At 36.9% G+C, this 288,358-nt stretch overlaps 10 protein-coding genes and 2 long non-coding RNA genes across 15 annotated transcripts in view; 8 read left to right on the forward strand and 4 right to left on the reverse strand.

Annotated features, from left to right (window-relative positions):
• Positions 1 to 7,757: 7,757 nt before the first annotated feature.
• On the forward strand, positions 7,758 to 13,343 carry LOC131538559 (uncharacterized). Its single transcript, XR_009270596.1, has 3 exons — positions 7,758 to 7,946; positions 11,755 to 11,890; positions 13,140 to 13,343. It is a non-coding gene; the product is annotated as an uncharacterized LOC131538559 (long non-coding RNA).
• Positions 13,344 to 28,295: 14,952 nt separating this feature from the next.
• Positions 28,296 to 52,968, forward strand: kdm7aa (lysine (K)-specific demethylase 7Aa). Of its 2 annotated transcripts, none has more exons than XM_058773118.1 (18): positions 28,296 to 28,444; positions 38,154 to 38,239; positions 38,323 to 38,440; positions 38,615 to 38,775; positions 40,876 to 41,017; positions 41,181 to 41,367; positions 41,523 to 41,685; positions 44,884 to 44,971; positions 45,099 to 45,205; positions 45,335 to 45,426; positions 45,523 to 45,609; positions 46,599 to 46,832; positions 47,074 to 47,198; positions 48,284 to 48,462; positions 48,592 to 48,683; positions 48,781 to 48,899; positions 49,010 to 49,323; positions 50,710 to 52,968. In XM_058773118.1, the coding sequence occupies exons 1-18, from the start codon at positions 28,347 to 28,349 to the stop codon at positions 50,796 to 50,798; spliced, it is 2,481 nt and encodes an 826-aa protein (XP_058629101.1). In that variant the 5' UTR covers positions 28,296 to 28,346; the 3' UTR covers positions 50,799 to 52,968. The 2 variants fall into 2 exon arrangements, with proteins under 2 accessions (XP_058629101.1, XP_058629102.1); XM_058773119.1 differs by having other exon boundaries at positions 28,429 to 28,485.
• A 150-nt stretch (positions 52,969 to 53,118) lies between these two features.
• Positions 53,119 to 55,483, reverse strand: ndufb2 (NADH:ubiquinone oxidoreductase subunit B2). The gene is made up of 4 exons (XM_058773121.1): positions 55,281 to 55,483; positions 53,814 to 53,958; positions 53,620 to 53,715; positions 53,119 to 53,253 (listed from the first exon to the last, which is right to left on the reverse strand). The coding sequence occupies exons 1-3, from the start codon at positions 55,364 to 55,366 to the stop codon at positions 53,641 to 53,643; spliced, it is 306 nt and encodes a 101-aa protein (XP_058629104.1). The 5' UTR covers positions 55,367 to 55,483; the 3' UTR covers positions 53,119 to 53,253; positions 53,620 to 53,640.
• Positions 55,484 to 62,231: 6,748 nt separating this feature from the next.
• Positions 62,232 to 96,443, forward strand: kmt2e (lysine (K)-specific methyltransferase 2E). Its single transcript, XM_058772579.1, is given in 27 exon segments — positions 62,232 to 62,780; positions 66,705 to 66,751; positions 66,956 to 67,724; positions 74,246 to 74,430; positions 79,858 to 79,969; positions 80,085 to 80,344; positions 82,290 to 82,429; positions 82,923 to 83,101; positions 83,423 to 83,461; positions 83,560 to 83,760; positions 83,867 to 83,997; positions 84,076 to 84,303; positions 85,932 to 86,184; positions 86,919 to 87,017; positions 89,245 to 89,316; positions 89,772 to 89,951; positions 90,514 to 90,840; positions 90,921 to 91,220; positions 91,409 to 91,562; positions 91,653 to 91,879; positions 92,309 to 92,365; positions 92,457 to 92,921; positions 93,088 to 93,317; positions 93,558 to 93,640; positions 94,019 to 94,101; positions 94,204 to 94,732; positions 94,735 to 96,443. Coding segments are annotated over 24 exon segments (4,932 nt in total). The 5' UTR covers positions 62,232 to 62,780; positions 66,705 to 66,751; positions 66,956 to 67,724; positions 74,246 to 74,359; the 3' UTR covers positions 95,247 to 96,443.
• Positions 96,444 to 97,242: 799 nt separating this feature from the next.
• lhfpl3 (LHFPL tetraspan subfamily member 3) lies at positions 97,243 to 141,648 on the reverse strand. Its single transcript, XM_058773709.1, has 4 exons — positions 141,217 to 141,648; positions 101,522 to 101,752; positions 99,514 to 99,547; positions 97,243 to 98,565 (listed from the first exon to the last, which is right to left on the reverse strand). The coding sequence occupies exons 1-3, from the start codon at positions 141,641 to 141,643 to the stop codon at positions 99,531 to 99,533; spliced, it is 675 nt and encodes a 224-aa protein (XP_058629692.1). The 5' UTR covers positions 141,644 to 141,648; the 3' UTR covers positions 97,243 to 98,565; positions 99,514 to 99,530.
• Positions 101,675 to 134,510, forward strand: LOC131539266 (uncharacterized). Its single transcript, XR_009270818.1, has 5 exons — positions 101,675 to 101,786; positions 107,850 to 108,027; positions 108,162 to 108,233; positions 109,885 to 110,003; positions 134,333 to 134,510. It is a non-coding gene; the product is annotated as an uncharacterized LOC131539266 (long non-coding RNA).
• A 95-nt stretch (positions 141,649 to 141,743) lies between the features above and the next one.
• orc5 (origin recognition complex, subunit 5) lies at positions 141,744 to 158,860 on the forward strand. Of its 3 annotated transcripts, none has more exons than XM_058773706.1 (15): positions 141,744 to 142,491; positions 143,754 to 143,870; positions 144,088 to 144,180; positions 147,519 to 147,704; positions 149,424 to 149,498; positions 149,741 to 149,852; positions 150,239 to 150,369; positions 150,562 to 150,610; positions 152,940 to 153,030; positions 153,120 to 153,172; positions 154,714 to 154,826; positions 154,932 to 154,979; positions 155,087 to 155,197; positions 157,338 to 157,450; positions 158,371 to 158,860. In XM_058773706.1, exons 1-15 carry the CDS (start codon positions 142,366 to 142,368, stop codon positions 158,414 to 158,416), a joined length of 1,464 nt encoding a protein of 487 aa, XP_058629689.1. In that variant the 5' UTR covers positions 141,744 to 142,365; the 3' UTR covers positions 158,417 to 158,860. The 3 variants fall into 3 exon arrangements, with proteins under 3 accessions (XP_058629689.1, XP_058629690.1, XP_058629691.1); XM_058773707.1 differs by lacking the exon at positions 141,744 to 142,491 and adding an exon at positions 143,321 to 143,474 and having other exon boundaries at positions 158,371 to 158,854; XM_058773708.1 differs by lacking the exon at positions 141,744 to 142,491 and adding an exon at positions 143,479 to 143,542 and having other exon boundaries at positions 158,371 to 158,857.
• A 1,970-nt stretch (positions 158,861 to 160,830) lies between these two features.
• On the reverse strand, positions 160,831 to 167,498 carry guca1a (guanylate cyclase activator 1A). The gene is made up of 6 exons (XM_058773711.1): positions 167,364 to 167,498; positions 166,455 to 166,629; positions 163,300 to 163,817; positions 161,354 to 161,503; positions 161,179 to 161,272; positions 160,831 to 161,087 (listed from the first exon to the last, which is right to left on the reverse strand). Exons 3-6 carry the CDS (start codon positions 163,495 to 163,497, stop codon positions 160,960 to 160,962), a joined length of 570 nt encoding a protein of 189 aa, XP_058629694.1. The 5' UTR covers positions 163,498 to 163,817; positions 166,455 to 166,629; positions 167,364 to 167,498; the 3' UTR covers positions 160,831 to 160,959.
• Positions 163,916 to 187,293, forward strand: golgb1 (golgin B1). Its single transcript, XM_058773705.1, is given in 21 exon segments — positions 163,916 to 166,253; positions 167,390 to 167,477; positions 168,377 to 168,550; positions 168,653 to 168,775; positions 168,983 to 169,138; positions 169,305 to 169,424; positions 170,834 to 170,947; positions 171,262 to 172,846; positions 173,000 to 173,073; positions 173,774 to 173,843; positions 174,191 to 179,258; positions 179,369 to 179,792; positions 179,905 to 180,138; positions 181,289 to 182,116; positions 183,340 to 183,375; positions 183,378 to 183,523; positions 183,737 to 183,890; positions 185,130 to 185,215; positions 185,525 to 185,596; positions 185,852 to 185,942; positions 186,084 to 187,293. Coding segments are annotated over 20 exon segments (9,774 nt in total). The 5' UTR covers positions 163,916 to 166,253; positions 167,390 to 167,396; the 3' UTR covers positions 186,222 to 187,293.
• A 1,356-nt stretch (positions 187,294 to 188,649) lies between these two features.
• hcls1 (hematopoietic cell-specific Lyn substrate 1) lies at positions 188,650 to 196,579 on the forward strand. Its single transcript, XM_058773049.1, has 17 exons — positions 188,650 to 188,805; positions 189,419 to 189,502; positions 189,647 to 189,720; positions 190,150 to 190,279; positions 190,545 to 190,655; positions 190,759 to 190,813; positions 190,917 to 191,027; positions 191,127 to 191,237; positions 191,358 to 191,468; positions 191,589 to 191,699; positions 192,093 to 192,148; positions 192,246 to 192,315; positions 192,472 to 192,620; positions 192,784 to 192,912; positions 194,768 to 194,933; positions 195,047 to 195,118; positions 195,266 to 196,579. Exons 2-17 carry the CDS (start codon positions 189,419 to 189,421, stop codon positions 195,397 to 195,399), a joined length of 1,674 nt encoding a protein of 557 aa, XP_058629032.1. The 5' UTR covers positions 188,650 to 188,805; the 3' UTR covers positions 195,400 to 196,579.
• llph (LLP homolog, long-term synaptic facilitation factor) lies at positions 196,577 to 198,499 on the reverse strand. The gene is made up of 3 exons (XM_058773056.1): positions 198,377 to 198,499; positions 197,179 to 197,403; positions 196,577 to 197,098 (listed from the first exon to the last, which is right to left on the reverse strand). The coding sequence occupies exons 2-3, from the start codon at positions 197,390 to 197,392 to the stop codon at positions 196,932 to 196,934; spliced, it is 381 nt and encodes a 126-aa protein (XP_058629039.1). The 5' UTR covers positions 197,393 to 197,403; positions 198,377 to 198,499; the 3' UTR covers positions 196,577 to 196,931.
• Positions 198,500 to 233,927: 35,428 nt separating this feature from the next.
• Positions 233,928 to 288,358, forward strand: part of ppfia2 (PTPRF interacting protein alpha 2) — a 187,544-nt gene continuing 133,113 nt past the window's right edge. The window contains exons 1-2 of the mRNA XM_058773057.1: positions 233,928 to 234,433; positions 244,030 to 244,287. Of these exons, the coding sequence (XP_058629040.1) occupies positions 244,039 to 244,287 (249 nt within the window). The 5' untranslated portion in view covers positions 233,928 to 234,433; positions 244,030 to 244,038. The remainder of the gene's footprint in view (positions 234,434 to 244,029; positions 244,288 to 288,358) is intronic.

A 288,358-nucleotide genomic window follows, 5' to 3' on the forward strand; every position in this document is an offset into this window, starting at 1 on the left:
ATATTTTTTTATATTTTAACAGTTTTGTGTGTAAATATATTTTAAAATGTAATTCAGTCCTGTAATGTTCAGTAGTCATTACTCTTCAGTGTTACATGATCCTTCAGGATCTTTTTGATATGATGATTTGATGTTCTAGAAACATTTCTTCTTATTATCAATGTTGAAAATATTTGTTCTGCTAAATATTTATATATATATTTGCATTTTGTTAAACAATTGAATTTGTCCTTCCTGAGAACGAACATTATTTTCTTTTATATTGCCAGTAACAGCAAAAAAATAGTTCCTTTTGAAACTAAGCACACTTTAGTTTAATAACTGAAATTAAATAAATGAAACTAGTTAATATAAATGAAACATAATATAAAGTGAAATTAGTTAATAAATTACAAATAAACGTAAACTGCCAATGGGCTAAAAACAGATTTACTATCTATAAAGTATAAGGAAATTTAAGCCATAAGTATAAGAAAATGTAAGCCATTTTAACTTTTGAGAAGCATTTTTGTCACATTATCAGGTAATACAATAATTTCTCATAATATCTTGAAAAATATATAAAATAAAATAAAATAAGAATACATTTAAGACCATTTAACTAAAAGTACCAATTCATTTCTGTTAACTGTTAACTAACAATATACAGATAAAATAGATTAATTTAATTCCCAATGGCATCAAAATGTTCTTGTGTGGGAAAGTTTTATTTCTTCTCCTGTTTAAAATTGATAAGTTCAAAACAATTTACAAGCAATCATAAAATGAACCCCAACAGGGTGATCAGGACCAGGAAGCCTATTATTTTGCAATCCTATCTGGATACACAATTATATGGTTAGTAGCTTTTTATTATTTGCATTTAACATCCCTGCTATGTGCAGCTATCAGAACAACCCTGCGCACCATTTGAGGCACAGCCCCCTTGTTCAGAAACACCAGATTAAACTATCATCCTGCCATTAATATAAAGCACCATTAATCAACAGTAAAATGTCTCCATACACACGTCCACTTCCCAGATTAACTGTCCAAAATTCCAGTTGCAAAGGGAGCGTAGGGAGCTGGACACGCTGGAGCCAATTTTGCAAACCACATTGTGCAGACTTCAGCAAGGAAAGTTAGAATTGCCCTCACTACCACAATCCCACTGCCAAGTTATTAATTACAGATGGTGAAAGCTGGATCCGTAACATGTGAATGATAGCCAAATGTTCAATGGAATTACAAAGAGCCCATATACAGTACTCTAAATTAAATGCATGACAGCTACAGTGGCCCCAAAAAGAATTTGGATACTTAAGTCTCTTAAAATTGTGCCTTGTTTTGCTTCCAAATACCACTTGGTTTCAAATTGTGTGTCTAATGCAGGGACTTTCATGCATTTTTGGGTGACTTAAGTTTCAAGTATGTACAGTCAAACGTTAGCAGATATTAAACCAAATATGGTGCATGTACCAATAAAAAAATAAATTAAAAAAAAACGATGCTGCGTTTGTCTGAAAATAAAGCACACACCACTGGGTGCCAATTGATTAGAGAAGGCAATTTGCTCACCACTGTTGTGACATGACCTATAAAGATATCTTTTATTCCTTTGACCATAAATGTCCTCAATTGTCCCTTGGGGACTCATAAAGGACATCTTTAGATCAACTCAAAAATGTATTTATTTAATTTTTTAATGTCTAAAAAATAATAAATTATCATTTTACAACCACCCTCCAAGGCTATTTATAATATGCAAAGAAGACAAATAAATAAGAAAAAATGAAAGTAAATATATTAAATATTCATATTTTAAGCAATTAACTAAAAATATTTTCTTTAGGTTTTTTTATACTAATATTTTAAAATATTTAGCTACTGTCAAAAAATATGTTTCTCTTTTTTTTTCTTCTTTTTTTTCCATATTTCATATATACAATACACTGTAAAAAAAAAAAAAAATCTGTAAAATTTACAGTAAAAAAACTGGCAGCATTGGTTGCCAGAATTTTACCATAAAAAAAATATGGTAGCATCCATAGGTTTTACGGATTTAACTTATATTTACATTTAAAAACCATATTTCATTAACTGATATAATGTACACAAATGATAAGAAAAAAAAACTAAGAAGAAACAATCATTTCAACGAAAAAACATCAAATGTGAAATGTAATGCAGGGAATTCTGGGAATGTCAATTTATGTTTTGTTTTTTTTTACTGTAAATTATACATTCTTTTTCACTTTTTCACCATATAGGGGAATTTACCGTTAGCCAATTAATAGGTTTTAATGTACCATTTCTACAGTCTTTTACCATTAAAATCACAGTAATCTTTTACAGTGTAGCATAATTTATTTATTTTATTTTGTAGGGAAAATGATAAATTGCAGAAAGCAAACCTCTATTGTAAAATATCTGCATTGTTCAGCTGTTGTGAGGTCACTGATGTGTGAAAGGGTTTCCTGTGGTTGTGAGTTGTAATTAGAGGTTACTATATTCCTGTGTTGTAATTACAGTCTCAAGTTAAATACTCTCAACAAGTCTCAGGTTGCTGCCACTTTATAGCTTCAATTTTAATACGTAAGCAGTCTGTCTGGCTTGCAATGCCTCGACAATAAGACTAGCCGAAACCGTTTGTGTGTAAGTGTATGGGAGTGTGTGTGTGTGTGTGTGTGTGTGTGTTGGGACAGCGGGAAATAATTAGCTCTTCTTTGACTCTTGAAGTGATTTACAGCTTTCCAGTGAAATGGTCAGAGTGAAGGGTTGTTCGTTGGGCTGTAAAACCACACACACACACGCTGCATTACTTGAGTAAAGAAACAACAGCACAAATCAGAATCAGTAAATTACAACATGTCTTCAGGCCTAAATCAACAAAAACACACAAATGTGACTTGCTGAAATGTTTAATATTAAAAACTTGACTTGTGATTATAAAGACTTTGGTGTGATAACTCAATCTGCTTTGGGAAGCATTAGTTAGAAACTTTTGCTTAAAATGGTTGGGTTGGCTGCCAAAACACCACTTTGCCTGAAGGAAATGTTTCTGGAATATTAAGGTGATTATTTTAATGAAAGGAAAATAATATATAGTAAATGGAGATAAAATCTGAGTCACACAGCAGAGAAGTGTTGCATTTGCTTTTGTCCACTACTAATGTGTGTGTGTGCCTCTTTAGGTCTTTACAGATGTTTAGCATTTGTCACACTGATGTTAAGTGGCTCATACATAATCTGGGGTCAGAGGTGGCTTAAACTCTGCATTAGTAATGGTCATCACAAACAGACACACATGCTAATGTAAAGACACACAGACCACTCCATTTACTAAAACTTTATTTGTGAGGCATTTAGAGATCAGAATATGAAAGATTAGACTCGAACTTGTACTCTGACGTGATTGGCACTGCTCTGACAAATTTGCACATATATTTATGCCAATTTAAGCTCTATTGATTTCCACAGATTTTTTTTCAGCTTCTCTCCCTAGTGAAAAATAAATATACTAAATACATTTATTTCATGCTAAGTATACTACAAATACATTTACATATTTATGTACATAATAAAAATACACAGCAATTGTACTTTTAGTATACTAAACTTAAAGTCTGCCAAATTGTAAAAACTAATTTTGTACTTAATGTACTTTAATAGTGCAGAAGTAGTGCTAAAATCCAGCTAAAGATATACTAAAGTGTATTTGATTGAGCTAGAGTGGAACTATTGCCAGCATACTTCAGGTATACTTTAAATATCTTGCATTTGCACAAGACCGATATTATTCAAAGATCATACAGTGCTCATCAATAATGACATTAAAACACATTTTAGGCTTAATATTAAGCATTGTGCACAAGGATTACTCCAAATAAAGTTTAATTATAATTTTTATATCAGTAAGTCTCGAGCGACATGTCAGTAAATATGTTAATAGATTTGAAAGATTTAGAATTTGTCTCTTTTTATGTTTAAGGAGCATTATTGTATAGCCACAAGACTTATATCTTAACATGAGAATAGTGTGATTAAAATTGCTTACTGATATTGCCTTCACAAAGTTATTTCCAATTTGTCTATAGAATTGCTGAAGTTGGACTATATGAAAAGGCAAAACTGTTCACATAGAGATGCATTTTTCCAAACTGGGGTACACTGTAAAAAGTGATAAGTTGACTTAACTTAAAAAAATTGAGGAAACCCGTTACCTTAAAATTTTTAAGTAAATGATAATTAAAAAAATAAGTTAAGTGAATTGTCAAGTTCACTTAACTTTTTTTTTTTTTTAATTATTATTGAATGTGAATGTGTTGTGAAGTTATTAAAATGTTAATTTTAAATCTCCAGAAATTCAAATAAAAACAATCAAAAATAAATTCTTACTGTTAAAAAAAGGATGAAATGTCTAATTTGATCTGCATGTCACCATTAACCAAAATCAGAGAACTGTGAATGTGTGAATATGTTTACATTATTGAAATATTAACTTAAAATTGCATTTCAAGTAAATATATTGGGCCAGTATTACTAACAACTTGCAGCAGCGCAAACCGTCTTTTGGTGTTAAAATAGTACTGTAAGGATTTACTAAAGACGCACAGTGATGAATTAGCGCTGAAAAGGCGTGGACACAGTTATTTTTGTGCTTGACCTTATTGAATATGCATTTGTAGGAGTTTCCCTTTCAGACGCAAGATTTGTGGGAGGAGAGTATTTAAATGAACGTTTGCATTTGTCAAATTACTGGCATTTGCGCCATTATTTAACGCCCAAAAAAAACATGTCTTAAACTATTTTGCGCTTGAAATGACTGTAATAATTGTTGCTAGAAGGAAGCACCGCAGAGAACAGAGAGCGCATGGTAGAAGGGAGAGGATTTTTTCCACACGTATTAATTTATTTTGAATGCCAGAAGAACACATTATCCGAACATATCGTTTGCCAAGCCATGTTATTTTTAATTTGCTTCAGGAAATAAAAGATGACTTGGAACCCTCAACTAGGAGTCACGCAATACCAGCTCTATCAAAGCCTCTAGCAAACCTTCATTTTTTTGTCCTCTGGTTCTTTTCAACATACTGTGGCTTCTTTATTTCTTTATTCTTTATTTGCGACTACGCTAATTTGCGCTGCGCTTGGTATATTGCGTTGGTCGATAGGTAAATGAGATGTTGCGTCTGTGTTCTTTAATTTGCGCATTGTTAGTAAATCACCCGCAGAAATTTCGCTGTTTTGGAATTGCACTCTTTCGCGTTAATTTGCCCTGCTTAGTAAAACTGGCCCTTTAAATCAAAGGCTGACAAAAAAAAAAAAAAATGAATCCCTGACAAAAAATCCACTGGTGAAAACTGTAGTGCATAAAGTTCATCCATCTACAACTGTAGTTCCACCACTAAAAAGATGATTTAAACAACTTTACTGCTCACAAAAGACATTTTGTGGAGACATTTATAGAGGTGTTTTAACTAAAATACAAGCTATACATTTCGACTTTCATTGTGCTTTGGTTAAGCCACAATTTTTTTTCAAAATCTCACAGGCTCTTTCGAAAAGCTTGAATCGAGCATTGAATAGCCCTTAAATATATTACTATTCAGGTTAATCACACCAAATATTGCCTTTTCACCCAGCATGCTCCAGGGAAATTCACCAGCTTCACCTCCAGTCACCCGGCATGGCCCTTTGTAGCTCTCCTCGCTACAAGTTCTTCAGTTCTAATGAGATTCTTTGATGAGGAAGTCACTTCTGAGCACCAGATCCGCTGATTGATAGCCTTGCGTGTTAGCCAATGACTCTGAATAGAAACACATTGTTCCCTGAAAGGCCAGGGGACCTAGCTTTAGCATATCTAGCGTAGCTGCAGCCGGGTCTGGAACCTGGGAAGCAAAGCTTGGATAAACAAAGGAGAAAAGGTGAATAATGAGAGTGCTAATAAGTAGTAAGACAGAGTATAAAGTGTTAAGCTACTGAAAGATTTTGTCAATGGGCTTAAAATTTGGATCACTGTCAAAGAAATGACAGAACTGGACTTTGGTTGGCCACCAACTAGACAACGGTGGTATTCACGGCTGTGAGGGATGGTAGACACGCTTCAAGCACTGAGAGTTCCTGTTCTCTGGAAGTCATTGTTAATACCCTGGAGAACACGCAGACCTGTAGATTTAGCTGCAAAGAGCTTGAGTGAGATTTCCACTGACATTTGTTTCTTGAAGAATGAAGCTAGATGTTCAGGCTTGGTTATTGATTTCAGGCTTGTGTGTTGTTTGATGGAAAATGACTTGGCTTTCAGGAGAGAGACTGAGAGTACTTCCATATCTAAGTGATATCGACGACACATGATTTTGGGATTGAACCAAAGGGACGGGGGAAGTTGTGAGTGAGCGATGAGGAGGAAAACAGACAAAGTCAGCTTTATACCAGAGCTGCGTGATCTTGATCTAACAAGATTAGCTCATCCTGACTCACTCAGCAACCATTTCTCTCTGAGTGCATGTCGTTGTGTCAAAATCGGTCTGTTTCTTTCCCATATGGTACCTCAAAATAGACAAGTGGCGCAAGTGGCGTGAGCATCAAAATGTGGAGAAATCCTTAACTTTATGCGAATGAGAAATGAAAAACATGTTTCAAAACCTGTTTATGTTACTCTGTTTATTATAGATTTCAAAATCATTTTCCTGTGGCTGGGTCATCAAAAGAGTATTAAACTGGCACAGTGCATACATAATCAAGTTCTATTGCATTACATTTAAAATACAGGTGCATCTCAAAAAATTAGTGAAACTATGTTGTGAACTATGTAATGTTGTGAAAAAGTTCATTTTTTTTGTAACTTATTTCAAAAAGTGAAACTTTCATATATTCTACATTCATTACATGTAAAGTAAAACATTTCAAAAGTTTTTTTTTTTTTTTTTTTGCTTTAATTTTGATGATTAGAGCTTACAGCTCATGAAAGTCAAATATAAAAATATTTGAATATTTCCTAAGATCAATCAAAAAAAGGATTTGCAAAACAGAAAAGTGTAAGTTCTTTAAGGTATGTTCATTTATGCACTTAATACTTGGTCGGGACTCCTTTAGCACAAATGACAGCATCAGTGAGGAGTGGCATGGAAGCGATCAGCCTGTGGCCTGTCTGTATTGTTGGATCAACTGTTTCTCATCTTTCTCTTGAAAATATCCCATAGACTATATGGGGTTCAGGTCAGGCATGTTGGCTGGCCAATCAAACACAGTAATATCATGGTCATATTAAGCCACTTGGAAGTGGTTTTGGCACTGTGGGCAGGTGCTAAAGTCCTGCTGGAAAAGGAAATCAGTATCTCCATAACGTTTGTCAGCAGATGGAAGCATAAAGTGCTCCAAAATCTCCTGGTAGACGGCTGCATTGACTTTGGACTTGATAAAACACAATGGACCAATACCAGCAGACGTCACAGCACCCCAAATCATCACTTACTTCAGAAACTTCACACTGGACTTCAAGCAGCTTGGATTCTGTGCCTCTCCGTGCCTTCATCCAGACTCCAGACCTTGTATCACAGTCAGTTGTTGGAGTGCCCAGCTTAGCCACCAGAGGGCACTCTCTTTGAGTCATTGTTTGTGTGTTCTGGACTGCGTTTCCCATCACCCTTTGCACTCATTATTGGTTCATTACTGCCAGCTGTTTATTATTGACTCATTAGCCTCACCCTATATATATATACCTTGTTCATGTTGTCTTTAGTTGTGTCAGTATTGCATTCTGTTCCTGTGTTGCTGTCTTGGTTTCCTATTTTTGCTCATGTGGATTATGTTTTTTTGGACTCTGAAAATAAAACTGCAAATAGATCTTTTTGTGTGAGCATTCCGTGACACCTTGATTTCCAAATGAAATGCAAAATGGACTTTTATCTGAAAAGAGGACTTTGGACCATTGAGCAACAGTCCAGTTCTTTTTCTCCTTAGCCCAGGTAAGATACTTCTGACGTTGTTTCCGTTTCAGTAGCCCTTTTCCTGAAGACTTCTGATCATGGTGACTCTTGATGCACTGGCTCCAGCTTCAGTCCACTCCTGGTAAAGCTCTCCCAAGTGTTTGAATCGGCTTTGCTTGACAGTATTCTCAAGCTTGCGGTCATCCCTGTTGCTTGTGTACCTTTTCCTAGTCAATTTCTTCCTTCTAGTCAACTTTGACTTTAATATGCTTTGATACAGCACTCTGTGAACAGCCACCCCTTTCAGTAATGACCTTCTGTGACTTACCCTCTTTGTGGTGAGTGTCAATGATTGTCTTCTGGACCACTGCCAAGTCAGCAGTCTTCCCCATTATTGTGGCTTCAAAGAACAAGAAATACCCAGAATTAATAGTGTAGGGTTGGTCATTTAATGAAATTCAAATCTAAATATTCTAATACTTTGAGATACTGGATTCTTGACTTTCATGAAAAAAAACATTACTTTACATGTAATGAATGTAGAATATATGAAAGTTTCACTTTTTGAAATAAGTTACATAAAATAAAATAACTTTTTCACAATATTCGACTTTTGAGATGCACCTGTATAGTACCTTAACATAAATTAAACCTCAACACGTTCTCACTCCCAGCTCGTCACATATTGATGCTTGGTCTGGACCCCTTGGCGTCGCTTTTTGATGCTCACGGTACCCCTTTAGCATAATTTTTCATGTTTTCAGTTGTTTGTCTTAATTTAATGGTTTGCGTGCATTTGTTAAAAAATAGAAATAATTTTATATCAATTTATACTTTCATTGGAGCACCTAACTCCACCCCTACCCTAAACCTACCCACTTCTGAACCATATAAAACACGTAACAGGCAAATATAAATACAGTCACAGGTATTTTTTGCAAAAACTGGCCGTATAAAAGCATTACAAACAAGTCGTGTTGCATTCTATGTCTTCTGAAGCCATATGATATCTTTATGCAAAGAAAAGAGTAAAACATAAGGTTTTAATAGCTGAAAATGATCCTGCTCCATTAACTTATGAAATTATAAGTTTAGTTAACTGTCGTTTAAGTTGGATATTCAAGTTATCTGAACACATTTTAAGTTGATGTAACTAATTGCAGAAGTTTTTTTTTACAGTGTATATACTTGCATATACAGTTTAGATTTAGATTACAAGTGCACATACAAACTCATTTTTCATAAGGGTAGAATGTGATCATGCAAAAAAATGGCTCTTCTGAAGCACAAAACCATGTAACTGTTTTACTGATACAGGCATTTTACTACTAACAAAACCTTTGTTTTGTCTTAAGGCAGCTTGTTGTGAGGTTCAGACAGCAGAGCACGTCTAAAATTGACCAAATCTGTCAAATATGTACATTGGCTGACCCGTTACATCTTATTTTCTCTCTACGCAGTAATCCAGTCTGATTGTAGCCAAACTGAGTTATTGTGAAGTGCTGTGAATCCATCTTGAATTGTTTTACCAGTAGAAGACAAAACCCATCTATTTCCATAAAATGTATGTATGATAGTCACTCACTATATTTAATAACTTCATTCTCCTAGTGCGCAGTGGGAGCGGTTATTTGAGCAAAAAATATGGATAAATTAATTTTGCCCCTGCAGCTAATTTTAATACTGACATATTTCATAAAGCTGACAGCCAAAGTCTTGCTCTCATGATTAAATAATCACTGGATTTTAAATCAATTCAGACTTGCATTAAAGTTAATATCCCTTGCATTTTGGTACTTTACCCTAATAAAGAATACGCTCATGGAAAGATCCCCTGGACAGATCACATTTCCTGCACTTTAAAGAGCGCTGCTATTTTGATTCATGGCTTGATTTGGGCTGCAAGACAACGTGGGTGTATTCTGTATGTCTTTTGTTCTTTAGCATGAATTCAATTTATATAAACACCTAAATATTTTAGTTTTTACTAGAGTAAGGGTATTGTTTTCTTTTCTTTTTTTGTTGTTGTTGTTTAGTTGTATCTTTTTAGTTTTTAGTATCTTTTTTTTTGTATCTTTTTTTTGTTTTTGTTTTTTGTTTTGGAACAGCAGTCAGAAAATGTGTGTATTCTGCCAGATATCACTGAATTAGTTGCCTAGATGTATATCACACTTGTTTCTGTTACAATCCTATAAGCTCTATTAACAGCAAACAAAAATGCAAAGTGAAATGTTTAGCATTTGATAGAACTGTCAATGAGTCAATGAGTAAGAGAGAGAATAGTGAGACAGATGCTGAAGACCTACATAGCACAACGCAGCATACTTGACAACATGTGAACATGTAAGGGACAATAGTCTCCCTTCATTTTTTTTTTATAGTCATTGGCACTTTTCCTCTTCCTCTCACTCACCAGCTCTGAAGAAGCCTCATTCACAGCAGACACATCTGTGGGACATCTCAAGATATAATTATCTACTAAAAGAGTTATGCAAATTAGGAACATGGAAATCCACTGGAGTGAGTGACAGAGAAGAAAGAGCGTCTCTCTCTTCCTGTCAACAAATTAACGAGTTTTGAATCTTTATTGGACATGGATCATTATGCAATTCATATAAAACGAGATATTTCATGTACAGATTCACATTTGCATTCTGTCACTAAAAGAAGAGTTCACCCACAATTTTTAGTAGTAAGAAAGTCATACAGATTTAGAACGACACAAGGGTGAGTAAATGATTATACAGAGAATGTGAACTTTTACCAATTACCAGTTTTCTTTTGTCCCTAGCTTACACTCCCTGTATCTGAACCGATGCTTGAGAATGAGAATGATTTGGTGGTATATAACTTTACAAAGCACAGCACCATGTACTAATCAATGTGAAATACTGCAGAACATGCTCTTTGCCCTGGTGCCTCCAGAACGCCTGTAAACAATCACCTTCTTCATGGTCTGTCTGTTCTCTGAGTATCTCTTGGACCAGATCCAACAGCCTCACCTGAAAGGAAATCAGACTGGACAGAAAAAAGAGGGGTCGGTCCATCGACACGGTATTGTTTGACTCGCTGGTAGACAGGTGGAACCTACAGCAAGTGAAAACAGATGAGCATACCATGCAAACACCTTAGAAAGAATGTGTGTATGTAGACGCACAAGGTGGAGACAGAGAAAGTGAACATTTTTAAACCGTAAAAACAAAAAACAAAGCTACCCTCAAACTCAGGTTTTCACCAACTTGCTTGACATTTCTTGAAGGGGTCATGGCTTAGTCTCTATACATTCTGATGACTGTCACAGACCTTCTTCAATGTAGATAGCTCTGAAACAAGCATGATAAATTAGACCTGTTAGGAGCATGGTGCACCAGGTTCAACATTCCCTTCAAGGATTCATCCATCAAAATTACTCCTCTTATACCATTCAGTTGGACAGGCCTACTGTGGTTTTGCCAAGCAGGACATGTTCTTGGATTCATATGGTTTTGGGTCCTGGAAACACATTCCTGTCAAACAGTCCGATTTGAATGTTGAGACTTCAGCTAAGTTCTTGGGTCAATGACATGTATAATACTATCCACGATAAATTACATGAAAAATGTAATGTAATCTCTTTAGGACACTGTGGTGGCTTAACTTTTTACATGTACAGTATTTTAATTGCCATTGCAGGATTATAGTATCTTGAAAAGCTGAAAAGGACACACCAGAGGTATTTTAATTTGCTTGTGTTAATGGAAAACCTATTGAATGCAATTGTGGCCACCTTTTTAAATGAGTGGCTCAATACTCAGTTCTTCCATCTATGCAGCTGGTGTCGATAGATCTTGTAGTCTTTCTCTTTTAGGAAATCACATCAGAGTTGACCGCTGTGAATGGTCATGATTCTCCTATTGAGCCTTTGGAGAGGTCATAGGTCAGCTGTCCGTCTCAACTGGAGTGGCAGTCTCAAGGGTGACCTTCTCGACCTCAAGGGAAATAAGGTAATGAAGAATACTCATCTGGTCAACTGAGTAGCCTACTCTTGTTCACAGTAACAAATAGATTTAAATTGGTGATGTCAGAACAGATACGGAATGAAACTAATCAAGCGAAATTTGAAATGCAACGAAATGTGCTCCTTCCAAAAAACTTCAAACCTGGGACTGCTTTTGTTAAATTAATAGTTTACTCTCGTTCCTACCATTCCAAACTGAATGGCTTTCTTTTGTCTGAGAACAAAATAATTAATATTTTGAAGAATTTCATGCAGATAGAATTCATACAATAAAAATTGGTAGCAACCATAGAACTGCTATGATCTAGAACAATCTAGAACTGCTATGATCAGTGAATTGAACTTCGAACATCTGATTCAACTTTGATTTCTAATAGATCTTTCAGTCCAGCTTAAGCAAACAAAACCTTTATAGTAAACCAGGTGATTTGTTTCTCATTTCTTGGAAATATAGCTATATAGTACTGCCACAAAAGGGTTTAAACATTATTTTTGAGTGCTTTTTGGGATGTTGGCTCCATGTAAATATTCTCAGATTTTGCCATGGCCACCAAGATCATCTATCCACCTCCAAAATCCCCATTTAACTCCTGCATAAGGCCGAATTCAAACTCCCACCACCCAAATTAGCATAATTTCCATCAAATAGACATTTTAAAGTTCGAAAGTCTGAAATCAACTGTGCATGAATCAGCAGATTGTAAAAGAAAATCAATTAAGACATAGAAACTACAACATGGTCTCCAAAGCTGACTGAAAGTCAAAATCATGTTTCAAAACACAGTTGAGATTCTATTTAACCAAGAATTCAGAACACGTGAAAGGCTTTTGACATTCATAGTAAATTCATAGATGTAGGCTAACTAAGGGTCAAGCCGTCTCTTGGCTCTTGAGTCAGTTTCCATTAGCATCCATTCATCATGGGCGGGAGCGCCGACCCAGTTTGCCCTAGTGACTACCTGCCTTCTGACAGATGTTCCAGAAGCCCATTCCTGCGTGACGAATGTTGGCCTTTCTGTTGAGGTCAAAGGACAAAGCATATCAGTTACCTCTCCAGCCATTGAATGCAGATGCATGATGTGACATTATTCAATCCTTGGGACCTTGTGTGGCTCTGAGGGAGGGAGAACCGTCCCTTGTGGAATAATTGATATACCTCAGAACCCACATTTTGTATTCATGCAGCCACCCTTTGTGACCTTAATGAAACTTACTACACCCAAACTATCCCCCAGATAGCTACTAAAACCTGTCCCAACGTCCCCTTGACACCTACCAAGCTCACTCACCTGTGGTTAAGAATCCAGTGCAGGATGTTGGCTGCCTCTGGTTCTCCTGAGGGACGACCAGGTCAAGACAGCATTGTACGGTGGCCTGAAGTTCACCTAGTCCAGCGGTGTATTCATTTAATTGGGAAATACACCAAGAGACGTACAGATGAAAAGCAGATATTGTCAGATCTCATATGGAATGTTTGAATCTGTGATCACTGTGATCTGATTCAATGTAAATTGTGACATTCTATGGACAAATGTTTTTGAGTTATGAAACTAAACTGTATAATTGACCGTTGTTCCAAACAAAGGATCTCTCACAAAATAGATACATTTTACCATAATTGTAAAAGTATTTCATTTATTGATTTTTTTTTTTTTTTTTTATTTCATTCATTCTGAATAAAATAACCAACATTATGAATGTGATGATTTTAATGTGCGATAGATCCAACGCTATCTCACGACCAATATGTACATAATTTACAAGGCTAATTCATACAACCTCACTTGTACATGGGGTTTTTTTTTGGTTTTTTTTAAATCGTACGGAATTTAAGTGGTGGCTAATTCGTAGGAATTCGTATGAAGGACCACCCCTAAACCTACCCGTCCTTTAATGCAAAGTAATAGAATTTATACAAATATTCTCATACCTGGCAAAACTGTTTTCTACTGTTAGTACGAATCAGTAGCATGTTATTTCAGATTATGTTTTTTGCAGAAAGCATGACATTTTATTGTTTCAGATTGTCATGCAGGACTTTGTGATGCTAATTTTACAAGTAGCTGCTGAGCAGAGCAAATTCTGCCTCTGGACAATGTTGCCAGATGCTCTGCTTACAAATATTTTAGACTTATTTTCCACTCTCTGAGTCATTATGGTTTCAGTTTCCTCTATCATTATTCAATAAACACTCCCTGAAGAAAATCTGACTATAAGAAGTCAGCGCTTTAGGAAGTGACTCCCACTGAAAGCGCTCTAACGTTTAACTAATCACATGATAGCCTCATCTGAAAATTGAATTGTATTACAGCTATAAATTTCCTCCAACCTAGACCTGCTAGGATTGCACAATCAATAACAATGCACTCAAATCGTGACTATGTTTTTACAAGAAAGAATAGGGCGGCATGCATTATTCCTTTGCATACTGGGTGAATTAACGTGGGACAACACCACATTTCTCTGATTAGTCTGGTTGGCTGGAATGAAAGATATTGGCTAAACATTCGTCGAGCTGTTATGAATCTGCCCTGTCCAAACATCCTGCTGTTTTATATGCTTCCTGGGGCCAGAGGTCATTGCAGACAGGCATGACCAATCATCATGTAAATCTGGATCTGAGCGGGGCTTGTCATCCACACAGTGCAATTCAATTACATTTAATTTACTGAAGAAGGATGCATGTTGACTTCAGCTGATGAATTGAATTTTTTATGGACGAGGTTAACAACACAGATTTGACAAAAACTGCAAAATGTGCATTTAAATTAAATAAGCAGCTACATTCCAGCACCAGTATAAGTTTGTCTTTGTTTAAATAAGTATATATTATAAATGAATCTTGACTATGTACACAATTGCAAAATTTAGCATACTCATGTGTCTTAACAATCAAAGATAAATATGCATTATTAGGAGTAAAATTAGTCATTTTAACAAACCCCTAACCCTAAATATTATACACTGGAGAACAGCTCACACATTAATCATTCTGTAAAGTTTGTGATATAGACATGAATGATGATACCTCAAATTATATATATTTTTGAAGAGATTCATGCTGTAACATTTCTAATCACTCAGACTTGTAAGTTTTTCTGAACAACTATAAAATGAGCAAAAACTAAATCTCCTAGACTTGCATTAAAAGAGAAGCCTGATATGTGAAATAGTTCATGCATGTATGTATAAATAGATATTAAATATAAATACAAAAATAAATAAGAATAATAATACTTTAAAAAAAATGTGTTTGTGTTGAGTATCATATTTGATACATTGGGCTTTTATGGCTCAGTATGATAGGAGAATATGAAGTTCATACACCATGAGTAAAAAAACACTACAATTTTATTATATATTTTATAGTTTAGAGACCTTAGAAAATTATTGATCAAATATGATACAGTAGGCTTCATAAAGGTTTAATGTGTTTGCACACTTTCCATACTTCATGCATGCCAAGAGTGAGTTCATATTTATGAAACACATGGGAGGAGAATCATTTTACAGCTTGTATTTTGAATTTCACAGTTATTTCATGCGCAAGATGCTTAACATGAACCATTCCACTATGTGTCACAGCTCAGGACAGTTCAAAAACAATTACAACAAAGCCTGAATGGAAAGGAAATTTATTATCGAATTTTTTATGCATATTATGCATCCAAAATGTATACAAGAGTAGTAGATAAAAGTAGTAGTAATTTCCCATTCCTGCTGAAAGTGTTCTGTAATCACATACTCTGGAATGCCGTGAACACAGATAAGTGAACTGATACAAACAGTGCTATTACACTAAATATCCACACTCATAGAACACCACTTCAATCAATTTTTGGGACGGAAACTGTTGATTTGGATGTTCAGAAACTGGCTAATAAGAACTGATTGCATGTTGAACATTTTGTACTTTGAATGCAAGTAAATATCATTTGAATATCATCCAGATATATTCACTTAAGCACCACCTTTTAAGAGTTCCAGGTAAGACCTGGTAAGATAAGACTGCAGCCAGCAGATGGACTGGAGCATGTATCCATTTACATGAGGCTTTGGTTCTTTACTGGAAAACCTCATTGTGCCATTACCTCATTTGCTGATGAAAGGTTCAAACCGTGTTTGAGGCCACTTTGAGAATCCCGGGAAATGGGTTCATTACTGCAAAACAGGCTGGCCAATCAACCACACACGATTACAAACATATGTGACCAGTCCAAAGCTGAGCTCAAAAAAGTGGTATTATCTGTGGACATGGATATGGAATTCCTATAATCCCACACTCAGTCCACGTTTAGTCTTGAATGTAGTGGGGGTTTTTTCCCCAAATGTAAAGCAAAACTCACAACCATGCCTTTTTGCATAATCAGATGTACACTGCTGCAATTGATTATGATATACAGGAGAACCAATTATGCTTCCCATTATTGTTACGGTGTGCATGTCTTAATGCATGACATTTGAATGCATATAGAAAAAACGGGGAATAAATGATAACAGAATTAAAATTTTTGGTCAACTATCCCACATCAAATGTGTACAATCTCTAAGATAATTTCAAGCTAATTTATTAAAGGCGCATAATTACGTCTCCAAGACATTTAGCAGTTTTAATTACTTAAAAGGTTCTGAGCTATATAACTGTCACTGTTATTGAGTTGCTGAGGAAATGACATCATTCATCAGGACAAAAGCAGAATCTTTTTCTCTGTTGCAAATTGTTGTGTATTATTCATAAAACTGACTGCTGCATTGTATAACATGAATATACCATAGTAATATCAGTAATATTCTTATTACCATGTAACTTCAATTTCACCTGTGCATTCATTGTTGTCTATGCAAATGTAGGTTGTAAAATTGTTTCTTTTCTGAATATAGTTAACTAATTGCATCAGCAAAATAAAAAACTATAAAAGTGGTTCAGTTTACTTGTTCATTGTTTGCAGATCAATCTTCAACATATTTTACTTGGATTATTTCAAATATCTCTTCAATTTTCCCCTGCAGTTTTCTTCTAAACTTTGTTAATGCATTATTAATCCTGCAGTATGTATTTAATTAAAATAATTTAATTATCATCCTAATGCATATATTTTGTCTTCATTATCGTTGATGAAATCCCCAAATCCCTCATCGGCAAACATTTCCGTCAGTAATTTTCTTGACAGGATTACCACTAAATGGTTCATTAACCAACAGACCATGTTAACATAATGCTGTTTTAGCGTCTTGTGCATTTGTCAGCTGTTGTCTACAGTATGATCTCTCTCATCTAACCATGACTGAATTCATTAAGACTGTGATTTGCTGCTCTGCTCGACTGAACCACACACACACACACACACACACACACACACACTAGGGCTACCTGCATATATCATACAAAAATGCATCAGCTTGTGTTCTCCATATGCAGATTGACCCATCAGCACAAGCACAGCAGATCATATAATTAGTCTTTTACAGCCTCAGCATCTTGCTGACTTACGACCCTTAATGTACATGGCAGCATGTTAATGGATATTGGCTCTACAGATGCACTTTCATATGATTTATACAGGTATAAGTAGAATGCTTGTTAGTATGTAATTCTGGCTGGTCATAGTGCACATGTGAGACATATGACACATTAAGGCCTGTTTTTAGCAGCTTGGGAATATCCTTTGAATCCACAAGATTTCAAACTGCGGATTTTAAACTCTTCCTCATCGTTTGAATTCATTTTGATGCCAGCATCACAGTGGTAGAGAGAAGATTGGCGATGGTATGCCAATTAGAGATGAGATCTATTGATCATATCGTAAATCAGTGGAGGCACTTGACGTGGGTTTTCAGTGGCATGCTGGGTAAGCACGGTTGTGCTCTGCGGCCTATAGAGCCAGCAGGGCTCCCTGGGGCCCAATCCAACCTTTCACAGCCAGTTTAGCACTAATACATAATGGCACAGCCTGTGGTGACCTGCCACTCTTAGGCTGTTTGTATGGTATGTTTGGGTTTTGCCTAACCTTGCAGTGAATAGAATTTATAGACAATAGCACTGTTTCGAAACTAATATTGTATGCTAAAATACCTTCTTTTTGCAGAAAATTTCAACATGTATACATGTTGGATGAATTCCAGAATGCATTGCAATGATCAGGAATGAGATATAATAAATGTTAATTAAAAATATACACTCTTAAAAATAAAGGTGCTTCACGATGCCATAGAAGAACCTTTTTGTCTAAATGGTTCCATAAAGAACCGTTAACATCTGAAGAACCTTTCTGTTTCACAAAAGGTTCTTTATAGTGAAAAAAGGTTCTTCAGATTATAAAAAGGTAAAAAAGAGATGGTTCTTTAAAGAATGGTTCTTTGTGGAACCAAAAATGGTTCTTCTAGCACTGCTGTGAAGAACCTATTAAGCACCTTTATTTTTAAGAGTATATGTATATTTCATTCATTTCTGCAGAGGCCCGCATGATGTGGTGGAGAAAAAAACAAAAAACTAAAATATGCTGCGCACAAATTCAATAGAATTCAATCAAAGCACTTTAGTTCAATCATGGCCACTATTTAAATAATTTGAGGAAATTAATAAGCTAAATTAGTTGTAATTGGTGTAACAGACAATTGAACTAAAATGAGGAAATATGTGTGTACTCCTTAATATAGGATATATATGTATATTCCGACATGTCATGATCAGTCAGAGAGCAATTTTGATTCATTACTGTTGCTTTATGCCATGGTCTGTCTGAATACTCGATTCTGATTGGCTGGCAGGTGTTGATTAAATTCGTTGAACTGCACAGGTCGTTCCAGGTCAGTTTAATCACGTTCTATATTAATGCACTTCCTATAAACATTGGTAACCATAGTAACATACAGTTACAGCTGAATAGTAATACAGACGAAAATAACCGTTCCGGTCAAATATTGCAGCGCAAATATTATTAACATCTTTAATATGTGAATGCTGGCAAATGACCATGGCATAAACGGGATAATCAACGGCTAGATGTGCATTAAACGATTTGAATGCACAACGTGGAGGCGAAGAACCACCTGACGCGCAGCCATAGTTAGCCATTGATTATCCCGTTTATGCCATGGTCATTTGCCAGCATTCATAGTCTGTATTACTATTTAACTGTAACTGTGTTACTATGGTTACCAATGTTTATAGGCAGCACATTAATATAGAACGTGATTAAACTGACCTGGAACTACCTGTGCAGTTCAACGAATTTAATCAACACCTGCCAGCCAATCAGAATCGAGTATTCAAACAGACCATGGCATAAATCACAAAATAAACATGAATGAACATCACATGGTGTCTTGCTTCAACTGTAGAAAGAAGTCAAAGTAGACCAACGTTTATCTACTCTCCTGTCTGGAATGGCAGATTTGGCGTTATGATTGGTCAGACCGCCTGTCAATTAAACTCCCTGCGAATGGTCTATCCATCTATTTTCCAAACCGCTTTCTCTAGGTAGGATAGCAGGGATGCTGAAGCCTATCATTTTGAGTCATAAACAGCAAAACACTGTAGACCTTGGATTTTAAACTTTGTCTCACAATTAGTTGTAGAGTGTTCCAAAATTAGTCACTTATTTGTATTCAATTAGATGTATGTCTGTTAAGATGCTAGCCACTCTATATCAGTTTTTCACACCCCTGAAGAAACTTCCTGTTTCTTTTTCATTTTTTCTCACTCTGCATAATCATTCTTGGACACTAAATCTAATCCTTCTGCTAAAACAAACTCTCTTCTCTAACACCATCCCCTGAGACTTCCTCTATAATGTTCTCGTTACGCTATGTGTGTTTATATGGGCACACAATGCACATTTAACATAAGACGTGGTGGTCAGACAAACAAGAAAAGAAATAGAGCCTATTGACTATTGGCCGGTGAGTAATTTAATGATTAATTATAATGTAAACAAAGCAAAGATTGTAATGGAAATCAGCCAACCTTTCAACACAGAGGGCATTCATTCATAACCGAGCGGCCACGTGCCACCCTCTGTGCATGAATCACTGATGACTAGTCCACAGTGTTGACTCCAAACCCCTTTGACTCCAGAGAACTGCTCACATTTTAATGGAAAGTCATTATTACCAAGCCTGCACTGGAAGTCCATTGCCAGTGTGGATTCACAAAGTAGGTTTTTCTCTTTACAGCCTTAAAGAATAGTTCACCCAAAAATCACCATTCACTCACCCTTGTTCCAAACCGTATGATTTGCTTCCTTCTGTGGAAAACTAGATATATTTAGCAAAATCCTCAAGGACTCAAAAAAACGCTGTAAGACTAGTCCATACAACTTTATGCACTATATTTGAAGTTTTACGAAGCCATATGTTAGCTTTATGTGAGTAAAAAGACCAGAATTTAAGTCATTCACAAAATCCTGGCTTGTGCTAGGGCTCTCAAATTTTATTTGTGCTTTTTTGCATATTCAAATTTGGTGAATTGATACAAGATACATGAAAAATAATCACATTTAACTGATGTCGAACCTTGTGCATTGTGTCTGTATACAAGTCTGAATATGTGCAAGTACAAATTCAATTTTAGAGCTACAGCAGAAAGAACAGTTTTCAGTGAATAATGCCAGAGAACTATTATATAATTTTAAATATAGTTCAAATGTCATATACTATTTTCATGGTGATTTTATGTTGCTTTTTGTAGTTTGACCACTGGTCACAATCCACTTTCATTGTATGGAAAAGAGCAGTGTGAACATTCTGCTAAATATCACCTTAGATTGGGTGAAAATTGGGTGAATTTTCATTATTGAACCCTTTAACCTTTATATGAGGTTGCAGGTCAGTTTGTCTATCTATTGTGTGTGAGTAGTGCCGTATGTAATATTATATATTTTGTGATAGTGTGATTTTTGGTGAATTGTATTGGATCATAACAATCATACCTAGATTTTTGACCAAATGGCACAAATGTAGGTAATAAGGAAGCTGTTTTTGTTTTCCTTCACATGGAGTCATCTTGTTTTTTTTGTTTTTTTGTCTGAGATCTGCAGATTCTTGTTTGTTTTGACCTAACATTTTCAATTTTTTAACACTACTATGCAACATGCTATATCCTGAATGTGTCGCAGGCAAGGACGCAGTGCAGTGGTCATCTTTGCCACTCTGTTAATTGTTTGTGACATCTGTTCAACCCTAGACCTTAGTGATTGTTGGTCTGAGGACCTTTTTGTCTGCTGCTTAACTTATTTAATCAACAGGCCAAGGGTTTACAACAACAACTATTTCACTGAGTCAACCAAGACTCACCCAAGACCTCACTTTACAGGCCTCAGGCACGGCACACTCGCACACGCACACGCACACACACACAGACACACACACACACACACACACACACACACACACACACACGTGATACTTAGTAGTCATCTGGAATGCATTGCAGTTACTTCATTCTTAACATATTTTTTCTTGTGCTTCCTGGCCCCATGCTCCTGTTGTCATTGTAAAAGTGATACACCACTCACTGAGCTCAAGATGGAAAAAACAATCACACCGCAACATTAGCACTGATAACAGTAGTGTCAGCAGAGGAGTTATTACTGAGAGAGCAGCATGCTGCATCGCTGCACGTCTGGACCTCTGCCATAGCCACACAACTCCCTCTATCTGTCAGAAAAGTTAATGCTCCGGTCTGTAAACTATTAACTATGAACTTTAGTATTCCAGAGCCAGACTTGTGACTGTCGGCAAAGTCTGTTTTACTTTACAGCTTCGTCTGACCTTAACCTGCCTTTTTAGACAATCAGTGACAAATAAGAGAGTCCACAATGAAGATGAGGGAAATTCTTTCAAAAGCTGTATTAAAACACATGTTTTTTCTTAGAAATGCATGCTTTGCATTCGTGTTAGTGTCAGATGGTTTTGAGAGATTTTTCTTTTGCCATTTTCAAGAAAAGTTTCAAATTTTTACTATATAGATGTCATGCGGTGTAACCATGAAATTAAAAAATTACATTTTCTTTACACATTGAATACAAGTGAGTTTACACATCTTAATATTTTCGTCTTGCTCCACTTGAAATTTTGGAAGAGATTTATTAACCTTGACACAGTCATTCTTTTTCCTGTTTGTTTCTACATATTGATTGAATCACATCACTTTGTTGGTTGTACCACATTACTGTTTTGTTTTTTTGTTTTTTTTCAGAAGAAGTAATAAAATGTGCAAAACTACTCGTTGTTTATTAATTAGTTACTTCATTAAGATATCAGGAGAGAACTAGCAGCCTGATTTTATGCCCCAGAAAGATTTAATTTGTTGTATTTTAGTTTATTGGCTAATAAAAAATATAGCTTTTGAAAATGGCTACTGGCTAATGAAATAGCTAATGAAAAATATAGCCACATATTTACTACTACTATTAATAACTTTATGCCATTATGCTACAACCCGAATTCCGGAAATGTTGGGACGTTTTTTAAATTTGAATAAAATGAAAACTAAAAGACTTTCAAATCACATGAGCCAATATTTTATTCACAATAGAAAATAGATAACAAATGTTTAAACTTAGAAATTTTACAATTTTATGCACAAAATGAGCTCATTTCAAATTTGATGCCTGCTGCAGGTTTCAAAAAAGTTGACACAGGGGCAACAAAGGGCTGAAAAACAAGAAATCTTGAAAAGATTCAGCTGGGAGAACAACTAGCAACTAATTAAGTTAATTGACAACAGGTCTGTAACATGATTAGCTATAAAAGGGATGTCTTAGAGAGGCAGAGTCTCTCAGAAGTAAAGATGGGCAGAGGCTCTCCAATCTGTGAAAGAGTGCGTAAAAAGATTGTGGAATACTTTAAAAACAACGTTCCTCAACGTCAAATTGCAAAGGCTTTGCAAATCTCATCATCTACAGTGCATAACATCATCAAAAGATTCAGAGAAACTGGAGAAATCTCTGTGCGTAAGAGACAAGGCCGAAGACCTTTGTTAGTTGCCCATGGTCCTCAGACGACACTGCATCACTCATCGGCATGATTCTGTCATTGACATTACTAAATGGGCCCAGGAATACTTCCAGAAACCACTGTCGGTAAACACAATCCGCTGTACCATCTGCAGATGCCAACTAAAGCTCTATCATGCAAAAAGGAAGCCATGTGTGAACATGGTCCAGAAGCGCCGTCGTGTCCTGTGGGCCAAGGCTCATTTAAAATGGACTGTTTCAAAGTGGAAAAGTGTTCTATGGTCAGATGAGTCCAAATTTGACATTCTTGTTGGAAATCACGGACGCCGTGTCCTCCGGGCTAAAGAGGAGGGAGACCTTCCAGCGTGTTATCAGCGTTCAGTTCAAAAGCCAGCATCTCTGATGGTATGGGGGTGCATAAGTGCATACAGTATGGGCAGCTTGCATGTTTTGGAAGGCACTATGAATGCTGAAAGGTATATAAAGATTTTAGAGCAACATATGCTCCCCTCCAGACGACGTGTACTTCAGCAGGACAATGCAAAACCACATACTGCAGCTATTACAACAGCATGGCTTCGCAGTAGAAGAGTCCGGGTGCTGAATTGGCCTGCCTACAGTCCAGATCTTTCACCTATAGAGAACATTTGGCACATCGTTAAACGAAAAATACCTCAAAGACGACCACGAACTCTTCAGCAGCTGGAAACCTATATCAAACTCATAACCTCGATGCCCAGACGTCTTCAAACTGTTTTGAAAAGAGGAGATGCTACACCATGGTAGACATGCCACTGTCCCAACTATTTTGAGACCTGTTGCAGGCATCAAATTTGAAATGATCTCATTTTGTGCATAAAATTTTAAAATTTCTGTTTAAACATTTATGTTATCTATGTTCTATTGTGAATATAATATTGGCTCATGTGATTTGAAATTCTTTTAGTTTTCATTTTATTCAAATTTAAAAAAACATTCCAACATTTCCGGAATTTGGGTTGTACTTTTAGAGCAGGACAAAAGCTCTTCTCTTACAATATGCATACAATAGATTTATATTAGTATAATCACATGGTACAAATGTGGCATACGAGAAAACATCATACCTAAAATATAATCAGTGAAGGCAGTAATATCGAGGTCAGGGAAACTCTCACAGGAAGATGCCAGACACTTTTGGTGAGATAAATATGTGCACTTGTCCACAGAGACCCATAAGACAGATAGAGAGCCATTAGAGAGGAGAAATACACCACTTATCTACAAGTAATGTGTTGATGCACACCACTTACCTGAAGGGATATAGGGCTCAGATTAGGTTTTCCAGCTGTTTAGATACATCAGAAGAGGAAATGAGGTTAAATGTTTTAAGTGTTAAAATGAGCACAATCCTATGCATCTTATATTTTTATATATATATATATATATATATATATATATATATATATATATATATGAAGCTAATCTACACATATTTACTAATTATGGATATGTGAGTCTTTAATGAGTGTTTATGGACTGTATCCAGTCAACAAAAACACTTCAAGGTGGAGCCATGGGATACGGCCTGTCAGCACATCTATAGATAGACCGTTCCTGTGATGTAATGGAATAGTGTTTAACTTGCTTTCAAAGTGTAGGTGTATTTAACTTTATTGGTAAATTATAGTAGCCCATATATCTGTGTTAAATGATTTACTGTAATGTATAATATGTAGTTACTGGAGTTTGCTGTTGCTCACACTTACAAAAAAAAAAAAATCATAGATTTACATTGAGTGGGTGACCTGAGCCATATTTATCTCGACTTAGTGGTGGTGGGATATTTGTTCTTGGGCCACCTAGCAACCACAAAGCAACACAAGCAAGAACATTTATCATTGCAACACCCTAACGTATTAGCGGCATGTTTTTCTACTTAAGAAAATCTAGCAATGTATCTTGTGTTTGAAAACATTCAAATGAAAGGATATGAGCATTGCGAGAAGCGTGAGGTACACACATTAGAATATCTTAATTGCATAAACATGTTTTTTAAGAGATTTTGTTAGACGTTCTGACCAAAAACTTGGCAAATGGATGGATTTCATTCTTGGCTTGTTTAATATGTTGATACAGTGAGGCTTTGAGGACTGGCACTGCCGCGGACCTTTCTGCATGTAAACAAGTTTTTTCAAACTGTCCATTTTTTGCACCCTCTCATTCTCAACACACATTTTGACAAATCACACAACACTTTCACTTTTCTTGAACCGGCATGTGTAAATTCACTCACACATTACTACTTCTGTTTGGGGAAAACTAAATGTCCACTATACTATAATATCATGTTTAAGCTATTCTTGAGGCATTAATGGTCAATTTAAGTACAGTAAACTCATGCAAATATGCGGTTTCTGCATAGTCATGGACTGCATGATTAAATACTGTACATACTTAATAAATACAATTCTATTGCAATTTCAAGAAAAGCTTGCAGCTTTGGTTTCAGTGCAGGTTGTAATATTAAAGAAGCCACTAAATGGGTATTGAGATCCAAATCTTTATGTAATGTAGGTAAACATTTTCAAAAAAAATAAAATATATTATATATATATATCATTGGCATGTTTACTCCACCTGCTGCACAAAGAAATTCAATATAATAAAAAATGTCATGTAATGTTCTTGCATCATTTTAGCCGTCAACTATTCATTTTTTTCTGAAGTGATAATCTTTCAGTCAGTATCAAGTGTGAAAGTGCACATCAAACTGCGGTACATCAAAATAATGTTTTATGTGTTTCTCAACCTTAGTCTGGTGAATATGTGAATCATCTGTGGGGAAAGAATGTGTTTGGTTTGAAAATAGAAATGGCAGACAGTTCAGGGAACAACAAAACAAACAAAACAAAAACAGTTGTTTGCCATAACCATGTCCTTGTATGAATAGAAATGGACTCTGTGGAAAGGATATAATGAATTAAATAATCTTACATGGTGAATGTATGATCTATTTTGATGACAAATGCATAATCTAAAACAGAAGGGTAGTTTTATGGATAAACAGACAGCAGCGTCAGTAGAGCAAATCAACTTTCAAAAGACATCCACCAGTTATATAGCATATCCACAAACTCAATGGACAACAAGACACGGGACAGTGTAAACAATCTGGGCAAGAATGTGAAACGAACGTAAAACCTTCCTAATGAAACAAAATTAGAACAGTCCCTAGCGACATCTAGTGGTCACTGAGAGAACAACACGCATTTAAAACAGCATGAAAATAAAGCACATTAATTTCAACGCTGCTAAATGTAGATATTTACTTACAAAATATACATCACAATGACCTAAGTGAGCACATCCACAGTCCCAGAACCATAACTACTGCAGTATAGCCTGTATGCAGGTACTCGCTCATGTCCTCAGTGTCTGTGAATGCAATGCATACACTCAGAATCATGATAGTCACCCTGGGGGTCAGTGGAGTCCAGACCAGGCTCTGTGTCATCTCGGCTCCCCTCATCCTCTGAATCTGTTGTATATTCAAATGTTATATTATATTTTCCCTGACCAACAAGCATCAGTATGAGCATCACTCAAACCTGCATGGTGTTTGATGGACGTGGATGTTATTTTGCTTACCGTGGTAAAGAAAATCAAGCAATTCTTGGATGAACAAAATCTCTAGCTCCTTCAACGGCTCTTCAGCAAAATTCCTGTAATCACTCATTTCAAATTAGAAATAATTACCAAAATCATTGCTGGTGAAAATTTCAGGTGAGCTGATCCAGAAGCTAACATTCCAACAACTTTTATTCATAACCAAACATTCTTAAATATCAACATACTGAGACTCAATGAGACTAAAAACAGTTATAGGCTATTTCTAGTTCTACAGCTACTAACATTAGGATTTAAATAATAATAATGATAATAATAATTGACAATATTACCACAGTAAGTAGATACGATAATAGCCATTTAACCATCATTCTTTTTCTTTCTTAATTAATTGATTTTTAAATAATGAACTAGACCAATACCTCATGTGTATGTGTATGTATGTATGTATGTATGTGTGTATATATATATATATATATATGCAATACCTCATGCATTCATAATCGTTTTGTTAGTGTTACTCTGACGACATTATAATGTACTTGTAGTGTGACCTATAAAATCAGTAATGCAGGCCTATTATTATAAGTTAATAACATCGCCACATTCATCCATCCAACACTAGGTGGCGCACACGTCTACCATATTTTGTCCTGTAAATGTCAAATTAATTAAATTAAATTGTGAAGTTAGTATGGATCCCTCCGCGCCAAATTATTATTTTAACCATTAAAACTACTCAGCTACTTCATGAAGACTTTGGAAACATCACGACAAAGTATTATTTCACCCTTTGCATAGATCTTCCAGTATTATGGTCTATTTGTGTTCATTTTGTCATGTGATGTGATTTTTATTTTAATGTTTTAATGTTGTTTATTTGTATTTTATCAGTGTTATGGAAGCATAGCCTACATATACATTTTAGAATGTGATTCAATGTATGTGTTCATAATATATTTGTAATTATTTATGTTTAATATTGCCGTTTAATATTTATTTAATTTGAATATAATAATGTTCATTTTTATTTATTTTTTTACATTATTTTAAATCAAATAGGCCTAATAATATGTAAGTGTTAATATTTATGTGTAATGTTTTCCTGTTTTGCTTGTACAGCCGTGAAAGCAAAATACTATTAATAAATGTGCTAATCATATTTAGCCTATGTGTAATATTTTCCTGTTTTGTTTGTAAAGGCATGGCAGTAAAACACTTTGGGGAAAAAAATAATATTTGCCCAGTGATATGAGCCTGTGTGTGTGTGTGTGTGTGTGTGTGTGTGTGTGTGTGTAGCCCCTCCCCCAGCTACTATCTGCGCATGTCACAGAACGCCGCTGATCACGTAGTACACGTGCAGCACGCGGATTCTGAATTAATATACAGAGGATTGTTGTAGATAGCTTCTGTTCTGTTTTATGACTATTTATTTATGAATAAAGCGTGTAGTGTTGCTTTTGATATATACGGAGTACAAAGAGTTAACTGACAAAATTTGTGATTCCGTAGTAATAATAAAATCTTATTGTCTCGCCTCTGTGTGTCATTTGACACGATCATCATGTTAGTAGGTCAGTGACCTGGTGCTCTCGGATCAGAAAAATGAAAAACTCAAAACCCTAGTAATGTTTTTAACAGCAGTTCAGGGTATGAATTGAATTTTATTGTGAAAAGTAGTACGCCTACAATCTTCATTCATCGAAACCTCCAAGTGTTCGCGATTGAGCCCATGTCTGTAGTGGCAGGCGCTGGTCGGATTTTCCTTCGGCAATTTCCGTTTATGTTAACCACGCCCCTATTTCCCTTCGGGAGTTTCCGCTGACGTTAATCCCGCCCCTACAGTGCTCAGCGTTGTTTAGGGACATTAGGAAGATGGCGGCTGCCCCGCTCTACTGTGTTTGCCGGCAGCCCTATGATGTTAACCGGTTTATGATCGAATGCGACATTTGTAAAGACTGGTTCCACGGCAGGTATGGAAATCTTGTCCTCCTTAACAGATGTGGATCGGTTGGTATGTACAGGACGCCTTGACAAGGGGGTATTTTGGCTGTAAATCAGGGGTGTCATGTGAAAGTGCTGGTGACGCGCGATGGGGTATTTAAATATGACTGTGCGAGATCACGCTCGGCTTGAATGTGATTTGAGCGTTATTGATCGATTTGTGTCAAATGTTTTTGTGATAAATGTGAATAGCGAACTTTTAAGACAACCTGTCTCCCACAATCCTTCCCACAGGATTGATTTTTTTCTGCTTTGCGTTAGAAGTGAGCTGCCAAAAGCCACATGGCTCATCTGTATGTGTGTTATGAAACTAACGTTAGACATTTAAATCGTTTGTCTGCTTGAGCTTGACGTGCTTTGCTGAACTTTGACAAAAAGGATGTTTCTCGCTTTATATAACTTGGATTGAACGCAAAAATTATGCATTTTATGATTTATATGGTCATTAGCCCAAAGTTTTAATCTTTGCTTTGAGACTTGCCTCAGCTGAGTGAGTTTATTTACAAATATTGATCATGGTAGTATAGTTTATTTAACTACAATAAAATTTATATATATATATATATATATATATGTATGTGTGTGTGTGTGTGTGTATATATATATATATATATATATATATATATATATATATATATATATATATATATATATATATATATATATATATATATAACAGAATTGTGTTTTGACAGGTATGCATATTATACTGTGTATGTATTTATGATGATCATATCTGATCCTGTCATAATGTTCTCTTGAGTCACATTGTTTTATGTGGCAAGACAAGTTATGCAATATGAGCATTTCTAGTGCTTGGCAGAACAGGTATTTTCTGATAAGTGGATACACAAACAAAACCATATCTATTTTGGCACGCCAACATTTTTTGGCATATTGTCAAAAGTAGCTGCCTTTAAGCTTCAGGACAGAATCTTCTCTGTAAATGAGCCAGGGCTGAGCTTCCCTTCCTGTCTTGCAAAGTAACCGCCAGTACACAGTGAGCGGTTGTGCGGGTGTTGAGAATCAAGTCTTGCGTAACTTTGTGGAGCTGCCAGATTCCCCAAACCCTGTGAGAGTGCGAGACAAAGACTGGCGCCTTTGCAGGCCAGAAGAAGAAGTGAAGGGAACAAGTGCGATTCTGCAGCGTCAGTGACGCACAAAACTGTTACCACATGCTCTGTGTCACCTCGCTCCAGATTGACGAAACACAATTTTCCCCAAATCAGAGATGTGAAACTTCTCGGGTAGAATTTGGACACCGGAAAGTGTGGCAGAATGAGGATGTCTGTCTGAATGCACGTGAGGTGAATGTCTGAACCTGTGAATCAATTACTTTAAAACACACTATTAATCTAACCCTCAGGGCATTGTGAGATGTTAAGCTTAGTTCTCTTTAGAAGACATTTCATCTGGAGAGTTATAGCAGGTCGAGATTTGTTTAACAAGACCCCTAGCTCTTTGAGGGTTACAGGTGAGTTTAGGTGGCCACAGATCTGCTGATTGATGGAGCTGCAAGGTCAATACGCAGTCTGGAAAGAGCTCAGGTTGAGACCATCTTTTGTCCTTTTCAGACTGAAAGTAAACACATTCTGGGGATCTGAGTGTCGTCAAAGAGGCCAGTTAGCCCTTAGTTTCAATTGGAAACATCAAGAATGTATTGGTTTATTTAGGCTTCGTGTTTCACCATTGGTCCACCTAAACCCATCTTGAAGTTGAAATGAAAATTCACCCAATCTACAAAGTTATTAATGTTATTATGAACAAACATAACTTGGAGGGGGAGTGGGGGGGGGGTGTTTTGCAAAGAATTTTTGCGTCGACCAACCAACTCGTACTTAAAATGGCAGTAGTGTAAGAATTAGTCAGGTCTTACAAAAACTTTTAGCAAGAACTGGGCTAAAACTATTGGATGTATAGGGGGAGGATCCCTAAGCAAGAAAGGCTTAGGGTCACATGGGGTCAGCAGATGTGTGCACGTTCACCCCATCCAGCCTTACTCTCCCAAATACAGACTTGTTTGGCTCTCATAGTTGGGAATCCTTCTGCTTTATACATAGAATGACTTGACACTGGCCTAAACTTAATCTTGCTGTTTGTGGCTCATTCTTAAAAATGTATCCACCACAACAAAGTGCCTAACTTGAATGTGTGCACTCTTGACAAGCTTGATGAGCTTGCGAGAGAAAGAGGGCAAGTAAAGGCAATGTTAAAATACTTTCCTTCTTCTGGTCCCTGGGTTTGTGAGGATGTTTTGGTGTTCGACTCATTATGTCTCATTAAATCCTAAATGTGCTTCTGAGTCTCAACAAAAGCCTAGTGTGAGTCTCTTCCAGACCTGAGACGCCCTGAAGATTATTGTTGACTTACCAGGGCCTGGTTTGTTGACCCCTGCCTGCTCTGTTGTAGGTTAATCCAATGAAACTGTCAGGTTTATGTGTTACGGACAATTTATATTTAAATAAAACGCTTAAATCGTCTCTATTTAGTTGGTAGTTTCTAGCCTATTTGATTTTCACTATTGGCACTGTCCAAGGTAGTAATGTGGGCGCTCCACAGATCCGATGGAGTATAAAATCTGTTGTTCTACTCAAGTCCAAATCATACTCCGGTTTTTATGAGTACACACTGTACTTTGGGCTTTAGACCACAACTTATTTGTTTTTGGCCACTAGAGAAAATTAAACGGAGGGTTCCTGACTAACACTTTCTTGCTCTCTGTGCCTTTGGTTCTCTGGTGGGTAGTTAATCAGTTACTCAGGTGACAGAAAGGCTGACTCAACTCCAGGCATGTGGCACACTGACCTGATTCACATGGTGTTATGAAACTAAGACAGGGAGATAAATGGAGCACTCGGTATATAAAAGTGCATTATGGGAAGGATGACTAAACTCCATGACGAAATGAATGTAATAAGATGAAGATTGTTTAATGAGCCAGACGTAATGTGAACGAAACGGGGTTAATGGAGAAGTAAGATCTAGGTGTAGCTGTTCTTCGTCACACTAGGCAAAACATACAAATACTTTATACAATCAACATTCACAATGAAAATGTGATTTTTGGCTTATACCAAAACGTTTATAACCTGATTTTTTTTTTTTTGTGTACAGTCTGTGCTCAAAGAGCTTTTAGATGTGGTTATGACATTGTGCCGTTCACGTGGACTGAACTCATAAATGCTATTATTCTAATATGACTTTGAAGCATTATGGGATTGTGTGTTCATAGTGCATAGTAGGAGTCTGTTTGGTTGTATGGAACAAGTACAGCTTTTATATTTCACTTATGCTGATTGAATTGTGGTGGTCTTTATGTTGTCCAAACTGCTGAGAACTTCAGTTCATTCATCAACTGGGTGACAGGATCTGAGTGCTCTGTTCTGTCCCTCATTGTCTGGTTCACGTAGGAGGGAAGCGGAGGAGGAGAGTGGGTGTAGAGTCATTCATCCTTAAACCTTTCCTCCCCCATCTGCTCGTGTGTCATCGCATGTCTGGCTGTGATACCCAGGTGACTTTATCGCAGCGTGAGCTGGAGTCACGGCACTGGTTCAAGCCATCTCATTTGGACACTGAGATTTTATTCCAAGTGAATCATAGGGATAATAGACAAACATCTGATGAATTCGTCAGGCTTTCAATTGTTGTACAGATCCACACCTTAATCTCTCCATAACTTTACTGACAATGTTAACCTTGGTAACTGTTGCCATCTGTCATAATGTCTGACAGATGGTCTTTTCTAATGATGGTCTGCAGACACCTGCATGTATCAAATAATATGGTAAAATCATTCATTGAGAGGATTTTTTTGACATCATTTTCTATTAAAAACCACATGCAGTGGAAGAATTTTTGGGTTGCATTAGGAAAAATGTCTGAGTATGGGACAACTGATACCGATAATGGACCATATAGACATAAAATGACACTGTAAAATTCTTGCAAACAGAAGCTGAATAGTGTTGATGGCCTAATTATAAAGGAGATTAAGCCAAGGAACCGTTAGCACCAGCTAGGCCTCGTCTGGGAACGACAGCAGCTTTCTGCTTCCTGCTTGTACTTAGTTTTTCTTGCTGTTTCCTGCAATAATGAGGAGATCAAAGCTGAGACGGCAGCACATTCAATCCTCTGCCTGTGTTCAAAGGCTGTCTTCTCTTTGAGGAGAATCACCTTTCTGCTCAAGTCCCCTGCTGATTTTAACAGCCCCATATAGCACAGTATCCACTCTTGATGTTAACTCTATTCTGATGGCGAGAAAGGAATGGAGAGCCAAAGCGTTTACTGCAGCATTATTAGAACTCAAATAAGACTTTATTTGGGGAACTGGAAGAGTTAAACTGCTGTTGTGATACATGATTGCAGCAATATCCCGCAATCCACAGAACATGGGTCTATGTACAGCTTCTTCATTACCAGCAAATACCACAAGCGAAATCAAAGAACAAACTGGCGTAATGTCACTCGTTTCCAGCGTTTCCACATTGCACCTATCAAACGCTTTCTTAACAGCTGTTTTCTCACCAGTGTCATTTTTGTTGTGTTTTTATTTTGTTATTCAGAAGAAAGCACACAACACATATTTACATAATCATCAGGATGCTCACTAACAGTTGCTTAGGTATTTCTAAACATAGAACATTAAAAAAGAAAAAAAAAAACTTCAACATTCACTGCTTTCAGATGTTCTGTGGACTATAGCATCGTAGGGGTATGAACCTATACTGGTCTCATGGTTCGGTTCGATTACGATTATCATGTCATTGATTCGGTTCAATTCAATATCATGATGCATTGACGATGCACTGCATCCTCAATTTTCAATTTTACTTCACGTGTAAACAATCTTGTCAATAAATACAGACAGTCAGATATATGAACTGAACTTGACGTAGTTTCTCAAGTTAGTGGTATTACCCCCTGCATATTTTATTTGTGCGTGACATGATTTACACACAGCGTGTGTCTTCTCCAGGTTGTGCTTACCAGGTTGTTCATAAAAGCTGAAATGTGCCCAGATGTCGGCTTTTAAAGTAGTTGGAGCATTTTTAATTACTTGCGTCTCACCTCCCTCCGCCATTGTATGCTACCGCAACTAATGACGTCAGAAAAGCATCAGTATGTTATAATCAGTTATGGTCTATTACTGAACTAATACCGAATCGTCCTCGTCTGCATCGCGATGCATCGTAGAAACGATTAATTTAGCATTGTATCTTCGAATTGTAGATTCAAGGAGGACCTTAAAGGTATAGTTCACCCAAAAATGTAAATTCTGTCATTAATTACTCACCCTCGTGTCGTTCTAAACCTGTAAGACCTTCGTTCATCTTCGGAACACAAGTTAAGATATTTTTGATGAAATCCAAGAGCTTTCTGACCCTGCATGGACAGCAAGGGAACTACCACGGTCAAGGCACAGAAAGGTAGTAAAAACATAATTAAAATAGTTAATGTGATATCAGTGGTTCAACCATTATTTTTATGAAGCTCCGAGAATACTTATTGTGTGCAAAGAAAACATCCAGAAATATCTTAATTTGTGTTCTGAAGATGAATGAAGGTCTTACGGGTTTGGAACAACATGAGGTTGAGTAGGCTAATTAATGACAGAAATTGATAAATGGGACACACTATGGTTTTGTGGACTTAACAGACATGTACAAGAGAAGGCCACAAGACCGCAAGTGCAGAATTTGAATGAGGGGCTAAGTTTAAGGGTTGTTGCGGTCCACTAAAAGGCTCAGTTTATGTTTTGTAACTTTTGTTGATTAACTTGCTTGCGGTTATTTTTGGCCTCCCCCCCCCGTTTATATTGTAATGTTCTTGCTTGACTAGAAAGACGCTGATATATGTAAGTGACAGGAAATGTAGAGCAAATATCACAGTAGGCGTCAGTAAACGCGTCTGTGTGAGTGTTAGCACTCTTCTGTGTTTTCCTGTGTGGCCCCAGTTGTGTGACTCATCTTGGCATCAGTAAATCTCTTGCTGCTGGACTGTCAAAACTCAGCTAGCTGATTTCACATGGTTGGCAGCGTGACTCTGAAACCAACCTCTGGAATGTGTGTTTGTGTGGGTGGCTGAGCGTTATGGTTGTGGTTTGGCGAGGTGATTTGGCCTGCGGTTTGAGTGACATGGATGGTGGTGGAAATCCCACAATCGTGACGCAGCGCCCTGTTGATAGTATCATCACCCAGCCACACAATGTTTGACGTACACTGTGTAAACAATGTACAATTTTGTAGTGTTTTCTGAAATGGTCAGATGATGACACCATTGTCCCATGCAACATTCAGCTGTTTCTACATCATTGACATTTACTCAGAATAAAACCTCACTAGTCATGTGGCACAAGTAGTGTCTGCAAACAGCCGTGGGTGACCCACTTTATATAGTATATAATGGTGGTTTTTGGTTATACATGAATTTTGTTTATACTATGTCCTCCTATACTGTATATGATGATGATATGTGTGGTTCTTTCTTCAGATTTACTTCATAAAAACATTTTGCTTGTACTGTTTTATTGTGAATTATATGTTTGGTTACACTAGGGGTGGGCGATATACCGGTAGACACGATTAACCAGTAGTAATTTGTCAACCAATAGAGATTTTGGACTATCGTCTCTATCGTTGTTACACGCTCACGTGACCGTGGCGCAGTGTTAATTTTGGCAGGCATTTTTGATTTAGTCTTAGTCTTTATCATGAGACGAAAATGCTTAGTCACATTTTAGTCATTTGAGTCTTTCATAGTTTTAGTCGACGAAAAGTCATTGCATTTTTGTCAACTTTTAATCATTACTTTTAGTCAAACTGCGGTTACCAACATTTATTTTGGTAGCCATTTTATATGTAGTCTTCAAACAAAAATAGTCATTAATTAATCTCTCTTTAAATCAATTAAGTTTATGAGAAATTTGAATCAAGGATTGAATTTGGAAAAACTAGTAAATATTCATTTTTTGGTAGAGATACAAATTAAACTCATTTTTCAAATACAGTAGTATACATTTATTTAACATCTTTTGTTGGTTAACATTAATGACACAGATAGGTATTTAATAGGAATGCTGTCCATTTAAAACGGATGCATGTAATGCTGACACGCGTTCAGTTTTCACCCACCTGTTTACGTTCACTTAAGCCATAACTGACTGTATTTACGTGAGATACTTTACACAACAATAGACATGTGGACTGCTGTGTGTGTATTTGATCGCGTGCTGTATGAGAACTGAAGAAGTGGAGCGTGCGCGAGAGAGATCGCTTCTATCAGCGCGATTCCGCCTATCCCGCCTTCACTAACTTCAAGTTAATCGACAACGAATTGTGACTCCCGGGAAAAACGGGACATCTGGTCACCGTATCCCTAACCATTCAGGTGCTGAGGCCATTGTCTCAGATCGCTAGTTCGTGTTTTGGTAGCCTATCTGTCCGCGGCTGTCATACTGAGACTAGATATGCAAACGCACCTCATCTGATTGTAATCCAATGACAGGGACGCACATTTTGAAAGACAAGACAGTTAACTTAGCCTATAGGATATTAGGATGTATTTTGAATGTCCGTAGTCCTCAAATAACAATTTATTCCCGTCTCGTTAACGGAGACGCGGCATAAATTTCGTCATAGTTTTATAATCCGATATTAATTTTAGCTCGTCAACGTCTCGTCTTAGTCACAGAAAAAAGGTTCGTTAACGAATATTTTTCGTCGTCGTCTTCGTTGACGAAATTAACACTGCCATGGCGTTGTTGTGCTACAAGGTCACAAAAACGTATCATTTGCATGTTTTTATGCATCGCAGTTTAAAAACAAGTGATTTTAAGCCGTTTAAATGCAATCAGCAGCAAAAGGCAACTCATTTCGCTATGTGCGCATTAGAGCTGCACGATTCTGGATAAATTGAGAATCACAATTTTTTTTGTCTCGAATTGAGATCACGATTCTGAACTAAACTAAATAATGTGTGACAAAATATTATTGCTGCAGTCTATTTAAAAGTGTTTAATTTGAATGAATTACTAAACGCGTTTACATGTGCACGAATAATGTAATAATGCGACTTAATCGCATTATGATGTTTACATGTCAAGAGCAAAGCTCTTCACTCCCGTTTACATGCAATTTCCATTTATTCTTATTATTCGCGAGTTGTACTTATTTTTTACTGCCTCACATACCCCACTGCACAGCATAAATGATGGACTCAGAAAGAGCAGGTGTGTTACTGGCAGCTGTTTTAATTTAAGTCTAATGCAAAACACTTTTGTATGGTTGTATCCCATGCTTTGGCGCCATAGAAATGTGATGGCAATTCATTTGCTTACGCTGCCGTCGCGTTCTTCTCGCCGTTTCTGGATGAGGGTAAGGAACCAAGACTGGTGGCAGCGAGTTAATCGCATTATTTAAATCGAAGTATTGCGTTTACATGAGAGAAAGTTTAAATCGCAATATTGCCAAAATCTCATCGCATTAAGAGGGTGCATGTAAACGCTAATGTTTATATCTGAACTTCAAACTTTTATCCCAGTATTTCTGTGATATGAATGACTATAAGACAGAAATAATACTGTGCAGTTGAAAAGACTGTTTGTGAAGCTGTTTCTTACCCAAACGTTAAATGTCTGCTCTCTCTGTCAGTGGCAGCGCGAACGCAGATTTGAACGTTGTATGATTTTTTTTTTCAAAGGTTTAATAGACACGGGCGAATCGTTGTCATTTTAAAATGGGATTGCGTGGGTGTTTGAATCGAGATCGTGATCTTTTAACGATTAATCGTGCAGCTCTAGTGCGCATGCATGTCAAGACTAGACTCACAGAGTACTAGTACAAAGTATTTAACAGAGATATTTTGCCTCTTTATAGACGTTGGATGGTTAAATGCACACACTTGTATGTGTCAAAATGCCCGTCTTTGCAGGTATCTTTGTAAACAAAGTGTTTTAGGTCTTAAGTGAAAGCAAACAGCTGAGAAAGAAAACACGTGTATAACAGTATATTGGATCCAGGCAGTTCTTAAAGTGACAGCAGTTTAACATTTCTGCTGTCTGTCATTTCATGTTAAGCAAACAACAAAACTTTTGTAACTTTAATAAGAATAGATATATAGGCTATTTAATTTACACAATGAAATTGTGTTTTCATACATTTTATTACTTTAAACAATGTATGTAGAATTTATTTATTCTACTGTTTTGTTTGTTTTTTTTGTCCTATTGCTTGTAATTAGTTTTCTTTTTTTAAAATTTAGGTTAGCATTAGTTTTTTGTGATTAATGATGACACTGGTGACAAGAATTATGAAATTTCTATGGTATCAAATATTTTGATATCGTAAAGACCATATCTAAAGCAAAAATAAATAAAATTACTCGTATTGTGATATAAGGTTTTGGTCATATCGCCCACCCCTAACTTGACACTATAGATATTTTTGTTTTATTGTTGTATTAGTGTATGAAGTGATGTTTAGTGGTGAGTTCTCATCCAAAGAAAAGTAAATTGTGACGTTACTTGCATGGCTAATAGCTAAAAGGATGTTGGCTAACCTCAAATTTACATTTTTAAAAATTAGACTAGTTTGTGTTCTTTGCTAGTGGGTACTGCAACATTCATATGGTTGTGGCAGAAGAAGGGTACTTAATCTGCGGGGGGGTTTTTTTCTTTTTCAGTTGTGTTCAGGTAGTGGAGCACCATGCTGCTGATATCGATGTTTATCACTGTCCCAACTGTGAGCCCATCCATGGACCCTCCATGAGTAAGTGTGTGCATCTGCATGTGTTTCTCAGTTGCTTTTGTTTTGTTCCAGGATCAGTCTTATGAATGTTTCCTTTTTCGCAGTGAAAAAGCGCAACAACTGGCACAGGCATGATTACACTGAGCCAAATGATGGCACACGCCCCGTTCAGGCAGGAACTGCTGTGTTTGTACAGCAACTCCAGGCCAGGAGCTTTGCCAGGTACAAGCACCTCTGGATAAAAACTTGATTAGACCTTGAACTTTCCTACTTTGACTACTAATGTGTTTTTAGGATATAATCACAGTCGTTAGTTTCATCTAGTTATGGCTTTGGAATTTGCACCTACCTGATAAGACTTACAATTGAATTCTGTGTGTCTTGAATGTTTCAAAGTGGCCATGAGATTCTGGTGCCAATGCAGGGGAGCCAGGTGACCCAGCGCTACCTGGAGAGGGAGGGCTTCCATTACCCCATAGTGGTCCATGACCTGGATGGACTGGGGCTTAAACTGCCCCCTCCCTTGTTCTCTGTCAGCGATGTGGAGCATTACGTGGGTACGTGTGTACACTGCATTTACTGTCTATCAGATAACAGCTCGGGAGAGTGCCTGGCAAGTGGGGCACTAGAGCAAAAGAGACGCAATTAGATCAATAATACATTTGGACTCATAACCAGACCCACATGAAATTTGTGCAGTAGATACATGCATGTATACACACATGTATTTATATGCACACATATATATTTCAAATAAATGCTGTTCTTTTAATGTTCTATTAAGCTTTCTAGGCCTATTTGTCAAAGATGTTAATTTAAGAAATAAATATATAATAAAATGCTTATTATATTATATTATATTCACTGTGTTGTTTTGTTTTTTTCATCATGATTTAAATCTATGAATTTTCATAGCCTGAGTGAAGCGTGAAACAAAATCTATCCATAAAAAGGCATTTAGAAAATAGAAAAATAAATAAAGGCATGGTAAAAATTCTGAGGCGGGCACCCAAGTGCACCTTTTTATCAAACCTCTGTTTGAGTTTAATGTAATCTTTAAGCTAACAAGTCTTTTTTTTTTTTTCTTTGGACAACTTTAAACACATTGGACTGGAAAGCATTAGATTACCGAGTGGCATTGTGATTGTGTTTATCCGTCCGTGCCGGTAGTGAATGGGTTTTGACCCAACTCCTGTACAGCTGTGGAGGTTATCTTCTCTCTTCTCTACATTAGGCCTAAAACATTTCATCTCCAGTTACAAAGCTGTTGTACAGCACAGTCAGTCTAAGCTCAGGTTCCCAATAGGGCTGTTTTATCTCAACGCTTATGTTACATGGCTCCCTCTTTCGCACGCCGCTGATCTTTAAGCTGGAAGTGTTTTAATAGTAACAGGTGTCGAGGGGAAGAGGTGTGTGTGTGTGTGTGAGCGAGAGAGAGACAGAAAGAGAGGGGGGAGCGGGCCACTCAACAGATCATGTTACCCAGCCAGTTGGGCACAGACAAAAGGCCACTAACCTTCTCTGTCTGTCGTTTCTTCCATTTTCTCCCTACACCTGCTTTTCTTTTCTTAGAAAAGATAAACATGCATTATAAGAGAAACTCATTCTTCCATATATGGCCACATTTAGAGAAGCATATTGTTGTGTGTGTGGTCAGACTATCAGACTTTAACTAATTGTATGCTACATTACTTATTAGAACAATTTAAACCGAAGTCCTAGGTATCATTACCTAAAATTTCTGTCACCATCATATTCCAAATCTGGAATTTTTTCTGTGGAACATAAAATAAGAGGTTTGGCAGAGTGTTCAAGCTGCTCTTTTCCATATAATGAAAGTTAATGGGGACTGGAACTGTCTTAAATTTCAGTCTGTTTCTCAAGAAATGTTATGGAAGACTTAAACTCAGACCATACAACTAGTGCACTCTATTTAATGTTAGATTTATGCAACTTTTTGTCATTTTTTTTGAGCAAATTTTCTGTAATTGAAATGTAATAAAGTTTAAACAAACTAAAATATTGGATGAAAAACATAACTTCAATGAAAATTAGAAATGCTATTACCACACTATTATTTATTTTTTATATATATATATATATAAATAATAAATAATAGTGTGGTAATAGTATTTAATACTTTAATAAAATACTATAAACGCTGATCTGTTCACTTATAATAATAAAATAATGATAGATAAATAAATGATGAATCATTTTGGGGTGGACTTTAAATGCCTTACATTTAATTGTTGTCTACAGAATTTTAACTTAATATCACTGGAAATGAATGATGACCATCAAAATATCAGCCTGGGTTCAAAAGCAGTGCAGAGTTTTGCAGTTTTGTCCAGTTCCCAAATTTGGCCTTCAGCCTTTCTCAGTTATGTATTTGTGGGACTGTCCGTCCAGCTGTTCCCTGTCATCAGATGCTGGCCAGCTGTGTGTGTGTGTGTGTGTGTTGAGGGATTGTAGTCACTTCACCGCCAGCTGTCCAGTGCTGTTTCCGGTCCTCAGCTGCCATTCGTGATTAGTCGCCCTGCAGCTGTGTCTCTCAAAAGCCTTGTTACAGACTTTGTGTTTGTGAAACCGACATAAGAGAATTTATATGTGAGAAACTCTGTCCTTTAAACACACACCCAACTTTCTTTTTCCAGGTGCAAATAAAGTCATTGATGTGATTGATGTCGCAAGACAGGCAGACAGCAAGCTCAAGCTGGGAGAGTTTGTGAAATATTACTACCAGCCTGAACGACCAAAAGTGTTGAATCTCATCAGCCTGGAGTTCTCTGATACAAAGTATGAGTGGAAAATCAACATAACTTATTTTACTGGTTAAAATTGCAAAGTGATAACACTTAACTAGCATTCAAATAGGTGTTGTTTCATTATACATTCAACACATATAAATGCTTGTTTGAAGTTTGATTTTTTTTTTTTTTTGTCTTCTGATCTGTTTTAGGATGGCCGATTTGGTGGAGGTTCCTGAAATTGCGCGGAAGATGTCCTGGGTGGAGAACTACTGGCCTGATGACTCCTTCTTCCCCAAACCATTTGTGCAGAAGTATTGCCTCATGGGAATGAAAAACAGTTACACAGACTTCCACATTGATTTTGGAGGAACTTCAGTGTGGTATCATGTTCTCTGGGTAAGAACTGAGGCCTGTCTGATGACGTGAATCTGTTTTATGAAGTGTACTTTTGTTTATAGCCATCTAAATGGCAATTTGTAGAGTTACAGTCATGTGGTGTTACTGTTATGTAAGTGATAAGCACTGATAAGGCTACTTTTATTTTTTTGCAGGGAGAGAAGATTTTCTACTTGATCAAGCCGACTAAAGCTAACCTTGCACTATATGAGTCCTGGAGCTCATCACCTAATCAGAGCGAAGTATTCTTCGGGGATAAAGTCGACAAGTGTTACAGATGTGTGGTGAAGCAGGGAACTACCATCTTCCTCCCCACTGGTGAGAACACAGAATTGGCCAAACTTCTGTATTATTTTTAGTGTTCATTAAAAGATTATCCCCACTTTTCATTTGGTGCCCAAATAAAATCAATTAAAATTAATTTAAATTATAAATGAAAATATATCCAAATTAAAATATAATATAAAATATAATTAATATATAAATATTAATTTAGTTTTTTTTCATGTCAAATATGCCAGGGTGCTACAAGGGTGTCTTGATATCAAAGAAACAATCATCATTAAAATAATGAAATTCCTTAAAGTGCCCCTGTTATGAGTAATGAAAGGTTCATATTTTGGTTTTGGGAGTCCCCAACAACGGGTTGACATGCATATGCAAGGTCAAAAAACACTTTCATTGTCTTGTATGCATTTATTTTTACCTTATTTGCTCAGCGACTCTTAAACGATTCGCTCAACGATTCATTTTTCCAAACCCCTCCTTTGCGTGACGCTAATCTGCGGTGATTGGTCCGATTGGTCTCATGTTCAGTTCATCATGCCTGTAATGCTTGATAAAGCAGCCTTTGTGAGCGCAGTGCTGCTTTGTGTACAGCGTTACCAGGGAAACCACTATTTTTACTGCTCCAAAAGTGGCACCTAGTGGCAAAGAATGAATTTGCATTTTCATTCAGACCAAAGTGAAAAGACCAACAAGTGGGCGGGCAATATGCTAATGTTTCATGTTGACTTCGACATGAAACGCCTTGGGATTCATTTTAAAAAACAACTCGTTTCAATGATTCAGAGTCGACTCTTTTTTTTGAGAGACAATAACTTTATACATGGTGCACTTTCAGATTTAAAACTTTGCAGGAGGTTTTCATTCACGTAGAACTGTTACACACTGCATGAAAGGTCATTTTCAAAATTCCATAATAGGGGCACTTTTAAGAAAACCTTAGTTGGTTGCCATTATCTTAATATTTCCATAAATCATGTGGTGCAACCAACATGCAGAAATAAGAGATTATATCATAGAGTCCCTCATAACTATGCGTCAAGGTCAATAAGTCTTAAAATATCAAAAAAAAAAAAATGGGGCAAGAAAAGGTCAGTTCAGTTTGGAAAATGTCATGTGGTGTGACTCCCCCAAAAAGTAATGATATTTATGAACTAATAATTCATGATATTTGTAATGTCATGAAACGTTAAAACACATTTATAAACATTTTTGACACGCATGATTAACATTTGTATACTCGCATATTCAAATCGTAAGGAGGAAAAAACTGGTATTACTTTTTATTCGATGGTTACACCACATGACATTTTTAGTGTCAATAAATTCTGTAAATATTTCTCGAAAGCAACAGGAATACAAGGAGTACATTGCCAAGAAAAGTAGAATTTTTTTAATTTATTTTTTTCATTATTGTGGACGCTCTTATTTGTCATTGACCCAAACAACAGCACACCTTTTGTACCCTTGATTGACCCCACGACACAAAATAGGATGTGCGCTTTCGTAGAAACACACGTACACGGTACAGCAAGGCGAAAATAATATCAGGCGGTTTCCCAGAGCTCCTGCCAGGAAAATGTGGATCAGCGTCCAACACCGATGACCCTTGTTATAGTGGGAGTGTTGGGCAACGTTCTTCACTGAGCAACGTGGTAAACAGAATAAAAACACTCTGAAGGAGCTGTGATGTAATTCACGTGCATCTCACCAAATGGAAAGAATGTAGAATGAAAAGTATCTGGGTGTTATTTTAATCACCCGTCAGAAGCGCTGTGTTAATTCAGCATGCGTTTAGTGCTAAAATGGTCTTTAACCACTGCAGAGGTAGTAGACGCAGCTCTTCTCGGGGGAGGGATTCATTATCACAGCATGTGTGTTTGTGGTCTGTGTCTCTGTGAAAGTGAGCATGTGGGTTTCCCTCAAGAAGAACGTCACATATGACAAAGCAGAAATCCCCCTCTTGTTTAGCAACATGTCTGCACACGGTGGCCAATACACATGCAGCTAGACGGAGAGATAAAAGTGATATTTCGGTCAGTGGCGGTGAGAGATGACTCTATATTTGGCTTTCGCTGATGTGTATTTGTATGTCTTTGTATACACACTGCTGGTTACTGTTGTGAATTGTGTGTACACACTGTATTTTGCTGACATCGATGAATGTCAAGGCTGAACAGTGTTGGAAAGGTTGCTTTGGAAATATTACAGATTGTAGTGTAACTATTTCAATTAGTTTATTAATGTAACTGATTGCATTTGATTACTTTTCTAAATTCCTAGTTAATCAGCTTTTACACAGGTTGCAGTCTAAAGCTTTCAGCAGCAATGTGGATTGATGTAATTGGTAGACATGGTGTGCTGCAAATTCATTCAAGAGAACCAGTGAAAAGCATCAGAATGGCATCGCTTTACTAAAAGCCCTTTAAATGGCGGGGTGCATCGTGCTCATCAAAAACAGGCAAAGGAACAAACTAATATTATTCAACATTCTAACTTTTTACAGATTACAAATTAAGATATAACCTCCTTTAATCATTAACATTCTCATAAGTAACAATTACACAATTTTATTACTCAGTAACTGTAACGGATTTCAGTTGTTTATTTTGCAATTAAATTTGTGTGAGTAACTTGTGATAGTCTCTGAAGCATCAGTTAGTTGTTTTATATGAAAGTGATATTTGTATTAAATTTATTTTTTTTGTAAAAAAAAAAAGCTGAAAATATTTAACCCAGTCTGGATAAAATTCAAATTGTTAGATTTAGTTACAATTTTGTTCAATTAAAATATTACATTTAAAATTAGATTAAATTGTTTAAAATCTATTTAAAAAAAATTAAACAAGATTTGAATATTTTGTATTAAGTTTTAATATTTTAGTTGAATATTTTTACTTCCTTAATTAAATTACCCTTAAATTATGTAAATTAAATTTAAAATGTTAAATATAATGAATATACATTCTTAATGTTTTATCCTTTGATTTTAAAATAAAATATGTCCTAATTAATGAAATGGGTGTTTTCACGTAGTGTAACTCACTAGAGTTTAATCAAAATAATATATCTGACTCACATATAGAGACATCACTAAAAATGCAATTATTTTAAATGATACAATTATATTTAAATGATGATTCATTATTGTTTTTGATCAAGCTAGTGAAAATGAACCAGGTCTGCATAACAAATGTTGAACTGAATGTTGATCTCTGTTGCCCTCTACAGGTTGGATCCATGCAGTGCTCACTTCTCAGGACTCCATGGCCTTCGGTGGGAACTTCTTGCATAACTTAAACATAGGCATGCAGCTCAGGTAAAACCCTGAATTAATTCCTCAATCTATATTCTTTTGATTAATCTTCTCTAGATTGTTGCTGTCACTGTAGTTAATTTCAGGTTTCTAAACTTATTCCTGCACTACCTCTCCATTCACATTTTAGGTGTTATGAGATGGAACGCAGACTGAAGACTCCAGATCTCTTTAAGTTCCCATACTTTGAGGCCATATGCTGGTATGTGGCCAAAAACCTTCTGGAGACCCTTAAAGGTGAGTGAGACTCATGCAGATTTTCGATAATTCAACGGTCCGTTGTCAGTTATTCCTTACATAAATGTAGTTGTAGACGAAGCATCGTGATCAAATGAAGATTCAGAGTGAAACATGTTTGTGTTTCAGAGCTGCGGGAGGATAGATGTCAACCTCAGGGTTATCTAGTGGACGGAGTGAAAGCTTTAATCTCATCACTGAAGACATGGCTGAGGAGGGAGGTGAGAGAATGTCCGCTTTTACCATGTCATTATTTTTATGGTACAACTCCTGTGGCTGTTGTACATGGTCATTTTCTCTGTGTGTTTCCTCTGCAGTTGACCCAACCCAACAGTGAGGTTCCAGACCATATCAGACCAAGCCGTCTCATTAAAGCTCTGACCAAGGAGATCCGCTACCTGGAGGTAAGACAAGCCTGAAGAGGTTGAGTTGTTTTGAATGGGTGATGAGACAGTAATTCATAGGTCTTTAGAGATATGCTGTTTTTATTTCAATGTTCACTTTGCAGTTTTATGGGAACAATTAATTTGCCAATTTTCGCCACAGCCTTAAATTTAAAAACAATTCATATTAATTTTATTAGAATTCTATTACATTTTAAAGATATTAAATTGGTCATTCTTAAAGGGATAGTTCACCCGAAAATGAAAACTGTCAATAATTACTCACCCTCATGTCTTTTCAAACACCCAAGACCTTCGTTCATCTTCAGAACAAATTAAGATATTTTTGAAGAAATCCGAGAGCTTTCTGACCCTGCATAGACTTCAAGGCTCAGAAAAATAGTAAGGACATTGTTAAAATAGTCCTTGTGACGTCAGTGGTTCAGTTGTAATGTTATGAAGCTACCAGAATACTTTTGTGCGCAAAGAAAACAAAAATGACTTTATTCAATAATTGCTTTTTCGTCGTGGTACTCTGGTGAATGTGCGTCAAAGACTGATACAGAAGAGAAGAAATTGTTGAATAAAGTCATTATTTTTGTTTTGTTTGCGCACAAAGTTTCATCAAAAATATCTTAATTTGTGTTCTGAAAATGAACGAATGTCTTACGGGTTTGGAACGAGATGAGGGTGAGTAATTAATGACAGAATTTTCATTTTTGGGTGATTTAAAATCCCTTTTAATGTTTTTGTAAAAATGTATGCAAATTTAGTTTTATTATAAAGTAAATATATTATAATTTTTAAAATACATTAAATGAATTCTTAATGGGTTTTTTCTCTGTATGCCAATTATATTAGAATTAAATTAAATGTCAAATACTTCATCTTGATTCTTAAAAGGTTTCTTTTTTCCTTACTTAAATGTTTGCTAATTAATGTAATGGCTGATTCTACATGGCTGCTAAAGCAGCTCCTAGAAGCTTAATTTGCTGTGTTTTCTTAAACAGGATGAGTCGAATAAAGCTGGAAAATCTCAGGGAAGTGCTGAGTGCTCTTTAACACGCTCATCACTGGAGAAGGAATATCAGGCACAGCGGGCCGCTCGGCGGCTACAAGACCATCATCATCGACACCACCACCATCATCATCATCACAGCCGCAAACTGCCCTCTAACTTAGATGTCCTGGAGCTTCACACGCTGGAGGTATTAAAGAGACTGGAGGTCGGGCCTCTTGAGGTGGTGAGTGCGTTATTTTTATTTTTTTTCCCCACTGTAATGCACTGTAGCTATAAGCTCAAATTTCTTGTCTGTTCTCCGTAGCGTCATTAGCCTTTATCATTCCTTATCATATGACTGTAATGCAAGGCTATCAAATGGTTGTAGAGGACATCCAATATCAAAGTGAAAATATGTTCACTGCTTTAGCAGCATGCAATTATTACTCATTTCTAGTAAAAACACCTCTCTTCTCTTGTAACAGGACCCAGCCTTCAGCTCCAAAGTGAATGGCAAGTTCAAGAAAGTGTCTTCAGTGTCTGCAGTTGCTGTTGAGGGTAGTAATGACAACGCCCTGCGCCTGGTGCTATGTAATGGCAAAATTATGCGGTGAGGGTCCTTTATTGAGAAATCATTGAATTGTTACATGCCATTGTTTTCTTTTAACATGTAGACATCTATATTATGGAACTTTTTAAATATATTGTGGAATTTAGTAGCAATAATCGTATAATTTCACTGGTATTGGTATATTGACTACTAAAATTTAATTCTTGATGCGATATAGTTTGATTAATACTAGTTTCTTTATACTAGCTTATCTATATATTTTATTTATTTACTATATTTATATTAGTGCTATCAAATGATTAATCACATCCAAAACAAAAGTTGTTGTTTACATAATGTGTTTGTACTGTGTATATTTATGTGTGTGTGTGTGTATATATATATATATATATATATATATATATATACACACACGCCAAGATAGTATATATTTGTTCATATAATTGATTTTGTATATAAATGTTTCATATATAAACATAACATTAATTATTCTACATATATAAACAACCAATTTTTCTTAAATGTATACATGCATGTGAACAAAACAAAAACATTTATTTTGAATAAATCTTTTGACAGCACTAATTTATATATTCAATTAAAATTTTTATTCAAGGATACAATAACATCACAAATCTCAGCAAAATCTTTACATTGATGACCGGAAATAAATTATATATATATATATACTTTTTTTTTTTTTGTAACAAAGAAAATTTTTTTGCTTGATTTCCATAAAAATATTAAGCAGCACAACTGAAATAAATGTTTCTTGAGCAGTAAATGAGCATATTAGAATGATTTCTGAAGGATCATGTGACACTGAAGACTGGAATAGTGCTGCTGAATATTCAGCTTTGCATCACAGGAATAAATTACATTTTCAAATATATATTAAAATCAAAAACAGTTATTTTAAATTGTAATATTTCACAATATTACTGTTTTTACTGTTTGTTTAAATTGATTTTTTTTTCTTTAAAAATGGTATGGTTTATGATATTTTATGTAATTTTATTTTTCATTTGTTTATTGTAATATATTAATTAAATGAATAAAATGTTATATTTTGAAGGCTTATATTCTAAACATCTCATGCAGAAGTGTGTCCTCCTTCCTCACAGGGAGAGGTTACCTATCAGTAATGTGGCAGCCAAAGTCAGTGAAGTGGAAATGTTGCAGTACCATCAACACGGGATCAAATTGGAAAGCATGTCGATGTGCCAACAAGAACAAGTGAAAAAAGAAAAGCAAGAGGATGAATTAAGAGTACACTGCACTATCAAGAAACCAGTCAATCACGGTGAGCAACTTTGCTTTTGCTCGCCAGAATGCTTACATAATACTGAAGCCAGGCAAAAGCATCCTTTTCTTCTGTTAACAGTGATATATTAGAATGTAAAAGGAAATTTGTTTGACTCTCATCTCTCAGGTCTAACTGTGCAGACGGAACTCAGGACCGAGTCGCCACATGTAGCGTCTTCAGACAGTGACTCCGAGTCAGAAGCAGAAGATTCTGCTGAGGTACTGACGATGTCCAAGAAGCTCCCCAGGAGCTAACCACTTATTTTCACTTGGTCAAATCCGTCTTAATCCTCTGTATCATGCTTCCTTTAAACAGAAAAACTCAGAGTCAGAGAGTTCTGAGGAAGAGGATGGAGGAAGCAAGAGAGACTCAGGGAGTTTTGTGGAGCATCTTAGCAGCCGGCAGCACGGCCACCATAAGCAAGCGCTAAAACGGTACGGCTGCCCTTCATTTTACACACCTTGGAAACTTGGCACAGTTTAAAAGCTAATTTTAAGTCCTTTTTCTCTTTTTTGTGCTAAAATTGAAAACTTGTTTCCCACAGAGAACGTCCTACCTCACCGAGCACAGATGATGCCATTCAGGGCATGCTGTCCATGGCGGGGCTGCTGTGTCAGCGGGCGTCAGCAGGGGGCGATATTTTACAGCAGCACTGGTGGTCTAGTCAGGGTAACAGCAGCAGCAGCAGTGACGCATGGGACAGCAGTGAACCCTGCTCAGCACCCCGCAGCCCGGAGGGAGAGGATGGGAGTCTCGGAGAGGAAGATTCGTATAGAGAGAGCTCACTTTCTCCTCCCCTCCACCCCTCCAAAAGACACGCCCCCAACCCCACACCCATCAGCAACCAGGCCACTAAAGGTGAGCATCGTAGAAACAATAATAATATTTGTGGTGTTATTTCTAGTAAAACCAACATCTTTATTTGCCAAATCATATAAAGGACCTCTGGTGACCCTCATAACAGTGTATCAGTCAAAAATTTGACCTTTTCATGAGGCGGCAATTTTGAAATGTTATGTGTTGTGACTCCCTAAAAATGTAATTATATTAACGAATTAATTTGTTTATAACGATTTTTATGTATGAATAAAAATCACTTATGTATGAATATTTTTGTCTTTTAAAAACTAAATTTTTTTTTTTTTTTAAATATTGAAAATGATATTTGTTTTTGCCTTAAAATATGTGAAGGGAGATTATAAAAAGTCACTTAGAAATCATTTATTCACAATGCAAAGGAAATGTTTGTTTTTACTTGGTTACATGACATGACATTTTTAGAGTCATTACATTTGTTAACTTATCTTTAACATGGTATAAAAGTCTTTTAAAAATGATTTGAAACAAAGAATCCATTTAAGTATATTGCACATTTTAAACGTTTTAATATTTTTATTTTATCATTAACCTACTTATGTGACGTTTACCGATAAAACATTTTTGGGAGTTCACAAAATCATTCCAAAAATGTATATTTGTGCAGTAAAGGTCATTTCACTTTGAGTGCGAAATTTTCGTATGCGTTTTTTCGTATTCGTTATCCTAAAAATTCGTCGCGCACAGAAACCTTGCACACTGAGTCCGATGCGTATCAATTAATCCGTTGCGGAAAAAAATTGCAAAACCGTACTAAATGGGGTCTTCAAGCAGTGATGATGATTTTGTCATCCTCTCACTTCTTAAAAAGAGAAAAATAAAGGAAATATCGGATACATCAAATCCTGAGACATAGGGAGGAGAGTTCCACCTCCTTATTAAGGAGCTGTGGGATTATCCAGAGCGATTCAACGTTTATTCAGGGTGTCCGTGGCTCATTTTCATGCTTTGCTAGCGATACTAGAGCCACATTAAAAAGACGATCACCAATTTCTGTGAATTCAGTGTGCAAGGATCTTTACGATGCTTTGTGCTGCGAGACAAAATGGATGAACTTGACAATCGCCATTGTACGGTGGATTCTGAATTGTCAAAACACCTCTCAAAATGCTTGCTAAAGGATGCGAAAAAGGCAGAAAATCAAACCCGATGCCAATTTTTTTTATGACGGACGAAAGTTTCGGAGGCAGTGTGTAAATGTGATTGACACAGCATGAAGTCGTATTTATTTTTCAAGGTGCGAAAATTTCGGACTCAGTGTGCGATGGCCTAAACAGTAATGTTCGCAACAGTTTTTCAGAGACAACGCTAAATGGCTTGTATTGACTGTGCTTTTGCTTATATCATGTTTTTGTGGTTTTATTGCAGGAAAGCGTCCTAAGAAAGGACAGGCGACAGCTAAACAGAGGCTTGGGAAGATATTGAAAATGAGCCGCCATAAAGGCTTATTCCTGTAGCATGACGGAGGAAAGAATGAGACGTGTAATAAATCGACACAGCTGCTTTTCTTTATACGCTGGGACTATTATCACACACAGTTCTCTTACTCACTGTGCATGTTTAGGTGACAGGGTATGTTTAATGGCTCACTTTGTTTTTGTTTTTTTCACCAATCACACGAAATACAACACATTATCCATCGGCACAGGGAAACTGCTTTACTTTGGACAGCATTTCAACATTAGCAGCCAAGAGTTTCAAGAGGAAGCACAGAAACGGATAGTCGGAGGTCCAGAGAGCAGCGTGTGTTCCTACAGCCAGGAAAACGAGCCGCAAGTGTGTATCACGGGCTGAGGCCTCTCCTCTCCCCCACCCTACCTCTTACTGCATCTGTAGCATGAGTGTCCAGGCGCTCGCAGGCTAAGGATGTCTTCCTAGCCCTCTACAGCCCAATATTGGTCTTCGGATTCCCCTCAAGTCATTATCAATCTGCCTATTTCTCTCTCCTTTGATTGTCTCAGGCTGATGTATGAGCTTTTGAAATGGTGCTGAACATTTATGAATCCTTCTCCAGTCCCTTCTGCCCCTTTAAGCAATAATTGTACAGCAGTGAGTGATGTATTGATGATTTAGTGGGCCGCACTTTTAGGATGCGCATGAAGTCCTCTCATAGTGGAAAGTATTATTCAACCATCAAAACAAATCAAAAAGTGGCGAAGATATAACATGATTTGACTGTTTATGCTACATTTATTCTCCGGTGGACTTGAATAGGCGATTTAAAGGAATATTCTGGAGTATTTTTTATATACAGAGTTCGAGTTCTGCTGAGGAAAATAAATTCGAGAGTTGTACCTTGTTTTGTAAAAACAAAACGTTTAATTTAAAAAGAAAGAACAAGTTTAGCCGTTCTTGTCAACCTTTTTGGTTTATTTAATTACATTTTTTTTTACTATATATTGTCCAAAAGCTAGTGAAATATTGCATTTACACTGGGGGGGAAAAAAATTGAGGAAAATGCGTTGCCACGCGTTACTTTGCCTTTGTTAAAAACCCAGTGGCCACAGAGAGGTACTGCATCCTGGAACGCCGCCTCTGAAATATTGTTTGTGATGTAGTTTGCAAGGACTAAATATGCTTGTCACGTGATTGACAATGATCTTTCGCTCATTCTGCATAATTTGTTCTATTTTGAAATGTTTTTTTTTTTTTTTTGACTGGATAACTTATTTATTAATTTCAAAGATATAAGGATTTATATTGTATTGAGTTTCCTTTGCATTGAATAGTTTTGTAAATAGGAGTATAATTTTGAATGTTGCCAATTCAAGAGGAATGAGCTTTTGTTTAGGTTCAGCTTTATGGATTTTGTAGTTAACACATTTAAAGCTACTCAAAAGAAATTTGAATGACTTTTCTTGTTCAATTTACCTCTAAAATGTTTAGTAAGTTTGTTTGAATAATGTTGCTTTATGTTGTCTTTATGACCTGTTGAAACGGGACAAAAGAATTTCAGTGGGAACAACAAAGTGGTGCTTGTGTGTGAATTTCTTAGAGAGGCTATGAAACGTTTTCTCAGGGAACATCGAACAGGTGACATCTTTGAATTCATCACCAGCACTGTCATACAATCTCGTTTTATACTCGTTTGCCAACAAATGTATATATTCCCAATTATTTTACTTTGTCTGCTGGACGTAAATCCCAGATTCAGAACAAAATTGTGTCCCGCTGTGAAGTATATTAGAAAAAATAATCTCGAGTTTGTTGGACTTTGTGCATAGAGCAGCACCAACAGATTATGATCAGCTATTCTCGACTGTTGTGTAAGAGTTCTGTTGGTTTAAAAAGCAAATGCACTATTTTGGATGACTTGAGTTGGATAACTGCTAAAACTCAGGCTTTGTTACAGTTTCGAGTTTTGCTCTTGCGCATGTGTTTTATGAAAAAAAAAAAAAAGTTCCTCTGTTCCCGCTCACTAACCTTGATATAGACGAGCACCCTTTCAGATTTCTCCTTCATATTTGATCAATGGAGCTGGTTTTCAGACAGGTTTTCTTTGCTTTGATGCATTAATTGTACAGTATTTATTAATCTCTAGTATTCATTTCCATTTTCGATTGTGGTATAGACTTAATGTCACTGTGTTTTCAAAATGCTGTGTTCTGTTCCTCCTCTTCAAAATTTCCCAGAGTTCTCTTTGAAAGTTTTGGATGTGATGGAATTTCTCCAATGCAATGTGTATATATAAGATGAGGGAAATGTTTTGTAGATCACACTGTTTTCCCCTTCCCTTTACCAAATGTTAAGTGATAAAACACTGTTCTACTGACAAAGTGAAGCGTTGATGGCTTTTATTTATATTTTATAATGCAACTTTTACGATTAGACTTGATAATAAGTCCATATACATAACAGGAACTTTCAGTTTCCTCTACAGAAAATGTGCGGATTTTGCGATCTGGTGCACATCTGCAAAGCAGAGAAGAGAAATATCAGTCATGCATGCTAGAAATAAGCCATTTCTCCTGTATGTAAATGAGTTAACGGGTTAGTTTGAATATTCTGTCATTAATTACTCACCCTCATGTCGTTCCAAACCCGTAAGACCTTTAATCATCTTCAGAACACAAATTAAGATACTTTTGATGAAGTCCAAGAGCTTTCTAACCCTGCATAGACAACAACTCAACTAGAACGTTTTGGTCCAGTAAGGTAGTAAATCTTAATTTGTGTTCTGAAGGTGAACAAAGGTCTTACAGGTTTGGAACGACATGAGGATGAGTAAATAATGACAGAATTTTCTTTGGTGAACTATCCCTTTAAATGCGTATGTACATTGGGTTGTTGAGGGCAAATCTACTCTTCATCATCAGGTGGGATTCCCAGCTCCTCATCGGTCCATGCTGAAGTGTCCGGCCATGGGAAATGACCCTAAAGAGACATTTAGCTAAGTGGCTGGTGGTCTGTTTATTATGAAATAGTAGCATTTTATCCCAATGCTCATATATTTTGATGCAGTTCCCACTCACCAGCACAGCGTCCGGGTCATGCCAGAAGTGCCACAGGATCCAGAACCACATGACGCCGCTGAGAAACTCTGCCTGAAACTTCTGGTTCTTGGTGAGCTGAGAAGGTTGTCTGTATTGGGGTTCAATATGAGAGCCTCCTCCTGCCCTAAAACATAACCGTCAGAAACATTACCCAAGTACATAAAATTTAATGGCTAGCAGTGCTAATGAAAACCCATAGTATTACAAACTATGATGCATGCCGATACTAATAAGCTGGACAAATATTTGTAAATAAATGAAAATACCTAAAATAATTCATTAACTGTACATAAAATAGCCAATTAAATTTTTTTTTTACATTTAAGTGTAGTTTAGATTTTTTTTTTTTCATATTTATACTCCGTTATTTCTGTAATAATTACATTTATTTGTTTTATAATATGCAAGAAATAACAAAATTACACCAACATACCCCAACCCATCAGACATAAAGTATCAGTTACATTGTACAAAAAATAAAAATCTCGCATATTTTGGGATTGTATTCCCTACTTGTATTTTTCAACAAATGACAAGAAAGGTTGCCAGATTGCACAGAATTTCTGGAAAGACCCTTGAAGAGAGTATCTTATTTTTTCCAGTTTAAGATACTGCATGATCTCTTTAATCCAATGGAGGAAAGTAGTGGGAAAGGGGTCTTTCCATTTAAGCAATATTAACCTTCTGGCAAGTAGTGTACAAAAGGCTACCATGTTTTGTGCTGTAACACCAAATATAGCAATAAAAGGAGATGGGTCTATTGGCAAACCCATTATTTCTGAAAATGCATCAAAAAGTTATACAAACTAGGGCAAGTCAAGAACATTACTACATTTATTTTTAACATATACACAAAATATTTTTTTTTACATTACAAAGCTCAAACATTTATCTGCATTGAACAAACAAGTAAAAATAAACATGGAATTGCCTTTTAAATATGAGTAAATGCATCATATTAGAACATATCTTGTAGAATTTTTAATTTGTTTATTATTAGACACTTAATGCCATTAACTAAATTTACAGAGTATAATGGTACTATCAATTTTTAGACAGGTTACCGTGCTTTTTACCTTGGTACGAGCATGTGTTTTGAATTTGAGAAGTACCATGATAATACCAACAACCATACTTTTGGACCTTGTATTTTGGAGTACCATGCAAATACCATTGAATGTGAAAATATAAAAATTCAGTGCCAAGGTACTACAGTCTGATACCATTACCCACTTCTATTTAAAGCTAACCTCTATATACTCTACTTACATCCAACTGTCTAATTCTTTAATTATAAACCTGGCTAATTTCGGTATATTTAAATTGAATATGTTTCATTAAGCTGTTTCTTCAGCATTACTTCGACTTTCCAAGAACCAGACTACAGACTTCACTGTGTTCAGGCAGCGCTTTTAGCCTGTTAGCTTCCTGCTGATAAACACTCACTTCCTGACGGTCATCTGCTGAGGTCCGCGTCTGAAGAGCTGCAGGCCTGTTCGCAGGACACCCGCCGTCCTCCTGAGAGAAGACATCTTATATTTGTGCCACCACTCTGTTTTCACAATTAGTTTGGGTCGGATGAGCTGTGGTGACCAGACAGCTAAATGTCACCTTTACAGCGGCCGTTTCTCTAGCCTGCTAACAACGAGCGCTGTGATTGGTCCCTTAAAATAAGGCGCTTTAATGCTACTCGCTGTCTGCTCGTTAGAGGGCGCCAAATGCCCACAGAAAAAAGATTGTATAAACATCGATCAGGTATCGTAAAGATAATAATCATAATAAATATAAAACTTAAATCAATTTAATATTAATTATATACTTAATTTGGTCATTTATTTCTTTATTGAACCTACTTTTATTAGTCTGTAAAAGTATATTTTAATAGTTATGTTATTTCCATTTATTTGTTAAAATCCACTCTGCGCAAAAGTTAAACAAGAAATAAGAGAGATTCTGCTTGTGCATTTTATTGTACTTTATTTTTTATATAATGTGCATTACATGAAGAAACGTTTAGGAAATTGTATTTACGCAATTGTATTAATGCAGACTATGAAAACAGGACATAGGAGACAGTGATCATTATATGATAGTTTATTTGCACATACATTTTTTTCATCCCATCTCTATTACTCAGTCTTCATGACTCCAAGGACTATCATCCAAGAAAATATTCAAAGGGCTGGGAGAAACTAGGAACTAATTAAACACGACTAATCCTGTGTATATTTATATATGTTTTTTTATATATATATGCTTTAAAACTGTATGTTCAGCAATTAAAAACAAATAAATAACAGCTGTTTAAAGAGAGAGAGAGAGAGAGAGTTTACAGGTTATCTGGCTACATCTAACAGGCCTGGTTTCACTGACAGGTCTTAAACTAAACCAGGATTAGGCCATAGTTCAATTAGGACATTTTTATTTTTTTATTTTGTATGTATTGTAATGTATTTTTTATTAACATGCCTCAGAAAAAAACATTACTGGTGTGCATCTTGAGACTAAACAAAGGCACTGATATATTTTAAGGTCAATCAGTGCAAGTTTCTTTCAGTTGAAACAGCTCAGACGTAATTTTAGTCTGGGACTAGGCTCAAATCTTGTCTGTGAAACCAGGGGTTAGCATTTTAACCCTTTAAAGCAGGGGTCACCAGACTCGGTCCTGGGGGGCCGGTGTCCTGCAGTTTAGCTCCAACCCTAATTAAACACACCTGAACCAGCTAATCAAGGTCTTACCAAGTATACTTGAAACTTGCAGGCAGGTGTGTTGAGGCAGGCTGGAGATAAACTCTGCAGGACACCGGCCCTCCTTTTTTTAATTGAATAATTTATTGAACCTCTTTATAAAATTGTATCATATTTGATACATCAAGTTTTTATGGCCCACAGAGTATGATATAAGTGAATGTGGTGCTCATACTTAAAGAAAAAAAAACACCAGTCTTACTCAGAGGCCCATACAGAGTGAAAGTATGCAGTTCAGTGTAGATGAAACTCTGATATCTTGTAATGCAAATCAATAACATTTCTAAGAGTATAGCAGACTACTTATAAAATGCATATAAATATCAATAATGGATCAGTAAGTTTTAAATTCAAATAAATGTACAAGATCGAGTAGAACAGGTTTTTCAACACATTTGATCATGCTGCTGATTTACAGAGCTTAGAAATGAGTCTATAAAATGAAATAAAGTATGCTTTATAGGTTAAGTCTGGTTATTTCAATACAATTAGGTTTTCCCCCCCACTTTGGCTTTTTCGGCCCCCCGATTTAAAAAAGCACAGCACTTTACTAACAATGATAATAATACATTTTAAAGCTGTAACATGTTGCAATCTGGTCAATATATATAATATGCACTTGGACTAAAAAGACAATTAGGTAACAGGCTATTGTGTTAGTAGTACAAACATATAGGCTACTAATAAGTTAAAACAATGCAAGTAACGAAATTGCTTGGAAATTAATTTTAAAACAGGCAATTTGAGTTCACGGGACTTATTACAACACCACTATAACTCGCTAAGCAGCGCGCTCTATAGAAAATGCTCCAATACGCCATTTACTAATCATCATCCCAGAGCAGCGCAGAGGAGGCGTGCAGGGATCGACAACATGGCGGCTCTGGAAACACAATCAATGAAGAAGGCGAGCAGATCATGCAGCTTTAAGCCACGACGTTACCTAACATCCATTTAACGAACGCAAGAAATAGATTACTTCTGAAGGCATTAATGGCATCGCACAACGACGACGTGAAACCTCAGCCGGGATGTTTTCTGCACACGATTCGTTTCCTGATCGCCACCAAAACAGGAAATGCGCTCCCTCAGCTCGACTCTTTTGTTGCAGCTCATATGCGGCTGTTATTGTGACGTAATACACGACTTCTTTAGAACACCTCTCGCAATAGAAGCTTGAGAACCTTTAATAGAACCTTTAAGAATGTGTGTGTTTGTGTACATAAACATAATATTCTGCACTGCCAGCCAACACTGATTTTCGAATCGTTAACGAACTGTAGTTAAATACGTGACCCTGGACCACAAAACCAGTCACTGGGGAATATTTGTAGCAATAGCCAAAAAATACATTGTATGGGTAAAAATTATAGATTTTACTTTTGCGCCAAAAATCATTAGGATATTAAAGATCATGTTCCGTGAAGATATTTTGCTAATTTCTTATCGTAAATATATCAAAACTAGTTTTTGATTAGTAATATGCATAGCTAAGAACTTAATTTGGACAACTTTAAAGGCGATTTTCTCAATATTAGATTTTTTTGCACCCTCAGATTTTCAAACAGTTGTATCTCTGCCAAATATTGTCCTATCATAACAAACCATACATCAATGGAAAGCTTATTTATTTTTTTAAAACTTGGCCCTTATGACTGGTTTTTTGGTCCAGGGTCACATATTTTCAATAAGTCAGTTTAACGATTGATTCTTAGCACTTGTCGATTAAAGTTAGCCGACCAGTATGATTGCTGCACTGGTTTCAAATACTCAACTACATGATAGTTTTATGTATCGGAGTTGACTTGAATAAATACAATTTTGCTATGATAATGATTGCAACAAACTATTTAAATCACAATATATGCCGTTACAACAGACAAGACTGTTAAAAATATGACTCTTAATAAGCAAATCCTGTAATGTGTCCACATGCCTTTGTGATGTCTTAATTTAGATTAAACTCGTAATTTGTCACATCATGCTGTTAGGGGCCACGTAATTACGTCATGACGCAGAAGAAAAGAAAGAATCACTGAATCGTTTAAAACCGGTTCTTTGAAAAGAACCGAACGAACGTCCAAAACACTGCAGCTTTCATATTCCGGTGTTTGAGGCGACAAAAGCACATCAAGGGTTTTGCTCGTCAGCGTGCATTTTAAAACACTGCTGATGATGTAACTGAGCCGAATCCGGTTTGAGGCGCTGATATTTTCTGGAAAGCCCGTGACCGTGACCGTGACCCCGCCCAGTGTGCGCTTTGTGCAGTGCCGCGAGGAGCATCGGCTCCATCTTCTTGCGACTTTTGTGAAGCGACACGAGCTAATTTGGTATATAAACCAACTCCGTGAAAGGGCACTTCTAAAACGCCGTGTTTCAGAGATCCGCTGGGATTCAAGTAAACGAAATGGTTAATGAGAGTTGAAGTTAACGGCGCCCTACTGTCGTCCACAAACAAACACGGTCTGATCTCCGGTTGCGCCGCTCTCCCCTCTCAGCTCAGAGCCCGCCCACATATGGAATTCAGATGATGTCATCTGTAGCCAATCAGCGCCGAGAAAAAAGGACAATACGCGTGTTATTGGTCAAGGGCAATGTCATTCATTCTATTCAGGAAGGCCGGGGAGGGGGATGAGCGGAGAAAATCGCCATTTTGAAAGCGTAACAAAATGAACGATATCGACGCTCAAATAATACCCTAGCTCCAGAACTGCTTGAAATGTAGCCCGTCTTTATGTCCGTCTATAATCTCAAACGTCCCGAGAGTTAAAACCTGAAGATGATTTGACTGGCGTAGTAGGCAATCCTGTGCGATACAACAGCTCGATTTAACTATCTCTTTAGTCTTGTTTTCCTTTCAACTGTACAAATTCGATGATCGGCGCGTCACATCGCAGTTTTCTGCTTTGTCTTGCTGTGTTTCTCCACTCTGCGTTGCATAGCTCTTCAGCTGCTAGTGGTTGGTTTTATAGCACAGACTGCGCATGCGCAGGAGGATGCGGTTTAGGTCCAGTTTAGTATGGGGGAGGGTGTTTTGTATGTAGGGTGAGTTGCTCGAATGAAGCCGTCTGGTTGAAGAGCAACATTTTTGGAAACCGTGCAACAATATGAAATCAATGTGTATATACACATATAGGCTAATGTGTATATGTACATTTTATCTCAACATGAGACTAGCCTTGAAGAGATCTCTCAAAATGGGGAAAAAATCGAAGAAGAACAACAAAAAGCGTGGGTTTCTCCGGGAATATTACCTTTTCATTATACTCTGCAGATGTTTGTGTTTATACTTGTGGTCATCCCACTCCAGTTACCTTGAGCAGAAAAAAAACTGCACTTGTATAAAGGGTTACATAACAGATTTGCAGCCATTTACTGTTTTGGGCCTCACAAGTAGGTGTTCGTATTCAACCGTAGTAGGCAAAGACTTGTGTGGGCTGCCTTCTGCTTTGTTTTCACTCAGTTCTTGTATATAGCTCTTATTATTTCATTTATGTTTTGACATTTGGATAATGGGGGAAGGGATTCCATAAAAAAGGAAACGCTTATAGGGCTGACGATAAGATTTCCACATCAGGAACCTATAAAAAAATACCATTTTACCTCATACAGATGCAGATACAAATTTGAAGTTCTTATTTTATCATTCCAAAACTTTTATTTGTAATGGTAGACACAAACTATTTTGTAACACTAGAAAACACTTTTATTATTCCTTGTAATTAGGTTTAGGGATTCAGACAAACTTTGGGATCATTTGTGCTAGGACACGAGTCACCTCAAATCATGTGACTTACATTATATTAGGGTATGGAGGTTTTAGTTCATTAAGTGCATCAACTTGGTTTTTGAGGTTCACTTTCTCTTTTTTTTTTGTATACAATGAAGTGGAGTTAATAATGTAGTCCTATTCATTGGGTGTTATTATTAATGATGGTCCTTCGTAGTAATTGGTCTTTTTAATGTGACTGAGCTTGTAATTGTAAGTTTAAATATACCTGATGAAGGTCACGAGACCGACACGTCGTCAATAAAAACTGTTTTTGATACTTTTGCAAGTATTGGTAGTGTGTGGGATTTACTTTTTTCACTTTTTGAAATTTCAGTGTACACACACTACTCACATTATTTATACTACAATGCGACAAGTACTTGAAATGGGGCACCCTATAACTTATTGTGGTAGTAGTTAGATATGCTCTGGCATATTTATGTCAAATCTAATTCAGTTTGGAAGTCCTTGTGTTGAGGGTTTCTCATAATAAGTGACTTTGTAAATGTAATCGGTTAAAGATTACAAGTTACACTATCTAAAATGTAATAAATAGTGTAACTATTTCAACTACTTTATTAAAGTAATGTAAATGATTACATTTGACTACTCTAAATTTCTAATGTTTTCAACTGTTAATCATTTTCAAACATGTAAAGCAGGCAGGGTTAACCTTACAGTAGTATTCAACACTGATTACTATCACAGAAAACAGTTCATCTTTAAAAAAAAAAAAAAGTATATGCATAAACCCAAATAGGAAATAAAAGTGATCAAATAGGACATGTGTCCTTTTCAGTGTGCTAAACTCCTGAAACATTGACGTCTCAGAGCAGTCACTGCAATTTATGAAATAAATAAATAAAATCTGTATGTGGGTGCGTGTGGAAAACAAATTAGATGTAACCCCCTTGTAATCATTAACATTTTCATAAGTAACCATAATTTAATTACACATTTTTTCTTAGTAACTGTAACTGATTACATTTATTTTGTAATTAAATTACGTAATTTAGTTACATGTACTTCCCAACACTGCTCACCATAATCTTAATCGCAGTATTTATATCCATTATTTTTTCCCTTCTTAACGCATTCATCTCGCTAGGCTGAGCCTTCAGGCTTATTTGTAACCCTGGACCACAAAACCAGTCTGAAGTAGCACATATATTTGTAGCAATAGCCAAAAACACATTGTATGGGTCAAAATGATCGATTTTTCTTTTATGCCAAAAATCATTAGGATATTAAGTAAAGATCATGTTCCATGAAGACATTTTGTAATTCCTACCGTAAAAATATCAAAACATAATTTTTGATTAGTAATATGCGTTGCTAAGGACTCCATTTAGTCAACTTTAAAGGCGATTTTCTCAATATTTTGTTTTTTTGCACCCTCAGATTCCAGATTTACAAATAGTTGTATCTCAGCCAAACATTATTCTATCCTAACAAACCATACATTAATGGATATTCAGCTTTCATATGATGTATAAATCAAATTTTTTTTTTTTTTTTTTTTAATTGACCCTTAAGACTGACTTTGTGGTCTTAGGGTCACATATTTTCAATGAGTCAGTAGAACGATTAATTCTTAGCACTTGTCGATTAAAGTTAGCCGACCAGTATGATTGCTGCACTGGTTTCAAAATACTTAACTGCATGATAGTTTTATTACCACGCATATGTAACGGAGTTGACTTAAATACCGTTTTACTATGATAACGATTTAACGAACAAACTATTTAATCACAATATATGACATTACAACACACGACTGTTAAAAATCCTGTAATAAACAGCACTGTGTGCCTTTGTGGGCAAACAATGTCCTATCCTAACAAAGCATGCATCAATGGAAAGCTTATTTATTCAGCTTTCAGATGCTGTATAAATCTCATTTTCAAAAACTGGACCCTTATGACTGGTTTTGTGGTCTAGTGTCACATTTCTCCACAGCGGGCTGCAGTCAGACTCCTATGTTTGGACTGTATCTGACGCTCGCCGCGGATGAACTCTCTCTCTCTCTCCGCCCCTGAGGTTCTGCGCCGGGAAACCCCGCGGAACAGAGGCGGAGCGCGCAGTGACAGAGAGCCGGGGGTGAGCGGGGGGAGGCGGAGCCACGGCACTTCTGCCAGGGCCGCCATTTTTGCACAGGGAAAAGAGACAGGATTGAAGGGATCCAGTTTCTAACTGTCGGCATAGATATGGACAAAATTGTCGGGTTTTAACAGTCTCTAACTGTACGCTTGGATTAGAGCACCACGAAGCGAAATACAAGTGCGTAACAGCGCGATTTGTAAAGCTTTGTTACACATCCGCAGTGGAGAGCGAAGTATTGTTTTGGTTGTGTGGTAGATCAGGCGGCGGGGTCTCACCCGAGTCCCCCGTGTCTTTATTCACAGTTATTACAGTGGACATCAACGGTAAGTACCTGGCGTAATCCTACAGCTATCTGTTTGTTTATTACAGGGGGTTGTTTGATGCTAGTGGCTAAGTGACTTGCTGAAGAGGGTCCCATCCTTATGTAGATGCTGAAACTGTGAGCTTGTGTTATTAGTTTGTTCAAATTAGATGTAATTACAACGCTGCTATGCATTTGTCAGCCCTCCTTTTGAGGTATAAATCCCACCTGGCTTGTTGTAAAGAGGGCAATCCGAGCGGTGTGTGTCTGCGTGTGTGTGTGTGTATGACTTAATTTAGCAGCTAAGGTGGCTAGCTAGCTCACACCCACCTTTTAATGCCTCACAAAAGGGAAGATCTCAAATTATAACGCTGTTTTATTGTGGTAGCAACCAGAAAAGCTGCAAACGAGAGTAGCGGAAACTCGTTGTCGTTTCTCTTGCGTTGTTGGAAAGCTGCTAGCTAACGTTACACCAGCAGTCACTGGAGAAATGCTAGCAAGTTAGCCAGCCAACCAAGAAAGAAACAGCTCAAGACTTCAATAATCTCTTTACATGCTGGGATGTGCAACAAAAACTGCTTAGTGTTTCCATTTTGGTGAAGTCGTGGTCACTTCCCACGATACGTTGCTCCCGCCACTTATCTACAAATCTTGATGGCGATATGCACATGTTTACAACTATTTACACGTGTTTTTGATGTGCATTTTAGAGAATGAGAGGTGTGAAATGTTTAAAATGGCACGGTGTGCTCTGACAGAGCCTGCAACAACAGGGCTTTTGTTTACACCTCTCAACTCCGGCTAACCATTCACTAGGTCCACTCTTACCCTGTACCCAGCCCGCAAATACACTTTAAAGCCTATTGACTGACATTGATTCAAAGTATTAAGACCCTCTATAGATGCGATGTGGTTTTAGCCTTTTGTTTTTGGACTTGCTCTAATCGCTGCAGAGAATATGACTGACTTAGGACTGCTTAGCTTGATATTGTGTAGATTTAGCGTAGAGGACATAAAATGAGCGCTTATTTAGTGTCTGTCTGGTGTGTTTTGTGTGGTTGTGTGCTGATAATGAGTGCTGCAGGCGTGGGGGAGGGGTTCGGGCTCGGTTCATGTAGTCAGATCTGCTTTAGCTTCTATTCAAAGTGGACCAGAACCGCGCTGCTTTACCAGCGAACTGCGCAGTTATGCCGTTTATAGTCAATAAACCGTCTTTTGACGCGTTTGTAGGTTTAGAACGATTTGGGTTCGATATTTATTATTGGAAATTTGATTTATGCCTCCATGTAAGGAAATTAAACGCTCCAGCGTATCATATCGATGCGCATTAGCATAGCAAGCTAAGCAGTTAGCTTCACCGACTAGCTGTTTGTGAGGATGTTGTTGAATTAGTCGACCCGACGCGGTTAGTTTAGCTTTGTAGAAATGCTAACAGACCATTTAGTGATTTAAACGCAAAAAGTAGTCGTTAAAACGCACTTTCCCCCTCAGATAATCGTTTGCATTGTGAGGTAAGCTGAGGTTGGCTAGTCGTCGTCAGTCAGAATCGCTAGCTACGCAGAAACGACGCAAACACTTTGTTCCATCACAAAAACAGCGCATTTGACAAATAGATACTTAAGCTTATGTGAAAAGGCGGGTTTCTTGTTATCTTGGCTGTTTTCTGTCAAATTTCAGCGAGTCTTCGAGCGCAGTATTTCCTCTCTGGTGCTTAGTGAAAATGGCGGATGAGTTGATGTTGTGGTAATGAAAGCCTCCACACCCCTAGATCAGCTCACACACACTGCAGCGCCAACACACTCACCCACGGGCAAGTGCACAACACACACCAGAAAAATACAGTGCTGTGTTTCACCAAATACGATTATAGCCTGCATTCACTGAACGCTTTAGCACATAAACCCAACCATATGAGTGTGTTAGATATGCACCCTTGTTGCTAAACCTTCATAGATGTATACACGACACTCAAATCTCAGCTCATTAGTGAAGTAAAGTATAATAAACGACCAGTAACAATCTGTTGTTGCCCTTACAGTGTTCAACAATATATTTCTCCCTCCAAATGGTAGTTTTCATAGGGGATAAGAAGATAATTGTTGTCTTTACTACAAGGTAAAGTGTATTTAAGTGTAAACATAAACATGAGACAGATATCGGCAAGATGTCACACTGGAGTAAAGTAAAAGTATAAACACCATGCAGTCCTTTGTGGAAGGAACAATAGGGGATTTATTACTCGCACTCATCTTTGTTTTTATAGTAGCACAAACTCAGGCAATCTTAAATGTAGCTCAAACAGCTGATCTTGTTCCTCTCTTGTTTTACAACACAATACATTCTAGGCCTGGTCAGTATGGCGAAACGTGTACTGTTTCATCGATAGACATTTTTGCTGTTCCACTTTATGCAAGTAGTGTCACACAAGTGCTTGCCTTGCTATAGCGATAAAGAGAAAATCATTAGAAAATAAAACTGGGTGAAAAATTCAATGTGGCTTGTCCGTTGACTCCACAGTATGCGAATGAGTTTCACGGCTTATTGCGCTTGAACATTCAAATAAACTGAGGCAGTTATGTCTTTTAATGTGTTTAAGACATTGCAATGTCTTAAATAAATAAATACATATATATATATATATATATATATATATGTATGTATGTGTACGTACAATTCACACAGTGAAGACTGTGCAGTGATTTTTTTTTTCTGTAGTGTTTCTTACATGATACTCTTAAATAGATCAACTGTAACTGAAAAACTTCCTGCAATATATATATTTTTAATTTGTCTTTCTTATATTGTTTCTTCTAATGTTATTTGCATCTTTGTTCTAATTTGTGATAAAGATGAAATAAAATAAGAAAATTAACTTCATTGTGAAGTAAAATTACTCATATTGCGAAATTAGAATTTCATCATAACCACCCACCCCTAGGAAATTCTTGTGAGACTTAGTTTACCTTACTGGAAATTCATGACTATGAAAGGCAGGGTTGTGTTGTACCAGAAACCTAGATGTGTGCATTGCCTCACCTAAAGCATTAACAGGAAACGAGATGTTTCTCTACTTCTTAAAACTACTCGGCTGTACCAGTTTTGGTTTAACAGACACACTGAGCAGTACGACTTTATTTGAGGATGCCGTTGAGTTTACTGCAGTATAGAAAAGAGCACAACCCACACGGCTGTGTCATATTTCTCTCATGATTACTGCTCCCTCCCTCTGGTCAGAGGGGAGTTTACAGGTCCAGAAGAATGTGGTTATTCATCAGAGCAGTTTGATGAGGTAAACATGGGCCCTAATGCGTAATGAATAGACAATGATGCTGCAAAAAGGTAATCTTGATCTTGGATAGGAAGCAGGCGAGTGACTGCTCATGCGTGAACTGATAGCACATCATCAGGGACTTCAGTTATCCAGCGGGTCAAGCCATCACGCTGCATATGAATGCTGATGTTTGCTCTTTATCACTCTTAATGTGTCTGATTTCTCTCCCTCAGCCTGATGCATATGTTGTTGTAGCTCTTGGGGGCAGGTGGAATAGCTTACAGGGTCAAGCTGTGAGATAACAGCTGTGACTCGATTGTTTCTCCTTTGACATTGACAAAGACCCCCCCCCAACTGAGCTCTCCTTTCGCCTCACATCCACTGGCCATAGCAGATGCATGACTGTGGAAAGTTTGCTGAAGTTTACCCATATAACTGTGTGTGGGTCTCATCCTGTGTAACATACGTTAAATTCATGTGTTTTCATCAGTAGGAATCATTTACTTGCCGCCTTTGTTAACCACAACGCTGTTCCTATATCATTGGTTGTGTTTAGAAGGGCTTTCCGTAATAAAAACCAAGGCGTTGCTCCAACAGCTTTCTGAAAATGCCAATTTGTGCATATTTCTTGTTGAAGCCAGTATGTGCTACATTTTTTTTTTTTTTTTTTCTTAGCCAAACTGTGAGACCGGCCTCTGTGGTGCAAACTTTGGCAGCTACGGGTGAGATGATGGTCTGAGATACTTGCCAAACACATGCTTTGGACCTTTTTCTTTCAGGACAGCACCATGGCTGAGATTCAAGATGGCCATTAAGAACAGATTTGCCATCTATTGTATAAAAGCTGATTTGTTCCACAAATACTGTATTTTTTGTCTGAGGCACCTTTTTAGCATGGAAAAGCTCACGCCTGTGCTTGCCTGCAGATAACGAGAGGAGCAGACCATGTACAGTGCAGGCTGTGGCTTTCTGACAGGCGTTTCCTGTAGGTGGAGGTCCAATCATTGGCATGTAGTGGTGTGACGTCACAATGAGGCTGTGCAGCTGTGCAAAGACGATGGAACATCAGCCTACGCACATCAACACACAGCTCACAACTCCGACAGCGACACTAGAGGGAAGTGATCCACGCCGACAATGAAGCAGAAGCGCGCTTAGCTGCTCTGCTGTGCAAACCTGGTTTGTTTTTAAATGATAAACGTAGTGCATTTCAACTACACTGTCGTCTCATCTGACGGAAACACGGTGGATGAACTTGAAGAGTTCAGAATGAACACTTGACTGTGTCATGTTTTGCATAACCTGTCTTTTTTAAGACAAGGATGCATGGAGAGGTGAAGGCTGTGTGTGACAACTGATATAAAAATGTAAGATTTTTATTGTACTAGGGCGTAATAAAGCTATTATTTAAGTATTGACCTGAAAGATGAAAACTTGTAATTCGGATCAGCATAAACAGCTCGGCAGCAGCTGCATTCACCATCCTGTCTTATTCTTTGTCAGGTTGTCATATCACACTCTCATTCTAGCCTCACTGCACATGGGTGACTCGACGCTGTGTGTGTGTGAGGCCATGGGCAGTGTCTGTTTGTTCTCTGTGTTGACAGAGGGATGGAGAAGTAAAGTACCCCCCCTCAGGAGAGATGGAGGTTATAAAGGGAGAGAGAGGCAGGTGGCTCACAATCGCAGTCTCAGGTGACGCATCTATGCTCGCATTGCGCACACTGGGACAAACACACACACACACACACATGCTAAAACCTGACAAAACACACTCCAGAGCCTATCCCGGTTTGCTCGACTCATAAACGTAAAAGATAGCATGTTTTTATATTTATCTAGCTGAGGTGTGGTTAAATGCTGGTAGCTGGTTCCACCGGGAGGCCTGTTAGTGCCGTAAGGTCACGTGAGAGATGTGCAGGGAGGAGCTGTGGGCTCAGGTAACCTGTTTTTGTTTGCTGGCTGTAACTGAGCTCTCTCAACGGACCGTACCTACATGACAGGTGTCCCTATAAAGCAGACAGGCGAGGATGCAGTACCTCATCCTACTCCTTTATAAATGTGTGAATGTTATTGTTGGGTGTTTGTGATGTAATGGTGCGACCCAGGCGTGAAATCAATCATGTAGCTGTGCCATCGTGAAGTCTCTGAGTGGCCCAGACTGTCCTTTTCGCCCATGGCACTATTGCGACTGACTGATTTGATCCCTGCTCATCCATACGTATATTTACACTCTGATACTCCAATACTGCCTTAAATATGAGGAAGGAAACTTGTCTTTGTTTGCCTTGGGTTTAGTGGTTTGCTTAGGAAGATATCTGAACAAACTGCTGAATGCATTGTAACTTCCTTGCTGTGAACAATTCATCTGTGCATATTTTAAACATTTTTTGACCTTGTAATCAAAGGTCATATTTAGGGACCAGAATATCTCCGACTTTTTTTGCACCGTGGTATGGTGGCAGAAATGTGGGTATTTGTATCGAATTTTTACTATATTATTAATCTAGACATGAATTAAATGTATTAAAGGAGTAATGGAATATAATTATTTTTTTTATTTTTTATTAAGCTATAGCATGTTTCTATTATACTAAATGTCTTTAGACATTCATACAAATACCTAAAAACCATATAGTTATATTTTTACCATGGTTTTGAGGCGCTATATGTGTGGTTTTAACTGTGATTATCATGATTTAAATGTGTGCTACTATGGAAGACCAATGATTAATAATAAAAAAAAAAGTTGCTACAATTTTAACAGATATTACTGATTTTGATGAACAAAAATTTGCATCTGCATCCTAACTCAAGCTACAACTACTATCAAATGTGCATTTCTAAGAGACACAAGTGATATTATTATTATTATTAATATTATCAAGCAACACAAACCTGTTTCTTGATATGAAACAATATCACTCATTAGAACATGCTTAAATTTTTTCTATTGAGATATTTATTTCAAGGACAATTAACAGTCTAGTTTCTACAACTTTCACTTTGGAGCAAAAATATGGCTTTACACTTGAAATAAATAAAGATTTGACATGTATCATGATAATTATCGATATCGATTGATATGGAAAAAAAATTGTGATAATTTTTTTGGCCATATCGCCCAGCCCTAGCAAGCATGTGTCGAATTTTCTTTAAAATTTAAAATAAAACGCTTTTCTATATGAGGGATATGCAGCATTGATTTTGTTTGTCATCAGTCATCCTTATCTAATTTAGGAATGTCAAGTGCCTCCTTTCTGACCATGGTGGAGGTGCACTGGTGGTCAGCCACTTGGCAGTCTAGCGCAGGAACCATTAACCTCATTAACATTTGTTCGAGAAGCTGAGATAAAATACATGCCCAAGAATTCTCCTTGCTTACTGGCCCAAGTCAAAAGAGCCTACCCTGAGGTCTCTATGAAATTCTGGCCTCTGGACGTGGGACGTCTGTGAGTTTTTTTTGCCTGTTTTATTATCGACCAAGTTATTATTAATCTCTGCAGCAATGACGTTCAGCATGGTTGCTTTAATGCATTGAGCATTGCTAGCCGCGATTGTGCCCCGATTGTGGCGTATTTGTCTCACAGGAAAAGACACGAGCAAGGTGACACGACCTCGTACCTCATGCATCTTTATCAATGACAGTCTGGAAAAGCTCTCGGCGTGCGTTCGTGCATTTCTGAGGCACGTGGTTGTGTAAAGCCTCAGTGTAGCGTAGGCTGCGATGACTCAGCCTGCGAGAATGGTGTGAAGTCACATCGCCGGGGCTAGCGTTTGGAAGCCTGCTCTATTTCCATCTCTCCCCGCTCAAAATCAAATCACGCGAACCAGGAAAACGACTGTGGGAGAGAGTGAGGGAGAAATGGGGAGAGAAAGGAGAAAACATGTGTTCACACTCCTACATGAGGCTGTGGGTTTCCCTGCCCGCTGTAGCGAGGGAGGAGCTTCCTGTACGACATTGTGTCCATACAGAGAGAGGAGGAAAACAGTTGGATTCAGCTGGTGGCGTCTGCGCCAGAATTCCCATCCTTAGATGGATAGTTCCACTGGAAGGACAGGGCAAAGAGAAGGAATATTACACGGTGTTGCATAACATTACACGTGTTTTATATATTTTAGTTTCGAAAGCTGCTTATCTTTTTATAGGCTCTTTAAATGGCTTCTCTCCTCATGACCATTTAATTGGTCTCGTATTCTGCAGCCATCTCCCCCGTCCACCCCTCCCTTCCCCTCTGAGTGTCAAGGGTTTATTTAGGAAGTGCAAAGGGGAGGGAAAGAAATCCGGGTAGGGCAGGGAAGCGCTTTTCTTTCTTTTTTTCCTCCTCTCTCTGGCTGTGTTCCTCACGAGTGGCAGACGGTTCTACTAAAGGAAATGGGCGTGTCGGAGGCAGTCTGAATGCTCGGATTTAGCCAGGAATGCTCTACTGTACTAGATTTTTTCCACAACCTCCCTTTTACATTTGAGGAGAGGGATTTTTGTTGAGTGTGTATTTGAGGGGAAAGAAAGGCTCTTCGGAGAATATATGTGATGGTTATCTCTCTGTGTGTGTGTGTGTGTGTGTGTACCTGTTTTTCTATTCACTGTGGGGACCTAAATTGAGGTCCCCACAGGTAAACAAGCTAAAACAAGCAAGTTTTTTGAAAATCTAAAAATGCAGAAAGTTTGCTGTAAGGGGTAGGTTTAGGTGTAGGCCAATAGAATATATGGTCTATGCAGTAGAAAAAGCATTACGCCTATGGAGAGTCCCCACAAGGATAGCAAACCAGACATGTGTGTGTGTACAGAGAGACAGTGCGCACGCGTGCATTCCTGAGCAGTGACGGCAGGATTGCCCTGCTGAGGCCAAGAAGAACAGACTCGGTGTGAGAAAGCTGGAAAGAGACCACTGTATGCTTTCTAAGGGAAATGGGTTTATTACACAACACAATGTTGTCTCTCTTTCGCCGCCTTCCTTTGTTTGTTACGCCTTCATGAAGAGGGCATGGTCACTTAGCTTTATATTAAAACACAGTGAGCTGCCTACTTAGGGAGCATTTCGTGGGGTGTCTGTGTGTGTGTGTCCTACAGGATTTCGTTTTTGAAGAAGGGTCTCCATTCCCCCTTTCCAAACCCTGAAATTAAGCTTGGACTTGGTGGTGTAACAAGAAAAATATTGTGTGTCTAGTTGTTTTTCAAACAAACAGTTGAAATACCATTTATTATAGTCTAAATACTGTAAATGTTTTGTGGATATGTATTATGCTCAGTAGTTAAGTCAGTAATTGAACTGTTTTGTTTTGCTAACCTTACAGCCATGAATATTGGCATTGGCATTTTACTGTTGTTCTGTAAGAAACAAATAATAATAGTAGTAATAATGCTTTTTTTTCTTTTTTTTTGCAGTACAATATATTACTATTTGTTTGATTTTGTTTTTATTTGTTTTTATAATTTAATAAAAAAAATTGGGTCACACTTTATTTTAAGGATCAATTCTCACTATTAACTAGTTGCTTATTAGCACGCATATTACTAGCATACTGGCTGTTTCTTAGTACTTAAAGCACATATTAATGCATTATTCTGCATGACTGTATTTTAGATCCCTTAATCCTACCCATACCTTGACTTAGCTACTACCTTGCTAACTATCAATAAGCAGCAAATTAGGAGTTTAAGAAAAACTGTTAATGGTGAATGTCTTCCCTATTCTAAAGTGTTACCAAAAAGTTATTATTTTAGAAAGATATTGAATGGGTTCTATTAAAAAAAAAAAACTGAGACAGCGGAATTAATTTTAATTTTAATTTTTTGATTTTTATATAAAGTCTACGGTTTTTCCTAAAATGTAATATACATATGTAGTGCATCCATCGTAGTGGAATCAGTTGAGATATAGATAGAAAAAGCATATACTTCAATGTAATTCGTTTTTATGTGCGTGCTCTGTATTTTGCTAACATCAAAACAATATATTGGAATCAATATTGAGTAGCGCCTCCCCTCTGTTTGTGTGGGCTATTTGTGTGCCATAATGCTGCTTTTGTATAGCATTCCAAATCAGTCACTTATTAGGTTCCAATTCAGTCAGGATACTGCCTTAGAGGACAGCTGCCTATATAAACAAAAGACAGCAAAGCAGCCCGCTAGATTTGGAACAGAGCTATTATTTCCTGTGCTTTTTCAGGAGCTGTGAAACTCCATTCATTTTTCACAGCAGTCGAAACATCCCCAATATATCAGACCCACTGCGCTTGTGAAAGCGACCTGACGCGGCCAAAAATGGGAGAATCGTAGTAGCCTACAGAGTAAATCACACACTAATGGACACATGTCGTCAGATTCCTATTAATTAGCCCCCAAGCTGACAGCTGTCATCTCTGCGAGTCTTTGGACTGCTTTATAGCCTTTATGGTCTGCATAGGGCACATCACGCACATCACACACAGTTTACAAGTCTGTTCTTCAACATGCCGTGAGTGCAGATGACAGTCTCATTGAAACTTAATTCCAAACACTGAGCAGAAGACATGCCACCCTCATAGGGAAGTGTAAATGTGTGTTTAAAGGGGCATGTTAAGGCTGGTGAAGGTGTGTGTTGTGTGCAGGCATGTAACTTCATGTTTTGTTTATTTGCAGTGATCTGGATCACAATCCTGGTATGCAAAGTCCAAAATGAACCAAATGTGGGTTAAAATTCATAAAAAAAAATAATTTTAATTTACATTTTTTTTTTTATACAATGCAAGTTCATCAAATTATGTAGATATAAATGATCTAGTAAAAAGAAAATATTCAGTTTTATATATATATATATATATATATATATATATATATATATATATATATATATATATATATATATTTTTTTTTTTTTTACCAGTTTACTTTGGTAAAAATGTTTTAGTAAAACGGTAATATATAATATAATGTAATAAAATATATAAATAACAAAATATATACTGTCTCAATAAATAGTGCGCTGCATATAAATATAAAAAAATATACAAATAAAACACATATATGGGTTTATTTTTTTTAAATAAATATAATTGATGAGCTTTTTTATATATATATAACTGAAGGCTAAGTCGTTAGCACAATGCTAGTATTCCTCCATCCTGTTTTCTGTTTTGTAGCCGAACAGTCTAGCCAAAATCCAGGTTTCATCTGTAGACTGTATGTCCCAGCATCTGGCCCCTCCTCTAATCCCATTTATCACCACAACACACACACACACACACACTTTTAATTCCTTTGTCGCCACGCTGTTTGTTGTTCCAGGGGAAGTATGTCAGTGTGACATATTTAGCCCCTATGACCAGGGATTAAAACGTTATTTGCAAGGGAAGCCCCTGATTGGCTATTGCGGCTGTCTTTTGCTGTCCGTCAATGCCAGTTCCCTCCTTTATCCACAGAGCTGCTTCTCTTCGTCTCCAACTACCCGACACATACAAAGCTTAATCATTAATCTTTCCATCCGTCGTTTTTGTTTTTGCCTCCGCCGTTTGCACACATTAAATCCTCTCGCAAGCAATGCAGCAACCACATGTCTCTGTGCACGCTCGGGATGAGTGGACGTTTATGGTGGAGAGCGGAAAATATAAAAGGCCGCCTCCATGTTGTATTCTCTCTCTCTCTCTCTCTCTCTGTCTTTCTCTCTCTCTCTTCCATGCATGCAACTACGCCCCCTTGAGTCACTGCGGAGTCACTTCACCCTGTTTGTTGTTTCTGCAAAGGTCGAGCACTGTTATTGGACGCAGTTTTGCCACACAATCTTCACTTCCCCTCCCATGTCTTACAAAGGGCTTGTTCAAACACTGATTTTTTTTTTTTCTTTTAGGGCTAGGGAAACTTTACTCAAACCAACGTGTTGAAGCACAAACTGATCTTTAGTAGTTTATCTATTAGAAATAAAAGTAACAAGTTTTTATACATAGTATTTTTGTTGATGTCTGCACGAATAATATTAGCCTTCATGGCCAACCATGGCCTCATATTTGTTCTATGAATCATAGTTACTCTTTGAAAGGACTCATATCCTGTTTACAATACTAGCTGTAATGACCCAGGTTTCGTAATATGTGCTCTGTCTGCGTGTACTAGTGTCTATGAGTGTGCCCCCGTCACGTTTTTATAGCTCTGTTTGTGTTATATCTTGAGTCTGGTGTAAAGTTGATTGTCAAACACTAATAGTGCTATTCTCTCTCTCTCTCTCTCTGTCTCTTTGCAGGCCTTGTGGATGCACTTAGATGTGTGCAATGAGTGCTGTGGCTGACATGCCTCAGTGTTTTGGATTGCTGTGTTCTGGACTCAGTAGGACAAGAGACTCCCAGCACAGAACGTCATGAGCGTAGTCATCCCAGTAGGGGTGGACACGGCCAACACCTCATACCTGGACATGGCTGCAGGCTCAGAGTGAGTTTCTCTCTTTCTGTCGTTGTCCTTTCATATTGACTCATCACTACCTTTCGTTTCATTTTGTTCGTTTTCTGGTTGCATCAGCAGAGAGAAACGCATCTGTAGTCAGATTTTTCCACCAACCGCTTCCGTTCTCTCATTTATCTGCTTCTTTCTCATCAGAAACATGCTCTGGTGTTGTTGCATCCACAGAAAAAGAAGTGATTTTTCAATAGAACAGAAGTTATCTAGCAGTTGGTCTTTTCCAAACAATGGAAGTGGATGAGGACTGGAGCTGTCAAGCTCAAAAATTGGCAATAAAACACCATAAAATTGATTTGTATAACTTGTGCACCAGCAAGTCTTCTGAAAGCATGTATTGCTTTGTGTGAGGAATTGAAAATGTAAAGATTTAAAAATTGAAACATTTTTGTATGCATTTTGAAAGGGAAAAAAGTACATGTATAGATAGATAGATAGATAGATAGATAGATAGATAGATTTAAATTTAGTCATTTAGCATACACTTTTATCCAAAGCAACTTAAAAAAGAGGACAATGGAAGCAATCAAAACCAACAAAAAAGCAATAATGTAAGTGCTGTGACAAGTCTCAGTTAGCCTAAAGCAGTACACATAGCAAGTTTTTTTATTTTTATATATATATATAATAAATAAAAATAAAGCAAGTAGATGGAATAGAAAAAGAATAGGGAGCGCTAATGTTAGAGGCTCTTTTTTTCTTTTCAAAGAAAAGTTGTTTGAATAGAAATAGAATAGAGAATGAAAGTGTTAGAGGGTCAATTGTTTTATTTTTACTTTAATAAAAAAGAAAAGTAGATTAAATAGAACTATAATAGAGAGTGCTAGAGTTAGAGGTTCAAATAAAGATGGAAGAGATGTGTTTTAGGGTGTATTCACACCTGTCTTGTTTGGTTCGATTGAATCGAACTCAAGTTCGTTTCCCCCTTGGTGCAGATCTTTTGGGCAGGTGTGAATACAGCAATCGCATTCGGATGCGCACCAAACAACCGTAACGAGACCCAGCTGAAGAGGTGGTCTCGGTCCGCTTCCAAACGAACTCTGGTACGGTTGAATGGATGAACCAATGAATGAATGACATTAAGCACATGTGGTTTTGTTTACAGTTACTGGTTCACTTGCAAAAGGGACAGTGTGAAAGCGAACCGCACCAAACCAAAAAAAAACAACATTGTATTTGGTCCGGACCAAAGCATGTGAACTAGCGGATTTTCCTGGTGTGAATACACCCTTAGTGAGTGTGTGTGTGTATATGTATGTGTATATATAATATTTAACAATAAAAGATTGAGCCAATGACACCATTTAAATTTATCCGGTCTACTGTCCTCATTAGAAAATGCTGAATTTTATTGAGAATAAGTCTTTTTGTTTACAGTTCTGTATTTGTAGCATCAGTAAGCAAGTCTTGCACACTGTAGTACTATTCATAAAATTTCTCCTACATCCTGTTAGTTTCAGCGCAGGAAGCACAGCTGTTAAACGTCTAATAGATGTGACATCACGTGCCGCACAGCAGACCCCTCCCCTCTGCAGCATGCGCTTGAATGAAAGCAGTGTGTTTCTCTTTAAATGCGGAGCTCCGTCCCATTACCTCGTCACTTTGTGTTGCCATGGTGCTCTCCCCTGCACTGCGCAGGGCCTGTTGTCATGGCGACCGGCTGAGTGACAGCTGGGCCCTGGAGCTTTAGCCTGCTTAAGAGGCCGTGCTGCCGCGTAGCTTTACGCCCGTCTGGGTGTTAGTTTCTTTCGGGCGTCCTTACGTCTGTCTGCATACGCAGATTTATTCCACAAGCTTTAGGAAAGATCTCCACCTGCTGCTAAACGAGAAACGCCACGTACAGAAAATAAATGTTGCGTTGTTTATCTCTGGGTGGTCTGTGCATCGCCAGATCTCATCCGAGCGTCACACGTCTCCTACGTGGATTTTTGCTTGTTCCTGACATTACTCCTCGGTCAGGGTCAGCCCACCCTGGGCCTGCGGCAGAGGTTGTCATGGTTACCCGGCATTGTGCATCACCGTGATGTCAACAGACAGTCCGTTAAAATGCCAATGGACCCGAAACGGCTGCTGTAATCCCTCTAAACCTCATCTAGCCCTAGATGGATACTGCTTTGTGCTTTGAGTGATTTCATGTCTATGCATGTGATGTTACTCTTTCTGTGCCCTGTCTGTCGCCCCACTCTCTCTCAACAGGTGTGTATGTGTGTGAATTGTCTGTTCCATATTAAGCTGTCTCTGGAGTGGTGGGCTATGATTAGCACATGCATGCCCGTTACATTTAATTGGAGCTTCAATTACATCACCACACACGCTGTCCACTGTCTTTTTCCATCTCATGTGTTTTCTCTCTGTGATCAGTTTTTGTTTTTTTACTTATTTATTTTAATTTATTCTTTTTGTTTGACACAACGCACAACAACATGGTGTGCTGCGATGTTGTTTCCGTATTAAGGCTGTTATTTAATTACGGTATTTAACCCTTTTTGTATATAAACAAAAGCATATATTGAAATTAAACGTTATATTCCATTAAAAAATTTATGAAATGTATAAATAATACATAATATATGGTTAACATGTATCTCTTTTTAACTACACAATCTCAACCGTCAGTAATTACTAGAAAATAGTTTTACAAGCCTCAAGGTCCTTACACAGTGAGCCTGAAATTCTTTCGTCGGTCATAAACTAATTCAGATTGGGTTCAATTAATTGCATTTTACGCATCTGTAGCAAGCATTTTGAGAGGTGTTTTGACAACACCGTACAAGCGAACGCCAAAATCCAGCATCGCTAGCAAAGCATCAGACTGACATCCTGAAGTAAACTTTGAATCACTCGGGATAATCCCACAGCTCCTTGACAAGGAGGTGGAACTCTCAGGACTGGATGGACCCAATATTTCCTCTTTCTTTTTCTCTTTTTAAGAAGCGAGAGGACAACAAAATCATCCTCACTGTTTGAAGACTCAATTTTGTATTGTTTTGCGAATTAATACATTTTATTAATACGCATCGGACTCAGTGTGCAAGGTTTCTGTGCGTGACAATTTTTTTTATGATGACGAAAAGAAATGAAAAACGCATTAATTTTGGATGGATACACTTTATTTTAAGGTGTCTTTGTTACAGTGTAATTACACATTTAAGTACTGAGTAATATTGATTAACTATATGTACTTAGTATATGGTTAGGGTTACTTGTATGTGTCATAATTAATTGCTATTATAATAGTAAGTACATATAACGTGTAACAAGGACACCTTAAAATAAAGCGTTTCCTTTCTGACTGCTCGGTTTGCAAGGAGCTTTATACTGTTTCCTAACCAGCCTCAACAGTGATATATGACAAGCGTTTTTGTTCAATATTTAAATTGTTTAATTTGGGTTTAAATATATTGTTTGTGTGACTTAATGGCCATATTGAAAGTGACAATGGATAATTTATCCATTAGCCGATAGGCTGTGATTTGTGTCTTGTAGAATCGTCATGTCTAGTGTGTGGACACCATCGCATTGGGACTGGTTAGGACCAGGTGTTAAAGGTGAAGTGTGTAATTTGTGCACTGATTCGTCACCTAACAATATTTCGAGAAGACTGACTTTTAGCTGTCAAATACATTTTGAAATTTGAGAGGAGGAAGTTATTACACAGGACAGTAACATTCGAGGTTCATTTCAATTTGGACGTTGCTTAGCTTGATATGTAATGCAAATGTTTGCAAACCATAAACAAAACTAAGTGTCATAATTCTTTTATGTGGTCAAAATAATGTTGTTTTAATGCTGGGTTTATGGTAAAATCAGTTTTTTTTTTTTTTTTTATCTGTCAAACCCCTTTCTGCATTTGCGCCTACTCAAACACCTTCTCTCTGTCTCCTTTTGACTCGCTGCCTATTTAAAGTCCTCCTTCTGCCCCTGCTGAGAGAGGTAACTGTTTTTTAGTAAAGACATTGTAGTTTGTCACTGATGCTCAGGAAATACCCCGGCTTGTCACCTGTCCCGCATTGATATTCTTATCGCTAAAACCACACCGCAACGTAAAAGCATCAATAAAACCTGCTAATCATTTATCGCCTGCCTGGAAGGGCCATTTCTTTGCAAGAGCTCTTGTTCTCATTTGACTTGTGCACACACACACACACACACACACACACACACTCTTTCTATCAAGGGATCCGCCCCTCAGCAGTTCACACACTTTCACTTTGACAGTTGGGCTGCAAAGCGCCAACTGAATCAGGAAGTGTGAACGTGAGGTAGGGACAGACAGCACGAGGTGAATGTGACGAGAAGGCCAGCAGGTACAGTTTCTCTTTGCTTGCAGTACGACATGATTAAGAGGAAAGTGGGAATACAGCAAAAACAGGAAAGAGAAACAAATACGGAGCGGTTTCTGTGTGCTGTCGTGCTGCTTGTGCTGTTTACTGTGCAGACACCTTGATTTATGGTAGGTTTAGAACCTTTTTTTATAGATAATACTGTCTTTTTTAAGGACTACGGTATGTTTTGAAGTATATATGTGCTTTTTTGTGTGTCATCTCACGTGTTGAAAACAGCACATTCTTTCTTCTTATACACGAGTGTAGTAGTAATATGCAAATTACCCTGTAACTGTTGTTTATGTGAGTGCACTGGTGTTAGGTTAAGCGTGTAATCTGTCTCTATACTAGCATCAGAGTGGTTGTGTGACCTTGACACTTTTTTTGTGTGAAAAAAATGACTGTTATGTTTATATATAAGATTTTAAATCTGTCTGGAATGGTCCGTCTTACTCTGTGTCCTTTCTGCCAATGAAACTTGGCATTAAGTGTTCTTTTGCAGCCAATTTTATACGCTTAAAAACTCCTGCCGTTTCTGGTTTTACTCTAAATCTCCTTCCATTCATTTCATTCGCTTACTAATAACACGTGGAAGCGAGGGCTCTTTCGTTGGGCATGTTTGTGTGGTCCAGATAGGGTTTGGGGTTTGTGACAGACTTCATTGTGAGATTACAGAGAAGTGTGATCCTGTTATTTCACTTTCTACAAGCCACGTCCCGCCAGCTGAGGGCATGACAGGACACACACACACACACACATGCGCGTGTGTACAGATAGCAGGTCACTACTGAGGTCTGTCATGTTCTGTGCCATGCTAAAATATGCAATGACTGGTGCAAACACAACCGTTGATTCGTTGGTGAATAAACTTCTCCTTGTAACCCAGCAAGCTTTGTTAATCTTCCGTCTTCTTTTCCCTTTTGTTTCACTGCTGTCAAACCTGTTTCTTTTCTTTTTTTTTTTTTTTTTTGTATAGGCCTACTTAAAAAAACACGCCTTGTCAGACTTGTTCCTCATTCTGGCCTCTCTCTCTCTCTTTTTTTCTTTTCCCCCCTGTGTGTTTGTGTATATGGAGTAGACCAGAATCTGTGGAGGCCAGCTCTGTGGTAGTTGAGAAGTCCAGCTACCCTCACCAGATTTACAACAGCGGCTCCCACCACTCCCACGGCTACATCGGTCTGCCTTACGCCGTGAGTATCATCTCCCAGCAAAACACGCCACATGCCTTCCTGCATTTACATTGTGGACCTTCTTATCTGCATTCTGTGTTATCTGATCATGCTTTCGCGTCATGACTTTCTAAAGGACCACAATTATGGGGCGCGACCCCCACCCACCCCGCCGGCGTCCCCGCCTCCCTCGGTGCTGATCCGGCCGGGCGAGGGTTTGTTTGTGTCCGGGGGCCGGCCAGGCGAGAACTTGTTCGTGCCAGGCGTGCAAGACGAGGCGTCGCGTGGCACCACGCTCAGCACCTCAGAAGACGGCAGCTACGGTGCTGACATCACACGCTGCATTTGCGGCTTCACCCATGACGATGGCTACATGATCTGCTGCGACAAGTGCAGGTGGGACCGCACACACTTCGACATGTTCATACTATGTCTACATGTGTAATTACAGCATTCTTGGCTGCGCTTCAAAACCTGCCGAGTCGCTTATCTGTCCAAAATGCTTTATATATCTGGAGCTTATTAGTTCTTGAGATGAGGCCTGGTTTAAAGGGATAGTTCACCCAAAAATGAAAATGTTGTCATTAATTACTCACCCTCATGTTGTTCCAAACCCGTAAGGCCTTCGTTCTTCTTCAGAACACAAATTAAGATATTTCTGACCCTCCATAGACAGCAACGCAACTGAAATGTTCCCAGACCCAGAAACAGTTAAAACAGTCCATGTGACGTCAGTGGCTCAACTTCAATTTTTTCAAAGCTACGAGAATACTTTTTGTGCTCAAAGAAAACAAAAATAGTTACCACCTTCTGCCGTTTTAGAGTGTACCACGATGCAAGCGCGTGCATTCCCCAGAACGTAATCAGCTTAATCAGTTTACGTTCAGGAGAAAGCATGCACATACTGAACGTAAACAACACTGATTATGTTCTGTGCAGGGTCAGAGAGCTCTCGGATTTCATCAAAAATGTCTTAATTTGTGTTCTGAATGTGAACGAAGGTCTTATGGGTTTGGAACGACATGAGGGTGAGTAATTAATGACAGAATTTTCATGTTGTGAACTATCCCTTTAAAGAATCATGTGTAGTATAACCGGTGGGTCCTAGACAGAGACAGACATTAAGATGGCAAAGATGCCACTAAGAGTGACATAGATGTGTGTAAGTGTTTTAATGTAATATTTGATTTTTAAAAAATACTTTTTGGGTAGTAGAGACTTGTATCTGTCAAAAATTGTCTAAAAGGGCATATATGCCCCAGATATGCTCTTAGATGTAGGGCAAAAATGTCCATGTTATACTTATATGGAGCAAGGACACTTTAAATTCATCGAAAGTGATAGTAAAGATATTTATAATGCTACACAAGATTTCTAATTTCAAGTAAATGCTATTCTTTCTATTTATCTAAGAGTCTTTTGAAAAAATCTATCACTGTTTTGACCAAAATATTAAGAAATATTTCTTAAGCACCAAATCAGCATTAAGAATGATTTCTGAAGAGTAGTAATGAGTAATGATGTTGAAAACTTAGCTTTGTATTACAGGAATAAATTACATCTAAAAATGTATTAAGATAGAAAACAGTTATTTTAAATTATAATAAAATGTGAAAAATATAACTTTTTTTTTTTTACTGTATTCTTGATAATAATAAAAAAATGCTGCCTTGGTGAGCATAAGTCTTTTCAAAAAAAGATTAAAAATCTTACCAGTCCCAAACTTTTTAACAGTAGTTTGTACTATTAAAATATTACTTTTTGCAAAATATTATGTTTTATATTTTGTACAATTCTTTTCTTGATTGTTCAGAGCTATGTAATCTAACATAGTGGCCAGCCCTTATTTTAAATGCATTGTTTTAACATTTTGTTCATTATTTATATCATTTATCTACTTTGTATATTGATGTTGATTTAATTTTATGGCTAATAGCAATTGTTACGAAATGTCATGTTAATTAAGTCAAGTTTTCAGTGTAATTAAATGCATTTTTACAAAGAAAAAAAAATCAGGCTCAAGTATTTTTTTAAGAACAATGTTTATTTTGGTTGTAGCTTTATCTGTTAAAATACTACAGAGAGTTTTTTCCAGCGTTAGCTGTTTTTTGTTCTCTAAACAGTGGCATTAATGTTTGCTGGGATAGGATCCCATTCTTTGTTTGAGATTAGCACTGTCGACAAGACAAGTAACAGTGCTGGGAATTCAGAGTGTAGATGAAAACTTACAGTTGTTTGAATAGTTGGATCTGTCAGTCACTTTGTTCACAGTCAAATAATACAGAAGAATCAAAATAGTTTATTCCATTTCTCCTCATTCATAACTCTCTTTGTGTATTAGTGTGTGGCAGCACATAGACTGCATGGGGATCGACCGGCAGCACATTCCCGAGACCTACCTGTGTGAACGCTGTCAGCCACGCACCCTGGACCGAGAGCACGCCATCCTACTGCAAACCAGGAAGAGAGAGAACATGTCTGGTGAGTTTTTAATTTTTTCATGCATTCACACAAACAAACACACCTATAGACACGTTCAACCTCTCCCAAAGAAACAATGCCACCACTGATTTTTCCCACAGTTCAGCTGCAGAGAAGCATCTTTAGAGTCTGAAGACTTTACACTATACAGGATCATATGAGCTTTTGCATAACGTGAAATGTATATCTGACCCTCCTGAAATCTATGCTGGCAATTCTATAAGAAGCTCTCCTTGTAGTGATGTAATTGCTAGAGATTTCTTAAGATTTAGGAAATATCTGAGCTCTCTGCCTGTGCTGCCACCTGCTGGAGATGCTTGGGCATTACAGCTGCAGCTTGAGTCAATGTCAAAAGTGTACTTCGAGGACAATAGTGTCTGTTCAAACTACAGTTACTTTTTATTTATGGTTGAGGGGAAAATATCAATTGTACTATGATGTTTGAGGTGGTAAATTCAATGTACAAGCTTATGTAACGTGTGTATTGTTACAGACGGGGACACCAGTGCTACAGAAAGTGGGGATGAGGTTCCACTAGAGTTGTACACGGCGTTTCAACACACCCCCACCAGCATCACACTCACAACAGCACGTCTCGGCAACAAACAGGCTGATAAGAAACGAAAGAAGAGTGGAGAAAAGGAGCCCCCAGCTACAGCAAGGGCCAAGAAGGTCTGAATCACACAACAAACACTTCTGTTAAACGTGACTTCAAAAATGAATTTTTATGGAAACTGTGGTGCTGCTTCTTTTTTTTTTTTCTCTCAGAAGATTGTGTAGAAAGTCCAAAGTAACAGTATTTATTTGAAGTAGAAATCTTTTGTTGCATTAGAAATGTCTTTACTGTCACTTTTGATCAATTTAATACAGTCCTGTGTTTTGTTTTGTTTTTTGTTGTCTATTTGAATAAATGTCATTTTATGGAACCAAGATCAGTTATTTCACCTGATTTGAAACATACAAGTCTGATTTCTGCTTGTTTTTGTCTTTCAGTCATTCCGTGAAGGCTCTAGAAAATCATCTAGAGTAAAGGTGGGTAGTCTGGAGCTATCCAAATTGACCCCCCAAATAACTATTCGTATGTGTTACACGCATGCTTACGTTGCTTGTTTTCCATCTCGTGTCCTCAGGGCTCAGCTCCCGAGTGTGATCCAACAGATCCTCCCTCTCTTTGGGAGAATAAGATGAAGTCGTGGATGGAGCGCTATGAGGAAGCCAGCAGTAACCAGTACAGTGAAGAAGTGCGGATACTGCTAAGAGTAAAAGAAGCCAGAGATGGCAAAACGCTGGCCTACAATACACACACTGCAGCCTTCAAACCACCCGTAGAGGTATTAAATACTCACATATTCAAATTCCACCAGAATATTGGTCTGTGTTTCTGGTGCGCTGTTTGTGGCTTTGTATGACATGCTCATTGTGAATTTTTCCTCCCAGAGTCACGTACAGAAGAATAAGCGCATTCTTAAGGCTGTTCGGGACTTGGCTGCCGATTCGCTCATAATCGAGTACAGGGGGAAGGTCATGCTTCGACAGCAATTTGAAGCCAATGGTTACTTCTTTAAGAGGTACTTGAAAAGACACTTTGTGCTTTTGAGCATTAATTTTGGTTCCATGTTTTGTTTATAACGTTGTTTTATTTGCAGGCCGTACCCTTTTGTATTGTTCTACTCTAAGTTTGACGGTTTGGAAATGTGTGTGGATGCGCGGAGCTTCGGAAACGAGGCTCGATTCATTCGTCGCTCCTGCACTCCCAACGCTGAGGTGCGGCACGTAATCGAGGACGGCATGCTGCATTTATACATTTACTCTCTGAGGTCCATCTCCAAGGGGAGTGAAATCACCATTGGCTTTGATTATGACTACTGTAGCTGGTAAGAACACGTACTAGGGCTGAGTCTTAAATGTTTATTCTAGTGCTGTCAAACGATTAATCGCGATTAATCCCATCCCAAATAAGAGGTTTTGTTTATAGAATATATGTGTGTGTACTGTATATTTATCATGTGTATATATAAATAGACACAAATGCAGGTATATATTTTGAAAATATTTACACATGTATATATCTATATTCATATAATTTATATTATATATAAATATTGGTGCTGCCAAACGATTAATCGCGATTAATTGCATCCAAAATAAAAGTTTTTCTTTACGTAATAAATAAGTGTGTGCTGTGTATACAGGGTTCCCACGGGTCCTTGAAATCCTTGAAAGTTTGTGAATCTGATTAAACATTTTCAAGGCCCTGGAAAGTTTTTGAAAATAAACAAACATAGATACAGGTCCTTGAAAATTCCATATTATTCCCTCCGGTCCGCTAATGTGTTATTTCACCAGCACTTTGTGCATACTAGCTTGCTTGATTTATGTTGCACATTTATGCGTTATGTTAAGTGTTTCCCACGTGAGGTACTTTGTGTTGTTCGTTGCCATGACGTTCACATGCACACGAAACTACTAAGAAGGTACCTCAACGTTTCACAGACACACCGTGAAACATTGCAAAAATAGGCTGAAACCGCTGAAACATGATGACTGGAAAATGCAAATTTCAAGATATTTGGCTCACCATAGAAGATTACAAAGAATGGCTTGCCAGAGATCCAAAGGATGTAATGTTGAATTGCTTTGCTTGTTAAGATAATGTAAAGCCATGAGGCAAGAAAAACTTAAAAGCATATTCATATATCTTAAAACTTCTGGTTACATGAGCCTAAGCTCTTTTCAATAAAATCCATGCAAAAGTTAATATCAGATCATTTGAGAATACAGTATAGTATGTACCAAATATTGTTAAATTTTATGCAAAACAGAAATACGACAAATATCAGATTTCTGTCATATGGCCAAAAATAAATGCAAAAAAAATAAATAATAATAATTGCTTTTTTGCATAGTTGTGTTTGACACATGAAAACTGTAACAATGTATCTTACAAGGTGACGTGATGTAACGTTTGCTCTCACTTGAAATGTGTCCCCACATTAAGTCCTTGAATTTGAAGGTATTGGACCTAGAAAGTCCTTGAAAGGTCCTTGAATTTGAAGTTAACCAAGGTGTGGGAACCCTGTGTATATTTATGTATATATAAATACAAACACATGCATGTGTGTATATATATATATTTAAGAAAAATATGTTGTTTATATATTAAGTATATTTATATATAATATAAATGTGTATACATGTAAATATTTTCAAAATATATACTGTATGTGTGTGTATTTTTATATATATATATATATATATATATATATATATATATATATATATATATATATATATATATATATATATATATATATATATATATATATATATATATAATAAAAATACACACACATAATAAATAAACAGTACACATACATGTATTATCTAAACAAAAACTTTTACTTTGGATGCAATTAATCGTTTGACAGCACTAGTTTATTCTGATTGGTCAGCTTGACTTGCTTTTCTCACTACTTTTCCTGTTTCTCGTCTTGTTTGATAGTAAATATAAGGTGGACTGTGCGTGTGTGAAAGGCAATCAGGAATGCCCTGTGCTCAAGCATAACTTGGAACCCACGGAGAATCTGGGCTCTAGCACACGACGGCGCGGCCGCAAGGACAAAGAACCGTCGCGAGATGAGAGCGGACAGAACCAGAACCTCACTATGGACTGTGATGGGCCCAAGGCCAAATCACTCACTGATGCCAAACAGAGAAAACTCTCTCCTCTCCGGCTCTCCATATCTAACAATCAGGTACGATAGACACACAGTGCTGTTAGTGAAATCTGTCTCGCACACACCCACTTAAGTACCATCTCATCTCACAAAATGAAAACACACCTGTGTTCATCCAGGAAAGGTAGTTTAATGCTGATAAGACTAACAGCGAAAATCTAGCTTTTTTAAAATATTCGGGGTTGGCTGAGAGTCTGGGTAAGGCGGTCCCTTCATCTATAAAGGTCGAAAAACCCTTTTTTTGCATGTAAATATTATCCGTGTATTAATCTGTGCATGATTCTTTCTTCGTTGGATATTTTCAGTCATTCTAATGATCTGTTTACTCATCCGCATTTCCTTCCTGGCCCTAATTACAGCGTCTGATCACCAAAAAACATGTTTCTGCATTATTTTGCTCATATGTATTTCATTGGTGGCCGGTGGCAGAATATTAAATCTTGCTTGTTTGGCACGCTTTGAAAGTGTGCGAGAATCTACCCTCGTAACTCCCTGCCATCCTGGTGCCATATATATCAGGACATCCCAGGAAGTTGGAGTTGTCAGCAATTCTGGCACAGTTAGAACAGAGGAAATCTGCTCTGATCTTTTTAGTAGTTGCATTGATGCACAGATTCTCATAAGTACAATCTGGTCTGTCTGACCCAAGATCTCGGCCCGAATCGATACTTCCCCCACTTTCTCTCCCTCTATAATGCTCCTCTCCTGGTCTGTAGTCAGGCGATGATAAAGGCCCTCTCCCCCTCTTGCAGGATCCTGAGTTAATAGAGGATCTAGAAGACAAAACCTCCGTTAGCAATGAAGTAGAGATGGAGTCAGAGGAGCAGATTGCAGAAAAGAGGAGGAAGATGGTAAGTGCGTCCAGGGGAAAGCGACCACTTTGGCAATCACGGTCGCCATGGAAACGCTACTGCCCCCACCCCCCTGTCTTTTTCCCCTCCTCGTTCTGCCTCCCGGTGTGTGTGGTGATTTGGGCAGCTCCCAGAATGCTCCACCATTCCTTTCTTCCCCCTCCACCCCCTCTAAACCTCCCGCTAATTTCGCTGCTGCCGCCACCGCTTCTCTGTTCCTGTCGCTGTGTAGTTTAACCTCCTGAAGGGTAGCGTGAGGGCACTCATCCTTGTTGCTTTGTTTTTCTTTTTCATACTTCAACTTTTAAGGAGCCTCTTTGGTTCTCCATGAGGGAATGTTAAAAACTGGACTGTGTGTTGCATCTGCAGTCATTTCTCTCCTCTGTCATTACTAAATGTCAAGACCATGTTAGTAGTGAGAGATGATGCTTAAATGAAAGAACCTACGATAGCACTACACAGTGTTTTAATTTACATGCTAATTAACATGGGACTCAATGTGGTGGTATTCTACTATATATATGGTCCTCTGTCTAAAAGCTATTTCCGTTCTAAAGCACATTTACGATAATTCACGTCCAATCAGGCATCTATTCAACACCGCTTCCTACCAAAACTCAACTCACTCAATCCTGAACAAAAACTGGGCTACTTTTTATATATAAAATATGTTAGGGTGTAAATTACAGAGTCAAACTCTTGACTAATAATATAAAAAAAAAGGTCATGTAAAGTTGCAATGATCCTCACATAGAATTGTTTTGAAAAACGAATCTTGATGATTTTAACCCTAGTAATGCTGTCTGGTTGTGTAATAGCTTTGGCTATTGGTTACGTAGTAGCTTAAGATCAACCTTAGAGAGTGTAGTAACTCTCTAGCTTAACAAGTACATGTTTTATTTGAATGTTTTGGTGTGGCCATTACTGTGTGTGGTGCTTTTTTTGTTTGCTTGCCATGAAAGGCAGATGGAAAAAGTGTGTGAAAAACAGGCTCTGAACCCATTTCACTTCCAAAACTTTCCTCAACAAACATCGTGAAGTTGGCATTGACTGCTGGAAAGTTCAGGAAAATAAAACTCACAACCAATCCTGAAATGACTTAACCATTAACAGTACAGAAAAAGCTAACAGCAGCTGTAAACAATGTGGTTTTATCTAGATAAATTAATGGTGAGGTGCATTATTAGTGGAAATTCCCCATGCTTTCTCCTCATTTTCTCTGCTGCAACAAGACAAACAGGCAATTCAGAAATAGTACTGATTCCCTATCAATCTTTGAGTTCTCTAACACGTCTTTTCCACCATAATGGTGCTATGTTTTCAGAGGTGTATAAAGACCTGACATAATGAACCGTTATGTTTTTATTACCTTAGAATGAGCAATTTCTATCTACATACACCTTACATGGAAGTCAGTATTTTGTGCCGCCATACCCTAAACAGACAAACTGCTCTACAGAGCGTGTTTCGTCACTATATTGTTCTTGCGAATAAAACACTGAGACGATGAACAAGTACCAATAATATTCGGTTCACTGAATAATTAAGTAAATATAATTCCTTAATTTACCTCATTGCTTGACTGGCTACTTTCTGCTGTCTAAAACGACGATGTTCTCTACCTGACCACTAGATGCCGCTAAAATTTACACACTGCACCTTCAAACAAGCTTTTTTACAGGTTTCTTTATTTACCAGTTTGTGTAATATTGTGTACTTTATACTTTTTGAGAGTGAGAGTGTAGTTAAAATGAAAAATCTTAGTTGTCGCAAACAACTAGAAAAATCCTTAAATAATCATGAAATGCTTTCGTCGGATATATTTGTAAATAAAACTATTTTATTTCAGATGGATGGGGAAAGTTGGTTTCAATAGCTCAACAGAATGTTTATTGCAGTAGACGCCTCCCATATAGACCACTTTTTCCCATCAGTGTAGTTATGAACGTTATGTGGTGAAGAAATTATCTTGCCTCCTTTATTTAGGCATATATTAGTGATTCTGTTCCAAGACAGGAGCATTGTCAAGACTGGCACCTTTTTGGTGAAAGAGGGGTATGTCCATTAATCATAAGGTATGCCCATATTGAAGCTCTAAACCCCAACCACATTACCCATACAGCAAAGACTAGGCTAATACGTATGATTGTGTGCATGGGGGGTGTGAGCAAACTGGAGGCCTGTGTGTGTTTAAACCCTGATGGCTGTCTCTTTCGGCACCATTCAGGGCAGCCCGGCAGAGGAGTCCCATCGTCACGGCGCAGGGGCTTCCTGCTGCAGAGCTCTGAGAAACAAGGAGGTAAACCTACCCCTTCATATCCTGAACGACCCCCAACCCAACCCACCCCCTGCCTGTTACTGTACAGGAGAACCCACACACTAACCCCACTGTCCTGTGCTCACTGACCCCATGCTGAGACTGAAGTCCAGGCATGCAACCCTCAGTCGCTCAACATGGCCCACCTCAAAACACCCTTGTGTGGTATTTGTTGCCTTTCTTTTTGGTAGGACAATAGAGAGTACAGAAACTCTCACACACATACATGCTGCCTCTCACACCTTGGGGGTGTATTATGTTTCCTCTTGACTAGAAGAGAAGTGTCCCATTTCTCTCTTTTCCCGCCTTTGCTGCTGGCTATGGCCTGCTGATTGCGCTAAGTAGCTAGCTGGGTTCCCAACTGTCAGCCAGAAAATAGACTCAACTTTTCTCTGTTGTCTTCTTTCCTTCTTTATTTCTGTCTATCATTCATATAGACACGTGAAGAGAGGAAGATGGAGGCAATTCTGCAGGCATTTGCTCGTATGGAGAAAAGAGAAAAACGGAGAGAGCAAGCGTTAGAAAGGATCGGCACCAAAGGGGAAATTGGTGGACGCAGCGACATTAAGGAAGAGCCTCCTGCTACACCAGAGGCTGAATCTCCTGCCACGTTACAGGTAACCTTCAATGATGTACATGTGCATATCAGTTGTGCGTTTCCTGTGCAACTGATTATGAGTTGAAGAGAAAAGAAACATTTACTGACTCACATGTAATGTAATGTGAACTGTTAATATTACATGCATTTATTTGATCAGAAATATAGTAAAGACTTTAAATTTGTAAAATTGGTAATATCAACATGCATGTAGTAAAAATATGCGCTGTTATTCGCGATTAATCGCATCCAAAATAAGTTTTTGTTCTCACATGTGAGTACTGTGTATATTTATTATGCATATAAATACACACATGCATGTGTGTGTGTATATATATATATATATATATATATGTGTGTGTGTGTGTGTGTGTATGTATGTGTGTATTTATATATGTGTATATATACAAAATATATATATATATATATATATATATATATATATATATATATATTTTAAAGTTGTTTATACAAAACAAATAAATAGTACACCCACACATATTAGTAAACAAAAGCTTTTATTTTGGATGCGATTAATCGTTTGGCAGCACTAATATATTGTTAATTGTTTGGACCTTTAGCCCATGCTAGAGTTAGTGAAGGAGGAGCCTTGTCTGAAGCCAGCAAAGGTGAGCCGTAACAAACAGAGAAAAAGCTTCTCGCGGAACCGCACGCACATCGGACAGCAGCGGCGGCGAGCGCGAACGGTCAGCACCTGCTCCGACTTGCCACCCAGTTCCCCTGGTGACACATTAGAGCCCTTAACAACAGAGACTCATGATGACGAGATGCCTTTGGCCCCTGAGCCTGACGCTCCGCCAACAGATGCCCCTGACTCCAGCCCACCCCACAGCGGCTCACCCGCCCCAACTTGCCGCAGTGGACAGAAGTACCCCAAAACTAAAAAGGTAGAAATCTTCACCCATAGAATGCATTTCATAGCAGTTGGTTGTGCATTTTACAACTTGCATGTTTTCTTTTCCAACAGCACTTAGTGAGCGAGTGGATGGGTGTTGACAAACAGGAACAGTGTGCTTTGCGGACTCCGGAGCCTCCCCCTGAGAGGCCTTTGCGGATCAGTAGTGATCCCGAGGTCTTGGCCACACAGTTGAACTCTCTACCGGGCATGGCCTGCAGTTCACACGTCTACAGCACACCCAAACACTACGTCCGCTTCTCATCTCCTTTTCAGGCCAACCGTAGCCCCAGCACTCTGGGAGTGCCCACGGGGCGACGGCGCTCGAGAGAAATGCCTGAAACACCACCTACCACTGGGTCCTGCAAGAAGGTAAAATTGATGCATTATTTAGATGTGTCAACAAGTATCATTGACTTTTTTGCCTCTTTCCGATGATAAAATGGTTGTCTGGCAATTGATAGTGCAGGGGGGGGGGGAGGCCTGCTCCCTCCAGTTCACTCAAGTGTTCATATTTAGACTAGCAAGTTTCTGGTCTAACTCAATATTCTTTTGTGCAGCGCTGGCTGAAGCAAGCTTTAGAAGAGGAGGGCTCCACCAGCCCAGGTGGAGGGCGTCCTTCTCTGCTGATGTCTAGTGAGAGCCCTCTCAGCCCCTCTATAAACGGCGAGTCTTACAGCCCTCTACCCCTCAACGGTAGCTGCTCTCTACCAGGTGGGTCAGCGGTCCATGTCCTGCAGCAAATTAATAACTCAAAGCTCGTCTAAAGCTGTACTTAGTCTTACTTGGTCCATGTGCTTGCAGAGTTGCCTACCCCGTTGAAGAAAAGGCGCTTATGTTCACTCGATCCCTGTATGTCCGAGACTTCCACTCCATATGGGTCTCCTTGTGCCACCCCAACCCGAACGGAGTCAACAGAAGCACCAGGCACGCCTCTGCTGCTTGCCACGCCTCCTCGACCACGGCCAGAGGAACCCAGTGCTGAGCCCTCAACACCCTTGCAGATTCCCAACCACCCTCTGCCACAAGAGGTAAGATTGTTGCCATAGACGTGCCTGATATTTCAACAATTAAACCTAATGAAAATGTATAGTCTTTAATGATATATATATTTTAGTTTATATATAAACTTCAAATGTTAATCCATAGATATGTGTGTTTGAGAGTACAGTCTCTCTAAAAGGATTCTTAAACATTTAAAACGTAATCCAGTATTCTTGAGCGAAATGTAGTGGAAATGTTTTGCCCAATATTTAATGAAAGTTATCTCCAAAATATGAAAACAGAACTCTATAGTTCTGACACAAGAGGGCACTAACACTTTTGCTATTGGCCAAGCAGGGATGGTTGTCACCAGTGATGAACTTTAAATGATGGGTCACTTCTGCGGTGTTGATTTGAAGCATTATTTTGGCTAGAGGCAACAAAAATGATCATGAAATACCTTTGTAAATTCACAGAGTGAGTCGTCTATGGACAGCTCTCCAGATGGAAGCCGGAGGCCTAGTACACAAGACGTGAGTTCAGTAAATATCCTGTACCTGCTACAGAGGTGTTTTGCTGCATTTTTCATTAGCACATCTAACACATCTTGCTGTCTTTTGTCAGGTTGAGCGACCTCCTTCGCTGTTGGCTTCTCCCAGCGTGAGAAATGCAAGCTCTGATACGGCTCCACAGGAATCTACGAAATCTATGGGGTCTCTGAGTCCTCAGCCCTCCCATGCTGACCCCCAGGATGCCGCAGTAGATGAAGGCATGGAGGTTGATGGTGGCGGTTCAGAAGCTGCCTCAGCACCCGAGACACCAGCCTCCTCTTACCCTCCCTGGATGAAGAGTCCAGACCGAGGTGGCCTCTCGTTTTCCCCAGTGAACTCTAATCTGAGAGACCTCACCCCTTCTCACACCTTGGAGATGGGGGCGTACAGGCCAGATTCAACCTCTGCTAGCCCCTTTAGTGAGGCGGCACCGTTTTATTCCTGCAATGAGGAGAGCAGCGGCGTGACCTTTACTCGCTCATTGAGTGGCGATGGCACAGGGGAAGGAGGTGCTGCAAAGAACCCACAGAAGAAAAAGGTCTGTTAAAGCATCTGACAGATGTATAAATGTAAAATTTTTTTTTGTTAAATTCATTGGCTGCTAAACTTAACTGAAGAAATAGCTGGAATCAATTTTATCCAAAAAATTATGTATGCCTTTTAATTAGAATTTGTTAACTGACATCTCGTGTTTGTGTTGTTAGGTGTCTCTTCTGGAGTATAGGAAACGTCAGCGTGACGCACGGCGAAGTGGTTCCAAGGGAGAGTGTGGCTCTCCTGTTTCCACAGCACCACCAGTAGATGTTTTCCCTGTCGCAGTGGAAGTGGTCCCTGAGCCACCTGTTCTCGCAGCAACACCAACCCCCAGGACCCCTCAGCACAGCGAGGAGCCAGACGGCCCACCTCAGGGGGAGAGAGACGGAGAAGGGCAGTGGTATGTCCCTAAAGTGTATGTTCCCTTCCATGAGAATAAATTAGTTCCACTTTAACAGCTTGAAATTTGTTTTAATGGTTTGGATTAAAACTCTTATAAAGAAATAAGGCTGTCTTGTGACTTTTTACATATTTGTGGAGTTATCTTAGACAGTTGGATGGCCAGTTGTGCCTACTGAGTTTTGCAAATTATGTATTTAAAATAATATTTAAGCATATACAATTCTATTTTAATTTACAGGACATCTTCAACATCAGTAGAGCAGGCCAGGGAGCGAAGCTACCACAGGGCCTTGTTGTTGAGTGACCATCGCAAGGATGCAGGTAAAAACAACCCTGGAATTTTGGATTGTGATGTCCATGTTTTTTTGTCATAATTGTTAAAACCCATGAATTGGTACCTGACATACAAATGGAAGCCTTTTTAAACAAAGTTCATCCAATAATCCCAGGGGTGTCCAATTCTGTTCCTAAAGGACCACTTTACTGCAGAGTTTAGCTAAGACCCTAACTAATCAATAAAACGCTTAATCAAGGTAATCAGGAAGGTGTGCTGGAGCAGTAGGTTCGAGCTAAACTTTGTAAGAAGGTTAGCCCAAACATCTGGAGAAATCGAGAAAATGCATTGATTAAAAAGGTGTGGGAACCTTGGTAAGATCTTCTAATATTAATATAAAAATACCTGCTTTGTCTCATTTTCAGACAGTGGAGAGTCAGAGGGTGGCGACTCCCAGGTGAAGGAATGTCCTTCTCCCAAGAGCTGCAAAAGTCCCTCGACACATGCAGTAAGAGAACCTTCCCTCAATGTAATATTCTGTCTCGCTGACACGAGAATTCTCAACCAGCAAGTGCACGTTGTCATAAACCATTTTTCTTTCCATTTGCAGCCTTGTTCTCCAGCACCCCAGACTGTGTCTCGACCAGCCAAGGAAGAAGATGGTGAAGCACAGCCTCGTGGTCCTTCTCAGCCTCAGGCACTGTCCGTCCAGCAGTCCAGCACCAAGACTTCGAGCTCCAAACCAGCCGCACTGACGCCCAGCAAGCTCCACTGCGGGCCCTCCGGTGCCTCACAGAGTCACTACGCTGGACCTTCGCTCATTCACTCTCCCAAAGCGCAACCCCAAGGTTCACCTTACCGCGGCCAGCGAGCCTTCCTGACAGCTCAGCCTCAGAACCAGCCTCAACCCCAGGCTGCGTCTGGCCCGGCCACTTTCCCTCAGTATAATCCCCAAAATGCCCCACCGCCACCGCCCCCTCCACCCCCAGCTCCACCCACCTCAGCTTCCTACTTCCCTGCTCAGCCCACTGCTGCTGCTGCACCGTTTCCTGCGTTCAAGCCTACCGTGACGTCACCCTTTCCTCCCGGTTCCCAACCTCTCCTACAGACCCATCATGCATTGCATTACCAAAGCAGTGCTGCCCTCCTCCGCCGCCCCCTCCTCCACCTCCCCACCCACAACCTGGTCCCACCTTGCTGCATGTCAATCTGCAACCTCCTTCGATGCAGCAGCATCAGCTTCTGCTGAGCTCTGCCCCGCCCCCACCTCCTCCTCCACCTCCTCAGGGACAGAGTTCCCAGCAGCCTCCGCCCAATAGCGGCACTCTCCTGTCAATCAAACAAGGACCACACCCACCCCTTCCGCCCCCTCCGCCTGCTCCCTCCAGTACCGCACCGCACCCCTTCCAGAACATCGGTGGCTTTCAAACCACTCTACTTCACCAGTCTGCACCAGCCAACCCCTCAGTAACCCCTTCCACTTATCAACAAACTGTATTACCCCCGCCTCCACCACCACCTCCCCAACAAACTCCTCCCTCACAGACCCCACCCAATCCGAGCGTCTCACAGATCTCCGGCGGTAACCGAGGACCTACCCCTTCGTCCGCCCCCTTTCACAGCACCGGCTACTTGGGCACAGGATGGCACTGACCACACCCACTTAAACCCCGCCCCCTAGACAAACTCACTCAGAGAGGGGCGGAGGTACATCATGTAACATAGGCAACACAGCACCACTGTAAATATTTTCTATGTACCTTTTCACAAAGGCTAATGGAAACCGGTGGGGGGGGAAAGGGTACATTTTAAAAAGAAAAACGAGAACTGTAAAAGTAGACTGTGTGTGAGAGATGATGGTTAATGAACCCTGGTGCTCATCACTTACCCAGACTCCCCCACACCTCTCTCCTTCCCATAATCTTGTACTGCCATCCTGTCTTTTCCAGACGTCTTTTTTTATTTTTAATGTTTTTATTCATTTTAATCGCCCTTTCCGGTCTCTTCCCGTTGAATCCTTCCTCTATCCTCCCAGTGCAGTGCAATGCAATGGGACATTCCAGTTTCCTCCTTACCTTTCCCCGTTCTTCCCGTTTCTCACTGTTTTTCATTCATCAGTTATTTGTTTTATCTAGTGGCTCATTATATAGTAAAGAGGTTTTGTATAGAGAAAAAATACAGAATTATTATTTTTTTTATTCCTCCATGTAACAAAAATATCTGTGCACCGCTGCAGAAATTCAGAGGAGACCTTTCTGATAGGCCGCTTCACTGCCCCAGGAGACTGCACTTGTGTGAATGAGCGAGTCTGTGTGCATGAGTGTCTGTTTTTAAGCGGAAGGGAGCGTGTATGCTTGCGTGCCGCCTGTATCCGTGCGCATATTTGAAGTGCGCATGAGAAACGGAAGGCAAATACGGCACAGACAGATGCGTGCTGTTCTCTGTGGCAGCTTTAGAAAGAGAGGTCCTTCCTGTAGGGGGTAAGCGGTTTATTTTTGAATATCAATGGTTATTTGTAGAAAGTGTAATTTAATGTATAGGTGGTTACTCCAGCTTTCTCCAGAAACAGTTGTAAATATTGGCTTCTTTTCTTTTCTATGCTTGTATAATTCGCTCCCATCCCCATTTTGGAATATGGTTGTAAATACAAGCGCTCTTGACAAAAACGCTGAATGTTTCTGTGACTGTAGCACTATTTTTATTTCTTCCTCTCTGGTTTATTTTATTTTATTTTTTACTGTTTGTGTGTGAGTGTATGTGTGTGTGAAGGACAGAGGCTCACAGACACAGCACTGGTTGGCTATTTTCATGGTTCATTATAATAAATCACTGTAATGACAGTTTTATACCAACCAAATGTCTTGTGTGTTTTACTGGGTCGGGAAAGGGGGCTGTTTTTGATGTTTACATGTTCCTAATGTGAATTTTTCTTTCACTGTAAAGGTCACTGTGTGAAGAGGTGCTGCAATGAAGGTTTGAAGAGACTGCCGTTGCTGAGACCTATCTTAAGGTTGTCACTGAAAATATAAACCTAGTAGTTTTTTGTCATTTAATGTCTGATAGATGCTTGAAAGAAACTGTTTTTGCTTCGATCGAACAGAACGAAGGAAAAGAGGTTTTATGACCAATCAGAATGAAAGCAGACTTGAGAAGCCCAATCGGAATGAAGGAAGAGAGATTACATGACCAATCAACATCAAGCCAGAGGTTAAAATCAACTGGAACGAAGGTAGAAAGGTTATGAAGAAAGATGAGCATAAGGGCTGCATAGATACAGTTAGCTATAACCGCCAATGTTTGTACGTTTCTCAATAACACATCATGCGCAACTTTTGCAGTGTTGAGGACTGAGCAGATGTCAGGTCAGTATTACCTAGTGCAGGTCTGGGGTGTCCAGTCCTGCTCCTGGACGGCAGATTTTGGCTACAACCAGCCAAAAACACACTTCCCTGGAAGCTTCTAGCAATCCAGAAGAACTTGATTGGTTGGCTCAGGTGTGTTTAATTAGTATTGGAGCTAAACTCTACAGGACATTGGCCCTCCAGGAGCAAGACTGGACACCGCTGGCCTGTGGGGAAAAAAACGAAAGATAAATATTACTGTTTGTTCTTTACAGCAACGCTCAGAATGAAATATCTTGATTGTAGTCTGTAGAGGTAAAATCTTTATTCATTAATGTGGGTGAATTGTCTTTAATGAACTTTTATAACTAATACATTTTAATGGTGTATTTACAGCATTTTCTACATACAACATCATCTGACAAGACAGACACCCAATAACTAAAGCGAACCATTTTTTTTCTTTCCCTTCAGAACTTCATCCAGCATTGTCCAAACTCTTCAGCTGTCTAAGAAGGGAGGGAGTGGCACTAGGTACACAGTGAGGTCATTTCCTGTGGGCTTTTGCTTTTTGAACCACATCCTCCAGGTTTTCCCATGGCATTTTCTTTTTGATTGGCGATCCTAGGCTGTTCGTTTATCTTGGTGGGACAGAATGATTATACCAAGAGTACAAAACGGTACCAGCTGAGAACATCATAATTATGGCACACATAACTATACAGCACCAACACTGCCAAGAAGTAAATATCGAATTAGAGACATACAGAAATTCAACATATACACTCAATACATAATACTTTAAAACACTCTCCTACTTCTTTATATACTTGGCTTGTGCACAATTACTAATGGCAGAGATGCCTGCCCCTAATTTTGACACTTATTTTTAAAATATATTAACAGTGAACTCTCAACTTCTGTTTACATACCCCTTTTAAACAATGTTGGATAGTGTTGTGGTGAAATAATTGTACATTTTGAAACCCGATAAATGATCACTTGCCTGTAAATTGGTTCTCAGGTAAGTGTTCAGGATTCAGTGTCCCATTTTGCTGCTTTTTGTTTTTTTGTGTCCAGGGGTGTTGGTGATAGAGAAACAATAACAGGCTGGAAATGTCTCTGTGGTGCAGCTCTGTGCCGGAGTGTACATCCCACAATTCAAGCCTGTAAATGTTTCCTTCTATACTGGAGAGTCCAGTCAAATAGAACAGTGTTTTACAGTAATTCATAAATCCCAAAATATTAACATTATTGTAATGCAGGCCTTTAGAAGAGGACACAATGTAAAATAAATAAGATTTTTTAATATTATAATTATTATTATTATTATTAATCCAAGTCAAAGTTACTTCTAAACGGTGCATTAGCTGCCCTATCATGTTAGTAGCACAGAACAAGGTAAATCAAACTAGGGTAGGGATTTGTTGAGAAGCAATTCCAGGGAGTGAAGTGCAAAGAAGGGAAATGGACAGAAAAGCAGTGAGTTCCCAACTCCATTCAGCCCGTTTGCATCCTTCGCTTTAACGTTTTTTCAAACTGCTGCAGTCAGGCTTCCTGCCCTCAGGATGATGGGTAAAGCTGGATTGTGATTTTCACATAAAGATTTTCCTTGAACGAGACAGAAACACCTGAAAACAGATTAAAGCATGTTTTATTATAAATTAACAGCATTACACTTGAGAAATTTACACATGAAAGCTAAACTTGAAGTCATTTTTTTTTTTTAAATCACTCGAAAATGAAAACAGTCTAATTTACTCAACCTCGTGTCATTCCTAACATGACTTTTTTTCTACACAAAATAAATTTTTTAATAATTTTGTTGTCAGCTAGGTCTAAAAAAACATTGGACCAACTGACTTTCATTGTATGGACAAAGTGTCTTATTTTTTTTCCTTTCACAGAAGAAAGGAACTTCCCATAATCTTGTTTTATTTTATTATTTGTTATTTTTAAATAATCATATAATCCCGAACCTATGGAAGCCAGTTTCCGCCACTGAATAAAAAATAAAAAAGGTAATTTGCGACTTTTTATCTCACAATTCTGACTTTTTTTCTCATAGCCTAATTGCGTGATATAAACTCACAATTGCGAGTTAAAAAGTTATAATTATGAGAAATAAAGTCAGAATTGCGTGACAAACTCATTGCGAGACATGAAGTTGCAATTCGGACTTTTATTCTCAGAATTACGAGTTTATATCTCGCAATTGCGAGTTATAAAGTCAGAATTGTGAGATATAAACTGGCAATTCTGAGAACACATCAGTCTTTTTTTTTTTTTCTCAAAACTGGACTTTTAACTCGCAATTGCAAGTTTATATCACGCAATTCTGAGAAAAAAAAAGTCAGAATTGTGAGAGAAAAAGTCGCAATAACCTTTTGTTCTTTTTTTTTTTTTATTCAGTGGTGGAAACGGGCTTCCATACTAACCTTTTGAACAGTAGTGCATCTATATTAAATATTAAGTATGTCTGAGCCTAACTCCGTTTCAGTAGTAAATACGTCAAAAAAGGCAAAATCAAACTATTTCATGGTATTTTTTTAATTAAAGACTCACCAACACTCACTCACCTGAGTGTATCTGGCATCTATGCATTTCCACTCTCTGTTGAGGAAAAAAAAGGAGAAACGTCTATCAAACTTAAAGCAAAAGCAAAATCAAAGCTTAAATCCACAGAGTAATTTTCAAATGCAGCAGAATTATTTATCAACTACTGACAGCTGTCACAGTTGATAAATACACATTAAATAGACCTTTTGTTTCTGATTTTCTTAAATACTGCCAAGCTGGGATAAACTTAACCAATAATTTCCACTAGATGGCACTAACACCATCAAGTGCCATCACAAAATATGACATAAATTCTGTTTCTGCAGGATTAAGAAGTGAATTGCTCATTCATCATTATACAAACATCCTTAATCACCATTTGCATTGTGCAACTCATCAGTTTCATATAAAACCTTAACACACCTATAAGTGACCCTTCATTATATTATATAAAATAATAATAGTCTTACGGCCCAGGACGTCCTGGAAGTGTAGTTTGTTTTCATTTAACTTCATTATATGAAGCATTTTATAGTCCATATCCATAAATAGTGTTTTGCTCCAGGTGTGCTGTTCAGCATAGCATGGGTTCCAGCTGATGCTGTGCCTGTGATTAATATGGACAGGCTGACAGCAAGCTGTGTAAACAGTCATTAGTAATTCATGGCTGGGTCCGGAGCCCCAGGCTTCAATTAACCCCAGTCCATGGTAAATTCTACCTTTCCTTCACTTGCTCTTTTCCTCTTCTTACTCGCTCCTTCTGATATCTCATTTCTTTTCACAGCCCTATCATCTGATTCTGTCCTTAATGACCATCGCTCTGTCTTATTTCTCAAGCTGGTCTGTCCTCGCTCGCCTCTGGCTCTGGCTGGCTGGCTCTGTCTAGTAATGAATGAATTGGACCGAATGGCACAACAGCTGCGCGTTGAAAACTGATGTGTTAGAACATTTATGGGGAGAAATGGAGAATCCAGTTTGTTATTCTTCATTTTCGTTTCTGTAAATTATGCATTTTGTGATTATAATTAAACCATATAATGTGTATCAGAAATGCACACAATTAAGCCCAGCTATTTCTGCATTCATTCACAGAGAAAAGTTTAATTATACACTGAAATGTTAATTTCACCTCTTTGTATTGAAATTCATCTCATGTTACCTTAAAGGGATAGTTCACACAAAAATGAAAATTCTGTCATTAATTACTCATCCTCATGTCGTTCCAAACCCGTAAGGCCTTTGTTCATCTTCAGAACACAAATTAAGATATTTTTGATGAAATCCGAGAGCTTTCTGACCCTGCATAGACTGCAACATAACTGGCACGTTCAAGGTCCAGAAAGGTTGTAAAGGCATCGTCACATTGTTAAAATAGTCCATGTGACATCAGTGGTTCAACCTTAATTTTATGAAGCTACGAGAATACTTTTTGTACGCAAAGAAAACAAAAATAACGACTTGATTAAACAACGTCCTTACTACCTTTCTGGGCCTTGAACGTGTCAGTTGCATTGCTGTCTATGCAGGGTCAAAAAGCTCTCTGATTTCATCAAAAATATCATAATTTGTTTTCCGAAGATGAACGAAGGTCTTACAGGTTTGGAATAACAGTAGGGTGAGCAATTAATGACAGAATATTCAGTTTTGGGTGAAATGTCCCTGTCATTTGGTAATACTTACAAATTGTTTAGTATGCAATTGCCTCAAATCTTGGCCTCAAATATATATACAAATATTTGTCCTATACTAATGACACCGTCCCTCCCCTTACATCACTTAGATTTCACAACCAAATAGTGTTTTCATCAAAGGGACCAAATATCAAGTTGTTTTTCTATTTGTATTTTTTGTTTTGAACACAATATCAATTGTTTATAACCTCTTATTGTCCAACACTCTTTCAATTATTTATTTGCATAAATAAAGACAGTAACTCAAGTTGACAGAGGTACGTCTGCATTCTCCCATGGTGAGACATGACAAAGACATGGAATAACAATCCTTTCGACAAAATAATGTTAATCTTACTGTCTCCCAGCAGCTCCTCGGACATGAGTCCATCCTGCCTGTTGCCCAGCACAAAAGCCAGGAAAGAGAGAATAAGGGCGTCCAAGATGCCCATAATGGCCAGGATGTATGCCCAGCGCACTGAGCATGCTCCAATGGTGTATTTGTCCGTCCCTTCTCCGCACATCCTCTTCACCTCATCAGCATCCCAGCCATCAGGATATATCATACAGCCCAACACCAGACACGTACCTAAGAGAGAAAGCAGGCATTGTGAGTCGTCCAGGTAATAAAAGGTCTACGGATTTAATCAACAGCAAAATGCATTTCTGTTCTCAAGCGATATAATAGATGGATAAGCTGGGGAACACAATCAGCTCCAATGAAAGAAGTCATGGCAGTTTCTTTTGTTCGATTATAAGATGTCTGACAGCTAAGATGAATATGGAGAGAGGTACCAGCAATACCGGACGAGCCCCCAATTTATATTCACATACCTACCCACAAAGCTCACTATTGAAAGCTGCTATGAGTAATTTTTGCACACCAAATGAAATTTCAAAAGTTTTTGAAGAAAATGTGAGTGATGCTTGCCAGTGTAAAACTCGCAGCCCCAATGCTGTGCGTGGGTGGTGGTTTTGCAGTTGCTTGCTTGGGTGTTCTGGTGGTTTCTTACTGGCCAAAGTTAAGTTAAAAAACCCAACTTACAGGTTTCCATGATATTCTGGTCCCTAGATTTGCCCATTTAGAACCTGCCAAAAATATAAGTCTGACAGCTTGTCCACCATTGCTCAAGAAGTCGTACCTCAAACTCATGAGCCTGGTTGAGCCAGAAGTGTGTAAAGCAAGCAATTCAATACGTCTCCCTTATCTGAACCACCCATCTCATGTCTTGGAGGCTCTAGTAATGTGTTGAATCAGGTTATTTTATTAGGAAGAGTTCAAAAATGTGTACTATTAATGTGCCACCAGGAACAAGGCTGAGAAACACTTGTCTATCTAGTTTGTGACAGCTCATGAGTTGTATTACCCTTCTATTGCCACATACTCCACAGAACAAGCAATAGATCTGATCTCAGATCAGTAGCGCCGACAACATCCCTGATGAATTGAGACCGGAAAACTGCATCTTTCAGGAGTATCAGACCATAGTCATTGTAAATCCTGGAAGACTTTGTGCTGAGAACGGTGAATACTGCATGTGCCAGTTTTGATTCATCGACAGTGTTCTGCAGATGCAATCAGTTACACAAGAGGAAATCATTTATAATGTAACCAGGGCTTCTTTTTGGTTTATTTAACAAATTACCTTGATGCTGCCTTCAAGACACGTAGGGCTGGTCACACAAGACATGAAGGGCACCCCAATGCTGTAGTTACTAATAGAACAAAATTGGGATTTTCTTTGAGACCTGACTTGGAGGTCCCCCATTTGTGTGTTATTTCCGTGTTGGAGTGGATTTTCTCTGGGTGCTCCGGTTTTCTCCTCAATTCAAAAAGTGTGAATGTATGAGAGTGTTAACCCTGCAATGAACAGGTTAGTACTAAGGTGTCCAATCCTGCTTCTTGAAGGCTACAATCTTGTGTGAGAGTTTAGCTCTAACACACCTTCCTTGAAATTTCTAGTGATATTAAAGACCTTGATTTGCCGGTTTGGAGGTTTTTATTGGAGGCTAAGCTCAATTCTGCTGGAAGGTGGCCCACCTGGAGCAGACCCCTGGACTATCCCATGCATCCAATCTCAAATACGTTGAGTTTGATTTATTTAGCCTGTTTATGATGCAATAGACTTCCTGGGCTATACTACTATTACCATTTTCTGTGGTAGTGAGAAATTATACTCAAAGCATCAATTACACATCTAATTTACATATTTTGTTCTTCATTTTCTTTTTGCTTTAGTGACAAAGCATCAAGCCATTGCAAGAAACTAAAAAAGAGAAAAAACTATGAAATTGCCCAACTGTTTATTCTGACCAAAATCACTTAAATGCATATCATGTAGTAATTACGACTTCCGAACCCATAAGTAGGAACTTCCCAGCAGGACTTGAAGGCAGCATAACTGGTTGAATGAACCAAGGAGGACAGATTTAGACTAGAGTTAGAACAGGAAAAAAGAAACTTAAACGGGTGTGAGTAGGAAGTAAAGCGGTATCATAAGAGATAAAATAGCCCACATATGGATAGTGCCAAACGAATCAGGCATGATTAACACATCTCCTACTTGTCTTTGTCACACAGTTTTGCTGTGTCATAAAATAGGCTAGCTATAGAGACATGAACAGCCACTAAAAGCATTTTCCTGTGTCCTATATCTCTGTCCTTCTATCTCTCGCTTTAATCTCTTGGTTCGTGTCTCTAATAAGCGAAACTTCAAAAGACATTCATCATCATTATACTAATAGCCATCAGCAGTCTAATAGTAATCACATTAAAGCTCAGAGCCAATCAACCTCATCCCTGTGTCCACAGCTTATTTGCACTGCAGTCACTCTAGCTCGAGAGTTCATAGGTTTCCTCTTGGGGCTGATTATGACAGTGCAACTGAATCTATCACTTGTGTAACCAGCCTTCCTGCAGTTGTCGAAGTTGCATGTGTCATCTAAGTTCTTATGGTGGTACACCATGTCCTGTTTTCTGTGACAAGTGACAAGTAATTTGTCTGTCCACATTGAAAGTGAAAATGCTGCACAATGCAACAACACATGACGTGGAGGAGACAAATTGTTGAATAAAGTTGTTATTTTTGTTTTCTTGGCGCACAAAAAGTATTCTCATAGCTGAACCACTGATGTCACATGGATTATTTTAACGATGTCCTTGCTACGTTTCTGAGCCTTGATCGTGTAAGGGGTCCTTGCTGTCAATGGAGGGACAGAGAGTTCTCAGATTTCATCAAAAATATCTTCATTTGTGACCCTGGACCACAAAACCAGTCTTAAGTCGCTGGGGTATATTTGTAGCAATAGCCAAAAATACATTGTATGGGTCAAAATGATCGATTTTTCTTTTATGCCAAAAATCATTAGGATATTAAATAAAGATCATGTTCCATGAAGATATTTTGTAAATGTCTTACCGTAAATGTATCACAACTTAATTTTTGATTAGTAATATGCATTGCTGACAACTTCATTTAGACAACTTTAATGGCGATTTTCTCATTATTTTGATTTTTTTGCACCCTCGGATTCCAGATTTTCAAATAGTTGTATCTCAGCCAAATATTGTCCGACCCTAACAAACCATACATCAATGGAAAGCTTATTTATTCAGATTTCAGATGATGTATAAATCTCAATTTTGAAAAATTGACACTTAAGACTGGTTTTGTCGTCCAGGGTCACATTTGTGTTCCAAAGATGAACGAAGGTCTTACAGGTTTGGAACGACATGAGGGTGAGTAATTAATGACAGAATTTTCATTTTTGGGTGAACTATCCCTTTAACTAGTGATGTGAGTTTGGGGCGGAGCCCCTTTTTTTGACCAATGACAGATGGAGGAAGAGTTTAGAAAACCTATTTAGAAACAGTTGTTTTAGTAAAACTGTTTGGTGGTAGTGCAGAGATTGCGTACACCTGTCACATCACTATGGGACTCACTGGAGGGAAGGCTGCTGAGTGTATTGCGTTAAAACCGACCAGATTCATGGACACACACACACATTATGTGGGAAATGCTTATAAATATTAAAAAACATCAGCATTTTCTCTCATTTCACATCCTCTCCAGAGCCTGCAGCACTGCACCACACACATATAGTAATGAAGAGGAGCTCTTCAGCTAAACCTTTCAATGTTATCGAAGAGACACACACAGTTGAGCTCTGATAATGAGCTGTCCTTATCTCAACCATCTTGCAAAAGACAAGTTGTCTTTTTCATCCCGTTTTGTCTTATTTTTATGTAATAGATGCCGCAGAATAGATTATGGAAAGGCAACCTTGTGGTTCTGTAGTATCGCTAGCTCTTTTCTAATAGATTAGACTGCGGTTGCATTGTGCGGGCTTTGATTTTGCTGGCAGCGAGCACTCATGCTGCATCTGGGTCAGTGAGAGTGCTCTGAATGCAGATGCTGTGAGTGTCACATCCGAGATGTGTTTGTAGATAGAGGCTATAAATAAACACAGTTAAAGAGGAGAATTCTGCGTGTGAGAGAGTGTTTCCGTAAGGATAGATACATGTGTAATACCCTTCTCCTCCCCCTTAGTCTTTCCTCTTCTCTGCATATCTATTTTTCATGCTATCCTGTAATCTCAGTCAACGATTTCTTGATGAAGCTCCTTGCAGGGGGATAAGGAACTGTCCAGAACACAGGGAGCTAAAATATACCTGACTAATGGAGCAGTCCCTTTCAAAAGTTGTTCTGAACTTGTGTTCACCTAAAAATTTACATTTTGTCATCATTCACCATCAAAGCAGTATATATGACTTATGTGCTATATTCCAGCCATCTGAAATCATACATTAATATTTATATGGAATAGACCTTAATTTAAAGGAAAAGTTCACCCCAAAATGAAAAATCTGTCATTAATTACTCACCCTGATGTCGTTCCAAACCCGTAATTCCCATCTCCGGAACACAAATGAAGATGTTTTTGATGAAATCTGAGAGCTTTCTGACCTGCATGGACAACAACGCAACTGACTCGTTCAAGGCCTAGAAAGGTAGTAAAGACATTAAAGGTGGGGTATACGCAAAAAATAGCCAATCAGCAGTAAGGGGCGTGTCCACTCATGATGGGGAGGAGAGAGCGCTCCGTGCATAGGACGGACATTAGCCGAGCGAGATGGCGGATAAAAAACAAAAGAGGAAAACGTCTGCGGAACAAAAGAAGGCTAACGTTAAGGCAGCGTTCCCCCTCCCGTCTCTTAGTTAACACACCTGATTCAGATAGCCAGCTCATTAGAAGAGAGCTACGTGCATGAACTGTGTTCTGATTAACATGATCCCTACACAGTGTTCTTTGCTCCCTACTCCCTGAGCAGGGAAATCCGTTGAAGTTTACTTCACTTCGGAACATTCATTCACGGATTTGCGCTGCACAACGTCTTCACATACAGACGAAACTTACTAGAGAAGTGTGACCATAATATACCTCTGTAAATAAATACTATTTAAATTCATGTCTCGCACACTTTAATGCCCTTTGAATGGAACATATACACTCGTTTCGAACTGGAATCATGGCGGAATATCCGGTGATGTCCACTTCGCAGGGCATTTACGGTCGAATAGAACAAACGTCATACGTGATAAGAGATACATACGAAATATGCAGCACGGGGGGGCGGGAGGAGTGTGATTGGGAAACGCTGCGATAAGGCAAGAAGTAGGACCCGTGTAAATATCGGATCAGCTTTCCAGTGCTGGAGAGAACTAAAGGAGCGGGAAGGTCTGCGATCGGACGCCGAGGTTGCTTTGTTTCTTCTCGATCGGTGAGTAACATTGGTTTCGTATAATCGTTGCCTGGGTTGTGGTACGTATGTGTGGGGCTGAGCTATCAAAATAGGGGCGAGACCATTTTGGGGTAGGGGAGTGTTTGTTTTGGTGATTTCAAATATCAACATTGGCTACCAGAAATCATTTACCCTACCTTTAAATAGTCCAATTTACATCAATGGTTCAACCTTAATTTTATGAAGCTCCAATAATGCTTTTTGTGAAAACAAAAAGTTCATTACATTTTGATTTCATCAAAATTATCTTAATTTGTGTTCCAATGATGAACAAAGGTATTGCAGGGTTTGAAATAACGTGAGGGCAAGTAATTGACAGAATTTTCATTTTTGGGTGAACTATCCCTTTAAGTCATTATTTGCTAAAAATCTTCCCATTGACCACAGCTGTCAACTCTTTTTTTTTTTTTTTTCATGTTTTTGCACATTTAAATTTGCCTCGTTGCAACTGGTTATGAGACCGATTAATAGTAATAGCATTTGGTGTAATTTATGTCAAACCTAGTAAAATATCTTGGTGCGCTATATTTGAAAATATGCAAACACAAATGAGATTTGAAAGCTATAGCTGAAATAAGATTATCAGTGAACAATGGCATACATTTCAGTCTAGTCATAGATCAAATTATAATGCTTTATAAGACTTGGAATATAGTTCACAACTCATACGGTCTACGTTTATGATACCTTTTATATTGCTTTTTGGAAATTGATAGCCTCAGTCCCTATCCACTTTTAATGTATGGAAAAGAAGCTTGAACAATGTAATTGCATGGAAGAAACTCCTGTTTGGAAATACATCAGGGTGTGTATATGATGACGGAATTGTAATTTTGGGGTAAACGATCCCTTTAAGGACTCAGCTTTTCACATTTGTATGCAGGTTAGCAGTGAAGGATGAAAAAAGGTGCTTCCTCACGCTCATCTTCCCCTGACATCGCTTGACTTGGCATTTGTTTGAAATGGCTTTACATCCCAGCCAATGGAAGGAGAAGAAAGAAGCACCAAGGACGATAAGGGAAGGAGACAAGATGGATGGAGAGAGGAGAATATAATGCAAGGTTAAAAGACTTCCTGTCTTTCTCGCTAAGCTGCAGTTGTTTGCTGCTTAATGTATTGTCAAGGCAGGAATAGAGTAACGCCTCAGGGTTTGTGTTTCATCCGGAGAATGGCAGCTTGTTGTTTTTCCTTCCAGAGAGGGATGAATGGTGGGAAAGAATAGAAGAAAAGAGAATAAGAGAGAGAAAATCACCTCACTGCATCCATGGTAATATGAAATTCCCTGCTTCTGCAGTCAGACACTACAGCTCTTCTCCAAAACCTATGAGCTGCCTAGACAATGTTTTAAGACGCCTTAGCAGCGCTCCTGATTCAAAGGCTATTCCAAAAAGTAGATAGAAACACATTGTTGAGTTCCAAGATACTTGGTTTTGGCCAAAAAATAAGGCATTTATTAGAACACTGTTATCAAACTGTTAATCTATTGTGAGTTCCTGCGAACGTTTCAAATCAGTCAATTACAAGGTTATATTTCGGGTAGGAAGCTGAATAGTAAGTAGTAGATAAAGTAGCTCAATAAGTTTTTGAACAGAGCTAAACACATGATTAGGGTGCTTTCACACTAGCATTACACCTTTACAGCTTGTCTATTCGCACGGGATAGGATTACCTGAGGTCATTTTTACAGAAGGTAAAAGTTGTCAATCTTTATAGACACTAGCTATGTTTCCATCCACCTATTTTTATGCACATTTTGCGATATTCCAATAAATAAATCCTTCATGCGCATGGAAAAAGTCATGTGACTTTGCGCTATGAGACTGGATAACCCGACTAGCAGCAGACCGATCTCTTGCACAGCATCTATATGTTGTTATGGTCATTCTGAAATTCCTGAGCAAAGTCTGTCATCTGCTCGCTCTGAGGCGCAAGTAATTTATCATATGTGACCCTGGACCACAAAACCAGTCTTAAGTCGCACAGTTATATTTGCAGCAATAGCCAACAATACATTGTATGGGTCAAAATTATCCATTTTTCTTTTATGCCAAGTAAAGATCATGTTCCATGAATATATTTTGTAAATTTCCTACTGTAAATATATCAAAACTTAATTTTTGGACTTCATTTGGACAACTTTAAAGGCAATTTTCTCAATATTTTTTTTTTTTGCACCCTCAGATTCCAGATTTTCAAACAGTTGTATCTCAGCCAAATGTTGACCTATCCTAACAAACCATATTTCATAAAATTGACCCTTATTTTGTGGTCCAAGGTCACATATATGAAAATTATTATATTCGGTGACTTCTCCTAGTTTTCTTAGTGATATTTAATGCCAGTTTACCAGGAAGTGAAGATTTTGTTCTCTTTGACTCGTTGGATGGAAACGGTGCTTTATTCGCAAATGTTTTGTGCGATTCCAGTTTTGTGCTTAAGCTTAATTCGAATCTTTGGATGGAATCATAGTTGTCCTTCTTAATGATTAATGAGATGGCACGTTTGGACAGGTCTGAAATCACTGAGAAGCTCTGGTAATAATTACTTTACCCCACCTCTCCGTGTAAAACTAATTCCATCTGTATAGGGCTTGAGACACAAGTGCAGTTATGTGTTCACACTTTGGAAACAAAACCAAATTATAAAAGTGAGGTGACTGTGCATTTTTCCGCCTTCTCCTGCATCGTCATTCTATGGCAACAAGGGTAAACAGCTGCCGTTATGAATTATGATAAAATAATCATACCACTGTTTGGAATCAAAAAATACAATGTTAACACACATGGGCAATTGAACTTTGCTACAGTATAAGCAATCGAACCAATTGTGAAAGCACCCTTAAATGAACACACACACCATATTGGGTATATTAGAACTTTAAAAGAAATGTATTAATTAATTTCAATCCGTTTTTACAGCTTGACAGTGAATGTATCTCGTCATAGCTGATGCAAATGCATCAGTGGGAGTGCTGCAGAATCAATGCCTCTGTTACGGGCATTGTAGGAGATTTGCAGACGCTCCCATGGGCGACAAGGTAAGTAGTAAAAATGATTGAAGATTAAATTTACAGGCCTGTGTCTCCCTAGGATGGTTGGTTTTTAGCAGCGGGAGGCTGTTTCAAAGCTTATGAAAGCATCTCTGAGATCTGAAATCATCAACACAGGCTAAATACAATCTACCTGTCTGTCTATTTATCTAGGTTTTTCTGTCATAATGTATTTGCCACTGTTTTATTACTGTCTATTATCCTCTTCATTCACCTCATCATGCATGCATCCGTGTAGATCAAGCTGTGCTTTCACGCATAACTGACGCAAGACAAATTTGGGTTCAGCCTGTTTCAGACAAACATCTGTCTGTGACTGTGTGAATTAAATCCTGGATGGGCCTCTCTGCTCTTGACAGTGGCATATGTTACACATCACAGGATCGCATGTTCGACCTCAGACAGCGGGCGGCTCTCACTGAGGATTTTTCAAAACTAGGTTTTGTTAAGAGTTTTGGGTCTACAGTAGATAAACATAAATATACATAACACTGCAGACAAATGATATGGTTAAAAGTTAAACGGGCTTACAATGGCATGGACACTGTATACAACCTCTTTTTTAAATGGTATGTGAAGTAACACATTATGCAACTTTAAATTTGCCACAAGGATGCCACATTATTGCCGTCTGACCTAGTTGTCACCTTAGAAATAAAATGGGTCCTTTTGCATTTCTATTTTGTGTAAAAATGTCTGGTAACGCTTTAGTATAGGGAACAATTCTCACTTTTCATTATTTGCATATTAGCATGCCTATTAATAACATAGTGCTTATAAAGCACATATTCTGCATGAGCATATTCTACATCCCTAATCCTATCCAATACTTAAACTTAACAACTACCTTAACTATTAATAAGCAGCAAATTAGGAGTTTGAGGCAAAAGTCGTAGTTAATGGTTTGTTCACAGCAAGAATTTGACCATAAAATATAACTTTGCAGTTAACAGTAAGAGTAGAACTGAAGTATGATATTCTAAACGCATCCAAAGTCACACATAAAGCAGGTAGCTATTTGAAATTTTAGCTTCGTATTAATTGCAATGCTGCAAAAAAGATAAACCCTTTCAAAAAGATGAAAAGAAACAAGGCAATGTTACAATGCAGCCTCTGAATTAAGACTGCATAAAATAAAAGGGCTCTAAGGAAAGTCTAAGAGATGCAGCTGAGTTATTATTCACGCCGCAGCTGAGAGTTGTCTCTGAACGTGTGCCAGTTCTGTGGAGTGAGTTGTGTTGTCATGGAGACGCTCTCTGTATTGTCAGTCTTGTGAGGTGTTTGATAAGTGATGGGTGTGTTATTGACTGCAGCGCTCCTGAACTCCTCCCTCCTGGGCAAACCAGGCCAGCACAACTGACACAGAATGCTCTTTTATCCTACCTGCTGTCTGTCTGGCTATTTTTGGAAGGCAAACTACCATACTACTTTTACTTTTTCTGCATTATAAACTATGTATACTGTACATACTTTGGTAGACAGGTAGACAGCAATATTATTCTACCCAAGATACTTAGTTTGGGAGAAATTCTAAAACAGCATTGCATCTGCATGTATCATTTGCAGATTCAAAATGCACTGTGACAATCACAGTAAACAAATGCTGGTTATAAATATACTCTATATTTCATTTCATTCAAAAAAAAGAATAGATTTAAAATAACAGTCAATGTAATAAAAATGACTATTTACCCAATATCTAGTTTGCTATGCATTTTGTACTTTTTTTTTGAATATTGTTAGCTTACCTACAAACGTTTCAAATCAGTGGCATATTAGCTTACTACTTACTGCATACTGCACAGTATACAATGAATGCTGCCAAAAAAAAATTTTTTTAAAGCATATGAAATTATATAAATAAAATTACTTCACTACACTGCATACATTCTACACTCTTTCATTCAGTCAAGTAGTGTACATGTTGGGAATTTTATGGTTTATTTATTTAATATTATTTATTGCAGTTTTAATCCAATTTTGGGTGGAAATTTTTACATTAACATCTTAACATCATAAATTTTGACAGTCCAATTAAAAAATAAAAACATTTAAAATTATGAAAATTCATAGTATGCTATTCTAAATATATCTTATCCCTTTTACTTTTTTTTTTTTTTTAAATTGAATTCCTAGTATAGAATATTTTTATCAAAATTAATTAATGATTATTATTATTATTACTTTTTCCAAGATGATAGCTGAACTGCACTGCAGAGGAAATGTAACACAGCCTGCTATGGTTTAAAACATATTATATTTTTGCATAATGCTTACTGTTTCACATGCTATTTCTAAAAGAGTATACTGAGCATAATTCAGTAAGCTGTACACTAATATTTCATTCCAAAAAAAACTATCTCCCTCTTTTTTTTCCTCTATGCGTCACTGCAGTTTATGTATTTATTAAGGCAAATCTACCAATACGTCCAAAAATACATTACATTTAACATCTTGAAAATATGCTGTCTTAACCTTTATAACATGTGCACATATAACCTCATTACCCTAGCGCAGAAGACTACATATCCCATAATTCTTTGGGGTGGTGGAACAGTAAAGGTGATTGGGAACAGGTGGTCCAATTAATTACTGGCGAGCACGAGCACACCCGCCAAGTGTGGGAGGAAACTAAATGAACGTGCCAAAATACAGATTTAACGAGAGGAGAGAGAGACACAAACATTGAGCTCTACAGGACACGCATCAAGCCCTTAATAGACAGTAAGAAAAAGCAAACAGATTAAGAGAAAAATCCTCTTTTATCGTTCTGATGCACTTATTTCAACCATACAAGCCGGATTGGCATTGCAAGCCTATTTGGATAGCGACCAGCGTGTTGCGTGTGTATTTGGCAGAACGCAATACTATGTGATAGCTGTTTCCTCTTCCCAGTTGGAAACCAATAAGTTTTGAATCGGGGCCCCCAGGACGGGAGTTTATTTAGCCCTGCCAAGCGCTCATTGAAGTGTCCGTGTGATGCTTGGTGTGTCCTGCCAAATGCAGTCCTCATCTTCGCTGCTTGACAGACACTAGAGCTTTTGCTTCCCTCTCTGCGTTCTGTTGTATTAGCACAGCTCATCTAAATTCAGAGATAATCTCCTTCTCTCAGGTTTCCCAGACTGTGTGACAGCACTCAGAGGAAGGAGCGTTTCTTTGAATATTCTACAGATGTCCTCTTTTCTTTCTCCGCGTGAGCTGAGCGTTTGAAGTTGGCTGATGGGATTGTTTTAATATTCCTCAGATGTGGCGCAGAGCCTAAGAACGTTTTATCCTCGGTGCGCTGTGCCTGGAACGGTGTGCACTGGCTCTGGGTCTTAGATTAGATGCTTTGCAGGAGCAAAGAGGGCTGATCAATGCAGGACACTCCATTTATGTGTGTGTGTCTATTACAATCCATGATGGGGGTAACGCATTACAAGTAACGCGAGTTACGTAATCAGATTACTTTTTCAAGTAACTAGTAAAGTAACGCAATGCTTTTTAATTTACAAGAAATTATCTAAGGTACTTTTTTCAAATAAGTAACGCCAGTTTCTTGATTGACAGCTCTCCTGTCCCCTTGTTGAGAGAAATCGGGAGTAAGATGTTACTGTAGTTCTAGAATAAATGTGAACATGCATTAATTTACTTTTCCTTTAGCCTGAGGCGTATTCATTTCACTTTTGGTGTGAAAGGGCTTTTATGTTTGTCAAAAATAGAATTTTTTTTAAATTAAAAACATACAAGCAAGCCCTGCCCAGATTTAAAAAGTAATGCAAAAGTAACGTAAGGCATTACTTTCCATAAAAAAGTAACTACAATATTGTGTTACTCCCTAAAAAGTAACTGATTACATTACTTAATGCATTACTTAAAAAAAAAAAAAAAAACTTTTTCCAACACTGATTATAATGACTGATCACCAGTGTTGGGCAAGCTACTTAGAAAATGTAGTGAGCTAAGTTAACAGTTACTCTTCTTTAAATGAAGCTTAACTACACTAAAGCTACAGCCCTGGGAAATGTAGCAAGCTAAGCTACGGCAACATGGCAAAAGTAGTTTACTACATCCAAGCTATTAAAAAAAAAAAAAAAAAAAAAAGATTTTTGAACCAACATCATACCAAGTCAATACTCTCTCAGTGATCAATAAAACTGTCAATCAAGCAGATAGACATAATAGTTCAGATTAATTGTTTATTCAACAACTGTTCCAAACCAATTTGGCAACATAGTCAGTATCATGTACAGGGCCGGATTTACCTCATATTGTGACATAGGCAAAATACATTTTTGCTGTCGGCCGGAAACCTCCTATTGGTAGTTAGTATTGTGGCTTTATTGTATACAGATACATTTATATAAATGGTAACACTTCACAATAAGGTTCAGTAGTTAACATGAACTAAGAATGAACAATACTTCTGCAGCATTTATCTTAGTTCATTTCAACATTTACTAATGCAGTATTAAAATCAAAAGTTGTTTGTTAACATTTGTTAATGCGCTGTGAACTAACATGAACTACCAATGAACGACTGTATTTTCATTAACTAACATTAACAAAAATTAATAAATACTGTAACAAATGTATTTTAATGTAATACTGTAAAGAATGTATTTTATACATCGTATGCTCATGTTAGACATTAGCTAACATTAATGAAATCGTATTGTATAGTGTTACCATATAGATGTTTAGGCCTACAGATAGGCTATGTTTATTTGCATCGTTGCATGTGTCATTATATTAATATAAACATTTCACCAAAATCAAGTTCAAATATGAAGCTTTTGACCAGCGAATGTTTTTTTTTTTTCTTACTCGTGTCCCATTTTCCCCAGTTTTCTGTCATTATGTGGGCGTTCAGTTTTTTTTTCTGTTCTTTGGCCAAAGTATCATATTATGAAAGATTCAGCGCTTCGCACAAACTACTTGGCTGTGACTTGTTCACAAATGCTAGAGAAACTCTTCTCCACTCCTCAAATACAAAAAACAAAAAACAAAAAAACAGCCTTTATAAATAGTGTTTTTTGAGTAAAGAAACCGCTGTACTTATTCAATCGACAGTTCTTTATTTACCTTCAGACTGCAAACAAGCTGAGATGCTCTAAACTGCGCGCCGCACTTCATTGACGAGAGAGGCGGGAGGAATAATGAGGTTTGACTGACAGCTTGAGGAGCCAATGGTGTTACGAGCTTTAGTGGCAGAGGCGTCACTTTTACTGATCCAGGATCAGTGATCTGTAGCTGTTATATTTCTGATTTGAGCTCGAGTTTCAGAATAATTTCTTTGGAAAATGTAACGTTAGCTTTTGTTGACGCTACCGCGCTACTTGATCAAAAAAAGAGCTAAACTACCGAAAAGCTATTTGATTCAGAAAGCAGCGACACTACCACCACGCTACTGAGAAATGCAGTTAAACTAGTAGCGTCACTACTTGTAGCGACGCTACTGCCCAACACTGCTGATCACAATGACACAAAATAGCTGAAAATCCTTCTTAAATGTTGTTTTCAGAACCAAATCTTTTGTTTTGTGGTTGCTAAGGTGTTTAAAGTGGTTTTAGTGCATTGCTATGTGGTTGCTAGAGTGTGTCCCCAGCTAAGGTGTTATGGATGGTTGCTAGGGCGTTGTGTAGGGATGGGTGATATACGGCAAAACAAGATTAACCGTTAGAAATTTGTCAACCGGTTGAGATTTTGGAATATCATCTCTATTGCGGTTAAACGCTCGTGTGACGTTGTTGTGCTACATGCTCACGAAAACTTTTTAAGCATTGTGGTTTCAAAACAAGTGTTTTTAAACCGCTGAAATGCAATCAGCAGCGAAAGATATGTGCACACTGCACAATATTGGATCCAGGCAGCTCTTAAAGTGACAGCAGTCGAATATTCCTGCTGTCTGTTATTCATGTTAATCAAACAACAAAAGAGAGAAAATCTCTCACTGCTGTTTTGTTTTGAGTTTTTTCTGTCCATTGAAACAGTATGTCTTTGCATCTAAAAATGTGAGATGCAGCGCTCAGGAATGGTTTTTAAAAAAGCAGCACAGAATGGTCTCAAGACACGCATTTGAGACGTGATGCGTAAATAACGGAAATAACAGCGCCTCCGCTGCCATGTTGCCATCAAATAAGACAGTTGCCATGCCAGCTTGCTGCTGTAAACAAAAGCTTGCAACACTTGCCCTGCCTCTGGGGTTTTCTGATTGGTCCACTGCTTTGGAACTGACATTGATGTGCAGCGTTGCATATAAAAGTTGAAATTCTTGACACAGCGTCTTAAAAACATGGCGCTTGTGCAAGATTCTGCAAAAGCAGTGAGACACAAGTGCAACAGTCATACACCTCCATCTAGCGCATTTACATAGGAAAACAATCGAAAAGTAGAGCATTGGAATGGAAAAATGCATGCAGTGTGAACGACCCCTTGGGGTACTGGCATGGCTTTTCAACTCCAGTCCTGGAGGGTTAGGCTTGTTGTGTTATGCAGCTGCTACAGCAGGACTGTTTGAGAGCCACTGTCCTGCAGGGTTTAACTACAAGCCTAATGAAACAAACCTGTACAAGCTAATTAAAGTCTTCAGGATCACTGAAAAGTTGCAAGCAGGTGAGTTTGATCGGGGGTTGGAGATAAACTCTGCAGGACAGTGGCCCTCCAGAACTGTTGAAAACAGCTGTGCTGCAGTGTTTGGGGTGTTACTAAAGTAGTGTTTCCCAACCCTGTTCCAGGAGGCACACCAACAGTATGCATTTTGGATGTTTCTCTTATCTGACCCATCCGTTTCAGGTTTTGGAGTCTCCTGGAGTTGGATCAGTTGTGTTAGATTAGGAAGAGATTGAAAATATGTATATTGTTTTTTTGCTGCCACAAAATATGTACTGTTCTAGAATGTCCTGCATTACTGTTTGGTTGCTAGGGTAAATGTTTGCTATGATATTGAAGGTAATTGACTGTGTTGTTTTACAGTTGCTAAGGTTTTCTATGTGGTTTTCAGCCCATTGCTATGTGTTTGCTAGGGTACTGCCATGCAGTTTTTCTGAACATATGATATTCTGGTCTCAAGACCATTTGGGATCCTTCATCGTAAAATCTAGCTGTGTTCAAAATCACCCCATATACCCTCATTTACTATTCCCTACATTAGTCCACTCATAGATATGTATAGGTAGATGCCACATTCGACCCGCTTAGACACGTCAATGCTTCCGCCATCTTGGAACAGTCTATATATCGTCAATCACAATAAAAATCAATGAGTTTCAAGATGCAACAACATTGCGCAGCATCTAGTTGTAAAAACTGCTTAAAAAAACTGTTTGTGTTTTTAAAATGTATTAACTCAATATTACAGGTTTTTGAACTAAAGTACCTTTTAAAAGCCTTGTTAACAGTTTCATCTTGTTGTATTGTGTTAGCTTAGCAAAAGCATCTTCTGAAGTCTACTGAAGATATAGATATCATACATCCATATAACTACAGTTGCAACTTGCTCTCAAGTGTTCACAGACGAGCTTTGACTATTCCAATATGGCGGACGGCTTACATAAAGTGGCCCATAGAAACAGCCGCTAATAGGGCATCTACTTATAAATATCTATGAGTTCACTAATAAAACTGACAGCTTCCAATGAAAATATACATCTTGAGATATATATATTATTAGTATATTCCACTACTGTAGCATGTATAAAGGTCCTTGCACATTGAGTTTTTCGTACTTTTCGTATTCATCATCCTTTCCAATCCAAATGCTTGCTACAGAAGCGAAAACGCAGAAAATCGAACCTGGTCTGATTTTTTTTTTTTAATGACGGACGAAAGTTTCGGAGGCAGTGTGTAAACGTGATTGACACACCGTGAGGTCGTATTTATTTTTCAACGTGAAATTTCCGGACGAAAATTTCGGTTTTCGCAAAACCTTAATGAAACTATTTAATAATCAGTAATAAATAGAAATGTGTACCTGCATGACATTACGTTGTACCCACATGAAAATGGATGAATGATTCAGCTGCAGGTGCCATTACGGGAATTATTTCGGCATGACCCTCACAGTACATTATGGGTATTCGCTAACCATTGAGTGTACATTGGTGGTCTACTCATTATTGCGGTGCATTGTGCACTCGATAACATCCACTATGGTTTTTGACACCACTACAAGTGGTTTTCCTCTCAAATAGTGCCCTTAAATGGGTAAAGGGGGTGATTTCGGAAACAGCCTGTAAGTCACTGTATGTATGATCTCTGAGAACAGTGACATCACATACCTCTCTTAAACGAGCTACCCACTATGAGGAATCATTCATGTTTAATACTTGGAGTTAGTGGTTTCTTAAATTTCATTAATTCAAATTATAAGCCTGAGTAACATATATAAATATTAATAGCCACAACCAGAGCCAATGGAAGCTGTTTCTGTGACTTTCACACAGTGTTTCCACAGAATGCTGTCATGAATTTATTACAGGCATAATTTCCTGGGGCTAGGTGCATTACTTAAAGGCACAATGGTTATGTTTCATGGTTTGCTTCTTGCGGGAATCAAACCAGCCCTGTGGCTTAATCATTACATCACACCACCTCCAGATGTTTGGGGGTTTAATAACCATAATGTGCACTTCCTCTAATGTTTTCTAAATTATATAGTGAAAAAAAGATAAATGGAATGGCACCACGGCTCCTGTTAGGACTGCAACACTCTGTTATTCTAGCTCTAATTGGTGTTACTGCTCCAGGAAACCTGATTAGTATCAGAGACCACCTGCTGAGTGGTCTACTGAAGTAATTCCAGAAGGAGCAACTCTGCCATGCCCCTCGGAGCGTGTGCGTTCACATGTATGAAACCCTCCCATCCACTCGACCCCCACCGCTCGGCACGTGTATGAATCCGACCGAGACTAATTGTGCAACACTGCATCTGCACACTAGCTGCTTCGCAGAAAAGGGGAGGGCAGAGAAGTGTGCGGTTTCCATGACAACTACCGAAGAGGTGGTTTTCAAATATCAGGCTGCATGCGAACTAAGCTTTGCGCATCTGAGGAGGTCAGCTGTCAACGTGTACGTCTGATAGCGTGTTCCTTCTGTACCGAAACCCAAATAAACAGGACTTTTGAATGACCTTTAAAGCAAATTATGTAAGAACTTGTTGTTTCCTTTGACAGCAAAAGCAAGAATTTTATTCATAATGCGGACCCACTTTATATTAGGTGGCCTTAACTATTACGTACTTGCAAAAATCATATTCGGACGCAGCATTCATCTAGTTAATTTTGATAGTGCAAATTGAACAAAGAGTTTTCATTGTGCGAGAAAATCAGAGTTGTGAGATATAAACTCGCAATTGCGAGAAAAAAAGTCAGAATTGCGAGATAATGTCGCAATTGCGAGTTTATATCTCAGAATTGCGAGTTTATATCTCAGAATTCTGAGAAAAAAAGTCAGAATTGTGAGTTTATATCTCAGAATTGCGAGTTTATATCTCAGAATTCTGAGAAAAAGTCAGAATTGCGAGTTTATATCTCAGAATTGCGAAGTTTATATCTCAGAATTCTGAGAAAAAAGTCAGAATTGTGAGTTTATATCTCAGAATTGCGAGTTTATATCTCAGAATTCTGAGAAAAAGTCAGAATTGCGAGTTTATATCTCAGAATTGCGAGTTTATATCTCAGAATTCTGAGAAAAAAAGTCAGAATTGCGACTTTATATCTCAGAATTGCGACTTTATATCTCAGAATTGCGACTTTATATCTCAGAATTGCGACTTTATATCTCAGAATTCTGAGAAAAAAAGTCAGAATTGCCAGTTTATATCTCAGAATTGCGACTTTATATCTCAGAATTGCGACTTTATATCTCAGAATTGCGACTTTATATCTCAGAATTCTGAGATAAAAAGTCGCAATAACCTTTTTTATTTTTTTTATTCAGTGGCGGAAACGGGCTTCCATAGAGACTTGTTTCCAAACAAAAGGAAATATATCGGTATCGGCCAAAATGAGTTGAAAAATATCGGCATATTGGATATCACTAATGTAATTACATGCATCTAATTAATTTTTTTTTTTTTAAATATAAGTACAATGTAAAAACATGTATTTACACAATAACCAAATGATAAATTTAAAGGTAAGTAGTTAAGGCCACCTAATATAAAGTCGGACCCATACTGCACCTTCAATCATAGTAGTTAAAGGGATAGTTCCCCCAAAAATGAAAATTCTGTCATCATTTACTCACCGTCCACTTGTTCCAAAACTGTATGAGTTTCTTTGTTCTATTGAACACAAAATAAAATATTTTAAAGAATATTGGTAACAAAACAGTTGACGATAGCTTTTGACTTAAATAATATGGCAAAAAATAAAATGCAGACAACTGTTTGGTTATCAATTAACCTTTTTGGCCCACAATATTTTGATAATGTGATTGCAACTTCAGTATAAACTTCATCCTTTCTTAGGATCAGGCAGTCTACTACTTCCTATCACTTACCTGGTATTCATGAGATCAATCTAAAAGTTCATTCTCAAAGCAATGTGGTCCTTTTTCATCTCTTCTCTGCTCCTTTGACCACCTTTGTCCTCTTTAACTCCACCATGCTCTTTTTCCATCCCACTTGAACTGTTCAAATGGTCTATTCTCTCCCACTTGAACTGTTCTTTTTGCAGTTGAAAACTGGTCTTTGCATTATCGCCTCTTCTGTTCTCATTACTCTCTTGAAGTCTTTTTTCTATCTGTTCATTTTCCCCCTGCAGATGCTCATGGCTGTTCTTGGGCTGAGAACTCACTATAGCTCTCTTGAGCACTATCTCTGCTTCTCTGGCGTCCTGCCATGCTGGACTGAGAGATAACCGAAGGGGAAATTCACTAAGAATGAATTGTACCCACTGATAGCGCTGTTTATTTGCGCGTACTGTCTGCGTTGTTTTAGCATCCGATTCACCATAGGAATTATGTAAATCGGCTAACGGACAAACGCACCCACAACATCTGTGTTGAGCGCAATCCACGCCCCGCAGTTTCCCATACTGCAGGTTGGTTCAGTGCTAGATTGTGGAGGATGCAGCAGTTCTGGCACACTTTACTGGGGCTGTACAGCATCTCCCCACCACTGCAATACAGCCACTGTTTGGCTCATTAAAATGTTTGTGCTTTACTACACCACATGTCTGGATATAAGCCCTGTGATAAATCTTTTCTACATCATTTGATCTATTACTGCTGCCATGATCACTAGAATATGTACACAAGTATCTATTTTTGATTCAATTCTGTTCATGCCTGCCTTCCCTTATTTATTTATTCATTAATTATTTTTCTGATATTCTCTTTTATAACAGCATTTATTTTAATGGGTTCTCTGTGTCAGCTACAGGGTTCTGAGGTCCAAATGGTTTTAAAACATTCAACTTATTTGTGAATACTATTTCCTAATGGTTGGAAACCATTTGAATAGGTACTGTCAGGACCAGAGTTTTTGTCCCACTAAACTCTTAAAAAAATTATTTTTGTGATTTATATTAACACATTTACCGTAGGGTTTTAAACCAAGGGTTCAGCAAAGTACTGCAAGAGGCATGTGGACTGATTTAGTAATATATGTTGCTAATTTGTTCTATAACTTTTTACTTAAGTTAATGGAAAGAAACAAACAAATGTGAATCTTTCTGTGTGGAACAATACAGTGGCGCAATGAATTGCCAATGGACAAAGGCAATGGATGTAAATGTAGTTTAGTGAAAAACTAGATCATCATTGCGGGTTTGGAATGGAAGTAGACTGCTCAATATATCTTACAGTCTTATGGTAATAGCTCAGGTCTCCAGAATTGAGTTCATCTCCAATAAATCTCTCTTTGCTTTGGCAGCCATAAGTGTTGTAAGTTATTACTGATATTAACTGGAGCCTTCTAATGTGTCCCTCTACAGTCACAAACCTGTGGTTAATGCGGCAAGTAATAACAATAGCCCATTTTGCATTATTAGAGCGCATCTACTACATTGCTACATTTCATAACTACAGTTAGTCAGTTACAGGTAGGGTGTACTCACTTTTGTGGCCAGCAGTTTAGACATTAATGGCTGTGTGTTGAGTTATTTTGAGGGGACAGCAAATTTACACTGTTATACAAGCTGTACACTCACTACTTTACATTGTAGCAAAGTGTCATTTCTTCACTGTTGTCACATGAAAAGATATAATAAAATATTTACAAAAATGTGAGGGGTGTACTCATTTCTGTGAGATACTGTGTGTGTGTGTGTGTGTGTGTGTGTGTGTGTGTGTGTATTATAAGCAGGGCTTCTTTAACTTTAAATATGAACTGTATTTCAATAGTAAAATTATTATTATATTTTAAATGTTAATTAGGTTAAACCAAACATTATCTCCTATGAAAAAATATACAAATATATTTTCCCATAAAACACATTATGCATTGCTTTAATATTACTTTTGTATTTATATTTGCAGTATGGAAGTTAATGATTTCTGTTCATATTTCCATGACAACTCATTTTCTAAACCTCCAAAGTAAATCATGAAATATGCAAAATCTCTAGGTTGAAATCCATCACGCACTATACCAGTGTGCACCTAATTATGCATATTATCTTCTATAATCTATGAGGTTTTAAATTATTCATTCCAGGCTTTAATTTTAATTAGGTTAAGCCCGTAAGCGACACAGTCATATATTTTTTGTCAAGGTTTATATTCCATGAAAATATAGTCTATTAAAAGACTCCATCAGGTGAGGGTAGCAAATAAATAATGGCTCTGGTGCTAATTAAGTCCACTTAAAAAATCTCTCTATATATATATATATATTAATTGAGTCATTAGTTCACAACATTTAAATGTTATTTCATTTTACTGCAACTGAAAATGGATACACAGTATAAAAACGATTTCATGTATATGAGGGATGAAAGCAGAAAGTGCTGATAGTAGTGGGCTCAGAACAGAAGTGCTGTTTTCCCTTCCCACTGAAACACTTATCTCCCCAGACACTTATACACAGGGGGACTTACTTTCCAAAATTGGCCTCACACATGCTTTACTTTGCCTTTCCCTGACTGCTGATGCCCATTCTGTTCTGCTTATGTAATTATTCTGTGTGCTTTCAATGTTGGCCTTCTAAGCAAAGTTTAGAAGTCGTCATCAAAAATGCTCTGATACATCAAAAAAATGCATATCTTGCCGCACAGAAATCAATGTCATTACAGCAAGGATCAAGTTAACATCCCATTGACATCTCTGCTGTGGGGGAGAGAAATACAGTTCATTCAATGTGTTGTAATTGGTTTCTAGTGAAAACATTGAAGGTGTGTGTTAGTGAAGAGAAAACAGTGCTTTCTGTGCTCTTCAAAAATCTTTCTGATGACATCCAGCACCACGGGCTTTTACACTGTCATTTATAAAGCTGTCTTTAACATTTTGCCCTGCCTGCTTGATTTAATGTGCTAACCGTAGAGGTCAGTTTATCCTTCTCATCTGAGCCACAGCGGCTCTTCGGCCTCCACTAGGTGAGAGATTTCTCTGCTCCACAGAGCATCAGCCTTGTAATTTATTCTGACAGCACACTGATATGCTTGCTAATGGCCTCTGGTCTGGCTCAGACAAACTCAATCCATTATTATGTATTGATTGACAAGGACACTGAAAAGAAGGGCGTTGTGTGGGTTTGGAAAGAAGCTGGTTTACAGTGTGTGCTGTGAGGCGGTGTTCTGTTGGTCAACATTTACAGTTTTCTTATCTTTTAGGCCCCAATCATTGCATCCTGCATGTAATGTAATTTAATTTGAAATTAAATACGCTGTGTTTTCCGCCAACTGGCAACCCGGGGTGCCGAAATACAATTGGGTAAACTGGCAGTGGGTGGGTTTCACAAACCATAACAAACACAGACATTCCGGGCTGGAATGCACATTATCAAAGGAGAATAACTGACTGTAGCATTGTTTTTCAGATAAACAAGTATGTTAACTTAGCATGTTTCTTAAATATCTGCAAACATATTATAGTATTTTTATGCTTTAGTAGAGTCAAAATCCTACATACAGCACCTGTACCATGACACATTTATAGTTGGCTACCTGAATCTAGTTTAACACCTCTGGCTTGGCGTTGTTGCCCCCTCAAGTGAGATTTAGGGTTCGTTTTAGGGTTAGTAACGCAACAATGCACATTAAGTTAGTAATGCTCATATTTAGTCCTATTTATAAATGTAATCAGAAATGCATTAAAAACTGTTATTCATATATACAGTATACAGTTATACTGTATATAACATTTCTATGAAAAAGTTTTTAATTTCTGTATTAAAATTAGTGCTGTCAAATGATTAATCGCGATTAATTGCATCCAAAATACAAGTTTTTGTTTACATAATACATGTATGTGTACTGTTTATATTTATGTATACATAAATACACACACATGCAGTATATATTTTGAAAATATTTACATGTACATACATTTATATAATCATATTCTTATATTTATATTATATAGAAGTATATTTAATATATAAACATAACATTTTTAAATATATATATTCATGTGTTTGTATTTATATATACATAATAAATTTATACAATACGCACTCATATATTATGTAAACAAAAACCTTTATTTTGGATGCGATTAATCGCAATGAATCATTTGACAGCACTAATTAAAATACATTTTCAAAAAGTGAATTTGAAGTATAAAATTTCACATCATAATGAATAAAAATAAGTTTTCAAATTCTTAAAAAAGGAAATATATTAAGAAGTTTGACATAAGCCTCTATTATTGTTTTACAAAATATTAATATGTGACCCTGGATCACAAAACCAGTCATAAGTAGCACGGGTATATTTGTAGCAATACCCAAAAATATATTGTGTGGGTCAAAATTATAGATTTTCCTTTTATGCCACAAATCATTAGGATATTAAGTAAAAATCATGTTCCATGAAGATATTTTGTATATTTCCTACCGTAAATATATCAAAACTTAATTTTTGATTAGTAATATGCATTGCTAAGAACTTAATTTGGACAACTTTAAAGGTCATTTTCTCAATATTTAGATTTTTTGAAGCCTCAGATTCCAAATGTTCAAATAGTTGTATCTTGGCCAAATATTGTCCTATCATAACAAACCATACATCAATGGAAAGCTTATTTATTCAGCTTCCAGCTTCCAATTTCAGAAATTTGACCCTTATGACTGGTTTTGTGGTCCAGGGTCACATATTTAAAAAAAAAAAAAAAAACTCCACAACATCAAAGTCATGTGGTGTGACCAATATGCAGAATAAAAAAAAAGAAATTATATAATAGAAAAGACCCCTGCAGACCCTCAAAACTGTGTCAATGTGAATAAATCTCTAAATATATCAGATAATTTGTACTTCTATGATAAGACAAGTTTAGTTCAGCTTGTAAAATAAATGATTATAATAATTCATTAATCTATAAAAAAAATACCTTGAAATATATAGAAATAATGATTTATGATATGCAACGACACTCACATGTATTCATGGCATAAGGAACGAATTACATCATATTTTACATCACAATGTAGACATTGTTAAATGTGTACTGTTGTTGAAAATGATGCAAAAGTTTTTCAAAATCAAAAGAAATGAATTCAAAAAGTACATTACGAGAACTTGGCGTGTGTTTTAAACCTGATTTTCCTTTTCTTTATCATGGAGAGTCTTATACATCATTAACTAATGTCAAATTTCTGACTTGCAGTACACTGACCGAACAATAGTGCTAATGTTTGATCACTTGCATTTGCTTACTTGCTTTTAACTCTGGTCTGAGATATTAATTTGTGCCTAAAACACTAGATGTACAGTATATCCTCCTAGAAGTTGTAGTTTTGGCTGCATCAGTGACGAGTTGAGGAATGAGTCAGGGAGGAGGCGGATAGGACACGCAAGGGCAGACGGGCACTTTGATCACGGCTGTGGCTTCAGAAGCAGGTTTTATCTGCGAGGGGGTGGATGCATTGTGAGGCCCAGGTTCTACACATCAAACAAACTAGGAATGACCATCACTGGCACATACATAATATCAAAGGATCTGGGAGAGATGAGCAAAGTATGAAACTGTCTGAAGACGTGCAATTCTCTCGGGCTGTCTCTGGATAGTCTCAGTCTCCCACTGGACCTGCTGCTGCTGCAACCAAAGCAGAGGCTCAGATTGGCTTTCAAGTACTAACATGTAGGTAAATATAAAGTGCAAGCCGACACACATCGAATCACTCCTCAGTCTCTCGTGTTTTTTTATCTATGCATGATTCTCCTTGATTTCTTTCTTGCGATACATAATAGTATTGATATACAAAAAGTGGCCTTTAGACACACATACAGTCAAGAAACATCCCTTTATGCAAATGAACAGTGATGCTATGCCATGACTAGCAGGCAAGAAGATACCGAAGCTGTTTTATATGATTTGCCTCTGGCTGCATACAAAAATACAATACAAAATGTGTGAAAAATGTATAAACCGTGTCGTTGTTCTGAATGAGTTGGGATAATGCACTAATAATCGTTCATCCTTTTCTTTTCATTCATATTTTATTCATATTTTCTCCTCTATCGACAGATTTGTGGCATAACCACAGAAAATAATTTATCCTTGAGGGACAAAAAGATAAAATTATAGTACAGTAAATATTAAAAAGCACAGCTACACTGAGATGCTTGCAATGGAGTTTCACTGAGGTGATGTTTAATATACTTTTATGCATTTGTTTGATCAAAAATACATAAAAATTGTGAAATATTATTACAATTTAAAATAACTTTTTATTTTATTTTAATATAATATAAAATGTAATTCATTCCTAGAATTGCAAAGCTGAATTTTCAGTATCCATTACTCCAGTCTTCAGTGTTTTTTTTTTTGTTTTGTTTTTTTTTCCTTCCAGAAATCGTTCTAAAATGCTGATTTGGTGCTCAAGAAAACTTTCTTATTATTATCAATATTGAAAACGGTTGTACTGCTTAATATTTTTTTGTGGATACCATAACACATTTTTTTTCAGGATTCTATGATTAATAAATGCTCAAAAGAGCAGTATTTATTTGAAATACCATATAGAAGAATCACCTACAGTGGTTTTCACAATTATAATTTTAATAAATAAAATACTATTTCAATATTAATAGCTAGAAGGTTATTTATTAAAATGTAAACTAACGTAATATAGTGAAGTTTGCTATAGCTTAATAATGTTATCACATTTGCAATTAAATAAAAAGTCTAAAATATGTCTAAAATGTCATGTCTATATATATATATATATATATATATATATATATATACACACACACACACACACACACACACAGTGCCCTCCACTAATATTGGCACCCTTGGTAAATATGAACAAAAGGCGGCTTTGAAAATAAATCTGCATTGTTTATCCTTTTTATCTTTCATTCAAAAAGTTCACAAAATTCCAGGCTATCATTGAAGTAAATCAATTGAAAGTGGGAGGAAAATCTCATTGTTAAATAAATGCTTTCTCTAGTTCATGTTGGCCACAATTATTGGCACCCAATTATTGCAACGTCCTTTTCCCGAGATAACCGCTCTGAGTTTTCTCCTATAATGCCTGAAGAGTTTGGAGAACACCTGACAACAGATCAGAGACCATTTTCTTCATACAGAATATCTCCAGATCCTTCAGATTCACAGCTCCATGTTAGTACTTCTTCTCTTTAGTTCACTTCTCTCATTTTCTGTAGGGTTCAGGTCAGAGGACTGGGACAGCCATGGTAAAAGATTCATTTTGTGCTCAGTGACCCATTTTTGTGTTTATTTTGATGTTTGTTTTGGATTGTTGTCCTGGTGGAAGACCCAAACACGGCCCATTATAAGATTTCTAACAGAGGCAGTCAGGTTTAGATTTTTTATCTGTTGGTATTTGATAGAATCCGTGATGCCATGCATCTGAACAAGATGTTCAGGACCTCTGGCAGAAAAACAGGCCCACAACATTAAAGATCCAGCAGTATATTTAACCGTGGACATGGGGTACTTTTTTTTTTATCCCTGTTTGTACAAAACTACCCTGGTGGGTTTACTGCCAAAAAGCTCATTTTTTAGTTTCATCTGACCATAGAAGCCAGTCCCATTTAAAGTTCCAGTCGTGTCTGATAACTGAATATGCTAGAGTTTGTTTTTGGATGATTGAGGAGAAACCCTCCCAAACAACATGTGGTGATGTAGGTGCTGTTTGACAATTTTTAGTTTTCTGACCCCGAGACTCAACTAATCTCTACAATTCTCCAGCTGTGGTCCTTGGAGAGTCTTTGGCCACTCAAACTCTCCTCCTCACCGTGCATTAGGATGATATAGACACACGTCCTCTTCCAGGCAGATTTTTAACATCTTTAGTTGATTGGAAATTCTTAATTATTAACCTGGTGGTGAAAATGGGTGTTTTCAATGCTTTAACTCTTTTCTTACAGCCACTTTTCTATCTTTTGTGATGCTCAACAATCTTGTTCTGTACATCAGAACTGTATTCTTAGGTTTTACTCCTTGTGATGGATGATTAAGGGAATTTGGCCTTTGTGTTCCTCATAATTATAATCCTGTGGAACAGGAAGTCATGGCTGGATAATTTCATGCTCCTAGTCACCCTGGTGTGCTAAAAAATGTAAATATGAATGGGAATATACTTCAGAGATATTTTACTCATATGAATGTCTAGGGGTGCCAATAATTGTGGCCAACATTCATTGGAGAAAAACATTTATTTCATCATGAGATTTTCTCCCCACTTTCAAGTGTTTTACTTCAATGAAAGGTTAAAAAAGGTTTTGTGAATTTTTGAGTGAAAGATCAAAAGGATAAACAATGCAGATTTATTTTCACAGCCGCCTTTGCTCATATTTATCAAGGGTGCCGATATTAGTGGAAGGCACTGTAGTTGGTGTTGATGAATGATAATAATTTGCAGTGGTTTTACTTTAAAATCTAATGTTAATATTCACATAAACATGTATAAAGTCAAGCATTTTATTCTCAGAAAAATGTAGTAAATCTGTGATAATGGCCTTGAGATCAGGTCAAAAAAAAAAAAAAAAAAAGCAGCTAGAAAACATAAATTGTTAGAAACAAATAATGATGGTAAATTTGCTTTCATAGGATGTTCGCAGATGTTACTGGAAGAGGTACTACAATTTTTTTTCTCTCCACGTTTGGTTGTTTACATGCTTTGTCTGTAATCTTCTGTTCCCATGTTCCAGTCCTCTGAGTTTCTTTCTTTCTTTTTTTTTAAAAGAAAATAATGCTTTCAGAAAGAGCAGTGCAGTCAGAGATCATTGTGTTCTTGCATTTGTTCTCTGCTGCAGGTGCACAAATGTGTTTATGGGTTCGCATTTTAAGTGCTCAGCCAGATTTCGCTGTCAGTCTTTTCACCTTCATTCTTTAGAGACTCTAAAGTCTCTTTCTCTTTCTCTTTCCCCGTCCTAATTAAACACGCGTCATGCGTAATTAAACAAGCTCATGTTTGAAGAAAAAAACACAGAAAGGTGAAGCAGGAAAGAGATGGCGATAATAAACTAAATGTAGCTCCAGTGCTTGGGAAAGCAGAATTAACAGGAAGCACAAACTGAAGAGCTCAAAATGAAAATCAAATTAATTTCATCCCATCCTCCACTTAACTGTGATAACCCTAGATAATGACAGACTGCATAATGCATCGCTTTTAGCTATTTATTCCAAAGCCGATGTCCAAGTTTCCGCACCGGTTTGAGGACACATCCTCTGAGATTTCTGGCAGCCGTTGCTGGTATTTTTAAACTTCTGTTTACAAAGGAAATAAATTTGGCTGTTGCTTGTTTAGGCTTGATGTGTTATTGTTTTTTATTGATTATGGCAGAATGGAGTATTTTTAAATGTGGAAATCTATTTTCTCTCAGCTCGTGATAATTCTCATTCGGAGACAAGACCAAGCGTACATTACAAAAGAAGCTTGTCCTACGCACATTTACAGATTCATAATTACTTTTCTGTCATGTTGTCTCACATTTAACTCAACTATGTGCATCAGCAAGACTATTATCCTCTAAGATTGTAGCTACAGTACAATACCAAAAATTCAATTCTTACACCAACTCAACCCAGCTATACAAGAATTAATTCTTGACAATGTCAACAAACAAGGATGTGCCTGCAGTAGTTTTTGTGGGGAAAAGAGCTGAAAAATTGTTAGGAGAGATGTGGGCAGCAGTGAGCTGACACTTTGATTGCTTGTTGGGTATTTTTTCCTAATTGACTTCTCTTCCCACTGCCTCGCCTTCCATTTGCGCTGTTTAGTCTCACAGTTTCAGTCGCTATTGCTCATTGCTTTGCTCGTTTGCTCGCACACACTTGGAGACTTGGTCAGCCAGATTTTTAAAAATAGGTTTTGAGAGTTATTGTAGCATCTGCGACTAGATGCACACCATAGCTACTGTCTTGCTAGTAGTGTGCACTATTGATGGGCGCTTTCAATATGCTGCTTAATGGCGCTTGGAAACCTTTGAGAAACATTTGTTTAGAAACAGTGGTTCGGAGTGAGTATCAAACTGCCAAAGTCATGTGACCGCAGTAAATAAGGCTTCGTTACGTCATAACTGTTTCGAAACGTTTTGAAATTTCTATGGTTTGCCGTTGGGGGCGATCTCATGTGAATTCATTGAGATCGCCCCCCAGTGGAGAACCATTGAAACATGGATTTTACCTAATCTCGGATCAGTTTTATCAATTTGTAGACATTTTTAATGAGACTTTTGTGAAATTAAAAGGATGAGTAGTAGTTAATAGCCTCTTACTGGCCTGTTTAGACAAGCTCTTCATGAAAACAAACAAAATAAGCCCTGCAAATTAATAATAATTCTTAAACATTATACAGACACTTCACTAATTAATGGTATTTTATTATTTTAATTGAATTTAATGTATTATACTTTCAAGAAAACATTTGCAATGGGTTTGTAAAAGCTGTTTTTATGCATGTTCTTGTTGCATTTATACAGTTTTGACCAGCAGGCGTCACCAACATGTTATGTTTCGAGCGCTTCGAAAATTGATTTGAAACTTCGAAAAGGTTTGTGTCTCCCATCACTAGTGTGCGCCCAGGCTCAATTCATACATAATTTACAATACCGATCTCTGGTATCAATAATAATTTGATGTAAATATTTCACTTATTAATATATCTTTTAAATACATTTAGTTGCTTTCAAGTAAATAAAACTATAGTGTTGGGTTTGGCAATTTATTTGGTTGACACGTCATTAAATATGACAACCCTAATGGTCTTCTCATTAATGTTTATACTATTGCTGTCAAATCGATTAATCGCAATTAATCACATCCAAAAATAATAGTTTGTAAAAGATTACATAATATATATGTGTGTGCTGTGTATATTTATGTGTATACAGTTGTGCTCATAAATTTACATGCCCCTTGCAGAATATGCAAAATGTTAATAATTTTAACAAAATAAGAGAGATCATGAAAATTGCATGTTATTGTTTATTTAATACTGTCCTGAATAAGCTATTTCACATAACAGATGTTTATATATTATCCACAAGACACAATAATAACTGAATTTATAAAAATGACCCCGTTCAAAAGTTTACATACCCTTGAATCTTAAAACTGTGTGCCGTTTCCTAGATGATCCACAACCGTCTTTCTGTTTTGTGATAGTTGTTCATGAGTCCCTTGTTGGTCTTAAGAACCTGCTGTTCTTCAGAAAAATCCTCCAGCTCCTGCACATTCTTTGGTTTTACAACATTTTCTGCATATTTGAACCCTTTCCAGCAGTGACTGTATGATTTTGAGATCCATCTTTTCACATGGAGGACAACTGGGGGACTCATGCATAACTATTATATAATGTGACAACATTTACTGATGCTCAAGAAGGCAACACAATGCATTAAGAGGGGGTGTAAACTTTTTGAATTGGATGTTCAGGGTAAGTTGTACTTTCCAAGTTTCCAAAAATGATGAATTTGTACCATGGTACAGCATATTTCCTAGCAGCACAAGTATATCGCACAATCCTAGTGTGTGCAAATTAAAATATCACATAATAATCTTTATTATTAATGCACTTTATAACATTTTAAAAAGCAGAATGACGTTAAGACTCTTTAATGACATTGAAACTAAAGAGGGCTAATCTGCGATCATGATACACTAGCAACAGATAAACAAAGGTAATGCCATGCCAACCTCACTGGAGTTAAGTCAAAGCTAAAAGCAGTGCAGATCTTCACAGAACAAGAACGTCAGCAACATCAGCGTGGGCTTTCAATCATCCTTTTAGAATGAGAAATGTGGTCAGCATGGGCACGCAGTCTTAGCCAAGATTAGCTAATAGTCGCTAAGCGAAGTGGCAAGCAAGAGCCAGTTTTCCTACGGCTGCGCTAATGACATTAACTCCAGATACACAAGCTAATCAATCCACTAAAGACTTTGGCCAAGCCATCAACCACAATTAAGAGACGACAAACTCCATCCAGTGTGTGCTGATGCATTTTTTAAATATCATAATTAGTTTGAGCCATACGTTTTGAAAGTGACTTTGAGTTTAAATTAGCAGACTCGATGTGCTCATCAGCACGCCGCGGAGATCAAGTCGGAGAGGATTAAAGCTTGCGTGTTAATGGAGCACGGGTATTTTTAACCACTAAGTGCTAATCTCTAATGCTGGATTTCTGATACGTGACTAGCTGAGGACTGATTCACGCTGCATGTTGGAGTTCAAGGCTATTATGGCTAGCTGAACAAAGCTTGTTTGTGATTTTATTACTTTGTGATTCATAGTAGTGCACGTGTGGAGGACAGTTGACACAGTACACTACAATACAGTTCACTGGTTTTATAAATGGCTAGTCCTTGAGTTTCAAGTGCAGTGTGGAGTGCATATTTGCGCTATGGTTAAGTAAGCACCATTATTATTATTGGTTTGTACTAAGATTAGTGATTTGAACAAACCTATGCCCTTGAAAGGACAGATGTCTGTGCAATGAAAATCAGTGGGGTCTAAGTGTCATAAATAATAAATATAAATGAATATTAAAAGCACCAGTATACTCACTATTATCAAAGGTTTGGGATCAGATAATGTTTTTATGTTTTGGAAGAGGTCTCTTATGCTCACCAACGCTGCATTTATTTGATCAAAAATACAGTAAAACAGTAATATTGTGAAATATTATTACAATTTAAAATATGTATTTTAAAATGGAATTTATTTTTTAATAATTTTATTTAATAAATTTATTTTTTTTGTATTATTTTTCAGCATCATGACTCCAGTCTTTGGTGTCACATGATCTTTCAGAAATCATTTTAATATGCTTATTTGCTGCTCAGAAACATTTCTCATTATTATCCATGTTGAAAACAGTTGTGCTGCTTAATATATTTATTTATTTATTTTTGAAAACTCTGACACATTTGTTTTTCAGGATTCTTTGATGAATAGAAAGTTCAAAAGAACAACATTTATTTGAAATTTTTGGTAACAATGCAAAAGTTTGATTATCGCTTTTGATAAATTTTTAATGCATCCTTGCTTAATACGCTGTATTAATTTCTTAAAACAATCTTACTGAGGCCGAACTTTTGAATGATAATGTATCAATATATCTTTCAGCAAACAAATAAATCAAAATTTAAAAAAATAAATAAAATAAAATGAACAAATATATAAATATACACTTTTATAAATTAATCAATATTCAATGAATCAATATACTTCCATGTTATTTGTTTTATTTAATGACATATTTAATGGTTGATTATTTTAACACATTTTGATTATTGATTATTTATTCATCTTGATTTTTCACGTTCATGTGTGAGTTTAGTGAGTTTGCTTTCCTCCCACGGTATTTTTATTTTTTTTCATATTATGGCAAGAAAAAGTTTTATGCTACATTTCCAAATGTTTTTGCCACATAGCATACTTTGTTTCTTGTTGCTGCTAGTTAAATTCCAATGCAATTTTCCTAAATAATGTCATTCTGTCAGGTACTCATGCATGCACACATTCTCACACAATGAACAAAGGTGACACACTTTTCCTGGAGCTCATTTAATTTTTGCTGTTTGTGTCAGTATAAACCCACACCTACGTCTTTCTCTATTTATCTTCCCTGTTCTCACTCGCTTTCCCCACAGTACACGATAGTTAAACATAGTTAGTGCTGAAACAGGCACATCTGGGTCCCAAAGGGTCTCATCGTTACTGTCGATGATTTCTCTCTGTCTCTTCATTGGTTTTCCAGGTAAGCACCCCACTGTCCAAACGGCAACTAGCAGCAATAACATCTGCTCCCTGCAGAGGGTTTGATGGCATCAAACATTCACACTTCCCTCAAGGGACAGCAGTCGATTTCCAAGAGATGGGTCTTCAGTATGAACTTCTGAGAAAACCCACCAACCAGCCAATTACGGTGATTACAGATTCAGGTTTTGTGAGGTGAGGAGCGTGACGCCTTTCATACGATAATGTCTTTCATCAACCTGTTTCTGTGCTCTTGTATTTAAATGACATTTGATGTTGCCTTTGGTATAAAGTCTATTGAAAATTCAATCTAAAACTATAATTTACCATTTGAATAAGGCTGATTAGACGCTTATAAATGCAATTGTTAAGAGTTAAACTCAATACATGAAACAGCTGGGCCATGAACTAGGCTTGTATTTGAGTTTAATATGAAAATTGTGTTCTAAGACCCTTTTTTGCTCTTTTTAAAGACCCTATGAAATGGCTTAACGATGCTAATTTATTTCCTGTTTAGATATTTTTCCATTTGAAACATGATTTCAAAGGGCTTATCCTTTGTTTAAATAGCCAATTGCTTTTATAGTCCTTTTGCAGCCAAAAAGCCCCCATATTTTGCTGTTTGCTAATGCTAGTTGGTGGACGGTGGTGTGTGTGGTATCTGTATTATAATGTGAACAAAACAAGTCCTCAATATATAGTTAGTTACTCTAGCACATAAATTTGCCTGAAAGCTAACAGACATGTACTAAACTCCAGTTTTGATTTCAAAAGTTTTTTAATATTAAAATGGCAGTCAAATATGCCATGGAACCCACTGTAGGCTATTATTTCTTCTCTCTCTTTCCGCTTTCTGAGCCATCAGTCCATCATTGATGTCATTTGCAGACTGCGTCTTGTGGTTTAGATCAAACAGATGTTCCCTGTCCTCAGCCAAGTCAGCTGCTCACACTTAACTCTAAAGAGGCACTTTTAATTATAGCAGCATCTCATTTATAGCTGCCAATCATGTTCTACACCACAGGCTTGTTATATGTTATGAAGATAAGGATTACAAACATAAATCATTGCATAGTAATGCACCAAAAAATGCATTTCATTAACAAAAAGAGAGAGAATAAGTATTCCTGGCATTTGAAAGTAAATGAAGAAACATTATAAAATAAAACAGTTGAATAAAATAAATTGAGATTGAATTAAATTAATTCATTTTTGTGAAGATATATTTGGTTGGTACCTGGGTTTCCTTGCATGCTAATTAAAAACCATACCACCTGGTGAACCCCTTATACTTTAAAACATGTTAATTGTTTTAAAGAAATGAGCCAGGACTGCAACTGCCCTTTCAAAAACAAATCATGTGCATGACACCCATATCCAACAACAAATACCAAATACTGTAATTCATACAGTGTATCCAATTTTAGGATTCTAATATAATCGTATATCACCTGCTGTCTCTCAACATAAAAAATATGAGGAAAAAAGCACCTCATTTTCTCACTCCCACTAGTGCAAGATTCGTCTGCTCTCGGATATGATTCACACATGTGCTAAATAAAGATTAAATATTTTCAGGAAACTGTGAAATAACCACTACCTCTTTATATTGACACAATGCTGAAACCACCACCAGACAATTAAAAATGAGAGGAAAAAATAACTAATTAATTGAGTTCATGAGGTCAACTTAATTAGAATTTAAGTGAAAAGTCTGTTAAATTAATAGTACAGTTTTTGTTTAGCATGCAAGAGAACTTTTTATAATATTTTTCTTATACATTTTAAACATAACACAAATTATTGATTTAGAGTGTTATCTTTTATTTTATCCATGGAAGAAAATATAAATGAAGTCAATTTCTAATATGAATGTCTAATAATATGATGGTATCAGATGGCAATACCATGTCTTTTGACTTGCACTCAAAAAAAATAAAAAATTGTGCTAAATGGCACTAAAAGTGGTTCATTGACTCGTAATCATAGGGGAACCACTTTAAGTGCTATATAGCATGACTTTTACCTTTGTCAAATGGTGCTATGTAGAACCATACTCTTATTCTCCTTCTCCTTCTTAGATTTTAGATATGTTACTCCACTCTCATGTTTGCTATGAATTGGAATTTACTACAATGGCAAAAGCTGTTTTCAATCACTTTTATGCTTTTCTGAGGTCAAAAAGTCTTGTGTGGAATATTTCCATATAGGGCTTCCTTGGGGGCAAAAAGGTTGAGAACCATGTTAACTTAAGGAAATATACTGTATTTTAATGCTGTTTTTTTTAACCCTTTCCCCAACTAAAATAAAAGACTAAGAGAGAGTTAGAGAACTTTTAAAGAATAATACAGGGGCTTAATGGATTCTTTGTATGACAGCAGTGTAGCACCTTAACCACCCCGAAGAACCGTTGAAGAACCATACTGGACATAACAGGTTCTTCATTACAGTAGAGTTGCTATATCGCGCCACTATATCATCCACCCCAAAGTACCGCTGAAGAACCAATTTTTTTTTTTTGTGCGTATATCATGGTACTAAATGATTACCATATTATGATATCATACATGATACTCCAATATCCATTAAACTAAGACCTCAGTACTTGTTTGTAAGTGACTGCAGAGAAGAGTAAAGCATCTGTTACACTAGAATACAGCAGATAACTGGATGTATGGAACGAGTAGAGAGACAGATAGAAGAGTGGGTGTTTTATTGGAGGCCAAGAGTGAACTGAATGAGTCAGTCATTGAGTATGAAGTACAGTCCGTTATCAGCTCTCCATTCACAGCCCTGCTTCCATTAGTGCCTCTGTAAAGCTCATAACCCTCGGCCGTTAATGGTCGCTATGTATGTATTTGTTCATATGTTATGTGATTTTGTAATTGCTCTCAGACGTGACAAATCCATCATCGTACCTCGGACAAGCCAATCAGTCTGATTTTAGCCTTCTGCTATTGAGCCTTGTGAAGTTTTGTTTTCATTTGCCGTGTATCATTAATCACTTAAATATTAACTTCTGGTCGATTCCATTAACACGTACTAGGACATTCACACTGCAGGTCTTCACAGTTATGATTTTATGGTTGGTAATTGTCAATGCAGTGCTGTCTGAATTTAACAGATTACAGTCTGGTGTGACCCATAGAGCCACCAGCACTGACTGTGCTCCTTCAAGGCGGTGAGAAGTAAACAGTGACATTAGTTTCTCATTACCCACATACATGCTGTTCTGAGGAGAGTTTCACCCAATCAATGAGCCATTAGAAATCCAAATGGGCTTTTTATTGCTAACTGCTAATCCTAGTTTCTATCTCATAAAGGCTGTTTAGACAGTCCATTCAGAGCTCACCTGTATGAGAAGCATAAAAGGTTTTAAAGGACATTGTACTAAATGGCTTCTTAATGTCTTTATAGCTCTTTCAGATTTGCCTAAAATCAATCAATCATTTCTTCCCCAAAGCATCAGTATCAAAAAGTCATTGTTCACCCCATGTGAACTATCAAGAAACGAATCACAGCTTCACCAGCAATTAGAAAAATAACTTATTTCATTAACTCACGCTCATGCCGTTCTCAACCTGCATGACTTGCTTTCTTCTGTAACACTTTAGGTATAGGGACCAATTCTCTCTATTAACTAGTTGCTTATTTGCATGCCTATTATTAACATATTTGCTGTTTATTAGTACTTATAAAGCACATATTCTGCATGACCATATTCAACATCCCTAATCCTATTTAAACGCAACAACTACCTTATTAACTATTAATAAGCAGCAAATTAAGAATTTATTGGGGCAAAAGTCATAGTTAGGGACAGATTTACTAACAGCTTTCGCCAATGCAAACCATCTTTTGGTGTTAAAATAGTACTGTCAGGATTTACTAAAGACGTGCAGTGAAGAATTAGCGCTGAAAAGGTCATTTTTGCACCTGACTTTATTGAATATGCAATGAGTTTCCCTTTCAGACCCAAAAGTTATGGGAGGAGAGTATTTAAATAAATAATGCAACGTGATTTACTAACATTTGCGCCATTATTTAATGCCCCAAAAAAGCATATCTTAAAGCAGGCGGTAATTTGCGCTGCTCTTGATAGATTGCGATGGTCATTATGGAAAGGATCTGGCTGCATCTGTGTTCTTTAATGTGTGCATTGTCAATAAATCACACGCAGAATTTTCCCCTCCCATCGGCGCTTTTAAGGAATTGCGCTCCAACACTAATTTGCCCTGTTTAGTAAATCTGGCTCTTAATGGTTTGTTAATGGTGAGAATCGGACCTTAAAATAAAGTGTGACCCTGTCTTCCATGAAAACCAGACTAAAACTTAAGTAAATTCCTATCAAACCTTCCCATCTGCCTTGGCTCTCAAATCTTATTTGCACTTTCAAATTCAAACTTGGCACCATAGGCGATTCTAGACCTATTTAAACTTCAGCCCCCCTAAAAATCTGCAGTTAAGCTTCCGGCGTCCTTAAAAATCTGATTATGTAATCTTTTTTCTTTTTTTTTTTCCACATTTGCTGAAAGCAGCGGCTGCAGTAAAGCTACTTGAGGTTATTCCCCTCTGAAAGTGCAACCAAATACACCATCATTACTACATCTACTGACAAATGCCATTTTAATTGGTTCATTAAAAAATTGTCAGTCGAGCAAGACTTAAACTTGAAAATCATACTTTAAGCAAGATATAATGATCTGAATCACAACATCTCATATTCAGGATCAGGGGTGACTTTATAAGTATGCATCAATGACACCATACTCATGTTAAATATATTTAAATCATTTATATTCATATCATTTATATTATTATATATAAATTATATGAATGGATGGATGGATAGATAGATATAATATACTTATATATTATGAATATTAATTTATGAATATTATTTTATGAATAATAACTGACTTGACATTCTGTTAAACATCTACTTTTGTGTTTAGCAGAAGGAAAAAAATCATATGACTTTGGAATGACATAAGGGTGAGTAAATGATAACAGAATTGTTCTCTATAAACAGCTACAGTAAGTAATACAGAGGCTTGCAAGAACACCATGTGTCATTTTGCTCTGACAGCTACACATAAGCCACCTATGACAGTAATTTGTCCACAACTGTGAGTTACTTTCAAAACTCACCTGAAGTCCCTGAGGCCAGGCACAATAATAGACGACCCCTGTCTTTTTCCTTTCTGAGAAAAAATGATATGCTTACAGAGCGCTCGAAATTTTGAGAAATTTGGTTGGATATGTTTAGAACATTTTCTCCTGTGGTGCATCCCTCCCTTCCAACAGTAAAAACCAATAGGCAGAGCACAGTCCACTCGACAAACACACACACACACGCATGTTAAAAAAGGGTGGTCACTCACTCACACTGAAATGCATCTAAATAAATGGAACCCTGGAGCTTTTAAAATTGTTGACACTGTCAGGGATACATATGAAACGGGAAAAAACAGAACCAAAAGACGTGAGTTGGAATGAAGTAAATATTAGCATACAGGGCGATATACGTTTTTAATGCTGACTCTACTCATGCAGTCCTTTGAAGCCAAAGCCTTCAGATGAAAGCAATATGTGCAGTTGCAGTTCACACATCTTGAGATCTCTCATCTGCTTACTTCATAGATTCTACTTCCCTTTAAATACAAGCCTTTAGAGCACAACACAACCAAACCCAACTCTCAGAGGCCATTAAACAGCATGAAATTACTACTAGAAGCATCTATCAAAAATATTAAGGACACATTCAGCATTGGTCAGCTGGGGGAAATAAACTGACTAAGCCTATCTGCAGTTGTTTTTTCTTTACAGAAGAAAAAAAGACATGTCCAGTGCTTGAGATAATTTTCTCATTATGCTCATCTGTTTAATTTAGGGATAACAAAGTGGTGTGCATGATTTATTTATTTATATAATCTTGTCCACTGTGGATTCACTGCATGGCTAGTGGGTCTGATATAAAAAGTGTTTTTCTACAAGTATCACATTTGGAGGATGCACCAAAAAGACTACTCAGTAGTGATCAAACGGATGGCAATGTAAACTAAGGGTTCATTACACAGTATTTTAATTAACGGTTGAAATCTTTGATATGAACTGTTTATTTGACTTGTTAAAAAAATAACAAAAACTAAAAAGAAAAAGACTGAGAACATTTTATTGTTTTCTTTTATTGTTTAAACATTTTTACAAGTTTATATGTACATAAAAAATTTATTGGACCACAAATTGTTAGACTACTACTGAAAAACCTTTTATTTAGAATTTAAATATGTACATTACTGTTCAAAAGTTTATCATTTATTTGATCAAAATACAGTAAAACAGTAATAATGGTAAAATATTATTTCAATTTCATATTTTCTATTTCTATTTCTTTTCTATTTGAATATAATATACTGTATTATGTCATTTATTCCTGTGATGGCAAAGCTGAATTTTCAGCAGCAACTAGCCCAATCTTTAGTGTCACATGATCCTTCAGAAATAATTTTATGACGACGATTTGGTGCTCAAAAAACATAAATGTCTTTAATGCCACTTTTGATCACTTAATGCATCCTAAAAGTATTAATTTCTTTAAAAAAAACCCCAAAAAACATAGTAACCCCACATTTTGAACAGTACTGTGTTTAAAGTACTATGATGATAATTTTTTTTTTGACATGGTGCCAAGAATATATGCCAAAATATGCCAAGTGCAACCAGAACTAAAAGATATGCCAATATGTGTTTGTGTGTTTGTTTGGACTTCACAGATTGTCTTTCTGACTTCCAGCCTTACATATTACACTCCTGGCTCTTGGCTACATGTATATGTACACCCAATTTGGGAAACCTCCAAATGATGCACAGTCACTCACTCACCTGCTGCCAGCTGCATCCACCCACAGATCTTATACACAGTGGCTGTACTGCAGAAGAAGAAGAAGGCGAAGGAGCCGATGCAGGAGAGGACCAGCACCATGGACATCCCAATGAAGAAGGACGCAGCTTTGAAGGCGCTAGACGGGATGGAGCCGAACTCTGTGAAGCTCCCCTGGCACGTCAGGTCCCGGGACATTCCGCTCCCTATGCAGTAGTGAAAGAGGCCAAAGTAGCCGGCCTGTGGCGTGTCCATGCCGTCCCCGATCCAGTAGGGCTGAACAAAACATACCACATTGACGATGGCGAAGAGGATGGTGAAGATGGCCCACAGGACCCCGATGGCACGAGAGTTCCTGACATAGTTGGTCTGGTAGATCTTGGCTGCCTCCGTGGCTGGGAGCATCGCTACAGGCGTCCCAGGGATCATAGATGGATTCAGTACTTTATGGATTCAAATAGGACTCAAGTCCCCTATGGATGACTCTATTTAGTCTGGATTCAGTTCTCAGGCCTAAATCCTATCTGGACTGAATCTAGATTAAGGTTCTGTCTGGATTCAGTTTGGACTCAGGTCCACGGTAGATTCAAACTGCACTCAGTTCTATCTGGATTTAGCTCCTATCTGAATTGAGTCTAAATTCTGGTCCGATCTGGATTGAATCTAGATTTAGGTTCTAGCTGGATTCAGGTCCTGTCTGGATTCAGTCCAGATTTAGGTGCTTTTTGGATTGATACTGGATTCTGGTTAGATCAGGATGAAGTCTAGATTTAGGTTAAATCAGGATTCAATTTGGACTTAGATACGCCACGAGCTCACACTGCACTCAGGTCCTTTACAGATTCAGTCCGAATTCATATCCTTTCTGGATTCAGGTTGTATCTGGATTCAGTCTAGATTTAGGTCCTTTAAGAATTCAGTCTGGATTCAGATCCTATCAAGATTGCGACTGGATTCAGGTCCTGTCTGGAATCAGATCGTGTCTGGGTTAAATCTACTTTTATGAATTCAGTCCACTCTGCATTTAGTCCTCTGTGGTTTCAATCCGGACTCGGTCCTCTCTGGATGTTGCTTGGGGTGCCACCTAAAAACTCAAGTACAGACAGACCAGCTCACAGATGTCGCGACAGACTAAGCAGTTTTAGCGCCAGATGTCACAGTGCTTCGTTCAGCGTGGATGTGGCAGTCTGTCCGTGACTCCAATGATGTTCTCTTCCAGCTCTCTTCTCATTCAGCCTCTATGCATCCGCATCATTCAGCCAAGCAATCTCATTAAGGTGAATAATCACACTTGGGACAGCAAAAATAATGACTAAACTCATATGAAGACACAGCTCATATGAAGAAGACGCATTCCGGTGCATCAGAGATAATATTCCCAACGGAAATGTCAGTATGAATACTTAATGATGACCCGAATAAATTAATAATACATGGATGGTTTGCGAATACCCAAACCTTACTAGATTAAAGACCTTTATATATATATATATATATATTAAAATAAATATTTATATGAACAATAATCTACCTTATACAGTCCCAAAGGTTGTTTCCATGAGGCTAGGACAAGGACTCTCCGAGATAAATCTCGCTGTGCGGCGTTTAACAGAAATAACGGATGTTCAGATGACGACACTTGCACTGCATCATATTTTGCGTGTCCATTCTTCTCAGATTTAACGCAAATATCGCTCTCCTCTCGGTTACTGGCTTAACGGCGTACCGCTGCTCCATCCGATTTAATCCTGTGCGCACATCTCAGAGCAATAAAACACATTACACCTGACCACAGCGATGTCGTCTGAGTAAATAAACGCTGGGATGAGATTCATGCCGCGCGTGAGGATCTCAGTGAGACGCGCTCGAGCGAACAGCGCAGATTTCTGTCACACCCGAATAACGTTATTCAGGCTGCGTCTGTCACTCCTCTCCGCATAGCAGACGGAGAGACGCTTGCATGCCTGGAGAATACATTTATATTCCCTAAAATTATATACAAATTCACCTGTGTCTCTGCTGGCTTTCAGGCCGACGGTTATATGGATTCTCGGTTTTTAAACGTTTAAAAATTAAATTCAAGAGCGTTGGGATTTAAACCGCAGAGAACTACAAATCCCAGACTCATGTCCGGAAATGACGCGGACTCGTCGTGACGTCCTTCTTGAACCGCGCGGGAAAAGTGATGTGAAGTTTATCCTGCAAGGAAAGGATCAAGCTGAAAATAAAACTCTTCGTTTCTCATCTGCTCAAGTAACGTGTAGGTGTTTCTGATGCTTGTTTTGATTAGTGGCCGCATAACGAAGCGGTTTGCTGGTTTGAACACGTGTAAATATTATTCACAGTGTGTTCTTGCGGTTTTGGTTTTTAAATGGCTATGTATATGCATCGGATGAATGTCTGTGCTTTTTAGCGTTTAAGATTAAGTTTAAAGATTGTCGACGCAAGTCGTTTCTTATCATCTGTAACTCTAGTCTGAAATGCTACATAAGGTTGTTTTTTTAACATTGCACTAATACAGATGTTTTATTATGATCAGAGAATGTCTGTGACACTGCAGTGTCCCGGTTATGCTGAGGACACACTGCGCTCTCTGGCTGACAGACTGCCATGCAGAGAGACACAGCTCTTGTCACTGCTGTCGCTCATGGGACAGGTGAGTTAAAGACCTATATTTTGATTTATTTATTTTATTAAAGATGGTTATGTTGTTTATATACTTTTTATTCAATTAAAAATAGTTAAACGTAGGTGATTCTTCAATTAGGGGCTACTGAAATAAGCATCTTTCAACTGTGTGATATTGTTAAATATCAAGTCACACACACATGTCTGTAGTTAATGTGAGCTGTGGTTTCTCTGTCTGTTAACAGCCTGATCAATACAGTTATCCTTCAATCTTCATCTATGGCCACAGATCAACAGGAAAGAGTCATGTGGTGCTCTCCATCATGAAAGACTTGGAGGTAAGAACAGATATTGTCTTATGCTTTGTCCAAATACCCACACTTGCAGTCTTTGCACTTGACTACTTATATGAAGTATTTCCTGTAGGATGAAGACCACAAGTGTGTCGAACTTTCCATTACTTGATGGGACACACTTATGGTGTTGTAAAAATGCAAGCGTTTCCATAACTTTATTTTTATCTTAAATACTTTGCATTTTAAAATCAACTTCTAAATGTCTTGTTCAGTAGTCCCTATAACAGATGACACAATTACATTTTTGGTGCTTCTGATTAAGTGATTAAAAAGCAGTTGCAAATGTTGTACAAAATATATATCATCACTACTCATCTTTGCACCAATAAAACGTGCAACGCTTTTGTTTTTCTACCAAATTATATAATATCTAATTAGCCTATTATAGTAATATTTAACTTGCACTGGAAAGGTTTCTGTGATCTTTTGCGAGATCTCGGCAAAAAGTCTCAAGATTTATTTCCAGAACATGATGCATGATGGGATACACTAAGCCATTCGAGATGGTGTGGATTTAGTGTGCTTTGTTGTTTTGAAGACTTGGGATAGTCTTGCGCACTTACTTCCTCTCAAGTGGCCAAGACCGCAAGTGTGGGTATTTGGACTAGGGGTTTCTGTAGGGAGATGAGAGGGTCTGTATTACTTACTGTTGGAGAAAGCGTAACGGTCAAGTTGGATCACGTGTGCCTTAATAACCAATCACATTACAGCCTTGACGTCATTGAATTTCAGTCAAGAGTTGTGCGACACTCAATCGCCGTTTACGGATACCATAGGAATAAATGAGAAGTGCCGTAAGCTGAATCCTACCTGTTGCAAAAAGTCAGTGACTTCTCTTATAAAACGGCATTTTTTTTTCGTTGTAAACTCTCTAAAAATAGTTTAATCCAGAAGTATTTAGTGTAAAACATGTTGAAGATTAGCAGATAGGCGGTCAATTCATTAAATAAGCTGTTTCCTCTAAAAAGCTGTTTATTTGGCGTAGTGAAGCCTCTCCTCCATTGACATCCATTAAAAAAAAAAAAAAGAAACTGCCTCTGGTCTCCTTTCCAACATACTGCCAAATCGGAAGCGTTAGCTTTAGCCGTTACGCTTTTTTGGCTGAAGGTTGCAGGCTTGCCTTCTAGTGGCTTTGGTAAGAACATGAAAACTGAGTGTTTGGAAAGGTGTGGTTTATAAAACCTGTAAAAGTGTTTACAGGTGCTGGTCATATAATTAGAATATCATCAAAAAGTTGATTTATTTCACTAATTACATTCAAAAAGTGAAACTTGTATATTATATTCATTCATTACACACAGACTGATATATTTCAAATGTTTATTTCTTTTAATTTTGATGATTAGAGCTTACAGCTCATGAAAGTCAAAAATCAGTATCTCAAAATATTAGAATATTTACATTTGAGTTTGAATAAATGACCATCCCTACAGTATAAATTCTGGGTATCTCTTGTTCTTTGAAACCACAATAATGGGGAAGACTGCTGACTTGGCAATGATCCAGAAGACGAACATTGACACCCTCCACAAAGAGGGTAAGTCACAGAAGGTCATTACTGAAAGGTGTGGCTGTTTACAGAGTGCTGTATCAAAGCATATTAAATGCAAAGTTGACTGGAAGGAAGAATTTGGGTAGGAAAAGGTGCACAAGCAACAGGGATGACCGCAAGCTTGAGAATACAGTCAAGCAAAGCCGATTCAAACACTTGGGAGAGCTACACAAGGAGAGAACTGAAGCTGGAGTCAGTGCATCAAGAGTCACCACGCTCAGACGTCTTCAGGAAAAGGGCTACCAAGCCACTTCTGAACCAGAGACAACGTCAGAAGCATCTTACCTGGGCTGCGGAGAAAAAGAACTGGACTGTTGCTCAATGGTCCAAAGTCCTCTTTTCAGATGAAAGTAAATTTTACATTTCATTTGGAAATCAAGGTCCCAGAGTCTGAAGGAAGAGTGGAGAGGCACAGAATCCATGTTGCTTGAAGTCCAGTGTAAAGTTTCCACAGTCAGTGATGATTTGGGCTGCCATGTCACCTGCTGGTGTTGGTCCACTGTGTTTTCTGAAGTCCAAAGTCAACGCAGCCATCTACCAGGAAATTTAAGAGCACTTCATGCTTCCTTCTGTTGACAAGCTTTATGGAGATGCTGATTTCATTTTCCAGCAGGACTTGGCACCTGCCCACACTGCCAAAGGTACCAAAAGCTGGTTCAATGATCGCAGTGTTACTGTGCTTGATTGGCCAGCAAACTCGCCTGACCTGAACCCCATAGAGAATCTGTGGGGTATTGTCAAGAGGAAGATGAGAGACACCAGACCCAACAATGCAGATGACCTGAAGGCCACTATCAGAGCAACCTGGTCTCTCATAACACCTGAGCAGTGCCACAGACTGATCGACTCCATGCCACGCCGCATTGCTGCAGTAATTCAGGCAAAAGGAGCCCCAACTAAGTATTGAGTGCTGTACATGCTCATACTTTTCATTTTCATACTTTTCAGTTGGCCAAGATTTCTAAAAATCCTTTCTTTGTATTGGTCTTAAGTAATATTCTAATATTTTGAGATACTGATTTTTGACTTTCATGAGCTGTAAGCTCTAGTCATCAAAATTAAAAGAAATAAACATTTGAAATATATCAGTCTATGTGTAATGAATGAATATAATATACAAGTTTCACTTTTTGAATGGAATTAGTGAAATCAACTTTTTGATGATATTCTAATTATATGACCAGCACCTGTATTTATGGAATGCACTACACAACTTTTTTCCCAATTACAGTTTGAAGGAGTCAACACTAGTTGGTGAAAGTCAGAACCAGTCTGCAGATTTTGTGCAGTTTGTCACTGAAAAATTCATAGTGAATGATGGACACAGACTCCAGACTATTAATCTATCCAGTCTGAGAATATCAAACATGTATTATTAAATATACATTATTTTCACTTGTCTTGATTTCTAGAAAGGAGGTGCATGTTTCTGCTTGCGTTTGTTGTGTTTGGAACAACTTGTAAGTCTGGTAGTGTGTGAATCTTTAGTCATGTAGTTTATGAAGTTTTTCTCTGTAACCATTTACAAAGTAGGCAAGTGTATGATACCTTGAGTTTTAAAAGTCTTGTTGTGTATTCCAGCCTTTAAAAGTGATTGCAGTAGTAGTGATTGAAAATCTAGTTTTAATTCCAGCTTGAATTCAGATTTCTTCAGAAGAATTATTACTGTAGTAAGTGTATTGAAAGTTGCTTTGAGTAAAAGTGTGTACTAAATGTAAAATAACTAAGACATTGACTGAAGTTTTGTTATTGTGTGTGTGTGTTTCAGCTCCCCCATGCGTCAGTGGACTGTGTTGAGTGTGTGTCCAGTGGGCTTCTCTTTAACCAGGTGTTGTCTGCCTTTTTTGGGGCCGATGCTGCAGCATTGCTTCCCCGTTGCCCATCTTTGTCAGATTTTGTGCGACTGTACAAACAGATGAGCTCCAACTCGCCGGCCACTCAGACACGCTATATAGTGAGTTTGTTAGCATATTACAGTCATGGCCAAAAATATCGGCACCCTTGCAATTCTGTCAGAAAATGCAACCCTTCTCTCAGAAAATTGTTGCAGTTGCAAATGTTTTGGTACTCACATTTATTTATTTTTTGTTTGCATTGGAACAAAACAAAACAAAAAAACAGAGAAGAAAAGTCAAATGTGATACAATTCCACACAGAAACCAAAACATGCACTGGACAAAATTATTGGCACCCTAAACTTAATATTTGGTAGCACCCCCTTTGGAAAAAATAACTGAAATCAATCGCTTCCAGTAACCATGAATGAGTTTCTTACACCCCTCTACTGGAATTTTGCAAACTGCTCCAGGTCATTCAGATTTGAAGGATGCCTTCTCCCAACTGCTGTGTTGAGATCTCTCCACAGGTGTTCTATGGGATTCAGATCTGGATTCATTGCTGGTCATTTCAGAACTCTCCAGCGCTTTGTTTGAGTGCTTTTTGAAGTGTGTTTTGGGTCATTGTCCTGCTGGAAGACCCATGACCTCTGGTGGAGACGCAGCTGTCTGACACTGGCCACTACGTTGCACCCCAAAATTCTTCGGTAATCATCAGATTTTATGATACCATTCACAGTCAAGGCATCCAGTGCCAGAAGCAGCAAAGCAACCCCAAAACATCTTTGAACCTCCACCATGTTTGACTGTAGGGACTGTGTTCTTTTCTTTGAAGGCCTCATTTATTTTTCTGTAAACGGTGCCATGATGTCCTTTACCAAAAAGCTCTACTTTCTGTCCACAGTATGTTCTCCCAGAAGGATTGTGGTTTTGTCACATAAGTTTTGGCAAACTCCAATCTTGCTTTTTTATGCCTTTGTGTCAGCAGTGGTGTCGTCCTGGGTCTCCTACCATAGCGTCCCTTTTCATTCAGATGGTGACGGATAGTGCGAGCTGACACTGTTGTACCCTGTGTCTGCAGATCAGCTTGAATTTGTTTGGAAGTTAATCGGGGTTCTTTATCCACCATTCGAACAATCCTTCGTTGTAATTTTTCATTAATTTTGCTCTTCCGTCCAAGTCCAGGGAGGTTAGCTACAGTGCCATGGGCTGTAAACCTCTTGATGATATTGCGCACAGTGGACACAGGAACATTAAGATCTCTGGAGATGGACTTGTAGCCTTGAGATTGTCCATGTTTTTCCACAATTTTTTCCCTCAAATCCACAGACAACTCTTTACATTTCTTTCTTTTCTCCATGCTCAGTGTGACACACAGCACAAAGGTTGAGTCAACTTTTCTCCATTTTAACTGGTTGCAAGTGTGATTACTATATTGCACACACCTGTTACTTGCCACAGGTGTGTCTAAATACAAATTACAGAAACATCACATGCTTGAAAAGCAATTATTTCTTACAATTTTGACAAGGTGCCTATAATTTTGTCCAGTCCATTTTTGAGTTCTGTGTGAAATTTTATCAAGTATCAAGACTTTTCTTCTGTTTTTTTGTGTTGTTGCAGTGCAAACAAAAACAATAAGCACGTGAATACCAAAACATTTGCAGTTGGAACAATTTTCTGAGAGAAGTGTTGCATTTTCTGACAGAATTGCAAGGGTGCCGATATTTTTTGCTATGACTGTGTAGTATAATATTGATTCAATAATATGTTTGGACTGGAGTCAGAATGTTATGTCTGTGCAGGTTGTGACATAATGTCATATAATGTCCCTGTAGATTCTGGACAGAGCTGAACGCATGAGAGATATGGATTTCAGTCTGCTTCCTGCTCTTCTGCGCCTACAGGAATTGGTAAGTGCTCAGTTTAACTAATGCTTTACTGCATCAAGTAGAATACTTGTTCTTTATATACTCTTACTGTATGTCTGGTAAGCAAATTCTCTTTTCTTCATTCTTTATCTGACCTCTGGCGGAGACTTGAGATTTTGTGGAGACTTTGCTTGTTAATAGTCATTGTTATACATTGGAGATTAGCTATATATATATCTATATCTCTATATCTCTCCATTTATCATTTTCACACTCTTTGGCAGGTAAATGATAATGTGACGGTCATCTTGCTCAGCGAAATTGTGTGGGAAAAGTTTCGGCCCAACACTGGCTGCTTTGAACCTCTGCTCTTTAATTTTCCAGACTACAGTAAAGGTAAGAGGGTAAGACCATCACAGTGAAAGATGGGCATCAAATAACAGATTTTGATTATGTAATAAAGACCTTTTTTTTTTATTATATAATTGCAGCACAAACTGACTAGTGAGGTCATGTTAATATGAGTGAAGATCAAATTTGTCAGTATCCCAAAGCTTTATATAACCGTGATTATTCTGCTGGATCACATTTTGTGATGAGATTAAAATTCTAGTGCATTTGTCAACACGTTTTAGAGCTTTTTCAACATACAGTAACACAATCACAAAATCAGAGGCTCTCACCTGAGATGAGCGTTAATACCGGGTGCAAACGGGGCCGAGGATATTTAATACTCGAATGGATGTGTGAATTGTCTAAAATCCTTTTTTCTGATCTCTCAGCGGAGCTTGTGCAGATTCTGTCTCGGGATCATCACCCTTCCTACACACCTGAGCTCTACGCTTCCTACATAAACATCCTGCTGGGGGTCTTCTTCTCAGTATGCAGAGATCTGAGAGAGCTCAGGCACCTGGTGAGATCATACTATCTGAGTCTATCACAACAAACAGCAGTTATTTTGTAGCAGTTTTTATGATGTAGCAGGTGCTCATGAACCAGTAGAAAGTGATTTGCTTCTCTCCAGCTTTATGGAGACACAATAAATTAGGTGGTACTAAAATGCTAAATATACTAAAATGCACAGTTTAAAATTTCATTTAAACAGGCTGCCCTGAATTTCTCCAAGTTCTGTGAACCCCTGGAGAAAGGAGAAGGTAAAATATTTAAACACAACTGAGCAATACTTAGATTTAACTTTTCCATTTAAAGGCATAGTGTACACAGAAATACTAATTATATAATCTGTTCACCCTCATGTTGTCTGAAATCTGTATTTTTGTGTTGAACAAATTTGAGCCTCTGTAGTCTGTATTATGTTTAAATGTTTGATCCTCTGCAATGAATGGGTTCCATCAGAATGAGAGACCAAACAGCTGATAAAAACATCACAATAATCAACAAGCAATTGACTCCAGTTCAATTAATGTCTTGTGAAGTCAGAAGATGGACGTTTTGTAAGGAACAAATGTAGCATTAAGGCATTTCACTTTAAACCATCACTTTTGGCCAAAACACCAGTCCATAATCCATAATAACGCTTCCTCCATTGAAAAAGTCTGTCTACTATTGTCTTCTCACATTGTGTAGATCACTTGTGGATTATTGTGATTTTATCCACTGTTTAGACTCTCATTCTGACGGCACCTATTCACTGCAGTGGATCCATTGGTGAGCAAGTGATGTAATGCAAAATTTCTCCATATCTGTTCTGATGGGAAAAAAAACAAATTTATCTATACAGGTGCATCTCAATAAATTAGAATGTCGTGAAAGTTCATTGTTTCATGCAAGTTATTTCAAAAAGTGAAACTTTCATATATTTTAGATTCATTGCATGTAAAGTAAAACATTTCAAAAGTTTTTTTTTTTTGTTTTAATTTTGATGATTAGAGCTTACAGCTCATGAAAGTCAAAAATCAGTATCTCAAAATATTACATTATTAGAATATTTACATTTGAGTTTTAATAAATGACCATCCCTACAGTATAAATTCCGGGTATCTCTTGATCTATTGCTGACTTGGCAATGGTCCAGAAGACGAACATTGACGCCCTCCACAAAGAGAGTAAGTCACAGAGGGTCATTACTGAAAAGTGTGGCTGTTTACAAAGTGCTGTATCAAAGCATATTAAATGCAAAGTTGACTGCACAAGCAACAGTGATCACTGCAAGCTTGAGAATACTGTCAAGCGAAGCTGATTTAAACACTTGTGAGAGCTTCACAAGGAGAGAACTGAAGCTGGAGTCGGTGCATCAAGAGTCACCACGCTCAGACGTCTTCAGGAAAAAGGCTACCAAGCCACTTCTGAAGCAGAGACAACGTCAGAAGCGTCTTAACTGGGCTGTGGAGAAAAAGAACTGGACTGTTGCTCAGTGGTCCAATGTCCTCTTTTCAGATGAAAGTAAATTTTGCATTTCATTTGGAAATCAAGGTCCCAGAGTCTGAAGGAAGAGTGGAGAGGTACAGAATCCATGTTGCTTGAAGTCCAGTGTGAAGTTTCCACAGTCAGTGATGATTTGGGCTGCCATGTCATCTGCTGGTGTTGGTTCGCTGTGTTTTCTGAAGTCCAAAGTCAACGCAGCCATCTACCAGGAAATTTTAGAGCACTTCATGCTTCCTTCTGTTGACAAGCTTTATGGAGATGCTGATTTCATTTTCCAGCAGGACTTGGCACCTGCCCACACTGCCAAAGGTACCAAAAGCTGGTTCAATGACCATAGTGTTACTGTGCTTGATTGGCCAGCAAACTCACCAGACCTGAACCCCATAGAGAATCTATGGGGTATTGTCAAGAGGAAGATGAGAGACACCAGACCCAACAATGCAGATGAGCTGAAGGCTGCTATCAAAGCAACCTGGGCTTCCATACCACCTCAGCAGTGCCACAAACTGATCACCTCCATGCCACGCCGAATTGAGGCAGTAATTAAAGCAAAAGGAGCCCCTACCAAGTATTGAGTACATATACAGTAAATGAACATACTTTCCAGAAGGCCAACAATTCACTAAAAATGTTTTTTTTATTGGTCTTATGAAGTATTCTAATTTGTTGAGATAGTGAATTGGTGGGTTTTTGTTAAATGTGAGCCAAAATCAATACAATTAAAAGAACCAAAGACTTAAACTACTTCAGTCTGTGTGCATTGAATTTATTTAATACACAAGTTTCACAAATTGAGTTAAATTACTGAAATAAATGAACTTTTCCACTACATTCTAATTTATTGAGATGCACCTGTATATTGGAAGGCTGAGTAAATTTTCAGCAAATGTTCAGTTTTGGGGTAGCTGTTCCTTTAAAGTAGTTCAGTAGCTTTCCTGATCTGATGAATGAATGAATGAATGATGCATTTATATATGAATGATGCATATATGAATTATGCCATTTTCTTTTTTGAGTGCTCTGTCCCTTTAAATATACTAAACTCCTTTTTTTGTGTGTCAGTATACGGCGTTTGAAATCTTTTCTTGCTTCCTTCAGCCAAAGAGAGTGATATTCACAAGTTATGGAAAAACATTGAGCCCCATCTGCAGAGAGCCATGCAGACGGTTTACCTCCGAGAGGTGTCCAGGTTTGTTAGTGCTGTGTGATTTCTGAGTGCTTGAGCTGTGCATCACATCAGTCTCTGATTGTTTGTGTGTTCTGGTTTACTTCAATCAGCATGCAATGGGAGCAGCAGCAGATGGACGAGAAGGAGGCCACGACCCTCAGAGGTACACAGACAGACACACACTCTTTGTGTTCAGACAGGCCTTAGTCTCAGATCCTCAGTCATGCCCTCACGGACCATCTGCATAGGGCTGCTAAAAGCTGTGTCCAGTGCTTTTCTAGGATAGACTGCCAAGATGTCTACTCATATCGACCCTCTGACCTCACATTAGCTGCCCTGATGAGTCATATTTCACAATAATTTGATAGTGGTGTGTTTAAGGCCAGTATCATCAGCGTTGTTGTTGTTGTTATTACCCTACTAAAGGTTAGGGATTTGAACAACTCTTATGAAAAATAATTGCATTAAAAGTATAATGAAAAGCTGATAATGTAATATTAATTAAATGTAAGGTCACATAAGAGTACACTTTATCAGTGTTTCTTACACTTAAAATGCACTTTGTAATATTGTAAAGTTATAAAAAGGATATCGCCAAACACTAAATGTACTTGATTACAATAACTGTCATGTTATTCTATATTAATATATTTTAGGTATTACTAAATTGCAATTTCAATTTAAATGTGTAAGTAGACATATATTTAAGTAAATTACATACAGGTTTCAATAGAAATGACAAAATATATTTTAGTTTAGCATAAAATGCTTGTCAGTTCTGCAGGTCACTTACCCATATTTCTAGGACAGTGGAATTATAAATTTATATATAAAGATGCACTTAAGTCATACTTCGGTGGGTCAAAAAGCACTCTAAAGTTACATTTGAAATGAATTTATGCGTTTCAATTTAATTTTTAAAGGGGTCATCGGATGCCCATTTTGCACAAGTTGATATGATTCTTTAGGGTCTTAATTAAAAGTCTTTGGTTAAAATTTCTCAATGGTAGTGTAAGAAACACCTTTTTAAACCTGTCAAAATAAGCTGTTTTTAGCAAGCCATTCTAGTCCATGTTTCTTTAAATGCTAATGAGCTCTGCTGACCCCGCCCCTCTCTTCCGTTGGGTGACGAGCAGTACTGTTTACTTTAGCGAGAAGCTAGCTCATTATTAGGAAAGGCGATTTGCAAAGATTCATAAAAAACCCTTATACTCACTACTTCTGTAGATGAAGCTGAATCACGAATGATTCGCACGAACAAAGACGCATTTAGGCAGATCGTGAATCAGTGCATTCACTTCAAAGCGAAAGTAACGTTAATACTCTGCGTCTTCAGAGGCTCAGATGTAGGGAGTAAATGACGACTGCTATATTCATCACAAAGGACTGCGCCATCTGACCAATCACAGCAGTGAGGGCTCACGGAAAGGAGGGGTTTAGAGAGATTCTTTGAATTGCTTCGCATGAGTCGTTTACGAATAATTTAGAAATGAGGTAAAATAAAATATATTTTTTGAGAAAACTAAAGTGTTTTTTGACCTTGCATGCATGTAAACCTGTTTTAGGAGACTCATAAAACAATATTAGCAACCTTAAAAATGGCATTTTAAAAAATTGTTAATAGCAAACAGAATCAGTTTTATTTGATTTTTCTATTTCCTTTGCTATTATCAGCCATTGAGAAGTCTTTTCCTCCTTCTGTAGGTTTATCAGCACATGCTCACATAGAGCTGCCGTATTACTCCAAGTTTCTGCTGATTGCTGCTTACCTGGCGTCGTTTAACCCTGCTCGCACAGATCGCCGCTTCTTCCTCAAGGTACATTTTCTTTATTATCTACACATGATCACGAGATCTTACTGAATCATGACTGCACCTTCATGAAGTATGTGATCACAAAAAAAAGACTTGTCTTTGTTTCAGAGTCATGGGAAAATAAGGAAGACTAATTTCTTGAAGAAACATGAGAAGGTGAGAAGTTGCTACTGTTGCTGATTGTTCATCACTGTTCTTCCTGCAGGTTTATTAATGTCATCTATCTATCTTTTTTTCCCTCTGATTTTGTCTTTTTGCTGCAGACGAGTAACCATCTGTTGGGACCGAAGCCTTTTCCTCTTGATAGACTGTTGGCCATATTCTACAGTGTGGTTGATAGCAGAGTTGCACCTACAGCCAGTATCTTCTCACAGGTAATTTAATTGATCAAATGATGAGGTTTCAGATAATAACAAACTATGCTATTCATTTTAATTAGCTTATATAAGGCAATAACACATGATTTATGTACAATGTGGCAGCACAAGCAAATCATGGAATCATTTTGGACACTGGGTGGCAGTGTTTCATCTTTTTAAAAATGTTTTATAATTTCTATAATACTTTTGTCAAAATGTAATAAGTTTTCTTTGATAAATTAACAACAGAGTTTTTAAAAATGTTCAAAAATCATGTTTTTTTTGGTTTGTTTTTTTATCCTGCATTCCAATTAATTAATATCAATCAAACTGCAGTTGGGTTGTTTTGATTAAATAATAATAACAAACAATACAGCTAACTAACACAATAAAAACATAACACAATAAAAAAAGCTTGATTTATGAAAATTAATAAAAACTGAGTTATCTGTTTTTGCAAATAAAATCTTCATATATTAATACATCTAATTATCCATTTTAAATTTGACTTCCAGGCCTTAAAAAATTGTGAATCTTTTTAATTTTTTTTGTGCTGTAAAATGTACAAATGTGTAATTTAAAACTTGTTTGAAGGCAAGTTTTTAAAGGGGTCATATAATGCCATTTTTGTACAAGCTAATATGATTCTTTAGGGTCTATATTGAAAGTTTGTAATATACTTTAAAAATTCTCATTAGTATTGTAAGAAAACACTCATTTTACCTGCTCAAAAACAGCTCTGTTTTCAGCACACAGTTTTAGTGCGTGTGTTTTTAAATACTAATGAGCTTTGCTCGCCCGCCCTCTGTTCTGTGGGGCGTTTTGACACAACACACGTGGAGTGTTGCCTTGACAACAGTTGAGGGTATATTTTGAAGAATGGCAGCGGGAGTCTCTGAGGATACTGTGCAACCGTATCAATTCGAACTGGAGTCGGACCCGGAACAGGATAACGGCCCCGAAGAAGACATCAATTAGAGTATTTATAGTCTTGGATCATATGCATTTGCAGGATGTAAACAGTATTTTGCAGGTATTGTTACCATTAATTTTCATGCAGTTATAACTGTTTTTTATTTATTTAAATTTTTTACATTACTTCTTAACAGACACCGTTATAAACCATCTACAAAAGTAAGCTTAGTGTAGTGTTATCATGTTAACTTTAATACCTGCGTACACAGTTTGTAATAACACAATAACCATAACGTTTTGTTCATTATAAACCTGGGATTATTAATTATATTGAGAATGTCGTAAATAGAAAACATGCATGTACCCTGAATGTAAACATTAGCCACATACATCGTGAAGCGTGCTAGCGATTTGCAAAGATTAATATAAAGATTAATATAAACGTTACCCTCACTTCTTCTGGAGGTTCAGCAGGAACACGAATAGTTGGTACCGATTCTTTTTTCAGGAGCAGCTTCTTAGCAAAACCAGCTTTATACTGACCTTCACTTCTAAAGCAGTCTGGTGAAAAATGATTCGCGCAAACATGAAAACATTGACGTTGCTCGTGGGGAATATTCCCTTCAAAAGCAAAACTCAGCCACTGTGTCTTCAGCGGTTCGGACTTAGGAACATCAAAATGACTGCTGTGTTCATTATTGCACCCGAGAACAGAACACCACAATCGCTTAGACGCCATTCTGCTCATAGACAGCTCCAGCGTATATCAACTATGATTGACAGCTCGCTCACGAGCAAGGGCGGGTCTGTGTTGAAACACTGCTGTCAATCAACCATCGTGGGAGGGGCGTCCGACCGTGTGGCGTCTGCGGTCGAACGGCTTGATTTGAGACGGGGTAAAACAAATAAGGAGATTAAAAAAAAAACACTGGATGGATTTTTATCATTTTATGATGGTTGTGTACAGGCACTGCTAACACACATTTCAGTACAATCAACTTGTAAAAGTGCATGTACCATTATATGACCCCTTTAAGGTTAACTGCCTGCGTGACTCGGTGTGACATTTAAATTTTAAAAAACTTTTCTAATAAAGTTTCCTATGAAACACAAATTGGTCGCCCTGAAAGCTTGAATAACCATTGAACTTCAAACAGATATTATGGCGTTTTTTAAATAAATATTTAAATATAATCATTATAATTCATAAGAAATACATTGTTTGCTTTCTGTCTTACAGATTTCATCTCTAGTTACTCTGCAGCTTCTCTCTCAGGTGGGGCACGATGATCAGCTGGACTCACCCAAATACAAATGTGCAGTTTCACTGGACTTCATACTTGCGATCTCCAGGTGTGTGTGTGAGATTGTTAGACCTTTTGCTCTGTCTGTCTTGTGATCCAGTTACAATTGTTCAGGCAAGAAAGATAATATTAAACTTGCATCTTCTGTGACTGCTTGTGATCAGATTTCAAGTGGAGGATGTCTCTCTTTGTGTTAACGTCACTATCTACTTTAATGCATTACTCCATACACATTACCCTACACAAGAACTTGGTTCTGACCTATTATGATCATATTAGTGATGTCAAACGATTAATTGCATACAAAAGGTTTTTGTTTGCATGATATATGCGTGTTCTGTGTATATTTATGTATATGTGACCCTGGACCACAAAACCAGTCTTAAGTCGCTGGGGTATATTTGTAGCAATAGCCAAAAATACATTGTATGGGTCAAAATTATAAATTTTTCTTTTATGCCAAAAATCATTAGGATATTAAGTAAAGATTTTGTTCCATGAAGATATTTTGTAGATTTCTTACCGTAAATATATCTCAACTTAATTTTGAAAAATTTCAAAAATTTACACTTAAGACTGGTTTTGTGGTCCAGGGTCACATATATAAACACACACATACAGTATATATTTTGAAAATATTTACATGTGTATATAGTTATATTCATATAATTTATATTATAAATAAATATTTAATTTTATATTTTTCTGAAATATATACATGCATGTGTGTGTGTGTGTGTGTGTGTGTGTGTGTGTATTTATATATGCATAATACATATACACATTACACATACATGTATTATGTAAACAAACTTTTTTTTGGATGCAATTAATGGTTTGACAGCACTAGATAATAATTACCTAAAATTGAGTTAATTCCATGTGTAAACAATTTTTTTTTATTACATTTACCAGCCATTACATGGTTGTGTGCTAGCTTGTTGACTATTTATGTGTTTTTAATTCTAGAACCGTAGGCTTTGATGCGGGGAAGTATCTGTACGACTTCCTGTGATCCTCTTGCAGTGGACATGAACCAGGCATTTAATCTGACAAAATCACATCACTTGGAATTATGGACGTGAATGGAATGCTGGATAAATTGTGTTACAGGAAGTTCCTGCATTTATTAGTCCAATCAGATGTCACCATGGGAAAATACTCAGTTTATACAAGAGACTCTTTCCTCAAAGAGAGATTTGATGGGTTTGGTGTGTTAACGTGTGGAACAACTTAATGTTGGTCTAATAAATACTGTATAGTTTGTAATAAAATTAATAATGAGTCCAGTTTATTTTTCACACACTACCTTACAAAAGTTTGGGGTTGGTATGACTTTTTTTTGTGTGTGTGTTTTTGAAAGAAGTCTTATGGTGCTTACCATGGCTGCATTTACTTGATTAAAAGTACAGTAAAAACATTAATAATGTGAAATATTATTACCACTTAAAATAACCTGTTTTGTTAGTTTTTAAAACATAATTTGTAAAAGCTGAATTGTCAGCAGCCATTATTTATTGATGAACAATGTTAAAAAAATAGCTATTATTTAAAATAGAAGTCATTTGTACATTATTATATAATTGCACTATAAAATTAGCATGGTTGATCAATTTAATGCATCATTTCTCAAGAAAACTATTAATTAAAAAAAATCTCACTGACCCCCAAACTTTGAAACAAAAAGGTAAGATAGTTTGGTGTATAATATGTGTGCTCTGCTTAAAGTGTGTTAAAAATCAAACAATAATTCATTTATATGTGTTAGTCGTTATTCCCATGTTCATGCAGTGTTTTTGCAGCATGATGGCTGGCATAACATCACTCCCAGGCTTCATGGTAATACCACGGTTGCACATGTCCATTCAGCCACATTTAAATGAGTGAGATCTTACAAATATGTTTTGTGTTATTTGGCTCAGCTCAGAGGACTGACCTCCTTATCCTTTTGTAACAAGATGGCAAAGCTAGCATGAATACCAATCACCCTCTCGGATGCAGACAAACACAACCCAGAACAACCACTAAATGAGGATCTGTGAGAAAGGAGCAGTGTGTGCAATGGAGTGTAAGTGATTAATTGAAATTTAGGCTTTTAGTATCGCGGTCTGTTAATTCAGCTTTTCAGAGGTTACTGATGCTGTGTCTGACTCACAAGGTCTCCATGGTAATAGATTGGGGTTGTCATAGAAACTGAGGGACCACAGTTAAAAAGGCTCCAAATGTGACTCGTGTTTTCTCACACACTGACGTATTTTGAATGGAAGATGGAGGCTTGAGACACAAGGGCAAAGGGTCATTTTGGTGTTGGCTGTTATTTAATACATGCATGAACTTATAACGGTGTCAGTTATTATGTTTTTAATGTCCAAATGGAAGCACAAGCAGTTCATTAACAAGCTTAAAGTAGGCCCTGTAGTCCTACAACAGAAGGCACCCTTATAACATGTCTATGCAAATGCAGAACAAGCCAATTTCATTCTTAAACACTGCAGAGGCTAAGATAATATAGCATGCATATATCTATAAAGAAGTAAACATTCCTGACCTGACAGAGTTTGACATGCAGTGGAATACTTAACTGAAGACTGTTTTAACAAATGTGTACTAACAAATGAAATTCAAATAACATGAGGTCATTTTTATTAACCTTATATTAATCAAGACATTAAATCAGACTGGAGAATGCGGTTAAAAAAGATGGAGTTATTAAAAATTGTGACCATTTATAGTACCAAAAATATCAACTAACCTAGAACATTCATAAAAAAATTTAAATAAACTACAAAAGCGGACAAACACTTGCTCAAAAGTTGTTTTTACTTTATTTTTGTTTTATTTTGAGAAAGGACACATTAAATCGATCCAAAGTTACTGTAAAATTGTTACAAAAGATTTCTAATTGTAAGAAATGCTGTTCTTTTGTATGTTCTCAAAAATATTTAGCAGCATAACTGTTTTCAACATTGATGATAAAACTGGAGCCTGCAGTATCGGCTGCTGAAAATTCAGTTTTGACATGACAGGAATAAATTCCATTTTAAAATATATTCAAACAGAAAAACATTATTTTGAATCACAATATTACTGTTTTTAATGTATTTTTTCAATCCAGTTATTCAGCCTTGAGGGCCCCAAACTTTTGAACAAATGTATTTTTTATCCACTTATTAGTCAAATATTTATAAATGTCTTTCTCTGAGGCATCTAATACAAGTGATACATAAATGTATATTTAGAAAAAATGTTACATCTTTTTTTTTTTTTTGTTCATAAAGTAATAAAAATAAAACTCTATAAATGGACGTCCACATCATACTGATTCTTTTCCCATGAAGCCTCTTTCTGCTTAGCAAGAAGGCTGTTTTTGGGAAACAGTCAGTTTATTAGATGTGGGACGTCCCACACCAATTTCATTTCTTGGCCCCTTTAGCTCTGTTTGAAGTGACTGTTTGTGCTTTAAAGTGCTTTCAGAATTAGATCGCTGAGTGTTGCTCTTGTTTTCAAGAGACTCTAAGGGAGATCCTCATGTGGCATATATATATATGAGCGTGTCTCTTAGACGCTGTGTCTCCGGTTATGGATCATGGCCACAATGTGCGAAAGGTCTAAACTCTTCATCATCACCTCCATAAATTCTTCATCACTACGTGCCCCTGCTACAAACTCCTCCAGTGACAGCTCCCCTGTTGAATGGAGAACAGTTAGCGGTTACGGACAAGCATACTCTTTTAAAGATTAGAATCTTATTCCAATTCCAATTGTTATTGCGCTCACCATCTCCATTGATGTCGATCCTATCAAACACTCGGTTTGTGAACTCCTCAGCACTCAATTCCTGCGACTCACTTCCATTGATGGCACGGATGGCCTAATGTAAAAGAAAACATTGTTATTACCATTTATTTTCATAGCCATCTAGTGCAGTTTGTTCCAGCGTTTTCTTTCCTACCTTTATGATATTGAGGAGCTCGTGTCTGTCTATGCAGCCGTTGCCATCAACGTCATAAAGTCTGAAATACCAGCGCAGTTTGTGCTCCATCTTGCCTCTCATTACAAGACTGAGAGCAGCCACATACTCCATGAAGTCTATATAACCGTCCTGCAAAAGAAACAAATGCATTTCAGAAACAATTCATTTTAAACACTTGATATGTACCGTTTTATGTCTGATCTATTGTGGCTATTATAAACTTTTATTTAAAGATTATGTGATGAGGAAATGATTAAAATACATCTGAAACCAAGTCTGATGAAAGACAAGTGACCTTTGAGATCTGTCTACCAATCAGCATCCACATCTGGAACTGTGCGTTTTATGTTCAATAAGTTGTCAAATGTTTTATATTAAGTATGTGTTCCCACATTAGTCTGTAATGAATCCTAAAGCAGCTGGATGTTATTGTTCTCTTATTTAGATGATGGAGGATCACGATCGGGATGATGAGGGTGCCCTCTGGAGGATTACTGCCAATTCCAAGGTCTGCGTCTGAGACACAGACACCAGCCGATTGTCACAGACATAATCCTCAGGTCAACACACTTTCCTCCAAATGTCACCTCTCTTTTGCGACACAGATTCCAGCTGTCTAGGGCAGTGTCAGGGAGAAGGTCATGGGCAATGCTGAGGTGTGTTAATGTAGAGATATGTGGATATTCTATATTGCATTGTTGCATTGAGTAATTGATCAGACATGCTTTTACTGGTATTAGTAGTGGGTGAACATTAGTAAAGATTTATCTGATTTCCAAGAAAAAACAAACAAAAAACTTTAATATTTCTATAATGCAGGCCTCAATAATATGGGGGCAAATGTGTGCCACTTACAAATTATTAAATGTGTAATCATGGATAGAAATAAATTCAAAATGTAAAAAAACGAATGGAAAATTATTTATTATTTTTGTGCCGAAAATCCCACTGAGACCCAATTATGAAAGCATGTTTTGGCTTGGAGTAATAAAACAGTTGTTACTGCACGTGAATGGGATTGGTTTCTATAATACAATCTCAAACCTGTTCAACAATCTGCAAATCTTAATCTCATAGATAAGCTCATTATTCATTGTATTAACACGAGTCACTGTAAATAAAAGCTGACATGAAGTGCCAAATATAGCGCTATAAATATAGAGCCAGACAACACAGTAAGTATGATCTAATAAATGATGGACTCACGTGTGCTGACCTGTGTACAGTGATCTGCAAATATGGGGTTATATACATACTGCTATTCAAAAGTTTGTGATCTGTAAGATTTTTTTTTTTAAGTATCTTAATATTCGCCAAGATTGCATTTATTTGATCAAGATGTAATAATCAGTAATATTGTGAAATACAATTGAAATAATGTGAATTACAATTTTAAATGATTGTTTTCTATATTAAGTATATTTTACAGTTCAAAAAGTTGAAAACCTTTTTTTTTTTTTTTTTGATGAATAGAAACAGCAGCATTTATTTGAAATAGAAATCTTTTGTAACATTGTGAATGTCTTTTTGAGCAGTTAATGCATCTTTGCTGGGTAAAAGTATTAATTTCTTTTGAAAAAAGAAAAAACAGTATATAGCTATTGAATAATAGCTGAATAATATTGGTAAATTTTTTGACCAATATATTGATGCCACTGCTATTGAAAGAAATTAGAATGATTTCTTCTAAAAAAAACAAAAAGATGAGATTCAGCATAAATCAGCCTGATATCAAATTAGCAAACAAAGTTTCAAGTCTGATGTAACCGAATGCAAGGAATCTGCATATTATAAGCAGTGTTTTAATAAAAACTGAAACTTCAAATACTCCAGCTATGCTGAAACTGTCTTTGAAAGCCGAACGTTTTAGAGGCATCCTTAGCCACTGTTATTATCCACTCAGAATGAACTTGTCTTTCACTCACCTTGTTCATGTCAAAAGTGCGGAACATCTGCTCGATGTAGGCATTGGCCTCTGGATCCAGACCTCTGAGCCCGAAGAACTGCTTGAACTCATGCAGCGTGAGTTGACCAGATGGACACTCAGTCATGAACTTCTTATACCACAGATGCATTTCAACAGCCTGCAGGTCGTCCACGGTGCAGCCCGTTGAATTCCCCATCGTTGAACTGAGAACTGGTTGTTTTGGCGAGCAAGACTGGAGCTAATCTGTCAGGAAGCCCAACTGGTCTGCTGTGCAGGCGAGCTTTCGCTTCTCACAGACACACGATACTGGGACCTAAGAGAGAGGTGGGGACCCTCGGGTGGCTTTTGTACTGGCCTGGGATCAGACACGCCCCACCAACTTTATCTTATTGAAATTAACTGCGACTAATCCAGCACACTGCGTATGTAAGGCTTAAGGATGACCATGGCTGGGATGGCCATTGGTAATTGCATGTGAGATTGGGGACATGCTGACAAACATTCCCATGTGACGGCCTGCAAACAGATGCAACGGCATCAGCATTTCTCATATGCAAGTTGTTTTCAAATTTATTTTCAAACTGTTAGTTGATAAGTATTCACATGTTAGTAGCCATGTCACAACTTTGAGTCATCATCTTATGCCAAGGTTACAAACTTCAGCAGATATATTTCTTTCATACATTTTTATACAAGCCTTTACAATAATTACGTATCGATATTCACAATCTTGCTAATGATTCCAAATAATGCAGTTAAGAACATTCTTCACATGAAAAAAACAGTTTTCAGTTTGTTACCATTTGATTGTCAAATTACACACATCACATCCATATTACATGATTTATATGAGATAATAATAGTTGATACCATTCAAAAGCTAACATATCATAGACAGTATAACATGAACGAAATACGTCCTTTTTAGAGTTCACAAGAAATTAAGCCTATAACAACATTCAGAGATCCAAAATGCTGTCTATTTCTTTTTTCTCTTAGGCTTAAACTAAGTAAATCTTGCTAGATCTGTTCCATCTTCTCTGGAAAGTTTCTAAAAATGCATTTTGTTGATCATGACAGTACTTTGTTCTCAGAACACAATGTTTTAAGATACAGATTAGGAGAGGTATTAAGATTAGTATTGATATCAAACATGTAAAAACTTACAGAGAGTTTCATTACAGAGACATTTCAACACTTTAACAGTAAATATGATGTTTTGGATAAGTAATAATATAGACAATATTCAAAGCTTGCTTCCGACTATGGGGTACTGGCACACACAGTCACAATCTGCCCATAGGAAAACTTCAATGGACCCTTTTCACAGTCTGTGATGATAAATCAGCATTATTTATTTGGCATTGAATGATTTAATCAAAAATAAATAAATCAAAAATAGCTCTGAGAGTGTTGTTAATAAAAAATAAATAAATAAAATCATGCAAACCCTGTTGTGAATTGGAGCAAATGGGAATGCAGAAATCAAATCAAGTTTACTAAACTCAGAGCAAATATCATTAACAACTATATATATATATATATATATATATATACACACACACATATATAGACTCAGACTCAACTTTATATATATGATAACATGATTATTACTTGAAATGAATAAACATTACCTGAAATGATAAAAGCTATAAAACTGAAAATATAAAAGTAAAATAATAAAGGAAAATTAAACTAATGGTTCTCAGTGATGCTAAAAAAGCACTGTTCACTTCTGAGAAACCCAGAAATGTGAAAGAGGTCCAATAGATCATATGTTGGAGCTGAATTGGTTCACGTTACCACACGATTAGTATTTCCCCTGCAACTATACAAATTCCCTCTTGTTTCAGGATTTATTTTACTATGATTATTTACGGCTATTCTTTTACCCAACATACTGTACATTTGCTCCAACCACAGACATTAAATAAAATAAATTAGGTAAAATATACATATGTGCTAACGGTAGTGATTTGGCTCTTCTCCTTGACTGCTAAACTACATTCAGTGGATATGAAATGATTTTAAAAAATAAATAAATTGCTAAGGTAAAAACAACACTATTTAGGATTAACTGAGGCAAAACCAGTTACTATGAACTTAACCAACTTTTCTACTGGTTTAGACCTGAAAAACAGGTGTTGAGTTCAGTCTTCAGTCTGTCAGGTGTGGTTATAACATCTTCCTTAACCTCTAGACCTCAGTGCTTCAATGATCCCATTTAGAAATAAACAAAAACTCAAGACGGCAACATACAGCTCGAGTAGTACAGAAACACTACAAAATGCTGCATGTCTTGGAGTCTATAAATCCATTTAAGGATTTAAATCCAGGAACATTTCCTTTGAGTTCATAATAACTTCATGTCCTTCATCAGTCTGACTCTGTTTCGCTGCTGGAGAGCATCTCTATGGATGTCCCACTGTGTCTTCTGGTCCACCAATGTAGACTCCTACGAAGGGATTCAAATACCGCTACCGTGTATCTGGCAAACACTGACATCCACTTGATCACTTCGGCAAAACAGTTCACCGAGCGAGATACAAAGCTTACAAACACTGTGATGTAGTGTGCCAGAAGAACAAGACTGCGTCCTAACTGTTTTCCATAATTAATAATCATGTTAAGCTTTAAATCATGTCGTCCCATTCTGTTTTGAACCATGATGTAACTCCAAACCGAAAATAATTGTTGTAACTTGTTACTATTATCTCTTGCAAACAACCATGCCTACTTTATTTTGAATCTACGTTTTATTTTTGTGGACGGTCCCTTGGTGTACAGTCATGCGGCTCACAGAGTCACTGGTAGTTTTCACACGTTCCCTTGCGCGGTCCAATCACAGCGCTGCGTTTCTGTTTCCGGGATGTTTGGTGATGTGGCTCTAAAATCCTGGAGACGAAATTGATCAAATAAACCACGCAGCTCTTCCCTGCGCCGATTACTCAGGTCAGTTTCATGCTTTAATAACATTAACAAGATGTCTCTAAATGTATCCAGCTGCTGACAAACACAAGTACATTTATAAATATCGTTAGAGTTGTTTACGAGTCATCAGCACGAGCCCAGTTACAGCTTGCGCTCATTACTGCCGCTCATTGGGCTTTAAAAAGGCCATTTCATAACAAATATAAAAAATACAAGTCATACCTTTGTGTGTCTCGATCATGTGTTGTTATACCAGTCGATTTTAAAACACAAGGAAGAAGAGTCGCTCAATAATCTTTGCTGTTGTGTAGACAAAATGAAAGCGACGCAGCCGCAGTCGTCGGTTTCTATGTTTCGGCGTTGTTCGGTTCTGTTCGTTTTTCTCCGCTTTATGGCTCTGTCAAAGGTTGTTATTTATTTTCAGGAAATATAGAGAGGTATTGTTACTGTTATACAGGCGTTCACGACTCCTGTAGTTGTTGTCAGTACAGGGGACACACATTGCGTAACAGATTTAAGATCATCAAGTGTTCTACTTATGCTTTATGTATTTTGAGTTATGCATGTGATGTGCTTACAGTCTTTGTCCAGTCATAATCTGTGAGAATTACAACAAGTATATAGACTAACCAAACTGTAAGATCTTGTCCTTTATGCAATATATGCATTTGATTTATTAATGTGTTGTAATGCAATATAGGGGCACGATGCAGAACATAACTGTTATTTTTATATAAACTGAATGCCAAACTGTAAATTAATAGTGAGTGTCATTTAATTTAGAGAGGCCGTATGATATTTAAAGGTGCTTTGATATGAAATGTGAAAAAGTCCCAAGGTTGTATAACATTGTATTACTAGTTGTTGGTCAAATGGGCTTTTTAGCTTGTGTGGTCAAGTTCTGCCCTCATGAAACACTAAATCTGTTGTAATGTATTGGTTAAATTTTAAACTATAGATGTTGTTGTGCATAAGTGTGAGATGTGTGCCAGATGGGCAGTCTATATCTGTTATTATTGCAGTCTTTATCTGACGTCATATGATTCTGGTTTATCTTTACTTGTGTCCTAAATGTGTCAGTAATGTACACAATACATAGGTTGATACAAAATACTCAAACTGTGCACTAACATTTTATTGCATATCTTCACATGCAGGTCAGCCATGTTTAGCCGGCTGTCCCAAGGGGTGTCCTCTGTCCTCCAGGAGCTCTCGGGCGAGGAACGCTCCGATGGAGACTTCCAGGTGAGTAGACAAAATCTGAACAATCCTTGAACTCATATTTTGGGTCAATACCAAGAAACTTTTTGGAATACACAAGGACGTTGCAATTACCCGAATAATTATAGTAACTGTTTACAAGAGCTGAAAGATCAGACAATAGCCCACATTTCCACGTTTAAGTACTCATTTACAGATTTATGAGTTAGTTTACAAGCCTTTTACCATCTTGACTTGCACACCAAAGACACTAACTATAGCAATAAATATATAGACGTTCTAAATTGAAAAGAATAGCAGAGTCTATAAAACAGCTATAAAAATAACAGCACAGACAAAAGATATCATTGGAATCACTTTCAGAATGTTTTTTTTTTTTTTTTTTTTCCAGCTGATGAAAGGTAAAAAAACAATCAAAATCCATTTGACTTTAAAGAGCTTGAGCATTTAAAATAGCAGACGACAAAACTGCAACGAATGCTTAGAATAAACAAACTATTATTGTGTGCTGGTTTGGATGCTAATATGGTTATCGTGTGAATGGGCCTTAAGAAAAAGACAAGCATAAGCAAACAAACAAACAAGAACATACGTTGTTATAAAGAAACCAACCAGATTTTTTGAAAAAAGTAAGCATGCAGCTCCATCCCTAAATCTAAACATCACTGTGGCCTAAGCAGATCGTATGAATGAGTTTGTATGAATACAAATGAATTAGCCATCAATTCGCCAAAATGTAAAATAGTTATGAATTGGCATGAATTGATTGTGTTAAATGAAAAACATACATGTATGAATTGTTCACAATAAGATCTATAACATGCATTTGGAAAATAGGGTGAATTTAATACTTGCATGCGGTTGGGAGGGAGTGATTAACCATCTACAAAGCCCTCTATAATTTTTGAATGTTGTCTTTGTAGCAGGATGGTCCAGTACCTCAGCCCCAGCCTGATGCTGAAGCATCCCTGGAGAGTTCGGGGACCTCAGAAGAAGTCCTGGAGAGGCTGGCCCAGACCGAACAGCTGGTGGTTCAGCTGAAAGAGCTGATTCGAGAGAAGGACAGCCAGCTCGCCAGCACTGAAAAACAGCATAAGGTGTGGGCTTGCATAACGAGAAAAGAACAAACAAGTGAACCATGAATGTTAGCAGGTCTGAAGCTTGATTTTGCATTTGTGACAGTGTTTGTTCTCATACAGGAAGAGAAAGAACAGGCAGAAGTCAAGTTTACAAAGCTTAAACTGCAGGCCAAAGCCAAGATGGCTGCCTTAAACAAACAGCTCAATGAGCTGAAAGGACAAGAAGCATTGAACAGCAGTCAGGTAAAGTGATAAGCTGACGTATTCGTGTTATTTTAAGCATGAAGGGGTCTTTGATAGCTTAATATAATGATTATTAGTGGTGTATTCTATTGTTCATCTTACGCTTCCCTAAGAAGACGAAGAATAAATGTGGGCGATTGCCAAATTCATACAAATTTTCAGTACGGCAGTATGATAATGAACAGTTTTTTTTTTTTTTTTTTTTAGAATTCAGAGAGCTCCTTCCAAATGGCTCCAGGAGTGGAGGAGGAACTCCAGCAGCTGAAAGAAAAGCTCAGCCAGGCAGAGTCCGCTAACAAGAGCCTCCAACATCAGCTCTGGGAGGCCGAACAGCGTGTGAGAGAGGAAGGTCATGCAGAGCAGGTGTGTTCACAAGTCATAAGATCTTATTTTGTTTGAATCTTTAAATGTGTCATATGATGGTCAGTCCTTTTGCAGGTACCGTTTTATTTCTGTAATAATTAAACTAATCTCAGACGTTCGCTCCTAAAGTCAATATCCACCGTTTTATTTTTCAAATGCCATCCAGGTGCGAATTCTGCAGGCTGTGGTGAAGGAAAAAGATGTGCGATTTCAAGAACAAATCCTCAAACATGAGCAGGAACTCCTTAATTTCACGCAGGTCTCAAATGACCCTGACTTACAGCAGGTGTGTTTGCGTTTCTTATGTTTGAATTTTTTTATGTTCCACAAAGAGAGCCCACTTTGATATTTTGGTAACACTTTAGATTAGGTAATATATATATTCACTAATAACTAAGAGTTTTCCCTCAATGAACTCCTACTTACTTATTGACAGTAAGTAAGGTAGTTGTTTAGGTGTTGGGTAGGGTCTAGAATATTGTTGTGCAGAGTAAGGCATTACTATGTGCTTTATGAGTACTGAAAATGCTAGTAATATGTATTGTAATAAACAACTATTTAATAGTGAATAGTGTTCCCTAATCTAAAATGGCTAAATATAATTGAGCTCTGTCCCACATTTTGCATTAAAGTCTTGTACTGCATAATTTCCCCCAATTGAAAAAATAAAAAAATTCTTAGACACTTTGTATAGGCTGATGGTAAGACAAGTGAAGATTCTCATCCGTTCTGTTTTTTTCGCCGATTATAGGGTTGACTGCATTTGTCAAGCTCATGTATTCAATCCTGTTACCAAGTTACTGTAAAAAAAATAACTGGATGATTATAAACAAAAAAGGTTTATCAGTAACTAAATAAAGCAACATTAGGTAGCTTAATTTAGGTTAAATTTAAAACCCTGTTACCCAATATATTTATAATTTATTAATGTATTTTAATGTTATGATGAATTTATTGCTTAATATTACAAAATTGTTTAATTTATTTATTTATTTATTTATTTTTATTTTTTTACTTTTTTTGTTACTATGTATGCTTTATTTTCTTCTAAAATAAGCATGTTTATCAGGCTCCTATGTGTAGGTTCAGTAATTTCATTTTAATGGCAATGAATAAGTTATTTTCATTGCCATTAAAGTGAAGTAACTGAACATAAACATAGGAGCCTGAGAAAAATGCTCATTTTAGAAGAAAATTTCAGATGGCACTTAAAGGCTTTTGCATCTGAACTCTTCATATATACACACACACACACACATATATACATACATATAAATTATGCATCAGTAAAGATGTAAGATGGGAAAGAGCAGCAATGCCAGAATAACGTTGTCTTCTTGATGTTTCCATATTTGTTGGCTTTTTGTTTTGGGATACCCTGAGGTGTTGTAGCCATATTTGTGTGTTATTATAAAGCATGAAATCATAGCTCATCATGTTACCATGGCAATTTTGATCTAAGCTGTCTTGCATGGTGCATGCATTTCCACATTCTGTGAGCAGCATCCAACTCATCTTATGTTTTTGTTCATGTTGTTGGAAAGGAATTAAGAAAGAAAGGGCGGATTAACACGGTGTCTACACCGGGCATGACAAAAAAAAAAAAAAAAAAAAAATCAAACCCTGCAGCTTTTTTAGGAAGTCTTTCAATTCATGTGGTTCTATTTTGCTTTAATCCTACTTATTGTTTTGCAGGCTCTTCGTGCATCCCAGCAGCGCATAGAGGAGTTGGAGGAGTCCTTGCGCTCTCGTTCAGAAGTCCTAGAAATGTTGCAGCAGGAACTCAACAGTGCAGACCAACAGAAACAGGTCAGTACAACACGTATAGTTTACACTGTGTCCTGGTAATTTTTTGAAAGCAAAATATGTTAGAAATCATCACAGTCAATCAAGAGATTTCTTTTCCTTAAACCGTACAGCTTTGTGGTGATTTTCAGCTGGTGAGATTTCACTGAGGATAGGGATGCCCAGCAGTGTGATTAAAAATAGAATCCAAGTAACCAACAGAATATCTTGTTGCATGTTGTGGTTACAGCTGGTTGGACTGAAATCTTTTTTTTTTAGGATTATAGACCCTTTAGCAAGAGGAATGAATAAACATGATGAATGTTTCATCTGTGCAGATTCTGACTGCTCAGTTCAGGCAGATGGAATTGGAGTTGGCAGAAGCCCGGCGACTGAGAGAAGAGGAGAGGCAGCAGTGGGAAATGCGTGCTGAGGAAGAACTCCAGGCTCTTAGAGCCAGACTAGAGGCTTCAACGAGTGAGAGAGAACAGACCGTCAATTCTTTCAACACCGAATTACTGAAAAAGACCACAGAGATGGATGAAATGAGAGCAAAACTTGAATCTGCTGAAAGAGAGAAAGAAGAAACGCAGGAGAAATTGAAAGATAAAGAAAATGCCTTTGAGGCTGAGCTGGCCAAAATGAAAGTATGTCTAGAAGCCAGATTGGAGACATCAGAGAGTGAGAGAGAGCAGACCATCAGTACACTCAACATCAACGTCACACAACTTAATGCTGAATTGCTGAAAAAGACCACAGAGTTGGATGAGATGAGAGCAAAACTTGAATCTGGGGAAAGAGAGAAGGAAGAAATGCTGGAGAGAATGAAAGAGAGAGAGACTAGCTTTGAGGCAGAGCTGACCAACATGAAAGTATCTCTAGAAACTAGCTTGGAAACATTAGAAAATGAAAGAGACCAGAGCATCAGTGCTCTCAATGCTGAGTTACTGAAAAAGACAGCAGAGGTGGATGAAATCAGAGAAAATCTTGAATCTGGGCAAAGAGAGAAGGAAGAAATGCTGGAGAAAATAAAAGAGAAAGAGAGGACCTTTGAAGCAGAGCTGACCAACATGAAAGTATCTCTAGAAACTAGATTAGAAACTTCAGAAAATGAAAGAGACCAGAACATCAGTTCTCTCAATTCCGAGTTACTGAAAAAGACCACTGAGTTGGATGAAATGAGAGCAAAACTTGAATCTGAAGAAAGAGAGAAGAACGAAATGCTCGAGAAATTTAAAGAGAGAGAGACTAGCTTCGAGGCAGAGCTGACCAACATGAAAGCATCTCTAGAAGCCAGATCGGAAACCACAGAAAGTGAAAAAGAGCAGACCATCAGTGCTCTCAATGCTGAGTTACTGAAAAAGACCACAGAGTTGGATGAATTGAGAGAACAACTTTCAGCTGAGGAGAGAGAAAGTCTGGAGACGTTACAAGAGAGACAAGTAAGGTTTGAGACCGAGCTGACAAACTTGCAAGCCTGTCTGGAAGTCGCTGAGAACCAGAAAGAAGAAATGGCAAAGAAGCTAGAGGTGGAGGTGGCAAGCCACATGGAAGAGCTTCATCATCTTCAGGAGAAGCTCAAGGAAGTGGAGAGAGCAAGGGAAGAAGAATCTGAGAGTGAAAGAGATCGCTTAGTAGAGATGAAAAACGAGCTTGAGTCCTTAAGAGAGACGTTAGATGCCAATAAAGAGGAACAGAAAGCAGGACTGCAAGCCAAGGATGCATTAGAGAAACTTTGGAGAGGGATTCATAATTTGACAACTGCTGTGGAGGCAGAGGTGGAAATGTCCATTCCTACTGACCCTGCACAGTTCTTAGAGCTGTTACCTGCTCTAGAAGCTCGGCTGAGCAACCTTACAGACGAACAGCAAGAGAGTCAAACATGCATGACCAACATCACACTCACTCTACAATCTCTGCAAGGTAAACAGCCCAGGAGAACAAAGTTCAAAGCAGCTTTTGTGGTTTCAGTAAACTGTCCTTGGAAGCATTTTATCAAACAATGCCACAACATAGGGCAAATTTTTTGTACTGTGATCAAAAAGTAATTATGTCTTAATGCACCTGATGCTCTAGGTCAACTGGATAAGAGCACAGCTGAGAGAGAGGAAGCAGTTGCTAGGATACAGGAACTGGAGCAACACCTTCAGGTAGGTGGACTGCAAAAATATGTTGGAGTTTTAAACATTGCTTTGTAAAATACAACAGATGACACTGATAAATATTTATTCTTTTATTTGTTTTTAAGTACAGTAGAACTTTTGAGTGTTTTGAATGCAATTAATAAGAGCTAAGGAAATATTGCTTTCGCTCATGCTTAGGTGTTAGGTTTTCAAAAAAAGGTACTCGGGGTTCTTGGAATTAAATCTGTCCTGCATTATATATGCTATGGACATGAATGATACTTAAAGTTGTTTGGATTGTGGTACAGAGCTCTGCTGTGACTTTTCATGATCAGATAATATTTGCACCTAATGACAAAGACAAAAAAAGTTATTAATGCAATGGAGTTGATGCACAGAATACGATGTACTTGTTGAGGGCAGTGCGTCTGGTATATAGCATAAGCTGTGTCTGGTGCGACAGACGCAAGGTGACATAAATGCCTAGACGGTTTGTCTCACAACTTATCAGGTCAGAGATATCATAATCCTCTTCACTTTCATAATTTGTTTTTTCTATTACTGGCCCCCACATATAAGGGCACAATTATTAAATATTAATAAAGGTATGGTTTGTAATAGCATTGAAATACCTGCAGTTATGGTGGCAATTCAATAGACCAATGCACTCTTAATAAGCATGCATTAGTGTAAGCAGACTGTTGTAACTGGGGCCTGTCTTTCCTAGGTTACTGGTGAGTCATTACATGATCATGTGACTGACCTGTCTGTGAGGGATTTGGACAGGACACACCAGGGTGAGTCTAATGTTTGCCCTTGTGTAGCTGAATGTGATTTGAACTGCAGTGTTGCTTTCAGTCACAGCAGTCCCATGTTCTTCCATAATAGCCTTGCTCTCTTGTGGAGAATATGCCCTTTACCATTGTGGTTTGTAATGTTAAGATATTAGTTAGAACAACCAGAAAGACCGGTTCCCCCATTCAAAACACAAAACAAAAACAGGAAGTTAAGAATTGTTGGAACAATGTTTTGTTTTTTTGTTTTTACATGATGCATGATTTTGCATGTTTAATTTTTAGTTATTTGATGATTTTCACATGGTTATCTCATGATTTTTCTTTCTTCTCACAAATGCTACCCTCAGATAACAGTGAAGATGGACATAGTTCAGAAAACAAATTTCAGACAGATCAGATACTGTTTCTGGAGCAGCAGCTTGCAGACAGAGAAAGGGAACTCTTTGCTCTCAAAGAAAAACTGTCACTCACTACAAGCAAAACTATTCCAGAGGAGGAAGGTGCCGACAGCCCAAGCAGAGGGGACATCGCTGGGTTGCACGACAACCCTACAGCTCTATCTGAGGTTCTTGAGGGCACACAAGAGGAAGAGACAACACTTGTGGCAGTTGACACATCTGTTCTGTCTGTCTCTGCTGGCAATGAGAGTAGCCCTGAGCTTATAGCACCCCAGCCTGAGTCCCCTGGAGAATCAAAGGGTACCTCCTCGGATGAGATGGTGACAAGCAGTGACTCAGAGGTGGCTCATAGTAGCTGGACTCTTCTGGAGGCAGTCAACCAAGATGGGAATCAAGAGTGGGCACCCCAAATTCAGGACTTTGCCTCATTACGCTTATCCACGCAATCTTGGGAAGAGACCTGCGAAGAGCACGTTGCAACAACTAGCTGCATAGTTGATATTGAATCACCATCTTTAGTTATCCATGAAACTGTGCAGGTACGCCTTGGCCAACAGGAGGGAAGTCTGCTAAATACAGATTTTAGCACTGGTCAGGCTTTTGCACAGCTCTTAGCAGAAGAGATTCAGAAAAGATATAGTGAACTTCTGGGAGAGCTTCAGCAGTTGAAAGACACAGCTTTACAATCACAGGAGAGAGTCATCCAGCTGGAGGAAGCAATGAAGTCACTCACAGATTCCAAAAGTGAGGTTCAGTCCAAGGCAAATATATACGAGAATGAGCTGATTGAAGTTAAGGCATTGTTTGAGCAAGAAAAAATAGATAGGCAAAATGTTGCTGAGCAGTTTGAAAACTTGCAGGAAGAGGTTTTCTCTAAAGATGATAAGATGAAAGCCTTACAGGCGAGCCTTGATGAAGTCCATCAAAGACTTGTTGAACAAGAAGGACAAGCTAGAATGCTTACTGCTCAACTGGAGGACAGAGAGCTCACTTCCTCCAAACTGGAACAGAAGCTTGTGGACATGGAGGGCAGATTAGTGCAGATTTCTCAGGAGGCTGATATGGCAAAAGCTGCTCTCATTGACAGGACTACTGAGCTGGAAGATCTACAAAAGTGTCTTTCACAGAAAGACCAGGAGATGATGGAACTCAGTGAAAGCATGACTGCCAAACTACTCCAGGCTGGAGAGGAAAAGTTTGCAGCATCCAGTGAAGTCAAAAAGCTACAGGAGCAAATACATGAACTCGAGAGTGTCAGGGGTGACCAGCAGAAAATCATAGAGGATAAAACAGCAGAATGTGAGGAGCTTGTTGCTTTACGCAAGGAGAAAGATGACTTGAATACTCAAATGGCTGCCATGAAGAAAGATGGAGAACTGGTCAAGAGAAAGCTGCAGGCAGCTCTGATACAGCGGAAAGAATTGATTAAAAAAGTTGCAGACTTTGAGAAGGAGGCTGAGAGCAGGGAAGAAAAGGAAAGAGATGGTAGTGAGGAAATGACTCTTCAGTTCAAAAATGAGATTAAGGAAAAAGAGAAAGAAATACAGAGACTTGATGCTTTGTTGCAAGAGACCAGAGATGACTTAAATATAAAAGAGGAGACCTTAACAAGTCTGAAACAAAAAATCAGTAACCAAGATCAAGCATTGATTGAGTCACGTGCAGAAATAGAACATTTGACTGAGCGGTATGTACAACTAAATGAACAACAAATGTCACAAATGACTGAGGACAAAAATAGGCTTCTTTCACAGATAGCATCCATGGAATCTGACACTGAAATATTGCATAAAAAGCTTCAGGAAGCTACTGATGCTCATGAGGACGCTGTTATGAAAGCTCAAGAGAAAGATCGCCATCATCTTGAGCAGATGAAACAACAGAAAGAGGAGTACTTTTTTGAACGCCTCCAAACTGAAGAGAGAGAAAAATCTGGGTTGTTGAATCGTATTGTGGAGCTTGAGGGTCTGCTAGAATCAAAAAATCATACAGATAAAGTGGTGAGTGTGAATGTGGAGAAGAATGTTGGGTCTGCTACAAAAAATCTAGAGAAACCAGAGACAAATGATTGGGTTCAGGAGGACTGGGTGGATTTTACTTCAGCTGAGACTGAGACACAACAACAGAAACCTGGTGAGCAATCTCAACAGCCCATGGTAAAAGATCATGAGGACATTATAAATGCTCTCCAGGAGGAATTAAGAGTTGAGCAGGCTGCTCGTGCGGAATTAGAGGTGCGCTTACAAGAGAGCCAATCCTCTCAATCAGTCACTGATAGCAAATTCAAAGAGCTTTGCAAAGAACTTGAAGCCTTGAGAGAAAAGGAGAGGCAGATTGATGCTCTCACTGAGGAAATGGAGGTTCTTAGGGAGAAACGTCAGAGAGCCGAAGCTAATGCAGAGAAGCTGAAAGCGGAGGTGGATGAGGCTTGGGAAGCAGCTAAAAGAAGCATGTCAGATGCTGAGTCCCCGATCAAAGCACTTCAGTCAGAAGTGGAAGAATTTAAACAATTTCTTAAAAACAAGAATGATGAGATTGTTGATTTAAGCCAACAGCTTAGTGAACAAAGTTCCCTTTTACTTAAGATGCAGGAAACGGTACTGGAGAAAGATCAGCAGATTGCTTCCCTACAAGAAGGGCTTAAAGCTGAGCAAGATAAGGTTAAAAAACTGGAAGCAGAAATGCCACAACGTGAGGAAGAAGAGAAGGATAATAGTGCCAAACTCCAACAGCTTCAACGCAAACTGCAGGCTGCTCTTGTATCACGTAAGGAGGTGCTCAAAGATAAACAGGTGCTAAAGGAGGAACAGGCTGCTGCTGAGAAGATCAAATTAGAGCTGCAACAGAAACTGGAGTTAATAGAGGTGGAGCTGAACAAGTCAAGAGAAGAGAGGGAGAAGTTAATTGAAGAGGTGGATCGAACTTTGTTGGAAAACCAGAGTCTGCATGCCTCATGTGAGAGCCTCAAACTTGCCATGGAGAGTGTTTTGAATGAGAAGGATGCATGTAAACATCAGGCTGAGAGTGCCAAAGAGGAATCCGAACAAGTGTGCAGACAGCTGGAAGAAAAGGTGCAAAGCATGAAAGAAGAGTATGAATCCCTCCTCAAGTCATATGAAAATGTAAGTGATGAGGCTGAACGAGTGAGACGAGTGCTTGAAGCTGCTCGGCAAGAGAGGCAGGAGTCAGCAGCCAAGGCACGAGCTCATGAGGCAGCCAGACAAGAGGCTGAGAGGTTAGCTGGTGAAGCTATGAAGGAGGTGGATGTTGTGAAAGACAAAATGAGAAAGTTTGCCAAGGTTAAGCATCAGAAGATTATGGATCTAGAGGAGGAGAATGAAAGGCTAAGAGAGCAGGAAGAAAAGAAATTGACCAAACATACAGATACTGAGCTGAAACGAGAGCTTGAGAGAGTCAAACAAGAGCTCGAGACCTTGAAAACAAATTATAATATAGTTATGGATGAAAAGAACTCTCTGGAGCATGAAGCTGAGGAGTTGAGACAGCGTTTGGCTGAGGACATTGACAAAAGGGGCAGTGAGAACCTGGACACATGCTCCGTGGAAACCATTAAGGAGGTTAAAATTGCCACACAGCAGAAAAGTCCTGATTTAATTGAAATTCAAGAGTACCAGCGTGATGGTGTTCCCCCAGAGGCCAATCCTAAGGAATCCATTGGTACTGCTCTTGAACAAGAAGTGCAAGCAAATGTTGAGATGACTGCTCAAACAGAGGAGAGGCTCAAGGAACTGGAAACCTCTCTCAAAACAGCGGAGAATAAGATAAGGGAACTTGAAGCTGCTCTTGAAGATCACATGGAATCCAGAAACAAGCAAGAGCCAGCGCTGAATGCAGAGCTTGCTTCCCTCAAGCAGCAACTTCAGGAGTCTTCAGAAAAAGAGGGGCTCCAGAAGGAAGAGCTCTCTAAGAAAGAGACCCAACTGCAAGAACTTCGCACCAGCCTAGAGGCTGAAAGGGATGACCTGGAGGAGCGGTTAATGAACCAGCTGGCTCAGCTCAATGGCAGCATTGCAGGCTACCAGCAAGAGGCATCTGACAGTCGTGATCGCCTCACAGACATGCAGAGGGAATTGGAGAAACTGGAGAGAGAGCGGGCTGAGCTGGAGGCTGAGGTGGCAAGTGAAAGGGACCGGGCAGCCAGGATGGAAGAGGACATGAGGCAGGCACAACGAGAAAGGGCAGAGGCTGAGGCTGAGACAGGCAAACAAAGAGAGCTGGAGCAGAAGTTGAAGTCAGCACAGAGGTTTAAAGAAGGTAGTCAAAACAGGACACGTCAACTTGAGGAACTTCTGAGGGAGAAGCAAATGGAAGTTCGTCAGCTACAGAAAGACTGCATTGAGTACCAGGAAAGAATAAGTGAACTGGGTAAAGATGTTAAGTCATTGAATTTGGGGAGAGATGAGGTGAGTGCAGAACTTGAGGCAGCACGCTTGGAGATTGCAAAGATTATGCAAGATAGAACAGGTATTGCATCTGAACTTTCAACATGCAAAGGGAAACTGGACATGGCGCTGGAAGAAGCAAAGCAGGCCCAAGCAGACAAACTATCTGCTGAACAAATGGTACAGCGCAAAGAGGCCGAGTTGAAGGCAGATGCGGAGCGTACTCTGGATGAAGTCAGGTATCGCCTTGGAGCTGAGCTTAAACAGATGGAATTAAGACTAGAGAAGTCTTACCGGGAGCGGGAGAGGGAGGAAGAGGCAACTCTTGAGGCAAGGAGTATTGCTGAGGCTGCAGACAGGCATGCCCAGAAAATGCAGGCGCGTCTGGATGAAGCACTGGCTCGGTTAGCAGCCTTTTCGCGCTCCATGTCATCCCTGCAGGATGACCGTGATCGAGTGCTGGATGAGGCCAAGCAATGGGAGAGTCGTTTTCATAGCGAGCTACAGGAAAAGGAGGCTGATGTTCAGGAGGCTGAGACCCGTGCTAAAGAACTTGCTGAGCAACTCCAGAGGGAGACCACCCAAAAAGAGGAGCTGCAGAGTTTATTGGAAAGGTTTGTTTTCTCTTTGTATTTTAAAAAAAACGTTTTATTAATTTCAGGAAATTTTACTTTAACTTTAAAGTAAATTTTAAATAATGAATTTCTGTCTTCAATGTCTGCAGAATGCAAAAAGCGGAAGAGAACCTACATCTAGAACTATCTGAGGCAGAAAAGAAATATAATGAAAGCCTTGCAGCTCTTGAGAAAGAAAGAGGGGATCTGCAGAAGAACCTTGCTCTGGTAGAGACCAACCTGACTCAAACTCGTTCCCAGCTGACTACCCTGGAGACAGAGGCAGAGGGACTACGGCACCGGACCAAAGCTTTAGAAGAAGCAGTAGACAAGCTTCAGAGTGATGCTAATGAGGCACGTGTAGTGATCAAAGAAAGGGAGACAGAAGAAAGGAGACTATGCTTGAGGCTGGAGCAACTGGAAACAGACCTGGCATCTTCAAAGAACCTTACTGACAATCTTCAGGCAGCATTGGATGAGAAGGAGAAGAGGGAGATGGAGCTCCTTGGTGAGAAGGAGCAAGCTGTGACACAGGTACTTAATATACTGAAAATAAAGTTTCTGAAGCAAATGCATGCATATTCATTAATCTCATTGTAGGGAATTTAATACCATAAAACGATATATACTCTTTCTCTTCTTTTAGGCTGTAGAGGAGGCTAGGAAGGATGCAGATGGAAGGGCTGAGATGGCAGAGAAAGAGCTGGAGAAGAAGAGAGAGGAGTTGCGTAGTTTAGAAGAAAGGCTTCGTAAGGCTGAGGAGGACACCTTCCAGAGCAGAGCTCAACTTGAGTCCTTTACCAAGGCTATGGGCTCCCTGCAGGATGACAGAGACAGAGTGCTCAGCCAATACAAGCAGCTAGAGGAAAGACATCTCCAGGTAATGTTGCTCTAAATGGATTAGGGATGTAACGATTACCGGTTTGACGATAAATCATGATAAAATTCCCCACGGTTAGTATTACCATTTCATATTCGAATTATCATTAAAACCGTATTCGATTACCGCAATTTGAACAACTCCCGATAAATAAATACTGTGCAGCATAAAGCACAGTTTTCAGTAACAGTCTCACGTGTGCACAGCGTGCAGAGTAGTTTCGTATTGAGTGAAAACAGGGCGGAAAAAAGAGTGCTAAGGGAATTATAAATTAATATATGAATTAATTAATTACGTGAATTTACCTCTGAAGGTTCTGACTGTCTTCTGAAAGGAATGGATGGCATTTTGTTTTCATCTTCGTTCCATGTAATACCTAAAGGAAGTTTTCTTAATCGCAATACTGCTTTGTCCACGGAGTTTACGGGAAACAGCTGTATTCAGCTTTTCCATAAGCGCCACCTGCTGTCAGAGAGTGGATTTACAGAGACTTGTATTTACATTCAGCCTGTGTGCAGTTTCTGTCTGGCCAAAAATGGACCCAATTTGAATGCTCTGCTGTAAATTTTGACCGGTTGATGAAAAACAAACTTATGTGGATTCTACACATTTAAACAATTCAGATAAGTTATCTAGAATTATTTATGGAGCAGATAAAATACATATCATTTATTAATCAACTATCATTTTGACTTAACCCTTTTCTTTATTTAAAGGCTGAAATGTGAGGTTTACCTTTTATATAAAACTTTTTCAAAGATTTATTTGAACATTTACATTATTTATTTGAACATGCTATTAAACTTTTGTCAGTCAAGTTGTCATTTAAAATCCGAACATCATTGGGGATGTTATTGTTTTAGTGATTATGCAAACAAAAAGTCATTTTTTTTGTTGTTTGTTGATTTTTAAACTTGAAGTGATTTATGTGTCTGTACTTTTAGAACATCTCCAGCACATTTTAACAATACCGTGATAATACTGATAACCGTTATAATTTTGGTCACTATAATTGTGATAAGGAATTTTCATACCGTTACATCCCTAGAATAGAGTATATTTTGAAAATATTTACTAATTTGCATTAAGTAATTTGCATGAAGTAACTTTTTAAATAAAGTAACTCGTGCTTGGTCTCATGTTCTCTCAGGTTATGATGGAGAAGGACAGTCTGATCCAAGAGGCTGCAGGTGAAAACAACGGTTTAAAGGAGGAGATTCGAGCCTTGTTGTCACAGCGGGATGACCTCAATGCTGAGAATGCCAAACTGGCTGCCCAACTTCATGGCTACAGAAATGACCTGAACCAAGTTCTTGCTATGAAGGACTCTCAGCACAAGCAGATTCTTGCTACCCAAGTAGAGCGCATCAGTTTCCTGGAGAGAGAGAAAGAAGATCTTGAGAGCCAAATTCAGGCTCTTGTAAAAGATGTTGCACAAGGAAAGGCACCTCCATTGGAGCAGGAGATCTTGAGCCAAGCCAGTGAAGGGATTGTTAGAGTCGATAAGCAAGATGCACCAGGGGCCGAGGTAGAGAAGCTGAGGGAACAGCTCCAAGCTGCTAGAAAGCGCATCGCCACCTTGGAGGAAACCTTGGAATTGGAGAAGGAGACCCAGGCAGTCCACAGTAAAGAGTTGAAGGAGCTGCGCTGGGAAGGTGGTGTTCTGCGCACTGAAACTGAAACAGCCGAGGAAAGGGTTGCAGAGCTGGCACGGGACCTGTTGATGATGGAGCAGCAGCTTCTGGAGGAGAGGGAAGCAGCCTCTCAGCTTCGAGCTCAGAATCAGTCTTTTGGTCAAGCCATGGCCTCTCTGCAGGATGCAAGAGATCAGGCTGTCAATGAGGCCAAGGAGCTGCGTCTCCGTTTAGATGAGATAAACCGGATGGGTCACCCAGCTTCTCCTCCAAGTGGCTCCAAAGGAGAAGTGTGGAGTCTAAAAAATGCCCTGTCAGCACTGCAAAATGACAGAGAAAGAATGGTACATTATTAATTACTTGATCATTTATTGGAAACCTAAGTGGTCACATTTTACTTTAAGGTCAAATTCTCGCTATTAACCATTAACTATTTTTTTCAGTAACGAGTAATCAAACGAATTACTGTTTCCCCCGTTGTACATTTAAACGATATTCTTTGTTGTATTTTCCTGTCAAAATAACGGAGTTCCTTTGGAATTCTTCAGCTTTTAAGAACTGCCGGTTTCTCTGGTAGTGGGCGGAACTTATGCGCAAACGACAATCTCATTGGCTGGCGCTCACCTATTATCCTCCCTGTTTTGTTTTCAGCAAATCAATTAGAGCAAACCCCAGACAACGTGATCAATATTGATGAACCCAGCAGCTCATTAATCCTTAATACGTTTTATATTGTTACTAGTAGTATAATTCGTATCAGTTTTGTTATCTTATCAGTATCATTTTTAGTTTTTCCCCCTTTTTTATAGAAACACTAAATGACAAACAATATCTTAAGCACCACCACCAGTCCTAAGTTCTGTCAACATGACAAATATGCATTCATACATGGCTGTTCTAATTACTAAAGTTCTATCATCATATAATGCTAAATTATCATAATATCATATTACAATGCTTGACTGACTGATGCTAAGTGTCAGATATTTAAAAAAAAAAAAAACTGTGCCATTTTATATATACTGTATATAATATAAAATACTATATCAGATCATTAATATTAGTCTGGTGAGTAAACTAAAAAATGTACTAGCCAATGGCAATTCTATTGCCAAGGTGTCCATAGAGGGTGATAATATTTACAATAATATATTGAATTTGATAGGTGTCTCTCACATTGTCCCACAGAAACATTAAAATAGTGTAGATTAGTGTACAATGTTTTATAATAATAATTTATTATATTAGCGTCCATTTCATTTATTTAACATATTTAATATTGTGGGCATCCAAGTTATTTGATATATTTGAACTTATGAAGTAATGCAATAGTTACTTTCCCTGGTAATTAGTTACTTTTATAATGATGTAACTCAGTTACTATTTGTGAGAAGTAACTAGTAACTATAACTAATTACTTTTTTAAAGTAACGTGCACAACACTGCTAATAAATAAGTAGTTAATAGTGAGAATTAGTCCCTTATACTAAAGTGTTACCACCTATGTCTTAGCTTTTGCATCCTTCCTTCTTCTAATAACATTTGCAAACTGTTAATTGCACCTCAGTTGGAACAGCTGCACTTGCAGCGGTCTGAATTGGATCGACTTGGATCGGTGAACTATCCAGGCTCACTCAGGCTCTGGAGGATGAGAGAAGAAGGGCAGGGGAGCAAGAGGAAAAGATCATGGCAGAGATGAGGGATAGAGATGCACAGATGGACAGATATAAGCAAGAACTGGAAATGCTCAGGTGAGACTTAACTCATGACTTTATTGCCCTCTGCCATTTTGATGTCTGCTCCCTTTTGTAGCTTATTCTGTTCAGTTATATTGGTGTGGTAAAATAACTGTTCAGACAGCCTCAAAGAAGTTAGCCGAAAATGTTAGTAGACTTAGGGACCATAGTTCCTAACTTGACCAAAAGTGAAAAAAACAGTTTCTTACAAATGTTTTCCATGTATAGACTTGAGAGGATGGACTGGCAGGGTCAGGCCGAGCTCTTGAAGCAGCAGACCCTGACCACCCTCTCAGAAAGGGACCAACAGGTTCGCCAACTTACTACCATGCTGGAGGAAGCACGGTCATCAAAATTACGGCTTGAGCACACACAAAGACAGGTAAAAAGCTCTAGTCTCATTTTCAAATATGAGACATTGAAAGCAACCTAGGAATCTTGTTTTCCGTTAATCGATCTGCCTTGTTTTGTGCTATTCTAGTTATTCTAGTTTTATTCTTTTCACTGTACTCCTGTTGATTAAATACGCTTTGTATGTCTGTTGAACACCACTGTATGTTTAACCCTCTGGCCCTCTTCGTTTAGGAGTCACACTTGCCTCCTTCGCGGTCAAAAGTGACCGAAGCCTTGAAATGTAACTTTTTTTTTTTTTTTGTTCAGGAAAATCAATGTAATATATTTTTGTTCAATAATATTTTTATTGCCATCTGGAGGCATTAAAAAATAAAAACTTGTGTAATGATTTGTAACCTCTTGTATTAGCACCCTATATAGATATATACAGAGGCTTTTGGATTCCTGTTGTTTTTTAGACATAATTTCTTAATTTTGTTAGGTTTTGCTATTAGATATATATCTAGACATTCTAAAAGACTACTTTTTGTCACGGTTTAGATATTTTCGGTTAGATAAGTATCAGGTTTTACGTTATGATTACAGTCAAACATTAAAATCTTGTTAGAAAGGGAACACATAGAAAGCATTTTTGTTACTCAGTATTTGATAATTAACAACAAAACAACAAAAGGAATAGAGAGTGATAATTCAAAACACTTTATACAAACATTTTGTAATTAATTGATATTTTATTCAATGTAATTCAATTAATGTTAACACATTTTCAAAATTTGCTCTGTTGCAGTCTTACCAGTTCATTTCTGTGTATATGTGTGTGCGTGTGTGGGTGTCTATTTTGCACTCCTGATATTCTAGAGAGTCACCCCTTGATTGCTGCACACTTTTTTTTCTGACCAGTGGTTGATTTGTAATTTGTACCACCAAAAGATTCCCTGAGTTTTCACATTTTTTCGTATTTCCCATTCATTTCCTATGTCGGTCATTTTTGACCGCAAAGAAGTCAAGTATGACTATTTTTTTTTTTTTTTTTTTGGACTCTTTAACATATCCGATTCATGTTCATGATTTTTTTTGTGTTCATATTGCTAATGTGACAAAAGTCACCAAGTGTCATCTCATTCCGATGAAGCTAAGATTTTAAAAATGTCAAAATATAAAATTTTTGAAGAGGGCCAGAGGATTAAGTATAAATCTGAGAAGTCCTTGATCTGTTTCATTGTCTTTAGTGTATGAGGCATTCAATACTAATTTCTTTGTCCGTTAGGGAAGCCTTGCAGTAGACGCTGCCCCTGGTGGCCCTCTAGAGCACAATGAGGGCTATAAAGCTGAGTGCATTGAACTCCAGAGAAGGTACTGCTGCCAAGTTTAGTCTTATCATTAATTATACAGATCCACAGTTGCATGCTGTCAATCTCTTTAGCACCTGTGCCACAAACTGCGTTGATTACAGTTGTAGATAATACTCCAGCTAATAGCTAACATGCCACTAATACTGTATTTGAAAGGAATTAAGCATGTGATGTGTACGTGTTCGAATGCAGGAATAAAACTGATTTTCTTCTCTGTTTGGTCTTTTTTCCTTTTTTAATCAATGGCTATTGTGATGTATAATACCTATGCTGTACAGTAACTCTTCAACTCTGTGTGTGTTTCTGTCAGGCTGGATGAGGAGTCAGAACAGAGACTCAGAGTAGAGGAGCAGCTCATCGCTGCACAGGATCGCCTCAAACGGTTCGACCCTAATCTCAGATTAAGATTAACTCGCTGCCCCTGGCTCTGGGTGTTATTGCTGCAGACTGCTTTAGTGTGAAATATCGCATACGAGACACAAAATATCAAACCAAATCATATGGAGCTACTTTCCTCTGAGCTACTTAAATTTTGGGGCCACTGCAATTTTTATTCACATATTTCATGCCTCACTCTTCACATCCATAAAATATTGATTTAAGACTAAATATTACAATTTCAATTCATCTTTTTCAGCTATGCACAGGGAGAGTGGCAGACAGCATCTGAAGCCATGATATCAGAGACGGCTGTACTTATTGAGCCTCCAGAGGGCGTGGTCACACGGGTAAACGCAACCCCTCAATGCCGTTTCACAGTGTTTGATTTTAACATGCATAAACATGCTATTACAAATCAAATATCTGATTTACTGATTTATTAAAGCCAGAGTTTTTAAATATAATCATGTATATCTTTTTTACCTTAGACTCGTAGCGGTGGACCTGGGCTACTGCGGATGCTGCGAGTTGCCTTCTGCTCTCGTCAGCGAACCCCTCTGTTGGTGTCACTCTACCTGCTGACTGTTCACGTGCTGTTGCTGCTATGCATGGGAGGATATCTGTGAGAGAGATTCATCACGCTTTACTGAGAGAGAGAGACAGTTACATGCTCATTCACTTGTATGAAACAAATGGACACATTATTTAACACAGGGTTAATTAATTTCTATGAATAAGTTTCCTTGCTTAATTACCAAAGTTACATCTGATCTGTTTGTGATGATTATTATTTTTTTGTTATCAGAGCGTTCTGACAAAAAATAATTTCCACCCAGTTTTAATGGGGCTTGTCCAGACTAGTAACACTAGAGCACTACCCGCACTTCCTCAAGAACATTATTTTACCCTTTAAGAAAGCCCTAATTAATGAAGGAATTTTTAAGCGTCTGGAAATGCGTCAGCATCTGTCTAACAGGGTCTTTCACATTGTCTGTCAAATGCATTAAGGTAGACAACTTACTTTGACCACATTCCAGCTTCCTGTAATTAGTTTTCTTTCCTGATATCTCTTTGTTTCTGCAAAGTCATGACATTCAGATGTAATGTAACAGCGAAGCGGATACTGGATGCGTCTGCATGGCAAGAAGTCAAAAGTCTTCTAGAAGTGTCCTAGTGTGCTGACTGTTTCCTTTCATGGCGGACTAGATTGCTAGCATGGTGCAATACTGTCATTTATATTTGTTAATTTTAATTTTCGGTTTGTTTTGTTGGTGTTTATTTTCTATAACACACTACACATCATGTTCTTTACATCTGGACTACTATTGCTTTTATTCACATTTAAAGGCGTAAATGAAATGCCTTGAATTTCTTTAGATGCTTTGATTCTGTTTCAGGTATAAAAAGCTTCATCAAATCATTCATGTTCTGCTTATTTCCAGTTTTCTGAGCCAGAACTGGACGTCCTATTCTCACTTAACTACTGTCACTCAGATCTGTTTGGGCTGTATAGGGATGGTTTAGATTGTGGTTAAAATGTTGTCTCTATTTACGGTGAGATTTTAAGAACAGCCCAGTGAGTGTTTTATCTGTAAAGTCTGTATAAATGATCCTTTCTCTCCCTCCTGCTACCCTGTTGTAGGGGCTATTTTTTGGAAATAAAGTCTATTTATGGGAAGACATACACATCTGGTGTGTGACTGCATGATACAATGAGTTTTTGGACATGGTGGTGCCATTGCTGCAGATTTACAGTAAAGCCATGAGATTAAAAAAGTTGATAATTAAAACACTTAGATGTTTTGTGTGTTAAGAATAACTTATCATGGCATTCAGATTTCTGATTACACTGCTGAATGCTTCACTCATCCTACACCGTTAATGCTGCAGATATACAGTGGTAGCCAAAATTATTAGAACACTAGTATTTTCAGCAGCTAAAAAATGGTTTTAAGTCAGTTATTTCTATATTTTGCTGTAGTGTGTTGGTAGGAAATATCAGTTTACATTTCCAGACATTAATTTAGCCATTAATTGTAATAATCCAGTGAGATTTTGCACAAGGAGTCTGATAACAGCCAGCGCTCCACACAGAGATCTGATCTCCTCATGAAGAAAACAGAACAAACCGAGACAGACTAAATCCAGAAGAACTGTGGCAACGTCTCCAAGATGCTTCAAGAAACCTAAATGCAAAGCTACAGCACTGTTAAAAGTTTTAGGCACTTGTCTAAAAATGCTGTAAAATGAGGATTCGGTCAAAAATAATGTCATAAATAGATTTTCCTTATCAATTAACTTCTATTAACTAAATTAAATCAACATTTAGTGTGACCATCCTTTGCATTCAAAGCAGCTTTTGCACTCGGTGCACTTGCACATAGTTTTTCAGGTAGCTTCCCTGCTGAAAAAAACAATAGAACCCTGCCCAAAACACAATAGAAGATGTATTGGTTTTAATGGAAACTATAATGTTGTCTACTGGTATGTGATGGATTCTATTGGTGGGATGTTAAATCCTATTGGGAAAATGCCCAAAACACACTACAAAAAGGAAAAAGCTAATGGTTTATAATGGTATTTTAATGGAAATCATTGGAATTTATGTGATGGTTTCTATTGGGCTTCTATTGTTTTGTTTTTTAGCAGGGTATGATGGGCTTAAGTTTTCATAAAGCAACTTTAAAACGCACTAGCAAACTTATACCAATGGTGAAAACTAACCACAATGCTTCACCAACCGATCCAAACAATAGTGGTCATCTACCAGTGGTCTAGCAACAACCCAAAACATCCTAGCAAATGCACAAAACGACCCAGCCATCCAGGAAAGCCACCACCATTCCCCAACAAACCACCTATGGTTCAGAATCTGCTCAGAATCTTGCATTTATGAAATTTGAATTTAAGATCTGAATCACAAAATTTCACAAATACAAGAATCATAATGCTTATATTACATATTAATTAATCTGTGTTTTGAGGCATTTGGACCAACTATAAAATTAAGATGAGTATATTAGTGTATTTCTATGCTTTAACGGGTGAAAAATGCACAGGTAGGACTCAGCTGCGCGTGAACGCAACGCGTGTCCGCCGCTTCTTCTTCTGCAGTCATTCGAGCGCAGGTCTGCTCTGCCGTTCGTCTCACCCTGACACTGAAATTTTAACAAATAACGGACAAAAAAGCCGGGGAAAAAGCATTAAAACGTGAGTAACCATTGTTATCTGCTCATATTGTTAATAGCAACGCATCAAGAAAAAAACAACTTCTTTTAATCAGGAAGTGGTTGATACATCGCAAGTTGCCAAAACTTTTTCGTTTCAGGAAGTCAGATTTATATATTTCTGTACATTATCTGTACGTAACCGTGCTTGCATTACAGTGTTCGTGATCTTGATTATCGCTGATATTAAAGCGTGAAGCTTTTTAGTCGTGAACATGTAAAAATGTCCATCTGATGTTCTAGAAAAATGAGGAACTTGCAAAGTGCATTAACACTTGTTTTGTTTATGAAGACATTCTAGCTAAGCGAAAATGTAGTTTTTGTTTTCCATAAAAATCTATGTGGAACTGCTTAAAAATATTCACAAGCTGTGATCCTGGTGTTTTACTCTCTTGATGACACAGCAGAGCAGTTGTAAACTAGTCAACTTGCATGTGGTCAACTCAGTGATACATATTTATTCATGCATCATATCTGTAAATAGTTTTTATTGTTTATTGATGCATTTTGAGCATATTGCATGCAATATTCGGTGTAATCTGTACATGAGGAAATGTAACATGAGTCATGAAATCTTAGCTTGTCTCTTTCTACAGATGTGGAAATCTGTGGTGGGACATGATGTTAATGTGAAGGTCGAATCTGAGGGGGACGACTGGGAAACAGATCCGAATTTTGAGGTAAGCAGACCTGAAAATAAATGCACTACTCTTAAGTCCTAAGGTGCTAATCTAAAAGAGTTGTTTATAGTGAAGTTTTCTTAAAACGTAACACATTTTATTATTTATTAATATTGTATGAATGAAAATGTGTCTGTGTATCAGAATGATGTATCAGAGCAGGAGCAGAGATGGGGTTCCAGAACCATAGAAGGATCAGGTCGAAAAGAACACATCAGGTAACAGTGCATACACATGCAGATGCCACATGTTATAGAAAAGTTGAACAAAATCTACAGATTTGAGATAATATAGCAGGTTGCTTCAATGGCACCGTGTTGCATTGAACGGAAAGCGCTGCTAAAAAGAGTGTCACTCTCTGCAGAGAGGAAATAGGAAGTAGAAATGCAGCAGACATGAGTTGCATTTCCAAATATGGACTGATCATTTCAAACTTACATCATGTCAGAAGCGGAATAAGATGTTGTAGTGACACGCTGCATTTTAAATATAAGATACATCTGTATTATTTGGAGTAATAATGTAAAAAAATATAAATGAGCAGCTCCATAAACAAGTGCAAAGAGTTGAGTGCATAACAAATGTTCCACATTCCATGGAAATATGCAGCATGTAGTAACATGCAATGTGCCTGTGTTTGTGTGTAGCATTGCAGATCTCAGGCAGAATGTGTCTCGGGAACATGAGGTGGTTAAGAAGAAAGAGCTGGACCAGGGCCCTAAATCCTCTTATGGCTATGGAGGGAAATTTGGAGTTGAGAAAGACAGAATGGATAAGGTTAGACTCAAAACTGTTGAAAGTGTGCTTCATATATTGCTGCATTGTAGACAATTTACCTCTTTTGTTGTTTAGCTGCCCACTAAATTCACTAACGAGAACGCACCTTACGTCTAAAACCTCTCCACAGGAGTGCAAACTCTGCATATATGAATATTCAAACTTGCCGTTTTAAAAACACATTGCACCAGGTTTGATGTCAGTGACACCAATCGCTATTTGTTTGATGGTTTTAATAAATAAATGATGTGCTGAATTTTCCCAGGGTGCTTTAGGACACAGCTATGTGGCAGAGGTAGAAAAGCACTCGTCCCAGACAGATGCAGCAAAGGGTTTCGGGGGAAAATTTGGTGTACAGAAGGACCGTGTGGACAAGGTTAGAAACTCTCTCACCGTCCTACACTTGTGATTGTATAATAATAAATAATAAATGAATTGATATTTTATTTCTTTTGCCTTTTATCACTGATTTACCACAGTCTGCCATGAATTATGAGTATAAGGGTGAGGTACAGCAGCATGCATCTCAGAAAGGTATTTATATACATTCAAACATCTCAAATCCAGAAGTTCAGGCAGACTCTATGCATCGTTTTTCTGTGCTTCGTATAATAATCAATTGTGTACTGTTCATAAGATTATGCTAAAGGTTTTGGTGGCAAGTATGGTGTGCAGAAAGAGAGGGTTGACAAGGCCGCAGTTGGTTACGATTATAAAGGCGAGACTGAGAAACACCAGTCACAGAAAGGTAATTTCAGTCTTTGCTGTATCCTGGTCCTCAATCCATGTTTTGGTCTCATTTTGGTGGAAGAATAGCTTATAAAGCTGTTTTCTGAACATCTCGCAGACTACGCAAAAGGCTTTGGAGGGAAATACGGTGTGGAGAAAGAAAAGGTCGACAAAGCTGCTCTGGGTTACGACTACAAAGGCGAAACAGAGAAACATCAGTCACAGAAAGGTCATTTCAGTCTCTGCTGTTAATGTGGACCAACATCCTGGTCCTCAATCCTTATGTTTGCCTCCTTTTGGTGGAAGAATAGTTTCTAAAGTATAATTCTGTTTTCTAAACATCTCACAGACTATGCAAAAGGCTTCGGGGGAAAATACGGAGTGGAAAAAGAAAAGGTTGACAAGGCTGCTTTGGGTTATGACTATAAAGGAGAAACAGAGAAACATCAGTCACAGAAAGGTCATTTCAGTCTCTGCTGTTAATGTGGACCAACATCCTGGTCCTCAATCCTTATGTTTGCCTCCTTTTGGTGGAAGAATAGTTTCTAAAGTATAATTCTGTTTTCTAAACATCTCACAGACTATGCAAAAGGCTTCGGGGGAAAATACGGAGTGGAAAAAGAAAAGGTTGACAAGGCTGCTTTGGGTTATGACTATAAAGGAGAAACAGAGAAACATCAGTCACAGAAAGGTACCATAAATATTGCCTGAGATCACTTGACTAATGGAAAACTCTTTCAAAACCCACCTTCATATTTATTCTGATGTATTTTTTGCCACATTAGTGTCACATCACCTGGTATCTACTCAATGGGAAGCCTCTTGCCACAACTAGTGGCTCCCTTTTTTTCCCTTTTTGAAGACGGTCTATGAAACTCTTGTATTCTAACATTAGATGACTACAAATCGTAGCTGAGCCTAGTGATTATCTTTCGCTGTTATCATCTTTTGTGAGTGGCCCCAGGGCTAGGGCATAATTTAAGCACTTTTCTGTTTAGCACCACAAAATGTGATGTATTTAACTGACATTTTTGGTCTGTTTTACATAATACTAAATATATATATATGTTCTTATTGATTTCAGACTATGCAAAGGGTTTTGGAGGACGTTATGGAGTCGAAGCAGATCGCATGGATAAGGTACATTTCACATGAACTGTATAGCATTATTATAGAAGTTTCAACAAATGTTTGAAGGTTTCCCAGTGAATGTACATTGAGTTATTTTTTTCCACAGAGTGCAGCTTCTTTCAGTGATATGGAGTCACCGTCATCATCTTATGAGAAGCCTCAGGCTTTTGAGGCCTGTGAGTGTTTGCTGTACATATATACATGGAAATGTTACATTTGAAGTGATTGCTTTTGAGTAGTAATGCAGTGGCATTCGTCCATTTTAAATGTTGATAAAGGGTCCGTGTACTTTTCAGAGACTCGGTAGATTCTTCTCTTTCTGGTGTTTATAGCAAGTGTAGGAGCTGGAAACCTTAAGGCTCGGTTTGAGAACATGGCGAAGGCCTCAGATGAGGAGAATAGAAAGAAAGCAGAGGAGGAGAGAGCCAGAAGACTCGCTCGAGAGAAGAGAGAACGTGAAGAGGCAAAACGCAAACAGGAGGTTCGCATTTGTCTTAATACCCATACATATGTATAGACACGCTCGCTACACTTTTAATAGAAACGCATGACAACAATAGATAACCCACCCACACACACCAGCCTTTTCTTTTTCACACACTAATAATGAACGCTTTGGAATGCTGGTCATCTTCTCTCTTAAGGAGCAGAGCAAGTGTGAAGAGGAGGAAGAGAACCAGAGACCACCACCCGTGCCAGCATCCCAGAATCCCCCAGAGACATTCAGAAGACTGCCTGAAATTCCCAGAGATGAACCAGAGGAAGAAGCTCAGGCAAGACACTTTTTGTTATATTTTCACTGCTCCTTTGAAGACACCCAGAGCAGTGGGCAGCCATTTTTGCGGGGATCAACTGAGGGTTAGCAACTCTCTAACCATTAAGCCACAACTGCCCCTATTATGAATATACCCTAATGTTCACAATGCAAAACTCCTCCCCAGACCACATAAGACATCACAAGCATGAGCACTTTAAAGGGATAATTGAACAATGCACAAATGCACAAATTTATACATAAACGTTTATTCAGTAAATTGGTGGGGCTGTTATTACTCATTTCACATGCAAACAGACCAGCCAATCATAACAGGGTTCATTTAGATATTAAAGTCTTAAAGGTACAGTAGCAAAAAGAATATATTCAGTTCTAAAGGTGTGGTCACATTTACTATTGTTCGTCGAATTTTTGTGTGCGAAATCCATTTTAATATGAATCCATGTGATTTGGAATCTGCGTGAGGATGAAAGATTTCCCGATTCTCATTTGGTAACAGTTTTGTTACACAAATTCGCCACACTGACCAACAGAAAGCTGCTTAGTTTAAAAGTGACTTTGATGAGAGCTGTGCTTCATGCATTGCTACACTACGAAATTTCACTTAAAATTCACTAATGTGACTGCAACTTAAGGGTGACAGAAAGTTCAGAAAATAGTAATATTTAAATTGTACAGGTGCAGAATATTACCCCATTTACTCAAGTATTATTACAACTATAACTATTATTTTGCTGATAACTTAGTATCATGCAATCCTGAGTAGTGCTGCTGACCCGAAAGATACCTCAAATAATGTGGCTTGATTTACACTGAAGGAAAGACTTTAGCAGAGGTATAAAGAGTACCTGAAAACCATACTTGAGTAAAAGTACAGATACATTACAGGGAAAGTTACTCCACTACAAGTTACAAGTCACCAATTCCAAAGCAACTTGAGTAATAGTCTGATATCTGATTTGAACAGTACTTAAGTATTTTACTTATACTAAATATAGGCTCAAAGATGCACTAGTCAAAGAGACATTCCAGTCAAAAACTGTAACGTTGTGGAGAAGCTGGGGAAAACAGGCAGAGGCAAGGGTCTATTTGCAGGCATTTCATGGAAAAACTAGAACAAATAATAAGCCAAAAAGAACAGAATGACGGGCAAACAGACAACCATTACATTCAACAACTCACAAAGAACTAAAGAAACACTAGAGCTATATATATATATATATATATATATATATATATATATATACAGGAGGCACTGGATGTGCTGGTTTTGGCCTCATTGCCAGCTGCAGTCATGTCCTTATATATAAAACACCTGTGATTCACAACTACTTGCTAAGGTGCTCGCATTCATGTAAAGTAGCCTTGTTGACAACTTTGGGTGAGTAAGGGCAAAACGCACAAGATATAGTACTTTCAGTGCTCTGTAGTTGGCAATATCACATCTTTTGTAGCAGAAATAAACTGCTGCAGAAAAGCTAGGTGCCATGCAAAATGTAATGTGTAACTGCAACACTCATTACAAATGTAGTGGAGTAAAGAGTAAAAGTTGCTAATATCTTTGATACTCAGTACAACTACAAAGTATCCGGAAAGTACATTTCCTCCAATACTTTACACCTCTGGACTTTAGTCATATCAAAGGACTGTAAAATTATAGAAATTTATCTTGGACCAGTAAGCAACCACCTAGCAAATCCCAATAACACCCGAGCAAGGGCCTCAAATTTTCTTCTGAAAATCCAGTTTAGATGTTGATTGTACTGTTGTTTTAAGGAAAGTAATGAACTGTCATAGTCATTTCAAGCACATATACTGAGAGAATTGATTATCATTTTCTCGCTGTCTTTCAGGTAGAGGAGCAGCCTGAATATGAGGAGCCGCCATTACTGCCGCCCCGCCCAGCTGACCTGATAGAAGAGGAAGAGGAGGAGGCGGAGCAAAATTACGCTGAATGTGAACCCGCCCCTGTACCCCAGGAAGAAGATTATGAGGATATCGAATCGTATGCTACTGCAGGTTTGACATTTACTACATGTGTTCACTGTGGGAATCAAAGCCATATTAAAAAAAAAGTAGATGGTTCTAATTATAACAGCTATAAATGTTAGTGACTGATGCTTCTTCAACAGCTGCCGATAATGACTATGAAGATCTAAGTGGGGCAGGAGATACGGCCACGGCCATTTATGACTACCAAGGAGGTACGTACAGCCATCACAGTCCATAGCAGCTGATTGATACCTCATTGACATTGTCTGCAGAGCTAAATAATTTATTTCTGTTGAGTTTTTTGTTGTTTTTTTAGTTCAGTCTGCTGAGTATTATGACTATCAATCATACTTTTGCAGAGGCCAGTGACGAGATCTCCTTCATGCCAGGTGACATCATCACTAACGTTGAGATGGTGGACGAGGGTTGGTGGAAAGGAACATGTCATGGTCGCACAGGCCTGTTTCCTGCCACTTTTGTGGAGCTCCAGTAGTTGCTAATAATCAGTGATCAAATTTGTGTTTTATTAGCCACTTGCAGAAAATGATTTTTATTGCATTTTTTATGACATACAAGTGCAATATACTAACATGTACAGAACGAAAATTTAAGCCTGGCTGAAAAATGAGTTCTTTTTGGTTGCTTTAATGAGCTTGCATCGATTAGCTGAGCAGAACTGTCCATTCAGTGCACATGATTATTAACCAAATAACATGGACATTCATATTTTATCCATAAAGATTTTAGATGTATATGATTATATACACTTCTGTTCAAAAGTTTGGGGTTTGTTAATATTTTTTTATGTTTTTGAAAGGCTCTTATGATCACCAAGGCTGCATTTATTTGATCAAAATACATTAATATAGTTGAAATATTATTACAATTTCATTTTATTTCAATGTATTTAAAATGTATTTTATTCCTGTGATCCAAACCTGAATTTTGAGCAGTCATTACTTCAGTCTTCAGTGTCACATGATCCTTCTGAAATCATTTTAATCAAAAAAATGCTCAAAAAGCATTATTATCAGTGTTGAAACAGTGTGGAAACCTTTTTTTTTTTTCTGGATTCTTTGATGAATAGTAAGTTCATAAGAACAGCATTTATTTGAAATAGAAATCTTGTAACGTCCATGTTTTTATTGTTACTTCTGATCAATTTAATGCATCTTCTCTGAATTACAGTATTAAATTAATATAAAAATACTGCCCCCAGACTTTTGAACAATAGTGTATAAAAGAACATTAAATAAACGTTTAAATAGTCACAATTTTCAGTTACTTTTTCTTTTAGCTGATTTCCAGTCCTACAATATGAAAAATGGATTTTTAAAAGTGCAAATATTCCATGTAATCTCTGAGATAATAGGATGTCCAATATTACAATAATTATGAAACACTGTTAATAGTTTTAAACGAGGAATGTCATGTCAGTTACCAGTTTTCTAAACCTTTATGCATTGAATCAAATGTGCTAATATATTAAGTTGTTTGCAGAACTTAAATTTGCTATTTTAAAGACTTTTGGTTGATGCAGAGATTAAATGTAAAGTATACCATGCTGTCTCATAGAGATACACAAGTCACTGGCCTGGCTTGTGCTTGTCTCTTCATTGTCTCAGTGTTGTGCATTTTTGTTGACTGCAAAATAAAACTAAATCTTCCAGATAGGTAAATTGGATTTTTATTTCAAAGTAAAGCAGACCCACACAGTGAGTGATTTCAGGTAGAGAGGGAAAATGTATATTTCATTGGAAGAGTCAGTTGTTTAATACAATGCGGGTGACTTACAGTACCCCCCCAAATATCAGCTAGTGAAAAGACTTGATCATGATGTTGAACTACAGCCATGTCTCTCATTAACAGATCATCATTACATTTCACAAATGCAAACACTCTAAAGTGTTATTCTGCACAAGGTTCTATAAACAGTCCATAGAAATGTACATGAAAAAGATGCACAGCAAGGCTCCTGTACAGCTGTGGCAGGCATAATGTCTGTGCATGAGCAGACCAGTTCATCTACCAGGCAAGCCCCTTCTTCATCTTAGGTTTTCCTTTTTTAGCCATACGTTTGGCTTTCACCTTCTTTATATGCCTTTGGTTCATCCAGACCGGATAGCGTCCTTGATCGTCCAACATTGTCTTTTTATTGCGTTTAGCGTCTAAATCCATCTTTCCACCATCCGCTGCAAAGCAACAACAGATCTGCATTTAATATGGTAAAACACAACATATAACCCCAACTGGTAAATGTTTAAAAGCTCACCATCTTCTTCCTGTATCTCAATATTGTCTGGCTTCTCCTTCACTTTCTCAGGCGGCACCACGGTGGCGATCTCGGCGACATCTTTCATGGTGATCTCTCCTTTCTCTCCATGACCCAGCACTGCTTTGAGTCGGGCCAGTTCTTTGGGTGCAACTTTCTTTCTTTTCTCCGCTCTCATCTTTCTCCTCCACTTGCTGCGTAAACTTTTTGCCATCCTGATGGAAACTGAGAGAGAAGACAAAGGTAGTAATAAAAGTAAAATCATAAAAAGGTGTGTGTGTGTGTGTGTATGTGACCCTGGACCACAAAACCAGTCAAAAAAAGTCGCTGGGGTATATTTGTAGCAATAGCCAAAAATACATTGTATGGGTCAAAATTATTGATTTCTTTTATGCCAAAAATCACTAGGACATTAAGTAAAGATCATGTTCCATGAAGATATTAATTTCCTACTGTAAATATATCAAAACTTAATTTTTGAATAGTAATATGCATTGCTAAGAACTTCATTTGACAACTTTAAAGGAGATTTTCTCAATATTTAGATTTTTTTTTTTTTTTTGCACCCTCAGATTTTCAAATAGTTATAATACTTAACGTTAGTTATAATATCTCAGCCAAATCCTAACAAAAAATCAATGGAAAGCTTATTTATTCATGATGATTAAATCTTATGACTGGTTTTGTGGTCCAGGGTTATATATATATATATATATATATTCCCCCTAGTCTGGAGAACACAATGTTTCTTTGATATTTCCACATTTTCCATGATCATTTTGGGTGTCTACCTCATTAAACACCTGATTCATTTCATCTCTTTATTAGAGAAGCTCCATGAACTGAAGTCTATTGAAACACCTAAAATGTGCAAATATTGGTCACTCCATAAAAACCGATACAGAATACACATGACCTGATAACAATGATTATTCATAATCTTACACATCTGTTGTCATCTAAATAACCGATCACCCAACTTTAAATATATTCAGAAGCAAGAGACCCGTGTAAGAAAAATTACAAGATGTTCGTTAGCCGGTTAGCCATCACACATCACGTTATGCAAAAATAGCTTTTTATTTTAATAGATATCACGTAAAAACACCGCTCACAGGCGTAATTACTGCCAATACGCGGACTTCAATATTTATTGCTGTGTTAAAGCTAGTATTTACATTCGCAGTGTGTAACTTACATATATCTTCAGAACACCTCTGGATACACGTGTATGTGTGTACAGCTGCCGCTAAGCAAATTCTTTACAACAGTTCCTTATTTTGCGACAAACATCGCATGTTGACGGCTCGTGTGGTCGCGCGCTTAGTCCGGTAGAGGGCGACAGAACTGCGGCCTACTTTTAACATCTTATAAACGTCAACATTTCTGGTGAGTTACAAAAATGTAGGAAACATAAATTCACAAATGTATCTTAAAATATTCTCCCTCCAAAAAAGAGCTTTGTCTCCATTTAAAGGTGAAATACCTTCTCAATCCCAGTTTAAATAAAGCAAAATAAAGAGTCAGCTATACGTAAGTTGATTTTCCCAAAATGTGTAAACACTGTTGCTGTGTACCCTATGTTCAGTTTGTTTTGACCGGCCCAAAATGTCAACTTTTGGCTGAACTAATAGTGTTGCGGGACAAACTGTTTGTGTGATTCATGGCAGATGGATGACATACGGAGTGTTTGTAAAAACTCGTTTGAAAAACATTATTGTTTTTGTAATTCCACTCAGTGACACTAGCTGTGCTGAAATTACACGCTTCACCTTCCCAAACCACAGTAAAGGGCTCAACAAGTGCAGTTTTCTTGACTGTTAAAGGGGTTAAAGTTTGGTGGGTTAGTGTGGCCCAGTTAGCCCTAATGTAAGGCATCATTTTCAGACATTTTATTATAAGAGAGTTTGTTAGGGCTTGTCTTTTGACATTAAAGCTAAGTGAAGTGTTTTGTGTCTTTGTGTTGCAGTTATAAGCCAGACAATGTTGTCATGATGTTATTTTCCTGCGGCTGTATTTTTGCTGTGTTATTCTAAAGGAAAAAGTGAAATGTTTATGTCAAATTGCTTATTTGAATTTTATTAAGCATTTGGAGTAGATTGTCACAGGGGTTTTCAAACTATGGTCCAGGGACTCCAAGGGGTGCACAAAAGGATTCTAGGGTGTCCGTAGAAAAGCTAAGACAAAATATTGTGTTTTTATTATTTCAGGGCTGCCAAATGTTTAAAACTGCTCTGGAAAGATATATACTGTTAAATTGTTTCTCCTCAGGTTTATATAAAGTCAGTATCAGTTCATTTTATATTTGTGTATTTTATTTATATTTAATTTAATTTAATTTAATAGTAATTTATTTTAATAATGTAATTGTATTATTTTTATTTTATTTGTGTGTGTGTATAAATATACAGTGCCCTCCATAAGTATTGGGACAGTAATGACAAAATTGCTCTGCTTGCTGTGTAGTCAAGACAACTGCAAATATGATTAAAAGATGAATATGAGACAAAACTACAGAATGTCACATTTTATTATTAGCTGTTTCAACACATACATGTTTTACCAAATAAAAAGGACAGCACTTGTGGAGTTCATTCCACTCATTGATGTGAGCATAAATATTGGGACAGTTGAACATAAGGCAGATATATAAAAGATTAAAAGCTATTATTTAGTTGCAGATGCCTTGCGTCTCATAGACATCACCAGACTCTTGGTCTCATCCTTTGAAATACTTTTCCCAGCCTTTAATGCAGCCAATTTCAACTTGTTACTTGTTTTGGGGAGTTTCTGCCTTTACTCTCCTCTTCAGCTGGTGAAATTCATGTTCGATCAGCTTTAAATCTGGAGATTGACTTGGACTTTCCATTTCTTTGCCCTTATAAATTCCTTGACTGAACTGGCAGGGTGTTTTGGGTCATTGTCCTGATGCAATATGAAGCACTTCCCAATGAATCTGGTGGCATTTTCTTGAATATTGGTAGCCAAGATGGTTTTGTACTCTTCCAGATTCATTCTGCTACTGTCATCATACATTAAGTCATCAGTAAAGTTGAGAGGACCTGTTCCAGAGGCAGCCATGCATGCCCATGCCATGACACCACCTCCACCATGCTTTACAGATCAGGCTGTGTGCTTGGGATCATTGCAGTTCCCTTTTTTTCTCCACACTTTTGATTTCCCATCACTTAAAGGTTAATAAAGTTTAATACTTGTCTCATTTGCCCATAAAACTCAGGTCCAAAACTCTTCTGGCTCACCTTTGTGCTTTTTTGCAAACTCTAATCTTGCCTTTCTATTTTTGGAGCTGGTCAGAGGTTTGTATCTTGCTGTGTAGCATCTGTAATTCTGTGTCAAAGTCTCCTGAGGACAGTAAATTGTCAGAGCATCGCCCCAGCTTTCTGGAAGTTGTTGGTGATTGTACAGACATGTCTTTTAGGGTTCATTTTCACAGCTTTTATGATTTGTCTATCTATTGTTTTTCTCAGCCGATCAGGTCCGGTGGTCTCCAAACTCTTGATTTCTCCATGCCCTTTGTTTTTGCTATACCTCTAATTGACTTCCTCTTTTCTTTTAGCATCCAAATTGCTTGCTTTTCTCTCAAAGTCAGCTCCCTCATCTTCATCCTGGTTTGTGTGTGTCGTCATCGAATGCTAGATTCAGAATACAGAAGTAATGGATATAACTGATACGACACATTCCCTGCTTTTAATATCTGAAGAATTAATACAACAGGACACTGCTGATCACTTAGAAAGACCTGTGAGGCAACTGTTCCAATACTTATGCTCACATCAGATAGAATAATTAGTATATAAAAGTGCTGATAAAAGTGCTGGTCTTCTTAGCTGGTAAAACATCTATGTGTTGAATCACCCAATAATAAAATGTGACATTCTGTAGTTTTGTCACTTGAGCAGATTATAGTGTAAACCCAATGTTGGACGACAGCTTCTGTTACCACACACAGCGCACATACTCACACCAAAGAATCAGAGAGGTTAGTTTTCTGTGCGCATGTTGGATATTGTTCTTCTGTGATTCTGGATGCCAGATTGTCGCCTGAACAGTCCTGATGTTCCCCTAGGTGCTAACATCATTAGCACATTTACAGTGGACTCCATCCAGCTTTCTATAAATAAATCCCAGTATTGTAATATCCCTCTCCAGCCCCACAACTCTTTTTGTAAGTAGATTTTGGTATCACCTCATAGATAAAAACAAACAAACAGAGCATAACCTGCTACCAGTCTGCCATGGGACCAGCAAGCGAAAATTGAAAGGCCCATCTGCTGGGCTGTTCCAGTGACATTGCCCTTGGCAGTCAGCTGAGGTCTCTTTGCAGTGGGGGGAGTTGTGTACGTTGTTGTGTGTTTTGATTCCCCCAATTAGGGTTCCTTCAGTGAGAGTGACGTGGCTGTGTGTAGAATAATTAAGTCCCAGGACATCATGTTCTGAAATGATCAGCATGCAAACGGCACACACAAACACACACAGTCTGTGGCCCTCTTGCACACTCGCTCACTACTTGTATGTGTCCTCTTATCAGATGTCTGAACGTAGCTTTGGTGGTAACTATATAATTTTAGCAAAAGTTTTTGTATCAAGAATTATGGGATTTTATTTAGATAAACAGTCACACAATAGCTATGTTTTGAGGCGCCTTGATGTCTGCTGTCTACATAGACCGCTTTCTTCCAAGGCAGCATCTGGATTGAAATGAAACCACACACCACGCAAATGCTTCTCTTAATTCAAAATATATTCAACTAGATGATTGACATTGTCACAAAAAAACGTTGTTGATGATGTTGAGCATGCTGTTTAGCTAATGTTATAAAAGAATAGAAATAAATAAAACATGCATATTGTGTAAAATACTTGGAAAATGCATATCTGTAAATACTTGTTTGCATTCTACTGTGATACTTTTATATGTGAACATGCTCAAAACATGACATTTTTGAATGTTACAAAAGGTGGTTTTGCAGAGATATGTGCATGGTACTAAAAACATGGTGCTCAAGTTAAAAGAAGTTCAACTTTCAAAAAAACATGTTTATACAGTATACCTTGCAATTTTTTATATACATCCCACTGCCATGCGACTCGCGCTTTTAAATGCAAAAACAGGGGCCAGATGTCTTTGACCTCACGTCTTGCATCTTTTGCAGAATCGTGTGTATGACTATATTATAAGAAAGCAATGCTCAGTTAACTAAAAATAGTTAAACTTTTTAAAAACATGTCTTTAGAGTTTGAATTAGTTTGTTACTTTTCCATTGTTTTTCTGCGGAAACATGCATTAGTCAAATGTTTTTGATCATTGTGTCCGCATCTTTTGCATCATCTCACATATGCAATGGCAGTCTAAAAACACAGTGCTTAGTTAAAAGTTAACTAAAATTCATCTTTTAAAAAATTTTTAGGCTAGGACTTGCATTTGTTTTATTCCATTGCTTCATGTCTTGCATTTTTAAATACACAAAAAGCGTTCTCTGCGTTTTTGCATTCTACGGCACTATTTTTCCATTGTATTTAAATGTAAATGTGAGAGATAGACATTTTTGAATGTGGCTCTTATTTTAAAAGAAGTTAAAAATAGTTTGTCTATTGTGACTTTTGTCCTTAAAAACTTAACGATTTGTACCCTGTGCTTTATATTTAAAAAAATCGCATACTGTGTGAAATGCCTCTTAGAAAGTAACTACTTTTGTAGGCAACAGACAACCAGGCATCTCAGATTTGGGATCTGTGCTACAGACTCCAAAACTAAAATAAAAGAGTGCGGTCATGCCCTTCACTTCTTGTTCATTCATTGCATCTCTTGCTATTCTGAACCTGCAGATCCCCCTCCAGAGGATTCAGAGAGAGGACTGCCATCATCCCCAGGCCTCTGGTTTTTAGAGACTGCTGATGGTATTTGCCTCGGCCTAATGCATGTGCAACATTAACACTCAGGAGGGACGTTGCTCTTGGTTTGGTCTCCATGGAGCTAAATTACAATGACAAGCATCGCCTGAACAGCATCCTGAACCCAGGTGAATCTAAATGCAAAGCCTTTGTTTTGTAGATTTTAGGGTCAAGACAGTTTGCAAGTTTCCAAGTGTATCATCTATCACACTTTAAATACTCATTTGTGCCGGGTGGGTTTTCTTATTTACAGTATATAGCGTAATACGGCAGCCAAATATGAGGAGAGTTTCACCCTTCATAACCTGCTCCTTGTAAAAAAAAAAAAAAATCTAGATTAGTTCTGGGGAATTTTTATTATGATATCATAACACACCACTGCCGTGAGTGTTGTTAAAGGCCAGTCTATCACTGTATTATTAGAAATCGCACACTTACGACTGCAGGCTACATTCTGCAATCTCTTTTACTTTTTCATCACAGGGGAAGTTGATTACTCTGTAATGGTGGGTTATATGACTCTATGTGTGTGTGTGTGTGTGTGTGTGTGTGTGTGTGTGTGTTTGGTTGAAGGCAGCATTGGTGGCTCCTGTACTTTGATTGTGGTTGTTTCTGGTTTTAAAATCAATTTGTCAATGCCTGTAGCATTTTTTCCCCATATATTAACTCGTGATGAGAAGAATGTTTATTGAATTGCTTTGAAAGAGTTATCTCTCTCTCTCACTACACTCTCTTTGCAATTAAAAGTATATGGACAATATACATGAGCACCTGAAGCTAATACTTTACATCTGTAGATTATCTCATACATGCTGGTTAGGTTTTGAAAAACCAACTGTCAAGTTCAACTTGAAAAAATATATATTTTATGTAAGGAAGCGGCAGTTGGCATCTGGAAACAAATGGGGAAAATGCTTTCTGTACAATTGACTTGAGCCACCTGGGTGAAAATATTATTTTTTAGAGTCACTGCTAAGATAATCCATCTAAACAAGTTGTTTTCAACCTTTTTGACTATTGACTAAGATATTCTAGTATTTCTGCTGTAATTATAATAAAGCTGATTTCTGTTTTCAAACTTTTTAAATGAATAGAAACAGGGAGTACTGATATAATAAATGAATAAGCCACATATTTTGTTATTCCAGGAGTTTCAAAAACTATAATTTCTGAATTTCTTTTTTAGGTATTTTTATTTAGACGTAGTTTACTTGAATATATTAATATCAATGGATTAATTTAAATACTTTTAAGTAATCATTGGAAGTATGCTGAGGCCCTTTGTTTGAGAAACTCTAGTTTAAACTATTTTTAACTGAAATTCACACTTAATAATTGTGCAATTTGGTGGGTTTCTCCAGTGACACCCACAACTAATAATATTGCATATTATTATTATTAATATTAAATTGTTTTAATCAAATAGTCATGTGGTTTTTACTCTAAAAAAATAAAAAAATAAAAATTGCTTCTGCATGTAAAAGTAAAAAGTATCCACTGGTGTAGTGTGACAATCAGAAAGTGTCCAAACATAGTCTAACTTAGTTTGCAATATAGAGTAAGTTCCTATGCTTGCAGGAGATATCCACATATACAATTAAAAAAAACATTAAAACAATTTTTTAACAAGGATCAAGTCCCTCCAACATGTGCACTAATCTCACACTAATTTGTAATCAACTGATGTAAACAATACGTCAAACAAGATGCATATGTACCCAAGACAGAAATGCTCTCCAATTCAGTCAGCTAATAGCATTTAAGCAGCCCATCTGTGCTGTTGCTCATGTGCTGCTCTTGTTAACTCACACATGGCTTCCAATGATCTCTTTTTAGCAGCCAAATTAATCTTGGAAGGTGGATTCCAACATGTACATTCACTTAAAGGAATTTTAGCCAAACTACCAGGGAATCAGTATTATGCATCACTGCATGTTTAAATGAGAAGCAATGCATGCATGCTCATATTATAGTGAAGACTAATACTGTTGTGATTAATTATTCATGACCATCATTAAGCTACCGACGGCATGTGCACCAATCATCAGTTTGAATATATGTTGCCATGGTGAAGTAATTAAAATGTATGGAATATATGGAGGTGAATGAATAATGAATGGAATGTGTGTAGTCGTTTGATTTTAATGAGTCACAGTTTGACTCTGTTCACTGGTTCATAGCAGAACTGACGTAAGGTTTATACACATTGTGGTTAGCATTTCCCCAAGGAGATAGAAGTGCTTGCAAGGCAGCAAAAGAATAGTGTTATATAGGAAAGATTTGATTTAGACTTCTGGGTTACACTTTATTTTAAGGTGTCATTGTTACAGTGTAAGTATACATTTAAGTACTGAGTAATATTAATTAACTATATGCACTTACTATATGGTTAGGATTAAGGTTTGGCTCAGGGTTACTTGCATGTAATTATGCATAATTAATTGGGTAACACTTTATTTTGATGGTCCCTTTTGAACATTCTGTTGACACTAAGTAATGTTGCAACTACATATCAACAAACTCTCATAAGAGTATTAGTAGACTGTCTGCTTCATATCTACTAACTCCTTATTGTGTTGGTCTCCCAACAGATATTCTACTGACTATAAGTAACTTTGCAAGAACTTGTCAGCTTAATCTAACCCTAACCCTACCAGTCAACTAATACACTACTAACACTCTAATGAGAGTTAGTAGAAATGTAGGTGCAACATTACTTGTAGTCAATAGAATGTGTTAAAGGGACCATCAAAATAAAGTGAAACCATTAATTGTTATTATAATAGTAAGTAAGTGTTACTTGTGTAACAAAGACACCTTAAAATAAAGTGTTACTGACTTCTGTTCAGATTACTTGGTCAGTTATGACGTTTAGCACGTCTTCAACACATGTATGGGGTATAAGCAATTATGAGATATGCAAGGAAAACAAGACCAATCACAATTATGCTATTAGATCTATAGAAGACGACTAAATGCAATTCAGTATGCAAATACAGATGAAGCCATCACTGTTGGTTACACTTAACATTCAAATCGATGTAAGAAAGTATAGATTTTCATTCTTTAATCCTATTTTTTTTAATTACATTAAAATAGTACACATTAGGCTATAATTATCTGCAGAATGGTTTGAATGCAGTTTGTAATATTAATACATTAAGAAATACATTGTTTAATAATCTTACGTTTGAGAAATATCAGTGTCTTTAAGAAATCTATGAAATGTCATTCAGAAATATGACCATTCATTGCTTATTCCAGTGGTTTTCAACCATTTTGACTCCATCATTCATAAAAAATATTCAGACTTTGTTGTTTGTGATTTACAACACAAGGATTAAAGATCAAATCAAGATTAAAGATCAAGATTAATAATATATATATATAATATTTTTACAGTTTCTATGATAAAATATTTTAGAGCTTGGCATTGATAGAAAATTGTCTTAAAATTTTTTTTTATATATAAAAAAAACACACACAAAAAACACAAAGATAACAAATTTCATTAGTTTGCATGACTTTTCAGTTATAGAAAACACACTTTTCTTATCCAGTTTTTATATTTTATTATATATATTCATGTACCCTGGTGTTTCAAAGAAAAATCTTGAAATTAATTTCTTTTGGCTTATTTTAATACTTGCTTTGTCTTATTTTAAATTTTTTTAGGGAATCTTTAGTGCCCTTTAAAAGTTTGCTGAGGCCCCTACTTGAGAACCACTGGCTAATTCACTATTAAACATATTTCTGGCTATTGTAAACACATTTATTAAGTGAAGAGGTTGAAAGAAAAATGCACAATAGCAAAAAACATTTTTTTTTTTTTTTTGGTAATAAAATTGTACTGTACATTGTAGTATTTAAATTTTAGACAACCATCATGCTCTGATTAACTTGTAGGGCTTGTAAATCAGTTCTCACTGGGCATTGTTTCTTGGTGAGAATGCTATGATATGAATTCCACGCGTTCAGCTTAAACTTACACTTCATGACACGTTTCATGGTGCTGTCACCATCTTGTTTCATAATCACTCAATCAGCACGTGTTATCATCCGCTACTGCACGCTCTTACCTTGAGGTGACACTTGTTCTGTACCTTCAGAATAGGCTGCTTATATAAGCCCTGCTTTTCTGCAAAGCAAAAAGCGTGCCGCTCCTGCCCAGCAGGGGGAGCATCACCTGGAGGGTCTGAATTTGCAGATGTACAGTTGGGTGGCTGCCACATGAGTGTGCAGGAATATGCCAGGCTGAGTGCTCTGCCCTGGGCTTCAGTGCCACAACTGCCCATCCGGGGACACTGGCAGGCCACCATGAATTCAGCTCACACCACTGCACAGATGCCGAGGGTCAGATACTCATTGCATTTGTCCGCTTCTGTAGATGTTTCAGACAGCATGACTGCATAAAAACACCTTTGTTTAAATTACCATCTCTTTTACATGACTATAATTATATATATATATATATATATATATATATATATATATATATATACACACGCTTATATACCCTTATCCTAATAGGTAACACAACAAAATGACATATTGTTCAGAGCCTATAGTAGGGCTGTCATTAATAACATACTGCCAGTATTGATCACATCTGCTGTATATAATGAAGTTATCACCTCATCTCGATGTCTCCGTAAAACATCTTCTCATTGATCCTGTGGAAGATTCACTCTGACATTGTTTATTGTACTGCAGTGTTTGAGAAACTCCCTCACACAGATGGCTATTTCCAAAAAGCAGAAATATGCATGTTTTCTTCTAGAATGAGAAGGCTGACGCTGTTTTTGCAAAGATGAATATTCCTGCACACTATTTGCATTTTGTTAATGGATGTTTCTTCAACTATGGATGCTTTTAGACCAGTGGATTGTTATAAAATTCACTCTTAAAACACACTTTGCACATTATTTTATTCAACAACGACCTAGAATGGACATGCATGCATCATAGGAAAATTGTATTGTGCTTAAGTTAACAGCATTTTGCTTGTGACATTTTGAACATTTTTGTGATATTTATCTTGCTAAACAAACTCCATAGCTAGCATTTTGTGTATCCTATATATTTTATGTATACATTTTGTTTATTTATAATTATTTTCTCACAGTTTGCGTGATTTGACATTTTAATTGGAAATTACATACAATTTTCACAAGTGGTATTTACCTTGATTTTTCTTTGTTCTTCATGTTCTTCACTGACACTGTTTTGTTCTTTGGTAAATAAGTTCACCAACTTTACCAAAAAAAAAAACACTATTAAGCCTAGAATTCTTTGGAAAAAACACTTTTTTCAGTGTCCTTACATGTACTTACTGTAGAAATAACAGTAAAGTATGCATAATTACATGCAACTAACCTCAAACCAAACCCGGTAACACTTTATTTTAAGGTGTCTTTTTTACACAATATACGTTACATGTACTTACTATTGTATTAACAATAAATTATGCATAATTACATACAAGTAACCCTAAACCAAACCCTAATCCTAACCCTAAGCAACCCTAACGGTGTATTCACACCAGGAAAGTCCGCTAGTTCACTTGCTTTGGTTTGGGCCAAATACAATGTTGATTTTTTTTTTGTTTAGTTTGTTTGTTTGGTGCGGTTCGCTTTCACACTGTCCTTTTTGCAAGTGAACCAGAAATTGTAAACAAAACCACACGTGTGCTAAGGTCATCCATTCATTGGTTCATCCATTCAACCGTACCAGAGTTCGTTTAGAAGCGGACCGAGACCACCTCTTCAGCTGGGTCTCGTTACGGTTGTTTGGTGCGCATCCGAGTGCGATTGCTGAATTCACACCTGCCCAAAAGATCCGATTCAATCGTACCAAACAAGACAGGTGTGAATACACCCTAAGTAATAACATGTAGTTAATTAATATTACTCAGTACTTAAATGTATAATTACACTGTAACAAGGACACTTTAAAATAAAGTGTAACCGACCCAATCCTAACCCTGAAACTATATCTAACCCTATATCTAAACCTAACCCTACATATTACATAATAAAAACTTAAATGTACAATTAATGTTTAATTAGATTAAACAAAGACATTGCAAAATAAGGTGTAACTACAATATTCAGTGTTGTGGAAATTACGGAAATTACACCACAACTATGGGACAGCTGTCATTTTTTTAAAATGAAATGTTAATTTAAAAAATAAATTAAAATAACAAATTAAAATAAAACAATAAAAACTTAAAAGAATAATTAAAATGTTTTATGATTATTTCACTTTTTGTTTAGATTATCATGTTAATGATGAACAATTAAAACTATGATAATCTAAACCAACATTTCTATGAAGGATTCTCTGATTTTCATACTTTTCAAATTAAATGTTAAAATATCAAAAGTAAATGAAGTTTAGAAAATTTTCATAAGTGTTTTGTGATTTTTGGCTGTTTTTACAAATAAGTTTGGAGGGAACTGTTCCAGTTTGAAAACAAGGCCCTTTGACAGCATTCATGACATTCATTTCAGCTTATCCTTTTGATTTGTAAAATAAAATATGTACAGTAACGCACTTACAGTAGTAGTCTGTGGTGTGAGACATTACAAAGACTTTAAGAAACCAGATATGTGAGGATCAAGACATTTTATTTATATGTAGTTCTGGCAAGGCTGATAACTCACTTACGCTCTCCTTCATCTTGACTTGATACAGACCTTCGTCTGAATTTACACAGAAATTATGTGACAGATCGGTGATGAATGGGATCGGGAGGACTTTCCCCATCGCTGTTTGCCTGAATCTGGCTGCGCTCCAGAGCTGAAGGGACTCTGAGCTCAGAGGGTCCCAGTACAGCTCAGGTGGATTACTGTAAATCGATCGCACAATTGATGGGGCTCCAAGCTTTTGCCTTGGCCTGACAAAGACAAATGCACTTAGCGAATAACGATTAAAAAACGCTAACAATACCTTTGCGACAGATCAAATACTTTCACAGTAATCTGTCTGAGGACGATTTAATGGAGTCATGAGATTTTTTTTCATAGTAAATCAGAGCTCTCTATATATCCAGTCTGTTTAGTGATCTTTTCTCATAGACTGACGGTTTGCTCTGACAGCGGTGCTCTAGCGTTCACGGACACTATCCTTTACGCTGAGTCGGTCGGTTAGCTTTGTTCAGCATTTGTTGCCTAGCAACACGTTTTCCCTGCCCGGTTTAATCTGCTGCCTCAACATTGGAGAGTCACGTCTACATGTGTTTTGTGTGTCTCCCTCCTCAACTGTCTTTCGCCTGAAAGCCATGTCAAAGGGGGTGGAGCATTACCCTGAGAATGCACAATGCATGTGCATATATGCTCTATACAATTATACATAGGAATATGAATAATTGGACAGTATATTGCATGTTTTTATTGCACAGTGGGGCATTTAACTGTTCATGAGGTAGATGGCCTGAGGAAAGAAACTTGCCTGGCTGTCCTGATGCTCAGTGCTTTGTAGCGCCGTCCAGAAGGCAACCGTTCAAAGAGGAAGTGGCCTGGATGTGAGGGGTCCAGAGTGATTTTTCCAGCCCTATTGCTCACTCTGGATGAGTATATTTTTTGAGTGTAGGAAGAGGTGTACCAATGATTCTCAGCAGGTCTGAATTAACCCTTCGCAAAAACCCGCTCCCCTTCGTTACTGTTGCTGTGTCTGACAATCCATGGCACTCTCATGCCACACATCATGTTCTCACGCAGGGAAAAATACATCGCAGAGCAAAGAGGAAACTGACAACACGCCAACAGACAAGACAGAGCAGGTTACTTTTGGTATGAAACAAAGTCTCTGCTTTCAAATGTAGTCATTTTTTAAGAAATTCAAACAATAAATACTGTTTTGTGGATCTTTAATGTGTCGTGACAGATCTCTGTAGTGCCTCAGTTCAAGCGGCATGTGAACCGATCATCTCTTCCTCTTTAGTTAAAGCATGAAATAAACATGAAAGAGCATCTGAAGGTATCTTGCTTCAACCGCGGAGAGACATCAATACAAAGCATTTTTCAAATCCACCGATGTTAATCTACTCTCCTGTCTGGTTTGTTTGTCAGACAAAATGGCAGCTTTGACATTATGATTGGTCAGATCGCCTGACAATCAAACTCCCCATGCGAATTTGGTAGTTGAGCCAAACCAGACAATTACAGAAGTGCAAAGGACTCTATAGCCGGGTTTCCATGCAAAGTTGCGAATTTAACTTATGCGCAAAATTGGAATATCACTGTTTCCATCCAACGAGTCAAAGAGAACAAAATCGTCACTTCCTGCTAAACTGGCACTAAATAGCCTATAGAAAACTAGGACAAGCTACTAAATATAATAATTTTCATAAATGAAAAATTACTTGCGCCTCAGAGCGAGCAGACGAAACACAATAAATGCAGTCATTGCTTTCGGAGGTGAATGCTGCTGTTTGGAAACACAGTCGTGTAAGACAATTATACAGAAATACTTTGATGACAGACTTTGCTCAGGCATTTCAGAACGACCATTACAACATTTCAGATGCTAAAAACTTTTTTGCGAATTAAGGGATTTTTATTCGAAATTTGGCGTTTCCATCACTCGTTTCTCATGCGATACTTCAAAATGCGCATTAAAACAGGGTGATGGAAACCCAATGTATGACTGCTGAGTAGAACTGCAGAAGCAGCACCTTTGGCAGGTTGAACTTCTTCAGCTGAACTTTTTTTTCTGAAGTTTTTTTTTTTCTTCCCCACAGTGGAACATGTACACATGTAAAACTCTCACTTCGGGTCCTGAGAGATGGTAGCACCCAGGAACTTAAATGAACTGAATTCTTGGGGGTTTCTCTTGAAGTTCACTATCATCTCCAGTCTTTTGAGTGTATTCAGCTCCAGACTGCACCAGGCAGCCAGTTACTCAACCTCCCTTCAACATGGAGATTTTCATTATTCTGGATGAGGCCAATGACTGTAGTGTCATCTACAAACTTCAGGAGCCTGACAGAGGGGTCTTTTGCAGTGCAGTCATTGGTGTACAGGGAGAAGAGCAGTAGGGAGAGCACACATCCCTGGGGGTCTCCAGTGCTGTTTGTGTTGGACATGAATTTTCCCAGTGTCACTAGCTGTTGCCTGAAATCTATCTGACAGATATATCTAGGGACAGAGTGCTGGGTTAGTTTGGTCTGGAGGAGTACTAGGATGATGGTGTTGAAAGCCGAACTAAAAAGGATCCTCACATACATCCCTAGTTTGTCCAGATGTTGCAGGATGAAGTGCAGTCCCATGTTGACTTCATCATTCATGACCTGTTTACTCAATAAGCAAACTGCAGGGGGTCCAGCAAGGGTCCAGTGATGTCCTTCAGGTGGGCCTACACCTGTTTTAAAATGACTTCATGACTGCAGATGTTAGGGAAGCAAATCTGTAGTCATTAAGTCCTGTTATTTAGGTTTTTTTGGGGTGGATGGGGATAACGTGGAGTGTTTATAGCAAGAAGGTACTTCACACAGCTCCAGTAACCTGTTGGAGATCTGTGGAAAGACAGAGGCAGCTGATCAGCACAGGTTTTTAGACATACCGGTGAGGCGCCGTTTGGGCCTGGTGCTTTCCTTGTCGTCATGCTCACTGAAGATTAAATAAGAATAAGAATCTAATTACAATCAACAGGACAAAAAAACTTAGTATTGAGTTGTTTTTTGTCCTATTGTAATTAGTTTAGTTAGATATTAGTATCTATCTATTTATCTATCTATCTATCTATCTATCTATCTATCTATCTATCTATCTATCTATCTATCTATCTATCTATCTATCTATCTATCTATCTATCTATCTATCTATCTATCTATCTATCTATCTATCTATCTATCTATCTATCTATCTATCTATCTATCTATCTATCTATCTATCTATCTATCTATCTATCTATCATCTATCTATCTATCTATCTATCTATCTATCTATCTATCTATCTATCTATCTATCTATCTATCTATCATTCTATCGTTCTGTCTAGATCGTTCTTTTGTTCTATTGTTCTGTCTATCAAAAATAATAAAAATTGATTATTATTAATTTAGAAAATGAATTAATTGATATAGCAGGTGCAACAGGTGATGTTGTTTTTATTCTGATTAGGTGGTGAGGTGTGTTGAGCTGGTGGGTGGATGGTGGTGACTGTTTTCGCCTGTCATCAGCTTGCGGTAAACAACAGGTGGTGCAGTGCAGAAAGAGTAGAGGCTGTATACCTTCTGCAGAAAGCTATTCTCAGCCTCATTCTCCTATAGATCCACAGTTCCACTGCAATTTCACAGTGCACACCCTCAATGGGATCTGACAGCATATACCTCCAATCCATCAGACTGGTCCTACCATCTCTATTATTTTGTCTGTTTCAAATATAGGCTATATCGGGAGAGGAAAGACCACACCAACTAGCACAGCACAAGCAATGCCACATTCATCTCCGGTCGCCACCCACAACTCGCACCGTTAACTGTTATTTGAAAAGACAGGTTAGATTGCATCTCTTCTGCTGGTGTCCTGCTGTAGCAGACAGTCTGTTAAATATTGCTTTATAACAACTGGACGCCTTCCACGCGTCTAAAATTTGATGATTCAGTAGTGTTGCTTGCTAAAGTATTATTTTTTTGTGCGTGAATGATACTTCAAATTGTGTGGTATTTTTTGAGGAGAAGTGCTATTACTTTCTAAGTAATTAGAAAGTGTTACAAATGATCAAAAACGTCTTGGCAACAAACTGAAATAAATGAAACTATTAAAAGTAAAACTGAATAAAAAAAGCACAAAACAAAATTACTACAACTACAAACTAAAATTATAACTGAAAATATAATTAGTTTGTAGTGTTAATCTCTTGAATTACTGTAGACTGAGTCTAGAGAGGGTTTTGTTTTATGCTTTGTAAGATCTGTATTCATTTAAAGATATGGAAAAATACTTGATAGAATTTCAACTTGAAAAACTGTTTTTCCCACTATGCTTTAAGACTATATTTAGTGCATATTTTCCCCTTGTGATTGATGTTGTGTGGTTTTCTCTATAATAAGTTTTTCTAGCTCAGGTGTAACACTTACTGTACATAATCTGAACTTTGTGTGTGTACAGAGGTGGATGCGAGTGAAATTATCTGAGAGAGAGGGTGAAGACAGTCTGCATGAAGCAGTCTCCATGGTGGCTGTGTGTGTGTGTGTGTGTGGGAGGTTGGACACAGTACTGTAAATGAATGAGTGACTACACCATCTTTCCTTTTTAAAATAAATCTTCAATGTCAGACTCGATCGGATCACTGAAAGCACATTCGGAGGTGGTCAGGGACAGATTCTGACAGCATTTACAGAAATGCAAATGCTGATGTGTTTTCATGATCCGTATACAGCTTCATAGCCTATATAATATGTAAGTGGTGTTTTCCATTTGTCTTATTTAAGAGGTTGCGAGCAGTGTGCCAGCAGAAAGTGTTTCAGCTGATATATATGATGTGATTTTAAGTAAGCTTTATGTTTGTGATTTTAAATAAGCTTTATGTTTTCACCTGCCTACCTGCTTAGCAGGAAGTAACTTGTTGAGGTTTTAGCAGTACTGAAATGGCAAGTGGTGACACAATCTTTATAATATACCTATAGACTTTTGAGGCTTTCTGAGACTTTGTGAAATTGATATTGATTTTGTTATTGGGGGTTCTCAGCAGGCTGTATTCAGATTGACGTATTGCAGGATTTCTTTATTTTTTAATTTTTATTTCTTCAAACATCACTCTACAATTTCCTTTTTCTTTTTTTGCCATGCTTGTGAACTGTAGACTTATTTCTTGACTTGAACCTTTCAGACTGACGACAAAGTTTGGGGTACGTTTTTTTTAAATGTTTTGGAAAGAAGTCTTATGCTCACCAAGGCTGCATTTATTTAATAAAATACAGTAAAAACAGTAATATTGTGAAATATTATTATTTTAAAATGTATATTATTCTTGAGTAGCCATTACTCCAGTCTTCAGTGTCACATGCCTTTAGAAATCAGGTGTAAATACAGTTGCAATGAGTAATATTTTTGATGAATAGAAAGAGAAAAAAAACAGTATATATTTGAAATAGCTGTATAAAAGGCTTTACTGTCATTTTTGAATAACGTAATGCATCCTTGCTGTATAAAAGTATTAATATCATTAAAAAAATAAAAAATAAAATACTGACCAAATGTTTGAACTTTAGGGCATAAATGAAAATAATAACGGGTAATATGAAAATACACATTTTTTTTTTAATAGTATTTTTTGTTTAATCATAAACAAATTGCTTTAGAAAAGTAAATTTTGTTTCTAAAAAAAAGAAAAAGAAAAGAAAACTATGAGCAATAGCAAAAGCAAATGCCACTAAATATAATTGCAGAATGCCCTTTTAATATCACATTCAGGCAATATTTAAACCTTCCTGAGATACTTTGAAATTAGCAATTAGATAAATGTTTTTATATGCAGGTACATTTCTTGATAACCTCCAAACAGAAATTTCGTTTAAAGCTCTCATAAATTAATCTCGTTCGATTTCTGTCATGTAATGGATTATATTTCATGGCAGATAAACACCTCATGTTATTTATAAAGCCATCCAGCAAGCCGCAAAGCTGAATAATTTGAATTAAGCAGCAAAAACTGAGGAAAAGTGCACTTATTTGTATAGCTGTAATCCTGTTAATGTACTAAAATAAATTCCGTGTCAGAATATTGCTGTCAGGTTTTCTGTGTTGAGGTTTGTTGTTGATTGTGAGGCTCAAACAGTGTGTGTTAAGTGGCGGTCCTGTGTGATTCGAGCGTGGCAGCAGTGTGGCGTACGTGATGCTGTCCCTGTGACAGAGATCTCTGTGTGACTGCTGTGACAGACGGCAACAAAGGCGCCGCGTTCCCCATCGATCTCGCAGTGTGTGAGTGACAGCTCTTGTCAGCGAGCTCAAACTTATCAAGAGGGTTTACAAATAAAGCTGAAATGGATGAAGGTGCATTTGCCGATGTTTGCCTTCTGTGAGAGTAGATCCAAATCTTTAGACTGAGGAATGTTTACAGTAGAGGGTGTAGACTGTTTATTTTTGAATGTCAGTTTCTATATTAAAGTATTCACTACAAAAAAGCTTTTGAACATTTCCATCATTCTTACTTAGACAAAAAAGCAGGTATTTTGTCACAATACAATGATTTTTCTCGACTAAAATCTGAGAAGAATAACTTTTTTTTAAATAAATTAAAGAACAAGGTTGAGGAATGTCTTTTATCCAGAAGTGCTGAGCTTGGATTTAGACTTCTGGGAATGCAGAACCAGTGAGAGAAATCTGACAATATTCAAAGCTCAGTAGAAAACACAGTCTTGTCCAGTATGAGACAGTCAGCATGGTCTATAATATACATATATCCACAGCATGGGGTCCAATTAAAAATGCCCTCTTTAGTTTCCAATTGCCATGCTGTGTGACATAAAGGTTAATGTCTCCCATGTACTTATAACTGCGTATCTTTGATGTTCTATCAGTGAAGAGCTGACTGTAGCGTCATTCGAGAGCGTAACGTCTGCCTATGCGGCCTAGACGGAGAGACAGGGCTTCCCCCTGACACCAGCATCGATTCTCCCGTTGAAAGACTTTCCTTTCTTTCCTGTAGTATTGATGAATGATTCATGAGGCTGCACAACGGGAGGCCAAGTGGAAATTGGCAGTGTGCTTTGGACAGAGAGAATGTGTTAGGAGCACACGGGCAGAGATTAGCCACTGCACCTCTTCTCAAAGACGGCTTGTGGCCGTGGACCCATGAGGGGCTTCAGGATAAAATCTGCTTAATATGTTGGGCTCATTAGCTTTAATGTTTTTATAATGGCCAGATGCTTGAGTCTCGTGCACACCACAGCAAAAGGTCCCTTAATGCAACTGAATTAGCTCCTACAGGAGACCAGATCTGGTTGGCGTTGTACCACTTTTTTTTTTTGGTGCTGCACTGTAATAGTATCGTTGATCAATTATTGGTTGTTTGTCTCAATTAATGTTATTTTAGGCAGTTAGATTTGTGGGATCTGTTTTTAGGGAACCACAAGTGAGAAATTTGGAATTTCCAAAAGTGTTTTGCACTATAAAGCACTAATGTGATAACCCAAAGAGGCCGTCTCTTACAGTCATTTAAAATTGGTTTAATTCTAAATGATTGTAGTTCTAAAACTCCTGTAACTGTGGTAAAATGACAGTATTTGGGTGGCTTATTGCTTTTATAAAACAGTGGAAACAGCAATGTAATAAAACACACTTACAGTATAATTGCATTTGATAAACACCAATGGTTATGTTTATTGCTAATAATAATCTAAACACACATTTCTTCCAACAAACAGAGGAGAAGACTGTCAATTGTAATATATTGTAATTAATTAATTTACTAATTTAATTTTTAATTAATTAATCATTCAAAAATGATTATCGGCGTAAGAATTGAGATTACAATTTAAGCCTCTCCTTAAGCCTATTTTTTGTCTTTATTAATTTTGTTTATATATATATATATATATATATATATATATATATATATATATATATATTAGTGCTGTCAAATGATGTGTATATACTGTGTATATTTATTATGTATATATATATATATAAATACAAACGCATAATACATTTAAGAAAAATATGTTATGTTTATATATTAAATATATTTATATATAATATAAAATATAAGAATATAAATATATACATGTAAATATTTTCAAAATATATAGGCCCTACTGTAAAATAAATATACACAGTACACATACATATATTATGTAAACAAAAACTTTTACTTTTATTAATTGCAATTAATCATTTGACACCACTAATATGTATATACAGTATATATATATATATATATATATAGAGAGAGAGAGAGAGAGAGAGAGAGATTAATACAAATATTCAATATCTCAAATATCTCAAATATTAAAAACAAAACTTTATACTTAAAAACCATTTAAGAATATTTGCGATGCAGTGGGTTATTTTTTTAACATTGTTTTTTTTTTTTTTACATTATGTCTTTAATTTTTCATCAAGTGTTTCTCAATATGAATATTTTAGTGAGACATTCACATACACATATATTTCTTTCTGTATTGCGAACTGTGTAACTGTTTTTAATGTAAAAAAATTCCTTTTCTAGTCTTTACTTTGCAAGTTTGGCCAGCACTTTCTCTTTTCAAGCTTAGGTTTTTTATGAACACTGCAAAACCATTTCTGTAACTGTTCTCTCTGGACATTCACAAAGTTTGGCCCTACATCACTGTGTGGTGTATCCTAAACTGTGCTTAGCCCTCCAGCTCTGCTTTAATGTGTGAACGTTAGCCTGAGACTGTCCTGGATGGATGTGAACGCTGTCCCCTCTTTCTGTAATTGTATTTTTCATCTGAAAGGGCCCGCCGGTGGGCTCAAATGATTAGTGGTGTTGTTTTTCTCTGCCTGGTCGAATCTGTTCTTACGGAGGGTATAAGATGAGTTACAGCAAAAGGATAGGAACCATGTGTAACATAGCCACATAAAAACCCACAAAAAACTTTTCCTCCCTTGTGAAACCTAATCCATCAGCTCAGTGGCTCAGCACGTAAAATCACAAGAGTGTGAGCGTTACTCTGAGCAAATAAGTAATCATAACGGTACATTAAGCCTCAGGATACACAGATCTATATTACAGCCATAACTTTGTTTTATTCCTTTTTTAGCACCAGTGTCCTTGGAGGCTTTTCTTGAAAAGATGTGTTGTCATGGTTGCAGTATGTCAATACCAGCACACCCAGCTGTGCGATACCATAGAGCTGTATCTGTGAGCAGAACACAGGCAAAAACAAGACTGGTGAGTCATCATTGATGAGAGTGGGGAAGACCTCAGTAGAAATCTAGGCTGAAATCCCCTTCCAGCTATGAGAGAGAGAGAGAGAGATGATGGTTCGAGTGAGCTGTATTTTGCAGATACTGCGAATCGCTTGGGATTTGTGTTGAGGAAGGAAAACGTAGCAAAAAAGCAGCATGGTATATCATGGACATGTATCATGGTAATACCACAGCATTTTTTGAAACCTTGGGTGGTTGCATTTATAAAAAACACACAGAAACGTGCCATGCAGTTATTAACATGTTTTAATGACAAATAGCATGGTAATATTGTGTTTTTGTGTGGTATTTATTCTTAAAAGTAAGTAGCTGTAATTAATATGCTTTTAAAAAAACTATGTTTTTTTTAATATACGTAGTGCATGCTAATACTGTGGTATAAATCATGAAAATATGGTATTACCATGTCGCTGTATTTTGAGTAGATGCGCAATGTTAATACCATGGTATACTTTGAGGTGTTTTGGTATTTTTGTACAGTAAATTTAATCATCAGTGTTTTTAGTAGAACCATGGTAAGTTCCTTTGTAATACCATAGCATTTTTGTAAGTGTGTTTCATCAAAGATACTTTGACTTATTCACCTGCAAAGAAGTACCAAAATGTACCATGGTACCATGTTTTTTTGACATGGTGGCATGGTAATACCATAGTATAAATCATTAAAACATGTATTTTGAGGAGATGCACCATGCACGTTAATACCACGAACAAACCATTAATTATGATTTTTGCCTCAATAAACTCCTAATTTGCTGCTTATTAATAGTTAGTAATGTAGCTGTTACGTTTAGGCATTGGGTAGGATTAGGGATGTAGAATATAGTCATGCAGAATATGTGCTTTATAAGTACTAATAAACTGCTAATATTTTAATAATAGGCATGCTAATAAGCAACTAGTTAATATTGAGAATTTGTCCCTATAATAAAGTGTTACCGATATGAGATACCTTGAATTATAAGGTAAATAATTGGTATAATTCATAGTATCTGAGTATGATTGTGTGCTATGGTGTATATAAAAGCACAGTGGTATTAACCTCTGATACAATCACTGAACCATTTGTAATTGAGAGCAACAGAGTAGAGCTCTATTGTGATTAATTTGTCATTTACACTTCTGAGCTCAGTGTAGTATTTATATAGATTGGATATCACTTTCAGTAACCATCACAATTGTTGTCAGACCAGTCACGTATTTGCAAACAGTTGACACCTCTACATGAACGCATCCTAATTCTAGCTGATTGCACACATTCACTGAGTCACAGTGACTGAGGGAGTTTGCTCTCACACTGCCCCTCAGGGACTATGCTAATTATTAGCATTAACATAAATTCTCAACTTCTTCCATCTACATAGAGCCTGATCCACTGTCGTGAGAAATCAGGTCTCTGTTAGGACCGCAAGTGATTCCTACAAAATCATGTTATGATAAGTGTTGTTTGAACTGTTATAATGACCGGTAATGTCTGTTTTAGGTATAGGCTTAGCATACAGGTTGTGATTAGCCTGATAGCTTGGCTTAAACACCAATTTGCAGTTAAGGCCTATTCACACCAACATAAAAAATTTAACCATTCTCTGTAAACAAACAAACAAAAAAAGTGTCTCATTGATGGCATGTGAATGTTTGTATTGATCTAAATAGACGCATTAACAGCTATTTATTCTAATTAGAATATTTGTCTTGCTGTGACCTTGCTTTGATGTTTCCGGTTGGAGCATCTATTACTCTGTTGGTTTACCTGTGGGTCTATCCATCTGTGTATCTGCTCATATAGCCATGGTTTATTACATCAAAGCATCATTTTTACCGACTTGGAAGATTGTTTATGGCAATTTTTCTTTATGGTTCTTCACACCAAGTTATTTTTATCTGTATAATCCACTTTAAAACCTTCTTAAAGATCCTCAATACTGCTTCCTGTCTAAGATTATAGCAGGAAAAGCCATCATGTGCTCTTTGGAATTACCTAATCTATCTCCGCTCCAAGCGGTACACTCTCACCAGTCCCTTTGGACATTCATACCGTATCTTGCGATGAGATTATCTCCGTTCCTCCTCCGACCCTCCCCCTATCAAGAGCCCACCACCTCATTTCCTAGCCAACACTTGGTATTCTCTCCATCTCACTGGAGACTCATGTTCACCCATTCACACTACCCTCCTCCTCTGTTGTGGATGATCTTTGTGTCAAATCTCCCAGGACCTTACTGTGCTCTCAGCCGAATGATTTCTGAATTATTAATCCCATTCTGCCATTGGAATTCTCTATGGATTGCCAAGCCATGCCAGAGAACCTTTGATGTTGAGGTTGAATAGGGCCTGAGCAGTTGGGAATACTTCGACCAATTCAAGGGGTGGGAAATTATTGTGTTGGCTGGGCCTTTTTCTTTTGCTTTTCTAGACTCCTTTTTTCCACCTTTCTCCTTATTGTTTTGTCCATAAAATGGGAAGCAAGCATCTCAATTGAAATGTTGCCTGCTTTGGCACACCCAGACCTTTTTATATAGATTTCTCTTTGACATCAATTCATACATGATTATTCTCTGTGAATGGATTCCTTGTGACTGTCTTAAGGGGATAATTAAAGCAAAAATAAATATTTGGTCATCATTTTCTCACTTTAATGTCTTTCTAGGCACAACTTTCAGTCTTCTGTAGGTTAGGGGATATTTTGAAGAATGTCCAGAGAGCTCTTTTCCATAATGAAGACTGAGTTTGGCGAGACTGCGTTCTGTTTAAAGTCCAACTTTAGTCTAAGTCCAAGACCATATTTTCATGCTCTTGGTCTTGTCATGGACTCGGGAGCTTTTGGACTCGGACTCAAGGCCGTCTGGTCTCGAGTACACTGCATCTGTTTTGTGGCCTTTGCTGATTCTCGCATGTGATCCACTGTTTCATTAATTCCTTTTTGACCCTTATTCAACTTACTCATGTCTCAGCCTGATTTCAACTATAAAAATGTCTGGCAAAAATGACAAAGTGCAATAAAAGTACCCAAGTAACCCATACTACTTGTGTGCAATATTCCAAGTCTTCTGAAGAAGTATGACAGCCTCATTATTTATGAGGAACAGACCGAAATTTTAAATCTCATATGCACTTGCATTTAGTTCAAATATGCTATATTACTTCAATACCCGGATAAGCATTACAAATATATACTGCGGTACAAATAGGCCATATTTGACATCAGTTCTGTCAAACCTGATTGGTTTACATGTCTCAACATTGATGTAAAAGCTGATGCAATACATCTTGTTGTACTATATTTAAACTGAACATATACACAAATGAGATTTATGGAGAGCTATGGAAGATGGAGAAGATTTTTCATGGATAACGGATTAAAACAACTACAAACAGGCTATGTTTATGTCGATTGTTGAAGACACTGATTACAGAAAGTCAGCAATGACATGAGGGTGAGTCAATAATGAGAGAATGTTCAATTTTGACTGAACTGTTCCTTTAAGAACTGTTTAACATATGAAAAGACTGAGGATCAATCTACGAACATATATCCCAACAAAATCAATTCCTGTTCAGAGCAAAGTGACAGAGATTTTGAAAGGATGACTCATTCTTATTGATATTGAGGTCTCAGCCCTTGTGGCACTGCCACCATCAAACTCTCATAAGGAGTGATAAATCAACTGTCACATGTAGGAAGCATTAAGAGACCTTTAGAGGAAGCTCACGACTTCCATTAAAGTGAAACCGCTCTATATCGCGCTCTATCTCTCTCTCCTTTTTCTCCTTGAGCAGAGATTAATTCTGCAGTTCTGCTCAGTCAGGTACATCACTCCAGTCCGGTGCTCTTTTGGCCAGACTTCCTCCTCTGCTGCCAAACTGTGAGTCTCTAAGGATACCTGACTAGAGCCGGCTAGACGGAGGTATTCTGAGCTAATCTGTGTGTGTCTTCAGCAGAAGTAGTGTGTGTGTGAGCATTATATTTAGTACTAAGGTATGGTTTTAGTGTGTGTACACACTTGAAATGCTTAATATTGGCTTTGTTGCTACTTTTATTGATAGCTAATTAAGAAAAAGGACAGATAGAGATGTGTAGAAGATTTATGATTGGGAAATGATGCAAACCAGAATTAAACATGCATTATTATTATTATTATTATTATTATATGTGTATCAGTTTGTGCAGAGTAATAATTCAACCTATTTATTACACATTAGTCCAAGGTGCTGGAATGCTGTTCAGCCTAATTTAACCCCTAGGTTAAACTGAAAATGTGCTTTCATAAAGGTACAAATACCCCTTAAATTAATTCCAGGTGGTAAATGGGTCATTGACGTATAAGGATTTTAGACAGGCCAATTTTAAAATACAAAAAAATATAATATTTAATATAATAAAGTCATTTTAAATTAAGTTATTTTAGTGCTTTTTTCATCTAGATGAATTGCCTATAGCCTAAAATTAATTTATTTCATTAACATGCTTACATTTTTTTTTAGAAGTTCTCAGTAATTAAAGTGTTTAGAAACAAAGTATTTGCATTTCTTTTGAGTTTTTATAAATAATTATCTCATATGTTTGTTCTATAATTTCAGAGTTGCCTTCTTAAATGTAGTTAACGGACTTATTTTTTTTCTGTAAATTGCATAACACTGATAAAAATGTTTTAACAATATCATTCACTTAAGCAGTGATTCATATTTCAGCCACAGAAATGAGATATTTTATTTTTAATTTAATACAGTTATTGCTATTATTGGTCACACCATATGATGAGTGGTCGCTCCAAATGACACACAGACCTTATATCTATTTAAAGAGACGTGTGAAAAGTGCAGCTCATGGCAATAAAGGTGCACTAAGTGATTTTTGACAAACGATGTTGATATTTGAAAGCACCAAAACATGCCCATACCCCAACGGGACCTCGCCCCTATTTTGAAATCTCCGCCCCACACGTATGTACACAACCATGGCAGCGACGATTGCTGAAACAAGTGAAGATGACACACAGGCTTATTCAAACATAAGCCAAACACGGATAAGTTGTGTGAAACGAAGCAAAATCAACATTACTCACCTATCAAGAAGAAACAACACAACCTCGGCGTTCGATTCCAGGCCTTCCCGCTCCTTGAGTTCTCTCCACCACTGGAAAGCTGCTCCGATATTTGGTATATGATGGAAAGTCCTATCTTTGAATGGATTTCAACATAAAAGTCCTAAAGTGGTAGTTTCTTGATGGTCGCACCACATGATATTTCATAAAATGGACATCATCGGACAATGTTTGTTTGTATATTATGATGGAAATATACACACAAAAACTTTGCAGTTTTGTACAGGATTACAAAACACTTTGGAAATCATGCCAAATAGTGCAGAAAATGAAACTGAATAAATTTAGGGTAATTTCAAAGATGTTTCCAAAACAGCAGTTATGGCCGGATGGTCACATCACATGATATTGTGACACTTTAAATAACAGAAAAAAATACAAATAACTAACTCACTTTAACTTTTTTGAAAAGTTTGAGGTACTTCATATGGCATCTTTTTTATGCATTTAAACCAATTTTTAACTGAAAAATGCAATTGGACAGAAAATTTAGACGTCACGTCACTGACCCAAACATTGCCCCTAAATAGACAATTTTTTGCACTTGTCAAAGAATGTCCACTACCTAGACTTGAGGCTATGAATGAATGATTGAGGCATTTATATAGCGCTTTATTGTGTGTTGCTGACTGTGCACCCAAATCGCTTTACAATCATGAGAGGGTATCTCCTCAACCACCACCAGTGTGCAGCATTCACTTGGATGATACGACGGCAGCCACAATACAATGGTGCCAGTGCGCTCACCACACACCAGCTACAGGTGGAGTGGAGAGAGAGATAGAGCCAATTCAGTGGAATTCTGAGCCAATTCAGTGGCTATGAAATGAGTTTTTGAATGAACATTTCCCAGAACTCCTCCTCCTCTGTGCTGTCTGAAAGTGTGTGTATGGAGGACTACTGAACACGGGGGAACGGAGCAGCTCGAGTAGACTGCAGAGGTACAATATGGTGTCGTCCTAAGAGCAGATGAATGGACCTGTTTGTCCTGTGGTCTTGAGCAGCTCAATAATGACGTCTTGGATTTATCAATGAAATTGATAATTGAGTTGGAGAGCAGAGTAGCTTCTTCTCAAAGCACCTCATGGAATTACAGCACAGCAGTTTATCTCTCCCTCGGTAAACAAGCTTGTTTGGAAAGATTTTGGATTTTTAGGTTAGCTACATAACTTTATTTATTTTAGTTTTAGCACTAACAGTGGACTATCAGCCCCTGTTACTGGAGTTGCAGTGATCATCCATGGTGAATCAATCTGGATCCTGTTGTTTTCAGGATATGAGATTCGCAACTCAGTGATGTTTCTGTGATTGCTTTTGTTGAAAGGGATTGAGTCCAAAAATATAACTCACCAGCAATAACCACCATGACCAACATTTGCTGTGCCCTTTCGAGGTTCTCTGTTTTCTCTGTTCCTCTGTGATTACAAACCTAACCTATTTCGTAAAATACTAAAGTAATTAAAATAAAATAAGATTAAATAATTTCTTAATTACTCTAATTAGACAGTGTGTGTATGTATATATTGTTTCCAGAATTCTTTGCACAGAAACTTCAAAGGAACAACATTTATTTGAAATAGAAGCTTTTTGTAACATTATAAATGTCTTGAAATATCTAAATGTCACTAAATTCATCCTTGCTTGAATAAAAGTATTAATTTCTTTAAAAAAAAAAAACTTACTTGACCCAAACTTTTGTATGTGAACTTTTAAACTTATGTTTTACGTAATTGTTTTATATAAGTATGTAATGTTTTAAAATTCTTTTAGCATCAATTTTATTTTTATTTCATTAAAAAAATACAAAATGTAACCTTTACCAAATAATTATCAAATCAATGTATTTATCAAAAAATGTATGCAGAAGTCATTAAATTACAATAATATACATCCAAAAATAATAATTATTAATATTATTATTTATGAAGAAGAATGGGATTACCATGCACAGTACATGTCCAAACTACCATGATATTTAAAAAAACACAATAATATTACCATGGCACATGTCCCAAAAACAAACAAACAAACAAACAAACAAACACAAAAACATGGAAATATCATGGTGTGTTTTTTTTTTTTTTTTTGTAAGTGTTCCAGGAAAATTAAAAAATGTCTGCTCTGTTCACACTCAGTTTGGACATAATTGTCACTAAGACTTATTTCAAACTCAGTTCTCGAAAATCTCATGTTTTCAAGCTTCATTACCCTTGTCAGCTTGACACAAGCTGTTTATGGATGCGGTTGTAGCTTTCCGTGAGTAAATATCTCTGCAGTGCAACACCCCTGAGACAGGAATGTAAATGTAGGGTTTGCTCCAAAAGCATCATGTTCTCTCATGCATGTGTGTTATGTGTTTGGCATCATGCAGAAGTCCAGCTATGTCATGTTGCACACTGCCCTAAACCCACTACTCAGGGTGGAAAGGCCATTAGCAGCTGCCTGTCAGCGAGCTTCAGCCACCGCTGGATAGTTGCTTGGCAACTGAGACCCTACACAGCCAATCAGCATGTAACAGGAGTTTATTCTGCATAAAGCAGGTCAAGAATTGCCCCTTAATTCCACTCACGTGTCCTTTCTCTTCATTTCAAGGCTGATGTGAATGCTTCAGGGACACTTTGGGCCAAAGTCATTTTTGTTGGAACATTATTCAATTTTTAATCAAAACATTTTTATATATAATAGAAAGAAAGAAAGCGCACTCCATAATATCTTTGTTATTCTGATTACTTGTGTATGGTTTAGGTCCCTTCTTCAGTAAAAGTCCACCTATTTTATAATTTGTAATTGCTTAGAAAAGTAATAGCATGTCTCTTCACAACAACCATGATTTGAGATATCATCCATCTTCGTAGCACAAATGTTTCAGGACAAACTACATGCTGATTTTTAATATTTAGGGTTAGAGATTTAAAAAAAAAAAAGGGTTTCACTTTATTTTGATAAGTAATGTTGCACCTACATTTCTACTAACTCTCATTAGAGTGTTAGTAGTGTCTTAGTTGACTGGTAGGGTTAGGGTTAGATTAAGTTGACACGTTCTTGCAAAGTTACTTATAGTCAGTAGAATATCTGTTGGGAGACCAACACAATAAGGAGTTAGTAGATATGAAGCAGACCATTTACTAAAACTCTTATGAGAGTTTGTTGACATGTACACTGCAAAAAATGCTTTTCTTACTTACATTTTTTGTCTTGTTTCCAGCCAAAATATCTAGAAATTCTTAAATCAAGAAGGATTTTATAGACAAGTAAAAATTATTGTCTTGTTTTCAGAAAAAAAAAGTCAAAATTAAGTGAGTTTTTGCTTGAAACAAGCAAAATAATCTGCCAATGGGGTAAGAAAAATAATCTTGTTTTCTGTTTGAAATATTGGCATATCGGCAAAATCTGATATCGTGCATTCCCAATAAGCAACCCAGGTTAATAAGAGTATGACAGCCATACTTGCAAGTGGACTCTAAGCAACATTTTCTCATTTACATTCTCGTCATGCCAAGATGGATAAACACAATGCTGAACTAATCTAGGAATGCCTTCAGCATTAAAAGATATGCAGCATTTTATATCTGATAAAGTTAATCTTGTCTGTAGAATATCTGAGACAATATTTTTCAGGTCTTGCAAGGTTCAGTCATTTATTTGGTCATTTTAAACCCCGCATTTACTTCACACGTTTCTATACATGCAAACACCTCATCTGTCTGCAGACTGATATCCCCAAAAAGGCATTTTTCCTAATCTATAGCATTAAAATGCCTCTGAGCTCGGCAGTTTCTTCTTCCAAGCACAGTCCCAACAGGTTACGCTGTAAAAAAAACCCACCTCACACAGATTGAAGATATACATCATATCTGGACACTCAAGATGTGGAATGTTTTATTCATGTCAGAAGTATTGTGAAAGTAGCGAGATAGAGGCTGGTTTGTTTTGAGGCTGGTGACTATCTGTCTTTGAATCGAGATGTTTGGAAGGTCTGATGTATCGTCGTAACAGTGCATTGGGCTTTAGGGACAATTTTGTTTGTAGAGTCTTGTCTCAGACTTGGAGGAGAAGTTTGTTTACCAAATAACATGGTGGGAGGACAGATTCGAATACTGTTTGTTTGCGGTGTTCTGGAGAAACTGAAATAATATGGCATCTTTTATCTTTATAAAGGTGTAGAAAGTATTTCTTTCCAACTTAAATTTTTTTTTTCAGAAAGAAAGAAATAGTATTTTTGACAAAATGATAACTCCCATGTTCCTATTAGTGGCCTAGAAAAAGCTGTTATATACTTTTGGAAAAAGGAAAAAACTAATTCCCATGGACAAATAGACCTGCGAATACTTTTAGAATGTTTTTGTGTGATGTTGCATTCACACCAATAGGTGGCAGCATAAAATCCAAGGTGTGGTTCTAAGCGGTCTTCAAATCCTCATTTATAAAATCTGAACATGTGACAGTTTCCAAAATGAGAATGAATTACATAACCATATGTGCAAAAAAAACTTTCCTAAATGCATCGCTGCTTATAAATCGCAGTTCATCTTAAATACAAGAGTTACAAGAGCTTTAACTCCTCCTACAAAATGCACAAATATCTTTTCATGGTTTAGAAAAACTACATTACTCATCATCAATAGGCAAGGAAATCCATGTGTAGGCATATATTATTTTAATCATCATCATAATTATTATTTTCATGAAATCATATATAAATTAGTGCTGTCAAATGATTAATCGCGATTAATCGCATCCAAAATAAAAGCTTTTGTTTACATAATATATGTATGTGTGCTGTGTATATTTATTATGTATATATAAATACACACACATGAATGTATATATTTCAGAAAAATGTTATCTTTATATATTAAATATATTTATTTATAATATAAATTATATGAATATAAATATCGACATGTAAATATTTTCAAAATATACTGTATGTGTGTGTTTATATATACATAAAAAGTACACAGTACACACACACATTATACAAACAAAAACTATTATTTTGTATGCGATTAATCGCGATTAATCGTTTGACAGCACTAATATAAATGAATTCATTTCAGTTATGTAATTATCACACAAAACACTGCTCATTTGATTTGCGCATATAATTATATTATTGCATTTTATGATTGCCTATTTGTCTTTATATCTTCAAGTTGAATTAATTTAATTACTTGTAAATGACTGTCAAAATGACTGCTCATATTTACCTTAACTGCAGGGGTTGCACACTCTGAGCACATTTCTATTTGTTTTGTTAGACAGCTCAAGCTGTTTTCTTTAAAAGAAGTTAAGTGCATGGTTAAAAACAGAGAGAGAGAGCTATGCAAGTTTACAGCCGGGAGAACTGGGATCCCCATCCAGTCTGAAGCCAATGTCTTTTGTTACGCCAAAGTCCAATTAGCTCCCAGCTGAATGGGGCCAATCTGTTTGAATTCCCGTACGGTTTGAGTTTGCTCCCATTTTCTTTGAGTTAGGGAATCCCACCAGTGCTTTGGCAACTAAGCCCTACAAAAAATGAAGAAAAAACACAGGTGGAGATAAATGAGCAGACTTTCTGTTTGATATGTAAATGTTCAAGGTGGAAGGAGCTGCTAATTAGAAAAGAGAAGGGAAATCCCATAGGAGATTCCATAAGATATATATATATATATATATATATATATATATATTAAACTGCTTCATTTCTAAATGCTATAGTCAAGGAGGTTTTTTGTTGTAGATCTAATGCTGTTCTGTTGCGATTCATATCTTGTGTGAGTAAAGATGTGGAAAGAGCATTTTATGCATGGATACTCTTTAATCAATGCATATGAGAATGAAAGCAGAATTGGGAGTTGTTTATTTGAACATTTAAACACCCTGGCAGCAATCACATCCAATGGACAAATGGAAATAACAGGTGAAATATGATAGACTTGCATTCTTATAATCCCACAAGGTTGTTGCTGTGAGGTGGTTTTTAGCTTTTATATTTATTCATTTAACAGAAGACTTTATCCAGATTGACACATTTGACGCATTGATTGTGCATGCTAGCATCAGACCCTTAAATTTAATGCATACGGCTGGTGAGGATTTTGATTCTTGAAGATATAGCGACAAAAACAGGCCTCTTCTATGAAGGGCAAGATTCATTTTGATGAAAATGAAAAAATCCACCCCCCACCCCCACACAATTTACTTGTAAAATATTGTGATATATATAATATGCTTAGGTTGTGGTGCATACACTTACATCAAATGTGTAAGGGAATTATATTATTACTTTTATCCCCAGGTGAAAATTACAAGTCCTAACACTTATTAAAAATAATAGCACACTTCTGCTCAAAAGAATGCATGGTTTGAGATATGTTTAATATCTGTTGCATGAACGAGTTACACACTGAAGTTTAATATTTAGGCCGGGTTAAGGGTTTGTTCAAAATATTAACTCAACAAGCATCTAAAATGACCATTTTTACCCCCTGAAGGATATCATAATGTTTCATATGTGATTATTATGCAGACTGCAAGTGTTGATTTATATTAATGTTATAATCCAGAAAATTGGATTATGTTAGCCACAACGGAATAAATCCTTTCCACTCCAGGTTTAAAGCATTAGACATTAAATCACCTGAATGTATCTATAAATGTATGTACCATATATAGAGCGTCCATCAAACTTTCACACAAATGCAAATAATAAAAGACAATCTCTAGGTTTTATGTCACTGATTATTATTGTTGTAATTTTGAATAGCTAGTTTTATTGCCATGTACCTCACGATATCCATCACTGTGATGAAGGCCAGTAAACAGCTTTACTACACGGGTTTATGAGGAGTTTACATGTTAGCAGACACCCTGAGAAAGTGTAATAACGTGGCCTCCGCTGGGATGGCACAGATAAAATGGTTTATCAGGAAGTTGAGGCTCGTAATCCGTCTTGAACAGCTCTCAGAAGCCGGTCTTGTTCATCTGCTCTTCTTCACTGCATCAAACATAGGCATACAAAACACAAAGATGTCCTTTCCAGACCTCATGGAAATCATAAGAGCTTATCTATTCTTTCCTCTCACACACTAGTCATGTGTCGATTTTGTTTCGTTAAACTGAGTCACTGGTGTGAAATCAGCAAGGAATTTGTCAAGCTGAGCAGGAATCAGACGATACAGCACGATACAGCCGCAAATGCGAAACCTTAAAAAGAGCTTGTAAAGCTGGAGTAAATGTCAAGCTTGATAAAACACATTCCCTTTGATCTTTAAAAAAAAAAAAAAAACATAGCTGCAGAATCCAGGCACTCAAAGCAGGCGAAACTAGACCTGATTTGCGACTACATGGTAATATTTACCATGTTTATTAATATTCACATGAGAAGATTTTCTGTTTTAGCATTAACAATCCAAAAGGCTGAATATTTTGAGCAGAACCTAAAGAGATAAAATTAATAAATCACCATCATTTAATCACCCACATGTCATTCTGGACCACTTGCACTTCTTTCTTCACAAAAGATGTATATACTCTACTGTTCAAATTCAGATTGAAAAGAGCTTCTTCTGCTCGCCAAGGCTGCATTTATTTAATAAAAATACTGTAAAGTACTGTAAACAAATTGTGTAAATATTACAACAATTTAAACCAAATGTTATCTTTACCAGCCATTATTTCAGTAATTAGTGTCACATGATCCTTCAGAAATCATTCTCATATGCTGATTTAGTCTTCAAGAAACATTCAAAATAGTTGTGCTGCGTAATATTTGTTTGGAAAACATGATATATATTTTTCAGGATTCTTTGATGAATAGAAAAATCAAAATTTATTTGAAACAGAAATCATATGTAACATTATAAATGTCTTTATTGTCACTTTTGATCAGCTTAATGCATCCTTGCTTAAAAAAAGTATTCATTTATTTTAAAAAAACAACAACAAACTTTTTATTTGCTTATTTTTTCCAGCATTGTTTCCAGCATAAGTACAGATATACTATTAAAAAATAAAGCCATTTATAATAAGTCTAACTGAGATTTTATTCTTCCTGCAAGAGGGAATTACTGTATGTAAAGATGTTATGTGAACTATTTATTTCCAGCGACCCAAGAGAGAAGTACAACACAGTGTTGTTGATGTGCAATGGCAGTGCACCTCAGAGACAGCTCAGATCTCTCTCTCTCTCTCTCTCTCTCTCTCTCTCTGAGGAGTTCGTTCCTCTCCACTGGAGTTCAGCTCATCACAACCATGATCACTGACTTCCTACAGAGACCGCTTGAAATCAGCATGAAATGGCTTTCGCAACCCATTTTACTTCCATAATGTGACATGTTTTTAATTAAAAAGCTGTTTGACTATTGGTTAACATTAACCAAGATCCTACTCAGCTAGATTACATGCATTGATGAATTGTGCATGATATGACCAGGAACGTGGATTAAAAAAACAAGGTGAAGTGTGCAATTTGGGCACAAATGCAATTTCACAAATAATTGTTTCACTATTGGTTGAATTGTTTTGCTAGAAGTTGACAAGCTGGAATGCTGAAATGAACAAGGCAATGTTTTAAAGTGCTGAAGAGCGACAGTGTTTACACTCTGTTTAAGATTGGCTTACTCATAGTTGTCTTTGCACGTTAATCTAGGAAAGGAGAAAGTATTGTAAAACATGACTGAAATGGCCAGGTTTATGTTATTGGGGCTGAGCGTGGACAGCAGTGCTTGGCTCCTCACTGGAGCAGCACCATGGACAGCGACAGCCCCGTCAGCCTCAGGTCTCCCCTGCGGGACTGACACTGCACACACTGCAGCTCTATAGTCATTCTGCTGCTTTAACATCTGTCCATGAAGAACATCTGTCCAAAGGAGGGATATTCTAGTTGCACTCAGGTCTGTTTCCTTCTGTAGTTAGAAACACCTAACTGAACATATTTTGCTTAATTGTTAATTACTCTGTGGTGCTTTATGATCTATGGTGCAGTGCTCCCCAGAGCCACACTTTATCAAGAGGCTGTGAGCTAATAAATTTCAGCAAATGAGATTTTCTGCAAAGTGGACAAAAAGTATTGAGAACGCTGGATTCTATAGAGAACTCACAACATTAGCTATTATGTATTTATTTATTAAGGTAAAGCTAGAATTTCAGTATCCCCCCTTTTATGCATACAAACACATTTTTATGCAATAAAATGTTAAAATATGATAAAAGGAAATCACAATGACTAGTAGAAAGTGAGAAAGAGAATAAAGAGAGGTTTGTCGGTATATTTGTTACATAATTTTCTACATTGATTTTATGTTTTCCATACTCACTGCAAGGGCATAAATGTCATTTTACAGTCTCAGCTGTATATTTTGTATTTTAGTCAAACCATTCGACAATCTTTCAGAGGGATTATTTCTCTATTCAAAATCAAAATTAAAAATAGGATTTAAAAATGTACAATATACAATATGAAATAGCCTATACGATAATAATGCAAATAATTAGGCCTATGTGAGTCCACAGTGGCAATAGAGAAAAAGAGTCGCGTGTCCTTTTTTTGGTGAATCTTCAAACGAGTCAATGATTCAGTGACTCTCTTAAAAAACACAGTGTTCATCTGTCGCCACCTACTGCCTAAAGGATATATATATGTCTATATGTCTATCCGTCCATCCATCCATCCATAATTCTATCTATCTATTTTATTTTATTATTATATTTGTGTAATATTGACTATAAATTTGTCCCCTGCCGTCGAGAATCTAAAGGTTTGTGAATTGAAACCATTTCAACATATGCCGGTTTGTCGATTTTTGTCCGAAAATATTTGGTGCGAAGACGCACTGAAACGTTCAAGTTCGCCGTATTTACATAATGTTTTATGTTTTCAAGTCATTTCAATGGAGTTATTCTAGTGGAGTCGGGTAACCTCATTAAGACTGTGTTGCCCCTAATGTTTGAATTTTCGTATATGTTAATTAAAATAAACAAAACATTTCCGTGCATAAACACGGAAACCTATGGAGATCCAACTATTTGTTGGGAAATTGCACAGCTGCAACTTTAAGACAGAAGCGAACTCCCCCTCTTTTCTCGAACAATGGTCTCAACCAACCACCGCTGTTCTCGCCGCTGAATCCTTAACGTGCCATTTTATTACTAATGGGCATATCTGGAAATCAAAATGTCATCAATATACGGGACAGTATCGCGTTTTTGAGGATGCCAGCGGTGGATATTCATGCGGGTTTCGCCGGAGCAGTGCTGATTTTGGCCAGTGAAGCTTCCTTGTAGTGAATCGGATGATTGGAGCAGCTGTGCGCTCGCGCTTAGATTGCAGCTGTCATTGATATTGCACAGTGAACAGTGAGTATAAGACAACCCATACACTATACAGTGCAACAGTCATTGTGTCCAACTTGTGAAAATGCAGTATTCTTTGTGCACCATTCTCAAGGTGATTCGGAAATGCCTCTTTAGTGAAAGGAAACTTCCAACAGATGTGAAAGGTATTGCTGTAGTAACAGAGATCAATGAATGTGTGAGTGAATGAATGAATGAATGAATGCATGAATGAATGCATGCATATTCTTGGGTACTGATGATAATCTTTCATATCTCATACAGGAAAAAGGTGCATAGATCAATGGAAGACACTGACAGAGAGAAAGGAAAGAGAGAGGAGGGAGGGAGAGAGATGCAAAGACAGGCATGATGTAATGCGCTTGAGACAATGGTTGAGGATTCTCTCCAATTAGAGTCACAGCAGCAGAATTGGCTGTTTTGAAAGAGATGAGATCACTATAACATGCCGGCTTGCTAGGTGTAGTGGGCATGTCATGGGAATTATCCCTGCATATCCCACTCGCCTGTGGTCCGGCTGTAATGGACCTTATTCACATGTGCCGGAGGACTGTGTGAACGTGAACGTGAACGTGAACGTGGTGCTTTAATGTACTAATGCTTGGCTGTTCAGTCAAACAAAACATGTTTGAATGATTACAGCATGAAGCTTTTATTTAAATTTCAAGAATTAATTGACACTTTTATTGTGATGTTACTCACATGCGCTAATGTGTAATATTTGACTGTTTTACTGTCATTAGGCAATATTGTGCCAAAATTGACAAGTCATACAATCACATCACGTTTAATGTTTATTAAAGCAATTTTGTGACTCTGTAAATTTTTTTAAAGTTCAAGATATTTTCAAGTAAACGTCACAAGTTAAATGGGTATAACCAAACGTATAGCACTATCTGCTTTCAAACCTCAAATCGAGTAATTTTTGTTACTTTGTGGACACTAAATATTTAACGTGGCAGCCATGATTGCTTCCTATTGATGGAGAATTGTGGTGGCCACACTGGTGTTCTTGCCTCTAATGGTCCATACTGTAGACAGAGAGGCCGAGAATAGGATGTCCCACTGACCCTGTTGGTTGTGCTGGTGTGTAAAGGCTACCTCAGCCGTTTCCACTGTATTTTAACAAATGTACAGCTGGTTTGTATGACCTTGGTAGGGGGTGTGTGGTGGAAATCATCTTTTTCACACCACTGAATGTGCACAGGTTGGTTCTAGTTTATGGCAGTGAAAAATTACAGCGCCCAATCGAGTCTGAGACCACTGTTGAAAATCTGGGATATAAAATCCTGTTTAAATCTAAAAAAGAAAAAAAAAAAAATTGTATATATAAATATAATATTAAAATAGGATTATTATTATTATTATTGTAAATGTATAATATAATGTCATAAGAAATTTTAAGAGCACACAGTGGAGTCCAGTCTGATATTTAAAATCAAATTGAATTATAGATAAATAAATAATTAAATATTTTAAATTATCTAGTGATTTATAAATAAATAAATAATCATAATGGCATTAAATAAATTAGAATTTTTAAGAACACTCAGTGGGGTCTGGTTTGAGACCTCTTAAAGACCTGGGTTTTAAAATGTAATTTAAATCTACAAATAAACAAAAAACATTTAAATATTAAAATAAAACTGTGTTTATTTATTGTATAACCATAAACTATATAAATGTAATGGCATAAATGAAAACTCAGTGAGTCTAGTCTGAGACCACTGTTGAAAATCTGGGATTAAAAATATAATTTGAATCTCCAAATAAACAAAAATGTTTAAATATAAAATGAAGAGAGAGAGAGAGAATATTACATGTTATTATGTATTTAGTACAATTGTAAATAATTAAAATAAATAATTAAAAGTTTAAGATTATATATGATGTTTAAGATCATGCAAGTCACTAATCAATTGAAAGTAAATGTGAGACACTGACAATGTGAAGAAGTTTGTGGAGTTCATACAGTCAAAGCTACAAGGACAAACCAAATACTAGGACATTTTAAAATTCATGCACATTTCCTAAAAAACTAAGTTGCGTTAAAAAAAATAAAAATAGAAGCTTTTCACTAGTGGTCTCAGACTTTTGGACCCCACTGTATATCAAATGCAGCATCACATTTTCATGGTTGGTGCAGTTCCATTATTCTTGACCTGTCTTGTATCACTACAAAATCCACAGATTTCATTGAACTCACTCACCTCAGCCCTCCCTTTCCTCTCAATCTGTACCTCTCTCTCTTTCTCCCTCCCCCCACAGCCATCCATTCATTCAGTCAGTGTGTGTGGAATATGATCGCTCTTGTTGTCATCAGTGGGGCTTTTACACTGGGCATTGCCTTGTGCTCCACTCAATACTCCGATTGAAATGTGGGTTTAAAATACAGCGTACAGCACTCTCAAACCAATTGTGCTGTTGAGCAGTCTTGGGTTCATGCCCATCTGCTTTAAATTTCACTGCAGGATGTTATGCCAAATATCCTCGAAATATTCTATGCCCTTGACCTTTTGTTAAAATGTGAGCTGCAATGTGTTAACAGCAAATAATGCACATTCCTTTGTTCATTTATTCAGTCCAGCCCACACGCTTGGACCATCACTGCTCACAAACCCCCTACTTTCAACTTGGTTCAGTCCATTATTGGATTATTTGGCTCTGTTTGCTCATTAACCAATCATAAAGGGATTGAACAACAAAATATATTCAGCAAAAATCTGAAGAATGGATTTGAAGACCTATTTAACCCGTTTTGCTACCAAAATGTGGCGTAAATGCAATTGGTGGTCCCACTAGAATAAGGCCAAGATCCCTTGAGCAAAATAAAAACACAATTATTACTGACCCTGTTGGATCAGTCCAAAGTAAACCATCACAAAGCAATTATTGCCCAAATGGGATGTAGGATTCCATTGTTCTTTATGTTCATTGAATACCGTTATGTATCTAGTAGCTGAAGTTGAACTCTGGATCATTCTGCAGTTAAAGTTTTGAAGTCTTGCCAGCTTCGCTGCTGATGTCTGATGTTAGTGGCTGTTTGGTGTTATGAAATATAGATGGGGGGAGTCTTCACTTAAGATGCTGTAATGGTTTTTCTCTTCCCCTCTTCCAATCCTGCTGCGTCATTCTTTCTTTCTTCCTTTCTCCATTTTCTTTCTTCCTGGAGCTTTGTATATCACAAAGTTAAGATGCACTTGCTTTCATTTGTTTGGTGGTTAAGTTGAGTTTCATTCATAATTTTTCGTTTGGAGCATGTAGGAACAATTAAATGTCAAAATATTTGAAAATATTTTAATCTCTGAGACTATAAAGTGAGACAGAGAATTAGTAGAATTTTGTCAGTACATTTGTTTCATTTGTGTGTGTATAATTAATTGTTACATTTTTGAAATGATTGTAATTCTTTTATTTTTTAAAGTGATTTTTCTAATTGTTGTTAAGTAAGGGGTCCTATTTCAGAAAGTTTTGTAAACAATGTGTGAATTGGAAAAAAAAAAAAATGTTTCCAAATTTTGTCAGAATTTTTTTTTTTCGGACACTTTTATTGCTGAAATATTGAAACTGGATTTTTTTTTTATATTGCTGTAAGAATCACATACTGTGTAGATCAGTGAAATTAATTAACGCAATTACAGCATCTCACAGGAAATAGATCATGTGAGCTCCTGTGTTTTCACTCCCAATAAGTTACTATGTGGCATTACTAAGTGGCATTTTTTTCTCAATTCCATTGTATCACATTGCTGCATGATTAAAAATTATAGGCTGACATTACGTAGGCCTAATTGACAGAATAATCAGCCAATTGAAGTGATGTGTAAGCACTCCCTGATCTCCTGCCTCCTGCATGTAATTACATCTGTAATTAATTTCAAATGTAATTACATTTGTAATTACACAGTTGACCCATCCCTTACACCTTAACCCACCCTGTCTGTAACCTTACCCACGTACCACCTCAATAGCAGCAAAAGTGTTTTGCAGTACAATATGAACACAATAAGTACACTGTACTTGTTTTTTTTTTTTTTTTTGATGCAAGTACGTAATAGTTAAGGCCACCTAATATAAAGGAGGACCAAAACACAAAAAACAAGAAATGTTTATTTTCATTTCATCTGTAGTTTTCATAATAATAAAAATATCAAAAATAAAATTCAAAGAATAAAAAAAATCCACTGTGCTGTTATTATAGCTATGTATGACTATAAATAGTTAGGTCTATTTATAGTTAATAAATAATGGCTGTGTCATATGTGATTCATATGTGAGTCTTTTAGCAATGTACCTTCTTCAGTAAACCCTAAAAGTTGTCTGTTATTGTGGCGCTGTTGTGCTCACTGATGGTGTGTAATAGTGATGTCAGAGGTGGTGTGTAAACTGCTGTGAGCGCCGCAGCAGGTGTCTGTCCCTGACGTCACTCTCTGAGTGTGACTGAATGTGTCAGTGTTGTGTGAAAATAAATGTAGGTCTTTTTTCCCATTGTAGGCAGAGAAGTGTGTGAGTATGTGTGAGTGTGTGACTGTTTGCACAGTGATTGAGAGGGAGTCCCAGACTCTGTCCCACATGAATAATTTATTGATTGGCATATGGCATTGAGACGTCGCTTCTATTCCAGTTCCTTTGTCTCTGTCCTTGCTCGCTTCTCTATGTTATATCCGGATGTTTCGCAAAATATCAGGAAAAAGCAACCCCTCTTGGTTTTGGGTTTGATTGTTTATAGTGAGTGCCGTGCCCTTTCATGTCATTTCAACAACTATCTAGTTTACACTCATTTTTAATAGAACATAGTTTTCCTGACCAGAAAGCTTTAAGGGCCAAGGGTAAGAAGTGGTGGTGATTTGTTTTGTATTGACCAACTATCAATATCCCAATAACTACCTCCATGTTAGACTGCAGCAGAGATGAGAAGATGCTTCCAGATGCACGAGTGCTCATTTGCAGATCATTTCAAGTCATTTCAGCTTCGTTTTAATTTGTATGTGACCAAAAGTGGTCATTTCCGAGGAGGTGAGTTATTAACTCTGTAATAAGTCCATCTTCTTCCATCAGTTTAACCACTTATGGATTTTCTGAACAGTTAGTAGGCGGGCATTATGTAGTTGACAGGATAATCAGCCAATCACAGTATATCCAGTGTTGTTATTATTAAAAAGTCATTCATGTTAATTGAATATTATAAATATAATAAAACACTAATATTATACACTACCAGTCAAATGTTTTTGAACAGTAAGATTTTTTATATTATTATTTTTGTTTTGAATTCTCTTCTGCTCACCAAGCCTGCATTTATTTGATCCAAAACACAGCAAATCAGTAATATTGTGAAATATTTTTTACTATTTAAAATAACTGCTTCCTATTGTAATGTATTTAAAAAATTTATTTATTCCTTTGGTCTAAGCTACATTTTCAGCATCATTACGCCAGTCTTCAGTGTCACATGGTCCTTCAGAAATCATTCTAATATGCTGATTTGATGCTCAAGAAACATTTCTTCTTCTTCTTCTTCTTCTTCTTCTTATTATTATTATAACAGTTGATTTTTCAGGATTCTTTGATGAATAGAAAGATCCAAAGATCATCTTTAATAAAAAGCTTTTGTAACATTATACACTATACCATTCAGAAGCTTGGAGTCAGTATAGTTTTGTATTTTTAGTTTTGGGGAAATTAATACTTTTATTTAGCAAGAATGGTTTAAATTGATCAAAAGTGATGATAAAGACATTTTTAATGTTACAAAAGATTTCTATTTCAGATAAATGTTGTTCTGAACTTTCTATTCATCAAAGATGAATAGAAATATGAATAGAAATATGTTTTCAGCATAATAATAATAATAAATGTTTTTATGAAAATCAAATCAGAATATTAGAATGATTTTCGAAGGATCATGTGACTGGAGTAATGATGTTTTCAAATTCAGCTTTGAAATCACAGGAATAAATTACATGCTAAAATATATTAAAATAGAAATCAGTTATTTTAAATAATAAAGATATTTCAAAATGTTACTGTTTTTTCTGTACTTTTGGATCAAATAAATGCAGACTTGGTGAGCAGAAGAAACTTCTTTAAAAACATCAAAAATCTTACTGTTCAAGAACTTTTGACTGCTATTATAAATTATATTATATATCATATTATATTATTTTTGACTAAATTTTTTATGACTTTTTTTTCTTCTTCCTTGCTTCCTTTGGAATCAGTAAATGTCTTGTTCTTTGCTCAAAAGGGTGATTGTTCCACTGAATAATTAATTAATTAAATATAATTACATTTTAATTAAGCAGCTTGCTAGAACAGTGGTATTTGTTTCAGTCTTGAGCTATTCTCATTGCATGTTTACATTTCATAAAAGAACATATTTTGTTTTTGAAGTAGCGGCCAAATTAGGTGAGGTATTATTGCTATAATCATCTGTTATCTAAGTGACATTTGTCAAGCGCTTTGATACCCAGCGGAAGTTTGAAAAACTCAGACGTGGTCTAGTAACTCGTGACAGACCTTTACACATTAATTTGTCTTCTGAATTGTCTCTTTATTTATAACAGGAGGGGAAAAAATCTGACTTTTCCAGGCTGCTTCAGGGCTCTCCATTGTATGCTTGGTTGGAGACAGGAGAGCTGGCCGCAGCCCAGAGCGTTTGTGGGTCTAAAGTTAGCAGTTAGTGGCTAGCTGGGAGATGGTGGGACTCTGGCTAACAGCCTGTTCGCATAGTGTCTGCAGGCCCATTGCCAGAGACAGCCAGATTAGGATGGACTTGTAAGCTATCTGTAAACATGAAAAATGTCAGATTGTAGGCCATATGTCTTCTGTTTATAAAATGACAATGCCTTTTTGTATGTTTATATGTGTATACTATAGGGAGGTGAAATCGTGTTTGAATTTAAATTAATGATCGTTTAGAAACTGTTATTAATTTTGCAGTTTTCCTTTTGGTGAAGCAAATTTCAAATTGATCAGCTATCAGTCTCTCAATAACTGCCTCAAGAACAGTCGCTACGTTAGACAGAAATTAGATTTGCTTCTAGATGCGTTCAGAGGGCTCATTTACAGATTATTTCAAGTAATTTCAGGTTCATTTAAATTTGTATGTGACTGAAAGAGGTGATTTCTGAGTGGGTTATTTGTAAACATTGTAATTAGTCCATCCGCTTCCATGAGTTTAACCACTCATGGATTTTCTGAGCAGTTGTGAACATAATATAGCTGACAGAATAATCAGCCAGTCACATGACTATTTTTCACACTTCTTTTATTATTGTTGTTATATATTATATTATATTACATTACATTATATTACATTATTGTTACCTAAAATGAAAGCTATTAATAATAATTTGTGAATTGAAATAAAGCTGGAATAATAAATATTAGACTTAAAATGAGAAATGTTGTCTTGTCAGCTAATTGAAATAATTTATTATTACTAAAGCTTAAAATATTTGAACTAAAATTAAAATGAAAACTGAAAATATATTAAAAAAAAAGCTTACTCAAAATATTTAATAATAATATGTAATAATATACAAAATACAAACATATTACTTTTTAAAATCTAAAATCTTCATAATATTTTTAAATATTTTATTATATTTACTTTTAGCTGTTTGGTTTTAGCTGTTTTTTTTAATGCCAAATCAGCTATTTTTAGCTGGGTTTTAGCTGTTTTTGTTAAATCAGCTGGTTTTAGATGGTTTTAGCTGTTTTTTGCAAAATGAACTGGTTTTTAGCTGTTTTTTTTTTTTTTTAATGAACCAGCTGGTTTTTAATAAAAAAAATTTTTTGTTAAATCAGGCTGGTTTTAGATGGTTTTGAGCTTTTAAAACTACAGTACCAAATTAAAGCTTTACTATTTGTAAATGAAAACCTTCAAACCTCAAGCTTTTAAAACTGACCCCCCACCCCTTCAACACTTTCTGGCTCGGCTTTTCTAAGCCAACTTAAAGTTTGTCTACAAACTTTATCTAGTTTTTTGTATGACTCTTTTCTTACTTGTTGAGAAAATCACTCTCCTTTTTTCAGAAGCCTCAAATGCCACCCCTAATCTTGAGTATGTGCTTACATTGTTGCCATCCTCAGTAAGGGTGTAATATATAAGCCACCTGAGACAAATGGCACAGGTGGTGGTTGTGGTCTGTACCGAGTCATGGTGCTGCAGGAGACGCTGTAGAGCACCGTGTTACATAAGCAACAGAGGAAATGATGCGTTCTGGTCCAGTAAACGGCACAAGCATGAAGTCTAGAGTGCAGGAAGCCCACCCTCCCATGACAGCATTGCTTTACTATACACATATACTCTACAACACTATTTGGACAGATTCATTTTCTGTATAGCTTATAACAACAGGACCTGAGACGCCCGGTATGTACCAAGACACTTACACATACAAGATTTACTTACCATGACTTTTGTCTTTCTCTGTTCATCTGTTTTTTCTGCACTCATAAACACACATAAACACATCTCGTCCTTGCCAGGAGATTCCTCCACCCGCTCCGCCTGTGTTGTATCATCACAGCCTAGGCGTGGAGCTCTGTGGCCCTGTGTGTTTTTAATGCTCGTCTCCCCTACAGCTACCAGCCGCCACAATCCTGACAGCTTTGAGTCTAACAGGAACAGACGCACTTCACCACTATGTACATACAGTGTACATGCTGTCTTCTCACAGATGCTCTGAGCAGTTCAGTGCTTTTACAGATAGACACAAAGGGATTGACAGACAAAAGCAGTATGTTTATGTACATAAAGTGTTGAGAATATCATACTGTTCAAAAGTTTGGGGTTGGTAAGATTTTTTTTACTGATTATGAAAGACGTTTCTTGTTCTTCCTAAGGTTGCATTTATTTGTTAAAAAAATACAGTTAAACGGTAGTATTGTGAAATTTTCACAATTTAAAATAATTAAAAAATATTCAGTTATAATATATTTTAAAATGTAATGTGATGGCAAAGCTGAATTTTCAGCAGTCATTACTCCAGTCTTCAGTGTCAAGTAATCCATCAGAAATATTATTATATATTATCAATGCTTGATGTTTTTGTGGAAAATGTGACACACTTTTTTTTTTAGGATTCTTTGGTGAATTGAATTAGAAATATTTTTAACCTTTATATACAGTATCTCACAGAAGAGAGTACACCCCTCACATTTTTGTAAATATTTTATTAAATCTTTTCATGTGACAACACTGAAGAAATGACACTTTGCTACAATGTAAAGTAGTGAGTGTACAGCTTGTATAACAGTGTAAATTTGCTGTCCCCTCAAAATAACTGAACACACAGCCATTAATGTCTAAACCGATGGCCACAAAGGTGTGTACACCCCTAAGTGAAAATGTCCAAATTGGGCCCAAAGTGTCAATATTTTGTGTGGCCACCATTCATTTCCAGCACTGCCTTAACCCTCTTGGGCATGGAGTTCACCAGAGCTTCACAGGTTGCCACTGGAGTCCTCTTCCACTCCTCCACTCCTTCCCTTTTTTAAATTTAAATCTCAAAAATTACTGTGGCTGTACCATAGTACAAAAAAAAACTTTAATATTTCCATGGGTATCCTAAGCATTCATCCTCTTTCAGCAGGTAAAGATGATGTGCGAAGTGATGCCCACTATCAGCGAGGACACGGCGATGAGCCAGCGTGGCTCCCAGAGCAGCGCCTCTGACCCTGACTCGCATTTTGAGCAGTTGATGGTCAACATGCTTGACGAGAGAGACCGTCTGTTGGACACCCTGAGAGAGACACAAGAAAGCCTTGCCCTCGCCCAGCAGCACCTGCAGGACGTCATCTATGACCGGGACTCACTGCAGCGTCAGCTCAGCTCCGCACTGCCACAGGTACCACAACTACACCCAAACTCATATAACCATACTTCTGACTTACGGCAAAAAGTCTGGTCCACATAATCAGCTTGTGTCAACTAAGAACCTCCCTTTTTAACAAGTTTACCTCTTGAATGTCTTAAACTTAGACATCATATTCCAATAAGGATATCGGAGTACCAGCGGTGTCATGGAAAGAAATGATAAATGTTAATTTCACTCTCATAAGATATATTTAATTCGTTCCTTTGCTGAGCGTTTCAGTAAATTCTTCCACATCTGAGAGACTGTGAAAATATGGGCATGTCACAGCTGGCCATGTGTGATTGCAGCAGCTGAAACTGGTGATACTAAAATCTGCGTCCAAGTGTCTCCTTCCGAACAAAGAGGACTAAAAATCACCAAGCGCGGTTTTCAGCTGCGCTACTATTGCCCAGAGACATGGGAAAAAGCGATGGCTTACGTAATCACGACTAAACCCAGATTAGCTCGACGCTCAAAGGAAAAGTGTGTCAGTAATTCTAGTCACAAGTCCTTACCGTTCTCCTTCCAGAAGTCTCTGTGGTCCTGGCGGAGAATAAAAGAAGGTTTTGTTGTGTAGTGCTACTTACTTTCCCTCAGTGATACTCTTGTTCCTGGTGGAGACACAGTTTTAGTGCTGCTTACTGTACTGAGGTTTGAAAAATGTTTGTTGTTGATTTGAGTGTCATGAACAATACCCTTTTACAAGTTTGGGGTCAGTTAGGGCTGGGTGATGAACCTGAAATTTGATATCTCAATATTTTTCCAAATTTTGACAGTAAGCAATATGTATCTCAATATTTTTGCATTTGCTTGAGAGTAATTAAAAAGCTAGAGAGTGATTTAAAAAAAAAAAACATGATAGAACAGATATTGTTTGTATAGTGGTTTCTGGTTTAAGAGATCCTTCGACTGTGTTCCCACTGGCACTAAAACTCTTTCGGATGGGGAACTAATTTCCGGAACACAAAAACACTTGATTGTTGCACTGATATCTTTAATATTCAGTATATCACCCAGGTCTATGGTTGGTAAAGTTTATATATACACACACACACACATATATATATGTCACTTATTTTTTAAAATGTAATTTATTCCTGTGATGGCAAAGCTGAATTTTGCAGTGTCACATGATCCTTCAGAAAGCATTCAGAAATCATAGTATGCTAATTGTTTTTTATTATCAATGTTGAAAACAGCTGTGCTGCTTCATATTTTTGTGGAAACTGTAATACATTTGCCATTTGGATTCTTTGAATAGTAAGAACAGCATTTATTTGAAATAGAAATCTTATATGACATTATAAATGTCATTACTGTTAAGTTTGCATCCTTGCTAGATAAAAGTGTTCATTCCTTTCAAAAATTCTTACTGACACAACTGTTAAGCTCTAAGAGCACCATAAAACCTCATGGAAGTGGTCCATAAAAATTTTCTGAAGAACATATGAAATTTAAACTGTATTCAAACTTGATTTGTTGCATTCGTTTACAACCCGAATTCCGGAAATGTTGGGACGTTTTTAAAATTTGAATAAAATGAAAACTAATATAATTATTAATTAAGACTTTCAAATCACACGAGCCAATATTTAATTCACAATAAAACATAGATAACATAAATGTTTAAACAGAGATATTTTACACTTTTATCCACTAAATGAGCTAATTTCAAATTTGATGCCTGCTACAGGTCTCAAAATAGTTGGCACGGGGGCAACAAAGGGTTGAAAAAGCAAGAATTTTTTAAAAGATTCAGCTGGGAGAACATCTAGCAACTAATTAAGTTAATTGACATCAGGTCTGTAACATAAAAGGGATGTCTTAGAGAGGCAGAGTGTCTCAGAAGTAACGATTGGCAGAGGCTCTCCAATCTGTGAAAGAGTGCATAAAAAGATTGTGGAATACTTTAAAAACAACGTTCCTCAACGTCAAATTGCAAAGGCTTTGCAAATCTCATAATCTACAGTGCATAACATCATCAAAAGATTCAGAGAAACTGGAGAAATCTCTGTGCGTAAGGGATAAGGCCGAAGACCTTTGTGGGATGCCCGAGGTCTTCGGGCCCTCAGACGACACTGCATCACTCATCGGCATGATTCTGTCATTGACATTACTAAATGGGCCCAGGAATACTTCCAGAAACCACTGTCAGTAAACACAATCCGCTGTGCCATCTGCAGATGCCAACTAAAGCTCTATCATGCAAAAAGGAAGCCATATGTGAACATGGTCCAGAAGCGTGTTTCAAAGTGTAAAAGTTCTATGGTCAGATGAGTCCAAATTTGACAATCTTGTTGGAAATCACAGTTCTTCGGGCTAAAGAGGAGGGAGACCTTTCAGCATGTTATCAGCGTTCAGTTCAAAAGCCAGCATCTCTGATGGTATGGGGGTGCATAAGTGCATACGGTATGGGCAGCTTGCGTGTTTTGGAAGGCACTGTGAATGCTATATAAAGGTATATAAAGGTTTTAGAGCAACATTTGCTTCCCTCCAGACAACGTGTATTTCAGCAGGACAATGCAAAACCACATACTGCAGCTATTACAACAGCATGGCTTTGTAGTAGAAGAGTCCGGGTGCTGAATTGGCCTGCCTGCAGTCCAGATCTTTCACCTATAGAGAACATTTGGCACATCATTAAATGAAAAATACATCAAAGACGACCACAAACTCTTTAGCAGCTGGAAACCTATATCAGGCAAGAATGGGACCAAAACTCCAGAAACTCATAAGCTCGATGCCCAGACATCTTCAAACTGTTTTGAAAAGAAGAGGAGATGCTACACCATGGTAAACATACCCCCGTCCCAACTATTTTGAGACCTGTTGCAGGCATCACATTTGAAATGAGCTCATTTAGTGCATAAAATTTTAAAATTTCTCAGTTTAAACATTTATTATGTTATCTATATTCTATTGTGAATAAAATATTGGCTCATGTGATTTGAAATTCTTTTAGTTTTCATTACATTTCCGGAATTTGGATTGTACTATATGATATAATTTTATGGTAAATAGCAATGTGAACATTCTTCAAAACATCTCCTTTTGTGTTCTACAAAAGAAAGAAAGTTATGCTGGTTTGGAACAATGTGACGGTAAGTAACTTATGATAAAAGAACATAAAAAAGCCATTTACCATTCATAAAATACTGATCATGTGAATTACAGACATTAGCATGTGACTGATTTCTTGCTGTTTTACTGTCCTGTGTTGCATAATCATTTTAACGAGAAGAATGGCGGTATAGACCGACCGGGTCGATAACAATGTATTGATTTTTATTGTGTCATGACAGTACTCATACACACTGTTTACTGATCACATTTTAAATGAGATGTTACTTCTCTCAATCTAGACCTTGCACGCTTGCAAACGACTCCATTAATTAGCGTGGCAGCGCTTTATTATCCCTTGCCACATCAACTCCATGCTAATGCTTTACGAGGCTCTTTGGCGGAATAATTCTGAAGATGTGTACCAGCAGGAAAGTCATGTTATTATGAGCTGTTGTAATTGAGAAACCGTGAACAGTGTCTGCTAATGTTTTTTAAACAGCATTGAAATAGATTTTATTCACAGTGATTGTTTGGTGATGTTTGTAATGGCCACTTTACACAGTTTACACTAATTGCATGATGGATACAGGTTTTAGCTTATTTGATAAGCTAAACATCAGTTTATTTATAGCTTTTTACAGAGCTTTTTAAAAATCTGGTGGCTTTCTTATACCTCCTTTGAGCTCATTGTGTTCTCACAGAGCTTCTGAAGGTCAAACAGCGTTTTCGGTTAGAGTAGTGAGGTTATGGAATTCCTTACCTACAAACATCCGTAGCATTGACAGCTTCACAGTTTTTAAAACTAATCTTAAGCACTGGCTACTATCTGAACAAATCTGTAACCACTAATGATTGTGTTGTAAGTTCTGTGTTTTTTCATGTATTGTTTTTATTAATTTTACATTTTTGGATATCTGTATGTATTGTGATGTTCTATGTGGTGTATATATAATATTGTATGTTATTTTATTTGTTTACCTGCCCAGGGACAGCAGATATAAATTAGCTATTAGCTAACTCTGGTTCAATTACTTTTAATTGTACATTGTCCCTGTAAAAATAAACAATAAAGTAAGCATGGCTATGAATGTGAGCGGGGACCAGGATAATTCAGTTGAAAAATCACTTGGCAATGCGATTGGCCAATCACTTTTTCAATTAGATAATGCCACATATCTTATTAGCAATCTTATTGACCTGAATGCATCAAATTGGACAAATTGGACAAACTAATTAAAAAGTAAACTATTTTGGAAATCGGGCTAGTTTGCAGACTTTTACTTACTTGCGAATTAAAATGAACAAAATGACTTGAAATGAGTTTGTCAGAAAGGAAATAAAAGAAAGTTATTATTATTATTATTATTAATTATAATCAATATTTATTCATACATATCATATAATTATGCATGAGTATTATGTTATATTATATTATATTATATATTTACATAGCAATAAAATAATAGTAAAAATATAGTTGTAATTGCCAGTCATGTGGTACAAGTAACAAAAGCTACACAAAATATGTTATATACAGTATATATATAAAAGCTCAAAAATGACTGTGGCTGTTCCACAGTACAATAAATTCAATAATCTAAATAGTGCGAAATATTATTGTTGTTGTTGTTTTAATTATAGTTTTAATTATTGTTGTTATTATTATTTTTATTAATTAATTTATTTATACACATACTTATTATATTATATTATATAATTACATAGCAATAAAATAATAGTAAAAATATAGGTGTAATAGCCAGTCATGTGGTACAAGTAACAAAAGCTACACAAAATATGTTATTTATATATATGTATATAAGCTCAAAAATTACTGTGGCTGTACCACAGTACAATAAATTCAATAATATAAATTATTACTGTTGTTGTTGTTGTTTTAATTTGTTATATTTTTAATTGTTGTTGTTGTTATTATTATTATTATTATTATTATTATTTATTTATTTATACACATATAATTATTACATTACATTACATTGCATTTACATAGCATTAAAATAGTAAAAATCTAGTCGTAATAGCCAGCCATTATGTGGTACAAGTAACAAAAGCTGCCCAAATTATGTTTGTAGTCATTTACTTTTGAAGCAACTTTGCGATTTGTTTGTAATTTTAGGTTTAGTAGGATGTTTCACCTGCTTTTTAAAAACTGAAACTTTTTAAACATCAGTTTGGAAATGTGTAACATGAAAAAACAAAACAAACAGAGATTTTGCTTCCTCTGCACGATATTGTTTTGTAGATGGTAATGTAAACAGGTTGTCTGAATCTGATCCACAGTGAGCAGACATGTGGAACATTTCTGAAACAACACTTTGACCTCCTTTAGTGCTTGACAGCGTCTGAGGTTTGGGCTCGCGGTTTAGACTGTGCGTTAAATCTGGGCTCTGATGAGCAGGGAGATGAAATAGGCTGAATTATCGCTGCAGGGTGAACTTGGCTGTAGAAGAAGAGGAGGAGAGACAGGAAAGTGGGGAGGAAGTAGACGGAAGGTGGAGTGATGCGGAGAGGAAGTGGCCTGGTTTTAGCCACATGATGGTAGCTATTGGCTGCCTGATACCTCGATACCTCTCTCTCTAGCATACATACCTTAACATTCAGAACTGAGATCTGAATGGCAGCTGCGTTCCCCCAAGATGACTGTGATTTATATCATGTGCAGTAATATCTTATGTCCTTCTTCACAGCAGCAACTCTCACAACAAACCAAGAAACAGGACACAATTTTTAATGTGGGGTCACGTTTTACTGCGTTATTTTACCAAAGAGTCATCTTAATCATTGCAGCTTTAACAGCAACACTAAAGCTCAGGTCATTTATTGTCTGCATTATACTAAAACGCAATCATTACTATTGATTTACTAACCCTTTTAAGTAACTGCCCAATCTACTAGCTGTGCTTTAGTGGGTAAAAGCTGAAGTGTATTTACACATTTGGCAATCAAATTTGAATTACAGCTCACCTTTATTTACCTTTTTTCCCCAGTTTTATCTACTTAGACTAAAGTGTTTGTAAGTTTAAAATTGCAAAACCCAGTTTTTCAGATTTTTGCCATAATGAAAACAAAATAATAATCATACTACAACAGTACAAAAAAAATATTATAACATACATTCTTCTTCTTTTTCTTATTTACAGTGTTATTAATAATAATTTATATTAATAATTAGGGATGCACGATATTATTGGAATGATATCGGAATCGGCCGATAATGGCTTAAAATGTAAACATCGGCTTCAGTTCGATATGTCTTGCCGATAAGATAAATAACTCACATGTGCATACTACGATGTGCTAGCGATAAGATCAAGTCAGCATTGTGGTCATTCTTGAAGCAAATTTTTGCCTGAATGGTGATTAGATTCAATGTTTTTAATCGCTGCATTTAAACTGAGAATGCATTTAAACAGAATCGTTTAATCGTTGAATCTATTGTGTTCGGTGCGCAATAGATTCAACAGTCACTAGCACTACATGTGGCATCGGCAGCCTCCCCAGGGTCCTAATGGCCGTCAGGTAAGGAGTTTTAATTCCCTAGGGGGTGCTGTTGGCCTACTTGTAATAAAATGAAAGTAAAATACACAAATAATATTAAGATTGTATTTCTGATTAAATAAAGCAGTAACTGATGTCGTAAAATATTTTGATTTAAAGGTCAGAAGATATAGCTTACATGAATAAAAATCACAAACATGACACTTGTAAATTAAATAATTTTATATACAGATTTATTTATTAATGTGTAATATGTTTTTTTTTTTACAGATTATGAGCTCTGAAAGATTTTCAGAATGATTTGCTTTATGGACTGATTATCTCTTTTGCTTTAGACCATCTACAAATGTTAAATCTTTAAATAAAATATTAAGGTGCATCTGTCTGAAAAAAGTGATTGATTTATAGTTGATTTATAATTATTTTCAAAGCTTTCAATGTACTTTCCTTATAAAAGAACTTCATTATTGTTTATTTAATTCTAACAAATAAGTTTTTGTTAAAAACTAACCAAAATTAATTTAATTTAATTACAAAATTAATAATTTGTTTAGAATCTTTGCACAGGAGAGACTTGCTGTTGTTTCCAAACAAAAGGAAATATATCGGCATCAGCAAAAACGAGTTGAAAAATATCGTCATATCGGATATTGGCAAAAATCCAATATCGTGCATCCCTATTAATAGTACTTGAACAACAAAAAACAATAACAGATTAAGTTGAGAAATCTGAAATTTGATAAAAGATATTGATTATCGGTCTGTAATTTACACATAACTGCCAAATTTGTATTATTATTATTACGTTATTATTATTATACCACTTACAGTGAGTTAATAAGAAGTAAGATAGATACTAATTAATTCTAAGGGTCAGACAGACAGGACAGAGTCAGACAGAAATAAATAAATAAAAAAAATAAACCCAAAAATGAAAATACTGTCATTAATTACTCACTCTCATGTCATTCAAAACCCGTAAGACCTTCGCTGATCTTTGATGAAATCAAAGTGAACGACACGAGGGTGAGTAATTAATGACCGAATTTTCATTTTTGGGCGAACTATCCCTTTAAGATCCCTGTAAGGGTATTTTTGCTGCTGGGGTTGAACAGCTGTCTAGTTTCTCCTGTTTTCATGTCCTATGTTGCTCTTTTAGACTCCTGTCCTCTGTCTGTGCGGTTCAGTTCTGCTTACTCATCAGGCCAAAGTGGTGTGCACATATCAATGCCACCTTTGAGTCTGGGTCAGCAAGTTTAAGAGAAAGAGAGAGAAAGAAAGGACCAAACTCAGAACACCTATTGGTACCCTTCATTTTCCAGTAAAACCAAACAAACAAACAAAAAATCAATTGTTCGTTCATTAGACTTTACTAGTTTACCCTTCTGCTACTCATAATGCTGCACCATCCCTCTGTAACTGTCAGTGGGAGCAGGTTTTGGCCTGAATGCATAATGTTGATGGCATGTTTTGATATTTGCCTTGTGCCGAAATGAATATAATAAATAGTTTTTTAAATACAGTTGAATTCACTATGAAAAGGATGTAGCAGAAAGATCTTTTCACATTGATTCCTTTGAAGAGCCATATTAGGTTCCTTTAAAGAACCTTTCATGGAACAGTTCTTAAATGAAGCATATTTTTTTCTTAATGTGAATTATAATATAAATAATTTAAATATTTTTAGGTTAATATAATATGTGAAGGGTTTAGTGAAAAAATGTTGCAATTATTATATATTATTATGTTTGTTGTTATTATTATAGGGACTGTCAAACAAGCAAACACTAAAAAGGAGTCAAAACAACACAGAAGTGAAATGGTAACAATCCCTCATATTCACCTTGATGACCCTGTTTCCACAAAAACTGACCACAGAGAACTTCACAAAGCCAACATCCCTGAAAGAGCTGCAGTTGCTAAAACATTAATCACAGACACCAGTGCTAAACTGCAAAATAGATGGTTTTATGATCATGAAACCTAGACATATAGAGCACCACAATGAACTTCAACATCTGCCCTGGTCAGCTCAATCACATAACTTGAATATTATCAAACCATCATAGGCAGTATTGGAGAGAAGAGTGAGAAGCAGATTCCCTCCTCCATCATATTTGAAGCAACTGGCAGATGTTCTGATGGAAGTTGAGATACAATGAAAGTTGTGTATTCTAAGAAGGTAGGAAGCTGTATTAAAGGCAGATGGTGGAGAAACAACTTAATAAGGAAACAGTGCTTAGTTCCCAGGTGTTCAAATTATTTTGTCCAAGCTCTGTATTTTTTAATAAGCTTAAGAACCATTTTACATTTTTGCAATGGAAAGGTCCCATGGTTCTTCATGAAACCATAGAAGCCAAAAAAGAACCTTTATTTTTTAAGAGTCTATACATTGGTTGTTAATTGGATTTTAAGATGTGGATGTTGCATTTAAAAAGTGAAGTCTGTAATTTTCACTGGAAGGCCCAGCTATGACATTTTGATTAAGCATTATGAGGTCTGGCGCCGATAGCCTTGTGGGCAGCGCTGACATACAGCGCTTTTGCACTACGGGCGTCCCTATTTCGAATCCCGATGGGCAGACCTTTCCCAATCCCGCCCCTATCTCTCTCCCACTTCGCTTCCTGTCAGTTCTGATCTGTCCTGTCATAATTAAGGCAAACATTCCAAAATAAATCTTTAAAAACATTATGAGGTCAAGTGTTTTTTTTTAAAGAAACATCCATGGATAAATTTTTCACAATAAGATATATAACTAGGATTGCGTGATGTCTACCAAATTAGCATCGGACGATGTCTACCGTGAAACAACGCGATGGACGATGACATCGGGGGTGGAGGGGGATTAGTGGTGTGCCCGAAGTGTGAATCTGTATTCAGAAAGGCACGGAAAACAAATAACGCGTTCTACAGAGCCACTACAGGGACATTGTTAGCTGCTTGCTAGCGGTAGCCTGTTACATAACAGTACATAAAATTTCACTTACGACATAAACAGAGTAATGACTGAGGACGATGGCGAATGATTTACAGATCCTTAGCACCACTGACAAACATCTAATCTTGTAAAATGTGTGGTAAGTACTGCTGCTCCGTAGTATAGTGTCCGTGTGATCGCGAATTTTGAAAGTGAAAGTAAAATGAGAGCGTGCATTAAGACAATCTCTGGTTTCAATGCCCCACGTATTAATAGTGGCTCCCTGATGCCGGCAGTTACAGTATAATTACACAACGAATTGATATAATTGCGAGAGAAAGTATTGAAATATTTTTTCCCTCCCATTTCATATTTATTACCTTTAGGGGTTCCGTCATTGGATTGCGGGAGAGGGGGTGGGGGAAGGAATCATGATGCCGGCTCAACATCGGGATGTCTGTTAGCAATTGGCGATGGATGATGGCATCGTCTATTTGCGCAACCCTATATGTAACATGCATTTAGAAAATAGATAAGGTGAATTTTCATTTCATGCTGACAGCATTGTCTATCCATTTTTTATGGTGGCCCAGTAGTGTACAACACAACGAAATCTCCAAAACACAACAAAATCGCCACAACGGAAAAGACTAATTTCATTGTGCTGTGCTAATTTCATTGTGTTGCGTCTTGTTTCTGCTGTGTTGTGCTAATTTCATTGTGTTGTGGCTTGTGTTCATTGTGTTCTGCTAATTTCATTGTGTTGTGGGCGTGGCATGTTTCCGTTGTGTCGCGGCTTGTTTTCATTGTGTTGCATCTTGTTTCCGTTGTGTTAGTTTCGTTATGTTGCAGGCTTGTTTCCTTTGTGTTGTCGATAATTTGTTGTGTTGTAATTTTTACTTTCATAATTTGAAACATTTCTGATTGAAACTGAATATTAAACCTGAAAATACAGGGCAGGACTCAGTTTTATCTATCAAGAATTGATTGGATGGTGAAAAGTGGCTTTTTGTAGCAGAATGGTGTTGGTGTGGTGTAATGGTCCTGTTGCATTCATCAGCAACTGAGTCATTAGAGAGACACAACATGTCAATTTACTGAGTCCCTCATCATAAATCAAACACGTCCTCCTCATTTATCATCATTCAATCTCTTACGGTCCAATCAGCGCACAGGATTGAGTAGTCATGGAATGTACCATTAGGATACAGGGAAGTTTGATGGGCTTGTGGAAAGTCAGATGATTAAGTGACGAAGCACATGAATAAATTCTTCTTATCTCCATGTCTCTCATTCTCTTTCCGTCCTTGCATCTGTCTCTTTCTCTTTCCATCCTCTGGGCTCATGCAGTCAGCTGGTTTCCTCCATCACAGCACATGATTCGATGTGATCGTCAGTTATTGTTTGTGCCCTACTTCACTCAACCCGTAGGCCGCATGAACACTTCAGAGAGTGAAAGAGAGAAAAATCCAACAAGGTTGAGGATAGACCATAATATCATACTCGGTATTTGTTTAAATGCTGTTTTGTGTTGTTCATACATTTCCATGTGCATTATGTCATGTTTTATTGCATGAATGACGCATCAAATTGTGCCATTTAATGGTGGTGCTTGGGGATGTTAATGAATTTCTATGTCATCAGACTTACTTTCCTGGCAGGGGAAAAAAATACCAATTTATATTGAAAGAGGGATCTAATTTGACAGAATAATAATAATAATAATAAGAAGAAGAAAATGGCAAAATATGGCCAACTGGGGGGGAAAAAAACTCTTTGGGAAAAAATCCTTTGTTTTTGCAAGGATTACAAATTTTATTTTATTTTATTTTATTTTATTTTATTTTATTTTATTTTATTTTATTTTATTTTATTTTATTTTATTTTATTTTATTTTATTTTATTTTATTTTATTTTATTTTATTTTAAAAATCAAATCTTTGTTTTGGACAGCATAAATTGTAATTCATTAGTTATTTACATAACAGTTCAAAAGTTTGGATTGCTAAGGTTTATTATTATTTTTTTGTCAAAGAAAAAATAAGTCTCTCTACCAGCCAAAACAATTAATAATTATATTAATTGTTTAATATAATAAAAAACTGTATATAATATAATTCTATAAAAATATAATAAAAAACCTGCTTTCTACTGTAATATATTTTAAAATATATATTTTATATAAATAATATATTCATGATCCTTCAGAAATCATTCTAATATGCTGATTTGGTGTACAAGATTTGGTGCTGCCTAATATTTTTTTGTGGAAAATGTTATCCTTTTTTTTTTTGTGTGTTCTTTGATGAATAGAATATTGAAAAGAACAGTATTTATTTGAATGAAAATCATTTTATAACTACTTCACTTCTGCTCAATTTAATGTGCCCTTACTGAATAAGACTATAAATTTAAATAAAAATATAATAAAATAAATAAATAAATTCTACTGGCCTGAAAGTTTTGAACAGTATAATGTGTATGACAGGTTGCCTCACTGTGACAGTTATGAAAAATATCTTGGCCTGAGAACAGTTTAATCTCATTAATAAAGCAGTCCTAATACAATCCAAACACATGTATAATGTATATTCTTACATAAATAACATACATTTCTTTCTAGTGTTGAGTTCCTACACATGTATCTTAAATTAAATATGTGTCTAATTAAGGAGTGAAGTTCAGTGAGTTCTTGCTCAAATTAATCCTCCTACATAATGATTCTCAGCACTGAAATACTTATTTTCCCAAGAAAAATAACTTATGATGTTCCTTTTTATTTGTCATCCACTCTTGTAACTCCTGCTTTTATGTTTTATGTTTAATGCTGTAAGAAGCTCTCTGTCTTTCAATGTGCGCATATTGACAGCGCTTATTAAAATAGAAACTTGGGCAAGGACCAAAATAGACACCGACATCTCCATTCCCTACTTCATTCTCTTATCAGTTGGCCACTCATATGAATGAGTGCAAGGCATGCTGGGAAGTGGTTGGCCATGTCCCACGCGCATTCATCAAGTTGTGATTGACAGCCTGGAGAGAAAGAAAGCCCTGCAGATATCGTCCGTTGCGCTTCGCAGCCCTCTCTGTTCACTGTTCTCCTGAGAGATGGTTTTTATCATGCATTCATATTGGCGACAAAAACTCACTGTGTATCATTGGATGTCAAGGTAAAGTTGCTACATAGACATGGGTGTAGATGCTACAGAGAAATTATACTTAAAGGAATATTGTGTCCAAAAAATGAAAAATTTGTCATCTTTTATCCTTACAAACCTATGTAATATACTTTATTGTGAGGAACACAAAATGAGTTATCTTGAAGAATGTTCAGGCTTCTCTTTTCCATAGAATGAAAGTGGATGGTGGTCTTTTCATATTAGAAATACATGAGGGTGAGTAAATAAAATATACAACTACTCAAGTGCTTTACATCTCTGAATGTGTGCAAGTAGGTCCATTAGTCCATTGCATCTGGAAACATCAGAGATCAGTTCTCACGGTTAACAATCTTGTAAACTGATATAGAAGGTTATTGGGTGGAAATGGGGTAGGTCATGCCATTCTAATAAAGCATTTACTCGAAAGTTGATTTGTGTGCCATATAAGGACAGAATGTGCAGTTATCGTCAACTGATTGGCTCTAAGCCCTCAATGACATCAGCAGTCTGTGTGACACCTTTAACAAGCATTTAGCAGTGATTTAGATTTAATACACGTCTTAATAAAGCCTTTAGGATGTCTAACCAGACATATTGACCATTTGAACAGTGAATGATGTAGAATATGGTGTTATGATTACATTTAACATCCATTTAGCTACTTGGATGTGTTGGGAAATCTGACCTTCTTTGCAGTGTAGGAAGTCTTGACGTCATGTACCGACACCTTTCACCATTACAAACCAAATGAATTTTTTTAAATTGCAGCTTGTCCTACTATTTTACTATTCATAGTTTATTAATAGGTTATTACCTATTTATAACATAGTAATAACATGTTATGTGACACATGGATTAATGGCTAGTGCTTCAAGACTGTACAAAGTAACTCATTAACTTGAAAGCCCTCTATTTAGGCTAATTAGGGATTTGTTGTTTAAATGAATGGTGATGTAATCGATAGAGGCCTTAGCGTTACACATCTGATCAGTCTCAAAGTGCTTCTAACCCAATCAGCCATGTCCGGTCTATGAATAGCATAGAATTACTGATTCACAGACGTAGAATGGGAGCTGATGTTTTGTGCGCGCAGCTGGCCGTTAATGGATACCTTTTAACTTCTGACTGCCTCACTTCGGTGCCATAAATAGATGATGATGTCACAAACAGTCTGCTTGGAATGCTTAAGTAACAACGGGAGATTCAAACGCATACAGCTTTCAGTCAAGCAGCCATCTGTGTTTCAATAGAGTTGCCCTTGCTGACCATTTGGCTCTGCAGAACCTAACATCAGGAGTGTTATGAGAGCCACAAAGCCATAAAACCAGTGGAAACGGATTGAATTTGGTCTATAAACATGAACAGATTCATAAGAAAAGTTGGATTTATTTGTCTGTTATTCCCATTCAAGCTAGGATATAAAGAACAGAGATTTTTAGAATTCCTTCATCCCTGCAGCCGTTTTGAAGGCTACATACTGTCTTTTAAACATGCACCAGTATAAAGCTTTTAACAGTCTACACTGCCCTTATTGCCACACACTTAATATCTCTCGAAGAAAATAATTCTTTATATGTAAGTGCGGGGACCAGTTCTCAATATTAACTACAGTAGTTGCTTATTAGCATGCCTATTAACATATTGGCTGTTTATTAGTAAAGCACATATTGTGCATGACAATATTCTACATCCCTAATCTTACCCAATACCTAAACATAACAACAATTTATTTATTTTTTTGGAAATGCTCTACAGTTTGAATGGTCAGATTTGGGCATTTTTGATTGTGTATACAATATTTACTGTAGTGTAAAGCGGTGTCCATATTTTCCAGTTTTCCATCCTTTTTTTTAATTAATTTTTTTACATTGACAGATACTCTTTTTGTTCACTAGTTTTCTTTTTTTAGTGAAGTTTTTTAGGTCACCTGTTCTGACCGCAGTCACTTTTGCCGGCACGTCCACATTGGTTGTCATAATAGCAAAACAAATATGTGTAACATTTGACTTGACCATCAAAACACACCTTTAAAGGCACAATTCACCCACAAATAAAAATTTGGATGTCATTTAATGTCATGTTATTCAACACCTGCTTTTTTTTTTTTTTTCTGTGGCAGATTAAAATGTTATTCGTTCTTGGAAAATATAGATATTTTTTTGTGTGTTACAAAGGAAAACAAAATATATCATGCAGATTTGAAACAATATCACAGTGAGTAAACAACATCAGAATTTTTGGGCGAACCTTCCCTCTAAGACATTCAGTACCTGTTAAGAGGCACATGAATTGTTTTTCTTGCTGTAAGACATACAATATTAACACGACAAAATTGTATGACGAATAACAAAAAAAAAGACACATGAAATCCAATCTGGTCAGACTGAGACATCAGTGAAATCCCAAATAAATGAGATTTGAAAACCACCTATGATCTGATTTTCTTTCTTTCTTTTTTCTTTTCTTTCTTTCTTTCTTTTTTTTTGCAATCACAAAAAATAAAACCAATTAGAGTCTTTCTGGTCTGAATAAGGCTTTAGTTATTGAAGAAAATCTCTTGGCATTGTGTGGATGATTACATGTAGATAGCCACTCTTAAACATCAGGTTTGAGAACAAATTAGAATTGATTTCAGTGTGAACACAACTTACTTATTATTTTAGCACACAACACATTATAACAGTCTCATTTCATAATCCTGATTGCCTAAATACTAGATTTAGAAGTGATATGAGTGAATACCAGATGTGTTTTTGTTTTAATTATTTTCTTTCTCTGCTCTGTCAGTATTAGTTATATGGTTGAAAGCGTAATGGCAACAGCTTCATCAAACTGTTGTTACTCAGCCCGTCAGTTTGAAAAGCAGCACTGAAGGGATCAGATCTAGCATGCCTTAATACTTAGGGAATAGGGATTTTTCCTGAATAATTCATACATGGTCTGTCCCTGATCACAGCAAGGGGCTTGACTCCAGATACTTGTGATGAATACTCAGGGTATATAGTTAGCATTCATGTCTTTGGCTACTGAGCTTGTCTGTCTCTCTCTGTTCTTCCTCTCTCTCTCCTTCTTCCTCCCTGAGCCCCTGTGTTGTGATAATTACAGCCTGGCTCTCTTCATCGCCAGGACCTCTGCCCACCCACAGCGGGCACAGCTGTTAGATTCGTACATTCAGCGCCAAGCGCCTGCAGCCCACCACAGCTGCCGTCAGGGTAATCAGCGCACAGGTACCCCCACCTAATCATTACAACCTGTAACCTTTAAAAACGACCCCTGCAAGGGACTGATTGTAATTCCCCTGCTGGTGCACAGGTGGCGTACAGGTCAAGAGGTTTAAGCGGGGTTGCGTTTATTTTCATTGTGGCAGTGGCCCAGACGCTAGTTATTGATTTATTCAAATTTATTACTTAAGATAAGGGGTATGTTTGTTGCTGCTTCTGCCATCTCTGTGAATTTAATGAATTCCTTCTTGGGAAGTGTAAATATTAATTGGTCTTTGGAAAGGTGGCGTTCCGAAGGAGGTGTTTTGGAAACGTCATTGCAACTAAGATGGTTGTAATAGTGATCTGCCTTATTATGCTCTTGCATCTCATATATAGGAAGAGGAGGAGGAGTGCAACTTAAAGTAAAATCAGTTTTAACAGTTGAGAAATAAAAATGTGAATGTCACATTTAGTTTTTAATGATGAAACAGACAGAAAATGCAATACTTTAAAAACTTTTATTTGCATCAAAACATTTATTTATGTGTTTTTCAGTCATGAAATACCAGCGGACCGATTTATTTACTTAAATAACTTATTTTATTTACTTTATTATAATAATAATAATTATTATTATTATTTACATTTAACAATATTTTAAACCTGAATTAAATAGTTTTAAATGCTTTAAATAAAGTAAATTCATTTATTTACATTATTTTTTTATTTTTTTATTAGATTTGATGAGTGATTTTTTTTTTTTTTTAATTTATTTAATTTATTTATTTTGTTAATGCTACTCTTCCACACTTACACTTCTGTTCAGAGGCTTGGGGTCATTTTTAAAGAAAGAAATTATTACTTTTATTAGGTGAAATTACATTAAATTGATCAAAAGTCTGTCAATTAAATGCTGTTTCTCTTTCTATTTATTGTAGAATCCTGAAAAAAATCACTGTTTCCATAAAAATATTAAGCAGCACAATTGTTTTCAACATTGATAATAGTAAGAGATGTTTCTTTAAAAGCAAATCAGCATATTAGAATGATTTCTGAAGGACTGTGTCAGTGTGACACTGAAGACTGCAGTAATGATGCTGAATATTCAGCTTTAAATTATTTAAAAATATATTATTAATACAAAAAATAGTTATTTTAAATTGCAATAATATTTCACAATATTGCTGTTTTTACTATATTTTTGAGCATATAAGTGCAGCCTTGGTAAGCATAAGAAATTTCTTTCAAAAACATTAAAAAATCTTGCCGATTCTATTTTGACCACTAATGTATATGGTATGCAGTATCAGTTCTTCCTCATTATCTTATAAATTTGTCAAATAAGCCCACACACATGCAGTCATATTCTCATTCACAGTATTTCTCTCATTGTCATCCAATGATAACAGAAGACTCTGCTTTGTATCAACAGAAAATTGTCAGTGCATGAGACTGATATGACAAAATCAAGCCCCAGGAAAAGTAGATACAAAGTCAATGCCTTAACACAAGCGGAGGATATAAATAAACATGCCTGATATTTGGCTGTCAGGCTTCTCATTCTGTTTCTGGGTGAATGTGCCCATGGCTGTAGACAGATCTCACAGGACATCACAGTCTTCCCCGTGTTGAAACTCTCATTTTCTCATTGACAGGTCAGCAGCATACAGGGATGACTGCTGTGCATATATTCGATTGCAAATATGTGTACTTCTCTGCTACACAGTATTCAAAAACAGTGCAATAAAGTTTCAAACCTTCTGTATTCATGAAAGAAAGTTGTTCCTCATGCCAAATCATGCATTTTTAAACTGCACCCGAGTCATATTCAATATGGGAATTTGGATGCAGCCAATGGATATGTGAATGTGCCTGCAGCTGTGTTCACAGATGTAGGCTGGAAGTGCGGCGCAGGAAAGAGACAGGAAGAGAGACAGATGAATTTTTTTTTTTTGAGTAAGCTCTCTTACTCTATTCAAGTGGGGCGGAGATACAGCAGGGGGATTCCTTTTGATTAAATAAATATGCGGCAACGTCCCACTAAAATGGAAATGAAGTCCTAGAACTTTCCCACACAATACACAGGGATTCTTGTGGATTGTTCTCGGAGGCCTGTCCTTCCCCTTCCCACAAATATGTCACAGTAATGGAGTCACTCAAGATGAAGACGTGTCCTCTCTTTGCTTGGCTTTTTTATCGATTAACCCTTCACGCATGTATGTTGTAAATCTGGTACACTCAATGACACAGCTAAGGGCAAAGAGTCTGGGGCAAGATTCAATAACATTCTTAAGAGATTTTCTTCTTATTTTCTAACTTAAGAATAAAGTAGAATATTTACTCACTGTCAGGCCATCTAAAATATAGATGTTTCTATAGGTGTTTCTTCTACTGAACAGATTTGGAGAAATTCAGCATTACGTCACTTGCTCACTCTGCCGTGAATGTGTGCCGTCAGAGTGAGAGTTCATGTAATAGACATAGATGCCAGTCTATCAATTAAAGTCTTGTGACGTGAAAAACTTGTGACGTGCAAATCCACCTTTAAGACATTTTTAAGATGTAATTAAGACATCCATAATCCATAATAGCGCTTCCTTTAAAGGGGTCATATGATGTTGCTAAAAAGAACATTATTTTGTGTATTTGGTGTAACACAATGTGTCTATGCGGTTTAAGGTTCAAAAAACAGACTATTTTCCACATACTGTACATTATTGTTGCTCCTCTAAGCTCATCGTTCTGAGAAGCGAGGCGTGCTCTGATTGGCCAGCTATCCAGTGCGTTGTGATTGGCCAAATACCTCAAGCGTGAGACGGAAATGTTACGCCCCTTACCACATTGTGATGCGGTGTCCCGGCATGACGACACAAAAACAATAAAAACCCATTACAAACGAGGCATTTGTTGCATTCAGTGGGGACATAATTAGTGATTATAATGACTTATTCTGTGTTTTTAAACATTACCATGTCTGCATTTGTGATCGGAGAAACGACAAACAACAAGCACTACTCTACACAGCTCAACTCGCGTTTGAATTGTCAGTGGCAAATTCTTTAAATATTAAAACATACTTATAGGCTGTGATTCAGAAGTGCCAGACTGTCCTTGCAAAGTTGGAATTGCCTCACTTTATAGAAACAGTCTTTGTGCTCAAGCTGGCAGGCTACTCCCAGGTTCAGGAAATAGTCCTCCGTTAAAATGCGCTGCACACACTCTAATATTTGGGTTGAACTGTTCTGGAACAGTGTTGTAAATACAACTTAATCACTGATTTCTAGTTGTGTCCTCTTTTGGAAGCCCGAACGAAGTAGTTTCACTTTCACAATGAAACACAGCGTATCCAGGACATGGCACCGGCTGCAGCAACAACACTACAGCGAAACACTAAAGTCCCGCCCTCTTTCTTTGCATATACTTTTGGGCGGTGTTTTGCAAATCTCCCCACACCGTGACGTAGACATGTGGGGCATGTTTGAATGAGCCGTTTGAATGTTTAGGAGGGCGTGGAGTCTTGACTTTTATAAAGAATTTCTCTTTGGTTTTGAGACTTTAGTCTTTGCAACTTCAGGGACCTTATCTATGCACAAACAGCTTGTAACACTCCAAAGAGAAAAGAAAACTTGAAATCGCATCATATGACCCCTTTAAAGAAAAAAGTTGTTTAGTCTGAATCAGGAGAGAAATATGCACAGATTAAGCATAGTTTACAAGTGAAAATGGTGCAAAACAGTTCTAAACAATTATGTGTGTGGATTTTGATGTGAGAGGACAACAGGGGATGGACTTTTTCACTGTAGTAAAACATCATGTATATTGGCCAAAAGTGGCCAAAAGGGATAGTTTGAAGTTAAAACATCTTAATTGTGGATTTGCTTCTTAAAAACACAAAACTTTTCACTTCACAAGACATTAATAGATGAACTGGATTGTGGATTATTGTGATGTTTTTATCAGCTGTTTGGATTCTCATTCTGACGGCACCCATTCACTGAAGAGAATCCATTGGTGAGCAAGTGATGTAAAGTGACAAAATTTCTCCTTCATTTTCTTCTTACGAAAAAAAAAAAACTTCAAAAATTGCACTTAGTAACATTCTTACATTTATCTTGTCTTACTCATCTTCTTTTAACTTCTTTCTTAAAAAGATTTTTCATGAATCCGATCCATGTTTCTCAGAGTGATTGGAAGTTCCAATGCCAGGTGTCAGAATCAAAATGGGTTCCGTTGAAGGTTTTCCTGTGCAAAAGTATCATTCAAATAAATTAGTGTAACTAAAACCTCACAAAGTTGGAAAAGCAGAATGAAAACTCAAGGCATCATCGGCTTCTATGTTTCTCAGAAGGCTCCTGAGGTGGGCATTATGAGACGTGTCATTAATGTTAATAATTTTGTCTTAAGATTTAATTAAAAGTCATTCAATGGAGGGAGGAATGAAGTAAAAGATGTGTGCATGATTTAGCAAGGGTGGGTTGTAATGTCGGCAGCAGGGATATCTCGAGGGTCACACCCACAGTGATGAGCTCAGAGCAATTTCTAATTCTGGAGGTTAATCATTGTTTGTCTCTGTAGGTTCTTATTTAGACATTTTAATGTGTGTCCATTCCTTATATGTGTGTGTGTTTTGTATTATGTGTGTGTTTTGGGAGTTTGGATGGATCAGTAATGTCTGCATGGATGTAACCCACCCTCTGCTTAGCAAGTCAAAAAGCATCTGAAGATCTTTCAGATTTTAGGGAGAGCTCTGTGAATGCTGTTTGTGTCTTGGTTCTGAGTGTATGGATTCTAAATAGACTTTTTACATTTATACATTTTATGTATACTATTGTTTAAAAATTTGGGGTCAGTAACCGATTTTATTTATTTATTTATTTTGTTGAAAGAAATGAATACTTTTATTTTGCAATGATGCATTAAATTGATCAAAAGTGACATTATAGATCTTTTTAATTACAAAAGGTTTCTATTTCAAATAAATGCTGTTCTTATTAGCTTTCTATTCATCAAAAAATTGCACAAAGAAAGCAGCATAACTGTTTTCAACACTGATAATAATAATAAATGTTACTTGATTGTGACACTGAAGACTGGAGAATTGGCTGCTGAAAGTTAAACTTTGTCATTACAGGAATGCTTTGTATGTATGTGTGTGTGTGTATATATATACTGTATGGCAAAATATTTTACAATATTATTGTTTTTTAATGTATTGATAAATGCAGCATTGTTGAGCATAAAAGACTTGTACTAGTTTTTTATTATTATTATTTTTGTATACCACTGCATCTTAAGGCCACGCATTTCTGCCGTTGACACCAAACGAAAATAACCCAAAGATATTTTCAGTAGCGATGTTGCTTAAAAATACTGAGTGACAATATCTGTCACTTTCAAAAATGTTAAAAAACCAAACTTTTGAATGGTATTATGTTTGCATATTGATAAAATGCCAATTTTCTAAACTATGAATACTATATTTTTATGGTAAGTGAATAAAGGGTTACTCTTTGCTGGCTTACTTGTTAAATGATTGAAATCATCAGTAGTCCATTTTTTTAGCCAATGTCAGTGAATTAAATCAGAGATATACAAATGATCTAGTAAGCTTAGTGACTATTGAGTGACACTATAACCCGCACTGTTTTCTGCAAATATTCAAGAGAAAATCAGCTGAATAATGGGGCTGAGTAATGCAGACAAGAATATGTTTTCAAGAAAATAATGCAAATTACAGTGTCATTGCCAATAAAAACAGACTGTCAAAACATGTTCTTGAAGAAACATGTTCTTAGAGACTGTCAAACATGTTCTAGAAGATGGTGTGTGTGAGTGTATGTGTATGTGTGTGTGTGTGTGTGTGATGGTCAGAACAGAGAGCCTAAAGCATTTAAAGAGGAATGACACAGCTGTATGACTGACAACTGCAGCTCCTGCTAAGTAGGTCATGGCAGAGAGAGAGAGAGAAAAGGACTGAGAAAAGTGAGCCTAGGAAGCAAGAGAAAGGTTTACAGAAGCATAGAGAGAAAGTCATCAAGCACAAGAGACCAAAAGTATGCCCACGTCTGTCGACAGACCCACTCAGTCTCCGTCAGTGAGCACAAGAGTGTCCATGGAATGGTTTGGCAGACAGTTTTCTTACAGAAACGAGAAGTTTGGGTGGGACACAGCCTTAAAGGAATAGCTCACCCAAAAATGAAAATTTACGCATCCTCAAGTTGTTCAAAACCTGTATGTCTTTTGAACGTGCTAATATTGGCCAGAAGCAAGTTTTGGCAAACATCACTCTTATTTTCCACAGAAAATGTAAAAATCTAGTTGCTACTTGATGTTAGAGGGAGGAACATTCTCGTTCTGGAGAGTGTTTGATTGGACAAAACTTTGTAAACAACTATACAAGATGAGACATTAATATTTTAGCTAATTTTCCCTGAGAAAGAGAGACTGTAAATGTGTATCTGTTCTTTTTAGGAGTGCAGTAGCATATACTGAAGCCTCAAAGCTAACACTCATGGACTAAAAGCCAAACTATTTTGATTTCATGGGGTCTTGAAGCAACTCTCAAAGCACAGTTTGTCGTCACAGAGCTCCCTGCTTATTCTGACATGACTTTTTCTGGAATGACTCAAAAGGGAGTTTCCTCCTCCGTTATGAAATAATCAGCGCTGGTGTTTTCGTTTGATCAAAGTGTAGCACTCTGGCAGAGCAGATGCTAATGCTCTTTAAATGGGGCTCATTATTGTTGGATAATATTCAGGCCACGTTGGTAAAACATCTTTTCAGAGCAGCAACCCGTGCAATCTAACTGCTAAACTCGAATATAAACATGACTTTAGTAGTGGGCCTGATGTGCAGGAGAGAATGTGTGTGTTTAATGAGTGTATATATTTATTACAGGAGAACTGTAACTGTAATAGGATTATATGATTGGATTTTTCTTTCTGTTTTGAGTTAAGGTGTAGACATACTAACGACACAAATTAAAACTAGTCTGCAAAAACTTTGCAGAAATCATCTTATGGAATCATACCCAACATTTTAGTATATGACTGCCCACATTTACATATCAACAGCTGTTCAGTGTCCTTCAACTTGGTAGATTGTTACTAATTTGACATGTATAGGTTAGCCAATCATCAAAGTGGTCATTGCATAGATTTTTTGAAGGTACAGTAGCAAAAAGGCCTGTTTTATCAACTCTAAAAGTGCAGGCTCACAAATTTCAAGCCACCGATTGCTCCATCCAGATATTGCTTCACAACTTTGACCTTGATCTTAAAGTGACTTCTGTGAGCTGTGCTTCATACGTTGCTACATTATGACAATAGGCCTTTTTTGCCCATGAAATTTGTTGAAAGTTCGCAGAATTCATCCACAATGAATTTGACAGGGATCAGCAAGAGTGTAGAAAAGGTCTTAAAAACTTTTTTCAGTGCAGGAAACCTTGACTAATATTATAAGTGGACCTCAGGGGGGAAATAAAATGCTTCAGAAGAATATGGTCCATTTAAGTTTTAAGCTTTCTCATCTTTACAGCAGCTTCTGTGTGAATCGAACCATCTCATCACCTCAGATAAGAGCAGCAGGAAGAGAGCAAGAGACAGAGAGAAGCAAAACAACCAACCGGAGGGCAAAAGAGAGTTGGGGGGGGGGAGGAATGACAGATAGGAGGAAGCATACTTGGCATATGTAATGAAAGCAAGGAAAACAGAAGGGAGTGTGTAATGGATGAATGTAGGGAATTAGTTGTTCTTGCTTTGTATCTTTGTGATATTCATATGACTGCTGATTTGATCAGCTGTGTGCCGTGACGTCACCGCATACTTCGTGGTACTGTGATGAATGGCGGAGGAGACTGACCCGGAAGAGAAGAAATTATTGAATAAAGTTATTTTTGTTTTCTTTGCGCACAAAACGTATTCTTGTAGCTTCATAAAATTAACCACTGATGTCACATGGACTATTTTAATGATATCCATACTACCTTTATGGACCTTGAACCTGTCAGCTGCATTGCTGTCTAAGGTCAGAAAGCTCTCAGATTTCATCAAAAATATATTATTTTGTGTTCTGAAGATGAACGAAGGTCATAAGGGTTTGGTACAACATGAGGGTGAATAATTTTCATTTTTGGGTGAACTATCCCTTTAAGGCCTGTTGTACAGTTCTGATGTTTTGTGTAATTTTATTTTTGTGTTTAATTCGCTAAAAATAACCAACTCGTAAGTAACCAACATGTTTTGGTTTACTACAAAGAACCAATACATTATAGTAATTCGTTTGAGAATCAAACTACACTGCATTGTTTTTCAGTCTCTAAAACTTATTAGTTCAAGAATCAGTCTACAGTGGTTGTGCTGTATGCTTTTGAATTACTGAAAGAACACATTAGAGTCATTTGTTTGAGGATCAGACTACCCTGGTTGTGCAGTACATTTTCGATTCATTAAAAACAACCAACTCAAAGTCATTCTACTTGAAACCGTACTCTAGTGGTTGTGCTGTCTTTTTTGATTCACCAAAAACCCAATGTTCAGGAATCAGACTACACTGGTATCGGTACACCCCTGAAATAGGAATTGTCCTTCTCGGCATCAACCAGTGCCTCCCCGTCAAATGATACTAGATCTTCACCAACATTCACTTTGAAGGTGAGCGAGAGAAAGAGGGGGAGAGAGTGCACAGATGGCTTGTGGGTAATTGAGGGCACACATCAGACAGTGAGAGGGTGTCCTTGACCTTCAGTGCTGCCACTGGAGCGCCTGAGTAAACCTGCTGAACAAACACACGTACACACATACATTTTAACACTGATTTTTGGCAGATTGCATGTGCTTCTACTAACATTAACATTTTTTGAAAGCAGGCTGTAACATAAAATTTTACAAGCTCGAAAGACGAGATCATCTACAGCAGTGGCTCTGTTTTTTGCTCAAATAACCCGTGGTGCTGCCTTACATCACCGCTGCTAACCAGCTGAATGACAGCTCTAATTCTGGGAAACTATATTGAATTGTGAATGTTTGAGATGACGTTGTGCCGGCCTATGACTCAGAGTCCCTTGGCACGCATGCACGCACAAACGAACACACACATATGCACATTCTTGAAGTAGTTCTGCATTTGTACCTGTTCTTCCTGTGTGCATTAGCTGATTAGCAGAGTTAAATTGGCGGCTCTCTCTGTGGATTCGGCTTTATTTCTTATCGGAGGAGGACAGTGGGTGGATGGATGTTTGGGAGCGCTCAGCAGAGGTCCTGAACCTTGAGTCTGCCCCAGAAGTCTGAATGTAACACACAACCACACACACACTGGAGCGTCTAATCAGTGGAACGGCACTGCACAAGGCTGACCTGCAAATTACATAAGCTCATCTTGTCCCAGCTTCTGTAGAAGATTCTGTAGTCATCTTCTGTAGTCCTTGCCCTCTTTCTTTCATCCCTTCTCTCTACATTTACATTTCTTCATTTAGCAGATGCTTTTATCCAAAGCGACTTACAAATGAGGTTGCAAGTGAAGCATATATTCTTTGCATTTGTGCTTTCATGCATTTTCTTTTGTGTATGTGTATGTTTGTTTCTGTGTGTGTTTGCCGTCTTGCGTTGTGTACATTCTCACACGTTTGTTTCTTTTGTTTGCGTGTTTTTGGTTCTTATGCTGTGTGCTTTCACACATTTTTAGGTGTTAGGTTTGTGTTTTGATTGTTCTGGCCTCTTATGTATCTTTTTTCTGACCTAACATCAAATTTGTTCTTTTAAAAGTTTTGGTTATTACATATGTTTTTTTTTTTCTTATGTTTGTTATTTTCTTTGTGCTTTGTTCTTGTCGCACATTCTGTTTGTTTATTCATTTGTTTGAACTTGTGTTGTTCGTTTAACACAGTGCTGGTTCTTATGTTTGTGAATTTGTTTGTGCTTTGTTCTTGTCACACATTTCTGTTTTTTTTTTTTGTTTTGTTTGTTTTTTGTTCAAGCTTTCATCTGTTCTGTAAACAGCTGTGGTTCTTATATTTGTAAATTTGTGCTTTGTTCTGGTCACACATTTATATTTATTTTGTTCTTTTGATTGTGCATTAATTTGTTATTTTTAAACATCTTGGTTATGTTTGTCTTTTGTTCAAGCTTTCAGTTGTTCTTTTAACACAGTTCTAGTTCATAAATTTGTTCGTTTGTGCTTTGCTCTGGTCACATTTCTGGTTCTTATATTGTTCCTCTTTTGTTCGAGGTTTTGTTTGTTCTTTTACCAATTCTGATTCTTACGTTTGTTATTTTGTTCAATGACCATTTCCGGTCATTTGTATGTGCTTTTTTCTTGTCACACATGTCTGGTTCTTACATTTTTTTCTTTTGTTCAAGCATTTGTATGTTCTTTTAAAACAGATCTGGTACTCATGTTTGTAAAGTTTTCATTTATTCTTTTACTGCAGTTCTGGTTATGTTCATTCATTCATTCATTTATTATCACACTTTTTGGTTCTTATGCGTCTCTTTTTGTTTGTGCATTAAGCTGTTCTTTACACACATTTTTGGTTCTTATGATTATTCTTGCATTTGTGTGTTTATTCACAAATTTTTGGTTGTCTCCTTCTTTTAGGAGTGTATATTTGGTCCATTCCTTCATGCTTTCATTATTTTGTTCAATTTCATGTTATTTGTGTGTTTTAATTTTATTATGAAGGAAAAGCAGCCAACAAGGAAACTCCCTCAACTGTGTTTTAAAAGCATCTCGGGAGGCACCTCGAGTTGGTTAAAAGAATGTCTAGGGTGTGAAGAGCTGGAATCTAGACAAAGAAAATCAAATATAAGAGCATTCCTTTGTTTAATGTTTTTGGTGGCTATTAAATTCCCACAGTTCCATTTGTTATTTTATAGTTTGATGACTTTACTATTTTTTAAGATGTGGATATAGTAAAAGACTATATGTCTGTGAATATGCCTGCTTGTATGTATGAGGATTCTTCATAGGCCAGACCACCTGACAGTCGTGTGTAGCTCCCTCTTGTGGCCAAAAGTATAACATCTACTACCCCTCTTGCTCGATCTTGTTCCACATTTACCTGACAGTGATAGATTTATGTTCTTGGCAAACACTTTCTTACCAGCAGCTTACAAGAAAAGTGGACATAGACAAGCTATATCTCAGTGTTTTAAGCTGTGGAGTGTTTGTTGTAGAAGGCTTGCGTGATTTGCAGCAGTTGAGACTCCAGCAGTCAATTTGCCTAAGATGAGATTCAGTCCAAGTTTCTTCATGCTCACTGATTCTGTAGTCACTTTGTTTGACTTCTCGACCCAATCAGTCAGTGCCCTAATGGAAAAAGTGACCATATAGCTAAAAGAACCAAACTTTCCATAAGAGTGAAATACATTGAAGTGTGTGCCGTTACTCTTGATGGTCTGACTAGAGGAAAGGTCAAGGTGTTAAATTTTTTTCTTATCATGAAGTCATGCGACTGTCAGACTTCAGAGGCATTGTGGGAACTTGGAAGTCACAGATATGCTTGTTCGTGCTATGAGTGCATTAGGAAATTCAGCTCCGGGAACTTCCTGAGGGCCTTGTAAAGTTTTAAAGAAGATCCAGTAAAACTCTTATATCTGCTGAAACAACAAAGATGTTTAATACATCTTTTAAAACTTTTAGCCTCTGGAATAGTTCACACTAGAAAAAATTAAACCCCCACCCATCAAGTACACAGAATAAAGAATAATATTGTGTATAACATAATTTAAATCTCAAGTTGTAAGAGATCTAAACATTTCTTTCTGATTTTCCGAACTTTGTTTTTTGTCTCCTTTGTCTCTTTTGCCTCTTGGTGATGGTTGACCTACATTTATCATACCTCATTTTCTGGGAAAAGGTAAGAGACCATCCTTTTTGTCCCTTCTCTTTAGTACAATGATGATATAAAAGCCAGTAATTTAATTTGACAAAAATATAGTAAATACAGTATCAAGTTTACTATATTTCCAGTTCAGTATAAATGGATATGAAAAGTCTACAGCGGCCTTTATGTTTTAGGAAGGGGATCATGTTTGCCATAGACACAGGATATGCAATGACGAAGCTGCTCTAAAAGACACACATGCTATGGCATAATAATTGCACACCATGACATCCACATATGGTGGATATTGCAGAAACGATTTTCTCTAGTATGCTTTTGTGTTAAGTGCAGTGGACACTATTAGTATTGACAGGAAAAGAAAAGCTTAAGTATGGTTTTCCAAATGATCCTTCTTTTTTTTTCTTTCTGTCTTTGTCACGCTCAGTATAATGTGTGCATACATGCAAGCTTGTACAGTGTGCTGTGCTCAGGTCAGCTAAACTGCCACGAAAGGAAGTACAGTATGTGCAGTGGAAATCCACACACACTCAGAAACACTGTTTCAGGCCGCCAGCTACACACACACACACACACACATACATTTACATCAGCAGTTTCATTAGCTTCTGATCCCTGAACTCCCATTATAGCTCTCCTACAGCGGGTCATCCAAAGTACAACCGCTAAACGAGTTTACCTCATGGAATTTTCATGGAGGGTTTTTTTAAACATTTTTTGTCAAACTACAGAAAATCAATTCATGTAAAGCAATTTAAGCAAGCAAGTTAATTTAGATGTGAAAGAGTGCATATAACTTTGCATAAGGCTAATCAGAAACTATTAGTAAGCACAAATGAAATTCACAAACGAGATTCAGGATAAAATTTTTAATTTTTAAAAATTATTTCAGTTATACATGGACAGCTTTATTCTAGACAAGGACTCTCTTTGCTGGTGTTACTCTGCCCTCTTGAGCTCATAAAGAGGGATGCAAGTTAAAAAAAATTTTTTTCAAAATAAAGTGACTAAATTTTCAGACTTATGCAGGAAGTGTTACCACAAACGTCTGAGAAATAAACAAGCAAGAAAGCCTATACAAACCCAAACAAATGTGGGAAAAAAATTAAATATAGTTGAGTAGAAATGGTCAAAGGCCATTTCTTAACAAACTTAGCAAACATCCATTTATTAACAAACTATCCTTTTAAATGTGCTTTTTAAAAAAGAAATAAAGAAATAAAGGTTTGGTGAAGTCAGTGAGGTTTTGTATTATTTTGGACCCCATGCCTTTCTTTGTATAGACAGAAACAGTTGAAACATCTAAACTTTAAAATTAATTATTTTGTATTCTGCTGAAGAAATGTCATACATGTAACCCTAAAGCACAAAACAATAAGTAATTCAAAGTACTGATTAAAAATAAAAATGGATTTTTTTTTTCATATTAACAATACATCAAATCCCTATTTGTATGACTTTTCAAAGAGTATATCCTCTTTATCATAAGTGGCCAGCAGAGGGTGCCATGACTTGTGAAATATTTTTTGCAGAACCACTAGCCAGCCTGTTACAGGCCAACATCAGTCATGCAAACAACAGATTCCTTGCATGTAGGCTACTTAATATTCATTTGCACTTTTTCCTCAGAACCGTATACATCTCCTGAAAGCCTTTAGCGATTTGCTCTGTAATGAAGCTCATGCCTTCAAAGAGCCAGAATTAATCGATTCATCCGGTAGTGCCTCTGTGCTCCTCTATTTGTTCTGATATCTGTGTATTACCAGACCGTAATATGAATTATTCCATGTTAGCAGGGCAAAATCAAAGCAGTAAATCACAGGTCATTACTGTCAGAGACTTCCCCCGAACTCAACAGCCCTCTCTATCAGGTTAAAAGAGATGCTTATCGTCAACAGTCATAACAGACAGTTCGTTCCCCTCTGTTTCATTCATCTCTATTGAAGAACACACTATTTACCACACTCCACAAATCCACCCTACACCCTGACGCAGTGCACTGTTTGAAAGCACAGCCATTTGTGGTGATGTCTGAAACCATAGTGGACCCGTGACTTGGTGGAAGATGTTGTCCTGTCCACAGCTTTCTGGTGCACTTAGTGCTTGCTTCATTTACTTCTTCAAGTGGACTTTATTAGTACTGAAGGGAATAGTGAATGAGGGTATAGATAGGGGTTTATTCTGTATATAACCTCTGTCCTGTGCTGGAATGCTGTCGGGTTAACGTCAGAAAGGTGAAAAATCATAGTCGGTGCTAATGAAAATAATCAAGACACTGTCTGTTGTTTTCAGTCGACTGGCTGCTTTTGTCAACATTAGTAGAATGAACAGTTCTGTCTGAATACAATGGTATAGTCTCTAATCAGACTCTAATCAGTGGATCACATTTTATTTAAAGCTCTGTGTGATGACTTTCTTGTCCCTGCTTAAAAAACAACTGAAACCAGCCTAAGCTGGTTTAGCAGGCTGGTTTTGACCTGAGGGGTTTTGAACATTTCTTTAGCTGGTCAGGCTGGGAGACCAGCTGACCAACCAGCTAAAACCAGCTGGTGTTAGCTATTTTAGCTGTTTAGTTCAAGTTAAGCTCAGTCGACAACAATCTACCTCAGCAACATGCTAAAACATGCTAGCAACATGATAAAATATGCTAGCATTATGTTAACAACTACAAACAAGCTACAGGGTTTAGAATGTGTTAAACGTTTGAAAATGCTAGCAACTTCTAGAAACTGGCTATGGCATGTTAGCTTCATTAGTTTTATGTGTTAGCAATGTACTAAGCAGGTTAGCTTCATGTTACATGTTTACAATGTATAATAAAATGTTACCATGCTAGCAGGCTAAACTATGCTAGCAACATATTAAAATAGGCTAGAACTGTGTTTAAAACATGCTAGCAGTATGTTAAAGTACGCAAGCATTGTGCTAAAACGTGCTACCAGCTTTAAAAACGGCTATCTGTCTCTAAGTGTTTCTGTCTTTGAATGTTTTAAACTACTTCAAACTTTCTGGCTAGGCTTTCTCAAGTCAACATCAAAATTTGTCGTCTTTTAAAATCTAGTTTGCGTTTTGTGACTATACCATTGAATAGTGAGTATTTTAATACATAGCTTGTATTGTAAGTGCCTCACTGTAACCCATTTTGCAAGAAAACTAAGGAAACTTGGGCTTTAATTTTTGTGATATAATTGTGCTGAACATTTAATATCACAGCAGTTTAATCTCAAATTTAGAGATTAGCAAAATAAGCACTTTTAGTGTGGCCTACTGCATGAGTATTCAAATTAGGACACGGCCTTAGAAACTTGTAAGCTGTGTAGGCTCCTATTTATGATGAGCAAGTTGTTTGCGCCTTTGAATCATGGGTTCGACCCCAGCAGCATCTAATTGAGTGGCCTTCAGATTTCTATTTTCGCCTGCTGTGTGGACACCACCTGCTTACACAGCTCCAAAACGCACATTTATCCTGCTTTTGGCAACAAGTTATGAGTTTTTAATTCCATCTTGCAGAAAACAGACACAAAAAATGGTGCAGAAGGACCGTTGTTCTCCCAAAAGCAGTCTGCGAATGGGAGCGCAGATGCATTTATCATCGTTTTGAGGGCATTAATGTGAAAGTTATGAGATGATCTCCTAGCACCCACCGAAGAGTGATGACTTTCAACTTGCAAATAAAGTAAAAGCAATCAAAACTGCTGCCATGGAGACGCCCACAGACCAGTGTGAGGCAAGACGAGCAGAGATGTGTTTTAACACCGCTGAAGATTGATCACACTAATTTACAGCAACTTTGCCCCCTCTAAATTCTGCTTTCTGTTGTTTTATAAAGCCATGAGTTAACAATAACCTGTGCTTTAAAAAATAATAAAAAGAAAACAAGCAGGCAATTCAGAGGCTTTGCTAGCTTCGTACTAGTGCAGATGTGGGGCTGTTGCTGAGTTAATTTGCGTGAAAAGAGTTTGGTCATTTGTCACTTACTGTTTGTGCTTATGCAATGTACTTATTTTTAAGGCCTCTAAATTTCAGTAGCTCTGTTCTAAAACCCAGTGAGCTTCCTTCCTGCACAAACACAAACAGTGTTCCTCATGTGAAACACATAGGTCTAAAAACCCTATCAGACTGTTTCATGAATTTTAATTAGGTGACGGAATGTTTGCCCATGTTAGGATCATGGTTTGTTGATTGTCCTTTCAATCATTTGATTGATTCGTTTGATTGTTTGTTGGATTGTGCCTCTAATCTTAAAGCTACTGTTTTGTGTGACTGGCTACACACTGCGGCCTATCAAAACTGTTTAAAAATAATGATTATTGCATTTGAGGTTTTGGTGAATCGGTTGCTAATTCATATTTATTTTTGTATGATCTGATTCATACATTTTCGAACGCATGTGCACCAGCAATTCACATCTTACAAATTAATGCAAAATTATTGTAATGTTTCCCAGTGAGATCAGGTTGTTTATACTGCTGTATAATTTCAGTCCCACTTTATATTAGGTGGCCTTAAGTACTGTGTACTTGCATGCAAATTAATCATTTGATACAATGCACTTATTGAGTACATACATGTTTTTACATTGTACTTATATTTTTTAAATGATCTGCATGTAATTACATCTGTAATTAATTTATAATTACATTGTGTTGACCCATCCCTTACACCTTAATCCACGCTTAAACCTACTAAACCTGTCCCTAACCTTACCCGTATCCCACCTCAATAGCAGCAAAAGTGTTTTGCAATACAATATAAATACAATAAGTACATTGTACTTATTTTTTTGATGCAAGTACCTATTAGTTAAGGCCACTTAATATAAAGTGGGACCGAAATTTCTAAAAGTGTCATTGCCACTGAATAAAAATTATGTTTCTCTCAAATCCATTCATTAGTGCATTCTGGGATTACCTTCACCCCAAAGGATTGATGTAATGCAGCCCAAACAAGCTATCTCAAGGCTGCATTGGAACAGCCATTTGATGCCTTAAAATACTGGCTAACTATGTAGCTCACTAGGTTTTAGAACAGCTAATGTGACCCATCGGCCCATGGGCCATTTTAAACTTGTCTAAATGACATCAATGTCTGTGCATCCCGCCCCCACGCCTCCCTCCATTAAAACACCATCACTCTCGCTGATGAGGATCACTAACTCAAAAGGAACATGGAGATCAGGGCCAGGCATTAGCAGAAGCGTCTCCTCTCAGGCCATTAGAGTCTCCAGGCGCACATAAATAATCCAGCAGTGTTAAACTGCTCTGGCAGGAGAAATGGCAGTGGAAACGCCCCTCTAATTCCATTGTTGCTGTTGTTCAAGCCCTAGTCCTGCATAACCACATTCACAGCTTATTGAGATCAAGAACTCCCTGGACAGGAAGAAACCAACTGCTGTTTGGGTTGTTTTTAAAAGCCCCAACCCCAGTCCTTAGCCTAATCCTAAAATCTGATTGGTTGATGGGAATATGGTTCCAGGACCAATAATTATGAACGTACGTTGTTTGAAGGAATAGTTCACCCAGAAATGAAAATTCATTGTCATTAATTGCTCACCCTAATGTCATTGCAAACCGGCAAGACCTTTGTTCATCTTCGGAACACAAATTAAGGTATTTTTGATTTAAGATTTCTGACCCTGCAGAGACAGCAACGCAACTACCGTGTTGAACGTGATGAACAAACGTTTTACAGGTTTGGAACGACGTGAAGGTGAGTAATTAATGCTATAACTTTCATTTTTGGGGTGAACTGGTGTTTATAGCATTTTTAAGTCATAGTTGACAAAAAATGAAAATTCTATTGTCATGTACTCATGCCATACCGAATCTGTGTGAATTTCTTCACTTCTTCATGTGCTTGTGAAGCACATCGTGATCAAAAAATCATTGCACCCCATTGACTCTCATTGTATAGCCAAAAAAAGTAGGGGCAAGTTTGATTCAGTTTCTCATTCATAAGATCTGGATTAGATTTGATTCCAGTCTCAATTTGATTTGATGCGCTGTGGATCCATTTGGAAATATTTCAGGTACAAGTCAATTTTACTAAGGGGAAAAAACTTCAGGTAACACTTTAGGATAGGGAACACTTATTAACTATTAACTATGACTTTTCCCTCAATAAATTCCTAATTTGGTGTTTATTAATAGTTAGTAAGGTAGTTGTTAAGTTTAGGTATTGGGTAGGATTAGGGATGTAGAATAAGGTCATGTAGAATAAGGCATTAATATGTGCTTAATTACTACTAATAAATGGCTAATATACTAGTAATATGCATGCTAATTAGCAACTAGTTAAGAGACCTTAAAATAAAGTGTTACCAAAATTCAAAACAATTCTGCAAACTATAGACAGTATGAAAAAAGAACATTGAATAAAAGATTTACCTTGCGATTCAGGAGTCAATAACGATTTGTTAAACTGAAGTTTCAAATTGGGTAATCAATATTTTCAACCCAGTCCTTTCAAGAAATCTCTGGGACATTTTTCAAAATCTCATTTAAAGAGAAAATGTGTCATGCGTCAGACATGAAAGTGTGTAAATTATGACAAATCATTTCAGTTCTGTATTTTGTTTGAATGACTGAATCTTTCAATGTTTAATTCTGTGAACTCGCCTTGAGCTCTGAATATTCATTTTGCCCATTCATTACACCCATTAATATTTTTAAATGATTATAGATCTAAAATTAAGTTTAAGTGAATAAAAGCGTGAAGTAGCATTAATTGAGCATAGGCATGCTGTTCAAATGAGTTTGTATAAATAGTACAGGCAGGGATTTTATGAGATTCACTGACCGTGTGCAAAACTTTCTCTTCTGTGAGCGTGTTTGGATGTTTTGTATGCTGGTCCACCCACACAGCATTAGTATTATAAGAATAAATATACAACAGAGCACAAGCCCCCCAGAGCATGTTCTACATCGTGACTTCAGTTGTGCAGTAACCAGTTTCAAAACTTGAAATAATAACCAAACTTTGCTTAGAATATTATAAAGGCACAATTAAAAGTAATCCAGTTATCACCCAAAAGCTGTCTCCAGTGTAATGAGATCAAATTCTGCTCTCGAGATGCTCTTTAAAGAGATAGCTTGCCTTAAAATAAAGCATCTGTCATCATTTTCTCACCCTCATGTCTAAATAAAAAAATTAATATAATAATGTAAAACACCCTCATGCCTTTGAAACCTGTATGACTGGTTTTATTGCATGGAGCACAAAAGGAATTATTTATAACAAATTGTGCAAGATGTTCTTTCACATATTTAGGCCTAAAAAGCTTAAAAATTTGGAATATAGTGCATACTCTTATGATGCTTTTATGGTGCTATTTTGTCCTTTTTGGAGCTTGACATCCTCTGGTCCTCATCCACTTTCAAGTCAAGTCACCTTTATTTATATAGCGCTTTATACAATACTGATTGTGTCAAAGCAGCTTTACAGAGTCAACAGGAAAATAGTTTGTCAGTAATGCAAGAGGACAATAAGAAAGTTATTTTCTAGCTAAAGTCAGTTCGTTGATGATTCAGTGATGCCATCATCCAGTTCAGCCCTCTTCCAATAGTGTCTGTGCAAACTTTCACTGTATGGAAAAGAGCTGCGTGAACATTCTACTAAACTACTACTTTTATATTCCATGGAAGAAATGAAGTCAAATGAGGAACGGCATGAAGATGAGTAAATGGCGACAGGACTAAAGAGACAGAGGTTAGCCTATATCCAGATGTGCAATCATAGGTTTGCATTGCATTTTATTCCGACAAATCCAAGCAACCTAGGCACTTACTCTGATTATGGGAAGTGTTGTGCTGATTGGCAGGTTGATTGGTTACATCAGCACAGATTGTACTGAGAAATCTTTGCTCCTTAGTCATTCAGTTTAGTCGGTCTTGTATTATTGCATTAAGCATATATAAGTCTATTAAATACATACTTGAAAAATCAAACCAAGTGACATTTATTTTAAAAATGCCATTCTATTTAAACAAAACATTTCACAATAAGCATAAGTACTGTAAGTGGACATTTTTTGGACATAAACAATACTTTTATTTGGCTAAGATGCATTAAATTGATCATAATTTACCAAAGCTTATAAACTGTTACAAAAGATTTCTATTTTAATATGAAGAATCCTGAAAAAAAGGTTTCCACAAAATATTATGCAGCACAACCCTTTTCAACATCAATAATAATAAGAAATGTTTCTTGAGCATGTGACACTAAAGACTGGAATAATGATGAAAATTCAGCTTTGCCACCACAGGAATAAACTACGTTTTACTACACATTACAGTATTTTAAATTGTAATAATATTTCACAATATTACTGTTTTTACCATATTTTTAATCAAATGAATGCATCCTTTGTGAGTATAAGAGACTTCTTGCAAAAACATTAAAGAATCTTACTGACCCCAAACTAGTGTAATTTTTTTGTAACATACTTTTCACAACAGCTGCACCCTTTTAAGTTTTCGGCAAGTGTTTACTTATGACTTGCTTGGCGTACCGTGTCCTCAACTAATCAGAGATGGTGCTTGACAGCTGCACACATCCAATCAATATAGAGCATCCTGATTACCCACAATGCCTGTATGAAGTACCTTTTTGTTATTCAGTTCTTTTTGTGGGAAAAAAATCATGCAAGAAAAGTATGCATCTAAAATTTACTAGTTTGAAACATTGTTTATCCATAAATCAATATTTACTCACCAATATATCGCAGTTTTGAAAAATAACCAGGTCACTCTTACACAGCATGGAAGGCATAAGGCATCTTCTCTTGTTGCCTCTCTCCAGATTGTGGCAGACTGCTCTCTGTGTCTGCATTCTAATACGTTATGTGTGGTGATGTATCTTGGCAGACTTGAGGGTGACTCATACTTTGGGTACTTGTGCAACCTCTCGTTACTCTGGAACTTTGCACCACGCGTGCTGTGAAATCTCTATGTAGAGCCGATTTTGCCCAAACACAATGAGCAGAAAAAGAGGATTATGGTTGATCATCGCCAGAGGAAGATTTGGCATGTGTGTGTGCGTGTGTGCATGTGTTAGCCGGAATTTAGTTTTATCATATGGGGGAATTTGGTTTTCTGACTGGAAGTACCTGTTTTGCATAAATTCAGCAGCGATCCCAAAGTAGAACTTGACTGGTTGAAAGGTGCAGGGTTCATTTTAGTGACACATCAGACAGTGTTTTTCTTTCAGAATATTGTGCCATAATTGTTAACGCAAAACATTGCCACAGATTATTCATTTATTTAGTTTGTTTCTGATTCATATCATTTAGTTTATATCTGAATACTATAAACTGAAAACTATACTGTGTTTGTCTGTACTTCCTACTGTTTTTTAATTTCATTAGATATAGTTTACTAGAACTAAAGCAATAAAAGTTTTATTTCCTATGGAAATTTCCCAAGTATATATATATATACACATATGACTTATTTGTGACCCTGGACCACAAAACCAGTCTTAAGTCGCTGGGGTATATTTGTAGCAATAGCCAAAAATACATTGTATGGGTCAAAATGATCAATTTTTCTTTTATGCCAAAAATCATTCGGATATTAAGTAAAGATCATGTTCCATGAAGATATTTAGCAAATTTCTTACCAGAAATATATCAAAACTTCATTTTTGATTAGTAATATGCATTGCTAAGAACTTCATTTTGAAAACTTTAAAGGCGATTTTCTCAATATTTAGATTTTTTTGCACCCTCAGATTCCAGATTTTCAAATAGTTGTATCTCGGCCAAATATTTTCATATCCTAACAAACCATACATCAATGGAAAGCTTATTTATTCAGCTTTCAGATGATGTATAAATCTCAATTTCGAAAAATTGACACTTAAGACTGGTTTTGTGGTCCAGGGTCACATTTTATTTCAGCTAGTTTAGTTTAACTTGATTTACAAAAATAGCTAAAACTAAAACTGAAATAAAATTACTAAAACTATATAGACATTATAAAAAAAACGAAATAAAAATTACTAAAACTTTAAATAAAATTAACATGAACACAGAACATGTACAATTAAAGTCTAATTTCAAAATATTAACAAACACTATAATAATATCCCAATTATACTAAAAAAACTGGTTTTCATTATTTGAGCAGTTTATGCAATGTCATAATTTTCGTGCTATGTATCCATTCACTCACTCATTCTTTCTCCATATAGCGAATGTGACTTTCACTAATATTGACTACACTGGCTGAACAAACGGATCCGATTTCATCAGATCTAAAACAAAAGTGCCGACAGTCAGGTTGATTGAATGTGAAAAACAAATTGGAATTGGGTTCTAAATGTTGGATGAGCCCTGCTGTTCAGCTCTGATTAGTGTGATGTATATACATTAATGTGCAGAAGCCTTCATTAGCATGCAGATTTAAAACATCTCATTATCCAGGCAACCTGGGAAAACATGAGAAACCTCTAAAACTGGAATTTCCTGTAAAAGTCATTAGTTAAGATCTTAAGTCTTAATAATTAATCGAGCAAATGTGTTTTGTTATTCTGTTCTAAAAAAAACAAAAAAAAACAACTACCTGTGTGACTTATTGGCTGCTAAATCTGGCTAGCTAACTGTTTACTATAGACACAAAGTGATCATCAATATACATCAATAATGATTAAAAGGGTTCAGTTTTCCAAGAGTCCTTAGCATGAAAAAAGTCCCCTATTCTAAAGCCTGGTACAAATGGAAATCCACCCAGGTAACCTCTACAAAGTGAATTTTAGAAAATCCAGTAATGCCATATGACTGGAAAAGGCATGGAAATGTAATGGTCAAAAGGAATCCTGCCATTGCGTCTGAGTAATGGCAGACCATAAATATCTATTTTGCTCTTACTCAACAGAATCACTTAACAATATAAAATAAAGGCATTATAGACACATGCACCGAGACAAATACAAAAACTATCTGCAATCATAGGATTCTGGGATTGGGACACATTCAAGGGTTCTGCATTTTAAACATTACTAACCTACCAAATTCAGACTGAAGCAAACTGAATCGTGTAGATTCAGTTTTTATGCTGCATATGTATATTTACAAATACAGAATCGTGGATGTCTAAAGTTGCAAGAGATGCTGTTTGCATAATCTGAGTCATAGTATAAAATAAACAACAATTCACTAAACCCTTGATATCAAAAATCCATGCATAAATCCACATACATTTACAGTGTTTGTTTGGTTTGCAATGGGATGTACTGCTGTATGCTGTTACATATAACACTCATGATATGGAAATGTTAACACTATTCCCCTCAGTAATATCCTGCCTACATTTGATTGTTCTGCTGACACTGCTTCCCTGGCAACATTACCTGCTAGATATGAGATCTTTTTATTTGCACAAGTCAAAATGCATCACCTGTCACAGTCCAACAGCAGTCAGTTTTTATGTTGGGCTCATCTGTAATGTAAAAACATGACAACTTTTTGTCTTTTTGTCCCGTGCCACCTACATCTACATAATTGTTTCCACAATGTGTCTCTGTACCAATATTCAAATTCTAGCTAATACTACAAAACTTGGTAACACTTTAGTATAGAGACAAATTCTCAATACTAACTAGTTGCTTATTAGCATGCCTATTAATAACATATTGGCTGTTTATTAGTACTTATAAAGCACGTATTCTGCATGATTTATTGAGGCAAAAGTCGTAGTTGGTTTGTTAATAGCGAGAACTGGACCTTAAAATAAAGTGTGATCAAAAACGGTTTTGTATTTTTGGTAACATTTTATTTTAAGGGCAAATTCTCACTATTAACTAGTTGCTTATTAGCTTGCATATTACTAGCATGTTGGCTGTTTGTTAGTACTTATAAAGCACATACTAATGCCTTATTCTGCATGATGACCATATTTTAAATCCCTTAATCCTAACCCATACATAAACTTAACAACTTCCTTATTAACTATTAATAAGCAACAAAATAGTAGATTAATGAGGCAAAAGCCATAGTTAATGGTTAGTTAATAGTGAGATCTGGTCCCCAAACTAAAGTGTGACCTTATTTGGATGTTATGGCTGATAATTAGCTGCTAATTGGCTGATATTAAAATGATAAACTGTTAAAATATACTATTATATAATATTAAAATAATTAATAGTCACTAGTCATTTTCAGTGCTACAATGTAATGGATTTAGGCATCATAAAATAATGTATTCATTTTCAGATTTTCTAAAGACAACATTTAATAAATGTTTTTATGGTAAATGATGGCAAGGTATATAAATGTAAAAATAGAGGTAATAAGCATACAATTATATCGTTAATATATTAAATAATATGGTGCAATATCAAAGTTTTTTTTTTCAGTATCATTCAAGATAATGTAATAATAATAATAAATCTTTGATACAACTCTGATTTTGCACAGGTAAACACCCTCTTGTTAGACTGTGCAAGCTTTATTTTAATTAGTCTAGACAACTATCGACGTTTAGTCTTCTTATGTCTCAATAGGCCTCTCTGGAGATTTATGTTCCCTGAGTATTCTACATATGAAGTACTGACAATAAAAGCCTGCTGTATGCAGAGTATTAACCCTGCTCCAAATGTATGAATCAATAATCCTGGTGTACTGTTTTAGATGACTGTGATAAGAGAATGTGTAGATGATTTTCTGCTATAGCTTCTACAATCAATGTGTGTTAATATTACGTTTGCACTGGGGTGTTGTGTCTCTATAGGCGGTACTGCTGACTCTAATAAGGACAGTTTACCTGCCTGGAACAAGCTCATAAAGAAAAGTTACATGTTTCCTTCTAATTAGACATCAGCTTTGCTCCATAGCGCAGCAGCACACGACACGCACACGCTGACACGCTATTGAATAAAGCCTCTAATTGTGGTGTAGTGTTTTCAAGCACAGATGCTTGTTAGTCCTTATGGAATCAGACGGATGAGTGGCCACCTAGAAACAGGAAATTGATTTGTTTTGCCCATTTGATTGTTGTGAGAGGTCATGTTTTGCACATCTTGTTAGGGCTCAGATCGGAGTGTGTGTAGGAGATGATCAAGCTAATTTGGAGAAGGGGGGTCCTGTGTTTGTTCAGTTTTTCGTGGTTGAAAACATGAATGAATGAACTAATGTAGCAGAGATCATCAGTACTGCAGTGACATTGTGCAATGTGTGTACTGTGACTTTGTGTAGTATGAATTAGTATATATAATGCCATTGTGGAAATACTAATATATATATATATATATATATATATATATATATATATATATATATATATATATATATATATTATTATTATTATTTAATTTTATTTTTTTGTATATTATTTCCACAATTTATATATATATATATATATATATATATATATATATATATATATATATATATATATATATATATATATATATATATATATTATGGCATGCCGTTCAGGAAATTATGGTATTTATAATATGAAGATTGAATATATTGAATGAAATTATAACTATATGGAATGAAAGTCTGAATATATTGAATGAAATATGAATATATTGAATGGAACTTGAATATATTGAATGAAAGTATAAATATATGGAATGAAACTTGAATATATGGAATGAAACGTGAATGTATTGAATGAAAGTATAAATATATGGAATGAAACTTGAATATATTGAATGGAAGTTTGAATATATGGAATGAAATTTGCAGTGTATGGAATTTAAATGCAAATTTGACCATATTTAATGAATAATAATATACTGTAGCTAGTTATATCCTTGTTATCAGAGCGATAGTTTTCTGAATTGAATGACTTTAAAAATATAATTTATTCAAATTTTCCAATACTTTGTTGAACTAAAAATTTTGGCAACAGCTGATCATATTCCAAACAAACAACACAAACAGTTTGGAGTGTACATCCCATCATCTCAGACATTTCACACAGTGTTAATTCTGACAGCATTTTGATTTAGTTTTAGTCTTTTGACTAAAATGTCATATAGTTTTAGTCATATTTTAGTCATTTTAATTGTTTTAGTTTTAGTCTAGTTTTAGTCGACTAAAAATACAGTAGATTTGTTCGACTAAAATCTACTGAGTTTGGTTAAACTGTAATGCATTAATTAAGCATTTAAGTATCACACAACTATTACTTGAATACATGACTAAACTGACAGTTTGACAATTGTGTGTGTTTTTAGACAATTCAAGTGCAAAAAGACAAAATAGAGCTAAATTCTGTGCTCATCAGGGCCTAATGCATACTTTTTATGGCTTTAGTTAACTATAATAATCCTGATAGTAAAATCTATTTATTGAATAATATGTCAAATAATGTCCATAGTCTTTCCTTCCTGTGACTGGAATCCCTGAAACAAGACCGAAATACACCGGAATTCTTATTTGCAGGCTGTTCATTCAAGTTCATGAGGGAGATAAAATATGCATTCTTACAACCGTCTAAAACACATTACCATATAAACATTGTAAAGTAAACATCGCTATAATTAATGAGCATTAGTTCATAAGCAGTTGCCTGTCATAAATGTGTGCTATTCATTTATTGCAAACCGCTCTAAATCAGTTTGATGCACTGTTGTTCGAGCCTGTAGAACATGCAACAGCGCAGAGTTTTCCTGCGGTTAGATCAGAACGTTACAATTCATATGTGCACATCTATCACACGGGACGTCAGTTCTGACTGGGAATTTTTGTCTCATTTTTATTTGTCGACAAAAATAGCATCGATGCAGATTACTACAGAACTACACAAATGTGCTGTTCACACAAGCAATGTTCCTTTTTTTTTTTTTACCTGTAAGATACCATTCACTTGTTTCAAAATACATACTCTTTAATGTCAATCATCCACCCAATTCAAGTTTCATCCCATATATTCAAACGTTTATTCTATATATTCAGATTTTCATTTCATATATTCAAATTTCATTCCATATATTCAAACTTTTAATCTATATATTCAGACTTTCATTTCATATATTCAAACTTTCATTCAATATATTCAAGTTTCATTCCATATATTCATACTTTCATTCAATATATTCAAGTTTCATTCCATTCCATATACTGGAATTTTCCTGAATGGCATGCCATAATATATATATATATATATATATATATATATATATATATATATATATATATGTGTGTGTGTGTGTGTGTGTATATATATATATATATATATATATATATATATATATATATATATATATATATAAATCATGTTTTTTCATTGTGCATTCAATTAATCCCAATCAAACATATATGTATATATATATATATATATATATACATATATGTTTGATTGGGATTAATTGAATGCACAATGAAAAACATGATTTTTGAAAATTGTTAAAACGGAGTTATCAGTTTTTGCAAATGAACTCTTCACATATATAAGTAAACACTGTTTAATGCACATAGAGCACATTAAAAATGGTAAACGGAAGCTCACATGCATGTTCTTGCATTGCGAGAACCTATTAAATTTTATGCAGGAGTGGTTGAGCTTATGTTTGCTATATTTGATGTGCTCTGTATATTTATGTTGACCAACATTCATATGATAATAAAAGCATAAATTAAATCTGTTCATTTTATACAGTAATCGTTTCTCTTCAGAAAACATTTACAATGTTTTAATGTATTTGTTTTTATGTTTAATGCAAATACATGTGGATTAATTAGACTTTCAATGAATAGGCAAAAAAAGAGAGAGAATGTTAAAAAATGTATTTTTTTTCTCCCCCCCCCCACCAAGATAAACAAAACTCTTATGGGGTTTGAAAGACACGACATAAATTCCTTATGGTTGAAACTTGTTTTTAATAGGGAAAAAAAGAAAGCTTACAAAATTAACTTGAAGCAAGATACAAAAATTCAATAGTTGTTATTGCACATACAATTAATTCTAATTGTTTGCTAAATACAGTCACTGTATAAAATAATATACAGAGCAAATTTCTGAAAGTGAATATTTGGACACACACACACACACACACAAACACACACGTGTGTGTGTGTGTGTGTGATATATATGTGTGTGTGTGTGTGTCCAAATATTCACTTTCAGAAATTTGCTCTGTATATTATTTTAAGTACTTTTCACTGCATTGGATAAGGGACAGGAGAAAGTATTTTAAAACTGAAAAAATTACACATACTTCATACTTCTCGTAACCAGATGAAAGAAATATGAAATTATGAGCAGTTCCACATTTACTTGCATGACTCATCAGATCTTTTATTTATTTATTTATTTATTTATTAATCAGAGAAGCTGAATGATGTACATCTAGCATAGTACATTAGAAAAAACCAAGGAAGTCTTGGCTGGTGTTTCTTTGTGAC

Source organism: Onychostoma macrolepis, chromosome 04 (genome assembly GCF_012432095.1).
Source record: "Onychostoma macrolepis isolate SWU-2019 chromosome 04, ASM1243209v1, whole genome shotgun sequence".
Classification (NCBI taxonomy): Eukaryota; Metazoa; Chordata; class Actinopteri; order Cypriniformes; family Cyprinidae; genus Onychostoma; species Onychostoma macrolepis.

Excerpts from the sequence above, each read along its gene's own strand:
- lhfpl3 (XM_058773709.1), bottom strand. The coding sequence starts at position 141,643 with ATGATCCCTGGGACGCCTGTAGCGATGCTCCCAGCCACGGAGGCAGCC. Across the intron at positions 101,753-141,216 it reads GTGGATGCAGCTGGCAGCAG|GTACGTGTCTGGTGTTGGGC; the intron begins GTGAGTGAGTGA and ends TTTCTCTCTTAG.
- llph (XM_058773056.1), bottom strand. The coding sequence starts at position 197,392 with ATGGCAAAAAGTTTACGCAGCAAGTGGAGGAGAAAGATGAGAGCGGAG. Across the intron at positions 197,099-197,178 it reads TGAGATACAGGAAGAAGATG|CGGATGGTGGAAAGATGGAT; the intron begins GTGAGCTTTTAA and ends GTTGCTTTGCAG.
- kdm7aa (XM_058773118.1), top strand. The coding sequence starts at position 28,347 with ATGGCGGCTGCCCCGCTCTACTGTGTTTGCCGGCAGCCCTATGATGTT. Across the intron at positions 38,240-38,322 it reads CATCCATGGACCCTCCATGA|TGAAAAAGCGCAACAACTGG; the intron begins GTAAGTGTGTGC and ends CCTTTTTCGCAG. Across the intron at positions 44,972-45,098 it reads AACATAGGCATGCAGCTCAG|GTGTTATGAGATGGAACGCA; the intron begins GTAAAACCCTGA and ends TTCACATTTTAG.
- orc5 (XM_058773706.1), top strand. The coding sequence starts at position 142,366 with ATGTCACAGTGCTTCGTTCAGCGTGGATGTGGCAGTCTGTCCGTGACT. Across the intron at positions 143,871-144,087 it reads TGCTGTCGCTCATGGGACAG|CCTGATCAATACAGTTATCC; the intron begins GTGAGTTAAAGA and ends GTCTGTTAACAG. Across the intron at positions 149,853-150,238 it reads TTTTCCAGACTACAGTAAAG|CGGAGCTTGTGCAGATTCTG; the intron begins GTAAGAGGGTAA and ends CTGATCTCTCAG.
- hcls1 (XM_058773049.1), top strand. The coding sequence starts at position 189,419 with ATGTGGAAATCTGTGGTGGGACATGATGTTAATGTGAAGGTCGAATCT. Across the intron at positions 192,149-192,245 it reads AAGCAGATCGCATGGATAAG|AGTGCAGCTTCTTTCAGTGA; the intron begins GTACATTTCACA and ends TTTTTTCCACAG. Across the intron at positions 194,934-195,046 it reads CGAATCGTATGCTACTGCAG|CTGCCGATAATGACTATGAA; the intron begins GTTTGACATTTA and ends CTTCTTCAACAG.
- guca1a (XM_058773711.1), bottom strand. The coding sequence starts at position 163,497 with ATGGGGAATTCAACGGGCTGCACCGTGGACGACCTGCAGGCTGTTGAA. Across the intron at positions 161,504-163,299 it reads GCACTTTTGACATGAACAAG|GACGGTTATATAGACTTCAT; the intron begins GTGAGTGAAAGA and ends TTTCTTTTGCAG. Across the intron at positions 161,088-161,178 it reads GATCGACATCAATGGAGATG|GGGAGCTGTCACTGGAGGAG; the intron begins GTGAGCGCAATA and ends TCCATTCAACAG.
- ndufb2 (XM_058773121.1), bottom strand. The coding sequence starts at position 55,366 with ATGTCTTCTCTCAGGAGGACGGCGGGTGTCCTGCGAACAGGCCTGCAG. Across the intron at positions 53,959-55,280 it reads CAGCAGATGACCGTCAGGAA|GGCAGGAGGAGGCTCTCATA; the intron begins GTGAGTGTTTAT and ends GTTATGTTTTAG. Across the intron at positions 53,716-53,813 it reads ATGACCCGGACGCTGTGCTG|GGTCATTTCCCATGGCCGGA; the intron begins GTGAGTGGGAAC and ends ATGTCTCTTTAG.